This window comes from Phaseolus vulgaris, chromosome 9 (assembly GCF_051622355.1).
Source record: "Phaseolus vulgaris cultivar YP4 chromosome 9, ASM5162235v1, whole genome shotgun sequence".
Lineage (NCBI taxonomy): Eukaryota > Viridiplantae > Streptophyta > Magnoliopsida > Fabales > Fabaceae > Phaseolus > Phaseolus vulgaris.
The window spans coordinates 12,286,347-12,574,704 of NC_143506.1; the positions used below are offsets into that span (position 1 = coordinate 12,286,347).

The following is a 288,358-nucleotide window of genomic DNA, read 5'->3' on the forward strand; positions in this document are numbered from 1 at the left end:
CCGTACTCATGTCGATGAAAATTAATAATAGGATTTTTTATATTTGTTACCAAAAATTAAAATCAAATTTTTTTCTTATTTATTTCTAATACAAATATCTGCACATCTCTCTGAATATGGAGACAAAAATTAGAGTCAAAGAATTTTTCCACTTGAGTACAAAACGCATGGAGTCTGTTTCATTCATTTATTCCTTTATTTATTGGGCCCACAAACATCTTATTGTTGTAGATGAAAATGGAGGGTTCATGGGCCTCCTGGGCCCATAACCCAGCATGAATGTTTCCTTGTAGGATACTTCAAAAATCAATAATGAAAAAGGTCACTGTTGAGAAAAATGTGAGTAGAAGTAAAACCATAATACTCTCTGCATCATCATGATGGAGATACGTGCCACTATTCTGCCCCCACGTCCCTTTCCATATAAAGGTAGATGATAGCAAATGACACCTTCACTTCATTGTCGTGTCACACTGTAAAGCTCATTAACCTTGTTTGTGGTCTATATATCTTCTTACAGACACCTCACAATGCTTCAGAAAGTGATGTCCTTTCTGGAGTTTCTGATATATTCAATTTTCGACCAAGACACCCAAACCCTACTGACAATCAAAATTATGTTTAAGGAATTTTATTATCTTTTGTTTCGACTATGATACCAATCAAACTGCTTTGGCTCATGACCCCAACTACTTTAAATTCGTAAAATGTTAATTCAGTTTCCTATCTTTTTCCACTCTACCTCTTTCAGATTTCCTTTTTAGTTCTCTTCTTAGGAACTAATTTTAATTGGGTGAACAATTAATTATTTTCGTTATGGTATATTTTTAAATTGTTATTGTAAAGGAGACTGAGAGAGGAACTTAGATGAATGATCATTTGGTCGTATTTTCCTTCATTCTTTAAATTTCATTCTTAATATTCGAACTTCGATTGGTAAAAGGTTAATCACTTTTTAAACTGGACAAGCTTCTTACAAAGCATACGGCTTTCTAGATGTAGATGATGATATCTATACAGATAGATCTTCTATATATCGCACAATAAAGTACCGCACGAGTGGATATATAGGAATCCAAAACTGCTGTTCATGTTATGATCTTCTACATCCTAGATCTTCCCGTTTCTTCATTTGACTTATGTTCTTTATTATTCAACGTTTAAGTAAATATTTTGTATGTTAATGTAATAAAAACAATAATAATGACATATATTTGTTTTTTTATTGTGTCTCTTTATATAGTCTTGATGAATCATATTGGATAAAAAATTAACATATATTATGACAAAAAAATATTATCTAATTTTTCGTACGACTTACTTTAAATATTTATTTAATACATTTTCATATGATGCTTAATCAATATCAAAATATATTGGAATCGTTTAACTCTAATGATGCAACTTATTTGTCTAAAACTATGACCTAACTAAGTTTTTATTTAAAAAATAAATAAAAACACTTTAAATATTTCAACTCTTATAAAAAAAAATTACATAATCATCTATATTGAATAATGACCAGTAGCAGAAAAAATATAATAATATAAGATAAACAAAACTATAGATCTAATGTTTGTACCCTCTCAATATCTTTCTCATTCCTTTCTCTTTTCCTTTTCATGATTAAGGCAAAACTTCTTTCCTCAATGTATCATTCTCTGTTGAAAACCTCTCCTTACTTTCACTCCAATTGTTATACTCGTTCAACAAAACCAAAACCACCACATGTTTTACTGCATATGAAAATCTGCAAAATAAGAGTACACACCTTTCCAAATTTTTGCTAAAATAATAATAATAATAATAATAAAATAATATATATATATATATATATATATATATATATATATATATATTACAAGGATTATTCCAATGAATTAAATAACTCTACCACATTTCATATTTTTGCTTCTTATATTGTATGAAACCACCACTTACTCTAGATGATAGGAAACTTTAAACAGATTGGTTTCATAAAAAAACTACTTCCCTGACTATCAAGAAGATCCTTCATTAAGTCCTCAACATTACTGCCAAGTAACATCTTTATATACAATAACTTATCAGATCATAAGTTTCTTTTATTCAGCACCTGTTAACTTTTATTAGTTAGAGTTATTTTTTATAACAAAACTTTATTATGTAGTTTTGTTATATCATCGTTAAATAATGTTCTTACTTTACACTAAACAATGAAAATGACAGTAGAGATAGCGACGTGAAAAATTATCCGATCAAATTTTTATTGAGAACTAAAAACACAAATTAAAAAAGATTGGTAAAAAATAGTAAGTTTATATTAAATTAAGCCTCGTCCTCGCATCTATATTCAAATTCATTTTTGTTAACGTAATTTTTATTTATAAATAATTACTTATAAGTTTTCAAATCATACTAGGGAATAAAAGAAAATTGTAATATGACAAGTTCTTTAAATCTAGGGCATGCTCACAATTAGACTCGGACAAGGGAGTTAATAAATTTAAAATAACCCGAAAGTCTAAAAAATAAATTATGCGTCTAAATTAAATTTTTGAAGATTGTTTGTGTAGTTTATGAATTTAACAAACAATAAATTACTATTATATATTTAGAATTGTGGTATTTTCATTATAAAAATATATAATAACAAGGGTTCTAAGATCGGTTTCATCGTCATTAGAAAGTGACACGTGGTAGCAATTTGATCTAGATTGGATTGGAGTACAAAATTTATGGAAAAATAAAAAAAATAGAAAAGACACAGTAAATTAAAATGTTTTGTGAATTAAAAGTGTTTTGGTATTGTGAATATAGATAACTTTAGGAGACGATATAAAATTCAGTTTAAATATATTTTTCTTCTTTTAATATACTGAAGTATTTTCTAAACAAAATCATAATGGAACACTGATTTTCAAAGTGAACAATACCTTAAATGGAGTGATTGACCCTAGTAAGAAAATCATAAAACAGAAACCAATGTTTAGAGATAAAAAAATAATTAGTTGTTATAGTGACTAAATTAGAGATATTTTAGAGACTAAAAAAATTTTTGGTTTCAAAATTAGTTTATATTATTGTTAAATAGTTTCTAAATTAGTATATAATTAGCTACCAAGGTTTTAACTACCAATTATTTAGTTTATAAATTTGGTAACAAAAATCTTGGTTGGTAATTAAATACCAATTTAGAAACCATTTAACAATAATAGAAAATAATTTAGAAACCATTTTTTAAGTTTCTAAAATGTCTCTAATTTAGTTACTATACTAACTAATTGTTTTTTGTCTCTAAAATTAATTTTTATTTTATGTTTTTCTTGTAGTGAATACAATGAAATTGTTTTTTGTCTCTAAAATTAATTTTTATTTTATGTTTTTCTTGTAGTGAATACAATGAACTTGGGAGAATAAGTTTTTTCATTTGTTTTTGGAATAGGTTAAAGTGGATAAATTGATTTAAAATTGAAAAAGTAGTTTATTTTCATTTGTTTTTGTTTTATGAATGTTTGATAAGAACTTTGGTATATTTTGATATTGCATTGGTTGAGAAAGAATGATGTAGAAAAATTATGAGTGAAGTTGTTTTGAATTGAAAAGAAGGTCCAAAGAGGTATAATTAGACGGTGGAAAGTGTATAAATGTGAGGTGATATGTGTTTATGTGTCGCTACTACATTTTAGGATGCAAGCCAGAGAAAACAACTTCCCTTAATGGAGGATAAGAAAAAAACAACACAAACATGACTTAATAAAAAAGTATATATATGTAAAAAAATAATTATACAAAACTAATATTTTCATGAAATATAAATAATGATATTAAATAAAAAAATAATATATGAAAAGTATAGTAGGGATTTTACTTAAATACGATGGTGATATAAATTATTTTAGGTTATTATTAAATTATAAATTATCAGGTATTATATTAATGATGCAATAATGAGGGCAAATATGATGTGTACAGATTTTTGTATCTTCAATTAATTAATCTAATGGTAAATAAACAACATGAAACTCACGCATACATTACATGTGTTTTCTATACTTATAAGTATAGTTTTTAAGTATAATTAATTAGTATGTCATTCTGTAAAGTTTTACTAATTATTTTTATGGACATTTATTTGTGATATTTGTAATTGATAACATTTTTGTGTGTTCTTTTGATTGACATATTTCAAACAACTAGTAAACATTTGATTACATTAAAAATTTATCATTCTATATTACATAAATTTCTCCTTACAAGTTTTTTTATTAATTAACTCATACACTGCATATAACATATTAAGAGGTTGATCAAGTGTAAGGTTCCAAAATTATTAAGAGCAATTAATTATATTTAAATTATTGTTTATAATAATATGTGTACTTTCAACATTAGTTTTAACTTATTATGTGTTGCAATATTTTATGGATGTTCAACCATTAAATTCGGAATCAACGGAATATGTACATATTTTTAAATGATTTAAATAATATATATATATGTCTGAATATATATGAATTTGGTTGTCTAAAATATTTTGTATATTTGTTTGGGATATTAAAATAAACAAAATAATTAAGAGGATAAAACATAATAAATAAATTGAACTAAAAAAATCATCATAGACTATAATTATACTCTATGTGCCATCATAAGGTAGTTATAGAAAAAAATTGCTATTAAATATTTTTTTTATCGACAATAAAAAATAAATAAATGAGAATCTGGTTCAAACTTTATACATAAAGAGCAAAACATCTTACCATATTCCTACCACGAAACACGTATCTGATTATCTAAGGAACAACCAAACTAACCACAGGAAAACATTAAATTACCATCCTTATACAATACACTGGGCATAATAACAAAAAAAATTGTAGTTAACTTCAACTATAATAATTTATTAATTCATGTATAACAATGATAAAAAAATACGGCAAATAAACTTTATTAGTTGATATTTTTCATGTTAATGTGTTAAAATGTATGTTGAGCTTAACAATATCATTTGGATCATTAGGTAGTTGTTGGGAAGTAAAGTTCAATGAAAAAACTTTTTTAACAACACAAGTAGAAGAAACAAGTTATGTAAAGGTTTGCACAATCACATCCATCAGTTAGAGAAGACAAAATTACAAACTCTATTTTATGCAATCCAAGTTTTATTTTTAATCCTCGAATGCGATAAAAATAGTAAAAAAAGTTCAAGTACTATTGTATTCATAATGATACGAGTGAATCAATTTAAAATAAATAAAGAAATATTATTTTCATCAAAATAAATGTCATAATTAAATAAATTTATTCATAAAAAACATATTGTAATATTTATATTTCTCACTAATTTATTTATTTTAGTTGAGAAAAAAATTTATTTTCTCAATTTTTTCTGACTTTTCTAAAAAAAACATTAAATTTATTAAAAAATATAATTTACTAACAATTGTATTGAGTTAAAAAAATGAAATTAATCTTTAAATAAATAATACCATATTATTATTAATATATGAGTTTTGTTCTAATTCCCGTATTTTTATATTTTTTAATAATATATTTTTTATGTAATCACATATAATTGTTGTTACTTCCCATAAAAGTTTTTATAAAAAAAATATCCATACAAATATTTAAAAATTAATAACTTTATGTCCACAAAATTACTTTCAATTAATTTTATAAACACAAATGCATCAGTCAATACAAAATTCTCATTGCTTGTTAAAAAAATTAAAACAAATCGGATAAAATAAATAAATATTTAAAAGAAGTCATTCATGCAAACATAACTTCTATATTCATGAAATAAATTTAAACTGAAAAGATAGTAATAAAAAAATAAACTAAAGTCATGCAATAAATCACAATTTAAAAAAAAAAAACTGACAAAATAAAAGTCGCGCACAACTTTTTGTAATTCTAAAAATAAAATGACATAGTCATGCTACAAAACATGAATTTTACATAAAAATTTAAAAAATCAAAATCAAAGAACATATATTTTTTTGGATTTTGAAGTATGCTTGAATGAACGACTTATTTGTACGAATAATTTCAAAAAACTTATCTACTTATAAACACTAAAAAAAAACCATTAAACGAAAACTAATTTTAAAAAATAATAATTAATTAATATATTAATTAAATTAATATTATTTTAAAAACTAAAAAAGTTATTAATATTTAAAATAAATTTTATAATTATTAAATAGTTTCTAAATTAATAAATTAGTATTAAAATTGGATATTAATATAAAAATTATTTATTAATAACAAAAAAATTGTTTCTAAAATATTATTTAATTTAATTATAACTATTTATTTTTTATTTTAAAATTATTTTTATTTAATAATTTTTTGTTGTAACAAAATTTTATCGAAAATTACACAAAAAGATTAAAAAAAAAACTACCATGTGGCATATGTATATATCATCGTTCTCTCGAGAAATTATGATATATTCCACATGGATGAGATTCTCTTTTGGAATCCATTATGGGACACTTTTGTATAATTATTAGAAACACCTGCTTCGGATTGTGGTCTCATAGCATGGACAAACAAAACTCTTCCTCTTAAAGGACTCTATATTTCCTATCAATGCTCTTATTATATTATGTCGTGCACATAAAGACTATATACTTTTAGCAAATAAACTAAGAAGACTCTTCGGAAATAGCCTCATCATAAAAATAAAAAATCCATTGTAATAAAATGGTAACTTTACACTTCATAAATTCTTATATCCTTTTTCATATCGTTAATTATTGATTATATTTATAGTTCTAGGATAGTCAATATAGTCTCACAACTTAAAAATCAATGTCAAAGACAATTTATATTGTTCATGTTAAGGAGATTGAATCTAGAGAACTATTGAGAAACTTCGTTTTCTTCCTTTTTATCGGGCGGTTGATCTACACTTCAGCTTACTCTTTCAGTCTTCCTACTACTCATTTAGGTCTCGGTTACTTGATTACTCGATCTCCTGGGGAATGCCGAATGAAGATACTTGCAGAATACACTCTGACGCTCAAGTAAACAAAAGGTGTTACTCCGATGTTATAGTACAATAATTAATGATATACCTACTTTTTGAAATGTGCGTTATTTATATTATTTTAATGAGTTTACCTTGTTGTGCCGAAGAATTAGTGAGGTGGGTCATACTTAGATGTGTATTACCTAATTCTTAATGATGGTTTAACTTTACTGACCTTGATTGAGCGTTAATGGACCAAAAACATTGGTCGGCCTGCACGGACGTGTGTCATTCGGTCGGTTCGACTGTGGAAGCCGAGTTATGGTATTGACCGTTTGGTAGTACCAGTACATATATATTTCTTTCGTTTTCAATTCACTGAAGCGTTGTTTAAGATAAAATGTGATGAAACACCGACCTCCAAAACAGACAATACTTTTCGAAGTTGAGGTTAACAAACTATTTCTAGAATCGAATTTACTGTATCACTCAATAATATGAAATTTTTAGAAAACTTGGCAATGCATGTCCCTTTACATTGGGTTTCAATAATTTAATTTCACACATCTTCTTACACACGGATACAACGATGTGTCGTAATAAGGTTGCTGGCAGTTATGGAAAAGCAAAAACAAAAAGACCAGCAATGGACATTGAGTATGATGTGTAGCGTTTGTATTTCGACAAACAAAACAAATCGCATATTTGCACAATTATTTTACACACACAAACAAGCCATTCATTTGTTTCTTTCAGAAAAAAAGATAGCGAAACAATTACCTGGAACAACCATTTTGTGCACGTTTATCCATCTATAGATCTGTTGGTAGAAACTCTCATTCCAAATTCAGATTGCACGAACAATGTTTCTCTTTTGTAGAAGCTGAGCAGTGATTAAGATGAATTATCACATCAAATAATTGGGTTTTGGTAGTAAAATTGTCATAATATCGAAGGTGAGGAAAGTATGAGAAGAGGGACATAGTGAGGTAACGTGGCATGATGCTACTTGGCTGAAAATTTTGGCATCTTGGAAAGCAGAAAAGCCGAAATGGGTTATTTGTGGCATGTAGTATGTATGGTATTACCTTTCATGAATATGTCCATGTTGTGCCTCTCACGCTTCACAAATATTAACTTATGAACGCAGTACACACTCCAGTCATTTTCTTCTTCTCCTTGCCCTGCATCATTACAGCAAAGACCATTTTCCCTGTCTTCCATAATTATTTCACCCTAATTACTTAATCCTTATATACCGTCAACCTCATTTAACTTCTTAATCATCTATGTCATTCATCTATCACACTCCATTCTTCCACTCAAAATTTTAAGAAAAAATTTAAAATCTCCACTAATGAATAATTATTTATATGTTATAAAAAATCAAACATATTTATAGTATGAGCTACTCAGTAACAAACAATCTACCCACGACAAAACATTATTTTTTTATCGGTAAAAAAATAAAGGTTTAATTACCTTTTTCGTCCCTATATTTATAGCAAATAGTCAATTTGGTACCGTGATTTTTAAAAAATTCAATTTGGTCCCTAAGTTTTTTAAAATGTATTTAAAATGATCATTTATGTTAAATATCACCAAACGGCGTTAAGTGGTGCTTATGTGGCAGACACGTGTAAGTTACGTGGATGATGCTTACATTACTTTAGTGAATATTGAATTAGGGTTTAGGTTATTCAAATTGGGGATTTCGAATTTCTGATTTAGAACACCACGGTCTGGATCACAATCGTTGCCCCTTCACCACCTCTGGACCGCACCACATAATCGCTCCTCCAAATCGACCATGAGAATGCAGCTCACCATCGTAACTCACGATCGCACCACAAAATCGAATGAGGGGAGCACACCTCCGAATGGAATCAAAGCAGAGAAGCGCACCACAAAATCCAACCAGGGGAGCAATCCTCGTATCAGAAACCCTAATTCAGAAATTCGAAATCTCCAATTTGAATAACCTAAATCTTAATTCAGTATTCACCAAAGTAATGTAAGCACAATCCATGTAACTTACACGTGTCTGCCACATAAGCACCACTTAACGCCGTTTGGTGATATTTAACAGAAAAGACCATTTTGAATACATTTTAAAAAACTTAGGGATCAAATTGAATTTTTTTAAAAACCACTGTACCAAATTAACTATTGGCTATAAATATAGGGACAAAAAGGTAATTAAACCAAAAATAAAATAAATATGAACACTTTAAGAGTCATTCAATCCTTATACATGAAACACAACATTTAACCTCTCTCTTTTATCTAAATCCGAAAAACAAATCACCTAAAACTTTTACTCATACACCTAAAAAGTTACAACATAATATAAGAGCTATCCAGTAATAACAAGATTAGTTAATAACCGAAAATAAAATAAAAAACTAAAAATAACCTAAGTTAACTTGATTTTATTATATATCTTTTTCATAAAGAAATGGTGGTGTACCTGCATATACGTCAGTTTTTTTTTAATCCATTTCTGTTCTTTTATTTGTTACCTTCTTTTTCTCTCTTTTGTATATATTGAAAGGAAACAATTGGTAGAAGAAGTAGCAGAGTGAAATATTTTAAACGTAATTTTTATTATGATTCATCAATTGTAACAAAATTGATGTATTCTCTTCTTCTTGTATCACTCACTTAGTCTCACTCAAACCACCACTTGTTCTTGTCTAATGCAAGTTGTCTTTTGTCATTATACTTTAACTAACTTTTGGAGGAGTCAATTGTGAATTAGAGTTTTGTATGGTATAGAAATAAATAAATAAAATATTATAAAAAAAACCTGTAAATTTATTAATTTAAAATTTTATATTGAATATATCATATTAAACTGTAAATATGTTTTTTGTGAAATTAATTTTTATTCTCAATCCAAACTTTAAACTTCATGTGTACTTGTAGTAAAGAAAATTATCGAAATTGGTCATTGTCATTTTTTTACATTACAGACGAATTTTCAGTGTAGACTAGAATGTTAAAATAGTTTATATTAACTCATCGTTGAAGTGAATGTTATAATATTGTAATACAGTTCACACTGGAAATTGTAAATTCGTTTGTTACCTAAAAGAATACTTGTAAGAATTCATTTCAATAATTTCTTTACTACAAGTAGTCACGAACTCTAAAGTTTGGACAAATGACAAAAACCAATTTCGCGATATAGTACACGGATGAAAAACATATTTAACTCCAGGTAATAAATATATTTGTGTCTTCTATATTAGTCTTTCTTTCTTCTTTTTTAATATTTATCCATAATCTTTATATTGTGTTGGAGATCCCACAATTAGAAATAAAAACATTTTATAATATATAATTATGTGCAAATCTCACTTTATGAACCAGATTTATAAGATTGAGTTAGACTTAAATTTTATTTCTTAAGATGGCATGAGAGTCATTTAGACTCTATCATAGCGAGAATTTATTGGTATCATCCTATTAGTGCGGTGCAATCCTCTCAATTGATTTTACAAGATTTAATTAAGTTTAAAATTTTGTTAATAAAATATTAATATAAATAGAAACATAATAATATTTATAGAATTTTCCAAATAAAACTAACAAATTGAAACAGAGCAGTTAAGCTGGTTGAAAGTCATATTCCAATCAATACTACATTACTAAAAACCCTTTCACACTACTGTACAAGGTGAGAATAAATTTCCACCAATTATACTTTTATACGATTAATCATCACCTAAGTTCGAATTTTAGTTAATATAAAAGTTTATAATCTTAATTGAGGATTATGAAATATATTTTCTTAAATATTTACAAATAAGTATTATTTAAATTTTTAAATATTTTATAATTAATAACTTAAAACACATTAAGTTAGCCTTTACCATTCGCTACTTCTTACTTTGTTGTATATCTTTTAATTGATAATTCACTCAAATATGTCAAGTGTGAAAAACACAGACAAGAAAAAAAAATAGAAACTAGTCCTTTAATTCACCATATAATTATTTCTCCTCGTGTAGAATTGTTGCAGCTTACGTGGCGAAAGATTTAAATCTCCAAAATAATTATACTAGTTAAACGTGGTTGTATTTTTAACATTATGCATTTCCAAGTTAAAATAACTTATTTATTGTGTGTTCAAATTTTATACTGAAAGTTAGATGATTGCATATATGATAATGTTAAATGTGCTCTTTTAGAATGCATTAATTGTTGTGGATGTGTTCGGAGCTATAGATAAATGAAAGTGATGATATTTTAGTTGATATATATTTGGTGGTAAATTTATTACATAATTTGTAAATCGATTTATTTTAAAGGGATAAATTTTTTTTTTTAATATTCTATGATACAAATTTGGTTTTAAACTTTAGATAATATGAAAATGATTGAAATGAGTCATTCTGTATGTGAAATACTTTGAATAAGTTGATGAAGTAAATCCTCAAAATTTGAATTAATTTTCATACTAAATAAGTGGATGTTCTAAATTTTATATTAGGAACAAAAATGAATTTCATATATTAAGGTACTAGAATATAAAATATATTTAATCTCGTTATAAAATAAAACATCTTTTAATATATTTAACCTCGTTATAAAATAAAACATCTTTAATCATGAATTAAGTGTTACAAATGGACTTTAAGCCTAAGTCAATTCCAGAAAACCGTGGTCTGATAAACCCAACAAATACTCGTTAGGATAGACTCGAAAATGGCTCTGATACCATATTACAAAGTGGATTTTAAGCATAACTCATTACAAAGTGGATTTTAAATGGCTCTGATACCATATTACAAAGTGGATTTTAAGCATAACTCATTACAAAGTGGATTTTAAACATAACTCAACTTCATAAAACCTAACCTGCTCTGAAGTGAGGATTGCACACACTTATATGAAGATTGCACACACTTATATGAATTGTTCTAATTTATGTGGGATCTTATATGAATTGTTCTAATTTATGTGGGATCTCCAACATTAAGGAGTATTTGATCTAAGTATGTGTTAACAAGTTTGGTTAAGACATTGATAAATGTATGGAAGTTAAAAAATAGTAGGAATGAGGTTGAAACCTAAGAATTTAAATTAAGAGCTCTATGGCATACATAAGACCTTTCTATTCAACCATGTCATATCAATAGTCAGTTCCAAAGGAATCTAAAGAGTGACTTCTGGTTTGGGCCACTTGAGAAGGAGCCCATTTTCTAAAACAATTTGTCTCTCTACAAGCACAAACAATCATGTCCTCTCATATGGTCCCCTCCACCTCCTCTCTCTCTCTCTCTCTCTTATACATCTTGTCCTCTTTCTCTTTTCATGCTTCTTTTTAACTCCTTCCCCTCACCTCACAGGCCCTCTTTATGCCCCATCAACAAACTCAATTTCTACACTTCAATCAGTATGGGCCCTAGACAAGCCACTCCATTTTCATTTGTCAACCAAGGAAACAAAAACTTTCTAACCTTGGCAAGATAAAAAATGTTCAAAACTGAATGTGCATTGGAAGCAGAATTAGATGAGCTGAGAAGCAAAATTGGGTGGTTCAATCAATAGCTTCTGTACTTTTTTTATTGGGTAAAGGAATGGAATGATGAAATGGTGTAGAAGATGGTTAATTAGCATGTATAAATAAAGTAAAGATTGACCAAATTCATCTAATCTAAATCATGTTTTGGTTAGTGAAGTAGTTCCTATGGATTAATTTTGGTGTGAGCAGCAGTTGATAAACGATCCCTGCCTTGATTCTAATTACAGGAATAAAGGGTGAGAGATTCCAATTTCCACATCAGTGGGCAGAAGCAAAAAAGAACTAGGCACGCTTTCCACCTATGGTATACAGGTGGTGAGCACAAAGTGAAGCAATTTCCCCCAAAAGTATTTTTGCACTATGCAGAAGCAACAGAATTTTGGTGATTAGTTGTTTGTCCGAAGATGCTGAAGGACACATGACACTCCATGAACTTGCCAGCCCAAATGCCCTACGCGAAATGAAACCATCAGAACAAACAAAGTGTTTCTCCTGAAATGGACATCCAAGAGCCCTTTTTTGTTTTCTTCTAGACTGTGATGTTTCATACCAAGCTCACCCTTTTTTTTTCTTTCACATGCCTTCCTTTCCTTATATTTCCTATTTTCTAAAATTGTGGGACTTTAAGGTTCTCCCACCCTCCTATTTCCCCTCCTCTTTGCTAAAAAAAGAATGAAAAGTGGAGCATTTAGGAGTAACAACAGTAACAGTAATAGTAATGCACTTGTCTGAATTGATTCACTTTTAAAAGAGTGGCTCAAATTCCTACCACACTTTCTCCTCTGTTTTCACTTTACTTTACAGCTTCCTTTCATATTCCCCGCAGACATCAAAATGCTTTCATGGTTTAAGCCTATGTTCGTGAACCTCACTTTCACGCATACCACTCTCTCACGCTTCTCAAAATTCAACCCCTAATCAACTCTAATAATAAATCTGACTAAATATGAAAACTTTTAATAGTACAAAAATTTAGTCCTCTTCTAAAGTTATGTGGGTTGACATTCTTCTTCTCTTTTCACACCAGTTAGTGGGAAATTGTGTACTTAAAAAGCTTCAACTCATAATAAAATATGGAGTTTTACTTTCTCTTATTTTCACTTGCAGTTGCCGTAAGTGGGACTTTTACTTTATGCTTACAGTGTTTGAGAAATTCACAAAAATTAGGTTCACTTTCTAAACTATAATGTTTCTTAAACTCAATATATACGCAAATGTGGAGGAATATAACACGCCATACTGAAAGAGAATTTCAATAATCTCATCAAATTGCACCAGCAGAATCTTCCTTTTTTATTTCATCCTTTAGATAATACTATAAAAATATATATGACATTTTGTTTTTTCCTCTTAATTAATTGCTATATTCAGAACACAACTATTTTCTTTTTGTCAAGATAAAAAAAAGACAACTATTTGACCAGATAAATCTAGGTTACAGATTGGGTTATCCATGATTGCATGCTTAATTTATTGTTCTGGAGGCTACACGAAGTATTAAATTCATTACCCTTAAAAAGCATAAGAGTTATTACTAACAGAATCAATCAAGTCCAACGGAATTCAAATCACTACTGAAACTATTCTTATTTAATGTATTAGGGTATCTTAAACAGGTTTTTAAAATATCTTTAAAAAGATAAAAAAATGCAAAGTTGCAACACAAACGGCTCCTCTTGGAAAAAATGTAAAGTATATTATTATCTAATTTCAAGAATCATAAATTTTAATTTGTTATTTATTGCATTAATATATGAATTTTTATCTAAATTATTTCTTTAAAGACATATAGGCATGAATCTAATAGTTTTAATGTCGATAAAATAGATTTATCATATAAAACATTATATACATTATATCAATATTAAAGAGAAAAGTAATTAATAATTAAATCATACAACAATATTGTATGTTGTAATTATAACCATCAATCGCTAAGAACTTAAATAAGATATATTGACATATATAATGAATTGTAATTGTGTATAAATATAAGGTTTCTTTTCACTAATGAATATATGTTTGACATTTATTATATGTTTGACATTTATTTCTTGTACCTTGGTATGAATTGAGGTCTAAGAAAATCATACAAATTAACATTTCTCATTTGTACAATTAATTGATTAACATCTTACATCTTAACATGAATGAATATCATTTACATTTGCAACATACTCGTCCATCATAAATAAAAGCATGGATATAGAGATATAGAGTTATATTGTATTTACATCATCCATAATTGTATGACTGTAATGTTCAAGGGTCGATTATCTTGGATTATTTCAAAACATACTACTTGTTTATGTATAAATGTGCATTTTTTTTTGTCCATATATAAAAATTGTTGCATCACAATCTATGTGAAATTTTAATTTACTCCACCATTAGATTAGAGTATTGCTCCAAAGTAATATCATATGCAACTTTTTCCTTTCTTCACTAAAATTGTGGAATGATTGGATGATATCATAATACTTTCATATAAATACCCTTTGGTGTTATTTTTACCTTCATGATCATCCTTCACTTTGTATTGTGATACCATGTATCTTGCACGCTTATGAAATGCTTCAAACTCTTTTTCGTACAATATACAATCATTAGGACAAATATGTATTTTCTTGTACTTCATACTAATCAAACACAATATCTTTATCACCTCATAAAAATAAATCGGCAATGTATTATCTTCTTGATGCATTTCATTTAACAACTCTAGAATTTTTTGAAACTTTTATTGGTCCACCTATTTTTTTACCTTAATATTAACCAATTTTTATTTTATTGATAAACATGTGAACCTTTTACAATTCAAATACAAAGGTTTCTCTAAATTATCTTTTAAGATATTATACACACGTGTGCCTATTAGAAACATTTTTGTCCAACCTCATAAATCATGTTCTCCAAGTGATCAATGAATATCAGAGTGGTGTATTATAGTAGCAATTAAACTCGCAGTCATCCCTCATTTAAACAAATATAAAACATAGACAATTATAAACCCTTTAATGGTAATCACACATACCTCATTCATTAAAAAAAGATATTATTGTATCAATTTAATTTACAATCCTCATTTTAACACATGAATAATAATATATTTCATTCATATATTAATAAATAAACTATATATAATTGCATATAAAAATTAATTCATTTTTATTTGGTTTGTTTTAGAAATATAAAAAAAAAATCCATCTAATTCGATTAAAAATGGAGTGTCTTCACCTAATTTTTTAAATTTTATAATTTATACAAGGTCGGTTAGTTACATATTTAGCATTGTATTATAAATTAAAAGAAAAAAAAAATTTAGAAGTTAAAATCTCATTCTCTTAGTTATACATTCTAATATTTTCTCATTTTAATTTGGAAGTATATTTGAACACTATTTTTGCAAATGACTTAGAAAAATTATCTCATTCATCTCAAAACTGCATTTTTTTTTTCTGTTGTATATTTGCTCTTTTAACAATTCATTCCTTTCAACCTATTCTGTTTTATCTCTGTCTCTAAATTGAACTTCAACTGTTTCTTTAAAAAGTCTGTGAATGGGTAAAACTAATTTTATATTATAATTTTTAAAACTTAATATAACTGTATATTTAAATTACTTATTTATTATACACAAGTTTAATTATATAAAATAAATCTTAAATAAATTTGTATTGGGTAAAACTTTATTGCTTTACTAAATTTAAGATTATTTTTTATAATTCCTGTAATTTGAAAAAACTTGTTTTAGTCCCCTTCCTTAAAATATAATTAAATCACTTATCACCACTACAAGAAAATCATGAAATAGAAACCAATTTGTAGAAATCAAAATAATTAGTTACAATACTAACTAAATCATAGACCATTTTAGAAACTAAAAAGATTTTTGGTTTCTAAATTAGTTTATATTATTGTTAAATAGTTTCTAAATTGGTATCTAATTAGCAACAAGGTTTTTGCTACCAAATTTAGAAACTAAATAATTGGTAGTTAAAACCTTAGTTGCTAATTATATACCAATTTAGGAACTATTTAACAATAATAAAAAATAATATAAACTAATTTAGAAATCAATTTTTTTTTAGTTTCTAAAATGATCTCTATTTTAGTTCCTATTGTAACTAATTATTTTGGTTTCTAGAAATGAGTTTTTATTTCATGATTTTCTTGTAGTGTATATGTTATTCATTTGACAAGTTATATTGATTTACATTCTTATCATCACATACTTGTGTTCAGTTTTCTTTTAGAGTATTCATTGTGAAAACTAAATTATATCATTTTTTAGCCATGGGAGTAAAATTATTTTAATTTTAAATTAGAAAAACAAATCTATTCTAATTTTTTTTAGAATAAAATTCACTACAAAAAAATCATGAAATAGAAACCAATTTTTAGAGATCAAAATAATTAGTTATAATAGGTAACTAGATTAGAGAACTTTTAGAAACTAAAACAAAAATTTGTTTCTAAATTAGTTTGTATTATTGTTAAATAGTTTTTAAATTGATATTTCATTAGCAACCAAGATTTTAGAGACAAAATAATTTTGGTTGCTAATTAGATACCAATTTAAAAACTATTTAATAATAAATTTTTGTTTTTGTTTAAATCGCTTACATAAAGTACAATATTAGTTACAAAGCTCCCTAAAACATTGACTATTTGATATATGAACACTGTGTGTAAAATGAAATATTTAACTAAATTGTAGGAACATTTTTTGTGTGTGTATTTTGTCACTTACACCTCACATGAATAATAATTTGGATTGGGGAAGACACAGTTGAGTTTGGAATCCTGGCCAACCATCATCAAAAGTTTTTTTTTTAATTAAAGAATCTTATCCTAATCACAACATTTTTCCCATAATGTTGTTTATTGATGTGGATGGTTTCCCAGTGAAAGTAATAGTAATTAAAACATAAAAGGAAATTGGATACTGGGGTTTGGAGATAAGGAGATAATGATGAGATAAGGTCTGTCTGATATAATTTAGGCCTAATTTTTTTGAGAAAGAGAGAGAATAAAATGACATTTTATTCATTATTTTATATAAATTAACTTTTATCAATATAAATATCATAGTAATCTTTAGGCATGGAAGGTTACCGAGATCTTCGTGTTGCCAAACTAATTGTTTCAAAAGAACATTTTAAAGTTCATGGACCTTTCCATGTTCATGATGTATGTTTGTGACTTGCACTTTCTTAAATATTTCTTTTACTATCGAGTTTTCCGAATTTTTAGATGTAGATATTTTATTCAGTATTTTGACATTTTCACGGACATAATTTTATTCATATTTAACCACTTTAATTATAAATTATTAAACTATAATAATAAAAAAATTTATTGTTTTTTATTATTATTTTTGTATGTTTATAGTAAACTATTGGAAGGAAGTGTCTATCTTTGTGAATGGGTCAAATATGCAAAAAGAAAGTTTAAGTTGTTTATTTGAAAAAAACATAAACAAATATTTGAGAGAATTTTATGTAAAGTATGAGAGATTTTCTCCGCCAAAGTAGGAGGAATTTTCTCCACCTAAGTAAGAGTTAGATCTTTTCCACCAAAAGTGGTGTCTCCGCCATGGAATGTGAATATTGTTACTGGTTTGTGTCCTATTTAAGGAGAGTCCGGGAAACAAATAGAAAACATCAATCTCTCTTAGCATAGTCGCTTTCTCTATTTATTTTCCTGCATTTTTATCTTCTTTGTATTTTATCTTTGTATTCTTATTTTATTGAAGTCCAATATATGATTGTTATAAACGGGAGAACCCAAAAAAGCCTCTTGTCATTAACCTTCATTGACAACAACTTCAAAGCATCGACCCCAACCACGATGACCCCACTAAGGCCCAACTATTTAAATGTAACTAGGTCGATGTGACATTTAAAACACGCAACACTTCCATTGGGAACTCATCCATTGAGAATCGAACATGCACATTAATTATTAAGCAAGAATAAAAATTGAAAAAAAAATCCTCGAACTAACCTTTCCCTCCATAACAAACAGTATCAGGAGACTTACATTTGTGTAAGGATATGATATTGTCTAACACGTTATCCTTTAATATATTCATGTTAGCGACAAACAATTGGAGCAAGGATGACCATCAGTACTTCGAGAAGTACTCACAGACATGGTCAACCACCTATCTATAGCTAACACTGCGGGTGTGGCTCTCGCCTGACTCCACGACCTCGGTCACAAAGCGCACACACGGAAACTCAATTTCACCATTGACATTCGCCTAACACCTAACCCACAACTCACTCAAGAAGAATCATTGGTGTTCCCGAAGTCACTAAATAGTCTGAAACTTCCTTGTTGACACCCCCCAACTCACTTGAAAATGAACTATAATCAGAGGAGAAGGAAGACATGGTTACCTTTAAAAAGACTATTTGACTAGTACACTCTTGAACACTCTGACAAATGACAAGCAAATAGGGTGAGATTTTAAACCCACAACCCATGCTATTTATAGGTGTAAAAAATGGACAAAGATTAACCATCATAATCATCACCAACGGTCGAATCACTTTTTCATCAACGGTTAAGATCATGCGACCATTCACATCCTCTAACACATCTCACATATAATGGATTTGAGCCTTCGCAGGCTACACCTACTCGAGCCTGGGAGACCAATATACCTGATAGGGTCGAAAACATGTCGACATGACAATATATAGATGAATTTTTCTTCAGACTCTTCGCTTTTAGCTTGAGCTTGGGAGGTCAGTGCACTACTCGAGTTTTCGAGATGTCAAGATTTCACTCGACATCCCAACAGCTCGACCACATACATGACAAAGATCTCCTAGCCATGATCAACACCTTAACAACATAATTAACAAGATTCGCACGATAAAACTACTTGCAAATTATGATTAACAATACCTGGGTCAACCTAAGCCTAGTCTAATTATCCGTACAAGATAGGTGTTGGAGATCCCACATCGACTAGAGATTAGAGCCTTTCATTGTATATAAGTGGGTGCAAACCTCAACCCTATGAGCCGGTTTTATGGGGTTGAGTTAGGCTTAAAGTCCACTTCGTAATATGGTATCAGAGCCATTTCGAGCCTATCCTAGTGAGTATTTGTTGGGCCTATCGTGCCACTCGCTATCGGGCCGCTATCGGACCACCCATAATATATAGTCCCACACACGAGTTGGCAGTCTCAGCGTGAGGAGGGTGATAGGTGAACAACAAAGATGAAAGGTAATAATTTTTTTTTCAATATATATTCTTTACTCAGACTAAGACTAAGAACTAACTTGAACATTAAAGTATAATCACAAGTACTCCTACCAAAATCAAAAACCCAAAAATCGAAGACTCAAAGACCAATCAACGCAAACTGAAAACTAGAATGCCATGTGTAAGGAAACATCCAATTCTATGAGACATTTGACAAAATACATTGTTATGGATAAATACGCAAAACGTGTTCATTGAGACAAATACTAATACAAGTTATTTATTTATAATATTATTTTTGTATTCAGTATATACAATTTTTTTTTTCTAAAATTATCTTTAAATAGAACTATTGTTTATGTATCATGCATATAGTTATTAACTTTTTAACAATCGTCTCACTTAATTTTTTTCCAGTATTTCATTCATCATCAATTTATATTTTTCCAACAGTTTTTTTTTATAAATATCATGAAAGTTTTTATAAAATAAAAATTACATCAAAAATATAAATTAAAATATATTTACAAATATTATTTTTCATAAAATTTTAATTAATAATTCAAAATTATATCTAAAAATATCTAGAAATGCGACCAACATGCCTTTTTGTCGATACTAATAATGATAATTTTATTAATTATATTATGTTTGGTTATGTTAAAAATGTATGAGTCAGTATCTCGATCTCTTGGTCACTACGCGAACTTTGAACTAAATTAACCTACAAACAAGTGATCTCAGTCTCTCAATCTAAAAAGATAGTAAATTATAATCTTATATTTCACCTTAATAATCTAATTATCACTTTTAATTAAAACTTATATTCTTAAACAAGATAAAATCGCTAGTTAACAGGAGAATTGAACTTAAATAAAATCCACGTCAATTAGAATCCATAATAAATAAGTATAAATAAACATGCATGAAACAGGCAAAAGATTGATTTAACATCTTTAATAATTTATTTAAGATTTTTACTTATTTAAACATCATATTACCTTTGTTACGGTCACATTCTCCAAAATAAATAAAAAATCGACAAAAGAAAACAAATAAAAGATAAGAGAAACTGTAGAGTAGAAGATAAAAAGTAACTTCTTAGAGTTAACTCTTATTTATTCTTTGTAATAACAAAAGATATTGATAAAAAAATTCTAACATCATGCTTCGGTTAATATAATGAGTTGAAAAGCAATTTTACAATATACTATATTATTATTCTATCAGAATGAGCGAGGCCGAGACCTAGTCAACCTGACCGAGACTAAGAGAGCCGGCCGAAATCAAAGAGACTTGGCCGAACGACGAGGCCGACGACCCACCTGGCCGAGACCTTAGAAGGCTTGACCGAGACGACCGAGACCAGGGAAATCTGGCCGATGGCCGACTCATACCTGAGGATCTGGCCGACGACCAACCCTGATTACCGTTAACGCTCAAACCAAGGTCAACGAAATTAATCCATCATTAAGAATTAGGTAATGCAACCCTAAACGATATCCACCTCGATAAACGGGTCCAACAAGATAGGCCCATTAGAATAATATAAATAGCACGCATCCCAATGAATAAGGTATTTCATTTATTACTGTTCATCTACCTAAGAGCTGACCACCCGCTTTACTGACTTGAGCGTCGGAGTGCCTTCGCAGGTACCCCCACCACCCGGTGTTCACTCGAGACCGAGTGCCAAAGAAGAAGCAAGGGGACGAGAGGAACCACAGTTTATCACCCAGCAATCTGCCCGACCGAAGGAAAGAGGTGAATCCAATCTCCCTAGTAGGAACAATTATGTAGTGAAAAAAGTTGAATATATGGTTGTAGAAGAAAGTGTGAAGTTTGGTTGACATTGAGTTTGAAACAAACTAATATAGTAGTTTACGATCATAGTCAAAGAGTGGTATGTTTGACGCAAAATTAAGTGTATCATAAAATAACCAAGTTCATTGTAATGTCAACATTTTAACTAGAAGGGAGGTAGATAATTTATAAGAAAGTTGACTTTTTTATTTATTTTATATAATCTTACATATATGATGGAAAAGGCCAATTACAATTTTTTATAAGTTTAAACATCACTTTGTAACATTGAAAATATGAGGCGTAGATAATTTTTCTGATCAGTGTTAGTTTTATAGTACACTAACAAGAAAAGTTTTTCTTAAAAAAAAAACAGTACTATAAAAAAAGTACTCAAATTGGAATATACGCCTTAATACGGGTGGATGAGGAGTCCCATCACACTATTCCATTCAATAACTCTTAAATGATGCCAAAAAGAGTGTTTGATGACAGAAAAATTCTAGAAAACAAGTAATCTTTGTTACAAAATTTGCCTCTACAACAGTGGATGTGACATGAACGATGCACTTAATGGTTTTCCATTCTTCAGAGTTGTGATTAGCGAGTGACCCTTTAATTGTGAAAGTGTATACAGACCAATAATAACTCAGACTCAAACCATTTTCTTAGCATCTTAGTTTTGAGATAAAAAGTTTAATCATCTGTTAGAGAAAAACAAATCAAATGAAGTTTGGGATACTAAAAGATTTAAAGGTTACACAAACAAAGCAAATGAAAAGTGAGGAATGGGAAAGAAATTCTATTATTTAAAAGAAAATAAAATATACTTTTTGTATGTATATTGAAAGGTATATTAGAAAGTACATAAAAAAATTCTCATTATATATAGTTATAAGTGTATAAGAAGTGGAATTTTTTAATTTACAACCAAAAAATGAGTCACTTATTGATGTTATGTGTTGTCAAAAGTTTCATTTGCTTTTGAAGATAAAGATACTATTTTTTGTTATTTGTTCTAAGAGAGTTGTTGTATTATTTGTCTACTTTCTTTTCTTTGTTTTGTCTTTCACCAATAAATCTTTAACTTATATACTACTCACTTATTCTTTACTGTTTCATATGCTGAATATGGGTGGATTAGAAAAATATTAAATTTTTTGAAGCATATCAGAAATACTAAAATTGAATTATTTTGTTGATTATAGTATTTAAAAAGAATTGATGATTTATGTGAGTAAAATAGTTTTGTTTTGTGTCTCTGACATGGTGAAGATTATTTGACAGCATTATTAGGATATTGGGAAGTGTTACAGAGGGGGTGAAGTTGGTGCCCTCTTCTCCTCCACCATCACCATTATTATCTCCACACTCCACTGCCATTGGCTTGGTGCAATTCATCTGCCTCTGGGATTCGCAAATATGATGCCACACATTATTTAATATACTCATTAAAAACAATAACCTTTTTTCATTTTTTCGTTAAAAAGGGCATGACAAGAAACATGATTGGAGACACTGTAATATAAAATGGTTCTGTCCTTTTCTTACTTTGTCCTTATTTTAATACTTTCTTCTCACATCATATATTTCCAAAGTCCTGCAACTGTACTATCATTATTGCCCTATTTACTTCCCATTTTTTCTTCATATAAATACTCATTCTCTTTCCTTCTTTGTCCCAAATAAATAAATCTCAAAACCTCAACCCACTCTGTTTCAGTTTCTCTTCCTCTGCTTTTACCCTGTTTCCACTAGAACATATTTCTATCTACCTCTCATCTGAACTAGGTTCAGTTCTGGAAAAATGTATGCTGAAACCGGTCTTCTCTTCCCATATTTGCACAACCTCTCTCAAGAGCTTTACCAGCTTGAGGAGTACTGCAAAACCCAGAAGTACAATGCTCTAATGGTATCTTTTTATTCCCATCTTGGGCTCTGCTCATTCCCCTGTCTTTGCTCTGTTTGTCTGCATTTGTTCGATTTTTTTTCTTCTTTTTTCCACTTATGCAATAAATTTAAACTTTCTTTTCCCTGATACTTCTTCCTATTTGTTTCTTTGGAGTAAATGGGGTATCAGAAAATGGGCAACTTTTTATTAGAGAATTAAACTCAATTTATGTTAGTGTCTAAATTTTCACGTAAATGTTTAACATTTGAGATTTTTTGCGAAGCTTCTTCCTCTTTTAGTATATGATTTGCGGTTTCTTCCTTGATGGGTAATATCAAGCTGAAGAAGGAAAGCTGATAACCAAATATTTTTTAACTTAATATATGCTTATTCATTTGAGTTTTGCTCGTTCTCTTCTTTATGAACGTTTTCTCTTATTACTACCACAAGTGGAAACAACTGTAGTTGGATTCATACGCTGGATCTGAAAAAGCATGAGAAAAGGAGAGAGAAATATGGGTATAAAAGGGAAGTATTTTCTTTGTTATAGTTCCGTCTTGTATAATCTTTCTTCCTACTGTTACAAGTTTGTAGTGTTAACTCTCAGTGGAGTTTGTCCTTTTGCGCCGCACTGAGGAGGGAGATTAAAGAGAGAAAAAGGACTTTTATTCGCTTTACTTCTTTATAGTAAGGAAAAAGGGTAAAGGAACGGAGTTTGTTAATGCTCAACTTAATCATTTCCTCATGGTATTTGTCGAGCACTACATGTAGTTCTAGAAAGGTTATTTCTGTTTCTGCTCCTGTTACATTTAAATAAATGGTAAAATTAGGTTGTTTTCGTGTGGTGTGGTTTGCTGTTTTGGCACTAAAATTTCGAACAAAGTTCGGGTGATAGTGCCTTGTAATCAGGGAAGGTGCACCTTGACTAATCCACCTTCTGGTTTTGTCAAACGAAGGCCGTCCACTACGGTATAAGGATTTATAGTGATATTGCTTTCAGCATAACCTTAAGTAATTGACATAGATAGGATTGGAACCATTGCTGCTCTGGATTTTTTTATGTGTGAATTTTTATCTGTTCTTCAATTATTTGCTTTTAACTGGCTTCCTTTATATATACTGATTTCAATAATTCACGAGGATGAAAATAGTGATCCATCATAGTCTCTAGCTGAGTTATAATCAAGTGTATTCTGGACACTGGGTGGTTCTAGTTTCACTGTTTCAGCTGTTAAAACCTGGATTTTCTTTCAAAGCCAGGTTTTGTGTTGGTGCATGGCTTGGAATCCGAAACCATCCATTGAATTCCGATTTGATAACCTGATTCTAAGCAGCCATTCTTTGTTTGTGAAGGTTCGGCTGAATATGTATTGGCGGCTATTGTTTACAGCAAGGCTTCTGCTTTGCAGTAGGAATATGGTGTTTGCCACTGTGTGTGGAATTTGATTTGTGTTGAAATTAAAAGAAGAAGCCTAAGAAAATCCTTGTCTTTTTTATTCCTTCATCGTTTAACCTACAATATGTACTATTCTGATATAAGAAGTACTTGAATCAATTTCCTAAACTGGAGGATCTTACATATTTCTTAGACTGTGCTTGAAACTCTTTGAAACCCTTGCCCGACTCTCTTGCTGACATATAGCTTTTTCTGTCACCTCACTGTCTCAGATTGATTCTCTCTCTTTTTTACTGTTTCTCTCTTTCTAAAAAAGTTGAGGATAATCCCATCCATAAATCATGCTTTGGTTGGATGACCATGATATGCAATTGGAATCTTTTGCCATTCTAAGAAATTTATAATGTGGTCAGTTGCTTTAAGAATCACTTTACTTGATGGAATCATGCAAATATCATCATGAAACTTTTGGCATCATTGATAGGTCAGGAAATCATCTTTGGGCAACTTCTCGGCATTAGCAAGTTAAACATGATAACCAGTTGGAAAACAAGCATCACATGCTCACAACAATTGACTACTGGATATAGATTATGACTAAACATTGAATGTGTTGATGACACAACACATCTTTTTGAGGGTGCAGGGTATGGGAGAGGGAGGTGTGAATCGTTTAACCCATACCGTGTCTGGAATTGACATATTGTGATGTGTCCTTTCCTCTTTTTTTTGTTGCATTACAGTTATTGCTTTTGGTACAATACTTTCATATTTGTCTGTAATAGTTAAATAGTATGTGGTATGTTTTTTAGTTCTAAAGCTATATTCTCCATTCGCTTACTAGTTATTGCATTCTGGTTTGCACATTCTTTATTTTTATCTTTATTGATTTTTACAAGTAAAGTTAATTTCATTTCTATAGCTGTATTACGTCTGCTAATTACTTTTTAATTTACTTCCCCATGTCTTTGATGCAGGATGACCTTGTTCAATCTTCTGCCATGTCAGAGTATGATTTGGCAGCAGAGGGAGATCTGTTCAAAGCTCCTGAGCCTATTATTGAAGAGCCAATCATGGACCTGGATCCCATGACAGCTGCCATCTCAATGATATCTTGTGGGGAAGATGTCTCCTCTCAGGGACTAAAATCCACTGATATTGATATTCTTCAAAATGATCAATTTCTGAGTGAGGTATTCTATGAATGCAAGAAGGATCTCTTAGAAAAGGCAGCAATAGAGTCACCACTCTCTGAGATTCTGGAAATCAAGGTTCCTCTTCTGAACATTGATGAAAACTCAATTCAAGAAAACAAGCCACTTCCTGACATGCAGTCAGGAAAGAGTGTCAGCTCAGGAAGTTTAAGCTCAATGGACTGGATTCGTGGAGCTGCAATGAAGCCTTCTTTCATTGATATCCCTGCAATGGATTTCAATGCAGTTTATGGAATGCGGAGATCATTTAGTGAAGGAGATATACAGGTTTAACTTAACCTCTCTGTATATACATTCTGTCATTTTTTTTATAAATTTAATTAAATCACCATTAAATTTAGCAGTGCCTAAAGGTAGCAGCTTAAGGAGGTATGATTATGGCCATGCCTTCGTTTTTACTACACTCCAGCTGTGGGAGCAACTCTCTTCAATTAGAAGTGTTGATGTTTTCAGAATTCTGCATCTTTTCTTGACATGTTTAGAGTAATAGCTTAAAATTTGATAGCCATGATAACTATCTTATCAAGGAATGAAACTTACAATAATTCTTGGACTCCTGTCAGAATCTTGTCCAGCTCAATAGTGAGAGGCTTAAACTACCTTTTGAACTCAATCAAGAAGAAGAGTTCACCTCTACCAAGTATCAACTGATCCTCTGTTAAGTCTAAAGATTGTAGTATGGAAATAAAAAAAGAAGGGACTGATGATGACATGATCTCAATCTGATTGCTTTAATTAGAAATAAATTTGACAATATTTTCGTACATACCTAATATATTTTAAATATTGGTTTTGCTGGAATCTATCAGATGTCTAAAAAAAATTCATAATCTGCTTCTGTGATCAGAAATTAAAAATCTGTTACAAAAATACACCAAAGTTCTTGTGGTTCCTTTTGCCATGCATCATGTTATCCATATGATTAACTTACTTCTTGATATTCTGTAAGTGCTGCTCCCTTGATGAACCTGCAGTGTAATTAAATATCTGCACTTAATTTGTCCTTATCTAAACTCATGTCTTTCCAAACACCCAAAATGGGTTACTGTATCCAGCAAATTATGCTTCCTTGTGCTGAACCACAAACAATTTCTGTTTTAAATTTATTTATTCCTCTTGTTTGCGTGAATAAACTCACCAAAATCTAGTGATTTACTCAACTATTGTGACAGACTCTTGGTAGCGGAAGCATGAACATTGTCCAGTCACCCCTTGAGAAGCCCTTTCTCATCAGCAACTGCACCAGTGAGGAACGCTTCCAAAAGCTCTCCAGGTACAGGAATAAGAGGACAAAGAGGAACTTTGGGAGGAAAATCAAGGTAATTATAGGCTTACCATTCCTCTAGCATGTGATAGTTTCACATGAATAGTTCACCATTCTGTTATCAGGTTTTCTAGAATTTGTTTTATTCAATTCAATGTATATATATCTCATGGATGAGTGGTTTTTTTTATAAATGTTCATCATCATTAGTTCATTACCTCAACTGTTGAAGCTTTGAACCGTGTTATTGTTTTTTTGCAATCTTTGTACTTTATGTGTTTGGAAATCCTTGGTAGAAGCTATAACTAGCTGCTTCTCAATTAGCATGAAAAATCACATCTCAAACATGCTGATAATCCTTGGAATGCTATTAAGTTGTTAAGTATGACATCAACAGTGGTTTTCTTTGGCAACCAAGTTTCTTTGATGTTATTTTCAACGAAAACAGATTTTGAACTGAGCCCATGATATATTTGTTTTTCCAGTATGCATGCAGGAAGGCTCTTGCTGACAGTCAACCAAGAATCCGTGGAAGATTTGCAAGAACTGAAGAATGTGAGAGCAAGAGGGAATGAATGACTTAGTAACTGATATAGTAGGAAGAAGGTAGAATCAAGTAGCTATATCTGATCAAACTCAGCAGTAATTATGTGATTAGAACTTATGCGGAGTCTCTGTATGTTTGAGCAGATATTTGCTGAATAAACCAGACCCCAAACTTCTTAGGGTAGTTCATCTCTTATCTATTGTATCATCGTCTCTACAGACGCCAATAACCTTCCACATATGTAAATAGGTTTGTTGAATAATGGAAATAAAAAAAAATGTTGTACTATGTTCATATATATCATGAAATTACAAGGTAACATTAATAATTTCCTTCTCTAAAATTTTCATTTTTTGACGATTGTTCATCAATTAGTGGTGTCAACTGAACTCATGCATGATTTACAGCGTATAGGGAGAAATTATTTACAAACAATTCTATAAAAGAGAAATAAAAAATAATTATAACTAGACTAGAAGATGAGAATGTATGGTTAAAAAGAAGTTGGGGGATTGCAAGTTGCAGAACTTTTCATTTTGTTGTTGAGATGAAGTGCGCAGTGGTGGGAATCAGGCCATTTTTCTGCTCTGCTGGGAATAAATCCATTCTTTTTCATCCAATCCTTACATTCTCATCCTTGAAAGGGGAAACAAACAAGAATTTTCTATTACAGGAATAACCATTCAGTTGCTTGTTACCTTTTTAGATTGTTGAAATCATGTTTTTTTTTACCATCCACAAATATTATTCAAGTAAATATTTTTAAGTTAAAAAAACAAATTCATAATAAAGTGGGAAAACTATATAAGTCTAATTGGATAGTGAAATAGAATATAGCTTAATTATAAGATGATAAAAGTAAGAGAATGAAAAAAGAAAAATAAATTAGAGTGAAAATAAGATATTACCAAGAGTAAAAATAATAATAATCTTTTTAAAGTATGGGCAATCAACTTAAAATAATAGAAAAAAACATTGCAATTATTATGATTATTTATTTTGTTTGTTAGATTAATAAATAATATTGTGTTTGTTTTTAAAACTGATTCATATTCGATTATATTCTTTACTTTATTCATATACTACTAAACTTCATCACAGAAATCTTGGTTGAATTGAATGTCATTCAAATATTTGAACGATTTTCTTAAATCAAAATAGGCTAATATTGTATTATCTTGATAATTGTCGATTTTTAAGAATAACATCCTTTTCTCAGTGCCTTCAATTCATTATATACAACAATTTAGAACATTTATAGTTGTGCTCTAAATAAAGTGAAAAACTCCTTTGTGTGAATTAATTAAAATAAAATAGAGAGAAACTTGATATTTAACCCATCAAATATAATTGATTTCCTCCTCCAATTGAGGATATAAATAAGATTATTATTTAATTAATAAAAAGATATTTAAGTAATTTAACTTAAATCATATTTGTCACATCTTACTTTATTGTATTAATTATTAAATAGTAGTGACATATTAGAATGAAGGTGCTATGAACATGATCCTATCTACATTTCTTGTAGGTATGAAATTGCAAATTCATTTTTGAAATATGTGAGATGGCCAGTAGAGGAACAAAACTTGATTGCAGGAACATTGTAGGACAAAACAATGTTGTTTTTGAAAATTTAAAACATAAATGTAATAATTGTGTGACACGTGAAAAGTGAATCACCTTTGCATATTGTGGGCTAAAAGCAAGATAGAGTATGTTGATGTGGACAGGTGGATCATTGCATATACATGTTTATGCAATGTCACTGTACTTGTTTTTTTATTTCTTTTTATGAAAATAATACACTTCAATTCTATTACTCAGTACTAGGACAAGAATAGAGGCCATTCAAATCAACTTCCAAAATAGTCTATAGTTTCAGTACAAACACTGTCATAAAAACATCTGGTGCGAATGTGATGCCCATGCTGCTGCCTGGTTTTTAGAATAAGGTTTTCCTCTTACCAACTTTATAAAATTATCACTCATTTATATATTATATAATATTTTAATCATTAAGAATATTATTTCATGTTGAAGCTATAACTTATTAGTGAGATTATATAATGAGTGATTTGATACTGGTTCGATAGCAAAAATGTCTTTATTTTTAGTCGATGTGTGATTTTCAACACACCTTATTCACGTCAAGACTGTCAATTCGTGCATGAGACTATATAATCCAAGAACAGTCTGATAGTGGTGATTTGATAAACTCAACAAACTCTCGATAGGATAAACTCTAAATGAGTTTGATACCATATATAAAATTCAATCTTATAAAATCGACTTATAAGATGAGATTTGCCCTTATTTTAGTAAAAATTTGTTATTTTTTAGTTGTAATATGATACATAATTACGATTGTAAACATATAAAACTCTTTATTTATTTTTTATTTATTTGTAGTGTTGTTTTGTTGTTACAATTAGTAGACACGAAATTTCAGCCAAGAAAGAGTGTATGAGCCCTTCTATGGAGAATTGAAGCCAATTATTTGAGTAGAAAGTGAGTGTTTGTATTAAGAGAAAGAAAGTTATTTGGAAGTAAAGTTCTGTGATTTGAAGGTAAAGTTTGCCAAAGTGTTTGAAAAGTTTGGTGAACCCCACCAATTATGTATCACTTTCAATATAAAGAAGGAATGACTTGAAAAATCAAGATATAATATATTTTACACCCTTCCTAGATATGTAGATGGATCTATCTTATTTAAATTTGCATCCACAAAAATATAATGAGATTTATAAGATTTATACCATATATAAAAAAAATATTTAATGTCATCTTTTGATTAAATAATTTTACCATTTAATAAACCAAAAAATAAATTTATTTATTTAATAAAAAACAATTAAATAAATTTTCTTTATTTCAAAATAACTAAATAACTCTTTATTTAAAATAACGCTTATATAATTCTTTTAGTACTATTTTTACAATATATATATATATATATATTTAAATTATATTATTTTTAATTAATTATTCATTAAAATAATAAAATTATATATATTTTAATCTAATAAAATTATGAATACACGTATACGACAATATATTTGTTTTCACTAATTTATATAATAACAATTTATTCAGTCGTTTAAATAAGGTAAAAAAAATATTAAATTAAATTTGGGTTAAATTAGATTTGGTGAAACAAATTGCGAGTAGGTTGTGAAATTTATGAGTAAAACTTATTTAAGTCTCATATGGTATGTAGAATGAGCATGAAAAAACTGTATTAAAAATTTATAAAAACAAAATCAAATCTAAACCTATATGGATTGTCAGATACTCAAGTCATTTACAAACTTTTACCCCAAATATCCAACTATACCCATGAAGAACCCTACATTAAAGATTTATAAATTTCTTAATATTCTTAAAAAAATTAAAAATATACTAACTAAGGTTAAATATATGATTCAAACTTATGTTTTTCATTAATATAGTTACATACTTTTTGAATAAAAAATAAAATAATATATTTTCATTATAAATTAATTATATAAATAATATCAATTTTATTTAAAAAAAAAACTTATTCCTATTTGTAATTTTATTAAACAATTAGTTCGTATTAAAAATATCTCAATTTTAATTCATATAAAATCATATCTAAATTTAACTAAAAACATTTTAGTTATTTATCATATTACCCAAATTCCAAATCATCTTACTTCAAATTTTCTTTCGTTTCTCGTGTCCAGAAATCTATATTATCAAATTCAAACAAAATATAAATTTCACAAACACAACAAATTATTACATAAAATTAATTTTAAAGATAAAAAATAATTATTTCTTATATTAATTAAATTAAATAATATTTAAAATAATTTTTATTATTAATAAAATTTATAAATTAGTTTCTAGATTTATATTTAATAGCTATCAACTATTTTAAATTATAGAGTTGATAACTAAAGTATTAGTAGTTAGTTATATATTGATTTAAAAAGTAGTAAATTTTATTAATAATAAAAATTAATTTAGATATCAATAAATTTTTTAGTCTAAAAAATATTATCTAATTTAGTTAATATAGTAATTAATTATTTTTGTTTTTAAAATTATTTATATTTAATGATTTTTGTAATATATCTCATATAAAATTCAGTATATGAAGATATTTGTTGCACAGAAATATCAATTAATAATTATGATGTTATTTTTTATTTCAATATATAGTAGTTAAATATTCAACCATTATCTTTAATTAACTTGAAAATATTTGGATGGGATTTTAAGGTAAAATTGATCTATTAAGTAACTCATTAAGAGAGACTATTAAAAGATTAAATGTTTTATTGGAAATCTAGGTTAGAATTCATTTTTTTTATTATTCACGTGATTAAACATATTATACTACTTTTTTTTTCTTAATAGAGATTTTTCTAAATTCATTAATAGGATTAATCCGTACCCAAATAGATTTTTTTTATAAAAAAAATCCTTTATGAAAAGTAATATATTAAGTAAACTAATTTTTAATCCTTAGACCTAACTACCCTAATTACTTACAACAAACAAATTCAATCACTTTTAACCACTTAAGTTATTCTTATGACATAACTTTAATCTTAATCTGAAGGGTTCCAATATGTGATATTTTCATCATAAACTCAAGTCAAGCGTTGAAATCGTAAGCTTTGTTGGATATATAACAACAAACATATATGCCACAGATTAAACAATAAAAACATCACTATTTTTAACTTAATTAAATCGAATTATTCCATAACACAATCCCGTCAATAAATTAAAGCACTAATACAAAATTATATGCAATAAAGTTTTAAAACTAAACAAGACAAATACAACGAGATTATTAATTATTAAGAGTTTATATGGATTTTTCGTGTATTATTTTAGTTTTAAAATACTCCCATGTCTACTATTATAAAATATTATGTTTACATTTTCAACTTTAAGATTATATATTGTGATTAAAAATTCATCATTGAAATTCAATATTTACGTAATATTCTTTAACGTGATTATGAGATATCACGTACTCATTATGTGAGGCAAATACATGTACTATAGTTAAAAGAAGATAAAAATAGCATTACGCAATAAACAAAAGCACAATTAACACGTGGAAAATTGGAAGTAATAATCATATATGATTTCAAAACGCCAAAATTTTGAAAAAAAAATGGTTTTGGGTGACAAAAGCACATTAATTTCCGCTTATCGAAATTCGCAGTGCAAAGAATAAAATCAAAATTAAATTTAAATTACTTTGTACTATTAGTTAATTTAGTCTATAAGTATTCGTATTTTGCATTAAGAAGTTGAGAAGGTTTATTTTTTACATTTAATTTGTGTGTCAGAAAATAACGTTTTAGAAAAACATATTTTTCAGGAAGTTTCTAGTTACATTTATCATAAAATTGTTTTTATTGAACTATGATAATACAAGTTTCTTGATTTAAAAAATATTTTACTATGAATAAAATAAATTTGTTTCTTGAATTAAACAATATTTTACTATAAAAAAATCGTTAGAGCATGAGAATCCAAGTTTCTTGAATTAAAAACGAGATTTTAAATAAATTTTACCATATTACTCTCATTAAATCCTTTTATATGATAAATAATTATTCTTAACCTTTTTAAAAAGATATCGTATAACTCTTTCATTTTTAAGAAATATTTACGATAAAGCAAACATATTTGAGCCATTTTTATATATCATAATGATTTATATTCATGTGAAGTGAAATTTTAAATGTGAAAACCATTCCACTGAAAAAAATAATAATCTCAAAGAACAACATCACCATCCCTGTAATGTTTTTTTCTGAACAACGTGAAAGGCAAAGGAAAAGTGAATGGAAACATGAAACTAATGCTATGATAATAAAAAAAGTGTCCTATGTTTTATTAATGAAATAATGAGAGAAAAGTTTAAATGATTCTTCATTATTCATTTTTGGAATGATCCAAAGACAAGAAAAATCTGAAAGAGAGTCACCACCATGATACCCCTCTGGAAGTGGATAACAAGAAAAACATCTCTCAACACAGAAAACAGAGCAATGGAAAAGCTTTGGAAGTTAAGTTATGAATTTTAACTACTTTTCTTACCCAGTGTCTCACCAGAAAACTTTTGTTTCGGACATGCATGCTCCTCTGCAAAAACATGTCACATGTGATCTTGCTTCCTCAAAGAATAAAAAGTTGTCTCTATTTCTATTTTTTTTTTCATCTTTGTGTTCAAAGCAAAGCCAGCAGGGAGAAACATACGCAGGTCAACACCAACAAAGAGAAAAACCATGAATACAAAAATATTCACAAAACAATAACAACAGTGAAAAGAAAAGTTAACTTTCACTCACGTGCTCTACAGTTCATCATCTTCTTGCTCTTCCCTCGCACCCATTACTCTCTTCTCTCTCTCCTTTTTTTTCTTTAATTTAACTGCATAGATAAATAAAAAATAATATTAGTTCAGACTTTATATTTTGAGTTATAGAATTTTGCTGAACAGTGTTTTCCAAGGTATGTGTAACTACCAGCTTGGCCTTTAGTCTTTTTGGATAATAAATAAATCATGTTATCCATTATCCATAAATTAGATACTCCAAAAGGGGTTTGTATAATTAACATAACTTTTCTTCTATTGCTAGAGACCACAAACTAACTTCCATGGCTTCAGGCTGCAGGTTTCGTTTGCGAAGGAAAAGGTAATAAAAATATATAAAATCCATGTTTTTTTTTTAATAATGATGGATCATGAAATGAGGTCTCTCAATTCTCTAGAACCTTCTTCATCCGTATCCATGGATGATAGCCAATGATTCATCCACCATGAGTTGAAGACTGAGGAATAAAAAACTTTCTACTTTATAATATTTGTAGAGAATGAAAACAACCCATAAAATAGAGAAAGTGGATGCGTAGATCCAATCACCAGAACTTGGTTTCCTCATATACCCACCCACCAAACCAAACCAAACACAACCACTTAACGCTCTTAACCAAATAAAACCCAAAATCTTAAAATTAACATCAATAAATGTGTTCGACTCATTGAACGTTGTTGAGACTGGTGCCTATTTGCACTGTTGCACGTCGTCCTCTAACAACAGAAAAAAAAAAAAAAAAAAGTTATTCCACCCGATCTTCGGAACCAAACCCTAGTAACGAATGATTTTCAAAGGTGATGTTCTGCTCCAAGACCTATCGTCTACGAGCACAACAAAAATAAATTTGACGAAATGCAAATTGCACCCATCCAAAAAACATTGCGACCTCCCCACCGGAGAATACCACAAAACTTGCTATAAATAAGACGACCCATGAAACAATTTATTTAGCACTCTATTGTGGCAGTGCAATTGCGAAACCCCAAAGCCTTAGCCGAAAATGGACAACAACTAAAAAAGCCGTAGCAAATCATAAAAACAAAACCAACAACATAAAAAACGTGTTTCCATAGACATAGACATAGACATAGTGACATGTTGTGGCTCCAAAATTGTTGGAAGAAAGGATGGGAAATTTGGTGATCCAGTTCCCTCTGCTAACAAGAATGAGTGGTATTGACCAAAAATGGTACACATGAAAGGCAAGCAGAGTGTGATGACGAAGCTCATGGCTAGGAAGAAGAAATTAAGCGCTCCTAACACGCAAAGCGCAAGTTAGCATCTGGCCCATCAAGTAAACTACATAACAACATATGAACACACTCAAGATAACGCCGCGACTTCTCCTCTCTCTTCTCTCTAGTGCTACTCTGCCACCCCCTTCCTTGTTCCTCTCTCTAAAAATTTCCTAAATTAAACACAACACCGTCCTATGTAACAATTTTTATTTGTCCAGTCCCACATAATACAAATTACATTGCAAATTGTCTAACAAAAAAAGTGTTTGCCTTCCTCTTCTCTTCTGAACTTCTCTCTCTCTCTCTCCCCCACTCAGAGATCCCTCTTTTCTTCTTCTTTGCTCATTCGATCTTCTCGATCAGCTTCTCCGACATTCTCGCACTCAATTTTTTCACTTTCTATTACCCTCCTCGCGTCTCTATCCGCGGAATTCGGCTTTCCTTCGCGCTTCACTGGTTGCTCTGTTTCTTGGAATTCAATTCGGGATTAGGGTTTATGGGGTGCCTCTCGCGTTTGGCCTTGCCACTGAAATTTTCCTTTCTGAGGTTCTAGAAGTTGGGATTTTGACATCGTTCGTGGCTTCAATTTAATGCGGGCGTCGTGATTTCTTCCCGCAGCGAGAGCCATGATTATCAAGCGGAACTTGAAATCCCAAATGCCGAATCTGAAACGGGTCAAACTCGGTGACTCGGTGGGCGAGGACGACGATTGTTCCTACGCTCGAAAGAAGAGAAAGACCAACGGTTACTACCCTCTGAACCTTCTTGGCGACGTGATTCCGGTGAGTCTTCACGGACTGTTAGGCGCCAGCGTGTCGGAGAAGGGGTTCTCTGCGACGTGGTGCACGCAGGTTTCGTGCAACGGAGTGGAATCGAACGCGAAAAACAACGTCGTTGTGGAAGCGAAGAAGAAGAGCGAGGTTCAGCGGCCACCTCTGGTTAGGACTTCGAGGGGGCGAGTTCAGGTTCTGCCTTCGCGGTTCAACGACTCTGTTATTGATAATTGGAGGAAAGAGAGCAAGAGTAGTAGCGGCTTGCGTGATGGTGATTACGATGATGAGTTTGAATGCAAGAAGGACAAGCTTGGCTTCAGGGCACCCAAGGTTTGCAGTAATCAGAAGAAGGGGAAAAACGAGGAGAAAACGGGTTCCAAGACTCGTAAGTACTCCGCATTGTGCAAGAGTTATGAGAGGAGCAAGTGTTCGAGTTTGCCTGGTGGTGGGGCATTGGCCTTGGGGCATGGTGGGATGGTGGTTGAAGAAGACGAGAGGGGAAGGTTTTTGGAGGTGGAAGGAATTGGTTTGATGGGTTTGAAGGAGAATAATGGGGAGCGGAGAAATGGGTTGTTTGGGCCAGAAGATTTTTATGCAGGTGATATAGTGTGGGCCAAAGCTGGGAGAAAGGAACCTTTTTGGCCTGCCATTGTTATTGATCCTACGACTCAGGCACCTGAGTTGGTTCTTAGGTCTTGTATAGCTGATGCAGCTTGTGTCATGTTTCTTGGGTACGCGGGGAATGAGAATCAAAGGGTATGTATTATGCAATGTGTAACTGCGTATGAATAACTATTTCCTGTATGGAGAAACTTGTTGAGTATTTATTGTGTTTTTGGTGATTTGGGCAGGACTATGCATGGGTGAAGGATGGGATGATTTTTCCATTTGTGGATTATGTGGACAGGTGTGGAGTTACTGTTGGTTATTTTTGTTTGCTTGTTTAAGTTAGCCACTTTTCTTTGTGGAAGGGCTTTTGGTTACTAGGCGTGATGTTTCTTGGTTTAGGTTTCAGGGGCAGTCTGAGTTGAGTTTCTATAACCCTTCTGACTTCCAAATGGCAATAGAGGAGGCATTTTTGGCGGAGAGGGGTTTCACAGAGAAGTTGATAGCAGATATAAATACAGCAGCTACTACCAATGGTTATGATGATTCTATTCTGAAAGCCTTTCAGGAGGTCACTCGTTCAAACCATTATGCAGGATATCGTTTTTTGAACCAGGTAAGTCAACTACAGGGCTTCTTCTTCTTTTTCCACCAATTTAGGAACTGCATGGCTGATTGGCTGTTAAACACATGCTGCATTCTATTTAGGACACTTGAGGAAAGCTAATGCCATCTCCATCCCTATAAGAATTAAGAAAGTTGGTTAATGTAGTTAAAAGCTTTAAATTGCTTAACAATTTGTATTCTTTTTTCAAATTTTCACCAAGATTATTCGTCTTATCATTTCACCCTTTCTACTTAATTGTCTTGAACTTAATTAATTAATGCACACTAGTCATTTTGTCTATCTTCACAATAGAGAGGAAGAGTTTATTTTAATTATTACTTGCAACATCATCTCCCTCCACTTTTCTTATCTCTATTTTAAGGTTTTTATGTAGAAAGATTCATAATCTTAATAAAATAGTATGAAGTTTTTTATTTTACCCTTTTTTTTTCATTTTTACAACACATTAGGTGGATAAATCAAATTAATTAAAAAACATAAATGTTAAGTAAGGGCATAATTGACAATGAGTAATTAATATTATCTTAAATAAATTTTGAAAATAATAGAAAATAGAAACAAAAGTTTTTGTATAATCTGGTAGTTAGGTGAGAAGGAATATTGTTTACAGCTGAGTACAGACATTGTAAAGTAATTAGGGGTGTTTTGATGAATAAAAATATAATTAATGCATGAAACAATTTTAAGAAGAACGTAAAAATAAAGTACAAGAAAAATTTCAAGAGTCTGTATATACAGGAATAGAGGTAATAAATGATAATATATCTCCCCATGTCCCATAGTAAGTGTCTACTAAGAAGAAAAGATAAGTCTTAAACTAATTACATTATCATTTTGGTTTTGCAATGTAATACGGAGTATCAATTACAGTACTTTTTTCAATTATACCACTAATAATGTTTTTTAGAATATTGTTGTGCTGCCACATTGATTTCCGTAAAACGGATTAATAATGAGGTTAATTTTGTGAAATTTCTACACTCTTTCATCTACAGTAATATTTATTTGCAGTTTTGGTCTGTGTAAAAAAACTTAGGATGACTCATTTGCACTCATTATGGGGGATACCGAGTACTTAGTTTGGCTCTGGAAATTGACTCTGGCACTGTTAGTTTTTTGTCATTTGTACGCCCAAAACTGACTTGGCATGCTTTTTCTGTAAGCTTTGATTGTGTAATTAGTACTCTGTATAAGTGACGAATTCTGCCAAGTTCAATGGTACATTGATTTGAATTCCATTGCAGGATTTATTTGATAAGAAAGAGACACGGCCCTGTGAAGCCTGTGGGTTGAGCCTTCCTTACAAGATGTTAAAGAAAACAAGGGATTCAAGGCCCGGTGGCCAATTCCTATGTAGAACATGTGCTAGGGTTTGTATATTTTCTATTTTCTTCCAACAGATTGTATTTAGGTCTGGAACAAAAACATCATAATTGAAGTTCTGGACTTGTTTAGCATTTTTTTCAGTCTTTTTAATCACCTTCTTCTGCAGTTAACAAAATCAAAGCATTATTGTGGCATATGCAAGAAGGTCTGGAATCATTCAGATAGTGGAAGTTGGGTAAATAGCTAAATCCTGTTAACTAATTAAGGTTACTCTTTTCTGCTCAAAAGACTATATTGCTTAGTATTAACCTTGTCCTTTACCTTTGCGAATATCCCCTCCAAATTAGGTGCGCTGTGATGGATGCAAAGTGTGGGTGCATGCAGAATGTGACAAAATTTCTAGCAACCTTTTCAAGGTTTACCCATTACTTGATATCTTGATATTGCCACTTGTCAGCATTTGAAGCTCATAGAGACATTTTGGTTTTTGCTGATTGGTTTATTCTCTTTTTTTTTCCGTAGAATCTTGAAGGCACCGATTATTACTGCCCTACTTGCAAAGCCAAGTTTGATTTTGAGTTATCTGATTCAGAAAAACCACATCCAAAAGTCAAGTAAGACTATACTTGTCCTCTTATTTATGTCCTCCAACCCTGGCTTTGTGACATAATCTTAACTACTTCATTTAAAGCTCTCATGAAGCCTATCCGTTGTTATTCAAGTTCATATACCAATTTAGAATATTTGTATTTGGTAAGAGGAGTGACACTTTTTTCTATTGGGTAAAATTTATGTGAGGCCCATTAAATCATTGCCTATTTAGTGGGACTGGAATGAAATTTCCCTATAAGGAGTGTCTCCAGGAAATTGTTGTAGCACTTCAGAAAAAAATGTTTTAGATTATTTGTATTGTATCGTTTCTAACTGTAGTGGATGCTCTGATGCAGGTGGAACAAAAACAACGGGCAGCTAGTGCTTCCAAATAGGGTCACTGTTCTCTGCAATGGTGTGGAAGGTGTATATTTTCCAAGCCTTCATTCGTAAGCACGAAGTCCTTCAGAAGAATTTGGCATTTTTTTATCTGTCCTCTGTTGTGACAATCATAGTTTTACTAATTTATTGATTTTTAAAACTTCTTTAATCATTTTTCACTAGTAATTAGTTATAATTAAAGGATGTTGTAAGTAGTAATATATTATTGCCTCTTTCAAGCAATTAATACCTATCTGATATAAACTCATTTTGTGATTTTGCTTTAGAGGGAAAATGCAGCTTTAGTTTGCGAGTGAAATTGTTTTCTGCTAAAAAGGAATGACAGTGGTTGGAACTTATACGAATATTCTTGCTTATGTTCTTCTATTGTAGTTCTTTAAGAGTTGATACTCTTATAAAAAATTATGTCAAAGAATATTCTTATTTTCACTCATAACCCTTGGAAGAATTCCAACTTTTCATCCATTTGTACACTGATCAAATTTCCACCAACATTTGTGCTAGATAACAATACTAGATGTAGTTAGTTTTAGTCATGCTTAAGGCGCTAGCACAGCTTTTGTAAAATATAAAGTAGCTTTTCGTTCAAACATCTTATATTGACATTACAATGTTCCAAATTCACCACTGCCAATTTTGAATGTCTGTTGTTATTAATTCTAGATTGGAAAATGATTAATTTCTTCTCTTCATTTTTTTGGTTATGATGTGTGTTTGTCTCTTTCAGAGTTGTGTGCAAGTGTGGGTTTTGTGGGGCAGAAAAGCAAGCACTTAGTGAATGGGAACGACACACAGGTTCTAAATCAAGAAATTGGAGAACAAGCATTAGGGTAAAAGACTCCATGCTACCTCTGGAACAATGGGTTTGTATACGACTATTATTTAATTTTAATAATATTCCCTTGTCTCTTTGTGCTGAAAATATACTAATTAGTGGTCATTTTAGTCCATTAAGATTGTTCAAGTTTCAACCACCCTCTTTTATATATTTAATATACTTAGGGGCTTATTATATGTAAGTAGACCACGGTATTCTTGTTCCAATTATTACCAATGAAGTTTTTTCCATCTTATGAATTAGTTCTTATTTGATTTTGTATTCTTTAGTGTTAAAATGCTAATGAAGTAATAATGCTCTATAGAAATTGAGAATCTGAGAACACATAATATTGGTTTGTGTTTTTCTTGGGGAGGAGGGGAGGTGAAGGTCTTTGTTCTTAAAGACATAATGTGCGGAACTAATACAATGCTGTTTGACTTCTCAGATGCTGCAGTTGGCAGAATTTCATGCTATTGCTCAAGTTCCTGCCAAACCTAAGAAACCTTCTCTAAAAGAAAGAAAGCAGAAGTTGCTTACCTTCTTGCAAGGTGACCTTTTACTCATTCTGTTTGCATACAACTTTTCATTTTGATGAGTTTGCCATATGAAATTCTCATAGTGATAATTGTACTGCAAACTATTTCTTTAACAGAGAAGTATGAACCTGTTTATGCTAAGTGGACTACAGAACGCTGTGCTGTTTGTAGATGGGTTGAAGACTGGGACTATAACAAAATTATCATTTGCAACAGGTAATGTAACAGTTTCAGTTCTTCTTTTTTTCATTTGGTCAATATTCAACCCATGAAGTGATAGGGATTCAAGATGCTGCATCTATCTACAGATATTATAGCCAATAATGATTTAACTCAGATTTAATTTTCTCTGTATTATAAAATATCATAAAGCAAAAATATCAATATTCTCCTCACTTCATGATTTCAATTATATGTACAGCAGCTTAACATTCTGAGTAATCATTGTTACAGCCTTGTCATTGATGTATATAGGTCTGGCCTGCCAGTGAAACTATTTTTTCCATAAAACCAAACATCTTTTTCTTATGGTTGCTTAAATTGTGAAGCAAGAATTTTTCGTTACACTATGTCCACTATATGTATGCATGATGAATTCCATTGCGATTAAACACAAATAAATTATATATTTTGCAGATGTCAAATAGCTGTTCATCAAGAATGCTATGGAGCAAGAAATGTGCAAGATTTTACATCTTGGGTTTGTAAGGCTTGCGAAACGCCTCACATCAAGCGGGAGTGTTGTCTTTGTCCTGTAAAAGGTATGTCTTTGACAATGTTTCAAATGTCCTTCGTGATATTTGGCAGTGTCCTGCCTAATTTTTTTTAACCTCGTGTGTTCATATAAATCAACTTGGTCTTATCTAAGAATACCTTTTACCTTTTACCCTTTACCATGAGTTTACATTATCACCCATTGATGTAAGCTCTATTTTTGGAATTATGCAACTTGATTCTTTTAACCTATATACACCTGTCATCAATTTTACTTATCATGGCTGAGAATTGCCCCTCATTTGACTATTTAATTGTTTTGGCACAACATAAATATTTATGCAACCAGAAGCTCTGCCGATATGTTTTTATCTTTGTTTTGATGACAAGAATTTTATGCTCTTAAACTATTTTTGGACTTCCAGGTGGTGCTCTGAAGCCAACTGATGTTGATACATTATGGGTTCATGTAACTTGTGCTTGGTTTCGACCTGAAGTCTCTTTTGCTAGTGATGAGAAGATGGAGCCTGCTTTGGGTATTCTAAGTATTCCATCAAATTCTTTTGTGAAGGTGGGTATATGATAATATGATACAAAAACTTTCCCCTGATAATGTTAGTCATCAGTTGAAGTGGATTTATTCTTTTGCATATCCCACAAAGTGAAAATTTCTTCTCACCACTTTGAAAAACTGGAAGAGTGTCTATTTGATTTGACTATTTTATCATTGCGTGTGGTATAAAGAAAATGGTCTAGTCTTTGAGTTACTTTATATTTTATAATTTAGATATCTCTTGTTGAGAATGAACCTTGGCACAACTTTAAGGTTGCTTCAGTGTGACCTTGGAATCCTAGAAAGTCTATATTCGCTTGCAAAAGTAAGCCTATGTGTAACTAGCCTCCAAACTCCATTTGGTGGGAGCCTCTTGCATTGGGTTTCCTTTTGATGTCTCTTTGTCCTCTCTTACAAATGTACTCTAAAGTCTGCGTTACTTGCATTTTCAGATTTGTGTTATTTGCAAGCAAATTCATGGCTCGTGTACACAATGTTGCAAGTGTTCTACTTATTTCCATGCCATGTGTGCATCAAGGGCCGGTTATCGAATGGAGGTGAGAGTTCGCTCAATTGAATAGGCTTGCTTATCTTGTAATTTGAATCTTTCTTTTAATTTTAAGCAAGTTCAATACCAAATTTCAATTTACTTCCCTGTTTTAATTAAACCTATATGACTTAAGCTTTGAGCGTATGAGTTGATAACTCATTACCATTACTGACCAGTCTCCTTCTGAAAAAAAAACAGTCTCCTTCTTAGAACATGCATTTTCAGATTGGACTATACTAAGAATAAAAGACACCAATTTCATATTACAAGAAGAATTACAAGGATATATTATTGATTTGGTCCATTGGCATCAATTAATCCATGTAGCTGAACCATATCTAGTGAGATAAGACTTGATTGTTGTTATACTGTTAGACCTCAGAAGGAGGAGAGGACATGGAAAGTGTACATTAAGGATAAATGAAAACAGTTGGGGTTGTTACAACAGTTGCATGCTCAGTAATTGTGAAATAATTTTATCAGAGAACTCAGTTGGGAAGGGTCAATCCTTGTAAAGGAGAATTACCCTTGTTCATTTATTGTTCTGATAACAGAATCATTTACTATCTTCTCTTCTGTTTTTTTTTTTTTTAATTTTCTATTCTGCATTCTATTTAGATTGTTGGGTTATAGAGCCCTAACACATTCTGAGTGTTTAATCTGGGACACTTTTATTAAACTTCTCTCCATTAAATGCAGTTGCATTGTTTAGAGAAAAATGGCAGGCAGACAACAAAAATGGTCTCTTATTGTGCTTACCATAGGTATGTGATCCTCAATTATGACTAAGAAAGATTAATCATCCTCCTTTGCCCCTTGCCCCTTGCTACCATGTTCTTTGTAGGCTTTGCTATTCCACAACAATTGTCTTTTTTAATTACAAAGTATAGGGTTATCTGAAATCTTCTTATCTTAGTTTCAGCCTTTCATCTTAATCATGTCTATTTTTTTTGCAGGGCTCCCAATCCAGATACTGTTTTGATTATGCAAACCCCTCTCGGGGTCATTTCAACCAAAAGCCTTCTCCAAACTAAGAAAAAAACTGGTTCAAGGTTAATCTCGTCTAACAGAAGAAAGCAAGATGTCACTCCCATTGATAACGCCGAGCATGAGCCATTTTCTGCTGCTAGGTGCCGTATCTTTCAAAGAACAAACCATACAAAAAAGGTAGATTGGAGAAAATTGTAGTTCATGTTGTTGAATGTTTGTAAGATAGTACTTAAACATCAAACAGGGTCTCTAATATTTATTATATGTTAATTGTCATGTTTCTGTTTCTAGTGAAGGTGTTTTTGTGTTTAAACATTAAAGATATGTTTGCTTTTAATATACCAATATCGAATGTATTTTTCTGACAATTAATACTGCTTCACCAAAATGTACGGGGAGCTGGTGCTAGCATGGATGCAAAGTTGTATGTGGAGTGGAGCGTATTATGAAATATCATGGCTACTGCTTTTCTTGCGTTGATTTCATTCTTTCCATGTTCATCTTTTGGACTCAGTTATCTGCTGTTGCCTCTAAAATTTTCTTTGCAACTTTATAAAATAAAATACTCCGCTTCTAATTTTTATTTCTTCTTGTTATTAGAGAGCTGCGGATGAGGCTGTTTCTCATCAAGTGAGGGGTCACTATCACCATCCTTTAGATGCAATACAGAGTTTAAATACACCCAGAGTAATCCTTTTTACCTTTTGAAATTATATTGGAATTCTTTATGATAAGAGACTTTCTAACTCGTTCTTTTAACTCTAATTTAAGATTTGAACTGTCTCTCCCTCCTTTGTTTCCCTCACGTATTTTTCCTCACCTCTTCCATCAAACAGGTGGTGCTTGAACCCCAGGCATTTTCTTCATTCAGAGAACGCCTTTACTACTTGCAGGTTTTTCTCTTTCTAAGGTGGATTATTTGCTTCAGTAGTCAATTTTCTGACTGTTTTATGGGTACTCTTGTATGATTGCAGAGAACCGAAAATGAACGGGTTTGCTTTGGTAGATCGGGTATACATGGATGGGGCCTCTTTGCACGTAGAAATATTCAAGAAGGAGAAATGGTATGAATGTCATGCTCGAGTATGATAACATTACATAGAACCATAACCTGTTTGCTTGTGTTTATCAATCAACAATTATATTTTTTTTTTTAGTATTATGAAGAAGATCCATAAGGTCTTGGACTACTTTAGCACTTGGAAGTAGCAGAAGTGATATATTCTATTCTATTTTTTGCATGAAACTTTGAAGCACATAAACGGGTACCCTTTCGAAAACCATCATTACTACCTAATAGAGTTATAGAATTAAACCTCTGATTGTGGGACTAAACTCAACAATATGTAACAGAATTAGCCACTTTGTTAATGTGGCAAATGTCACTCAGTTTTACCAAAACTGAGGTTTTACTCTATTGCAACCAAGTCCTGTCCTGCAAAGAATACCCATTTCCAAAGCCGCTTTCTTTGGATTTGTCAACCAGTATTGACATGTAGTGAAGAATATAGTATCTTAGGCGCCTGTTTGATTGTAGGAAACATTCTATTTCATAAGTAAATAGAAAAGTTCCCCTTTGTTTTTTCTATTTTCATAAATTTGTACAAAATATGGTGGTAATGCTGACATTTTCGCAATTATTTTTAAAAAACGAGAAATGCAAACAGAAAGTGTTGGCTAATACTAACGAACCCTTTACAAGCTTTGGTTTTCTTGAGTATTTAAAAAGCATTTAATTACCATCTCTTTTGCCTTTTTTTTCCCCTTGTGGTTTTGGTTCTGAGATTCTTCTGAGCTGGTTCCTGCTTCAGATGTTTGCAAAATATATCATTCATTGCTTTCATTATGATTCTAACATTAGCAGATACATAAAATGATTCCCCTTGGATCCTTTATGTTTTCTGAGCTTTCCATGTGCAACCTTTATCTCTTGCAATAGTGAGCATGATTTTAATCTTAAGCAGGTTCTTGAATATCGTGGTGAACAAGTAAGACGTAGCATTGCAGATTTGAGGGAGGCACGCTATAGATTAGAAGGCAAAGATTGTTATGTGAGTTAATTCTCCTATGTCCTCCTATTAATACAATCACATTGATCATCATATTATTTGTATGTTGTGTTATTAAACTAAAATGCCCTACTCTTGTATTGGCAGCTGTTTAAGATAAGTGAAGAAGTGGTAGTAGATGCCACTGATAAAGGGAATATAGCACGGCTGATTAATCATTCTGTGAGTCAACTTATCTTGAATTGACATTTTATGTACATCATTTTTCTCTGATTCTCAATACTGGATAGTCATCTGATCTGTTCTCTTGTTCATGTTCTTACAGTGCATGCCAAATTGCTATGCAAGAATCATGAGTGTCGGTGATGATGAGAGCCGGATTGTTCTCATTGCTAAGACTATAGTGTCTTCCGGCGACGAGTTAACGTATGTCTCGTCCCCTTTATGCGTGTGTGCATGTGTGTATGCGTGAATGTTATAGGGTGCATGTGCATGTTCTTTATAGTTGATGCTGATTGTTTTGGTTTGAACAGGTATGACTACTTGTTTGATCCCGATGAGCCAGATGAATTCAAAGTCCCCTGCCTTTGTAAAGCTCCAAACTGCCGGAAATTCATGAATTAGGAAGGATTATACATATGAAATGAACATCAGATGACAAGTATTGTTTCTTCTCCGCAAGGAGCACTAACCACATCCCCTATTGTGCAGGGAATCTCACAGTTACACCAAAGCTGTAATTTTTATCAAACCAAAAAGAGAAAAAAAAACACAGGGAGAAAAAAAGGCATAGTTCAGTGTTTTCCTTTTACTCTTTTGCTTTTCTTTGGACATTCATGGAATTCTAATAAAAGCTAGATTTAATAGCTTTTGGCTCTTGGTATCTCTGTAAATGTATAACCCTTTATTACTCTTATTTTTTTTCTCAATTCAATGTTAACCATTTTTTTTTCCTTCATGTACATTTTTTTTTATGTTTTACCAATATAATTGTATCGAAAAATGCTAATAAAAACGTGGGGTGCCTCAAGATGATGTACAATTGATTTAAAAGAAAAATGTGTTTTCCTTCTATGATGTTCTCCTTATAAAAATTAGTATTTTATATGAAATAAAGTGTATAATTTAAATGTATAAAATGTATCTCATACTCTTTATTTAGTAATTTAGAAATGTAAGTAAAGGACTTAAATTCAATTTAAAAACTTTAAATTCTTGGATAGGTTAGTGCAAATCTTTGAATAAATTTTGTCCATGCCTTTGAAAGCCTTTTTCCTAAGTGATTTCTGAACTAAAAAAATTGAAATTAAAATAAGTTTATTAATTGTAATAAATCGTAATATTCATTAAGGAGTTATTTATATAAATTTATTAATTTAAGCATTATTTAAGAGAGAAGAGAATAGTTAAGAGGGTGAAATTAACAGTTTATTCTAAACATTTTTTCCATTTTTACTTATATTGATTTTTATTTAAATGGCTCCTCTAAACATTACTTTCGGATAAAATAACTTATAGAAAAAGTTGTCCGATGTAAGTGCTCACGATAATATACCATTTTCATTAACGTAATAATACTCTCTTTATACATACCTAAAAACAACAATAAATATACTATACTATTTTAGTAAAATATGTAATATTTTAATGAATACATTGTTTTTATTGAAGCAATGAGTAATATGTGAAAACTGAGAACACGATTAAATTGAAATTTTAAACAAAAAATTGCAATCATTTAGGATAAAGCAAATAATTATCTATTCAGATTAAAGTGAATAAATACATAAAAGATAGGATGATTACAAATTATAATCTAACTTTAAGGAGTTTTTGTTTTTCATTATTATTATGGTCTTGTAGAACCCTAGATATTGTAAAGGCCGTGAATGAGCATCAATTAACAAGTTTGTTTGGTAAGGCTTATTCGACACGATCATGAGGTAAAGCCTTGTAGCAATCAATTGTTAAAGATAGGAACTTGTTAATTCAAAAGAAACAAAGAACAACATGAACATAGATTTGGTCAGTTCGAAGAAACTACCTGGTTAATAATGTTTCTGCACTGATAGATCTGTCTTAGGAGGACCACACTGATAGATCTGTCTCATTCAACTACCACAATTCACTTTACTGTGCTCTGTGTCCCATGTTTACTTCCTAACCAATTTTTCTACTTTGTTTTCTTCTGACTTTTCTATTACTTATCATAGATGATTCATACTTTTTGTTTTATACATCTTTGTACAAGGCATCTTATACATCTTTCCCTTATCTCTTTTATGACAGGTATTTAATTCATGTGATAGGAAAGAAACACTAATCAAAATCTGAAAAACTAGCATTTATGTATTGGTTATCATACCCATACATTGATCTTGAACCTTTGCAAATATCTCCTCCTCGTTTACCTTATCATTATTAAAGATTTGCAAATATCTCCTCCTCGTTTACCTTATCATTATTAAAGATGATGTGATGCTGATCAAAAAAAAAATTAAAGATGATGTGATTACTATGCTCCCAAATATGTCAAATTATTGGAATTCACATTGTTTTCCATATCTGATTGTCCTTTTTATTTAAACAGAGGCCAGAAACTGTTGAAGATGGTGTCAAGAATAAATGGGAGACAGTTTATTCTACTTCATTGCAAATGACACACCTGGAATCAACTACATTAATTCCTATGTGTATTAAATTATCCATAGTTTTCATACTGTTATGAAAGGCTCTCCACTTTACTGATACAACAGATGACTTGGCTTTAATTTTTCATAGCTCTTCAAAAGATTGAGAGATGACCATTTCCTTTAGGCTGCTTCTTCATGCACCTCCATACCTTCTTCTCTCACCTCCATATATTTTCGTAATTCCAAAAATGCCCCTCTGTAATATTCCGGATTACATAATCCGGAAGTCATTTTTTAAATTTGTAATTAGCTTCCGGATTATATAATCCGGAAGTCTTTTTTCATATGCATGATTACTTTCCGGATTACATAATCTGGAAGTCTTTTTTAACTTCCGGATTATGTAATTCGGAAGTCTTTTTTCAAATGCGTTTCCGGATTACATAATCCGGAAGCTATTCTATGGGGGTGGCACAAGAAGGATAAAATTGTATTTTCATGTTGGGTATGGAGGTGCCAGAAGAAGATATGGAGGTACAGGAAGAAACAGTCTTTCCTTTAATGCACCGTCAGTTGCTTGGCCTACAGGCCAAGCCCAAGTCAACCTACTAAAGGACTTCTGAAAGGGGGAAAAGGTACGTTTTGTTAGATATCAGGGATTTTTCACTAAGCACCAGGGCTGACTTGAGCGTCGGAGTGTAATTGCAGGTACCCGCCGACCAAAACACGCAAAGAGAAAGAGAGACGTGAAGAGCATAATAACCAAGTGTGAAGAAGGATCGTATATCGAAGTGGATTAACATTATTTGGTCCTTCAATATCCATTCAGGTACAGTAACCCTATTTGACCCTGTAATCATGTTCTACCTCTTGTCCGAATTCATGTATCCTCCTCCCTATTCCTGTTGAGATTAACATCTGTTAAGCTTTCCAGTAATTTTGGTACTTGGTTTTCTTCCTATGCAAACCACCTCCTTCTCCATTCAAGTTTCCATTCCAACCTATTTTCATTCCAGCTTCCAGAGACTTTAATGTTTGCCTCCTTTAGAATGGAATTATTATAAAGTCTATATACATTAGAGTTTCCTCACCTATCCACTTATCTTCCTAAAACTTAGTCATTTATCTATTGCCAATTTTATATGAAATATTCTTGTAGAACCAGGTTCCCCTTTCTCCTTCCCCATTAATCATTCTTAGGTTTCTCACTACCATGATTTGTGTTTTATCACTAGTATGGTGTTTAAACTTCTCCACGAACCATAATATAATTTTAAAATATTACTACTGGTTTCACTCTCTTTAATGGTGTGATTGAATTGGGAAGTGGATTTATAGTGATTCAAGAGGAAAGTGTGAAGAAAGTGAGGTTGTTTGGATTAAGATAGGTTAAAGTGGATTTGTGAAGAAAGTTTATAGAAGTTTGTGAGTGATGTGATGGTTGTAAGAAATTTTTTAATTTTTTAAAATGTATAAAAGGTAAATTTACAAATTTATTCTGATTTTTAAAAACAATTGAATAATAAATAATAAAACAAAATTAATTTATTTTTATATTTTTTTATAATAATATTATTATTATTACTATTATAAGTTTAATTTTTATGTAAATAATTATTCTTATTTTTATTATTATTCATTATATTATTAAATATTTGATTCAAATAAAATTATTATTATAATTTTTTAATTTATATTTATTATCATTATTTTAATTAATAATATTATTAATAATTTTATAATATATAACATTTTATTTTTATTATAAATATTTAATATTTGTATTTTATAATATAATATAATTATTTTTTTTAACAGAGTAATTATGTAATTTAGCTATATAAAATTGGGTCTTCGTTGAATTTTTCTGCAATTCGATGTTTATGGAGTGAAGAAAGTTTTTTTTTTAGTTTCTTCACCTTTACACGTTTCCATTTCATCACAAATCATTAGATCCAAACAAGAATGGTTATTCTAAATTCATCCGCGTGAATAGTAAGCACCCTTAAACAAACAGAGTAAATGTAATTCTTATCCTCAATTATCACTATTATTTATCAGGTTGAAAAGGATCATAAAAATGTTCTAGTCTGGTATATTCCAAAGCATTAATTTACCATCTTAAATGCTTTAAATTCTCCTCCCACCCTCCAAGGTGCTTTTAACTAACAGTATTTACACAAGAACACTGCAACTTTAAAAAATACAATTTTTACATTTAACGATCAAACACAAGGAGGGATGACTACTTCTTGGGGTGGGAGGAAAATGTTCATTTGAGATCATAATGGACCAAACTATACAATCGACAAGGAAAAATATACAGTCAAACAATAGCAACAACTAACTAGAACTTTGTCTGTCCACAAAAGACCTTGTAAATAGGAGCGCGGATCCATTAACCCCTCGTAGGACAAGCAGCCTTGAATCCACATAAGTTCCACACACAAACTTAGACAAATCAAACACTTCTGGCGGAATTTGTGATCTTAGTTCTTGAAGAACACTTTTAGCAGTATCAATGTTTTGATTTAATGGATCGTCAAGATTCATTGTCACATCAATATCATCTGATGCAAGCTTGGCTGCCGGAAGACTTGATGGAAACTCCTTGAAAGGGATGACTTTTCTCCATTTTTTGCCCTTAAATTTCTGGGCTAAAGCATCCACATTGCTGGAAGGGCCAAAGAAGAACTTCTCAGTGGTCTTGTCTTGATTCAGATATAAGCGTCTCCCTGCTCTTAGTGTAAACGAAGAATTCACCTGCAACCTTCCACTCTTACCAGCTTTGTCAAGAGGCCAGTCTTGACCAATCATCACAGAGAATCCAATGTCAGAGTCAAATGAAAGATTAGCTTTCAATTTTGATTCTCTTGTCACTGTTAAATGCACATCGCGGACAAGTACTCGGAGAGGTGGTTGGCGAAGGGTCAGGCCTACATGCTTCCCTGTGCAGTATAATAGACGCCATTTGCCTGGAAGCATGTCCAGCCAGTTCTGCATACATCAATAGTGACACAAGTTAGCATAAGCAAAATCTTTCTTTTTTGGAAAATAAATCACACCCAGTTTTAAGATCATGTTTACATGAGTACTTCCCACTTATATGTTTCTTAACTTCCATTCCTATCCAAGGTGAGATTTCCTAGTAGCTTCAATAAATGGTATGCAAAAGTGCAGGCGAAATGGCTAAGATTTTTGGACACTAATTATTTCACTATTAGTGACAAAAGAAATGGAACTACTTTAAAGCAAAATATGGTAGAAACAACAATATCAGGAAAATATACAAACTTAAATCACTAATTACCTTTGGTTTTGGATGGGGATTCAACATCTCCATTAAGTCAATGAAATGCGCAAGCTTGCTGCGCTAAAACATAGAAAACGCCCCCATCAGTCAAACTTAGTAGTACTGGTACATATCTTACTCATATAAGTAATGTAATTTGCTTTATGTTAAGTTTTACCATCAAGACATAAAGTACAGTATATAAATGCTGAAAAGAAACATTAGTAAGAAAAAACTTGAGGACATCAGACACCAACAAATAAAAAAACCCATGTACAAGTATCAAGAAACTCAAAAGGCAACAAAGGGATATATTGCATATAAGGGCCATCGTTAGATGAATACCTGAGGCTTGCGATAAATGTACTCCTCAGTAATACGCATTGCAGTAGAACCTAGACCCCATCTGATAATATCCATTGATGAGACTACTCGCCATCTTGGCCCACATAGAAATGGGTGTCTAAGAGCATCTAAACAACTGCATAAATGTTTACATGGTTAACACTAATATAACTTCTAACTCGGGTAAATCAAACAGGTATCTGAAATCAAATGTTATTATATTTAAGTTTGCACAGTAGTCTAGCTACTTGTTGCCAAAATATTAAGCCTCCTAGCATACTAATGAAACTTGAAACTTTTCTCTGCGACTATTTTTATTTCTGAAAGTCCTTCATGGCACTACAGTTTTTTCTTTCTAAAAAATTGAGATATGTGCAAGAAATAATATCAGCCCAATATAGGAGCACTAGTGAAGAAATTATAGTCAACTACCGTTTTGCTTCATAGCATACCTTATCCTTTGAGAAGGTTTAGTTGCAAGCAATAAAGATAAAAGGTGCCAGCCAGCTCCCCAGTTCCTATCAAGTATCTGCAAGGAAATCGAAAGGTGTGTCAAAAGATTTGAAAAGAAGAATGTAACACAAAATATCAAGAAACTTTTAATAAGAATAAACTTACTTGTAATCCAGCATTTCCATATGGGGAACCTCTGCCAAGGATTTCCAACATAAGCTCTCGTAGACATGAAGGATCATACCCCTGAAGGTGGGACATGAATTATCATTTGAAAGTTTCACATCATTGGATGACCCTTTTAACCAGATAAGAATAAGCAAAAAAAAAAAAAACATTTGATGAATCAATCAGGTATCATAAACAAAGTGACAAAAAGATGAACAGAAATGAAATATTGGCTAAAAGGAACTAAGAATCTGGTAAAATATTTCTATATTAATTTAGAGTAAACAGATGACAGTAAGTCCAACAATACTTATATAACACACTGCTTAATTGAAGACGAGTATCCCCCTATAATAGTCCTATAACTAATCTTTCCAGAGTGATCCGCAAAGGATCATGGTAATTTAACCATTACTTTCTTTTATTAAAATGCCTACTAATTTCAGCAACTGCTCAATCTTCAAACTTTCATGATAATGGTATATGTCCTGTCCTGCTGTCAATAAATGTGTGTAAAAAACTTCCAGAAAAGGGGAAAAGAGAACAAAATATTTAGGTCTTAGTTCACAAGAGGGCGACATATTACAGACATGAAGCATTGTTGGCACTTGCATAGCAGTTTAAATCATTTAGATCAACTAGTTTTTTTCCCCTTCAAAAAAAAGATCAAGTTATTTTTAAACACTCAAGAGACCAAAATTGAATAAAAAAATAGCTTATCATACCTTTGTGAGGAACGATTTGAACTTTGCAAAAACCAAAGGATCCATAAGTTCCCGCATTACCATTTTAGCCATTATGAAACCCACACATCTTTACAACAGAGATAACCAGGTATCAATATTATATAGTTCCAAAACATACTTTAGTGAAAAATCAAAGGGCAAACCTCATGTCAAATGCAATCATCATCTGTCGCCTGTCCAAGTTATCCAAAGAGCTATCTTTCGAACCATCCTTGTAAAAGTCAGCAGCATTACCCAATATGCCTACCTGTTAAGTAAAAACACAAGGTTAAGCCAACCATGAGGAAAGATTGAATAGATTCTACATCAAGAAACACAATTATCAATTTGCAGTAATTTGGATTGCATGCATAAGAACTATTAGCCCTCTGGAAATCACTAGTAAGTCCATTTTGTACACATTTTTTTTTTACAGTTACCAAAATAAAAATAATAGTTGATTCAGCAGTTTTTATAAAAAAAACACAGACACCAAAATGTTGTGAGTAAGGGTAAAGTTGTACAAAAAAATGTGTACACCAAAACCAGTTAAGAAAAATTTTATTTCCTTTATATATCAGTATAGCTTTATATCTTAGTATAGATATACCATTTTCTACAGTGCATAATCACAATAATTTTCAAACCAGGAACAAAATAAAAATTATAGGTTTGTCTTTGTCACATTCTGTGAGTTTACAGCAAAATAAATGCATAAAACCACCTCTAGGATCAGTCAAACAGCAAATATAATCCACAGCTAAGACAAAAAATGAATGAAGAAAGAATGTCATAGTTCTAATTTTATAATAGAATGACAATGCTCACTTTGATATGTCTGTCCACTGGACTTATATGAACATTTTCCACTCTCAGCTCTGTATGCGCAAGACCATGGCTGTGCAGGTAATTTACCTAATTTAAAAAAAATAATAGAAGAGAATATCATTTCTCCTATTTCTATGCAGAATATATCAAGACCTTAAAAGTAAAATTTTCAATCAAACAAAATTTTAAAGGAACTTTTTAAAAAAAGGGGGTAGGGGGAAAATACCCCAATAAGAAGATCCCTCATCAATATTCGAATAAGTCGCAACTGCCTAGAAACCGCAGGACCTCCAGTTGTATCTTCTCCGACCTTTCTAACAGACTCTTCATCCAGTGCAAGAGTGGCCTCTAAAGTTGGAAGCCAATCCGACCGTTCAAGCCAGTGTCTCAAAGAAAAACTGCCATGATACTGCAAGGAAAAATTATTAAAAGGAAATTCAGCTTTATTTTTTTACACCGCGGAAGAAAGACAAATTGAGAAAACATTCACAATAAGAAAGAATCGTCCATATTAAAGAATCAAAAAAATAAATCTTACAAAGATTAATACTTACCCCATGTACCAGGATAAATGAATCACTATCATCACTTGCAGGCAAAGAGATATAACCATGAACTTGCATTGAGTAAGAATGATACAGAAGTTTACGCCGAACCAGCTTCTTCAAAACCTAAAAGGCAATAGCAAAAAAATTGCGATGGGATATAATTACAAACAGTTTAATTTGTAATACTAAAAGATTAACATACATACCTCTATTGCTCGTTTCCCCCGACGCTGAGCTTGGGCACTAGAAAGCTGTCGAAGTACAACTTTTGTGTCATACAAAGAACTGCGGAGGGAAATGAATACATACAGATGTTATGATTGAAACAAACCACACAACCTGAAGCAAACAAAGAATTAACTTACCTACAACTATCCTTCACCATGCCTTCAAAAACTATCTCATCCGACTACAGGAAAACTTAATTCAATCAGACCAGCATTAAAAATTCAATCCAGTCATGACAATCATAAACTTATTTGAAATTTCATACCCGCCCACCAAGACCAATGCTAACTGAATCTAAAATCCTAAAGTCTGACATTTTGAACCGTATAACATGATCTAGTTCCTCCTCCAAGCAAACTGAAAATGTACTTGGAGCATCTTCCTGTGACTCCATAGAAGATGCAGATGCAGCACTCCTTAATGAAGAGCAGCATACTCCCTTGCGCTTTTTCCTGACTAAATTAGAGAACTGTCCAGTAAAACGCAGGGGAACTGGTAAAATAAGTTTTGTAGACAAATTTTGAGGTGAATACGCTAAGCTGTTACTCCCAGGAACTGGGTTTGGTGCAGTTCCACAAAGCGCCATTGATCATACCTCTGACTGCCAAAAATAAAAGCATTACATAATGTATCAGAAAACCTTCAGAGGGTCCATCAATGGTGCAACAAAACATAACACACATAAACAAACTCATTACACATCCAATTTAACAGATAAACATACGAAAAAAGTTAACATTATTTGGCTCAATGGTAGTAGATACAGAAAATAACAAAATATGTGATTGTCTTTTAACCATCCACCCTTAGTGTCCCTTACCTGCCTAAATTGACAAAACAATGCTCCATTTTGCAACAACAAACTCAAGTCCCAACTTTGACTAACGTGCGAAGCTTCTATTTATCATTTCCCACATTTCTGAAGCAAATTAGTAATCTTAGTTTTTTTTTTTTTTTCTAGTTCTCCCCTAAAAGAATAAAAGAAATCGCAAAACATTTTACTGTGCTAGCTGAACCATAACAAACAGGGTGAGAAATCAACGCATACAGATGGTGAAAGTAAAATATTATAATCCAACTTGCACAACTTGAGGAATTCAAAGCATTTAGCAAATAAGATAAAAGAAAGCAATTTGAGGAGGTGGAAAGAGGGAGAAAAAGGAATCGGAGAAATTGAAAGTTAATTACCAGAAGGGGAAAGGGAAAAGAAGAGCGCAGAGATGCAGAAGAAGTGCAGAGGGTCACATTCGTACTCCTACATATACATATAGAAAAGAAGCGTGTGAGAGTTGCGTGCGAGGGAATGCTCGAAACGTTTTCCCACGTGCTTCTCGCACGTCAACCTCTGCCAAACCAAATATCTGCTTTTATTTTTATCCATCAACCTCCACGTCTTGCACTACTTTTCATGATATGAGATTGTGTTTGAATTAAGGAGTAGAAATTAAAAAATTTGAGAGACTCAATCTATTATGATTTGAAAAAAAAAGTGTGAAAAAAAAAATAGGATGTGTTTGGATGGAAGAAAAACTTTAATAGAGTGAATTTAATAGATGTGATCGAATTTTTATTTTTTTAAAAAAATTTAAAATATAAGTTTACAAATTAACTTTTATTTTTAAAAATATTTGAATAATGAAATATGAGTTTTTTTTTAGATTTGAATTAATTAAAATTTTGTAATTTTTTTTTAATATTGAATAATTTTTTTTACAAGAAATGGAGTTACTTATTATTATAAAAAATCATAAAAATAATTTTTTATTTAATTGTAATATTAAAGTTGTAAAAAGAATTGGAAAAATAATTTAAAATTAAGTAAAATATCTATTAAAAATATTTATTTTTAAAAAATATAAATTACTAATATTATTATTATATAAAAATTATAATATTTAAATATTCATTATTACAAAAATTTAATTAAAATTAATTTTTATTTCAAATTTAAATAATAATAATATTTTATATTTTTATTTTTATAATCAACATAAATTTACATTTTTATTATAAATATTATGTATTCATTATTATTAATTGTTAATATTTATTTTTATTAATAACCTTATTAAATATTGTTATTATTTAATATTACTTTATTATATTATATTACATAATCAATTATATATAATCAATTATAATATTTATATATATATAATAATGAATTAATATATTTTAAAATAATTTTAAATTTAAATTATAAATTGATCTTTTTGTAAAGATATTTAAATACATAAAATAACAAAAATAAAATACATTTACTATTAAAATGAAAAAATGGCATTGATATATCACTATGCTTTATTTGGAAAGTAAAAGTGAGAAATGTCAGTGACGACGTGATTTTTCTCTTAAATCTTAGCATATATGGGAAGAACACTTTTGAAGACATCTACTCTTTTCTGGACTTTTATTTCCTCACAATTTGATTGATACACGCATTTTTTCTTCCAAAATCAATGTCTTTCTACCTGAGTGAATAGTATTTATTCGGATCCAAACTGAGCATTAGCGATGTGTTTAGATGTTTGGAAGCGTTGAAAGAGTGAATTTTGAACAATTTGAAAGAAAAGTGTGTGAAAAAAATGAGATTATTTGAATTATGATATATTAGAGTGAAATTTCGAGGAGATTTTATTGAAGTTTGTGAGTTATGTGATGGTTGTGATAAAATAATTAGCATTTCTTGGCATATATGGGAGGAACACTTTTGAAGACATCTACTTTTTTCTGAGATTTTATTTCCTCACAATTTGATTGATACACACATTTCTTTTTCCAAAATCAATGTATTTCTACCTCAGTGAATAGTATTCCAAATTGAGCATTAAGGATGTGTTTAGATGTTTGGAAGCATTCAAAGAGTGAATTTTGAACAATTTGAAAGAAAAGAAAGTGTGTGAAGAAAATGAGATTATTTGAATTAGGATATATTAAAATAAATTTTTGAAGAGATTTTCTTGAAGTTTGTGAGTGATGTGATGGTTGTGAGAAAATAATAATTATTTATATTAATGAATTATGTTTATTTTATTATAATATAAAAATATAATATTTATTTTATATAATAATTATAAAATATATATTTAATATTTTTATAACCGTTTGTTATATATATATATATATATATATATATATTTAACCATTTATATATACATATTTATTTTGAACAGTAATTCTTAATAAATATTCGCATGGTTTTTTATTTTTTAAAAATTAAAAATTTTATATTTTTCTCTGCCTCATGTGAATCAGTCACTGAAAACAAAGATGACATTAATAACTATCTTAATAAAATCATAATTTGAATATTTATGAATAAATAAAAATAATAAGAACACGTTAATTCTTGACATTTTGTTCCAGTGATATAGTTTTTCTAACTTGTTGGAAAAGCTAACCTGAGTCTACAAGCAAAATTGATAGAGATTTATGAAGTGATACAAGCTTTGTTTGTTTTGTTGCAAGGAACTCCCAAATTCTAATGTTACCTAATGAGAAAATATTTCCCCCACTTCACCTCTGCATTTTATTTTCAAGAAAATAACCATTTATTGTAGGAATCCCAATTTCTAACTGCAATTTGCAATAAGATGAAAACCTATATGCAATGAGACCATTTTTATTTTTATTTTCTGTGGTGGAAAAGAGTGGAAAAATTGGAGCTGTCAGAATTTGTTTTCTAGAAGCCAAATATATGTTTTCACTGTATGACTGTGACAGTTTCTGTTTTTGAATATTGATGTCCATAATTTTACTAATGATTATGTTGATCATTATTGGATTGTTAAAATTCATAAAAAGTTATTGGTAGTTTGTCATGGAGTTTGTCTTATAATTTGAATTGAAGTATTATATGTTTATACTTTTGCATATTCACTGGAAAGAGAAACTGCAACATATTTTTGTACATGTATATATTCATGTTTATATGGATTTATATAATCTCGAATTTCAAAAACCCGTTTATGTTGTGGGGTCTAATATCTTTAGAGATTCCAATTAAATATATATACATAAAAAGGTATTTTTATTTTTTATTTTTTTCATTAATATATGTAGATTTATATTTATCAAAATAAATTATAAATTTTATAATTTACATATATTATCTTTAATATTTAAAACTGAATGAATATATCATTATTTGTAAAAAGAATTGTGGATATGTTTCCGCTAGCTAGTAAATTATAATGTAATATTCTAAAAAATTATAATAAATTTAAATTGGAAAAATAAAATTATAAAATAAATTTGGTTTTGTACTTTTGTAATAAATTTGAATTGAGGAGAATAAATTATATAAAACTAAATTTTGTATTTTTTGTTTGTTAAAAAGTATCAAAGTAAATAATAGAAAATTTAAATAAAAATATTGGTGTAGAATAAATATTAATTCATTGATTTGAAAATTTTGAAAAAATAAGTTAATTATTCGTTGTTGATATGTATGTAATGATAAAGGGAAGAAACAACGATTAAAAATGTTCAGTAATTGAGATTAATAAAAATAAGTGTATAAATTATAATTTTAAAATGTGAAATTCATGAATAATTGATAATTAAAAGATGTTGTGAATACAAAAAATAGTTTTATATATTTAGTAAACTATAATAAGAAATACTATGTAATAATAATTGTTTAAAAATTTATATAAAAAAAAATTAAAATGCAATATGGGATGACTAATTGAAATGTAATTTATATATTAGGTAAAGGTGGATGAAATCCACTCTGTGAAATTTATATAAGATAATTATGATTCTAATAAAATTACTAAAAAAAATTTAAAAACGTGAATCTTGTTTTGTCCAGATGATGTAAGTATTATACTTTAAGTCTTGAACTAGTTCTTTAGGTGTTTTACTGCATAAATTATTTAGGTGTTTTACTGCATAAATTATTTGTTTAGACAAAAGTTTAATGTTAGTTCTTGAATCTTCATAGTGCACATTTGGGTTAAGAAGTTGAGTATTTTTTCAACTTTAATTATTCGTTTGACAATATCATATTTTTTATTTGTATTGTGTACAAGTTTTCATTTGAAAATTCTAAATTAGACGTCCTTAGTTTATTTTTTAACTTGTTTTTAGTATTTATATTATAATATTTCTGATATGTTGAAATATACGTGGAATTGACATTTTGACAGCACGTGACCTCATATGATCACATCATTCTTTAATCTAAATTATTGGTGTTAAGATTAAATAAATAAAGTTTAATATATATTAAAATTGTATGTTTCTGTTTAGTCTACTCATGACATAACAAAATTAATGAATAAACAAAGTTTAATGTATATTAAAATTATAAATTGTTATCTCTCTAATCGGTTATAATACTAATTAATATATTAAACAATATTTTTATATTATAACTGAACTACATAATATATAAAAAAAAAAAAAAAAATCTTGATAAAAATCGAATATATTAATTATTGTCAACAGAGTTAATATATCACATTTATCATATTCTTAATATGTTTTTATCATTTTTATTAGAATATATTTTTTAAAATATCAATAAGTATTTATTTGAAAACAAAATGTATTACTTTGAAGAACAAGTGTTACTCCTTCTAAGTGGAAAAATAAATATTTTACCAACTCTTTTTAAACTTTTAAAATAGACAAACATGTCTCATAAATGTATATTTTAATTTTTTTTATAGTTAGTATGATTTTGATAAAACGTATATTTTAAAATTTAAATATTTTTTTATTTTTTATTTTCAAAGTATGCGTTAGAAAAATAAAACAGCAATTTAACAAATAATTATCTATTACAATTTTAAAGTTGGCATATCTGATTTACTGTATTGTTAATATTATTCCTATCTTAAAAAGAAAATATTTGTCAAAAAATTATTAGTTATTTATATAAAAATGTATTAGTTAGGGTCACACGAATCAACAACACTTAGTATTTGAGGTCGTCTGACCAGCCAGAGTAAATACATTAAGGTAAAATAAAAAGACACGCGATAAATTAGGTAATTCCATTTAAATTATGTTATACATTAAATAGGTTTCATCAATGATAGAAACTATTACAAACTTTATAAATAAGCATGTTATGCAATAATAAGGTACGACCAAGGGAGAAAATTCAATTGTCAAGTTGTTAGCATATATTGTCTAGGCCATGTACAAGTATGTTCATAGAGGCAGGCAGGTACAAAGTACAATTGGCGTCCACCACAAGACCGAGAGAGTACTAGAAATGAGAGGATGACGAAGGAGATGGTCATGTTCCAAACCCTACAATGGGAGATGCCATAGATATACCAAAAGAATGAGGAGGAAATACGAATCCTCCGATAGCAAAATGAAGAGATAAGATGTCAACTAGCTGCCGTACCCGAACCCAAAACCCCATACTCGAGGGGAATTCTTTTAGAATAGTTTAGATGTGACCATTTGGTGTTTGGATAGAGCAATGTTAGCATTTATAGTTGTTTCCAAAGTCTGGTCAGAATCCGCTAGTTCTTTCTTTAGACGTTCAACTTCAGCAGGAGGCACACCTTTAGTAGCATCATCACCAAGCCTCTTACATACCAGTAAAATCCTAGCGCCAAGCTCAACAACAATATTGTAAAGATCTTTCGTGGAGGAGTTACAAAAAAACTCTTTCTCAAAGTTACTCAAGCTATGAGATAAAGATTATGAGATCCTTAGTGAAGACCCAAAAAGACAATTAGGCAAAGGCGTGGAAGGACCACTATGACAATTTCTTCTAGGTGATTTATTAGAAGAATGAGACTAACGGTTTGAACAACCTCGTTTCTTATGCTTCCGAGAAGTGATAGTTTCAACTATAAGTTTCGACAGGACTTGGTTAAGAGTAGTCACTGCAGCAACAATTGTAGGTTCTTCTCGGGCTCGAACATCATGAGAACTGCTAGAGGGATCATTTCTTAGAGCAATATCGTGAAAGTAATTTTTGCTTTTCTTACTAACAACAACCATAATACCTAACAAATATGAAAAAATTCAGCAAAGTTAAAGAACGCATCAATAAAAAAATGTATAACCAAAAAGAAAACATACCGAAGAAGTCCTCTTCAATCTGAGGAGACAAATAGACACGGAAAAGGCTTTGAGTAGGAAGCTTTCAGGGTAAATCATTAAAAAACGATAACGTTTCCAAGTCATCGACAGTCATTGAGTAAGGAGACAAAGAGTTGTACTTCAAAGGAGTGTTGATAAAATAAAAGGGAAACTTAGGTTTATCTCCATCATAAAAATACTTACGGTTATCCTTTTCAACTAATACTTTGAAAAATCCACATTTGAAGTTCTTGTACGAAGATGCGAAAGGAGCCAAGAGAGTACTTCGTGCTCGGCTTATTAAAGACAACCAAGTTGCTCTCTTATCAGGCTGATTACTATAAAAATGAAGAAACACTTGAGGACTCACTTTTAGATGTAGAAATTTACATATCGGCTGAAAGACTTGAATAACAGCCCAACTATTTGGATGAAGTTGAGTAGGGACGACATTTAAAATACGAAGTACTCCTATTTGGAAATCATCTAATGGAAATCATATGTGCATATTTGTAATTAAACATGAATAGAGATAGAAAAATCTTCAGCCGAATCTTCTCGTCCATGGCAGACATTAACAATAGCCCGACATCTCCGAAAGGCAATGATATCTGTTAGAATATATGGCCTTAAACGAGAGGGAGGGTGAATTGTTTACGAAAGGTTTTTTAAAACTTTTTCAGGTTTAACAAAATTCTTTGTGTAAAGCCAGAATAGGAATCCAGTTAGCCAATAATTTAAGCAGTTATACAACAAAGCAACAAAAAAAAATTGGTTGTTTATATCAGCAAAGCTTAAAACATAATTTAAATGAGTTCAGGGTAAGAGAGAATCACACAAACAACTTATACTGGTTCACTCTTAAACCAAGAGCTACATCCAGTCCCCATAATACCACTGGCTAATCCACTAAGCAATCAAACCAAATTACAAAACACAAACCACCAAAGTAGTGACCTTGAACCCTTCAAGAAACACACAACCTTTGGCAAACCACACCAAGAGTATTGATCTTGAACACCTCAAGAACACACAATACTCCTTAGCAACACAACACCAGAAATGCAATAGGTTTAGAGAGGATTACACCTTATCACAGCACAATCTGAATTGAATACAATTGCAATCCTATTCCACTTTCTCTTGAAAATCCAAAGCTTGATGTGAATCTTGACATCTTAGAATCAAATGTGTCAAACTGAATTTCTCAAAACTATTTCTTACTTATTTGAAAACATAAACAAACCATTTATATTTTCCAAAGATTGGTCAAAGCAATTAATGAAGGAGCGTATTCAGTTAGAAAACGTTTAAAGCAGATTCACCATTCAAAACTGAAATTTGCTAGGATTTTCAAAGAAATAATCGGTTGAAACCATGAAATAACCGATTGTTTGGTTTGACAGTTAAGTCAACCAAACCAAAACAATTTTCAACCTTTTTCAAAACTCTTAAGAGCAAAACAACCGGTTGATTCGACAAAACAACATGTTGTTTTTCACTTAGTTGGAAAAACACTTAATTTCAAAAAGGTTTTAAATCACACCAGTTTTAGATTCATCAAAGGAGTGGATCACACTTTATTCTACCAGATCCCACCCAAACACAACAGCAACACCAACCTTTCATCAAACACCTTGGATTTGGATTCTTCAAAGGACATGATCACACATGATCAACAATATCTTCGTTAAGGTCAGTATAAAACAAATATGCTTTTGATAAAAAATACCGAAGCGAAGTCGACCACTGGTATTGAGAAAAATATTCACGCACATGAAAATCAACCCATTTATATCCCCGCCTTAAGCTCCAATTCTCTTTCACCCTATCGGCTCTTTCTTCGACAGACAAACCTTCAGAGTTACCTTTATTACCAACACTCTCTCGACTTGAAGGGGATGAGTTATTTGTTTCCAGTTGAGAAGAACTGGCAGGAACCGTTATCGATTCTTTATTGACCTCTCGGTCGCTACCACTCGACAACCCTTCCGATGACGAAACAGAACTAAGGGAAGACATATCTAATAACCCAAGTCAAAACTGAAGTCAAAACTCGAAAGCTCTCAAAGCAGAGAATAATATATGTGGACCACATTGGAAAATGAAGTCTGTTTATAAAAGTTTTCAAACCTTTTGGAAGGTCAAACGACATCAACATCTGACTGTTAAATTTCATATTCATCCAACGATTTAGATGAAAAATCCCTTTAAATCAGTTTGAAAAGCATATTTAATGTGCGCGAGCTTCAAGAATGAAAGTACAACAATATTGCCAAAATCAATAAAGGCGTATTTGTAACAACTATCTATTACTACAAGATCTTCGTCAATTCAGTTTTCCTTGATCTTGGGGGGCAAGTGATCTAGTTAGTAGGTCGAAAGGAACCAAGAGAGTACTTCGTGCTCGACTTATTAAAGACAACCAACCTGCTCTCTTATCAGGCTGATTACTATAAAAATGAAGAAACACTTGAGGGCTCGCTTTTAGATGTAGAAATTTGCATATCAGCTGAAAGACCTGAATAACAGCCAAACTATTTCGATGAAGTTGAGTAAAGGCGACATTTAAAATATGAAGTACTCTTATTTGGAAATAATCTAATGAAAATCATATGTGCATATATGTAATTAAACATGAATAGAAATAGAAAAAATCTTCAGCCGAATTTTCTCGACCATGGCAAACATTATCAATAGCCCGACATCTCCGAAAGGCGATGATATCTTCGTTAAGGTTAACATAAAACAAATATGCTTTTGATAAAAAATACCAAAGTGAAGTCGACCACTGGTATTGAGAAAAATATTCACGCACATGAAAATCAACCCATTCATATCCCCGCCTTAAGCTCCAATTCTCTTATGCCCTCTCGGATCTTTCGTCAGCGGACAAACCTTCAGAGTTATCTTTATTACCAACACTCTTTCGGTTTGAAGGGGATGAATTATTTGATTCCAGTTGAGAAGATCTATCAGGAACAGTTATCGGTTCTTTATTGACTTGTTGGCCGCTACCACTCGACAACCCTTTTGACGACAAAACAAAACTAAGGGAAGACGTACCTAATAACACAAGTCAAAGCTCGAAAGCTCTCAAAGCAGAGAAGAATATATGTGGACCACATTGGAAAATGAAGCCTGTTTATAAAAGTTTTCAAACCCTTTGGAAGGTCAAACGACATCAACATCTGATTGTTAAAATTCTTATTCATCCAACGATTTAAATAAAAAAAACCCTTCAAATTAGTCTGAAAAAGCGTATTTAATGTGCACGAGCTTCAAGAATGAAAGTACAACAATATTGCCAAAATCAATAAAGACGTCTTTGTAACAACTATCTATTACTACAGGATCTTCGTCAATTCAGCTTTCCTTGATTCCGGGGAGCAAGTGAACTGGTGAGTAGGTCGAAAGAAATTGAGAACAAGTGAAATGTTAGTGGAAATATGACGTGGTAAGGAGCATAAGTGTCAAGGTTAAATGGAGACACACAAAAATTGTGAATAAAATTAAGTCTAAAAATTAATTAGTGTGAGATATACATAAAGATTAAAGTGACGTGAGAGGCCCAGGCCCATGAGCAAATAGTATAAATAGATAAGATGTTTAGTTTAGTATTTTAGAGTTTGAATAAATTAAGAGAAACAAAACAATAACTTAATCTTCAGAGTGTTCATGCAGGTACCACTTAACTTGCTGAGAGAACGAGAAGAATCTAACAAACACGAAACACGAGAGACCGAGAGAAAAGACTAATTTGGAGGAGCAAAAGAAAGGTGAAGGCGAATTCAAAAGACACTTTATCTCATTTCCACTTAGTGCGAATACAATTCTATATAATTATAGTTCATACTATTTTTTTAAAAAGTACATCGTTACTAAATGTTTAATTAGTAAATATTTTTAAATAGACAAACTATATATATTTATGATAAGTATAAAGTTGTGATATTTTCTTAAAAGTATAAAACAGATACATGATTAAAATATTGTATATACTACAATTATTTTCTCAAAATTTAATAGTTGAATATATATTATTTGCGCATATATTAATTTGTCTTGGTTTCGTTTAATTAATTTGGGAATAGATGAGAATAATAATGGAAAGTCCACAACTACAATCTTCTTCGTTATTGAGCACCAAATGAAAAAAAAAATACACTCACATATAAGTGATTTGTATAAAATATTTATTATTTTTTTCTTTCAAATTTATGTCCACATGATTTCTATTTGATTTTCAAATATTCTTATAAATAGTTGGAAGTATATGAAATTTTATCGTGAATTAATTATATAAGAGAATATCACACTATTTTTAATTTAAAATCCTAATAAATTTATAATTTTTATTTGTTTATATATTAGAAACAAATTAATTCATTTATACAAAATATCTTAATACTTATTAAAAAAATGTACTTTTAAGTTTAATTCTTATACCATCGACTTATAAAATAATATTTATACAATTTATTTATCATGAAATATTATAATTTTAAAGATCTTCAACAACACCTACAATAAAGTATATTTTATAATGAATTAACCATAATATATTTAAAAACAAATTATTCATGTTGTCTAGATCAAATATATTCACATGTCATTAAGAAAAAACTTATCATCACACTAGTTTGTTGTGCACGACTAGTAAATAAGTATACAAAAAATAAAATAACTATTTAGAGAAACAAAACACATAAAGACAAAAACACAAACTCAACATTAAGCTAAAAAATAATATACATAAAAGATTACAATTGTCAAGATAGGTCCCCTTGGACATAAACACCTTATCCTTATAAAGCGGAAAAGATAATATATAAAAAGTTACAAAATCTGTTAGAAAAAATAAATAAATTGAACTAACTAATAAACAAATGATGTTGCAAGCACCAAACATGACTAATTACAATTAATTATACATCTATTTTAGAGACAAACTAACTAAGGTATGATCCAAAATATTTTAGTTTGCATGTTTAAATTAATAACATATCCCATAACATATTTAGTTAAGTTTTAAATCTCTTCTAAATTTAGTATTTTTAATTAAAATTTTCTGAAAAAATTAGTTATATTGAATATTCAATTTTTTTGTTTATATTTTTTAATTAAGTTTTTGTGATTTATTTTTACTATCAACTAATATGACATATATGGTACCTTGTTTGGTGACATCTTAAAAACTACATGATTAAATTTTAAGTCTTTCATAAATTTTGTTATTTTAATTTATTTTTTTATTAAAAAAGTATTTTATTGAGTATTAAAAGTCTTGATATTTTTTTCATGTAAATATTAAAATTTTAAACACTCAATTAACATAAATGATTTAACATGAACTCAATTAAAAATATTTAAATTTATATGAAAAAAAAATTAAAATTTAATTATGTAATTTTTTAATTTTTATATAAAGACACATAAACAATAACAATGTAGGCTAACATCAATCCAATTGATAACAAAATCAAACAAAGATTCAGAAACTTAATACAAAATGGACAAATTTATATTAAAATTAAAACTTAATTAAACCGAAATAATATAATGTTTATTCCAAACCAATTATATGCACTTACAATTTTTGTAGTTATTTATTTTATTTATTTTTACTTTGTTTTTGCTTAATTTAAACCACTTCGTTTTTTTTCCTACAGTGTGCATTATCTTGTTTTTCAACACCCAATCCAGTGTTGTACATTAAAAAACTCCCTCACTAAATACGTATAAAATCTAATCTCAAAATAAAATATCTTTAATTTCCTATTTAACATCTTTAAAAAAAATTACACACACACAAATAAAAATACACAGTGCCGTGCCCAAGCATCTAAAATTTTCTTTAGGTGATCTTTAAATTCGAACAGGTTTGTGTTTATTTATCGTTTAGAAACCCAAATTTGTTTTCATATTTTAAAATTATTTTTTCCTTTAACTAGCATTGTTATACTTTAATTGCACATAAAAAATGTCTGACTAAATACATGCAAAATGTAAGCTTAGCATAATTATATCTCTAATTTCCTATTTAACATTTTAAAAAAAGATTACTGAGGAGAAGATGTAGTGGGTATCTAAAATTTTGTTTTAGGATAAATCATAAAATCTGAAGATTTTTGAGTGTATCTTTCTGTTTTTAATAACCAATATAGGAAGGAGATTTTTTTAATTTTTTTTTTATCTAGACCCCACGCGAGGAGACAGGGTGAGGAGGCACCACCACGAAACGCCGTGTCCATTTCCTATTGGAGAGCGCAGACAGAGCGTAACCTAATTTACAGCACTGTGAACCAAACACGAAACCCGCGCCGCACAGGGATAGCACCGACATAATTATAAATAAGTAAGGGTAATTCCGTCAACGCATATTATTTGCCATTATCCCCAGTTCTCCCTCTCCTCCAATTCTCATAATTCATCAACGCCGATAAAGCAAAAACCAAAAATACAGCCCTACACACACACATAGATTAAACATACCCCTGAGAGAAAGAGAAAGAAAGAGAGAGAGTCCTTCGATCTGGTTGTGATTTTCTTCTACTGCTCAACTCAACATTTACGCGCTCTTCCGCATTTAACCCTAACCGACCTATTGGACCTTCCCCTAAATTTTTCTCACATTCGATCTCCGCGATCCGGTGCGAGGACTCTCTCTATTAGGGTTCAACCGCTTCATTCTCTCTCTCACTCAATTCCTTCTAAGTAGGGTTTCTGTTCGCGACGCGCTCCACTTCTCCCGATTCAACTCCACGGTTAGGGTTTTGTTGTTTCGTGGTTCGCCTCCGCGATGCCGCGTAGTTCGAAGCACAAATCGAGCAAGCACAGTTCTCGGGACGCGAGGGAACACTCCGACTCCGAGCGAGATTCCGGCGCCAAGGATCGGAGGAGCAAGGAGGAGACCGGTAACGCGAAGGCGTCGAAGGATTCGGGTTCCGGGGAGAAGCGGAGGCTGGATTCGAAGGAGGCGCACGGGAACGGGGAGTACTCTGACGAGTACGCGTCGTCGTCGAAGCGGCGCAAGGAAGGCGGCGGGGGAGACAGGTGGAATGGTGGCGAGGAGGGAACGAAGAAGTCGAAGACAACGGGGGATTCGAAGAGCAGGAGGCGGGACGGAAGCGTGGGAGTCTACGGTGAGGGCGAGGAGGTGAAGAGGAGTAGCGGTAAAGGGGATGGGAAGCATAGGGATTCGGCTTCTGGGCGAAGCAGAGAGGGTGCGACGGAGAAGGAGAGGAAATTTAAAGAAGGTGGTAGGAGTGAGGAATCGGTTGATGAGCAAGAACAGCGCGTTTCCAAGCAGGTCTTTGAAATTAATGGTAAGGTAACTTGACTTGATTGTTTGGCGTTGTTGCATTTGTAGTGCCGTGACATTTAAACTGAAGCAGTTTTTGCGCATGTATGCGCGTCTTAAGAAAGATTAGCATGGTAATGGGATTGATATTTGACTTTCGGCTGTGTGTGTTTTGTTTGGAGGAGAGCAGCAGGGGTAAGGCTTTTTAAATAATAGCTTAGTTTTGAGTATAAGCGACCTCCGATTGCTCTTAGTTTAGGAACAATGGGGACAATACTTTGATTTGACTGGTTGTGTCTGCTGCCTCTCTATAATTTGTGAGCAGTTTTGGAATTCTTTGTGACCGATTTGACTTGTAGCTGATGACTGTAAATTTGAATGTCAATTACAATTTCAACTCATTTGAATGTCAAATTCTCAATTTATCTGCTCTCGTTTGTTTGAACAGACGTACTCTTTAACAGTTGTAATCTCTCCTTGTTCCACACATTCTGTCTGTTGTAACTGTTTATTCAATGTCGGTACTCATGAACAAGTCATTCCAACAATTTCTTGTCCCGTGACATTCTTTTTGAAATGTAGGTCTAATGTTATCAGACTTGTTTTTCTGTCATTGCTTTTCTTCCCTTTCTAATGAGTTAAACTTCTCTTCCTTTGATCGTGAGGTTGTTGGATGATGAACAGATGGGTAAAGAAAATTGATGGATTGATTTAGGTTAGAGTATTTTAGTTGAGTTTCTCTGATTAGTGCATGTATATATTGTTTGTTGGTGTTAAGCGCTACCTTATGTGTTGGCCCAAACTGATTCAAATGCGTGTTACATATGTGTGATTAAAAGTAATTCACATAGTTGACATTTTCAAATCTTTACATGAAGAAAAGTTTCATTCTAGGTTGGTCATATTATAAAAGCTGTTAGATTTTTCCTTTTCTCTGTCGAATAATATAGGCTGACAGTTGAATCCTGTTGGCAGATTTCTGCATTATATATCTAAAATGAAATGATAAGTCATTAATGTTAAGTTTCTAGTCATTGGTTGGACGTAGAAGCAATGGTTGCTGTCTGCCTTTTCTGTAAGCAATTATAATTAGATTAGAAACGTCAGTGTAATCTAAGTTACACTATTAAGTTTGACCTCATCCTGGAATCTGAATGTGAAGTTCATATTATCTAAAACAATGTATGTTGCATACAGGGATTTATTGAGTTTGAATTCTCTCTCTTTTTATTTTTATCAATAATGGTGGAGTCTGTTTATGAAAGAGAGACAATTTTACTGTAGGGACCTACTCTTATATGTGTTGTTCTCCACATTATTTACATTTATAAATGCTCTATGTGCTTATTTCTCTCATAATACGCCTTATGTTAGTGATATAAGGAAATAATATTTATCTTTTACCATATTCATGGTCAATTTTTTTCTTGGAGTCCACATTCATTTATGCAAAGCTTGCTTTAAGTTCATGGATTATTTTCTGCTTTATATGGTAATGGACTGATAAATTGAAGCTGTTTAGAATGATTGAATGCAAAATTTAAGGGTGGTGTCCTTCAATGGGGGATAGACTCGTTGGTTTTGGGGAAATTTTAAGGTAATTGAAATGAATATTTTTACAGGTAAAATGCTATCTCCAAAATATCAATATTTCATTGCTTAGGTTTACGTGGCTTGGACCTGAAAACTGGTCATAAAATACATCAATATGATTTCATTTAAAACTTGTAATGAAATTATTTTATGAGTATTAGTGGCAGCAATGATGAAGAGTATGCTACACAACACCAGGTTCTTTAACCTTCATTTCTTGTGAGAACTCAAATTTTCTTATAACTATCCATTGCTAGAGTGATCCCCCTGTTCTGCATTATTCTGTTTCAGATTTGGTTTTATGTCATAATTTGTTGAATTTAAATCTCTGTTGTGTTGAGTGGATTTTTTAGTATATTACAGAAGATAATTTTGCCTGACAACCTTGCAAATGAGAGGCTGTTTTTTACTATATGATGAAAATTTAGTGAATTTGATTGAATATAATTACTTTGTGTGTTTTAATATGCATTGTTCATGTGCATGCTTGAATCTCTCTCTCTCTCTATATATATATATATATATATACACACACACATACATCCTCTTGCTAACTTACTCTAGTATAAAGGATTTTGTACGAGTAAATCATGCCTGCTTATCTTGTACTTGGGTGGGGTACACTTTTTTGCTCTGGTCATTTATGTGATTTTTTATTGTGTACATATGTTCAAGTTTTCAATTTCGTTTGATCCTTTTAGAATGAAACATATAATGCATCATATCATGTAATTTTAATTGGGATTCAACTGGTTCATCCTACCAGTGGTTATGATTAAAGGTGTAATTGAACATTTTAGGATTGTTTATGTTTCACTGCCCGATGTTAAAGTAATGCTAAACAAGTTTCTACCTATGTCTCTAGGGTAGTGGTTGTGGATTATTTGAAAAGTTAAATATTTGTTTGTGTATTTGGTCTATAACATAACTCGAAATGTCCTAAGTTCAACTTTTTTCATATTCTTTCTTGTAACTCTTCCCTTTGGAGCACACCATTCCTTCTGAACTTTTGTTGTATTCTTTCATACGATCTACTCGGATTTGTTCAGAAGACAATTATTGATTTTGATCTGTGGTTATGCAGATTCAAAGAAAATGGAGGAGTTAAGAAGCCCTGAACCTGATAACCAGCTTGAGAGGCGAATGAGGAAGAAGAGGGATGACTACAGTGATGGTGATAAGCATCAAGATAATGTTGGGGATGGTTATGATAGACATTTATCTTCTAGGGATGAGGCCAAGGATGTTAAAAAGAAGGATGATAGGCGAAAGGAAGAGAAATATAGGGACAAATATAAGGAAGAAATAGACAGGGAGAACAAACATCGACATGACAAGCAACGTGATGAACGCCCTGCTAAAGATCATACTACCATTAGGTCTGATGATAAACACTCTAGGGAAGAAAAGAATAGTATAGAATCAAGGCAAAAGAGAAACAAGCTTCCAGAGAGTGACAGGGACCGTGATCGTGATGGAGATCGTGATTTGGATTCTGTCCGTGATCCTGAACACCATAGTGAACGAGAACGTGATCGGGATTATGATATTGACAGGGATCATGATTATGATAGGGATCGAGATTGGGACTGGGATCGTGAACGAGATCATGAACGTGAACGAGACAGAGATCGTGACCGTCGCCGTGACCGTGACGGATCAAACTTGGATGACAGAAGTACTAGAGGAAAAGACAGTGGAACAAAGAAAAGAGCTTTGGATGACCGTGAAGATTATACTGACTCTAAATCTAGAGCAGTTAAGAGTTACTATCCTGATGCAGAGAAAAGGAGTTTAAGCACCAGCAGAGCTGATTCTGATGTTGACAGAGGAAGATCTCAACATCGACAAGCTCATGCAGATTCAACTGGGACTAGCAATAAGCACAGATCTTCTCCAGCCTCAAATACACATAGTGGCAAGGATGACTATAGGTACTATTTAATTTTTATTTGAAATTTGGTTGAATTATTGAGTTTATTTTGTAATTTTCAGGTGGAGATTCAGGAAGTAGTTTTTTGCACTTTTGGTCTGTAGTTTTTCAGGGCTTTGGTACTTTGATGTAGTAGCGCTATAGTATGATTTCTGATCAAACAATTCATGTGTTATTTTCTCTGAGGAAGTCTAATAATTAGCGTAAGCTTCTCATTTATGATGGCTCAGCTGAGTGTAAAGATTAACCTTCTAGGCAACTCATGGCATTAATAACTTGGTTTTACACTTTGGTATAAATATGGGGGGCATTTTTAAACTCAATGAAGAAACTTCCCCTTTATCATCAGCAGAAGTAATTAAAATTAGTTTGATTGGAATTAAAAGTTTAGCTTGCACTCATTAAATTTTATGGTTAGCTGTAACTATTACCTTTGCATGGGAATTATAGCATACGATCTATAGTAACTGGTTTCTATTACCCCCATGTTTCAGAAGTGCAAAAGGTGAAGATTCAAAGTACAGAGACCCAACAGTAGAGCAGAGAACCAAAGGCTCGAGAGAGGGTTACTCCGGGACATCAGATAGAGGTCCTAAATACAAATTAATGGAAAAACCAATTAAAATAGATGAAAGTCATGCAGGAGATTTGTCAACTGAAAGGTCATCCAGTACCAAGGCTTCACCTGGGGGTCTGATGGATAGATCTCCTTCATCAACAAGCATTGATCGCAGGTATGTGAACAGGAGCAGTGTTAGGCGGAATCTTGAAATTGATGAAAGTGGAAGGAGGAACAGTACTGATGGAAGAGATTTCCCTACTTCTGATGATAGACTTGGCAGGGAGTTGGCTCTAGATAAACCACTATTGGATGAACCCTCTCAGGCAGATTCATCTTTATATGGTAGGACTAGTCAGAGCAATGCACCATTGATTCCTCCTCCACCTGGTTTCAGAGCTACCTTAGATAGGCCTTATATGGGTTCTTTAGAGGATGATGTGAGAGATAACTCTAATTCACGATTCAGAAGAAGTAGTGAACCTGGCTTTGTTAGAGGGCATGGTGGCAATTCGTGGAGGGCAGTTCCAAACTGGAATTCACCAGTACCAAATGGATTTGTCCCCTTCCCACCTGGGCCTGCGCATGGAGGTTTTCAAACAATGGTGCCACAGTTTGCATCTCAGCCTATTTTTGGTGTTAGGCCTCCAATGGAAGTTAACCATGCTGGCATTCCTTACCATATTGCCGATGCTGACAGATTTCCAGGTCACTTGCGCCCACTTGGGTGGCCAAATTTGATGGATGGTACAGGAACGGCTCATTTGCATGGATGGGATAGTAGTAATGGTGTCTTCAGAGATGATCCTCACATGTATGGTAATTCTGATTGGGATAGGAATAGGCATTCAGCAAATAGTCATGGATGGGAATCTGGTCCAGAGACTTGGAAAGAGCAGAATTGTGATTCAAAGAAGGAATTGCCTTCCCCGGTCTGCAAAGATGAATCAGTTCCTGTCGTGGTTGATAATGGTTTAACTGATCTGACAAGTCAGATGTCTCAGGATGAACATAACCGACATGAAGATGTTGAGAAATCTCCTGAAAGGAAGTTGTCCAGTCTCAGTTCTCCAACTGAAGTACAACTGCACTCTTTGTCCTCAACCCTTCTTGAAAAGGCGCCTGATACATTGACACCAAGTGATGATACTTCCCTTTTCAGCCGTTTCTACCTTTCCAAACTTGACATTTCGGTGGACTTAGTATCACCAGAGTTATATGAGCAGTGTATGTGTGTTCTGAATGTTGACAAAAGTGCTTCAGTTGATGCAATTGCCAGTACAGAATTATTATTGAAGGTATCTTAGAAAACATTTTTGCTTCTCATTTTTTTCCCAAAAATTTAGAACTTCCATTCTAACTGAATTTTTTCTAGGTTTTTTTTTTTATGCCTACTATATAGCTTAAAGTGATTTAGAACAACTTGTTATTATCCTTTTAGTGAAGTGATTTTATTTTAAGTGAAGTGGTTTATTTTGTTAAATTTAAACTGTATTTATTACACTATTAATAATGCAACAAAATGGTTCCTGACTCAGTTTTTTCTGTCCTGTGAATTGACAGAATTGTTCGAGAACACGCCAGAAATATGCTGCCACCTTATCAAGGCGTCCACCTTTTCCAGAAATTGATAATTCTATCTTCCAGGTAAAGCTACTCTGTCAGTTGCATTAATGGTTACAGAAATGATCTTTAGTGAATAATGCTGATATTTGTAATTTTATTGATATTCTTTAACCCTTAATTGTTGTAAAAATTTATTGGTAATGATAATGAACATTTGCGTTTATAATTTTATCTTCCCAAACTCTCCATTTGTTATGTTCTATGAATGCTTAAATACTGAATTCAGTATTCTTAATGAGTGGATATTTTCTCCAATTTTCAGATAGCCATGAACCTCTACAAGAAGCACATGGTGAAGCTGCCTAACAAGGGGGAGGTAGACAATATTGTGGTATCCAACATAATGCAAGTGGATGATGAGTCGATTCCTATTCCTAGTTTGGAGAATGGGCATGCTTCTGTCTCAGCTACCAATGGGATAAAAGATGTGCCAATGCCGACATTAGAATCAGGCAAAGTGGAAACTGTATCTCCTGCAAAAGAGCAATTGGAAGAGATCAATCAATCCTACAGCCAAATGGAGCTAGATCATGATGATAATAAGTCTGGCATGTCCAGTCCATCTTCTGGTCGTGTGGACCAAGCAGCAGCTGTAGCAGGTTTGCAAGAGAAAGAGCCCGAAATCACTGCTGATATGGTGGATTCAGGGGATGCAGAGGAGGATTATTCCTTGGCCGCTAAAAATGAAGCTCAGTTGGCCTCCACTTTGCTCGGAGAGGGTGATAACATAGATTGCAAAGCTAAAACTACTGGTTTTGCCCGTTGTGCAGATGAAAAGCTTGGTTTTGGTGACACAAAGGTTAATCCTAATCCCTTAATTGTTGAGGATGGGTCTCCCAAAGCTTGTGATGCTTTGATGCCTGGTTCAAATGAGTCTGAGTCACTAATTTTAAGCCGGATACATCATTCTCCTGAAAGTACACATTGAGACAATTTCTATATCTTTCATTGCTTTTTATCCATCAGGTTTAATTTCCTTCCTCTTTTTGTTGCTTTCATTTTGAGCGAGAATAAAAGAAATGGCATTCATATTCCCTAGAATTGAGCCTTTCAAATCCCCATGCATGAGTTTTCTCGCAGTTCGTTACTCTTTAGCATTTCTTCTTCTCCATGCCGTTGCAGTAATCTGTCCTCTTGAGTTGCGTGCTCTTCTACACGAAGACTGCAATGCAGCTCTAAATTTCACTTCATTTTTATGAAGTTTTTTCCAAAAAGAATTTGAAGTGGTACTACAGTTCCTTCCATGATTTCCTTGGTTGTTTCATGTTTTTGCCTTTTCAACCCGTTTTCTTTCTCTCAACATCGACTTATATCATCAAACCTCGCTTTCTTCGATGTCTTTTTCACTAATTGTTTTAGAAATGCTAGTAATATATTTTTTGAAACTTTTTCCCATGCATATTTGTAATTTCTGTAGTCTTGGTTTATACTAAATAATATGCTTTTTAATCTCATTTCGTTGCGTTCCGTTTCATTCTTTAATTATGGAGGGTCCACATGAATTTTTCCCCAATCACAAATTATGTTGAGAAGAATGTGTTGCTTGCATTCTCTAAAATCATATCGAAACAGGTTTTGAACACTTTTAGACATTATAGGTTTAAACTTATTGAAAACTGCCAACTTTGGTAGGTCTTAATTTTTATTTAATGACTTGCACATCTTTTTGTAGGTTTTAATAATTTTCAACTTCGAATAAAGTGTTCAGAAAAGTGTACCCTATTAACACCCCTCGTTTATTTGGTATAGTTGTTTGGTATTTTTTTTAAGTTTAATTTATTAAGTTGAAAGTGAAAATGGTATTACAGTAGGTTCAATAAGAGTTTAAATACGATGTTAATAGAAAAGGGATTTATATTGTCAGATATTTTAAGATTGTTATATATTTTAAATTAGTTGATTTTGTAATAATGTTAAAGTCATACTTAAGAAACCTAATAATGAATTTTAATAAAAAATGGATGCAAAATTCAAGGAGATTGAAGAAATGATAAATGTTATTATTGTCTAATTCTTTGACCTAACTTATTTTTTGGATGTTGGATCTTAATTTGCGTGCAATTTAATAAAAGTAAAATTATGTATTTTTTTAAAATATGACAAATATTAGATTTAGATTTTACCCAAAAAATTATATGATTAAGTACTCTTCATATGGTGTTATAATTTGAGTTCGTTCTATCATCACTGTCATATTTAACTAGGGATTATTATTACTGTTATTGTTGCTTATACTACACAGGTAGGCAGGTGTTTACATGCACACGTTGAAGAATGAAATTTTGATGCATCTTATTTTCGTTTACAGTTTTATCACCTTCCTTATTTTGCTGTGATATTTGTTGATGTTTAAATATAGTATTATCATAAGTATTAATTAACTCGAATGTTAATTTTAGCAACTCAAAAAGTAAATTTATTGTTATTTATTAAAAAATATTTCTTTAATATTACAAAGTTAATAAACAAACAATAGTTAATAAAGCTTTTTATCGTTTCAATGGTATTGTTCAAATGTTAACTACATGATACTAATAGAAAATAAAATAAAAAATTACACGTACATTATGAGTTGAAATACTCGATAAATGTTAAACTATGTACTTATTTATAGGCTTTTAAGTCTTTCGACCCCATATTTTCAAATGATGTTATTCTCCTTAAACTAGAAACTAGTTTTATTAGCCTGAGTTAGGTGGTTATTGAGTAACCATTTTGGAGAAAAATTAAGCTGATAAAATTGTAACATATAATAATTAAGAAACTAATTAAAATTATGTTTTATTGAATAAGAATAGGACAAGAAAAGAAGTGCAAACTGATTGAAAGAATAGAAATGTAAGAAAATATTTGGTATAATTATTTTTTTTCCTACGTTAATGGTTAATTTACTATAGTTTCAAAAAAACAATTTGGTTTTAATATTTATTTAAAAATATAAAATTTGGTTTTTTCGTTAAATTGGTATGAATGTCATTAATTTGAGATTATGTGGCAAATTACGTGTCGCACCGTGACAGTTTTATTTTCATCAAATTAAACAAAATAAAATAATTAAATATTTTATTTATTTATTTAATTATGTAAGTTTCAATTGACGAGTTTGGTGTTTATTGAATACTCCATGATATTAGGAGTATATTAGGAGTAGTCAACAACACACTTCTGTTGACAGCATAATGAATGTTGAACTTTCTTGGAAGACACTACGTATTGATTGAAATAAGGGGACAATCTTAGACAACGTGGTGCTATGTTGTGTTTTTTTTTTTTATATTTATAAAAAAGAATAGTGTTACACTCTTCTTTATTTACAATTTTGAGATTTTGGTGACAAAATTTGGAACATAATTTATATCAAGCCACCCTCTTTAATAATGGTCAAGAGAAGGATGAGTCCTCGAGACTATTTATGGAGAGATTTTGAAAAGTAACTAAATATCTAAAATCTCAATCCCAAAGTCAATTGTGAATTTGTATGAGCTGAGAAGGATAGCAACAAATTTCATGGAAGTTGAAGAGTTCTATGAATTTTAGAATGAGGTCCAGGCCGTGAACATACCTAAGAAGGACAAGGAGAAAAAGAGTTCAGGCCAACCTTACTCATTAAATAAATCCAAGAAGAATAAAAAACTTTAATTTAAAAAAAAAATTTAAATATCGACTAATTTTGACTTCTCAAAAGATGTTTACAACTCAAAATGTCTGAAACAATGTCAATATTATTAAATATTGGATCACTTAATTGAAGAATACGAAGAATATTTGTTATTCAAAGATAAGACAATTTTTAGATGTTTGAAAAAAAATATTAATATTAGTTTATTTTTGCTGATAAAAAAAATAGTTTATTTTCTCCACAATGGTTTTAGCTTGCATTTTTAATTCTTTTTTATATTTTAATTTTCTATATCTCAGCGATCGATGATGATGAGAAAGAGAGTTGTCATTTATGTATTTTTTCGATTGTCTTAAATAATCTATAAAAGTGACAATTTTCATTTTACTCTTTTGATTTAATTATTTTATATTTTTATAATTTAAAAGCTTTTTAAATGGTAAAATCTGAAAACTAAAAGTGTGTTTTAAATTACATTATTTTAAAGTTATTTTTAATTAAAAAGTGTTTATAAATTTTAGAATTCGAAAGCTAAAAATAACTTTATAGGTAAATCTGGAACGCATGTCTCCCTTCTTTCCATCTCTCAGCAGCATGAAGGAGACAAGAGGGTCGCTTTCTTATTTCTCTAAAGAACTTCTTCTTTAGCACTGTGTAATTCGAAAGTTTTTAATTGTGTAATCTAAAAAATACTTTAACTTAAATCAGAAAAACACTTTAACTTCAAATAAGAAAGCAAAGTAGAAGTTTTCATATTTAGAAAATAGTAAGAAATACCTTCTTACTAACAAAGATGCACAAATATCATATAGTCGAGGTTTTTGACTAAACCTTTTCTCAATAAATATTTTTCCTTTCCATTTTAAGTGTCCAAATTTAAAAAACACTTTATTACTATTTCAATTTTTAAAATTCAAAGTAATATTAATTACTTTAATGATTTATACTTTAAATATTGTTTAATTCCTAATTAATTTATGCACATATATATGTGTAAAAATAAAAAGTAATATATTTCATTAAAGTAAAAAGGCTACTTTTTCCTAAATCTGCCATTTAAAAAATATAAAATGTAGTTTATAGTTTTAGTTATATAATTCGAAAGTCTTTTAAAAATTAGAAATTAGTATTTAAAAAAAATAAAATGTAGTTTATAGTTTGAATTATATAATTCAAATGTCTTTTATAAATTAGAAATTAGTTTTTGAGTTATGTAACTTGATTATATAATTTTTGGATATGTAATTAGCTTCCGAATTATTAATTTAAAATATATTTAAATTACATAATTTATAAGTTTATCTCAAATAAAAAAATAATTATATAATCTGAAATACTATTTTTAAAAAAAATATTTTAAATTACATATTTCCAGAACTTATATTAATTTTAGAATTATGTAATCTGGAGATGTGTGCAGGCTAGTAAATGGAGTCCTGAATTAGCTGCTGCTTGCTAAGTATGGAAGGAGATCAAATTTGAATGGAAGGAGATCAAATTTGAATTCCAAGCAATGGATATTTTGGATTAATTGCAATTAAACTCGGCACAATCTTTTCCTAACACTTTCAGATTCAAAAATCTAGCTTATCTTCAACCAAAGTTCCAATTGATGTCAGTTTCTAGCCTTCCTGTAATTCAAAAACTTACAAACAGTTCCAACACCCCAGGTACTGTTATCATCGATGTCCTGGAAGTGATGATAATTTTTTTCCTTATACATACGCCTTTTCAGAATACAAATAAACACGTTTGAAAAATTGTGAAACGACGTGAGTAAGCCATTATATAAAATTTTAACAGATACATGCCACGATATTACACACTCTACCAATGTACGGACACTGTTCATGAAATGTAGATTCCAAACATTCCAGCTATTAATAACCAAAATCTTGAAACACTATCAGTGGCTCCTGTCTTGGTTAGAGTAATGGTCATAAATTCACAATAAAGTACAATAAAAGCTACAAAATATGGCTCATTGTCCTACTATCCCCACTCATCTTCCTAGTAGTGCACAATATTGTGCAACTATTTCCCCCATCAACTCTGGAAAGCAAATTGCTTCCATTTCACACGCATACCAAGTGAGAAACTACTAGAAAAACAGTAATCTTCAAAATTGTTTTCTCAGATCAGTCCCTGGCGCTGTAAGTCAGTGTATGTCTTTTTATTATAGATGTTGCCTTCTTTGTCTTCATACTCTTCCTCTAGATCTGGGCGCCACTTGTTTACTCCTTGTCTTTGCTGTATCTTCTTCCAAAGGTCCTTTGCTTCCTGCAACAGAGTAGGATAAGATACTATAAATCCTCACTTTTTAATTTTCCATCCTTGCAATCCAACATGGAGCTGAAGATACGAAATACAATAAGCATAAAAGGAGTACAAACTGCACAAGTCCCTGAAAATAAGATTTTGCCAATTATGTCTGCTGCTGGACAAAGTTCTAAAAAGCAAATTCCTTTTTGAAATTGCAATGAGCATTCCACACAAGCGGAATCTTATTGAAATGTTCAGGTGTTATGAGAGATTAAATGTCCTAAACTAATTAATAATCAAATCATGCACTCATATAATATTGGACACAATTTTTTTAAAAGTTATACATTTCAAACTTATTAATAAATGGGTTCTACTAACTAGTACCCAAAAGGAATTCGTTAAGGAATAAATAAGAAGTTCATTGGAAATCACAGCAGGAGTGCATTAGCAACATTGGATATTCCACTTTCTCATAAAAGAAACTTTTGATTTATTGACTTACAAAACAGTAACATCGAAGAAAATTTTAACACTGGATAATGAAGTTATTTTTCAATTAGTTATAGACCATGGGAAAAATATATAATGTTGACGTGGACTATTTCCATTTGAAATCATGAAGGACTCAGACTCAAACAAAAATAAAATAATGGTGTCGTATACACAAAAGATGAAAGTAATTTATATTTTGCTTAAGAAATGACACAGACTGACTGCCTGCAAGGGAATGAAATGAAACAAATAAATATATGCGTACCTCAATTGATGTGATTTCATTGAAATTCTTGGTATTCGGAATACCAAGACACCGCATCCCATGTTGATGGCGCCATTCTTTAAAATGTCGTTCAAAAGCCCGACGGCCCCAATAACTATAGTTCCCACATATCTCACACTTAAATTCCTGAAATACATATTTCCCTTCATTTAATAATCAAAATACTGAGCTAATGAAATGTATAAAAAAATACTGTGAGACACAAAAGAAGTACTATAACAAGTCCCTACCCTTTCAATCAGTAAACAGATTTATCTAATGTGACATGATTCTACCAACTAGTAGCAGATGTAACAATAATTTCTTTCAAAATATTGATTTAAGTTTCCAAAATTCTAATGCTAAATAAATAATACCTGACCCAGACCATGTAGCTTATATAGCCAATAAGGTATAGGTTTTCCATCCCACCCCATTGGTAATTTTAGGGGATTATATATCTGCTGCTCGTCATCTTCGCTTTCAGTGTCCTCTTGTGTCTCTTCCTGTCAAGATAATATAACAAACAATTAAATGAGCTCACTTTTAGAACATAGACGGAAGTAAACGGCCAACATCTAACTGAGGTATGGAAAAAGTCTGAAACTTCTTTCTCTAGTAAATAGGGGCTGTGAAACTTAATAAACAAAAGTTTTTATTTGTCCAGGATTTTCAATGACCCAAAAAGAGACAAAGCATGTTGTGTGCACCTAACAGTCAATTCTTTTGATATTTCTCATCTCAATCCCAGTAAATATTTTTTTCAAGTTAATTTTTGCTAGGTCATTCTTTTTCTCTTCAACCCTTTCATAAAAAATGCCTGTAGATGATGCAATCTAACAGCATACTCCATTCTAAAACAGATAAGTACAAGATTTAAAGTTATACTGGAGCCGGTACTGCACACAAGTTTACACACAGTTTCTTAATGGTGGGATACAAATCAAATTATATTTTGGGATGAATAATTCAAAAAGTACTATTATTGATGAGTAGAATGGAGAAAAGCCATCTTGGGGACCATGTTGAACCCAGCTATTACTTGAATGACTGTCAATTTACTCAATCTTTGCCTCTTTAGATTTTAGTTTCTCAAATAAATAAATAAAACACCACCAGATGCTTATAAGGCAAACAAGAAATGCATGTGGTATATTTATGGCATCCAAGATACAAAAAGATATCATCTAAAAAACAGATGTTTTAAAATAGGTCCTAAATTAATCCTACAAAACTGGATTAGGTGAGAATTGACCAGGCTTTATAAGTTCGATTTATGTCATCCCTAGTTCATGTGGGACTAAATACAACCCTCAAGGCTGCAATTAAGGTGCCTTCCCAACAATTAGGTTATTGCAATGGTGAATCAATAAAACTAATTTGAGAAATTATTTTCAAAATTAATGTAGCATGAATCACTATGTTTTTGAGGATCATTACATTGCTTTGACTAAATGACTAACCTCCTCACGTTCTGCTTCCATTTCTTCATATGTTAGGGCCTGTTTCTTTACAACATTGTCTTTTGTTCGAGCAATTGTCTGTGGAAGGGTCAGACAAATTATCCAGATAGAAACTTTGATAAATGCAATCATTATACATATCCAAAATGCTGAAAAGAAGACTTCAATGAAAGTAAACCAAAGGAAAATAACCAAAATGAGCTAACCTCCTCTAACAAATCACACAGTTTTTCCATTTTAGCTTCCATCAATGCAATTTCTTTAGAATTTCCATCTTCTTGTGGAACTGCAGCAACCCTGTTCTTTTCTACACCACGTGTCCCCTTAGCAAAATGCTTTCTCTCCAACTTTTCAAGAGGTGTGTGCTGCATGAAAAAAAATTTGTCAAATACCCAGATTTACTATACAGATCAAGGTTGTCAAACTCGAGAGTCTACGTAGACTCGTGGGAGTTCCGTAGGCTCGACTCATAAACTCGTAAGAGTTTACTTCACATGATTTTTTTTTAATAATAAATAACTACATTTAGTCATGAATGAGAATTATATAACTTCAAAGTACCTCAAATAAAGAAGTTCATACAAATACTACAGAAGTTAAATTGTTGAAGTCATAGAAATTAAATAATTAGAAATGGACAAATGTCAAGTTTCTATGTCCAATCCTGTAATGATATCCTCTCCTCCATCATCTTCATCTTCATCACAATCCACATTGGCATCAAAAGTTATATTTTCAAGATCAAATGCATCTAGAGTTGGAACTCTTATTGCTATAGTGAACATTTTGACCAGCACAAGGTTCAAAGTCCTCCCTAGTTCCAGCAAGATGATGCTTGAATCTAAATATTCCTCCACTCACACTCTTTGGACAATAATTACATTTCACCTTATTACCATTTCCACTAATATCTATCCCATACTTCCATCCAATATCCGATCTATTTCCTGAAGCATTTTTACTTCTACTAAAAATAGAAGATGCACTTGGATTGACCCCACTTTAATTTGATCCACTCCCAGAGATTAGCTCCAAATTCAATTTCTGCCAAAATAAAATAAAATTTGCAGCAAGTTTTCTCAATTAAAAAAAACAAAGAGCATTCCAAACAAAAAAAAATAAAATCTGCACCTCAATTAAATAAAAAAAATCCAATTTGGAGTCCATCTTGTATTCTACAGCCCAATAAAAAAAACAGAATCCTAATTCCCTAAATCACACCACGTAACAATGGAACCCTGATTCCACACACCACATCCCTAACCTTATATGATGAACGGCACCTCCGACACCACGGTCAACCTACGACCACCACAATCGCTGCACGAACCCCCACCACCCCGCAACCTAACCGCCACCACCGCACAACTGCTCCGCTCGATCGCCACCATCAATGCAGTTGTTCAGAGAAGACAGACCACCTCCGCGCACTCCACAAAAGACGCAAAGTGAAACCAAAACGAAAACGAAACGCGAAACCCTAAAGGTCAGTTTATTTCATTTAAATTTCGCAAAACCCTAAACGCGACACCGTTTTGGGTTAAAACGAAAACCCAGTTGAACTCGCCAACTCGGAGCAGACTCGTGAGTTTGAAAGAGTTCACTCTGATTCTGCCGAGTTTAGTCAAAAACCGAGTTTACTACCAAGTTAACTCGGTAAGGGTAAGTGGAAACGTGAACTCGGACAAGGCAATGAGTTGACTCGCGAGTTTGACAACCATGATACAGATATATTGCTTATGGGCAGGGCTTCAAATCTACTTTAAACAAAATTCAATCAATCAAGGTCTCCTAGAACAAATAGAATTTCGTAGGTCAAAGAATTTTAATTTAATTTTGATCTACCATGGACAATAGAAATGCCACTTATGATATAGATAATGAATTCACACTTCCACGGTATTATTCAAATGTATTTGACAATGGACAAGCTGAACAAATAATGAATTTCCAGTACTTAAATAAAATAGAATCAAGCAGGGATGATGTTATATATCATGCCAAGAGCCAATTATATACACATTAGCTAGTGCTCCAATAACTGTAATCGCTGATAAGGGTAAGAGACCAGAATGATGGGTCCAAGTAAGTTAAAACATAAGGAACGGTAGCCAATAGAATTTTGACTATGATAGAAAAGTCACTAAACATCCCTTATGACACTAATTTAGACATTTAGAGATATCATCCCAAAGATAATTCCTACTTTCCTACTTCCTTCCACGAAAATAACAAAATATATAAAATATTGGGAGGAGTGCAGGAGTGAATTATACCATGTAGGGTTAGAAATTACCTTTGTGAGGAAGAGCCTCTCAGCCCGTTGCTGGATAGTACCACCAGTCTTAAGCCCCAATGCAGCCAGAGCCTATCACATCAAAATGAGAAGAAAAAGATGTAATCAATTCTTCAATTTTATCATAATTGATGGTGAATTTTCCCATTGACAAGCTACATTGTTAATGGAATGCATGCCCACACACAATTATACAGAGTCTTCAATTTTACCTCCTTTAACCTTTCAGGACCCACTTCCATCAGCTCTTCAACAGTACTGTAATAATCAAGATCAATGGTAGAATGCTCAGCAGGTACATGTCCATTCTCCTGATTGTCATTTTCCCATCCCCGTACCTTTCCAGCAGCCCAATTTTCTTCAAATTCAGTTGTTACCTGCAACAATTGTGTTAGATTCACCCTCCCATATAAAGAGAAGATGAAAATAATGCACAGGGAATCCCCATTTCAATAAGAGGAACATTATGGGCAAGTTTGCTTTAAATTCTCTTCATAAAAATTACTTCGAAAAATTGTTTGTTTGAAGCTTTAGAAAAAAAAATAGAATCAGAGAAAAATAAACAGATTTGTGATTATTTACAGAAGACCTTTTGAGTACTTCTGGGGGAAAATGATAACAAACTTTTAAAATAAAAAGTACTTCAATAACAGTAACCACACAAAAAAAAAAAGCTTTTTCTTTTTATAAATTCCTTAACACACTAAGATTAACTTCCAAAAATTACATGCACACCTTTCCATTGTGCAATATGTCATTCAATATTACTCTATCCAAGAAATAAAGGAACAGATTTGAAACATGAAGCAGGAATTGCTGAAGATGACTTTTGAGACTTAAAATTCCATACTTAGCCAATAGTCATGCATTTGTATATAGAAACTATATAATATTGAAATCATAAAAGCCTTTCAAAAGTTAACTTGCTTTAGTTCAAAAATATATAACATAAGTGAAAAAGGCATTGAAAATGGGACCACATGAAAGAAAACGTAAATTACTTAACAAATACAACAACCAAACTTTTCTTCACTTGATAAAGGCAAAAAGACACCACGATGTTTTGATGTAAATCATGTCTATAGACAAATTACTGACCTCTATCTATATCCTTCTTAGAAGTTTTCCCTATAGTTTTTAATGACTTCATCTATCTCTTGAGATCACATTACCCTGCATCTAATCTACTAATATCCTAAAACGGGTTTCTACATGTCTTGTCCACACATGCCCTAACCACCTAAAGCAAGTTTTCACCATTTACAACAAGTGCCACAACAACTTAGTCCTTATAATAAAAACACCCCAACTAAGCAAATAATTACTACTTTTTCATAGAGGAAAAGATATTGTAATAGAAGGACGGAGAACTTGGAAGAATTGACACAAAACATATTACAGGACACGGTGATAGACCAACAATATCACTGGATTGAACTGAAACAAAATTTTCAGATATTAAATCGAATGCAAATCATTCACAACTAAGACTTCTGAAGTTTCTATTCCCACATTTTGATAATAATGTGATGAAAAAACTTACAAAGAAAAAACATGTACATATAGTGATGCTCAATATTGACATGAAAATACTTCAAGTTTAAAACAGAGGTCATAGAAAATTAATAACCTTTGAGAAAATTCGATCAAGATCTTGCAGGGGCTCGGTACGCTGGAAAAAGTATATCAGATACTCCAAAAGATTCACCATATATTCTCGGTACTGTCTGGAGATATTAAACAGCAAAAAATTAGAAGCCTGTACAAATGCAAATTTCATACAAAACTAGGATCCACATAAATGCCAAATAATTGTCAAAATTAACTCAATAGAGTATACATTCACCTGGTCATTTTCATTTTGCGGGGAATCTTATTTGTGTCTGAGAAAACATCAACATATGCAGAATACTCAAGTGGCTCTCCAAACTTAGAATTGACATACTGATAATATAATTCATGCAGGTCTAAGTATCGACCAAGAGCTTCCTGAAAGAAAATTTTTACAGGATCATTGGCCAGAAAAAGCTATAGGAGAAGAATTATCAGTACATGAAAGTGACATGCCTCTCCTCTCGGTAGAATATGTTAAACTTCATCTTGCTTATTCAATGTCTCAAAATAAAAAAACTTAATCTCAGACAGTACATCTTCACAGTTTTCCTAATTTATCGACAAACTATTTAAAGGATCAATCCTACACAATAGATTACATAAACCAGAGTATCCACATCAGTTGACAGATCTATTCTTTAAATTATCAAGAATCCCCAAGCTTGTTTGTCCCACATGCTAAGCCAGGTTAAATTTCACTAAATGGATCCAGCATTCTTTATTTATTATTTTCAGATTAAACACAAAGGAGGAGGGAGGGGGCGAGAGAGAGACCTCTCCACTAAACTCAATTTGAGGTTCTTCTTTGAGAACCGTTTCATAATCATCATTGGCGTCAACAACACGTGCAACCGGGTGCTTCCTATGATACTCTCGTATCTGCAACACCACAGAACAACAAATCCGTTATTCATAAAGTGATAAACCAGTAACAGAAGTAAAATAATTGTGAGAACCTAGCTCACCATATCCAGTTAATTATTTTTCAACAAAATCTAACTAGATTAAATCCCCAATTCTCCCTTCAGTTCCACATAAAATTACAATAATAAACCTGCACAGATACAAATTTAAACACTAAACAATTTCGATGCTTCACCACTTAAATTTCTTTGATGAAAAGATAACTCCATTTCATCTAAAAATTGATAAATACGAAACAAATTTAAACAAAAAAGGAAAAGAAATAAACGACCTCCTTTAGTCTATCATAAAAGGCACTGAAAACGTTAATTCCAGAGGCAGTTTGGCCTCCGAGTGCAGCAATCTCGTCCTTCCTCGCATTGTCGTTATCCTCATATATTCCAGTCTGAAACGTAGAAAAGCAAGCTAGGTCACGATGTGAAAATGGAAAAAATAAGGGAAAACCTAATAATAAGCAAACGTACAAGCTTTTCAGTGGTGGAGGTAATGGTATCGATCATGTTTCGCACACGGTGACTCTGATACAAACGCTCCTTGTTGGTGCCAGGCTCATTCTGGAGCTCCTTCACTATCAGCCGCTCCAACCGCTCAACCTCCTCGTGTGCCGCCCGCGTCACTTCCAGCACGGTCGACGACATTCTCTTTCTCTCTCTACACTTCTCACTCCTCACAAAAATTGCTGCAAATAATTAACCCAATCACTCTTGGGCTAATGTTGGCCCTATCATTTCCGACCCGATAGTCTCAACGGGCCAACTAAATGAACTTTCGGATCTACATTTTTCTTCCTGCACCCCCATAATATTATGAAAAGACAAAAATAACCCTATTATTTTTTAAAAATCCCAAAATGCACATAAGACCCATACTACTATTTCTTCTTCCTTTGCCCACATACTATACCTACGAATTCCATTTCTCTCTAAATAGTGATAGCGTTGCTCCATCTCTTAGCACAAGAAGGTATTTCTTTTGGTAGTAGTCGATAGTGTTTTGGATTATCGTTTCCGCAGTTTATATCAAGTATTTCAGACAATGTTTTTGTAATTTTATGGAATTAGAAATCCGTATTGGTTTTTTCACATTCCAAAATTGGAAATCTATAATCTTCTGGATTGGGAAATCCGTAAATCTTCTAGATCCATCAATCCATAACATAAATTAAACTTCCAAATTCAGCAATCCAAAAATTAACAATTTATTAACAAATTGTTTTTGGAACACCTACTCATCTGGAAAACAACATAATTCACTTTCGAATTGATGAATCTGTAACACACCCACCCTAAACCCTAAACACGATCTCTTTTTCCAAATAAAATATCAAGGTCACTTTCAGAATTTTTGAAATTGTAGGTGCAGGAAGAAGAATTTGTAAGCCTTTGGATTACACTTCTCGTGTAGATACCTAGGACCTGTCAAAATAGGTAAAATGAACAAATGCTTTATCTAACTCGTTTTAATTTTGGAATGTTCTTCGTATTCTAGAAAAAGTTATTCTGGAAAATACATTTCAAAATTTTATTGTGAGAATTCTATTTTTAAAAAACTTCTAAAAAGGATAATTCAGAAGTCATTAAAAAGTAGAGGATAAAATATCTTTTTTAAATTAATGGAGTGCAAGAAGAATTTTGATAGGATGCAGGAAGAAAAGTTTTTTCTATACCCAACATTTTTTAACCTGCACCTTACACATTTTTAAATTTCTAAAAATACCTTCAATTCCGAAAATGAAAATTTAAAATTAAATATAATACATTTTAAAAAAATAAATTCATAAAAAATTCTTGTGTTTCAAAAATAAAAAATTCAAAATATAATTTAAAAGCAAAATAATATTCTAGATAAACAATTTCGCAATAAAAAAAATATTAAAAAAAGATCAGAATATATTTTTATCGATTGCCAAAAAGAAACACCCTTAAGTTTTTTAAAAATTTTAAAGGTAAGTACTTAAAAAGAAGTCCCTTTTTATCTATTTTATTAATGCACGACACACCATGAATTAAGTAATTAGGAAATGAATAAGCATCACTCAGTAAACAAATTTCATTCCTTTAACGAAAAAATAAATTATGATTTTTGCACAATCATAACGGATAATATAATTTTCGCGTTTTCTCACCCAACAAACCAATTTTTATTGTTAAAAAAAATAAATGTGTAGTCTCTTTTTTTTAAGTTTCTCTTAGTAATTGTTTGTTGGCCTTATCAGGTCACCCGCTATCGGATTGTTATTAGATCACCCATAATATATAGTCTCACACACGAGTTGGTAGTCTTGACATAAAGGGGTGTGTTGTTTCTTTAGGTATGTGTAAATCTCACAAGAGAATAATGTATTATTCAATGCAGAGAATGACTTATATAAGCCTTACAGACTCTGAAAAAAACAAACTAACTGCAACTGCACACCAAGTGGCACTAAACTAGGAGTAAATAATGCAACAAATAAAGACTCGTTCAGCCCTATATTTCAGGGGCCTTATTGACACGTAAATAATTAACATACCCTCCCTTAAGCTTTAGCTTATTTCAGTAACTTCAACTACACTAAGCATGTGTCTGAACTTCTCAAACTGATCAAGCTTCACAACCTTAGTCATCACGTCAGCCACTTGTTCATTTGTATTGCAGTATTTCAGTTGAATTACTTGTTCATTCACCAAATCTCGCAGAAAGTGAAATCTTACTGCAATGTGTTTACTTCTTCCATGGAGAATAGGATTTTTGGATAATTGAATTGTAGAATTGTTGTCACATAGAATTTTAGTGGCTTCTTTTTCTCCTAACCCAAGGTGCTTGAGAATTCTTCTAAGCCAAATGCATTGACATGCACAAGATGCTGCAGCAATGTATTCAGCTTCTGTAGTAGATAAGTTAACTACAGGCTGTTTTTTTGAAGCCCATGATACAGCTGTAGTTCCCATCATAAATACTGATCCGGAAGTGCTTCTTCTATCATCTAAGTCTTCTGCATAATTGTTATCACTGTAGGCTGTGAAACCTATTTTTTTTTCCTTTTTGATAGAAAAGACCGTGGTCTATGGTGCCTTTTAAGTACCTAAAAATCCGTTTTGCTGCAGCCCAATGTGACTCCTTTGGATTGGCCATGTACCTGCTGATTAGACTTACTCCATACATCAAATCTGGTCGTGTGGCTGTCAAATACATGAGACTACCAACAACTTGTTTAAAATTTGTGACATCTACTGGTGCTCCTACATCATCCTTAGACAATATAGTTCCAGGTACCATAGGATTGCAAACAGAATTACTTTCTAGCATGTTAAACCGAAGTAATATCTCACGTGCATACTGTCTTTGACAGATAAAAATTCCTACCTCATTTTGTATAACTTCTATTCCCAAAAAATGTCTCATTTTACCCAAATCGGTCATGTTAAATTCTAACTGCATAGAGCTTTTGAACTCTTCACATATATCCTTGCAATTTCCAGCAAAAATTAGATCATCAACATAGAGACTAACAATTAAGAACTTGCCATGGACCCTTTTTGTAAACAAGGTGTGTTCACTAGAGCAACGTACAAATTTTTCTCTGGTAAAATAGGCTTCTATCTTACTGTACCAGGTTTGTGGAGCCTGTCTAAGTCCATAGAGAGCTTTCCTGAGTTTGTATACGTGATTTTCTTTGCCCTTTGTGATAAATCCAGTAGGTTGTTGAATGTATACCTCTTCTTGAAGTTCACCATGTAGGAACGCGCTTTTGACATCGAGTTGGAATACTTCCCATGAGTATTGAGCTGCCACGGCTAATAGAACCCGTACTGTGTCAAGTCTAGCTACAGGAGCAAATACTTCTGTGTAATTGATTCCATACTGTTGGGCATAGCCTTTGGCCACTAACATGGCCTTATATTTCTCTATCTGGCCATATTCATTGAATTTGGTTTTGAAGACCCATTTCACGCCAATGGGTTTAACACCATCTGGAAGTTCTACAAGCTCTCACGTGTTGTTCTTTTCAATTGCTTTCATTTCAGTGTCCATTGCTTCCCTCCAGTTTTGACTCTTGTAAGCTTCTTCAAAGGATTGAGGATCTACATAATCGGTTATCATCATCGCCAGTAAGCTCTCCTCTTCTACAGATAGGTTGGTCTCATAGTCAATCATCCATGATGGTTGTCTCCGGGTCTTGATTGCCCTCCCTTCAACTGCAGGATTAGTGAATGCTGAATCTGAAGTTAGCTCGAGTGTTTCTGGTTGATCATGGCTGACTGTTATTTGTTGAGATGCAGATTCTGCAGTTTCAATTTCTTCTTTGTCTCCCAAATCAAGAGCAAGAGGTGTGCCTCCATCTACCTGTGCATTCCAATTCCAACTCTTATTTTCTTCAAACACCACGTCTCTGCTTACAATAACATTCTTTGTAATAGGGTCATAGAGTTTGTAAGCTTTTGACTCATCACTTACACCCAAGAGAATACATTGTTGGCTCTTTGCGTCTAGTTTGCTTCGCTTTTGATCTGGAATGTGAACATGTGCAACACATCCAAATGTGCGGAAATAATCAACACATGGCTTCACTCCACTCCACACTTCTTCCGAAGTCCCTTGATCTACCGCAGAGGTTGGACTTCGGTTTTGGACATGAACACACCAGCGTACTGCCTCAGGCCAGAAGGATTTTGGAACTTGCTTGTCATGAAGTATTGTTCTGACTGCATTCATGATGGTACGATTCTTACGCTCTGCAACTCCATTTTGTTGAGGAGTGTAGACCGCTGTCAATTGTCTAGAGATACCATGGTGATTACAAAAGGTTGAAAATTCCTTGGAATTGAATTCACCACCTCGATCAGTTCTTAAACACACAATGTGAGTGCCAACTTCTTTTTCAACATATGCTTTGAAGTTTTTGAATGTATTGAACGTTTCGGATTTTGCATGCAAGAAATAAATCCAAGTCTTACGAGAATAATCATCAACAAAGCTTAAAATGTACCTCTTATTGTTGTGTGAAGCTGGCGAAATGGGACCACATACATCAACATGGATTAATTGGAGTTTCATTGCTGCTCTCCATGAACTTTGCTTTGGTATGACATCTCTATGTTGTTTTCCCATGAGACAGGTAGTGCATATATCCTTGGGAGTTTTCAGAAAAGGTAGACCAATTACCATTTGCTTATTTGCAAGTGTGTTGAGTCCTTTAAAGTTGAGATGTCCAAATCGTTTATGCCACAACAAAGCTGCCTTATCAGAATCATCTTCAACTTGGAGGCACTGAGAATGCTGGGAGGTCACTGAGACTGTCACATAAAACATCCTATTTCCTCTCATGTTTGTATGAATAATCAATCCTCTATCTGGATGGAATATCTTGCATGTATCATTTTGGATTAAGATAGCCAGGCCTTTCTCTTGAAGTTGTCCCAAACTTAAGAGGTTGGTTTTAAGTTCTGGAACGTAGTAAACATTGGATATAACATGTGTAACACCATTGATTTGAACCCGAATATTTCCTCTGGCAATAACATTCAGTGGTGTGTCATTTCCAAGTTTCACATTTTTATTGAGCCCTTCTTCATGAATTTTTGTGAACCACTGCTTATTACCAGTCATATGATTACTACATCCAGAATCTAGAAACCAATCTTCTCTCTGAACAGATTGTGTCATCTCTTCATATGCCACCAATAGAATCTCATCTTCTGCCTTTGTTGCACCCTCACATGCTGCATAATGAGCCTGCTTCTCTACTCCAGGGCATTCGTACTGAAAATGTCCTAGTTTGTGACATTGGAAGCATTCAACAAGCGCCTTGTTGAAGGGTTGTCTCCCATGTCCTCTTCCCCGTCCACGATTTCCTCTACCGCGACCGCGACTTGCTCCTGAACGATCATCATGAATGACTTTCAGCAGTTGTTCGTCAGGTTGAAAACTCTCCATTCTTTGCTCATGAACAAGCAAACTCCCATGAAGTTCATCAAGACTTAGGGTGCTCAAGTCGTTGGCCTCCTAAATGGAGCACACCACGTAGTTAAAATTTGGGGTTAAGGATCGAAGTTTTTGCTGACCACTGTGCTCGGGTCCAATGTTTCACCATTTACCTTCATTTTATTGACTACGGTGAGAGTACGTCCCAGGTAGCTATCAATTTTCTCACCGTCTTTCATGTTCAGCAATTCGAAATCCCGTCGTAGTGCTTGAAGTTGACCCGTTTAACTCGTTTTGATCCTTTGTATTTCTGCTGCATGGACCTCCATATCGCTTGTGACGTGCTTTTGTCTAGTATTGTTTCAAGGACTTCTCTATCAATAACTTGAAACAAGTAGTTATTTACTTTCATATCCTTCAGATTCGCCTCAGTAGCATTCCTCCGCTGTGCCTCAGTGGGCGTGGCTCCAATTTTCGGTATGCCTTCTTCTACTAATTGTCACAGTTCCTTACTGCGCAGAAAGTTTTCCATGGTCATGGACCAGAAATCATAGTGGCCATCGAACTTTGGAATGGCCGGTTGAACAAACTTCTCTGGTGTAGACATTCTTACTCTCACACTTCTCACTGATATTGCCCACACTCTGTACCAAATTGCTCTTCACACAAGATCTAGATAATTTCTCTCTGCACACGTAACTCACTTTCTAGATCAGGCCCCTTACGGAGCTCTGATACCAATTGTTGTTTCTTTAGGTATGTGTAAATCTCACAAAAGAATAATGTATTATTCAATGCAAAGAATGACTTATATAAGCCTTACAGACTTTGAAAAATACAAATTAACTGCAACTGCATACTAAGTTGCACTAAACTAGGAGTAAATAATGCAACAAATAAAGACCCGTTCAGCCCTATATTTCAGGGGCCTTATTGACACGTAAATAACTAACAGGTGTTGGAGAATCTCACATCGACTAAAGATTATGACACTTCATAGTATATAAGTGGGTGCAAACCTCACCTTATAAGTCGATTTTATAAGGTTGAGTTAGACTTAAAGTCCAATTTTTTATAATTATTTAATTTTATATTAATTTTAGTGTCCTCCAAACATACGTTATAGTTAAATAATATATTTTTCTTTATATAGGCTTAGCCTACACTATCTTGTAAATTTGTATCTCATTAGAGGTCGTCTTTAATGCATAGTCACCAAAAAATTAACTTTCATTTCTATTGGGATGTTAAGCCCACACTAGCCTCATGTAGTGTCTCTCTTATGCTTTTTGTGTCGCTCTCTTTGAAACTCTACCATCGTTATTTATTGTAGTGTGTGTTCAACATTGTGAGTTGTGTGTTGAGTTCTAATTTAAGAGGTATCTTCACACATTGATTATACATCATCAGTAGCATGTAATCGTCATTTTTCTTCTACAACTCTTATATGTGAGCTTTGAGACTATTAGAAATCAACGATCCATCCATCTTGTTGGTTAATAAAGTTGATAAGGTTTAGCTTTTTATCAAAAACATTAAAATTTTTTTACCATAACATTATGTTGGTATTAAATATTCTTACCAAAATTGACCATCTCGATCAAGTTGGTGATAAGGTGAAACCTATAAAATTTATATATGAACAAGTCACAAGATGTTTATTTCTAAATGACAATATAATGTTGAAGTCTAGAAAAAAATAATTAAAAATGTAAAAATATAGTATCAATTGAAATGCTACTATATGTGATGATGAATATGTGATGATGAATGCATTGTTACTTATACAATTTAGATTATGTTGAAATAGTTTTTGCATAACACTTTAGATTTGTTATAATTTTATCTCATAGCTGAATTATAAAAATTATACCTTTTTATTATTTAAGTTATATTTTAAAGTCAGAGTAACTACAATATATAATTGTTTTATCTATTTTTTTTATTAATTGTATAAAATTTGTGACAATAATTTTTTACTCGCATTCAATTAAATTTGATAGTTTTAAATAATTATAAAAATTTATGAGAAACTCTAAAATTTACTTTATGATATGAGTTTATGAATGTACACTATTACAAAAAAGACTTTTATGACGGTTCTACAAGACTTTTTATGACGGTTCTGGTGGTGATATAATACCAGGAGTTATAAAAACTCTGCAGTTTCTATGTTGGTTGAAAAACTAACATTGTAAGTTAACTTACTATGATTGTTGTTTAAAAATTGTCATAAAATGTACAAAAAATTTGTCATAATTTGTTTAGACAAAACTTTCTATGACTAATAGTTCTACAACCGTCATAAAAATATACGACTGACTATGATAGTTCTCATCAAAATCATCATAATAAGTGATTTTATATGACAAATTTACACCTGTCATAGTAAATAAGATTTTTTATGTCACTTATTGCAATAATCATCATAATAATTTTTTTTTTTTTTTAAATTATTTGTTTTATCAATTTTTCAACATTCATTAATAACAATCATCTACATATAAAATTCAAACAAACTAGTTTCATTCCTCCGACTAAAAGAACAAGGTCATGTCTCATTAGTTATATATATATATATATATATATATATATATATATATATAATATAATATAATATAATACAATAATAATAAGAAGAAGAATAATAATAGTAGTAATAATATAATCTAGTTTTACTGGGGTTAGTAAAAAATCAAATTCAATTGATATCCTATTATGTCTTCTAATATCTTTTGTGGTGTCCGATTATCTTAAATTTTTTATAACATATTATATGACAAACAATGTAATTGATTATGTTTTAAGTTTATAATTAATTATTTTATTTTTATTTATAATATAAATATATATAATATATTTCTATTATAATATATAAAGTGTAATTTTATATGTGTATAAAAAAATTAAGGATAATTTTAACTTTTTTTTCTCTCCCACAAGTAATTGCTTTAGTATCTTTCTAATTGAATGGATATAAATATAAAAAATTACGTTTTTCTAAATTCTCTTCACAACAACTCCTAGTCTCATTTGTAACTATTAAGTAAAATTGTTTTACAATATATTATTTTAAAAAATATTTATATTGGAAATCCCACATTAAATATAAAAACATCTTATATAATATATATAAGTGAATATAAAATTTATTTTATAAGATTATTTAGATTTAAGGTTCATTTATAATATGCTAGGGAGACGTATAAATCTATCCTAACAAAAATTGTTGAATGGAACTATCATGCACAGTTTTACGCACATATATTTTGAAGGGGTGTTATGAAAATCCATTATCCTTAATGCTCCGTTTGGATCCGAGTGAACACTGTTCACTCGGATGGAAAGGCAATCAAATTTTGGGTTTGTTTTCAGTGATTTAAGAGGATGAAAAAACGTTGATTTGGGGAAAGGGATAAAATGAATCATCTGTGCCATGCAAAGATTAGGAACGAAAGTTTACAAAAATTCACATAGTAACTGTACAAAGTCAAAACTACCCTTACTTATTTTTTTATCTACATATAATATAAAATAACTATATATATATTATTATTATATTATAATAAAAAATACTATATATTTATAACATAAATAAAAATAAAATAATTAATTATAATAATATAATATAATAGTAATAAAATAAATATATTCATATAACAATAATATAAACGTATTTATATAGTAATAATAAAAGAAAATAAATTAGTAATATAAATGTAAAAACTATAAAATAATAGTAATATATTTAAAATTTAAAATAGGAATAATATATAAAAAGTAATAAAATTATAAATAATACTAGTAACTAAAATAAATTTTTAAAATAATAATAATAATAATAAAAATTAAAAAAAATACATATTTAATAATAATTAAAATAAATTTATTAAATAATAATATTAACAATAATTAAAGATAATTTTAATTTTGATTTAATTTTATGAAAATATTTTTTATATGTATTTATAAAATTTTAATTAACTAAAATTTTCACAAAAATATCTCATACTTTGTTATTTAAATATTTTTTAAGAAAAGGGTAAATTTATAAATTTACATTTTATATATTTAAAAAAAAATCTCTTACAACCATCATATCACTTACAAACTTCAATAAACTTTCCTCACAAATTCATTATAACATACCTTAATCCAAACAACCTCACTTTCTTTACACTTTCCTCTCAAATCACTACAAATCAATTCCCTCAAATCCTCTCCTCAATCCAAACACAACCTAAAGGTCACTTCTAATAATTTACTAATAAATTATTTTTTAAACATATTAATATGTTGTATAAACTAATATGATATAATTTTGTGAGCTAAAATGTTTTATTTTTGAATGAGTAGGAGTGAGAAGCAGATGCAGAATTTGAAAAAAATAAAAAGAAGAAGTTTGAACTGACAAGTCCTTTTGTGACTACGTACCAACCTCACTTTTTGTGAGCAGTTGCGATCATTCACCACACTCTGCACAACCACACAAATATCGCAATCGTGCTTTTCCTTTTTCTGAATCTTAATTATCGTATCCACCATCTTCTTCCTATCACTTATACCAAACAAACCTTCACTGCTTATCATCCCATCTTCCAACCCTAACCTTTGCCTTTCCCAAATGCTTCTCAATCTTCTACCAAACAATCAAACTCAACTTTTTCTTTCCCCTTTCTATTTTCCTTTTTCAGTCAACCAAAACTATAAAACTGTTTTTTTGCTTCTAATGTGCTTTTAAAGATTCTCTGCCACATCCTATCTCTCCAACCACTTCTCAACTAGATTCAAATTACTACTTATACTCCTTTATTAACAAAATCAAAATTCAATTCAATGCTTTCAACTTCTTCATAATTTAACCTTATATTTTATTAATTTCAATTTTTCTATGCTTTTTCTCCGATTAAATCTGTTTTAGCGTGAAACACACACATTGACGTTAGTTGGAATATTCAAAGGTGTACGACAAGTTGGTTAGTTATTTTAACTTTTATATGTATTGTTGGTGACTTATAGGCATTTGGGTTGGTGAAATAGTTACTCTTCAATTATTATCAAATTGTACCTTTGTTGTCATAAACTTTTTACGTTTATAAATATCATATGTACAAATTTATATATATTAATTGAATTTAAGGGGGGGTTTTGGTACGTTCTTTTCAATTAATTTTTATGATCCCGACCAGAGTATATTCTGTTTTTTTTTTAATTGTTGTCTTTTTCTTATTAATTAAAATAGTTAAAAAAAAAGATGCATGGTAAATATAGAATTGAGTGGTGATAAAAAATGGCACACCATTATGATACAATGTCTACTCTGCTTTTGTCGATTTGTTAAATATTTTAATGTATTAAAGTTTGGTGTTACATTCCCACATAGGTAATCAATGTCAGCATTTTCATTAAGTTACGAAATATTAGTACAGTGCCGTCTGAATCTGATTATCTTCTTGCAAATCAATGTTTTCCGCATATTGAAAATATGTGTGCAGTGTCATCTCCTTTTGTTTGTCATGCTACATAGTAATAATATATTTCATCTCTAACCATTTTATGCTGTTGCTTTTCTTTAAAGAGGAAGGATAAAATAATATCAAACTTAAAAGAATCTCCTTCATAAGACTAAGATAAATACCTAATTTTATATATGCACCATTCCAAATCCACCCAAAATTATGATAACTTATAGTATATATAAAATTGAAACAAATATTCATTTCACCAATTTAACTACGTGTAAACTCATGTACTAAAGGATAAAATAATTTAGTGAATTGTCGTATTATTCAAAATACAATTTAATAAATAAACAAATAAATAATTAATTATCTTGGATTGTTATGCTTTTAAATAAAAATAAATACTCCTTAATTAGCCTTAGTTATGAAACATATATTTATCCAATAATAAATTTTAGTTCAATATCTCAAATTATAATTCACTCAAATTTAAACTAAATTTAGAATTATTTTATGAACAGTAATTCAAAACAGGCATGTCACCAATTTTTAAGTCTCCACCTCTTGTATAATTATAAGTGTATCGATGAGGATCGCACGACCGATATAATGTATTGGATCTCATTGTTTGGTCGGCTGAATGTAGTCAAGTCACATGTCTGTCCAATCGACCGTTAGCCCAAATCCAATTACGCTCAATTAAGGTTAGTAAAGTTAATCCGTAATTAAGAGCTAGGTAATTCAGTTTAAACACGATCCAACCCCTTAACCTGACCTAATAAGGAAAACCTATAGGTAATATAAATAGCACACATTCCAAGAAACAAGTACGTCATTATTTACAGTACTCTAACAATTGAGTGCTTAACCCTTTTGCTGACTTGAGCGTTCGAGTGCCTTCTGCAGGTACCCTCATCCGGTGCTTACGAGAAGACCGAGGTTACGAAAGGAAGATGAGTAACGAGTAGATGAGGTTGGAGAGCAACACAACCAACCAACAAAAAAGAAAAAGACGATTTTTCTCAATAGTTCTGTATGTCCCGACCCTTACCCAAAAACAACAAGAGTTAAAATAAAGATATACTAAAAGATAATAAGTATACATACAAACACTAAAACAAACAAATCATACTTATAGAAATAAGTAATGAATTAGCAGCTATGTGGTACAATAATATATTATTAATCAACTATTTTTATTAATGAAATATTTAGTTAATTAATTAAATATTATTTAATATGATACTTTTGAATTATTTAAACACAAGTATACATTTTTTATTTATTTTTAATATCAGAAACACCATTTTAGTTATTTTTCTGAAAATATCTTTATCTATTATCTCTTGGTTTTTAAATGAAAAATTCTTATTTTTTTTAATAAGTATAGACTTAATTTTAGATGTATCAAATATTTTTTTCTTGATTCCATTAATAAGACATTAGTTGTTTTTAATAAAAAACAAAAAAAATAACATAAAAATTAACCAAAACTTAAAGACATATTTTAAGTGCTTCTTCTTAAGTTACAGTTATAATTTGCATAATAAACTAATGGCCGAACGTTAAAACAAAACTTTTTTTTAAATTTTAAATTCAATTACAAAAGTTCTAATTAACTTGTCCACTAAACATTTATGTTCCAAGTCAATGTCTTCTTCTCGCACCGATATCTGTTTTCTCTGTACAAAATATTTAAATAGATTATTCTTATCTTTCAATAAAGTATTGAATTTTTTTTATCCTGTCCACAAATAAAAAGCTTGTTATATTATTTTAAAATGTGGCATGTTTATTATTAAAAATAAAAAAATATCATAATAAAAAAAATATTCTGCATGGAGCTAAAATTATAATTATAATTGTTCTCGTTAGGTATTGGGACCATAGAACGATTGTTTAATACACCTGTGAGTCGGTCACTCTAATCTTAAATTTTTTTTTTCTCAAATTTCTTGTTTTCTTCTCAGTCGTTTGAAAATACATATTTAGATGATACTTGTAAAAGTCACTATAACGATCAAATCACCACTTGGTTCTCGATTGTCAAAACAGACATAACTCATTATTAGAATCTGTACTATTTATATTATCTTAATGAACCTAATTAAAAGATTTGATCGCGTTAAATAATCTTTAATTATGAATTAAATTCGTTGACTTTTTCAACGACGAGTCAACTCATAATTCGTCGTGATTAAATGATTATACTTTTAGAGGAATCGATATCACCCTAATTATATTAGAGGAAGAAATTGAAATAATTGGTGAGATGAAAAAAGAAATATGTGGAGAGAACCTTGAATGAAGTGAATAAAACATTGGAGAAAGTAATTTGAAGTGAAAGCTTTTGAAAAAGACATAAAAAAATGATACAGTATATCCTCGGGAGAATAAATGCTACAAACGGTTGAAAGATACTAGTGTGTTGGTGTGACGAGAATGTGGGGTTGGGTTTGGCACGCGTCTTTTGGAATGAATGAAAGAGCGTGATTCTGTGTGTATAAGCGAACAGTTCAACTTAGCCACTTAGCCTCTCAACTTATCAAACGGTCACACACACCACCCCATGGAGCCCAAACCCCACCAAAATAGTTGAAACAAAGTACTGAAATATTATTTATTCATGATTTTTAATAGTTAAAACAAAGTACTGAAATATTAAGGTATGAACCAATTAAAATTACGGTCACGGGTCATGTTGAGATTTACAAGGCATCGTGGTGTAACTGAATTGGTAACTTTTTGGGTTACATAAAATTGGTTTTGGCCTATAGACGGTGTTGACTGCATGTGGAGATGCATTGCCACCCTCCACAGCCACACAAATTAAAAATCTGGATTACTGCAACTTGTGTACGCATGGATCTCCGAGTCATCAAAAACAAATTGGATACTCGCAATGGAAAGGGAACACACGCAATAACCTCGATTTGCCGCATATATCGCCTCGTCTACTGTTTTTCTCTTTCTCTTGCTATCAAAATCTACTAATAAATTAATGAATGACGTCAACAGCAGGTGTTTTAAATTGTATACTTTCTCATTTTCTTTTCCTTTTTCGCTTTGACCAAACCACATGCAAAACCAAACCGGGTGCAGTTCAATGTTTCCTCTGTGTACAGTTGCGTCAGTCATTAACAAAACTGTGGGACCTCCAATAATTGCACCCAGTCTTCCAACTGAACCAGACCAAGCCACAATAATTATTACTTTATCCTCACATCTTTTAACTTTTATTAACAATTTTTTTCATTTTACTAATTATCATTTTTATTATAAATAAATTAACCACGCATAGCTCATGTTTCCAATAGTGTTTATAAAATATTAAATATATAAATTATGTATATACTAATTTAATAAAATTATTTTTTGTATAGCAACATTTCTGTAAATTATAATTACAATAAATACAAAATCTCTCTATACGTCTGTCTGTGTTCAATCTTTTACCATAACAATACTCGTTTTTTTTATTATTATTAATGGATATCAATTTTTATGTTGTTTCTACATAATAAACACCATTTCTCACTTTTCTATAATAAAACAAGAGGTCAAAATAGAATGCTCTAAAAATACTTTTCAAAATAAAAAGTACTAAAATGTATAATCTTTATTAGCTGTTATTTTATGGATGATAGATAACTATAAAAAAAAAGCCTTAGAATTTTTATCTCTCCCCGGATGTATTTAATTAAATTTTAAAAAAATATTAATTACATGTATATCCTCTCAAACTTTAAATACATTATATGCATAAACGACTCTTATATTAGACACTTCCTTAAGAAAAGTTATTACAATGATGGAAAAAAAAAACTAGAGTATGTGGTCAATATAGTTTACCCCACCTAATTAATATTATTTTTAATTAAAAATAGACTTTTATATCAATGATGTGAATAAGAAGTTTAAAGTAAAGGAGTGTGTAAATTGAAATTAATTTTGTAGAGATGAGATAAATGTTTTGTATAAAAATTAATTTCATTATATGTACCATGTATTATTAAAATTAAACTTTAAATATAATTAAAAATGATGTGAACAACATTTTTACAAGTAAAATTTTGAGTGTGCAGGTTTACCTTTCTCTATTTCATTAATATTTGTTCTCTTCTTTTGGAAAAGATTGACTTTGTTTCCTTCTAAGTGCTGATAAAGATTATTTTAGATATATACAAACAACAAATTCTTGTATCTTGAAAAAATATTTATAAGTTTTCCATATTGTCTTTATTTATTTCTTACATTGTAATAAATATACATACATAATTATATTCAATTTTATCTTATAATAAATAAATATAAATAATTAAAATTAAATAATAATATAAATATTTAGAATTTAACATTTAATACAGAGAAAGAGGAGATATTTTCTTTATAATATAATATAAGTATAGAGGATTTTGTTATATATATATTTTATTAAATTATAGATAGATGAGGATAAGAAGTATTAATATTTAGGAAGTAAAAGAATATAGTTGAAAAAAAGTGAAAATAGAAATTATGGAAGGAGAGAGTAATAAATAAATATCTGTGTTCGCAGTGAGTCAGTTCCTTGAATTTTTTTAGATAAAGAATGAAAAAAAACAATCACCTCACTCACTCCTTCAAACACGGACTCTCTATAAATTCAACACTTTACATCTCTGCCATTCACTGATCTCACACCAACAGTTTAGCTTGCGGCGGCGCACTCCTCTCGCTTCTCTCATTTCCATCTCAAAGCAACATCCTTCTCTCAACTCAGATCTGTTACATTTCACACTAAAAAAAATAATATAACAATCAAACAGCCACGCCTTTTCAACATCTCTTTTTTTGCATATTGACAATTTCTTGAAGATATGTCTTCATCAATCTCGTTTCCCACGGTTAGGACTCCTTCGCCACGAACTCTTCCGTGCAAAACCGAGAAATCACTCTTTAACTCTCGATGTCCGGTCAGAGTGACAAAGTTTTTGGGAACACGGTTGCGTTCGAGCGGAAAATGGCTCGGTTCCGAGCGGCTTCACGTTTGGAAATCGGAGGGGCCACTTCGTAGGCCGAAGCTCAGGGTCGTGGTTCGGTCCGGGATGTCCACCGTTCCCAAGAAACCGCTCGGACTGTACGATCCGGCCATGGACAAGGACTCCTGCGGAGTAGGATTCGTGGCCGAACTGTCCGGTGAAGGTAACAGAAACACGGTGAGTTTGACTTTGCCTTTGGCATGTGAATTTAGATATGGCCTGCTGCTGCGTTTTTGTTGTGATTAAGCGTGGGTTTTTTAGGTGACGGATGCTTTGGAGATGCTGGTGCGCATGACGCACAGAGGTGCTTGCGGTTGCGAACCCAACACTGGAGATGGAGCAGGGATCATGGTTGGTTTACCTCACCAATTTTACAAAGAGGTATTTTCTTTCATTCTATTTTTTATGGATTTTCTTACTGGTTTAAACCTATTCTATTTATTATGTTTATAAAATTTTATTATTATGAAAACGAATTTGAGTTTTCGTTGTCCAATGTTAATATATTATATTTTGGTCAGTAACAATTTTTTAAAATAATAATAATTTAGAAAAGTCTTTCCGTTTTTTAAAATAATAAAAAATATTGAAATTATAAGTTAATTTGAATATTTTTCACAAAGTTCGTATTTTAGAATTAATTTACATTGCAATTATTATTTTTAGTTTTTAACTGCCTTTTGTTTTGGAATGTAACCAACTATTTTTTATTGCTTTTTATTCGGGGAAAGTGTTTTCGGTCATGCGTTTGAAAGATTCGCCGTCGCTTTTCATCTTTTTTTTTTTAAACTTTTTTTATAGGTTAAAGTATGCTTTTCGTTTGGGGCGATTGGATTTTATTATTATTCTGCGATTATGTTAATATTTCTTTCATAAGGAGGACTGAATACACTAAATCGAATAAATATTGTTGGATTCAATGTTATCATGAGATAAAGTCCATAGAATTTCGTAGACTTTTAAAATTTGAAAATACTAAATTCAACATCATTTTGGGGTGGATTGCAGTGGAAAGAAGAGAGAAATAAAAATAACAAATAAAGAGAAAGTCAAAGATACGATTTAAAAGGACTAGAAAAAATGGTGGAATTCAGATAAGAAATTTTCTATCTGAAAGTCAATTACACCGGATTATATTTTAGCTGCAGATGAAAAAACTACTTCTGCTACATATATTTTCAAAATAGCTATCTCATATTTCTTATTTAACTTCTTTCGTAAACAAAACTGCATATAAAGAAGCACCTTCTGTCCCTTTTCTCCCAGTATTTATAATAACCTTTTAAAATTATTAATATTTTACGTAATACTATTTTCAAAATATGGGTGAATCTAAATATTAAATTATATTAACATACATGTGAATAATCTTTTTGTCTTGATTTTGGTAGGTATACGATTTTCCGATAGTATAACATTGTTACTGTCTAAATTCATATTAGTCAAATATAGTCTAGTACAAATCTTACACACGAAATAAGTGAATTAAATACCATAAGATTTTTTTGTTTTGTTTTAACTTCTGAAATCATGGAAACAAGTTCCTTCATCTTCTATTAGATCTTCATCGTGCTTTTCTAGGGCCTTTTTACTTGAGGATCAGATTAATCACTACAAGATGTTACGGGTTAAGGATAACTAAGCAGAAGTTAGATCTTAAATACATCCATAGAGGTTTTTAACTGGTTCCTCAGTCTGTAACTTCTTCAAGGAGCATGATGATGAATGGAAATATGCATAATTTTTCATTACTAAAATTTGATGGAGTGTTTTTTAACTTGTTGTCTCTTTAGGCTGAACATTCTAAGAGGTTTACTGTTTTGCAGGTTGTGGATTTTGAGCTTCCACCACCAGGAAAATATGCAATTGGCATGTTTTTCTTGCCTACATCCAACAGTCTCAGAGAGGAGAGCAAAAGTGTATTTCAAAAGGTAACTTAATTTTGGAATTTCCTTCTTTATTAACAATTTCATGCATTCTTGTTTGAGAAAAACTGTATTTAAAAAGGTATCTCCATGGCTTTTGGTATGTTATCACGCTGAAGTTGTAATTGATATAGACATGTAGTCTGCTTCACTAGTGTTTATTATTTGTGTTCTGGTATTAAAATTATTGTGATAACTGGTATATTTATTTAATATTCGTGGCATTTATTTTTAAATGTTCTGTGCCTTTGTTATCAGGTTGCCGAATCTCTGGGGCATTCTGTTCTTGGTTGGCGTTCTGTTCCCACTAATAACTCCGAATTGGGCAAATCGGCCCTGCTAACTGAACCTGTGATTGAACAAGTGTTCCTTACGCCAAGTACTCTGTCAAAAGTTGATTTAGAAAGACAGGTATTTCTTGATATGACTTCTACTTTAAAATTTAATATTTAACTGAACCTGAGTACCTTTGGAATAACATGCTAGCAAAATTCTTGGGTTAAGAGGGAAAAGTGAGAATCTTATTTTTTTGTTCTACCATGGTTAATGGATAATTCGTTTCTTTCACGCAGATGTATATATTAAGGAAGTTGTGCATGGTTGCTATAACATCTACATTGAACCTCCATAATGATGGCACTACAGATTTCTACATCTGTTCTCTCTCATCAAGGTAGTTTGTTAAGAGGGGAAACTTTTTCTTTTTGAGAACTAAATTATGGTTACCCTCAACGTCTAATCATTTTGCATTGTCCAATTTGTACAGGACTGTTGTTTACAAAGGTCAGCTAACACCAGCTCAGTTGAAGGATTACTATTTTGCAGACCTTGGCAATGAAAGGTTTACGAGCTACATGGCCCTGGTAAATCTATTATCCATTAACTTCTCTTCTTTCTCCACTAACTTTATATACTCCAACAAACAGCATGGGGAACAACCAGTAACTGAAGAGATGCAAGGTTGGGGAATGACTTCTGAGGCATTGAGGTTTGAATGATCTCTTAAGTTCTTCCGCTTCCTTGATTAAAGTTTGAATTTGGATGCAATGGGTGAGTTGGTATAAGACAGTTCATTATGAGGATAATCATGTTTACAGAAATTTCTGCTGATGTTCTCTGTTTACTTGGCCTGGAAGACAATTTCGTCATATCGGTGGAGGGAAAAAATCATTTTGGTGAAAATGGAATAGGATTTCTGGAATTTCTACTGGAAATTCAGTATATTTTTATTCATGTAATAAGAAATAGCCATAAATACTGACAACTTGGCATACATGATGTGCAGGTGCATTCTCGATTTTCAACGAATACTTTTCCTAGTTGGGATCGTGCTCAACCTATGCGTGTATTGGGGCACAACGGAGAAATCAACACACTTAGAGGAAATGTAAACTGGTAGGTCTGGTATAGGTATTGTTATACTGTAGGTTAAGAACTAGAAGAATGAATATAATACTGTACTGCAAATTTAAGTTGTTGTATAATTAATATCCCGGTGCAGTTGGCATGGATGAATTGGAGAGTTAATTCATTATTATTTTTCTTTATTTGTTAAGTAATGGTTACCATGTTCCCGTAAATTTTTCAAGTTTGATGTTAGTTGATTTTGAACTACGTGTAACAAGTTTGTGTTGGATACCACTCGTTGCATTTAAAGTGAAGGAATATATATGACCTAATAACTTATATTTTATAGGATGAAGGCACGTGAAGGCCTGCTTAAGTGCAAGGAGCTTGGTCTATCGGAGAATGAGTTAAAGAAGCTTTTGCCTATTGTGGATGCAAATTCATCTGATTCAGGTTATCTGAATTTATTTTTGTTTGCCACAGGTATGTTCATCATAACTTTATATACTAATATTGTTTTTCTTCCGCAGGAGCTTTTGATGGTGTCCTTGAGTTTTTGATTCAGTCTGGAAAAAGTCTTCCCGAAGCTGTAATGATGATGATTCCTGAAGCATGGCAGAATGACAAGAACATGGATCCTCAGCGTAAAGCATTTTATGAATACTTCTCGGCTCTAATGGAGCCATGGGATGGGCCAGCTCTTATAGCATGTGAAGTTCCTGGACTGATTATTACTTACTTCTTCTGTAACACGCCCTTTTCTTCTGGATTCTTAATTTGGTATTGACTCAATATTATTGCAGTTACTGATGGTCACTATCTTGGAGCAACCTTGGACAGGAATGGGCTGCGACCAGGCCGCTTTTATGTAACCCACAGCGGACGAGTTGTAATGGCTAGTGAAGTTGGGGTTGTAGACATTCCTCTTGAAGACGTGAGTAGAAAAGGAAGACTAAATCCGGGCATGATGCTTTTGGTGGATTTTGAGAAGCATATTGTTGTAAATGATGATGCCTTGAAAGAACAGTATTCATTAGCAAGGCCGTATGCGGAATGGCTCAAGGAGCAGAAGTTAGAACTCAAAGACATAGTTGATTCTGTTCAGCAATCTGAAAGAATGCCACCAACCATAGCAGGAGTAGTGCCAGTAAGTATAAAATAAAAATCCGTGTGAACTTTGCATGAATTTGTAGTTGGCAAATCTCACTGTTACATTTTCCACGAGTTACAGGCATATGGTGATGATGTGGATATGGAAAATATGGGAATTCATGGTTTATTGGCTCCACTAAAAGCTTTTGGGTATGTAATATCCAACATGAATATTTTCTTTACTTTATCTGTTGTATTTTCAAAAGGATATGTTTATATAGTCTGCTTTATTCAAACAGATATACTGTTGAATCCTTGGAAATGTTATTACTTCCCATGGCAAAAGATGCTACAGAAGCCCTTGGGTCAATGGGAAATGACACTCCGTTAGCAGTCATGTCTAATCGAGAAAAACTCACTTTTGAATATTTCAAGCAAATGTTTGCTCAAGTGACAAATCCACCTATTGATCCTATTCGGGAGAAAATAGTCACTTCCATGGAATGTATGGTTGGTCCAGAAGGTGACTTGACAGAAATCACCGAGGCACAATGCCACCGTCTTTCCCTAAAAGGCCCCCTTTTATCCATTGAAGAAATGGAAGCCATAAAAAAAATGAATCATAGGGGATGGCAGAGCAAAGTTATAGATATAACATACTCAAAGGGTCGTGGTAAGAAAGGGTTGGAGGAAGCCTTGGACAGGATATGTGCAGAAGCACATGATGCAATTGGTGATGGCTACACTACCCTTGTGCTGTCTGATAGAGGTATTATATTATCCTTGAATTGTGTATATACTGTATGCACTGCGCTTCCATCTGATCGATTTGTATCTCATATTGCCTCTTGTAGCCTTCTCAAGGAAACGTGTTGCGGTGAGCTCCTTACTTGCTGTCGGTGCTGTTCATCAACATCTAGTGAAAACACTTGAGCGTACTAGAGTTGCATTAGTAATAGAATCTGCCGAGCCACGAGAAGTACACCATTTCTCCACACTTGTTGGCTTCGGTGCTGATGCTGTATGTCCATATTTGGCTGTAGAGGCAATTTGGCGATTACAGGTTGATGGAAAGATCCCACCAAAAGCAAGTGGGGAATTCTACTCAAAAGATGAGCTGATTAAGAAGTACTTCAAAGCAAGCAACTATGGAATGATGAAAGTGCTTGCGAAGATGGGAATATCTACTTTGGCTTCTTACAAAGGTGCTCAGATTTTTGAAGCTCTTGGTCTTTCATCAGAAGTGATTGAAAGGTGCTTTGCTGGAACCCCAAGTCGAGTCGAGGGCGCAACATTTGAGATGCTTGCTCGTGATGCTCTTCAATTGCACGAGTTAGCCTTTCCTTCTCGGGTTTTCTCTCCGGGAAGTGCTGAAGCAATTGCATTGCCAAACCCTGGGGATTATCATTGGAGAAAAGGTGGTGAAATTCACCTGAATGATCCACTTGCCATTTCAAAGCTTCAAGAAGCTGCGAGAACTAACAGCGTAGATGCCTATAAACAGTACTCTAAGCTCATTCACGAGTTAAACAAAGCTTGCAACTTGCGGGGACTTCTGAAATTTAAAGAAGCAGCAGTGAAAGTTCCCCTAGACGAAGTAGAACCTGCCAGTGAGATAGTTAAGCGGTTTTGCACCGGGGCTATGAGTTATGGATCAATATCATTGGAGGCACACACAGCATTGGCAACTGCTATGAATAAGATGGGAGGGAAATCCAACACAGGTTTGCTTTTAAAGAAAATATAGCTTTATGTTACAGGAAAAACTGTCAAGTTTCTTTTCGGGTGGGTGTGTTGTGTATGGAAATGCTTTTTGGGACGATTTGTACTTGAAAAAATCTCTTTTTCTCGTAGTTTAATTTTTCTACATCAGTCTCCTAATTTTTCTTCTTATTCTTATGACTTTTGTTAACTTTTTTTCAAAGGTGAGGGAGGTGAGCAGCCATCTCGTATGGAGCCTCTTTCTGATGGCTCAATGAACCCTAAAAGGAGTGCTATCAAGCAGGTTGCAAGTGGGAGATTTGGAGTTACAAGTTACTATCTTACAAATGCCGATGAATTGCAGATAAAGATGGCCCAGGTAAATTTCAAAAATACCACATTTGGATTTGATGTTCTCTTTAATTTCCTGATACAGTAAACAAAATCATCAGACGGTCTCTTACGTCTGAGTGGTCCTTTACGTATATTTGATTTATTCACTTGACCCTCGGGAAGGTTGAATTTTGTCATTGAACGTAGAATACTAGAATTGTACTAGTTTAACCTATGTTTTCCACAGGGAGCAAAACCTGGTGAAGGTGGTGAACTTCCTGGCCACAAGGTTGTAGGAGACATTGCTGTCACAAGGAATTCAACTCCTGGTGTTGGACTTATCAGCCCACCTCCTCACCATGATATTTACTCCATTGAAGATCTTGCCCAATTAATTCATGATCTAAAGGTTCATATCTGGCTTCAATCCTTTTTACTACATTGGATGCTTTTGGTTGGATTTCGTTGTCTTGGGTGTTCATCCTCCTTAATCCCTTTTCTGTTACATGTAGAATGCGAACCCTGCTGCTCGAATTAGTGTGAAGTTGGTATCTGAAGCTGGAGTTGGTGTAGTTGCCAGTGGAGTTGTTAAAGGCCATGCTGATCATATCTTGATCTCTGGCCATGATGGAGGTACAGGAGCATCCAGATGGACTGGCATAAAGAATGCTGGTCTCCCTTGGGAACTTGGCTTGGCTGAGACCCATCAAACTTTGGTGGCTAATGACCTTCGGGGTCGCACAGTTCTCCAAACTGACGGGCAACTTAAAACAGGAAGAGATGTGGCCATAGCCACACTTCTTGGTGCAGAAGAATTTGGTTTCAGCACAGCTCCACTCATTACTCTTGGCTGCATAATGATGCGCAAGTGTCACAAGAATACCTGCCCTGTTGGCATTGCTACGCAAGATCCAGTACTGAGAGAGAAGTTTGCTGGAGAACCTGAACACGTCATTAACTTTTTTTTCATGATAGCGGAAGAAATGAGAGAAATTATGTCCCAGATTGGGTTTCGTACTGTCAAAGAGATGGTTGGTCGTTCAGACATGCTCGAAGTTGATAAAGAAGTCATTAAAAGCAATGAGAAACTTGAGAACATTGACCTCTCTTTATTGCTTAGACCTGCAGCTGAACTGCGACCAGAAGCTGCTCAATACTGTGTTGAAAAACAAGATCATGGTTTGGACATGGCCTTGGATAATAAACTTATAGCTCTGTCCAAAGCTGCTTTGGAAAAGGGTCTACAAGTATACATTGAAAGTCCAATCCTCAATGTAAACCGTGCGGTGGGGACTATGCTAAGCCATGAGGTTACTAAAAGGTACCACTTAAATGGTCTTCCAACTGATACTATTCACATCAGATTTAAGGGCAGTGCAGGCCAAAGCTTTGGTGCATTCCTCTGTCATGGCATCACTTTGGAACTTGAAGGTGATGGCAATGACTATGTTGGTAAAGGATTGTCTGGTGGCAAGATTGTAGTTTATCCTTCAAAGGTGAGTACCTTTGACCCTAAGCAGAATATTGTAATTGGTAACGTGGCTCTGTATGGGGCCACATCTGGTGAGGCATATTTCAATGGTATGGCAGCTGAAAGATTCTGTGTGCGTAATTCTGGGGTTAAGGCAGTAGTGGAAGGTGTTGGTGATCATGGATGTGAGTACATGACTGGTGGGATAGTTGTTGTGCTTGGAAACACAGGCAGAAATTTTGCTGCAGGTATGAGCGGTGGGATTGCTTATGTTCTTGATATAGATGGAGGGTTCCCATCTCGGTGCAACCGTGAGCTTGTAGATCTGGATAAGATTGAGGAGGAAGATGATATTGCTACTCTAAAAATGTTGATCCAACAGCATCAGCGCCACACAAATAGTGTGCTTGCCAGTGAAGTGCTTGCTGACTTTGATAGTATTCTTCCAAAATTTATCAAGGTTTTCCCCAGGGAGTATAAACGAGTTTTGGCAAGTATGAAATTGAAGGAAGCCTCCAAAGATGCCGCAGAGTCTGCTTCTAAACATGGAGAGGAGCAAGTTGAAATGGAATTGGTGGAGAAAGACGCTTTTAAAGAACTCAAGGAACTGGCTACTGCATCACCGAATGGGAAGCCTAATGAGGTAATGGTAACTTTTTTCTAAGATGGGATCCACTTACACCAGATGTAACTCTTGGCATACTTACATCTTGAACTAAATTAAATCTTCTATAATAACTTATATGATTGTTAAATTTTATTAGTCCAACTTGCGAAGTAAAACTTATCATATGAAATAAATCATTTCTACAAAATTTCGTATAATTTAAAACTGGTTGATACTGGATTACTCATATTTTTAGTTAGCTGATGTCTTTTGATATGTCCCGACGATTGAACAGGCTGAATCTTCCAAGAGGCCTAGCCAAGTAATTGATCCTGTTAAACATAGAGGTTTTGTTGCTTATGAGAGGGAAGGTGTTCAGTACAGGGATCCCAATGTTCGATTGAATGATTGGAAGGAAGTGATGAAGGAAACACAACCTGGTCCACTTTTGAAAACCCAATCAGCCCGTTGCATGGACTGTGGTACTCCTTTCTGTCATCAGGTGTGGATTGCCACTTCCATGAAATTCTTTCTTTTGTGACTTCCAATTTTCACGTTCATCATTTAGACTAAAGATACTTAAACTTGCAGGAAAACTCTGGTTGTCCTCTTGGAAATAAAATACCAGAATTTAATGAGTTAGTATACCAAAATAGGTGGCGTGAAGCACTGGAGAGGCTTCTTGAGACAAATAACTTTCCAGAGTTTACTGGTAGGGTATGCCCAGCTCCTTGTGAAGGTTCTTGTGTCCTTGGTATTATTGAGAATCCAGTATCCATTAAAAGCATAGAATCTGCCATCATAGACAAAGCTTTTGAGGAGGGTTGGATGGTGCCACGACCTCCAGTGAATAGAACTGGGTACGCACTTTTTTCCTTCTAATTGACATCTCTTGAGTTTTATTTCCGTTATTTCTGATGTTGTTTTTCAATTAAATAGGTGTAAATGTACAATCCACAACATGGTGTCTTGTAACTTTCAGTTATTATACTGTTTGGCTTTGTTGTAGTTATTGTTATTAAACTGGTCAGTTAGGGTTTATTGCAATTATCAAGGTAATAGTTCCATTAGTTAATATCTTAATTAATACAGGAAAAGAGTGGCCATTGTTGGAAGTGGACCATCTGGCCTGGCAGCTGCTGATCAACTGAATAAAATGGGCCATACAGTAACAGTGTATGAAAGAGCTGATAGGGTTGGAGGGCTTATGATGTACGGGGTTCCCAACATGAAAGCAGACAAAGAGAATATAGTTCAACGGCGGGTTAACCTTATGGCAGAGGAGGGGATTAACTTTGTCGTGAATGCTAGTGTCGGGCATGATCCTTTATACTCTCTTGATAGGCTTCGAGAGGAAAATGATGCTGTTGTCTTAGCTGTAGGAGCCACAAAACCAAGGTGAGATATAATGCAGGAGTCCTATATATTATATTTGTCTGTAGTTTGAGTTCAATTTTGGTTGGAATGAATGTATATTAGAAAAAAATTGTTGTCTGTTAAGAGATCCTTCAAAGGAAGTTTTAATTTCAATGCAGGGATCTTCCAGCCCCTGGACGGGAGCTGTCTGGAATTCATTTTGCCATGGAGTTTCTGCATGCAAACACGAAAAGCTTGCTTGATAGCAATCTCCATGATGGTAACTTTATTTCTGCCAAGGGAAAGAAAGTCGTGGTCATTGGTGGGGGTGACACGGGCACAGATTGCATAGGGACATCAATTCGGCATGGGTGTAGTAGCATTGTAAATCTGGAACTTCTCCCTGAGCCACCACAAACTAGGGCCCCAGGCAACCCTTGGCCACAGGTTAGATCAATGTGAAATTGAAGTTCTGTTTATTTTTTCAGCCCATTTGTCAATACTGAAATTGGACATATCGCTTGACATTACTAGGACCATTCACTAAAATGAGCCTTTAAAAGTTAAAGGACTCGTTTAAATGTGCACATGACTTTTTTTTAACGAAGTGTTTCTGGAATACAGTGGCCTCGTATATACCGAGTAGACTATGGGCACCAAGAAAGTGCAGCAAAATTTGGGAAAGATCCAAGATCTTATGAGGTATTGACTAAGCGGTTTGTGGGAGATGAAAATGGAGTAGTGAAGGGACTTGAAATTGTACGTGTTCGCTGGGAGAAGGATGCAACTGGGAGGTTTCAATTTAAGGAAATTGAGGGCAGTGAGGAGATTATTGAGGCTGACCTAATTTTGCTGGCTATGGGATTCCTTGGCCCTGAACCTGTGAGTATTCATAATAGCTTCATCTGGTCATGATAGTTCCCGGAAAGTTGTCTCATACATGTTAGACACTTCTTATTAGGTTTCAAATAAAAAATTACTTTATGTTGCCTTGGACACTTCGAACCAACACTTTCATAGACACATTATTAAAAACAAATATTTATCTTTTAACTTTGAAAAAAATCAGTTCAAACTATATATTTTTTTTAATTATTCCTAACCTTTTTTTTCTATACTTGATATCATAAAAAGACAGAAAAAAAAGGTTTTAAAAGGTGAATATATCATTAATTTTAATAATCGTTATTTAACTCATTTCATTTTATTAGAGTTTTTATACATATTTCATAGATTGTTAGAGGCCATATTTCATTGATTGTGATTTTAACTTGGAAAGTTACATGCCTTCTTACACGTTATGTGCATTATAAAGTTGCTAATCACTGATTTTTGTGGTCTGGGTATGGCAGACAATTGCAGAGAAGTTGGGTATGGAGAGAGACAATAGGTCAAACTTCAAGGCCGAGTACGGTCGCTTCTCAACGAGTGTGAGTGGGGTGTTTGCAGCAGGAGATTGTCGACGTGGTCAGTCCCTTGTGGTATGGGCAATTTCAGAGGGGCGACAAGCTGCGGCACAAGTTGACAATTACCTATCAAATGAAGATATAGAGCACATTGCTGGGAATCCAGACGAACTTATCAAGCACCAGCAGGACCTAACTAAGAGGGGCACCGTTGCAGTGGCAAATACACAGTGATAACTTAGGAGACTTCTGTCATTTTTCGTTTCTTACTGTTTTAATTGAATAATAGAAGATGGCTCCAAGGTTCTGCCCCAAATTTTCATTTTGTTGTTGTCCCATATAAAATAGAAGGGGACACAATAAAGAAGCGATTTAAATTAGTACCTAGAAAATTAGAAATGTCTTTTTTAATTCATAGCAGAGGCTACGTGCTGGAAAGGTTGGTTCTTTCTTAGTTAACTGTTGCATTATGTGGAATGAAATGTACAGTTTGGTAATTAGTGATTTACATTATTGTTTCCAATTTAAATTACTTTGAATGAGTAGAGTTCTTGAATATGCGAGCGTCTGCTTCTCATCTCATCTCACTGATTTTTCCATAGCCAAATGCTGATTGCAATGTTATTCGCTGCTGAAAATTCTCAAACAGATAACAAGAGAATTGTCAAATTGTTAAAACCCTGAAAGTAGAATAAACTGAAAAATATAACCAAAATTAAAATGAGTTGTTTAAATTATGAAAATTGATGCCTACAGGGAAATCTCAAAAGATTTATAAATGAATTACTAAATGGAGAGACAACCTCAAGGAATTGATTAATGATAAACACACCATTAATACCTTGTTTGCCTTTGGAAGAGTTTTTGTTTGGATCGGTGGTGCAGTTATGTATGAAAGAGTTTTCTTTTCTTTTTTACAATGCTAGCTGCAGAAGAATCTTGCTGTGAAGTTTGCTCTTGTGCCCTGAACGAAATGAACGGAGAGAAGTGGTGCATGGTGTAGAATTGATTTTACAGGAAAGGTTGATTTAAAATAATCAATTTTGGGACTTTTAAAAGTAGGACGAGAATCAATTCTATGGGTTTTAAAGTTACGACGAGAATTGATTTTGTTGCTTTCAGAGATGGGACGAAAATCGATTCTCCTTTATATGGAAAAAGTACTGGAAATGATTTAGGGTTTAGGGTTTATTATGTTTTTTTTTTCAAATTGAATCTTGGCTCATCTTTAATCTGGTTGGTTCAGTTCATCACACAATTTCTTCTTCTTCCTATTCTCACGTGCCTTCACCCGTAAGTTTTTAATATTTTTTTTCTATTTAGAGTTTTTTTTATTAAATGTGGTTACTATTTTTTTTATGTTTACTATTTTTATTTTTAATAAATATATTTATATTCTTTCATATGTAATTATTGTTTATGTGATTATTGTTTAGTTTATACAGTTTTTTATTTTTTTAAAATGTATTTACTTTTCTTTATATTATTATTATTATGTATTTATTGGTTTTACCGTTTTTTTATATAAAAAGCTTTCATCTTAGGCATCACTATGCTATTTGACATCTCAGTTAGACAGATACCTCAAGTGACAACAATCATTTACCATCACATGAAAATAATATTATTAAAAAAAAAAAGAGAGAAAATACAAAAATATGGGGACTATACCAAAACTTATATGTTAACAAAAACGATACATATGTAGACTATACCTATTAATAAAGAATTTTAATAACATACTAGATGGAAGTCTATTATACCAATGAAATAATTATCTATGAATAAATCCTAAATTATCCAACTTATCGGTACACACATTCCCTTCACGAAAAATATAAGTAACCCTAAACTTGATTTTTCCATAGTAATTAAGACAGCTATTTCATGGATTACGAAGCATTCAAGGAACATTTGTCCTAGCAGTAAACACAGCACAAACCAAGGTAGAGTCACATTCCAATCAGACATTAGTAAGACTCAACTTTTGAGTTTCCTCCAAAGCATATACAACTTCATAAAATTTAACAACCAAAGCAGTCTGAACATCAAGAAACGCAGAGAAAGCTCAAATAAACTTCCTCATACTCCAACGGAAAATACTTCCACAAGCGACAAGACCTGGATAACATCTAGCAGCCCCATCATTGTTAATTTTAACCCAACCTGATGAAAGAAACTCCATCTAACAGAAAGAGGACAGAACTTTACTAGTACGAGTGTTAATACAAAAAAAACTTGAGCACATTGAAATCAAACATATCATTCTTCATTGAAGCTTTAGACGAATTATCCACTGGACAAGTTAAATTTTTAATAACCAAAATAGTCCTAAAAATCTCAATTTTATCCTAAAAACAAGCATAATTTCTCATTCGTCCTATCATCCAAATAGGAAAAATTGGTTTTTGGAGCTTTTATTATGTTTACTTTTTGGGTGTTTTCAATTGCTTCTTCAAGCAAATAATAATTTAATTGAGCAATGATATGACGTACAATAAAAGCTATCCCCAATACCAATACGTTATCTATACTAATTGTTAGGGTAACCAATGGAAGCAAAGTAATTGAAGTTTTATTGGCATATATAATATATATAAATATGATTATGTGAATATTTAACCGTGGAACACCACACAGAACATTTCATCCAAACCTCAAGTCAACATGAAAATCCCCAATCCTATACTCACTTTCTTCATCCTCTTCAACCCTCTCGTAGTTGTGGCAATCATAGAAACATGTTCAGACAGCATCTGTGAAGGTGGTGAACCACTAATCCGATTCCCCTTCCTCATAAAAGGAAAACACGCAGAACCATGCGGATATCCAGGCTTCATAGTCTCCTGCACCCAGAACCAGAACGCCCAAACACTCCTCAACCTACCAAATTGGGGCCCACTCAAAATCCAAACTATAAACTACGCCGCGCAGCAACTCTGGGTCAACGATCCCAACAACTGCCTCCCCAAACACCTCCTCTCTCTCAATCTCTCCACCTCTCCCTTCCGCGCCGTTTACCACCAGCAGTTCACCTTCTTCAACTGCTCCGCCAATTTGGACAACCTCGTTCATCGATACCGTCCCATAGGTTGTCTCAGCGATTCTCCCAACTACGTCGTTTTCGCAACACCTTCTACTACTGTGGTTCGCCACTTATCTTCTCTGTGTCATCTAGTGGCGAGGGTGAACGTGCCTGTGCAGTCACCGTTTTACGATCAAGTCAAGTCCTCGGAACTCGGCGAGGATCTGCGCTTGTCGTGGGACTCGCCGGCGTGCGGGAGGTGCGAGTCCCGCGGTGGCCGGTGCGGCTTCAAGAGTGACGACACTTTTGAGCTTGACTGCTCTGGTATCCCTTCGAAAGGTAGCTCCCACACCAATGCATAGCCCAAAAGTTTTTGCAAATTTATTCCGAGTAAAATAAAAAAATATGTATTTTATGCACGTGTAAATTTTAAATATATATTAAATACTTGTTTATAATTTTTTATATTATTTAGATTTTGTCAGTAGTAATGAGAAATGAAAAAGTTTTCAGAAGACAACAATTCTAATACCGAAATTTATAATTAAAATATTTTGAATTAATTGTATAATTGATATTGTATTAAGAACGTCGTTTATGTAAGTCTGTTATATCTGGTATTATTACTAATGAATACTTAAAAATTATATTTAACACTGCAGGGATTTCCCGTGGTGGCCGTTACGCCATAGCCATATGCATAGGGGTACCAGCTATGTTATGCTCCTTTGGAGTATTGAGTTGCATCTGCAGGTGGCTGAAAGTGGGGAACCACGATGGACCTTGGGCTCACGAAAGTGTGGCAGATTTTGAGGCTCTTGTGGGCTCACGGCCCACAACAGTGTTGGGCCTGGACAGACCAACAATCGAATCGTACCCAAAAATAGTTATAGGTGAGAACAGACGGTTACCTAAGAAGGGTGAGAAAAGATGCTCAATATGTCTCTCAGAGTACATGCCAAAGGAGACAGTGAAAAGCATACCTGAATGTGGACACTGCTTTCATGCACAATGCATCGATGAATGGCTTCCACTGAACGCCTCCTGCCCAATTTGCAGAACTTCTCCCCAAAAGTTTCCACAACCGCGTGCTCGATCATCACCATAGTACACTAATACTTCCACCTTTTACATATCTCCATATCTATCTACCAATCATCATGTTTCCATCAAATATAATTCATCTTTCTTTTATTCATAGTGTGAATTTTTTTTTTTTTTCAAATATAGCCGCTGTATTTCGCTAGCCTAAAGATGTTCAGAATCAATCAAATGTTAATTTTTTTTTTCTTAAAATATGGCATTGCTTCTTTTTTCTTTTAATGCACAACTTTGGAGAATCCTTTTTGGCATGGAATGGAATTAGTGTTTGACACAAGTTATAGGATAGGATAACATACCGGAACTAATTTTTCTTTTCCTCTTTTTCTTTCAAAGAAGAGCATAAATAACTACTTTTTTTGTCTCCCTTTCTTTTGAATGAAGGTTATGAATCAAAGTCATTAATAAGTAAGTAGTAAATGGGACATAAATAATTATACAATTTGCTATCTTCATTTATACAATAATTTACAATTTGCATAACTCACGGGCAAAGAAGAAACTGCCTAATCAATCAAAAGCTTTCTTGCAACTTTACAGAGAGAAAGTGATGGATTCTTCTCCTTCACAGGGCATATGTATTCCAGAGCAATGGTCAGAGGCTGCAGATTCCAATTGCTTACAGTTCAACACCTCTTATTGTTTTTATATGTGGTGCCAAAAATTGTGGGAAGACAACTTTTTTCCCGCTATCTTTTAAATATCCTCTTGCACAAATACGCCGAAGTAGCTTATTTTGATACTGATGTTGGCCAACCAGAGTTTACTCCTCCTGCTTTTTTGTCACTAACTGTTGTTCATAAAGTAACTCCAGGTTGGTTTGTGAATCCCTGTCTTAATTTTTGCAAAAAAGTATTTTATAATTTATTTCAAAATTATTCATTTTTTTAAAATTATTTTAGATTTGACAGTTCCATGCCTGAAAACACCAGAGAGGTACGGTGCTATCTCATCTCTATAATTTGGGAGCTGAAACTGTGTTTGTTTAATTTTTCTTATCTTGCTTTGAATCTTTTGTAACATTTGACAAGGCTGCTGATTTGTGACAGCATTAACATCTGTTCATTAGTCATGTGAATTTTTGGCATGTTGTATTCTCCAATTGTCAGTTAGGTCAAGATGATTGCTACCTATGTGTATTTCATGCTTCTGGATTAAGTAGAAACCATCTTGACATCAGATCACTGTTATACAAAAATAGAAATAATACTATACATTGACATTTTTCATATGATTTTGTTCTGTACATGGTTGTTCCTTTTTCTTAAGATGCATGCTGTAGAAGTTATTGTTCTGTGCCTCTCTTTTTGGGGAATGTAGTGGTTGGGATATGGGTCTCTTTTCTGATTGCTATGAAATTTTTTGTATAACATTTTGTGCCTTGAATCTTTGTATTCCAATCTGTATCTGTTAGCCCATTCGTGTATTACATGATTAAACATGTGATGGACTTCCTTCGTTATCTGTCATTTTTTTTGTAACAGGTGTCTTTTCTTTGGTGACGTTTCTTCTAAAAGAGATCCATCAACATACTTAAGTTATGTATTTGCCATTTCTGATTATTACCAAAAGGAGTATTGCATCTCTGAGAAAGGAGAAATCCTTGTAATGTCAAGTTGCCTCTTATTGTGAATACTTCTGGCTGGGTGAAAGGTAAGCTCACTTTTTTCAGCTGCAATTCTGATTCTTTTTTATCCTGCATCTGTATTTGAAACTATTTCTTTCATAGGATTGTAGCGATATATCATCTGTTCTTGTTCCATGGTTTCTTTTTTCTGACATTTCAGGTGTTGGTTATGATGTATTAGTGGACATGTTGAAATATATTTCTCCAACACATGTAGTTAAGATAAACATATCCAGTGAAAATAAGAATCTGCCTGCTGGAGAATTCTGGTTAGATGAAGAATGTGATGGAACAATTAACCTAATTGAGATAAATTCAGCTCGTCAGGATTCATCAAATAGATAGTAAGTTCAAATTTGATAAAATTTGTTATCAATTGCAGCTGCTTGTTTGGCCCTTTTATTACCATCTTTATGTTTCAGGTAACATATAATATCCTTGTTTGTTTTCCCAGGGTACTTTTTCAGAAGGATGCACGTCCCCTACGTGATTTACGAATAATGGCTTATTTCAGACAGTGCTTTTCTAGTGATTCAAATCTTTCAACGATTAAGGAACTTGCACATGCCTTGACCTCTCACTGTCCTTATGAAGTTCCCATTGCAAGTGTAAAGATTCGGCTTCTTCATTGTGAGGTTGGCTTAAATTTTGCTTGCTACTTGTTCTCTGAATGAGTCACTCCACACCTCAGTATCCTCAGTATGGTTGCTACCTTGTTACTGGTGATTTAGAAGTTAATGTTGCTTGCATCTAACTCTTCACCGACACCACAACAGTGGAGTCTTGTGACTGAGTTGCCCTTCATGAGTTTGGTTTTGATGCATTTGGTCCATTTTTTTTATTTCTTATCCAACTTGATTTTCAAATCTTATTGTTGTTTTCTTGTTAGGAATTTCAATAATATTTCATTTCATCTATCTATTTATTTATATAAAGGTAAGTATAACATTTTTGTAATGATCTCCCGGTATCTTTGTAGGTCCCAAGCTCTGAAATGTTCTTCAGTTTGAATGCTACTATCGTTGGCTTAGCTGTTGATTCTGAAGAACCAGAAAATTTACCTTGGTGTTTTGGTCTTGGTAGGTCATTTGACTAACTTCTGAATTTGAAATGTTTCATCATGTTCTGTTCTGAAACCGAGAATCATTTTTACTGAAAACTTCTGCAAAATTGAAATTTTAGATTAAAAAGCTATTACGGTTGCAATAGTATTGCAAACTACCTGAAAATACCCATTCTATGTTTTCAAGTCTTGAAAACATCTAATGCCTTGTAAACAAAATGGAAGCTATAATGCTTTTTAAAAGAAATTATATTATTGAACTTATCTAGTTTCAAATTTTGCACGACAAAAATACTGTGAGCTAATGTGCATTTGTGAGTTAGCTTATCTTGTACGTCTGTCTATTAGTTGTAAGAAGTTTACCAGTGTCTCTTAGCTTTGCATTGACATCTCAAATGTAGTATATCTTAAGAGATCTCTACCTATTTAGGCTATCATGCTTCCACAGATGTTGAAGAGAAAGAATAAAACAAGAGTATGATGGTAACAAATTAAAAAGCTATTGTTCTAATCGAGTAGTTGTTATGCATTTTGATAATTCTAAGCATATTCATATTTTAACACATCTTGATTTCTTATGTTTCAGGGATTGTGAGGGGCATTGACACAGTAAAAGGTGTGCTCTATGTCATTACTCCGGTGCCACATAGTTCCTTGGAAAAAGTCAACCTCTTGCTACAGGGTTATATCCAAATTCCCTCTTGTTTGTTACAGGCAAGATGTTGTTTTACATTTTTTTGCTTTCTCATAATCTTATAGAAATGAAAGATAATATGTTGAAGTTTAGTCAGTCTGCTTCCTTTTTGTTGTATAAGCCTTTTTTACTAGTTGCTAGAATGTGTTTAGTTAAACATTCCTAGGATGAATGCAACAAGGTGGAGCCATTTTATATTAGTGTTTTTAGTATCAACCAATAAGGTTGTTGCTATGAGTGTCCTAAAAGATGACCATGTTTCTTGTGGTTTGGGCCGACCAAAAGGAATATTGCAGGTTTGGGAGCAGGAGTAGTATTAAACATTTATTTATGAAATATTTAGATTATTTTTAAAACATATTTCTTCATTTATTTATTTATTTTAGTAGGTTTATTCTTTATTGTTAATGATAACTAATAGACGAGATATTAGATATTTAACATAATGTATTACATTGAGAACCGACATATTTTATACAATCATGTTACAACTCCCAATACTATTATTTTAATATCTTTTTATATTATCTATCACATTTTCCTTAACATTATGATTATTATTATTATGATACTATGTAAAAAATGACTTCTTTTCAGGTTCAGGGATATATCTCACCATACATGTCAGCAAATACTTTGGCTATAACTAGTTATTGATCTGTTGGCAAAGAGAACCATTACAGTAGAGAGCATATTAGTAGGGTAATAGTCATTATATTTACTAAAATCCAATTTTGTTTTCAGTTATTTATATTTATATTCAGTAGATGTACATTTATGGATATTTTAGCATGGAAATTATACTCATGATTGTTTGCAGTATGATCATTTCCTTTCGAGTTTGGGATTTTAGTATCTTTTTCATGGTCTATTAATCCCTAAAAATGTTCTTGGAAGATTTGATACATCTTACTATTTGTGATTTTGTAAAATAATTTAATGTCAAAAAATTATTTTTAGAAATATAAATTAAAATTAAAATAAGTTTTAAATTAAAATAAATAAAAATTATTATAAATCTTAATAACAAAATGTATACTTTACAAGAAATTAAATGTGTTTCAAAAATATTAAAATATTTTTATTTATTTATCATTTTAATAATAAAAATAAAAGACTTTAATTAAAAATTATATATAAGAATTAAATAAATATAAATTACTAATATTTATATCAAAATTATAAAAAAAATATTTTTAAAATTATAAAAATAAATACTTGTATTAAATATTATAATGTTATAACTACATAGCATTTCTTACAATAATTAAAATGAATAAAATAAAATAAATTATATTTAGAGATAAAATCATTAATAAAATGTGTACACTAAAAATGGTTTAAAACAATCATCCTTGTGAAAACTTGGATGTGGTCCATATAATTTTTTATACAAATAATTTTTTTTTTTAATTAAATCAAACAATTTTTCACCACTAGTATAATGTTAGAACTTAAAGTAATAATATACTCACAATAACAATAATTAAAAAATGATAGCGATTGTTAAATTTTAAATATAATATAATTTATATTTAAAGACAATAACATACTTGTTTCTATAAAAGTTAAATTTTAAAAAATTATAAAATGTAAAAGAAAACATTGACATTTGAATTTAGTATTGAGACCTTTTCCATGAATCTATGTTTGCTTTCTTTTAAGTTGTTTGAAACCTAATTTCACAAAGGCAAAAAACGTGTTTTCTTTTGAATTGAACTTTCTTTTGAATTGAAATTTGTTTTTGATAGAAAGTGCCTATGAAGAGTTTGGTCCAAAACAAAATCAAATATTCCATGTTCGAATCGCTCATAATTTCCTTATAAAAAGTGTTCATAGACTAAAAGATAAAAAAAATACCATTCTCCAAAAATACATTCAAAATACATTCAGTACTCGTAAAAATAATGTTTTTTTATAAAAATTATTTTGGTGAAATTAAAAAAAAAAAATTTGCAATTTTATAATCATCAACTTTGATTTGATTTTACAATATAGTTTGAATTTTCATTTTACCAAAATCAAGTAATTTTAACATTTCAATTTACAGAAAAAAATTTCACTAGTATTTTACATATTTGATATAACACAAAGTACAATCATTAGTTTAACAATGTATGATTTGTTAATATAATAATTAATTTTTTTATCTCTAAAATTAATTTTTATTCATTGATTTTTTTTAGGATATATTTTCTCAACTTACATTCATACTCTATTTTTTCAAAAATTACATTATCATTTATTTTACATGTTATATATATAAATATGATTGGAAAAAACATAATTTATTCTTACTAGTCAGGTTGTGTTTGATATACGATTTTAGTCTTGAGTAGCTTGCACGTTGTAACATATTATTGAGTGAGTTCATGCAAAATTTTACCTAAAATATTAAATGATAAGAGATAAGATGTTAAAATTTATTACAAACATTATTTCTCCAGAATATGTGTATTTATTTATATGGTTAAAATGACCCAATGGTGGGTACCAATGACACTTATTGCGAAGTGAACTTTAAGCCTAAGTCAACCCCATAAAACTGGCTCATAGGGTTGAGGTTTGCACCCACTTATATACAAAGACTTTAATCTCTAGTTGTGGGATCTCCAACAACACTGTCTTATTGGTCTCGGGTTGTGTTTGTTCAGCAACTCTGCAATTGCTTTTCGCTAGATTTGTTAGTTTTTTTTTTATTCCATTTTATTTTTACAGCTTCGGTGTTTTTACTTTTAGGATTTGTTTTGCTTTGTGGTGAGAATTATTAGCTATACATGATATTCGGTGTAGCCTAGGGTTTGTTAACTTGTGTTAAACATTCGAGATTCGCCGGGATTACGAGATTTAGGTTTTCGGATAACTGTTTTATTTGGTTGATAAATAAAATGTGGTAGATGATAAATTTATTTAAAATGTTTTATATTTTGGACTTTTAAATTATATTAGGTTTATGTTGTTTTAATTGTAGTAAGAGGAACTTTAAGTTACATATTTTGCAGTGTTCGTGAATATGAGGCAACTTTCTCTCCGCATAAAGAAAAAATAAATTTTTCCAACATCTTAAATCTTAAACTTCAAATTATAAATCTTAAATCCTAATGACTAAACTCTAAATATTAAATCATAAACTCTAAGGTTAGAGGTTGTGTACCTTCACAAATCAATTGATCAATGTCAAGAGAAGTGTGTCTAGTCTTTAATGATTTAGTCCCATTTCAACAAAGGTTTGTAGTGAAGAAAATTCACCTTTTAGTAAAATGAGCTAAGCATTTGAAAGATATAAGTATAGGCATTAGAGAGGTATAAGTCATCATTTAGGTGATGCAATTGTTGGACTTAGAACGACATCTTCAATAGATTTAACAAGATTACTGGGAAGGACATTTTGTTATTGAGATTTTAGGAACTTGTGAAACAAAACCAAATCCCTTGATGATGGAAATCGTTTTTCTAGTATCCTAAATTCTTTGCTTCTTAAATTTATTTTTCAACACTTAAAACTGCCTAGTAGGACTCTAAAGAGAATTTCCCTATAAAAATTAGACACCTTATGTTGGAAAGGACACTTGAACTTCCTAGATTATAGATAATTTTTACTTTAAACCATAACACGTTCTTTTAAGTAAAATTATTGAGACTTATTAGAATAATTAATAAACTCATTTTAGTGGGTGTTATCCGAACACATCCTGAATTTTCATGAGAATTTATGTATTAACTCTAACGCGGGTATTATAAGTAATATTCAATTTAAAATTGGTATGAGGAGATGAGTATGATAATATATTTCATTTTCTATTTTAAATTATTGGGCTTTGTTTGTTTGACCCAACTTTCATTTTCTGTTTCAGCTAGGTTTTAATCTTTTTCTTGTATATACCCCATGTATTTTACTCTCTAATATACAAGTGAATAAAAGTTTCTTTTATGTTTATTTTTCTCTACAATTAGGGTTCATCAAAACCTCTATTTCTTCATTACGATTACGTGCGATTATGTACGCTACATTAAAGCATCACATCAAACAAGGAATATTCATCTTCATTTACTGTAATATGGTATCAGAGCCATTTCGAGCCTATCCTAGCAAGTATTTGTTGGGCTTATCAAGCCACCCGCTATCGGACCACCCATAATATATAGTCCCACGCACGAGTTGGTAGTCTCGGCACGAGGGGTGTATTGGAGATCCCATATCAACTAGAGATTAGAGCCTTTCATTATATAAAAGTGGGTGCAAACCTCAACCCTATGAACTGGTTTTATGGGGTTGAGTTATTCATTTTGCATCTCCATACTAAATCCCGTTTTATCTTTCTCATTATTTGATTTATTTAATATCAATTAAGTTTTTTTTTTTGTAATTACACATTTTTTTTACAATTTTTTTCAACGATCTGTTGTATTGTAGAAAACACAAACATCAACTTATCAAATTAAATCATTTTAAGACACGCATTTTATCATTTCTTCTATTTTTAATATGTTTACTTAATTATTTGAAATTTTTTGTTATGTGAAAATGTTTATGTATTATTTTCGTGTGTTAAATTATGTAACTCTTAGTTTATTTAACTAAAAAACTTATCTTATTTTCTTCGTGGTTCTTACTTTCGTTAGATTTGATATTTTTTATTACATATTTTTTTATATATCTTCTTTCAATAATAGCAAGTTCACTGGTGGAGATACTTTTCGTTTTTTAATATTTAAAAAAATCACAAGAATTGTGGGTATTGTGAAATTTCAACTACAATGCAATTATTTATTTATTTATAATTATTTTGTATTTATATTATTATTTAACATTTTATTCTAAACTTGACGTAGTTATATTTAATGTTTGAATTTTAAGGTTGAAGAAAAAAATTAATATTAAACCATTGATAATATTATATTAAAAAATCATTTAATTAATAAATAATGCAAACAAGTGTGAATCCGGTACAGAAATTGTTACTTTACAAAGATAAAGATAAGAGACACATTTTATATTTAGAAAAACAAAAATAAAACAAAGATACGGATAAACATAATTTCACTTCAAAATAAAAGTACTTGAACTCACAAGTTGCCATCCCAAAAAATTATTATTTCTTCTTTATAATTCTTTTTGAAAACTTCATGTATATAGAAAAAAAATATTATAATATATTAAATTTCATTTAATATTTTACCAACTTCAATATAAAACAATTTACCTAATAAAAATTAATGTTTTATATGACTAATTTGACTTGTGGTCATATATTTTCCAATAGTTATTGTACAACTTACATTTTAAGAGTATTTTTTACTAAAAGTATTTTTGTTACTAAAAGTTTGTCTTTTTTATTTTCTAGTGCATATCCCAATGAGTTTTTTTTATTTTATTTTAAAGAATAGCACACTAATAAAAATAACATATTTGTGCTTCAATTTTTTTCATCTCATAAAGTTATATGTGATAACAGAAATCGTTTGTGAATATCTTTGTATCAATTTTTTATATATGAATCTATGTTATACATGCAACATTGTATGTACTGATAAAATGTTTATGTATTAAAACATTTGAAATAAAATAAAATAAATAAAAGGTTTATGACCATTTTAGTCTAGTGTACAGCAAAAACATTTAAGAAAAAAAAATATTATTTTGTGATTATATTGAATCGTCAATATGTTTAAATTACTAATAAGATTAATTTTAATAAACCAAAGAACTATTTGTTTGTTTTAAATATAAGAGATTGAATTAAATTTTTAAGATACAAAGATTAAATATTCAATCTATAAAATAAACTGATAGTTTAATTCAAAAAACAAATTGATGTTAAGTTTGATTTGATAATTTTTTTATTTATTGAGATGATATGACATATGATGAATTATGCTCGTTTTTAAGGATAAGATTGAAGTTTTTAGGACTATTTCAGTTATTAAAGATTTAACTTGTCTAGTAGGTATTTCGTCTAAAGTTTCAATGAATAATGATATGTTGGATTTCAACGTGATCAATTTTTTTGGTATTAATACTCGTAATGGTAAAATTCTTTGTCCTCTTACGGTTAGATGTGAGTTTCCTTCACTAGGTTGAGTTAAAATAACACTAATGGGCTGCTAGGGAATATCCTGATCTTGCTACTTTTGGAGGTATTTTTCGTCGGAGTATGGAGAATTTTATTGAATTGCTATGGTTATTGAGTTTTATGGGGTTATATATGCTATGGAGAAAGCTCAACAAATGAGACTTACTAATGTCTGGTTGGAATGTGATTATGCTTTGGTTTGTGTTGTTATGACCAATGTTCCTTGAATGTTTTGTAATCGATGAAATACTTGTCTTAACTACAGTGGAAAAAACCAGGTTTAGATACTCATATTTTTTCATGAAGGGAATGCGATGACAAATAATTGTTGTTACTTGGAATGTCATTATAAAGTTACACAGTGATACTTAACATAAAAACATTGATTCAAAAGAAAAAAACAAATTGATGGTAGTTTAAAACTTAAATCACACGTCATTCTAATGGTTTGCCAAATATACAATTTTAATCCATATAAAATATATTTTTTTATCGGGCACTTGAAATTTTTAAAAATGAAATAACTGTTATTTATTATGATTATATATAATAAGCATAAAATATATTGATGTGTTTCTGAGTAATAATTAGTATTAAACCTAGATGTTATTTATTCTACTATTGAATAATTTTTAAAAGCTAAAAGATTAAATATGTAGTTATTCTTTTATAAAAAAAAATGAAATTACAAAACAGGTACATATACCAAAAGTGAATTTAAGATTTTTGTAACAAAAATCTTATCTCATTTATATAAATATAAAATATATGGTTACGGTTCAGCGTTAAAGGCCTTGTTTTTGCCCGTGGTGCCAGAAAGAATAGTTGATAACGGAGAAATTCCTTCTTTACCTTTACCCTAAGTTGGAGAACCCTAATCCCGTCAACTTGTAGAAACCAGAGCTTTTCTCCTTCTCTCAATTCTCTCAGGTAATATTGCTTTGCTTCGATGTAACTTTTTCTATGCCTTTTTCTGCTTTATCGCTGTGGATCCCGATAACTAACATCTCGCCGTTTCCGTATAACAGCCAACACCAAAATTGGGCGTAATAGATTAAATCCGTTAGCTATCGATTTCTTTCAATTGGGATTTGTCAATTTCTGAATGTCTTGAATTGCAAATTCGTATGCACTTTGCTGTTACCCCCAAAACTTTGTTATACATTATTGGTTTCCTACCCACCAAATTTTAATTGCATAATGGTATCTAGAAATTTATTAAGTTGAGTTGCATTGAGCCAATTTTACGTCCATAGTTGTTGGATCTTTAGGAAGCATGGCTAAAGTATCAGTCAATGGATGTCCTCTATTGGAAGTTAGTTTGGGAAACGTAGTTATGTAGTATGCTTGTGGATTTATAATGGTATAACTAATTGTAAAATGTATTTTGTAGTCGTAGTGGCTGCGGATTTTCTGGTTCTTTCGACAGATTTAGGGTTATTGTCTGAAATGGCATCCGTATCTAGTCAGCCACAGTTCCGTTACACTCAGCCACCGTCAAAGGTGCTTCATTTGAGAAACTTGCCATGGGAGTGCACAGAGGAGGAACTGATTGAACTTGGGAAGCCGTTTGGAAAAGTTGTGAACACAAAATGCAATGTTGGGGCAAATAGAAATCAAGCTTTTATTGAATTTGTGGGTGTATTTTGTTGTCATTTCCCCCCCTCTCTATCTTGTTTTATCTTCATATAAAGTTACTGATTGCTGGTTAAAAATCATATTTTGCAACCGCAACCTGCAGGCTGATTTAAATCAGGCCATTGCAATGATATCATACTATGCCTCATCATCAGAGCCTGCTCAAGTACGAGGAAAAACTGTATACCTACAATATTCTAACAGGCAAGAAATAGTGAATAACAAAACTGCTGCAGATGTTCCTGGGAATGTATTGTTGGTAACGATTGAGGGTGCAGATGCACGTCTTGTCAGCATTGATGTCTTGCATTTGGTAAGCGATTGCTTGTGTGTATTAGTTATATGCTAACACTGTAATCAAGAGGATGCTGGTCATTTAGTTTTATGATTAGGTTTTTCTTTGTCAGGCTATGGAAAAATTGTTGACATGTATGTGAATGAATCAGCAGGCCCATGACAAGGCAATATCTTCAATGGCAGCTTAGTGCTTTGGGAGAAATAGCGCTTGTGTGTTTGTCTCCTTTCTCCTTTCCTTAACACTACCTCTTCTTCCTTACTCCCCCTCAACTCCTGCCATTCTTGTAGTTTAGGGCATTTCCATTTTTTTTCTACTGTGCATCTGTGCTTTATTGACTCGTCATCTGCATAGCCATTTAGATTTAGCCACCGGATTCTGTGCTGTTCAGTTATTTTCTGTGTTCCAACTATTGTTTGGTTGTGCTTTTGAAGTCATATCTGAAAGTACACCAAAATTTTCCTTCTAAACTTGGCAACTGAATGCTGAGTTTTCAGTAATTTATAGTTGAGGAGGCAAGTTACTTCTTAAATCCTTTATTTTTGAGTCATTTATTCTAGTGTGAAAGTGAATGATACCGTTAACTTCAAGTTCTTGTAAGTATTATTGTAGTTATATATTCTAGGTGATGATTCATATAAGAAAACTCTTTCCCTAATTTTTTACGATAAATACCAGATCTTTAATGAGAAATGTCTGGCAGTTGTTTTGATAGTTTCTTAATGTTTCATTTGTGTTGCTTTTCACTCACAATGTTTTAGCTCATCTGGCACCAGCATATGCAGCAAAAGCATTGTTCTTTTGTAGCCTTTCAAGAGATATATTGATTTGCTTAGAGCTTTTAATTTGCTTGTTGTTATTTAAGTCCTGTAATGGTATTATTTGTTAATCTTGCTAGTATTTTTAGTTGAGTGACACAGTTAATCGCCTAGATGCTGAACTTCTAGTTTGTCTTCTATTAAGATTTACTTTAGCAATATAATCCTGAAAGTTTATTATTCATTTGTGCAGGTTTTTTCAGCCTTTGGATTTGTGCATAAGATTACTACCTTTGAGAAGACAGCAGGATTTCAGGTATGGTGATAGACCACTCGCATCTATTGTTACTTTTTTTTTTATATTCTATGAGCACAAGATAATTCGTTTGTACACCTGTCACTGTTCAGGCACTGGTTCAATTCTCAGATGCCGAGACTGCCACCTCTGCGAAAGATGCTTTGGATGGAAGAAGCATACCTAGGTATAACTGTATTATTTGTTTGAGTGGCTATTTAGTTTAACTGTTGGCAGTGGATGGTGCATTTGTTCTCTCAGATTGCTCAGCAATCAACTGTTGGATTATTTTATATATTTAAACTTTGGCAATTCTTTGTGTATTTAACTTGTTTTGGAGTTTTAAGACTCTGTTTTTGCATTTTTTTTGTAATTTTATGAATCATTGGATTGGTTGACAACGTGGCTACATAAACCACTGTCCAACTGAATTGATCCTGAAAAAAAGTGCCAAGTTTGGGTTTTGCAAATTATTAGTTGTTAGAACAGTAGGTAATTCTTAGTATTTTCCCAACTTTATTTCTGTTTATTGATCTTTAACTGTGGCTTGATATCAGGTATCTGCTTCCTGAGCATATGGGACCATGTACCCTTAGGATCACATATTCTGGACATTCAGATTTAAGTGTGAAGTTTCAAAGTCACAGGAGCAGGTATTGCTGGCTTACAGGACCCCAAGTTTTGCAGCCTCTTTTTCTTTTATTTATCAATATTATTTCCTGTTGTTTTTTTAGCTTAGTTTCCTTATTTTTTTTCTTTGTAATAATAAATTTTCAATTTGTAATTGATTAATTTTCTTTATCCAGAGACTATACTAATCCTTACCTTCCTGTTGCTCCATCAGCTGTGGAGGGAAGTGGACAGGTATTGTTTTTGTCAGTCAACATTTCCACGTTTTACAGGAGTAAAAATATGTTATCTCTTATCTTATCTTGCGACCAGTTTTTATATTCAATAAAAGATTTACACGTTGCTTGTTTTAAATTGAGTGTTTATGTTTTGTGCATTAGTTAGGTATCTGCACCTTCTGCCAAAGGGACCATGCATGCTGACTTGCTTAAGGATTTTTTTCTCTATTCTAAATATTCATATATAATTTGCACAGGCTATGGTTGGTTTGGATGGGAAAAGACTAGAGACTGAGAGTAATGTTCTTCTTGCATCTATTGAGAACATGCAATATGCTGTAACATTGGATGTCTTACACATGGTACCTCAAATCATGACCAGCCATATTTTTTTTAATTATTAATAGACAATACAGTTTACTTGATAATATCATACCATTTATATACTTTTTAACTTTTCTTACAGGTTTTCTCTGCTTTTGGACCTGTCCAAAAAATTGCAATGTTCGATAAGAATGGTGGTTTGCAGGCTCTGATTCAATATCCAGGTTAATTCTTTGAAATTTTTTACCGTGTTATAGGCTGCAAAAAATGTTATTAAAGATTGTAGAATCACACGATCTTGTTCATTTTTGAGTGGGATCGGAGTGAAATCACCACTCATTTTACAGTCACCACCCATATTACAGGATCGTGGAATATGTGATTGGGTCACTTGTTGAGTTATGTGACCTGAGGGCCAAAAGTTTCATTTTTCTTTGCCCCTGGATCCCTGTTCTCTGCCAGCCTTCAAAGCCCACTCTTACATGATACCAATACCATTCAAAATCAATTATTCAAACTTTGCAACCTTGTTCAAATTCAGCACTCTCAGTTGCTCTTGGTTCTCATATTGAATTCACTTTTCTCCTATCTATGTCACTTTGGGGCGTCTCTGTTCTTTGGTCTATGATGGTTTTCTGGAGTGCCTTTCCTCTTTCTGGTCTATTAAAGTTCTACTAAGGCTGGCTAAGGAACTGCTGAAGAAGCTTTTTTATTTGTTTGTTACTGCAACACATGATTTTGTCTTTTTTGGGTCTTTATTTGAAATACTAGATATCTGTACTGATTTTTATGGTTACCTCGCCGCGGCCCCCCTCCCACCATAATAAATACTGATAAAAATATTATCTAAATTCTTATTTGAATTTTAGTGATATTATTATGTTAGTTAATTATATTATCATATTTTTTATATGAAAATATATCCTTTTCTTTTCCAAAAATCTTATGATGTGTTACAATCACAATTTATGATGTCATCATCCCTCTCCTGATCTAAATGTAATATATTGATTTTGACAACCTTGATTTATTTTGATATTGTTTGTACTGTTGATTATTAATGGTTGTGCATTTCAATTGTTTGTCTTTATGTTATGTTTTGAATCTTTAAATTTGGTTGTAGTTTTCAAGTGTCTGTGCAAGTTGTTGCCTGCTTCTACGAAAAACAACTACTTATGGTCTGAATTTGGTTAGGGGAGGGGCAAGTGTTAACTTTTGCCCTCTTATATACACTGGGCAGCATATTTTCTTCTCTGAAACTAGAATTTCTCCATTTAGTTTATGTTGAGGCTCCTTTTATTTTTGGTATTTTCTTCTTTTAAAGACTTTTTTGTCGAGATCTTCAAAATTTTGTGTTTGAGCCAACTTTTCCTTTTAAGGAGAGGTAAAGCCTCCAAAAACTTGTTTGCGTTATCTTGCATCCCATCCCATTATTGACATTGATTCATTTTGGATAGATATATTGAATACTTCTAGCTGCACTTTCTTGTTCTCCCAATGTTATGGGTGTTGCTTGGTTGGTGGAAATGTTCTTAGAGGGCACTCATACTTATCTTTGACAGTTTTAATAATGATAATTGAAATGTGCTATATATGCAATTAGTGTCATCGTGGATAACTTTAACTTTTATTGATGGTTTACCTTGTTTAATTTTATGCTGGCAATATAAGCTTGGGAGACTGACATGCTATGATTTACAGATACCCAGACCGCTGTTGTGGCCAAGGAAGCCTTGGAAGGACATTGCATTTATGATGGAGGTTTTTGCAAGCTTCACATTTCATATTCACGACATACTGATCTTAGTATAAAGGTAAACAGCCAACACTATCTGTTGACTGAGCATTGATTGCTGTTCATTTGAATAAATGATTGAAAACTGTGAGTTGAAGATGCCTCGTATCAGTATGATACGGCACTGTTTAGTTGTTATACAAGCCAGCAAAAGCTTATTCTCATTCATGGATATAATACAGGCTGACTGTACAAAACTTGAGAATCTTGTGTTGACCGACCTTAGTTTTTTTTTTTTGAGAATGGATGATGTTGGTTTTTTTTATCATGCACTGAAAATTCTTCTGTTGAAGCTTGACAAATTTTACTTGGATATCATTTTTTTTCATTACCCCTTTCTCTTGTAACCTTTGGACTTGCCTTAATTACAAAAATGTTATACAAGAATCCAATATCGTAATTTTAGATTGTTTTGCTGTGCAGCGTTGGTTTTTTCATTTCGTTAATTTGATGGGTGGTACTTTAGTGCTACTGAAATCCAAGCTTACATTTCTGTTTTTAATTTCATATATTATTTGTGTTTACAGGTTAATAATGATAGGAGCAGAGACTATACCATTCCTAATGCGCCTAACGCTCAACCTTCAATTTTAGGGCAACAATCTGTTCCTATGGTGGGCCCGCCTGGCCAACCGTACAATGGGTCTCAGACTGGATGGGGGACAGGTCCCCCCGCAGTGGTTCAATCTATGCCAATGCAGATGCACAATAATGTTTATATGTCACCTGGTAGCATGCCACAACAAATGGCCCCTGGAATGCAATTTCCAAGTCACAACTCATCACAATCTACAACAACATTGCCCGCATATGGATCTGATCGCTGTCAATAGCATGCATCTCTTGCATCTAAAATAGATCTACATTCGTTAACAAAGTCAGCTGGCTTCTGCAAGAATACGAGGACCGTCTTATTAGGGTTCCCATCTGGTGACATTGGTTCCCAAGTTATTCTGAACCTCAAATGGGCCACTTCCCCCTTCCCCCTTCTTTCCCTTTTATTGTTTTCCAGATGTTGAATATTGAGTATGGAAAGTCTGTAAGCAATTGGTCAACAACTTTTGAATGTCTTAGTTTGAAACAATATTCTGTTTTAATTGATCTTGTGTTTGAGAATGATTTTAGGAAAAGTAATCCAGCATAATCGATTTTGTATGGATTATATCCCGTATGTTTTACCAGCATCTTAGCTTTCGGTTATATCCGAACTAAAACTACTTCGAGTGGCTTTTATTTTGGCAATAACTTCCTGCACCTCAATAGAAAATGTGAAATGACATCTTTACCCTTTTTTTTTTATTTTTTGTATTGACACCCATCTTCTTTTGCATTTTAAAATTCTGAACTTTAGAATTTGGAATATAATTTTATATTCTGAATTCTAGAGTTAGAGAATTCTAGAATTTTTGAATACAAGAAAATACATTTTGAATTTTAGAATTTGAAATGAAACTTTGTATTCTAAATTTTAGAACCTGGAATGTCCAGAAAATATCCTTCCGAGAATTTTAGGAAAATAAAATTATATTTTAAATTTTAGAGTTTGAAATGTATAATATTTTTTAATTCTAGAATTTAAAATACAAAATATTTTGATAAAAGTACCTTTTTAAAGTTTTATGGATTATAAAAATGATTTTTTTTGCATCTTTTGTCAAAACGGTAATTTTGGAATAAAAATAATTTACAGAGATGCAGGGAGAAGTGGAGGAAGAAATTGACTTTTATTTTTTGCATGAGTTGTGAATCCGAGATCCCAAGTCCAACACGCACTTCGACCGTTGGAGTGTTTGATGGTTGAGTGGAAAATTTGTTAGCCTAGTTCGACTTGAATTCTAATTGAGTTATATATATTGGACTATTTTTGAGTTTCACTAAATAGATTGAACTAAAATGAACTTGTTTCAGGTCATTATTTTACAATTTACCTTAGTCTATCTAATAATCTATTCTATAGACTATTTTGATCGATCCATGTGGATATGCAGTCTGGCATCTGTTGGTTTTGAGGAACATGATACACTGCTTTTGACGCTGTCGGAGCCATTTCAATGTCGTACTTATTTTTAAGTTGCGAGCAGGGATAAGTTGAAAATGGCGTAAGGAGATGCTAAGAAGCTGAAGATCATAAAAGATGAGTTATTTGCATCTATGTGGTTCTCATTAATAGAAATTAAATTATTTTTATTAGTATATTTACTTTTACGCATTTATCCTTATATATATTTTTCTCTTTCGCTGAGATCTGTCTAGTCAAGAATTTCTTTATCTACAGTTCATACAATTCGTGAGTGATAGAAGAATAAAAAATTATTACTACTAGTAAAAATAATATTAAATATGATTTTTTAAGTAGTCAATATAAAATGAATTACATTTAAACTGAATTTTACATCATTTCTTTGAATAGTTTAAAAACTTAAATATAGGTTCTGAAATATTATTTTTATTATTGTTAGTGAATGCAAATGGAAGAGAAAAACCGAAACACCGTAGAAAGTATAGTAAGAGGCGATGATTGGGCATTATCCGAAGATAAAAGGTTGATAAGGTTTAAAATCGGAAGTCGTTGTCGGATGGCGGCACCAATTCCAATCAGCAACAGATAAGGTACTCACTTCACACAATCCATTCCTCTCCTCTCTCACATTTGCAGGAGGAGGAAGAAGAAGAAGAAGAAGAAGAAGAAATAATTTATTCTTATTATGGCCACACTTCAAGCGTCACTTCTCATTCTCTGCAGAACTTCCCTCCCATTCGCCTCAAACACTCAACACCACCATCCTCTTCTCTGCAAGTTCCCTCACTCTCTCACCTCCCTCTCTCCATGCAAACTCTCTCCGCCACAATTTCTCCCGCGCCTTCCCTTTTCCCGCTCTCGCAAAGTCGCTTCCCAACCCAATCCCTCCGCCGCCGATTCTAATTTTCTTTCAAATCAAACCACTCAGAATTCGACCAGTGTCATCGACGCCGAGGGATTCGATCCTTCAATCGGACCGGAAAAGAGCGCGATTGCGAAAGAGGATCAGAGGTCGTCGATTGCGGCGCTCTTCGAGGGAGCCAGAGAGAGCTCCAAAAAGGCTTTCGCCGACTTCATGAACTGGTTGCCGCTTTGGCAACAGGAACGGCGTCTGGCTAGGTTAATTATTGACGCGGAGGCGAATCCCAATGATGTCGCCAAACAAACCGCACTACTTGTTGAACTTAATAAGCACAGGTTTGGATTGAATCGCATTGCACAGTGATGAAGTTGAGATGCTGTTCTGATCAAAATTTGTGTTTCAGTTTGCGTAACATAAATTGGCACTAGAAGTTATAATAAATTATATAAAATTCTGACAGTGAATAAATCTCAATTCATCTAAGCAACTGGATAAGTTTTGTCGTTTCAGAAAATACAGAAGAAAAAAACTGAAAATATGGCTATGATAGCATGGCTGAATCAAGAGGATGAAGAATGTAGTTAGCAAGTGGAATATTTTTGTTTTCAGTTTTGTATGGATGGATGATTTCAGTTTGCGTCAAAGTTTCTCTGTTATTTATGTTTTTTACCAGTCCCGAGTCTGTCATCAAGCACTTTGAAGGAAGGGAGGGTGCTGTAGACAGTAGAGGAGTTGTGGAGTATCTCCGAGCTTTAGTGGCCACTAATGCTATTGCTGAATATCTTCCAAATGAGGAATATGCGAAACCGTCCAGACTTCCTACCCTGGTAGTCACTTTGTGTAATTCATTTTCTTAATGCTATTTGGTCTGTGTTGATCAGGTTTTCATTTGCAGAAGGTTATACTAGGCGTTCTGTGCCATTGATGTGCTAGAAATTTTTGTTGTCGATTAATTATTTGTTCTTGTCCTCTGACTATTACGGTCGTAGAGTCCCGTGATCTGAAACTGACACCAGTGGTTTGAGGGATACTTTTAATTTTTACCTATATGCGAGCATTTTAAAGCTATGTTTCTCCCTTATGTATTTCTGGCTAAATTATTTTATTTGCATTTTCTCTTCAAATATATGATATGTAGAATTAATGAGCCTGAAAGCATGTTCTTCTCCTCTATCTTTTTATACTCATTTATTTTGATTTTCTGCATACCCTTGTTTTTTTATCACAAGTTCCATGTTTTGCGTCTATTCCTTTTGTAATAAACTGCGTTTTCATCTTAATACAGTTTCTTTTGACATCTTTTATTTCATATTTTCCATGTGTTGGATGTATCAACTGATACGAAATATTTTTTCTTTCAGTTGCAAGAGTTGAAACAGCGAGCATCTGGTAAATCAGACGAGCCTATTCTTAGCCCTGGAACATCCGAGAGGCAGCCATTACATGTTCTTGTGGTAACAATTATTGCAAAAAAAAAGTTCTTTTTTTATGGTTTTTAGTGATTAGCATTTGAACTCCAAATTCTTTTTTTTGTTTGTTTGTTTTGGGAATCTTACGAATCTGTTTCCTTCTTTAGGTTGATCCCAAAGTATCACAAAAGTCACGCTTTGTACAAGATGTTTTATCAACTATTTTGTTTATTGTTGTTATGGGTCTGATCTGGTATGAACGTTTAGTTCTCACTCTCACTCTCTTCTCTATGTCATACCTGATAGTTTCATTTATCGTCATATAAAATGTGTCTTTCAGGGTTATGGGTATGGTTGCACTTCAAAAATTCATAGTAAGCTTGGGTGGGATTGGAACTTCAAGTGTTGGCTCAAGTACTACATATGCCCCAAAGGAACTAAATAAGGAAGTGATGCCAGAAAAGGTTAACATTTTAGGACGCATTATAAATGACACATGACCTTAATCATATAATATGCCAATGTAGTTACTTTTGTATTTCTTGAAAATTTGATGAATGGGCTATCATAGCTGAATTTTGGATGAGAAGAATATTAATGAAATTGGTTAATTCATTAAGAATAATAAAATTTATGCACAGTCTTTTGTCAATCCAAATAAAATAATCCTGGTCTATGGATTATTCAGAAAATGATATTTTATTGTTCTGAAGTACATCTGATCTGATTCTATGAATCAGGCAATTGTCATCGAGTTTGTTCCCTGCAAACTACAGGAGTCACCCCCTACTGATCTTGGCACTTTAATGTTGGTGAACTTCATGTTATTAGCTTCTTGAGGAGTCAGTCTGGCATTCCTCTTACTTCTTTAGTTTATGCTCCCGCTCACTGGTTTTTCTTTTATTTTTGTTATAATTGTGGCTTATAAAGGAGAACATCTCAATTTAATATTAGCATTTTCCTTACTCCCCAAAGCCATTGTGACTCCTGAGAGCTATTTTTCTTTTTAAGGATGTTATCATTAATAATTCAGTTACTCTCCATATCTGTATGTGTCTTTTTCTCAGTTGATGAATTAGCTATCGGGAATAGGGGTAACAGTTTCTCATGCAGATTATATATATATATATATATATATATATATATATATATATATATATATATATATATATATATATATACACAGCAAACCAGAAATTGTGTCAAACAACAACTTATATAAACTCTCTTTCCTCATGCAGAATTTCAAAACATTTAAAGATGTGAAAGGTTGTGATGATGCTAAACAAGAACTTGAGGAAGTTGTGGAGTACCTGAAAAATCCGGCTAAATTTACTCGCCTTGGAGGAAAATTGCCTAAGGTCTGAAGAAGTAATTGTATATTTGTTGAATTTGTTTTGCTTGACTGCACTTGGTTATATATAATTGGCTTTTCATTTCATGTAGGACCAGGTTTCCTTCCCAATTTATGCATGATAACATGTTTATACTATTTCCAAATGCAATATTTTTTGTTTACACTTTACAATGATAAACATGCTAGCTTTTGGTAATCACAATGTTATTTATTTATTTATTTTGTTTTCATTGCATGATATGCAGATGAAGCTATTTGTCCAACAATATGATGCTGTGTTTTTACTTTTTTAGTATGCATTGGAAATTATTTGTTTCTTTTTCATCAAGTATGCCTAAAACACTTCTTTTCCCAGGGGATTCTCTTAACAGGACCACCAGGAACTGGAAAAACACTTCTAGCCAAGGTCAGCTTGTTTATCATCTGCATACCTTAAGACACTTTTTTTTTTCAAATTTTATGAAGTTCTTGCTTTAGAACTTGAGCCTATTGGCCTCCTGCATGCTTTATGAATTCCCACTTTTATATAATTGCATGAAGCTTCTGGAAGTACATATCTACTATCTAGGCTTTGGTTCTCGTCTTTCAATTTGATAGCATTGACATTGTTGCTCCATTATCTCTTTGCATAATTTGTTCTTCCAAGCTGTAACTGTAGAAAAGGTTGTTTCTATGCCCATGTGGATTGTTTGGGAATGCAATCATTATTAATAACTGTTTTTGTCTTGTTTCCTTGTTTGCCCATGTAGCTGTTGTGTCTACCTGATTCGTTTTTTATTTAATTTGCCAACACTAGTATATCATCTAATTTTTTATTTTTCCTAAAGCAGCTTTTGCTCCCATTTTCCTTCTCATAACTGTATTGCACCAAATTTATTGGAAAATCTTGACATTCAAAGTTTCCATGCTCATTGTCTTTTTCTTACATGATGGTATGTGTATGCCCATTAATATATGCGTTTCACTTCCATAATTTGACACTCAGTTTTTCTTTTTGAGGATAAAGAACATGGCCTTTTTGTTTCTGGTAAAGAACCCAGACACTTGACAACTTCATTTTCTCTTTCATTCTTCAGAGTTCGTAAATATAATTGAAAAAGCAATACTACTTTGTTATCATTTACCTCTTGAATTAATCTATTGATATTGATAATGTATTGTGATCTGATAGTGTTTGCTTTATATGGGACCTTGAAGGCTATTGCTGGAGAAGCTGGTGTTCCGTTTTTCTATCGTGCAGGATCAGAATTTGAAGAGATGTAAGTCTTCTTTTTCAATAGCTTAAATTTCTGTCTTTGGAATGCATTATATGTTGTCTTAATTTTTTGAAACATGATATTGTGATCCATTTTCCTTGAATTTAACAGGGATACTTCATAAATTTTCTAAGAAAGTTTGTTAACAAGGATGCATCATTAGTGTCCTCCGTAATACATGTGTTATGTTTCTTTATCTTTTCTAATATTGATTCCTGCTAGTTCTTCTTTATCGTAAAAAGAGAGAGTAAATATATATATATATATATGTGTGTGTGTGTGTGATTGAGAACATCTATTTGGTTTACAGCTGTATCATGGTAAATTAAACTTTACAACTTTTCCTTTGCAAAAAACAAAATTTAGTTTCGTCCTAGAAGTTGTAAGTTGTGCAGTTGATAGATTTTCTTTGGTCAAGAAGCCTCACATTGGCAACAAATGTGGACAAAATACTCCTTAAATGACTTGGAAAATTCCCCCTCCCTCCCATCCCCCAAGTCTTGAGCTAGCTTTTGTGATTAGGTTAAGCCCAATTCATTTTTAATATGAAACCAAAATCCATCTAGTTTGCCTTTTGGCTGGGGTACATTAGTTTTTATCAAAACTTATTTAGTCTTGATATTGAACCACTTGCGGATGTCTTATATTGGGCATGATGGAATGCACCTAATGAGGTTTTGAGCTAGCTTTTGAAGTTGAATTTGGCCCAACCGATTCCTAATAGTTGCATTAAGGTAAGTTATGTTGTGGTAGTTGTTAGGGATGCTCAAATTTGGTATCACTTTTCCACTTCAGGTATGTTGGAGTTGGTGCTCGACGTGTAAGATCCTTATTTCAAGCAGCAAAAAAGAAGGTTTGTTGCCTTTGGTTAATGGACTCTTAGCTGTCTGTTATGGTTTGCTAAATTACTTTACAAGATTTCCTTATTTGTTTCTAATTTGGAACATTCTTTACGCTCCATCCTTAATGTAGGCTCCTTGTATCATTTTCATTGATGAAATAGATGCTGTTGGTTCAACTAGGAAACAATGGGAGGGTCATACAAAGAAGACATTGCATCAGCTACTTGTTGAAATGGATGGCTTTGAGCAGAATGAAGTATATTTAGTCATTTTTTATTGTTTAATCAGTTTCTCTCAGTTTTTCCCTAATTTATTTAACATCTTGATGATCTTGTAGGGAATAATAGTAATTGCTGCAACAAACCTGCCTGATATTCTTGATCCCGCTTTAACAAGACCTGGTAGATTTGATCGACATGTAAGTCCTATTAATTTTGTCCTTGATAAAAGAATTTATAAAGAGAAACTGGAGGATAAGAAATCCTTCTAGAACAATAGAATAAAATAAGCGAGACAGAAAGGAAAACAACAAGCTCTCCAGTCCCTTTGTTAACCCATTGAAGAAAACCCTCAGAAAAACTATGGTGGAAATGCATAAGGTAGCCAGAAAAACACGGAAAAGAATAATTACCTGTTGAAAACTTTGGCATTTGGCTCACATAACAAACTTGCAAAACAAGAACACTTCCAAAGGTTCATACACTTCTTTCTTTAACAAAAGATTGCTAATCTTCTGTATAGGTGTCGCATGAACCTAATTTTCTTTGGTGATACAGTATGTTTACTATTTGTTTGGTTCTATAATTCTGAAGGATAATAATGTGTTGTTGTCTCTGTTTTGGATTTAGTGATCTTTGTTTTTTGTTGTATAAAAATTAAATTATTTAATTATTGGATAAATCGTGTTTTTGGTCGATAAAATTGGTCTTGCTCCTTATTTTTAAAGTCAATAGTTTGAGTTCTCCAATTTCTAAAATACAATGAAAGTAATCCCTATTACTAACTCTGTTAGGATGTTTCTCTAATGACACATGACGATGTCATGACATGGGGATATGTGGCAGTCACATGGCCTACTCAACAAATGAGTGAACCCAATTCAAATGTTGACACTTAACGCATGCTCCTTGACACCCTTTAGTAACCAATGGAGATGAAATATTTGGACCTCTAACTAAACAAACTCATGAAACTTCACTAATATCAAGAATTCTCGGGCAATGCTCACTATTGCACATTGTTAATTACAACAAGGTAAATCTAGGTGGAGTTTTCCTATTAGGTCACAGTTTTGGGGTAAAGTATCTCAAAGGTTTAAAAGGTGTTATCCTTCAACATCGTGAAATAGTGAAGAATCTTAAGCTTGACTTGGATACAGGTTGTCTTCTCAAGATATCTTTGAGGTGTTTTGAAGGTTCAATGCAAAAAGGTCTAACTAGGAAATATGTTAATGCCAAAGAAATGAGGCCTTATCCCTAATATTAGCAAGTTTTATTGAGGTTTAGTTGGAGTTCTAAGTAGTGGAACTTAATTAGTTATTGAAATGTATCAAGAAGCAAGAAGCATGCATCAGAGGTTTTGACACTTCCGTTTGTATTTGGGATCACTTGTCTATCCTTAGAGCATGAAATGTGTCATTGGAACGACCATCCCAATGCAGTTACCAATGGGACTGTTTACACTGTATTTCAGAAATTGGATGACTCAAACCGCCGGTGTTAAAATATAGGGACCAAGACCAATTTTACAAGGACTCAAGAATATTCTTAAAATAACACATGCAACACTTGCTACACGGCATCCATGAGGTACAAATTTCCTTGTGGTCATCGATTAGATGCTTCAGCATGTAGAGTGACTGCTTTCATTGTATTTCAGAAACTGGAGAAGTCAAATTACTAGTTTTAAAATATAGGGACCAAAAACATCATTTATCCTTAATTTTCCAAAATTATTACAGTGATCTCTCTACTTGAACCTAACTTAAAAATTGTATCTAACTAATGTTCTAAATAATGCTATGTAATTTTGCTATAGAATATAAGAAAACTAACCAACCCAATTCCAGATTATTGTACCAAATCCAGATTTACGTGGTCGACAAGAAATATTGGAGCTTTACCTTCAAGATAAACCATTGGCTGACGATGTAGATACTAAATCAATTGCTCGTGGAACCCCGGGATTCAATGGGGCAGGTGAATAATTTTTAAACATACGTGAAATGCACATCGTTCTGTTCTGCTTTAAATTTCATTTACATGATGTGATCTGTAACTATTCTTTCAAACTAGATCTTGCAAACCTGGTAAACATTGCTGCCATTAAAGCTGCTGTTGAAGGTGCAGAGAAATTAGCAGCTTCACAGTTGGAGTTTGCCAAAGATAGAATAATTATGGGCACAGAACGGAAAACAATGTCCATATCCGAAGAGTCCAAAAAGGTAAGTGTACAGTACTGTTAGCACTTGAAATTCTCGATTCTTGCCTATGTGATTAATGTATGGTTGTAAGTCACTACATTTGTTTTAACCTTGCTGTCTTCTAAACAATGTCTGGTTTAGCACTGTGTTGCATTATTTGAAAATTCATAGCTGTCCCTGTATAGTCAATTATGTTGTAATATTGTTTGCAAAAATCTAATCATCAGCCTGAAAATCTCTTAATTGAAAAATTCCAAGAAATCATCTTTCAGCACTCCATTTGTCGTATAGTGAGTTGGATGTATTGGTAACTTTTTTTTTTCTAAAATTGTCACTATATCTTGAATCTTATTTTGTAGCATATTGATGACTCAAAACCTATTCTTATAGCATAGGTTATGAGCATCTTTCAGTCCATTGTCTACTGTTTATTCAGAAATATTAAAATCACCTTGTGCTTGTTTTATGCAATACCTGTAGGTATACGAATATGGCATGATGGAAATACAAGACTGTATTTTATCGTCAGATTTGTCATTGTCTTGATTTGAACCTGATATTTTTAATGCCCAAACTCCAAAATCAGTTTATGAAGTAATGATCTGTAAATTTTATAATCTCTTGTGTAAAATTAATTAAATTAACCATTTGTAGATGTACAGTTATCTATGTTAATATCGCTTGTGAAACTTTCAGCTTACTGCTTATCATGAGAGTGGCCATGCAATTGTTGCCATTAACACTGAGGGTGCTCAACCAATTCACAAGGCAACAATCATGCCTCGTGGATCTGCTTTAGGAATGGTTACTCAGCTTCCCTCTGGTGATGAGACATCAATCAGCAAGAAGCAGTTACTTGCTCGCCTTGATGTGTGTATGGGAGGAAGAGTTGCAGAAGAAATTATCTTTGGTCAGGATCAAATCACAACAGGGGCAAGTAGTGATCTTCACACAGCTACTGAGCTTGCCCAATATATGGTAAGTTTTTGCTTCGTGATTAATGGTCAAGTGCAGTTTCTTCATCTATGGAAATACGGTTTATTTTCTGCCACAGAAGCGATAAAAATTTCTGCGCTACAATATTTCTTTTACTGTAATTACTTGGAACGTTCACAGTAGTAGGACTCAGAACTTTCCTCTGACTGAAATTGTCAAGTAGAACCTATCTTTTGATTTTAAAATGAAGGATTATTTCTGTTGTCATTTTTGTTTCTGCACAAGGTATCAAGTTGTGGGATGAGTGATGCAATAGGGCCAATTCATATAAAGGAGAGACCAAGTTCCGAAATGCAGTCACGTATTGATGCAGAGGCGAGTGGATTGAACCTATATCCTTTGTCATTTTAAATCTTTTGATAGTGGATAGATTGTCATATTTGGGTTATTTTACTTTTTCTGTAAGGAATTATTATTTTATAAAAAAATAAAATCTGGTTTATGATTTGAATTTCTTGTGCTGCAGGTTGTGAAGCTTCTCAGGGAAGCATATGATCGAGTGAAAGCCCTTCTAAGGAAGGTTTGTCAACCCGTTTGGTTTGTGTGTTTAATCTGTCATTTCTACCACTTTCAAGACAATCTATTTCGCTGGTTAAAAGTATTCATTTTCTTTATATCAAGATTTAATATAAATTTACAGGTCCTAATACTCGGATATTGTTATTTAATAAAATAAATGACATGTTACTTAGTGTCCAAACTAAGTTTTCAATCAATGACAGTGTTCTTTTGGAAGCTTAATAATTCTGAAGTCTGAACCAAAATCTACTTTCGTTGGGTTTAAATTAAAGTATGTGGCAGTGGTAAAAACCATTTTATGCATTTGAAGCACTATATATATACGGATGAAGATTTAGGAAGTAGGAAATTTTTCTTTTGTATGTATGTAACTTTTTCTACGGTGTTGATTAATCAAAGTAAGCAGCCAAAATTATGCCATGCATGAAATTTATTATGGTATACCTAGCATCTGAATAAGTTCTGAACCCTGTAACTTCCGACGTACGTTCCTGCAGCACGAGAAGGCATTGCATGCTCTGGCAAATGCATTATTAGAGTATGAGACACTTAGTGCAGAAGAAATCAGGCGGGTACTGCGACCATATCAGGACGGAAAAGTGGCAAAGAAACAGGAACAAGAGGCAGCAGAGGAGGAACTCGTGTTGGTCTAAACACTGTTTCCGTTTGCTGTCTGTTAACTAAACTAACTAAGGGGACGCTCTGTACAGAATACCTAGTCACCCAATACTCCAACAAACAGCTATATATCTTGGTCCATATGTTGCAGATCCACTCCTTTGTGCATGCATGGATAGGAAGTGATACTCCTTTGAGTATGTCTGAACTGAACCAACCACTCCTGCTCACAGTGACGCTCATGCTGGAGTGCCAGCAACATTTTTTTGGAGAACTATTTATAATTTGTAGAAAGACATTATGAGAATTGTGCCTACACATTATTTGTTGCTTTCAAATTTTATTATTTATGTAGATCCAACTATCTGTTCACGTGGTTAATACTGTAAATTTGGCAATTCTGCATAAGCATCAGTGTTCCTAAAGCATATGGTAGATCTTTGACCTCGACTTTTTTTTTTTCAGTTTCAGTTCCGTTCGGGAATGTTAAACATTAGTATTTTTTTAATTGATATTATTGAAATTATTTATTCACCAATCTAAGTAAGGATTATGGATTATTGATTTTTTTTTTGTGTCGACCAAGTTTTATTTAGTTGAAATCTATAATAATTTAATATTTTGTTTTTAGTAGTAATTGAAATAATTTATCAATAAAATAAAATTCAATAAATTAAAGTTGTTTTATCGAAATGAAAAATTCAAATTCAGGAAAATGGTAAAATTTTCAATGGTTATATTTGATATGCAATAAGGAAGAATGAGTGATTTAATGTGGCATTTAAAATTAACTAGTAATTGAACTACTGATTTGGACATACGCATTATTTTACTCTTTGGATAATCGTTCATACGATAACGAATTCCTTAACTTCTATTAAAAAGGTAAAGCATAAACCTTATCTGTTACGTATTTTTCTAATAAGTTTCTTTAAAAACCTACTCTATCGTTAAACCTATAATAAAAGACTAATAATATTGGCTTAAGTAGATTTATGGACCTAAAACGACTTATTTAATTTTTTTTATTGTATTTTTATATATAATATATGTATTATACATAAGATACGTATTATAGATAAAATATAAGATATTTTACAATAAAAAATATAACATGATAAACTATAATAATATTTTCTATAAAAATTAAATGTAATCTTTTTATTAAATCAGACAGGTCACTTTAATTATTATTTATTAAGCTACTTATCTCTAAAAAATTATAAAGAATTTTATTTACATTAATTAAGCAAACAATTGTTTAATAAGAGCTATTTTTTACAGAAGGAAATTTCTTACTTAACAATAATTATATAATAACTATTTTTAAAATTTCATTTATAGATATTAGAAGCTGGAAAAGAATGTGTAAAATTATAAGGAATAACACGAGCACTAGAAAACCAAATAACTTATAAATGTTTTGTTTTTCTGGTTTAAAAAATAGTATTTGAAAAAAATCTTAATTCAACAAGTTTTTTCGTTTTTTAAAACAGAAAAAATAGTTTTAAAAAATAGAAATAGACAGATCTAAATAAGAAAAATAAATAAATAATATAAACAACTTAAAAGGGAATGTGGAAAAGTTTATGGAGAAAATTAGAGAACTAATTAAGAAACTATATTTATACTGTAAAAACCTATAAATGAATAAACTAAATTTAATATAAAATAAAAATATTCCATGTTAATGTAATTAAACATAAAATAACCAATATGGAACTTGAAGAAATGGTGAGAGACTAAAATAGGAAAAAAAAAATCCTTTGCCACAAAAATAAATGAATAACTTCAAAAAAATTGAGGAAAAAACAGGCTAAAGTAAACAAAACTCCCTTTCATAATTTTGATATATAAATAATAATTTTTTAATATATTGTTGGTATGCGAGTTACACTAAATTGAAATGTTTCAAATAAGATTTTATATTTCAACATTATAAATAAAATAAACATAGATAAAAAAAACTCTTACTAAAGATGGCGAATTAAATACGAAAAGTAGTAAATATATCATACGGAAAAATTATTATATGAAAAAGATGCCGTATATATTTAATTTTTAAGCGTCACCGAACACGGTCAACCAAAAGTATAAGGAAGAAAAAATCAATTCACCTAATATTTCTTTTCTCTCTTATTGGGATTATTGGGATAGTAATAATTTCCAATTTTTTTCTTAAACTAATTTTAAAGATTTTGTTGATTTACATGAAATATAAGTGTTATAAACTACTTATTATTAATATATAGAAAAGTTGGTTATCACTTAAAGAAAAATTAATAATGTAGTTATTTTTTATTATATTTCTAATAATATAATTTTACAATAAAGTTTAATATGATTTTTTTTTATCAGCAACGTTTAATATGATTGTATCATTAATTAAAGATATAAGGTTACCAAATTTCATATAATAACACTTTGATTTACGCTTCAACTTATACTTTATACTTTTTATTTTATATTTTATTATCATTTATTCCTCTACAAATTTTGGTTGGTGTTTTTTTTTTAAATAAAAAATTATTCAAATTTTGTTAATACTTTATTGATGTTGATTTTTTTTTCTTTATTATTATTATTATTATTATTATTATTATTATTTATAACGGTTCAATTTTTTTAATCAACAATAAAAATTTAATAAATAAGAGTACTCTTGGTACTCCAACCCATGTACATGTAAACAAATCTCCTATGCTAGAGAAATGAGGTTTCGAGGTAAAAATGATCAAAACATAGACATATTGATAAGCTTAAATCTCTTTATAAAACATGAGAATATTAATACGTAAATCAAATTATTTATCAAAAAATTCAGCAACTTAGTCCAATTCCAAAATATAAGCATGTCAGCTCAAAAGAAAGATTTTGTCTCCTTGCTATCTATTGTAGTTTCCCAAGCATCCATTGTGACTATAGTTGTACCTCCAAGAAAATTCTTCTCATACAAACCGAGAATCCAACCAAAAGCAGAAAAAGGGTGTTAATCATCAATGTAGTGATTTTAAACATTCATATACATTTCAAATGCGGTTCAAATTTTTGTATCTAATTAACAAAGCATTCAAATATGTTCGGTCTCTATTCGGTGTTCATTATGGAGAATATTTGTAAAAGATTTTTCAAGCTATACAACTTTCTATTTTAATGAGAAATCAAAATCTTTAAATTCATTCATCAATCAACCTGAATCACTTATCATCAATTAAAAACCGTCTCAAAGCTCACAATAAAAGGATGCAAAAGAAACAAGATAAATATATGCACAAATTACAACTCCAATGTTTAGTTACATTGTAAAGTCAAACTATTATATATATATATATATATATATATATATTATGCTACACATCTTGCTATAACATCATGTTGTATTAAAAAAAATATTTGAAGATAAAAGTATCTCAAAAATTAGTTTGGTTGATGACTCAAACTATTTATAGTAAAAACAAATACATCTAAACTTAATTTCTCAACCATTACTTTTTTTTTTATTTTTGTTTTTCAACAAATTCTCCTGCACATTGACAAACTTCGTTATAAAGATTTTTTATTACTTTGTCAATTGAAAGATTCTTAGGTTCTATTTATCTAAGAAATTCGAATCAAAATTATGTTTAGATTCATCCAAATTAGACACAAAAACAAAAGCATATTTGTAAAACTTAAAATTTATCATTCTATAAAAAGAAATAGTCACAAAAGGCCTACATTATTTAATCATTCACAAGTTGTCTAAATACTATATCTTTTTCAAGGTCAAAATCTTTTATATTAATTCTTTCAAACTCTCTTCATAATTTAACTAATGGATATTCCATTTAAATTGTTATGTAGCTTAATAACATGTTTCTTAGTGTTTTGATTTTTTTTTTCTTCATTAGACATTTATGGTTTCAAGTAACCACTTCATCTTGAGCCTCCATAAATCTTCCTAAAAGTAACTCATTTTTTTTGCCTTTACAAAATGACTTGCTCATGGATGCTTTGAGAGGTTAGTGAACTTATTTGTTTTCTAGTTTCACTTTGAGCCAATTCAAGCATTAAGAACTTATTAGTGAACTTAAGTGCTGAAAAAACTTAAGTTTGGACATGATGTATCGTTTGTAAGATGATTATTTAAATTAAATCATGTACGACTACATGTTTCCTCTAATAGATGACACAACATTAAAATACTATGCAATATTCTCTTACGTATGATAGGGCACATATAAGAAGATATGCAACACATAAAACATTTGACTGATAAGCATATAAAATACTATGCAATATTCTCTTGTGTCTAATATGACACATATAAGGTCAAATGAAGCGTGCATAAAACATAAGATGATACACATATACCAAGGTAACCATGTACTTAAATAAATATCTATATTCTTATTATGTGTTGTAGAGAATATCCAATATCTTTTATCTGACCAAAGAGATTCGTTTAAGAATAAGACTAATTAGATGATCTCTAGGAGTTTGAGCTAAAGTTGTTTTCTTCGTCAACTTTCTAACACAAGCTATGTTCAATTTGGCCCAGCTATTTGTCCTATATTGTGTGCTTTTTTATCATGAATTAATATAAAATATTATGTTACTTTAGGGAGATGAACACTGTCAGTGATCAAGAATATTGAGTACAAAAGAAGAGTATTCAAAGTAGCATGAAGTGCTATTAATGCAATATCTAAGTCTCTCAATAATTATCTTCTTCCAGCGCCTATGTAAAGCCTTCTACAAAAAGAAGGAAGACATAATTGAAGATACATTATGCCAAATTTCTACTCAAGAAATGCTCAAAGTTGTCATGAGAGCAGAGGTTGTACCGTGCTAAAATGATGTTTAGAGTAAACCTCAAAGCTTCAAAAGAGGATCCCTAAGATTAGAGCAAAGACTATGCCAAATTTATGGGTTTGTAAAAGCTTCAAGGATAACATTAAGAGACTATGCTTGTGAAAAGATTTTAGAAATTAATCAAATCACAATTCAAGTCCCCCCTCTTATGATTTCCTTGTTTTTTCACATAAGTTTCCACTACAAGAAAATCATTAAATAGAAACTAATTTTAGAGACCAAAAATTAATTACACTACAAGAAAATCATTAAATAAAAACAAATTTTAGAGACTAAAATAATTAGTTACTATTTAACTAAATTAGAGACCATTTTATAAACTAAAAACATCATTGGTATATAAAGGAGTTTTTATCATTAATAAAAATTTATAAAATAGTTTTTAAATTGATGTCTAACCATTAGCTACTTACTACTTTATATTCTAAATTAGTTTGTATTAGCTTTGTAGAGACTAATTTAGAATCTAAAATATTAGTAGCTAAAACATTGATAGTTAATTTAGATACTATTTTAGAAATCATTTTATACATTTTTATTAATAATAAAAAGCATTTTATATATTAATAATTTTTTAGTCTCTAAAATAATATATAATTTAGTGAATATAGTGACTAATTATTTTTTTTTCTAAATTTAGTTACTATTTAATTATTTTCTTGTAGTGTTAGTTATTATATTAACTGAATTAAATACTGGTTCATAAACTAAAAAAAACTGTTGGTATCTAAAGTAGTTTCTATTATTATTATTATTATTATTATTATTATTATTATTATTATTATTATTATTATTATTATTATTATTAAACAACATCTAAATTGATATCTATAAAACTTTGATAGCTAATTAGATATTAATGTAGAAAGTATTTAATAATAATAATATAAATTACTTTATATACCAATATTTTTTTAATCTCTAAAACCACATCTAATTTAGTTAATATAGTAAATAATTATTTTTTATCTTTAAAATTAATTTTTACTTAATAATTTTCTGAATGATTTTATTATAGTGTTCTTATTTCTTCCAATGTCTTTCTTAACAAGAAAAAACATAATTTTATTAGATGTAATTTTCTCTCTTCTGTTGTGAAGTTATTGGACAATGATAATCCTATAATTCAATGATATCCTTGAAGTAGTAGAAGAAGAATGAGTTATTATAATGATTTTTATTTGTATATAAAGTTACCATATATCACAATTTTGGATCTGAATCTATTCTATTTTCTTAATTATGAATGAATATAATTTATTTTTATCTTCTATTTTGATAAAGATAATTCAATTTATTTTCAATGTTTATATTTATTTGTTGAATATTTAATTTGTGACCTGAAATTCTAAAGAGAAACGTGAAAAATGATATTCAGAATTCCTTTTAATTAAAATAATTTCAATATATTAAATTCTTGGGAATATATTTTAATATAAGAATTGTTCTATTCTTAATACTCAAATTATGAGAGGATTTCATAATTTATAATTTCAAATCCTAAGAAGATATGAAAAGTGGTTCCTATCATTAAATCTAATTAAATTTGGTTAATATAGCAAGATTCTAGGACTAAGTTGATGTATTAATTGTTTATTATATGTTGTTAATGTTGGAATATGTATCAAATATATGAGGAAATATATTTTATAAGTATTCTTAGATTTTATAGAAAAAAAAATTGTTATAAAGAAATATTAATCATATATTGCAAAAATATACGTAAGAGGAAACTTTAATGAACTCATAAAATAGCTAAGATTTTGGGTTATCTTCAATCTGACTTAGATGTTCTCTATGAATATGGAAAAACATACAAAAACTATTAAATATGAAGTTTACTTACTTTTTTGAAAACTATAAACCTTGGTATATTTGCTAGATAAAAAGATTTTTTTTATACCAAAGCCTTTGTCACATTCGTATGTGAACATTTATTCAATTCTTATTCTTAACTCATTAATTTTAAAACTATTTTCTCATTACTATCCATAATTGACTTATAAAATTTAGAGATTTCACTTTATCAAAAACTCATACATATATATTCAATTTCCAATCAAAACATCAATTGTTTTAATAAGAATATTGAATACAAATTATTTGATCTATAACTATAAGAGAGTCATAAATAAAGAAAATAACAATGTTAAAAATATGATTATTGTAACAAAAAATAAAAAATGAAAATATTATAAATTAAGTTAATAACATAATTTTTTAAATGTTAGAAATATATGTTTAATATATCTTTACCGACTCTTTATTAGAGGTGTTGAAATGAGTTTAAACTTGTGAATTAACTTGATTCAATACTAGTTCGAGTCTAATTAGGTTGGAAAAGTATAATTTTTTTGAAAATATGAATCAAATTGAACTCAACCTATTTCATTTGTAGTTTAAACTAGTTTGAGCTAGGTTGGAAGTGAATTGACCCGTAACACTCAATAGTATTTGAATTATTCAGTACTTAATTTATTTATTTGTTTAATTATATATATTGACACTCTAATTTTCACATATTTTTTTGGTTAATACTTGATGAAACAGGTGAATTCCGTTTAGTTAATTTAATTTGATTATAATATAATAAATATATAAAAAAATTAAGAAATAAAATATGTTTAAGTGGGAGAACTTATCTGATCCACCAACTTTGTGATAGTGGAACTGAATTACAATTAATTCCTTTAAATAATCATAATTTCTATTATTAATTAACATGTATTAGAAACCACAATTTGTTTAAATATCCCTCACTTGTAATTAATAATTCTTATTTTTAAATATATATATTAAATATATATTAGGAATACTTGTAAAATTTTGAAAATATTTTGGCGACATTTTTGATACTTCATTTTTTTTAATCTTTACTGTTAGTTAAGTTTATTAAAAACAAAATTCTTCATTGGTTTTACTTTTTACGATTTTTTAAAATTTAAAATTTAAAATTAAGATCCAGTTGTGATTTTTTTTTTGGAATAAATTGAAGTGATTATAGAAAGAGTATGCGAAACAGTTTAAACAATATAAATTTGTGTAGATTCATAAAATACCTAATGAAGAAGCCTCTAAGTTTTAGTGATAACATAAAAAATCATATCTACAATCATTTTGCAACGGCCTAATGTGAACATGAGCAACAAAAGTCAACTGGTAACCGAGTACATAATTAAATTCATTACATAAAAAATAAATGAAAACGTAAAAGTATTTCCTTTTATAAAATATTACTTTAAAAAAAACACACATTTGTTTTAATTGTTCTTTGTCTGTGACCCAGCTTCACTCCTTTCTACCTGTTAATAATATGTGTTAAGGTGCTAAGCACATTTGTCACCCTTTTTCTCTTTCTTATATACTCTCACACTCACACTCACACCTTCATCTCTTTTCATTTCCTTCCTCCTTCTCAACAACACTCCATTCCTCTCTGTAACGTTTTCTTTTTCTTTCTCACTGTTAATTTTCTTTTTTAATTTTTAATTCCACTTTTTGTTCCTGACGAGGTTTGTTTTCTGACCGTGTTCATTTGTGACACAGGAATTGAAAACGTTGAGCATGTGTCTGCTTCAATTCAAAATGTTAGCGTCCTTTTAGCATTATAAGATTTTGTGATAACAACCTGCAGACGTGAAACCTCATTTCTCAGGTGGGCTCCACTGGATCATGTTACTGTGCTCTTTTTAAAAAATTAGTACTTAGATAGTTTGTGTTATTCTAAAGTGGGGGTTTGTCTCAATATATGTTTTCTTCACGTTTTGTTATTCTTTTCTGTGACAAGAACAAGTAAGAATGTCTTAAGAGTAATTTTGTGCAATACTTTCATCCTGTTATTTGTTTGTTTTTTAAATATTTTATTGTCTTTGTAATTTGGACTATGTAGTGATGTAACCCAACTCCATATACCTCATATTTGTTAACTTGTTTTACTCTTTTACTTTTGTTTGGCTGAGATACATACTTTTATAGAATAGAAAAAAATCTGTGGTCTCATAAATTAACCAAACAATCCTGCTTAATTCTTTATCAATTAGCTTTTGCATGACAAAGCATTATTATAATCATACTTAGATTATAATTGTTTTTTTTTTTTACCTTTTGTTGAAATGTGGACTACACAATTTTAAAAGAAAAAAAAATGTATTTCGACAACTCCACAGTTAAAGGCACCACTTCACAAACTTTTTAATTTTTTTACATCTTTTCATATCCACATTCCATTCTAAGATTATTTCTCAATCTACTTTTAAAAATTGTAATACAGCACAATTCACAGTTCAATTTTGAAACTTATGATGCCGATTGTTTTTTACTTTCTTTGTCCAGAAGCAGAGTCATCATGAACAGTGGGAGTAACATTATTCCAAATGGTCTCGTGTCTAGTGAGGTACCATTTGTTGCAAAAGTGCTTAACCAGAAAAGATGGTCACAAGTTGAAGGTAGAACTATAGAGCTGCTTACACATATTCAGCCCAATCTCATATCAGAAGCACATCGAAATGCTGTCGTATCTTACCTTCGATCCCTCATCATGAACACTGTCCCTTGTCAGGTACTTTCCTTGTTAATTCTTTCACTTTCAGTGTCACATTTTTTCGTTTCATAGTTATAGTAAGAATTCTGAAAACCTCTGCTTATAATTGATATCAAATAATTAATGATCCTTTAACTTTTTCACGTTGGTGTAATATTGGGCCTTTCCAACTATGTTTTCGTATTCAGCTTATAGATTCTTATGTTAAATATAAATTGCTGATTGAAATATCGATTTTGTCATAATAACATGATCTAATATAGTGCTATCATTCTAGCAATTTAGAAAATATTTTTGTACTCTGCTCCTTAATGTAGCTTGTTTAGAAACAGAAAGTAATTTATTGAAATACTTTACTAAGCTTTAAATGAATAAGAAAATATCCTAGTATTTCACAAAATTTGATGGATGATGATGTTCTTAACACCAAGAAAATGATCTATTAAGCATTTAATACTGTTCGAACATTTTTTTTTCAAGTTATTGTTATCTACTATTCTACAAGGTTGCATTATATGAATCTCAATTATTTTCTTGAGTTTCAATTATTGATTCCATACTTCGTTTACCTAATGCCCTTTTCAAGACGTAAATTGTAGATTTTGTGTCTCAGTCTATATAACCTTCACTCTGTGTGTTGTATTAAAGATGGTATAATGAAGATTCTATGCATCTCTCCTCACTTTCCCACATAAATTCACGTTTCTTATGATTAATATCGTGAATAATATGACTTTCTCGTTAAATATTTTTAAACAACATGTGCCAAATTACAACATGAACCTCTAATGTGTTATACAAGAAAACTCACTATAGAAAAAAAGAAGTTGAAAGTATGTTTTGAAAAATAATCTAGAAAATAATTTTTAAACTTTACTATTTAGAAAGACAATATTTTTACTCTAAATTGTATAACCTAAAATATAAAAGATTGTATTTTAGATTGTAAAATTCAACCTGTAAAATTTGTATTCGTGATTGTAATATTTGAAATAGTCAATTTCAATATTTTAAAAAACTATGGAGATACATGTAGGGAGGGTGTGATGCTCTTGGCGAAGTTGGATAAGATTTTTTTTATTCTTGTTTTATTTGTGTGAAGTGTTGAATCTCTAGGTCAAGAAGTTGGATAAGATTTTTTTTATTCTTGTTTTGTTTGTGTGAAGTGTTGAATCTCTAGGTTAGTGTCAGTTGATTTAGTGTTTTGATTTTTTTTAGTGCTTTGATTTTTTTTGTTAAGTGTTGGATTTTCTTTCTTTGGTGGTGTAGAATGATAGAGAAGATGAGCTTTAATTTCATGATTTTGTATAAGGTTGTACTATCTGAAGTTGTTTTATTTATTAATTATTTGTAGGTGATAAAAAAAATGGAGATGCATGTAGGAAGAATTCGTAGTTATAGATAACCCATATGTGATCCACTGCATCTCTACTTAAATGAATACAAAAGTGAAGTTACATAAAAATAGGAATTAGCGTTCATATACCCCACAATTGTTATATGCATGCAAGATCAGCACACTAAGAAACACGTATTCCAAAAAATTAGAAATCAAGATAGTCCAAAAACCATACAGCAAAAAAGAGATAAAACATATAAAAACAAAAATTAAATCAAGCTTACGATAAAAAGGTGGTGAAACACCTTTATTGCATGCCCATAAAAGAAATCAGCATGATTTTAAGTTGAAAAAGGTTTAAAAAGCCCAAATGAAGTTAAATTCCATGCCTTATATAGTGCAATCTTGAGTGGAGATAAACCCACCACAATCATGTAATATAAAAGAAAACTTGAAGAACTTGATTGTCTTTAAACCATCTTTATATCCTTTTAAGGTTGTCTATGTCTCTCCTCTCTGAACACATATAGAAGGAAAGAGAAGAATATTGAGTGTAAAATTATATGCTTCCTTTGTTACCACTGCCACAGGTATTTCCATTTGGTTCCGTACCTTCGAAGACGTATTTACCTGATGGAGACATTGATCTAACTGCGTTCTCTGATGATCAACATTCAGAAGACAGCCTCATCCAAGATATACAGCGTATTTTAGAGAGAGAAGAGAAGAATGAGGACGCGCAATTTCAAGTGAAAGAGGTTAAGTATATCCGGGCAAATGTACGTGCTTCTTCATTTTTATGTACAATAATGTCTCCATGCTAAATTCATTCACATCAATGCAATACTACAAGAGAAAAGATAGTGTCTAATAACTCTTTTGTCACCATTCTTACCTTGTGTTTTTTCTTATCGTTGTTTAATGGCAGGTGAATATTATAAAGTGTTTAGTGGAAAACTTTGTAGTTGACATATCTTTCAACCAGATCGGTGGTTTGGGAACACTTTGTTTTATTGAAGAGGTGATTTCATTCTGAAGGAAGTTATTTTGATCATTGTTCTCTTATTTTTAAAACTTTGCAGAGATCTCTGACGAGTAATTTTGTGTTCCAGGTAGACAATTTGATAGATCAGAATCACTTACTGAAGCGAAGTATTATATTGATAAAAGCATGGTGTTTCTATGAGAGCCGCATCCTGGGATCTCACCATGGACTCATTTCAACCTATGCATTGGAAACTTTAGTCATATATTTATTTCATGTTTACAATAATACATTTGCTGGACCACTTGAGGTGACAAACTTGTTCGCTTTGGTGCAATTTCTATTTTGGCTTATGATAAAAAGATAAGAGAAAACTTATGTTATGGTAACCCTATCATCGTAGGTGCTCTTTCGATTTCTGGATTTCTTCAGCAAATTTGACTGGAGCAAGTATTGCATTAGCTTGCGAGGTCCTGTGCCTATAAGGTCACTTCCCAATATGAAAGGTAAGTGAAAAAAAAAAATCTTCTGTCTATCATATTCGAGTTAATGTTCTATGCATTGTGGCTGATTACACAACATGTTCTATTTTAAAATTATGATAGCTGAACCTCCACGCAAGGATTGCCGAAAGTTGTTGCTGACCCAACAATTTCTTAATGCTTGTGAATCCAACTATGGCGTTCTGTGTAGCAGCAAAGAATTAAAGGAGAAGCCGTTTGTTTCTAAATACATTAGTATTATAGATCCTTTGCTTGCTAACAACAACATAGGAGGAAGCATTAGAAAAGGTAATGCAACTTCTTAACCCTGGCTGAATTCTTTTTTATATGTTTCTAGTGCAGTTAAAAATATATAAGGGGTATCATACAACTTACAATTTTTTATACAACTTGCAATTTTTAATACTATTATTTTAATACCTTTTCATATAATTTAATTTCAAATTTATCATTTATTATATATATTTATTTATAAACCAATCACATCTTGTTTATCATTTTCCTATCTAGAAAGGATAAAAAAAATTGCATGTTTATGTTCGTGTTCCTTAAATATAGAATGTGAATGATTTCTTTGTCTACATTAAAATCATCTTTTCTTTTTAAATGTGGTATTTTGGCTGATATATATTGTTTCTCATAATTTACACATAATTTTAGATTATGATGCACAAAGTTTCATGTATCTAAGTTATGCAAAATTTCAGATCCTTTTAATGTTATAAGTAGGAGCATTTTGAATGAATTATCCACAAGTATTAAAAAAAACTCATATTAATTAATTTTATAAATGAGTTAATTATTAAATATAAGTTAGTTTTAACATGTGAACAAAATTATTATTATTTATTTATTTTATAGCTTTATTAGATTGATGAGGCTTATTTTCCCTTTCATTTGAATATCTTGTATTTAAAATAAGTCTGTTATATGATTTGTTTGGCTATGTATAATATACTTTGCAGGAAACTTCAGTAGGATAAAAAGTGCAATTACTTTAGGTGCAAAGCGAATAGAGAGGTTACTGAGTTGCCCAGAAGATAATATAATAGCTGAATTTGATTTATTTTTTAAGAATACATGGGAGAGAAACGGTAATGGTTACTGGATCGATGCAGTCACTTATAAACTTTACCGAAGGAACAAAAATGTTACATCTAGTCGGGAACATTATGGGTCTCATGGTATTTACCAAAATCCTTCTAACCATTCACAAGAATCAAAGCAAATGTTAGGAACCTCTGATGATGAATTTGCTGCTTCTCAAACATGGAGATCAAAGAATGGCAGCATTTTCACTGGTACAATGGCCTTTGATATACAGCATAACAATGCACTTGCTAATACAGGCCAAAGTCCTATATGTTCATCATATGAAGTTCATGACACGCCTTATTCTAGTTCAGAATTTGGTCGTTTGTATAGTGAAGCTTCAATTCATCATTACTACAAGACCAGAATTTCATCTGAAAAATATCAACCTTTTGGGCAGATTTCGTATGAATATGAAGATGGCCCACAAAATACTTCAAGCGATTATTATTGTGAATATGGCTTAGGATTCAATGATGATTATTTCTGTCCTGTTGATGAATCAATGCTGATGCAACAGGAGAACTTTGGTTTTCCTTATTTCAATGAAGATCTGCCACCCCATGTTTTAGCTTCTGGATACATGCATGAAAACTCATCATTTGGGCTGTTTCGAGAAGATGCCCCTTCTTCTGAGTACTTTCCAGGATACAACATGTCTCATTATCACAACACAGCTCCATTTCCATCAGAATGGTTTCCCGCGAGACCATTCTATGAGGGGGAATTTGCTGAACCATTTGATTATAGCGTGTCAGTACCTCATTCAGACCATCAAAGAGAAATGGCTATTAACAATGGTTCCTGCTCTGGTAATTCATCTTGGCAGACATGTGCTTCAAGTTACACACAAAAAGATGATTTGGTAACCACTGAGCAAAAATGGTTGGCCAGAGAAAGAAACAGTGAAAATCCACTTGATAGTAGAATCATAAATAAGGATGTGACTTCTCGAGTCGGTGGTGTGAATGAAAACCGGGTTGGTGAATCAACAATAGGCACTGACTTGCGTGAGAACACGACTACTGAAGCTATCAATTCGGATTTTCAAGCTCTCCAATTAGGCAAAAAACTGTCAATGACTGTGCCTAACTCATCAAGTCCTTATTACGCTCCTGCTCTTGTTGGTCCTTCTAGTTCGAGACAGGGAACCGTTGATGACCAACGTTTTCGACCAGCTGCAGATGGTTCCTCTAGACCATCATTTCAAGTTCCTACCATGTTTCCATTCTACAATCTTCCTACTCAGACTGAAACTACTTTTGCAGCTACCAATGATGTGGATTTAGGGTACTTTGTTAATGAAGGTTATGATGTACTGGATAGTGATTTTTTAAGCTATTGGTTGAATCTGCAATATGGAAGGTTTTGCAAGAATCAAATATCAAAGGATGTTTTTCCTCTCTCTTCTACACTGCCAATGCATTTAAGGGCACAATTTGCGGGGCACAGGAAACCTCAGCATGTTCCTGTGATACCATATGGAGATGCTCCTCCCTTGCATGGGGATACTAATGAACGTGTTGGTTTTTGGCTTCCAAGAACTAGTGATGGGACTGGGACTTACTTTCCAAAGCCAAATCCTTCAAGTTATTACCAGGTTAATATACTAACCACCCTTTCAGTTGTGAATGTGCTATTATTTATTGTTGCTTGTGAGTTTTCTCTTAAAATAATTTATGGACCATAATATGCTTTTGATGTTTGAAGTTTCAGCCAAGGTTTTGCAAGAAAAAGCGTCTTCCCCTAAGTCGATACATCGTAAATCCCAAATATAGAAAGAAGGATAACCATAGTGAAAGGGACGAGAATTTGCATTTGAATTCAAGGCAAAGGTTTCCCAGACATGGCCAGTTGTGCGGAAAATTTGAGAAGCCAGGTAAGTGGTTCTTTCATCCACCACCGATGCCTGGTACATTTGTTGTTACCACCTTTTCCTCATCAACTTTTACCATGTATCGACACGATAAGAAAATATAGGTGATGATTAATAGGTAGCTTGTTTTTGTTCTCTTGGACCATTTCCCAGGTTCAAGTGAATCATCCCATCGAGGTGAAAGCTCACCAAGTGTTACTAGTGAGGTGGCAAAATCCGGAAGAGATTCTAAAAGCACTTTTGCACAAGAGCCCTCATCACCAAAATACGTTTGGTAATGCTTTTATTGTTTTACTTCACTTTATGAGCATATATGTTTAAGACCCCCCTTCGCTAAATGGCAAACAAAATGAAAATAATTTTAGTCTTGAGTGGCAATAGAAAATATACTTTCTGGATTTCATTGATGTCATTTTGTTTCCTTTCATAGGCATTACTATATAGAAAACGGTTGTATACTAAATCCAAACATGTATAACTAACTGATCCTCAGTAACTCAGTTTGATATGTGCTTGATCAGCTCAATCAAATAAATAATTTCCCTAGTTTTTAGGCAGTGATCTTCAGTTTATTTTTCTTAAAACTATTCTTAATCTCATTGATGTGGTGATATGTTAGTTGCTGATAAGATTTAACATATTCCAGCAGTAATGTCTAGCAAGCTTTTGTGATAATTTACATAATAGATACATATAAGGGAGGATAGAACAAAATAATATACCATGTGAGTATAGGTTATGGCCAGAAAATGTTGGTTTGGATCACGAGAATGTGGAATCTGATTGATTAATCAATTATAGATGTAGATGTCTTGTCTTACCATCTTATCAGAATTTTGTGTGATCATTTGTGGTATTCAACAGGGTTCGACAAGAAGAAAACCCGATAACTAAACGGGGATGATGATTTCATGCTTAGCCAGAAATGTTTTCCATGTGTTCTTCCTACATGTGAGGTGTGAGGAGGGATTCAAGTTGCTGCGAAGAAAGTGATTTATCATCAATTTACCATCTTCATTGTCTGGGGAGACTTTTTGAGTATGAAAATGACTAAATAGACATTTTATTCCTTGTCAGATGTTATGAAAATTACTAAATAGACAATTTATTCCTGCCTTTAAAATGTTATCTTGAATGAGTTGTTGTCAAAAGACTAGAAGTTATTATTTATTGAAACTTTTTTACAAGCTAGTAATATACATAGTGGTTATTTTACAAACCAACTACTTGAAAAGAAATTAAACATCATCGCACTTCTCCAAATCCATCGTGGGAAGTGCACATAAACTATGTGCACGGCAAAATTACCCCTCTTGATGATCATCTATGCCTTAACCAAAATTTAAAGGCCTGATTTAGTAAGCGGTTTTCCTCCACTTTGCCAAACGTGACAGAAAGATTAGTACTTCCGATGGGTCACGCAAAGAGTACAAAGCTTTAGTTTCTCTTGGAATTGAAGACACTATAATTGGATAACCTTGCTCTCTACTCTGTATGACCTGCATAAATTTCACAGGGACTGCATAACTATCAACTCTGCATATTTGCATTAAAAATATTCTGCAGAATTTTCCTTTACATGGAACATATAAATTTCTCTTATCTGTTAAGTGTAATGCATCTAATTATACCAAGTAAAGGTCTAGAGTGTTGCAGAAGAAAAAGAGAGGTATAGTTAGCCATACCTTAAAAGCATCTTCATCAGTTCTATCATCTCCAATATACACAGGAAGGATATCATTGCAACTGCTTAATCCTAATGTGTCAAGAAAATATTCTACAGCATTTCCTTTGTTCCACTTTATAGAAGGCCTTATTTCCATAACCTACAAATAAACAGTATTCAGTGCTTTTGTTCAGTGCGGAAGAGAAAACCAATAGAATTGAATCTGTCTTAAAGAGGTAGAGTTAAAAATGCATGTATAATCTGAATACCTTTTTACCCTCTGTCAAGCAAAATTGTGGATGATTTTCAAGCACAGACTTCACTTTCATTTCCAAAAGATCATAATCCTGGATTTAAACATATTTTGAAAAAAAAAATATTGCTTACTGAATACTGTTAATCATTGAGGAAAAGAGAAATGTAAAGAAATAATGATAAGAAAAAATTATTAGAAATTAAAGGTTACCTCGTCTTGGACCTGCCGGAAGTGTACAGAGATGCAGAATCCGTTGTCCTCAATCATTGCTCCTTTGATTTCCTTTACTTCAATCTTTAGTATTCTTAATATCTGTTAGCACAAACAGTCATAGTCAAACATTCAGTTCTGTACATATAAAGGTTAGATTTTGATTCTCTAACTTGCATAACATTTTCCAGTAGCTGGCCATAGTTTTGACTCTACTTCACCCCTCATCTGGGTTATCTTCTTTCAGAGAATAGTTTCTACAGTAGATTGTTTTCTTATTTTTTCATTGAATACAAAAAAATAAAATATACTGCATACAAAAACCAATTACTGCATGAAATGAGAAACATGGAATACGCAAATATATAATTTTGTAATTTTACTGACCTCTCGAATTGCTGGCAAATACTTCTTGGCAGGTTGAAAGGGAACTTCTGTGCCCTAAAAATTGAGAATACTTACATTAACTAACTATTTACGAGAGACATTTAATTTAAGAAAATGCAGAGTAGTGACACTAACATATTTTTTACCTTTTTTGTTAACACAAAATGACATAACATTCATGTTTAACTTACAAATATTTCATTCTTAAAGGATTCAAAACAATAACTGTGAGGACAGAGTAACTCACACTTTTGTTAATGGCAATATCAATATGCTCGCCTGCAGAGGATGTAACTGGCATTGATGGTGCCATTATGTCCATGCCATGGCTTCCAGCATAATATAAATTATTTAACTTCACGAAATCTTTTACCTAAATCATAAAATAAGGAGAGGAATTAAAAAAAAAAGAGTAACTACTTATAATTAGAAATCAACTCAGACACTGGCATCAACATCAAATTGAAGAACTGATCAACTAACCTTATCTCTGCTTCTTCCACTGATTATTGCTGTTGGAAAATACGTAGCAACTTCACATACAGCTGCACGCATCTGCCATTTACATTGTACAACTCATTCAGTGAATTAGAAACTCTAGAATTGGGTTTAATATATGAAATGGTTATATAATGTGGTTAATTACCTCATCAGACATGAAAGCACGTTCAGGATCATTTACAATCGGGGATAAGGTACCATCGTAATCCAAAAAAATGATGATCCTCTTCCCTATGGCTGCTTTCATCAACCTTTCAAATGATTTCAATGCCGAAGGGTGTCTTGTCTAATCACACAAACAAATAACTCATCAAATAACATAAACAGTGCATTACTACTCACAAACATCTCCCATCAACTTTCTTACTCTAGTATATATGTATATGTTTTTTGGTTCTGTTTGTCACACTCAAAAGATTTACATACTTGAGAATTTGTTATTTCTATTTCTTGTATCATGTTTCTGTCTTAATAGTTTATTTCTTGTTGAGAAAATTTGAACCCAAGTGCCTCCATGAAAATAAGTTCTTCAAAAAATGAATTCCACTTTTTTAATTACAAAAATGTTACTTTTTTTTTCTAGTCTTTTTAAAATTAAGGTGGATTGGGTGTGTGCAATGACTTATTGAATCTTGTATCATTTGAGAATAGTTTAATCCAAAAATCTGAAATACTTGCTTTTGAAGTTAAAAAATAAATAAATAAGTAATTTTATGTTTTACTAGGTTGGTACTTACCACCCATGAATCATAGCCAGACAAAATGTAATTGGTATTGGTTTCTGAATGATCAATCAAATTCAGTGCTGTTCTTTGGATTAATGAGTTTTCATGAACATCAATGGGGTCTTCCTTTGCTTTGAAAATTGGTTGTGACATCCATTTAGTGGTATGTGATGTTTGAAATCCCATAATCTCTTGTAACTGTGTCAACTTCCTCTTGAAAATCTAATATATACCACAAAATAAAGTAAGAAATAACTTATTAGATTGCTTCCAAACCATGGTTAGTGTCAACAGGAGAAAATATATAAGAGCATGTCTTGATTTACCTTCAATGTGACAAGGAGAAGAAATATATAGTTCATATTTAGTTGGAATTTACTGCACTAATTCCTTTCAACTCTCACAGAATCTAATATCCTGAAAACAAAAAATAGTAAAGATATATAAATTCACATTATTACATGAATTTTATCAATCATTAAACAAACAGGATAAATAAATAACCGAAATGCTTCAATGTAACCTATCAATAATTAAGCATTAACAAATAGTTCTAGCTTAATTTTTTATCCACTTCTGATTCTTTATCAATCATAAAAAAAACAGAACAAAAAAATTTGAATAGGGTCTATATTTGCTTATGGGCTCGAACCCAACTAATAATTCAAGAGACAAGGACAAACTCGGTAAAGATAAATTATCCACAACGAAGTGTGACTAGAAATTGCATGGTCTATCTGTGGGTCCCCACTGTGAACATGAAATGATGATTGTGATTCTAGAAAGGTTTTTTCTTCCTACACCTCTATGGAAATTACCTTGTACCCATAGATAAGTGAAAAGATAATTTTGTCTTTAAACAATATATTTCAAGTTCTACAGTTTGAAGGTGTATTTTTTCTGTTTACATCTTCCAGAGTGTTTTCAAAACTAGAAATACCTTCTCATTCTACAATCTAAACTATTTTTTTTATAAAAAAAAATATTTAATATTATAAAATCTAGAAAGTATTTCAAAAATACTATAATCCAAAAATACTTTCTAAATTCTATAATTAATAATATATTTTTTAAAGAAATTCATTATGAATTATTCAGAAAATATTTCTAATTCGAAAATACTTTATGAATTTTATAAATTGGAATTTTTTTATCGCCCATTTCGAAATAAAAACAATCAAATAGAATAAAGAGTATTTTTATTTTTATATTTTAAGAAATATGAGATGACAAACTGCACAAAGGAATAATCTTCTAAAAATAATGTCAAACAAAACAACAAATCATAACTATTATTCTATTTCTTTCAATTTCTAAATTTTATCCTACATTTCAAATAACTATTAAAATAATAAAAAAACAATTTTGTTTTCATATTAAAAAAAGTTATCTTAACTGATATCCTTTTCTAAGAACATTATAGAAGCAGAATTTTTTTTTTCTACTTTTTGAAAGTTGATTTGTATTTATTGTTACATTTACTCTTTGAATTATAAATATTTTTATTTCATTATAAAAGGAGTTTTAAACATTATAAACAATATAAATGTTTAGCCTCAAACAGTATTCAAAATTACCTTAAATTTTAATTAACTGTAATTTAGGTGCATTTATTTGAGTACATTAAACGTTTTATGACCTTTTTTTTTCCTTTTCAAAATTCAAATTTAATATTTTATATCTTATTTATGAAAAAATCAAACATCAGTCAATAAAAATAAATAAGTTAGAACAGTTTTTGCAATGTTGTAGGAAAAAAGAAAAAAAATGTTTCAATTTCTAAATTTTTGACCAAAATTAAATAATAACTTTTAAAAACACAAAAAATGCGCAAGCTTGTGATGAACAAGTTTTTAATCTCAACACATAAGTTCATTTTTGTGCTTTTTTTTTAAGTAATCAAATATATATAAAAAAAAAGACTGTTTTTCAATGAAAGATGAAAATATTTTGAATTATAAAAAAAATAGATACTAAATACATTTAAGTATATTTAATTTTGACCAAAAAATCAAAAATCATATAGTATATCTTACAGAAAGAAAAAACATAACAAAGGTAATAGTTATGCTCTAGTCAAATTGTTCACCATTATTGATGGGATGAACTGATGTAATCGTCCAATAAAATCATGACATATACAGTCCTAATAGACAAGATTAGTTATTCTATTTCTATCCTATCGAAAAAGCTTAAACTCAAACATAGATATTAATAGAGAAGACTGCATTTGAAGTGCTTCAAATAGTTTTTATCTAGGAAGTCATTTTCACCCATCAAGTTCAATGAACAATTTTCATAAGCAAAATAGTGTTGTGGTCATTTTCAATCATTCTAGAAAAACCATCAGCTAACAAATGGTTCCAGTGGGCCAAGTAACTAAGGAATAAAGTAGCTACACAGCATGGAGGTCATTTTCCATAGATAATTTTTCATCTGTGGTTTAGACAGAAATGCATGAAAAACAATACAAAAACAAAAAACAAAAGGGCAATACATTATTGAAGTACAAGATTTGACAACTTGTCTGCATACAAAGACAAAGTTTGAAAGACCTTTGTGAGTAGGGTAGGATATTAGTCTATTCTGACTCAGATGACAGTGACACAAGCTAAAAAAAGTTGAGAATTTAGGCCTACATCAACGGAGTAACTGCTCTCTGATGTCTGTGTTATTTAGTCTTTTGGTTTCACTCAACCACCCCTATCCCCTTCTAACTGAAATCAGTTTCGTTACTCCTAGCTTGACTAATCCAATCAAGGTCTAATATAACTACACTATCACACACATACAACTTTATCCACTAACAATCTTTCAGACAGTCTAACATGACAAATCACTACCTAGACACATGCTACTGATTTTCATGATGTGATTAACAGTAACAACAATAATCATATTTCTTCTGACTCAGATCAACTCCATGAGAAGGAGCAGATCGTATAGGAGTGTAAAATGGTTTCCATTGAAAGAATATATAAGTTTTACCTGCCATTCAATGAACAAATCTTTAGCTTTACTGGGAATTAACAAATAGATTAGACAAAAATTGGAAATGACTTTTACTTCCCATAAAGTTAATTAAAACAATAAATTTTATCTACCCTGTCAGTCCTATGTTAAATATAATTTAAAACCAGACAGACATGTAATATAACTACAGAGACATAGACTAAGTAAAATTAGATGTCCATTCATAAAGTCTCTTTTGATAACATTTCGTACTCACACATACATTATTTTTATCTATGATATATATCAGACATGACATGACTTGTATCTCCAAATCAGAATGAACAAAAACATATTGGGTCATCAAAACAGTTTCAACTCTGTTATGCAAAGTGACAAATCAAGGTTGGTGAATCTGTTATCAGATGAAATTAACCACATGTTTCTGAACAGTCTTTTCTACAAATGAAAAAGAAATATCACTAACCAATGTAACATTTACACAAGAAAGAATAGACAAGTGGGATATGCATCAACAGTACACGTGTAAGAACAATCAACACGTGTAAGAACAAGAAACTAGACAGAAACACCTTTTATCAATTAAAAAAAGGTAAAAGGATACGCTAAGATAAAAATGACTCTTGACTTTTGAGACCGAAAGTGTGAATTCAAATAAGAACTAGCAAGAACTTAATTTAATCATATAAGGACAAAGATTTCACGTGTCGAATAACAAAACGGTTGATACCATAAGGTTCAGAAACCAGAAAGTGGAAAGTGTACCGGACATCCAAGTACGACAAACTGGTCAAGTCTATAGAAAACTATTGGTACCTAATGCTAATATAATAATTCTTCTCTGATAATTATAATTACTTTAACAAATATAGTACACAAAAAAATGGGTAAAATTGTAAACAGTTGGGTCAAACATATCAATTATGATAATTCTACACTTGTAATAGGTGTATTAGTTAATTATAGGTAAAGGATGTAGAGGTTTATAGTAAAAATCAAGAAGAATGAACTTACCATTGACCTAGTAGCTAAGCAATCAGTAAATACCTTCATGCAGTATAAGAAAGGACCCAGTGAAGAAACCATTAACAGTGAGTAACATAATGAAAATTCCATCAAACACTCATATGTGTTGTATGGATAGCTTACAAATATTTGTTGTCTGTAGCACTAGAAATGATTTTATTCCAATAAGTACTGCAAAACATTGATATTATTCAATTGGTTTCAGCAAAAGCTTCCAATTTATGTGTTTAAAGAAACATAAAAATAACTCAAGCAAAAACTAACTACTATTAATTCAAAGAGAATATTTGAATCTTTTGTACTAGAAAAATAGCATATTCTTTTGTCACACATCTAACTGTAATAAGGTTCCTTGATATATAAAGAATATGAAAGAAAATTACTGTACACAGTCTTGTATCTTTGTGATTACATACACAAAATACCATATTCAGTAAAACACTACACAACTGTTATCCTTAAATTAAAAGGCAAAATACAACTCAAGCATCCAAGATCTAGAGACTATTTAGTATACTCAATCCACTTCTCATGTCCTGTAGACAACAAAATCTAACTCTTAAATATTTGGAGAGTTTGTAAAGAAATCTTGTGTTCTGCTAACATGTTAATTCAAGAAACCAACAGCTGCAACAGTGCAGCAGCACACAGAAAGACTAACACATATGTTATATATTATTTATTTATAAAATAGACAAGGTTTTCTCTTTCCTGAAATAAAAGAGTTGTCCGGAACTAGTTGAGTTCTGATTCTAGTTGCAGCAGCTACATGCAATCCTCAATTCTACTTGTTTCTCATTTCACAGTGGAAAATGCTAGAAAAAACTAAAATTATATATAACAAATTTAGAAAAGAAAAATAATTTCTATCAGGATAACATAACATATATAATCGGTGTTTATATCTTTAAGGAGGCGAAAAATATTTTTAAAAAAAATAAAGAAAGTGAAAAGCAGAGGAAACCATGATAAGTTGACACGACAAATAAAAGTGCATGAAGGAAGGGTTGTTTGTGAGCAAATTAAAGAAGTGTCCAAAACCAGACACAGAAACAGAACATTTTCTATTGACTACAGACTTTAACCGTTATCTAGGCACATGTCCTTTCATCCAATGTCTAGCTTACTACTCAGCCGGATACTTTCTACTACAAATCTGAATTGAGTCAGATCATGGGTCCAACTCAGTGCCACATGTACGGTACACATATTGAGCCGAAGTAGTGCGTGGCACCAACCTTCATGGACCCCCCTAAATGGTTGTTTGGGAAAATAGGAAAAAAGATCAAGAAAAAATTAAAAAAAACTGAATTCCAACCGCTTTTCTCGGTTCTCGTGTATAATCTCTTCTTTTTCTCTTCTACTTTTCTCATGAAAAAAAAAACATGATTATTATTAAATGTAAGTGAAAATTTCTACTTTCCTCATGAAAAAAAAAAACATGATTATTATTAAATGTAAGTGAAAAAAAAAGAAAAAACAAAATAATAATAATAACACCGGAGCCGTAGTGGAAAGGGAATCAAAATCAACCAAAAAAAACCACCGATGATATGAAAAAAAAACGTGAAGGATATAATCTCACCGACAATTATTATTATTATTTAAAAAAAAACGACAGAAAATAGAATAGAATCGAAACTGTTAAGGATATCACATAGGAAAGACATGCAATGAAGCAAAACGAAAATATTAGATGAATAACTACATTATATTTTGTAATCCAACCGAAAGGAATGGTTAAGCAATAAATATGGGTATTGGGGAACAAAATGAAGATTTGCAGAGAAAATACATGACTTAGTCAGAAGATAAGGTCTTACCAAGATTATACAGTGATGCTGGTTGCTGCGATGCAACTACTTGTGTGGTGTTGTGATTTCTGAGAAGATAGAAAGAGAGAAGAGCTTGAATGAAGGGGTGTGTGAGAGAGAGAGAAAGGGGAGAAGGTAGAGAAGAAGAAGAGAGGTATTTATAGAAGGGAGGTTGAGGAGTATGGGGTTTGGTGAATGCCAAGTGCCAAGGGTGGGCCATGTAGAGGGAGAGATTCCATTAACTGCTATTTTGAAGTTGCATGATTTGGGGCTTCAAACTTTAAATCATCTGCAATTACTAATATAGGTCTAAATTGTCTCTTTTTGCAAATTTAGTATTTTCTAAACACAGTCCTCTCTCTCAATACTTTTTTGTTATAATCATGTTCTCAATTTCTACTTTCTTCTAATGTACAAAAAAAAAAAACTATTTTTGTACTTTTTCCTTTATTACTATGTTTTTTTTTTTTACCTTGTTTGACTTGAAAGCATGAAATTTAAGGTAAAAGTCTATTTATAAAGATAATTTAGGATTTGATTTCCCATTTGGATATACATATGACTAAAGATACTATTTTACTTCAAAATAGATCTATTTGGTTGGAGTGAGATTAGTTATGTGCTAAATAAAAACTGCAAACACCTTATTACTCTTCAAATAGATCTATTTGGTTTATCCTTACCTATCTATATTTATTAGGAATGTTGAATTTAGACTTTTAAAGAAGAAAAACCACTCCACAATTAGATCCAATGAAGCCAACTTTTATTTATATATATATGTAATAATTTGCAGACTAATCTAATACAGGACAAATATATTATTGAAGTATCATAAGCAACAAAACAGAAAAAAAAGATGAAGTTAAAAATCTTAAACACTGTCAAGTACTTTCTCATAGACCACACTAGTTATTGATGTGTGAGATCTTCTTCTCTTAATCCGAAATAAAAAAAATCTTTAAATTCCTAAAGTGATTTTAGATATTGCAGCATATGCCTAACTCAATCCTATAAAATCAGCTTATAGGGTTAAGGTTTGCACCTACTTATATACATTGAAAGACTCTAATCTCTAGTCGATGTGAGATCTCCAACAAATATAATAAACTTGTATCATAAGTTTAATATATTTATACTTACTAAAATCTAATAATAGATTTATTATATAATTTTTAATTATAAAATTATGTAATTTATTTATAATAAGAAAGTAAGTTAGAATTATGAATATAATAATAGTAGAAAAAATCCATAACATATTTTTATTCATTTTTCAAATATATCATATTAGTTTCTAATTTAAAATTGTTAAAATTAATTACTTTCCAAGTAAAACCAGACAATATTGAAATGAAAAAATATTTATAATGTATTGAAATAATTATGTATGATATATTTATTGTAAGAGTCATACTTATATATATATATATATAGAATTAAAAAAATTCTATAATATAAAATTTTAAGATTTTAAGTTTTAAGTAAAACTCTATATCTTATAAAAAAAAACATACTTTTGTGTCACATGAGTCTTATTATTTCTATTGGAGTATAAAAGTTGGAAACTTATTTTTAAAAATGATATACAATGCATTGAATTTTTTTTATAACCATTCATTTTCTAATAAATTGTATTATATTAATATTCTTTGCATTAATTATAACTATTTTTAAAAGCATACACAACCTATGCTTAGAAAATTCCACAAAATCTATAAATGAGTATTGTCTAGTCTAAATAAACTATATGTTATGGCAATGAAAAAACCAGGAAATTTTTTTTGAAAAAACAAAACTTAACCTACGTTAATGACAAATGTTTAGTATAACATTATTTTAACTTTTAAATAAGTCAACCTAATTAATATATATAGATAATTATTTTAATTGTAGAAGTGAACTTGCTTTTATTAATGAATATATATAGTTATATACTTTTGAAATTTATATCAAAGTATTATAGTATATTTAATTTAAACTTTTTATAAATATTTTAAAAGTTAAGAAACCAATAATTTATTTTATTTTTAATGTTTTAAATTTATTCTATTATATCTTTAATATTATTTTATTCTGTTTATTATTTCATTTCTATTACTGTTTTATAATTAAATTATTAAATTTTAAACCAATATATTAATATTCAATGACTAATTTAAACTTAAATGAAAATGTGTTAATATTAAACTAAAAAATAAATATACTTCCCCTATTTTTTCCTTCATTATAATTAAGAATAACAGGTTTTAAAAATTATGAATATTAGATGATATTTACTAAAATAATCATTAAATAACAATTAAATTTAGAAAAAAAAAATAATTATTCATTATATTAACTAAACTAGATAATAACAAATTATTGGTATCTAAAAATATTCATATTATTAATAAAAATTTATAAAATGATTTTTAATTTGGTATCTAAATTAGTTATCAAGGATTTAGTTACTAATATTTTATAATCTAAATTAGTTTCTAAAAGAATAATAAAAACTAATTTAAAATATAAAGTAGTTAGTAGTTAAAATCTTGGTATTTAATGGTAAGATATCAATTTAAATATTACTTTATAATTTTTTATTAATGATAGAAACTACTTTATATACCAATAATTCTTTTAATATATAAATTGGTCTCTAATTTAGTCAATATACTAATTAACTATTTTGATATCTAAAATTATTTTTATTTAATGATTTTTCTAGAGTGATTATTATATAGTGTGGATGATATTTTTTGTTATCAATTACCTTCAATTTTTAAATTAAGATTAAAAAATTAATGAGCTAGTTTTGTAATATTTAGGAATAGACATTTTTTTAAGGATATCTTCTGAATTTTCACATACACATAATGTTTATATACATAGTATATCACACAAAAAAGACAACAAATAACAAGTAATCTATTTGAAAGATGTTATCTAATAAAAACAACTTTAATTCATCACAACAACAAATTAAAAAATAACTCCATTTCATTAATACATTATATACATATTGTAGATCACATGAATAAATATAACAAAATAATATTTCCAAAGAAATATCTATTTTTATGTCTTTCAAAATACTTGTATTAAGTATATTCAATTATATACTAACATTTTATTCATCTAAGATTTAGATCAACAACAAACCTAAAAGTCAAGGATCAAGATGAGTTCATTGCAATCCAAGTCACACATCTATAAATGTCATAGTGCGCAATAACTCTCAATCAGCTCCTCACTAATTGATATCTTTAGTATATGTGACTTGAACTAAAGAAATCATTCTTGTTATGTTATATATTCATTTACTTAATACGCAAATTCAATCATGGTTCACAAATCATCCCAAACAATCATGGTTCACAAATCATTCCAGACTTGTGACCACTCATCTTTATACATGTATATCATTCGTAGACATTATCTTTAAATCACTACAATATATTAAAATAAACTAAATCCGTGAATATATATATCACTACAAGAAAATCATGAAATAGAAACCAATTTTAGAGACAAAAAATAATTAGTTTTTATATTGACTAAATTAGAGACCATTTTAGAAACTAAAAAAACTTTTGGTTTTTAAATTAGTTTTTATTATTGTTAAATAGTTTCTAAATTGGTATTTAATTAGTTTCTAAATTGCTATCAAACAAGAACAAATTCAATAACTCATTCACTTCAAGATTAACTTACACTATATCAACTATACCAATCAACCAATTTTTCATATTCAAACAAAATATATTCACCAACTACCATAAAACATTCATATTAAAATCAACATATTCACATTTGATTTCAAACAATATCTACATTACTCGGAAACAATCAATCCTGCAAATAAAATTTGGAACTACTGACGATGTCACCCCCACATCCAGATCTTCTATCCTAGGGTTCTATTTGAAATTAAAACTAGCTTTCCTTGCATGAGTTTGAGCAAGTGCTCACTAAGAGTTTCAAACCTACCAAAAGCTCAAGGGTAGCTTAACCTGTACCACAAAGTCCTGATAAAAAATCTAACTACATCACTAAAACCCTGAGCTAACAGGAACTAATCTCAAAGCTAAAAACTCACATGCAACAACATTCACCAAGACAAACTTAACATTTCAAAAATTGACTCAAAGGAAAAAAGAGCAAAAATGAACTTATTAGGTCTAAAACTATGATCAGATAGTCTTGTAGTATTCGCTATTAAGAATCAAATGATTGACTCTGATCGTCATTCTGATGACAAAGATGTTCAGAAAGTTAAAGAGAAGATAGAGGAAGGAAATAAAAAAAAAAGTTAGAGAGAGAATGTTCTTTTAAAATAAAACTTCAATAACTGATTTTTCTATTTATATATTTTTTTTCACTTTAATAATAAAATATTCAAGTGTTATTTAAAATAATATCACTTATACTCTAAAGCTATTTTCTAGTTTGTTACAAAATTATTTAAGAAGATAGTAATTTTTATAAATTAGATTTTCAATTGTAAAAATTTTAACTTTATATATTATTATGTATTTTTTTTTATGATGCCTTGTTATTATTTTCATGATATAATTTTAAATTTTAGTTTTTAAAAATTTGATATTTTTAGCTTGTCGGAAAGGAATCAATATTTTTAGCTTTTCTATAACTTTTGAAATGTGTAACTTGATTTCCCAACTGAACACATTTATTCCCATTATTAAAAAACTACAATCCTTACTTTATGGGTTTCTCAAGAATTATTTACACATAACAAACCGCTATTAATTTTATAATATGTGTGACCTTAGTCTTATTAATATACTTAACACTTGCTTTATTTTTAAATATTTCTAATACCTAAGTATGAAAAAAATTGCATGTATTAAAAACAAAATGTACATGGAATGTCATAAATTTTTGTCTTACTTTTTTAACTAAATTTAAAGTTTCAATTTAATAATATGTGTAAATAATTTCATTAAATATATCTCATATTATTAAGATAAAGTTCTAAATCTAATTGATAATTCAATTATATATATATATATATATATATATATATATATTTTGAAATAATGCTTTAAAAGAGGGTTTAAATAGAACTTTGTACTCTTCTCAAAGAAAACTAAGCTAGACCATCTAATGAACAAGAATAACAAACAACACAATAAATTTCATATAAATTTTATGTTGGTTCACCCAAACTCACGAGGTACATCTAGTTCTCCCTCAAGTAGATAACTAAAAAGGTTTTATTAAAAAAATCAATTGATTACACATACCATTATTACTCTTGGTTACAAACGAGTAAGCAAATCATTCATAGTTCTCACAAGTACACAAATCACTCTTTGTTATACCGTCTTAACCTCTCTTTCATATTAAGACCTCTTAAAAAGAAAAGAATAGTTTCAAATAAATGACAAATTAAGCTCACTAGAAAGACTTCACAAAGTGAAGAATCACAAAGGCTATCATTCACCTACAAAGATATGATCACTTATGTTATCGTGTGAACTTCATCTTCAACCTGAATCCTTTATATAATCTTGGAAGATGACCTTTGTGGTTCTTGTTTGGTTGAGACTTGATCTTTAATGAGAATTTTCATCTACACGTGGCATAGAAGCTCGATATAAATCTTTAAAGTATGTTTGCCTTTGTTATGTTTATAGAAACAATTCAAACCAAATTTATATGTATGATAGTTAATCACAATTCAACACAAACGCATAGATTCGTTTATTTCCCCTTAGGTAGATAATTATGAGATCGTTTGTAATAAGACGTTTTTAATCATAGGTAATATAGACATTGAAAATAAAATTTTAAGCACTTGCTTTTTTATCTTGAAAACATGTAACCATTACGACTTGATTATTGTTTAAGTATGTTAATAACACATGATTTATAAGATTATCTATCACAAGACTTAAGCACTAGATGATCTTATGAATATTATGAAACATATATTAATAAGTTTAGATACTATATTTACATTTAAACATATAGAATGTTTGATAAATTTATGCATAATCTACTAAGGTTAGATCTTCTAGTGGAACTTATATAGTGTTTGATAAAACTTATCATGATCTACTAATGTTAGATCTGGTAGAGCTTATTTATTAACTTGAGTGCATTATGAATTTTTTAATGTAAAAGTGTAAAATAATTTGTTTTGGGTTGAATCAATGATTAATAGTCATTCAAATTCATGTTTATGAGTTTGATATGATAAATGACTAATGTAGTTTAAATATAGTCAGGACTTTATCTATTAAATAATAAATTGTAAAGCATGAAAATTTTTATAAAAAAATAATATTTATAATTTTTAAAGCTATATGTGTCACACCAAATCCATAAACTTGTATGAAATAAAAGTAATTTGGATGTATCTTTATACAGTCTATAAGAAAAAAAATTGTTTATTTTGATATTTTATTAACAATCATTTTTAATATAAATTATGTTCATTGAACTCTCCATTCATTATTTTTTAAATTTTTTAAAATAAAAATAAAAATTTATGAATTTACATGTAAAAAATTAAATTTATAAAAAAAAAATCATATTATTTTATTATGATCCACAAAATGCCATAACCGATATCAGATAAAATATAAACTTTAATTGATGAACAAAAGAGTTTTTTCTTTAATTCGTTGGTGGAACTAAAATATCATATTTCAGGTTAATCTTACTAATTTGTGTTTAAGGTTTAAGTAAAAATTAATAATAGAAAGAAATACAAAGCACATACATTTTATTATAGTATGCTCTTTAGGAGAAGTTTATTGAAAATATTATGGATATGACTTTTTTATGTGATGATTTTATAGTTTTAAATGGGAGTAATTGAGAAGAGTAGATGGTTAAAATATTTTAATTAGAAACCGACAGCTTTTTAAATTTATTTTGGGAATGATACATGGAATATAGATTCAGATTGAAATATGTGCCGTGCAAGTTATATACTTTATAAGCACCAACAATCTACACGAAACTCTCCCTATCAATTATCACTCACTCTTACTATAAACAAAGCTAATTCGTATATAATTTTTCTTATTAGTACCAATAACACATTATAAAATAATAATTAATTATTATATTAATTAAATTAAATATATTTTAAAAACTAAAAATTATTAGTATAAATTATTTTTTATTTTAATAAATTATTTTTAATTTAATACTTAATTAATTAATTACTAAAATTTAAATTTAAATTTAAATTTAAATAACTGATAGGTAAAATATTTAAACTAACTAAATACAATTCTAAAAAATTATTTATCAATAATATAAATTAATTTAAATATTATCAATTTTTAATTTTTAAAATAGTATTTAATTTAGTTGATATAATAATTAATTATTTTTATCTTTAAAATTAATTCCTATTTATTAATTTTTTAATTACATAGGAAAGTATGATATATTATAATGGAATCACCAATTTAACCAAAAAGAATATTACATAAGAAAGTAATGGAAACACTAAAGGGTTTATGTTGTTCCTATGTGAAATTGTACCAACCTCTGGAACATAAAGGGAAAGGTAAGAAGAGATAAGAGAATGAAACTGAATATCATACTAAAAGTATGCATTTGGTTTAAGTTTGGGTGGAAATTTTGGGTGATTCTGACATTGCGTAAAACATGGTACACTATAAGAACAAATTGTTAGAAATCTAAAGTCAAAGAGGAAAAACATAATGTTCTAAGAACAATGCAGAGTTGGTGAATATAATCAATACATATACTTTGACAACACATTATAATAATATAATAATACTTTTAACTAAAAATAAATTAAATATATTAATTTATTAACTTATTAGAGTGTGAAATGTATGTTTTTTTTTATTGTTTGTGATGTTAAGATATTATCATTTTTATTCAAAATATTTGCAAAAATTATTTAGATGACATAGATTAGATGAAGTTTTTTTTATAAATTTTAATATAATATTATTGAAATCTATATATCTTATAGTATTTTTAAGTCCTTAGCTCTAAACACTAGTTTATTTCATACAAATTACATTTACGTTTATTAGAACAACACACTGTTTTGAGAAGATGTTTATAATATATTAGGGGGAAATTGTAAACATCAAATATAACTATTGAAACTATAATAATTAAAACAATTTTTTAATACTTTTTTCTTTTAATATATTTTTTCTTAAAAAAGTTATTGGGTTTCTTAAAATTATTTTTAAATTAAAGTAACTAAATATTTCTCAAATATTTGCTCTTTTGCGCATAATTTATTTTCAAAGCCTATGGTGCACATATTTTCGAAATCGATATGTATATTTTTTTTAAAATAAAGATAGATGTAAAATATTATAAACAAAAAGTCAAATATATAAGAAAAGAGTTATGTATTATTATACATTTAAAATATCCAATAATCCACAAGATGAATGCAAAAACTATATGAACTTAATTCTGTGGTTGAAGTTTTTAAGAAGTGAATTTTAAGTTGAACTCAACCTTATAAAATTGGTTTATAATGTGAGATTTGCACCCACTTATGAAATGTCTTTATTTATAGTCGATGTGGGATCTCCAACACATCATCGCCGATAAGTCCAACAAAGTCTCCTTAGAATAGACTCTAATATCATATTAAAAAGTTGACTTTAAATCTAACTCAATCCTATAAAACTGACTAATAATGTGAGTTTTGCATCCACCTATATAATATGAAATGTCATTATCTCTAGTTGACGTGAAATCTCCAATAGAAGTATTCAATACTCCATAAGATGAATGCAAAAAAAACACATGAACTTAATTCTTTGTGGTTGAAGTTGTGTTTATTTTAAGGCAATTGATATTTATTTTCAAATCACATCTTGGGTTTGTTGTCGTAATATTTGTTTCTCTTAAATGGCAAAATAATATTAATTTTTTTATGATATAATATCTTTATTTTTTTTTTATCAATATTTTTATTTATGTAAAAGTTATAGGAAGTTCACTCAATAATACATGTAATCTTCATATGGAAAATGAATAAAAGTTGGGAAAGGATGTTACCACTCAAACAACGAAAAAAAGGAAAAAAATAAAAATAATATATATATATATATATATATATAAAGAATGAAAAAAAATGCATACTTAAAAGTACTTTTAGATACTCAAGGCATGAAATAAGATCAAACAATTATACACCATTATATGATGTCACATGTCACCTTCTTAATTAAGGAAATCAATACAATAGTCATTTCAATTAATCTTATACTCACTCAAACAACTACAATTTTCTATCAAGAACAAAATGAATCAATTTAATGAAAAAAAAAGGTATATGATGATCGAGAACAAATTCTTCACCTACAATGTCAAGTTTCATAAATAAATAAATAAATAATTCAATTTTACCTTTGTCATGTCATGCTATAGTTGCCATATATGCAAGATACAATCATACAAAACAAGATTTGAAGTGAAAAACAACCAATCAACAATGGAAATGATTCAAAGTTATTAAAATTCCAGACAAAATTGATATTTTTTGTTTGTTACGTAAAAAAACACTGGTAAGGGTCCATTCCAATAGTTTTCTTATTACAAGTATTCAAAAGGTCTAAAGTTTGAACTAGGGACAAAAATCAATTTCACGTTATAGTATAAAAACAAAAAACATATTTAACCTTTATTAATATCAATTTAGATTCACCAAATAGTGTGGAACCAAGTACAACAAATAAAACTTTATTTCATTATAATAGTTTTAAACCATATTATTTGTGGATTACTTATTTATTGTTATTTAATAACTATACAACATATATGGATATCAAGGACCCAATTATACAATGTCAACATTGTCAAGCATATATATGGTATCATTAGAGGATGCATAAGCATAGACATAATACAACTCCTAAGTTTCATTTTTATTGTGATGATAGAAAATTCAAATACCCTTATTGAAAAAACCACCAAATTTCCTTGAACATCTTTTATTTTATACCAATTCTATTGATAGCAAGAATTGTGAGTGAAATACTCTACTATATGGCATGATGTATACATTCACATCACCTAGAGCTAAAGTCGACAACTTAATCCATAATGGTAGAGGATCTCCTAGGCCAATCACGCCAAAAAATTAGAAGCCTATTTTTTATGTTAGGTCAAGCTCCAAAGTTTGCTCAACTTTACATTTACGACATTGACAATGAAATGCAAAATAGAATTCATTTTTGCAGGTAAATGCATAATTTTTTTTAAAAAGACGACATTTATAAATATCAACTTTTGTAAATCTTTGATTTGATTTATAATTAATTATTTATAGTTGTTCGTTCTACATTCATTGTTTGTAAGAACCAAGGAAAAGTAAATTCAAATATTATCTACAATTGTCATCCATGCTTGATGAATATTGTTGAACATAATTTTATTCACACTTAATAACTTTAATCATATATTATTAGACTGTAATAATAAATAAATCCATTATTTTAATTAAGATTCATATAATTGAGTTTATTTGGACCTTAACTATTATTTTTGTTAGTTTTGTGTTTTTAAAGTAAACGATATGAAGGAAATCTCTACCTTTGTGAATGGACCAAATATGCAAAAGTTCAAGTTGCTTCTTTGAATCAAAACAGAAGCAAATATTTGAGAGGATTTTATGCAAAGTAGGAGATATTTTCTCCACCTAAGTAGGATTTGGATCTTTACTATCTTCTCCACGATCTTCCCCGCCAAAAGTGGTGCCTCCACAATGGAATGTGGATATGGTTGTTGATTTGTGTATTTAAGGAGAGTTAGGGAAACACACAGAAGACACCAATATCTTTGAGTGTAAAGCTACTTCCTTTGTTTATTTTTATGCATTTTTATCTTTGTATTTTTTCCTCTGCATGGAAGGCTAAACCTTTTTGGTTAATTCCTTTGTAATTTCCCATTGAGTTCTAAGGTTTTGATCAATAAAAGTTTTGTTTTTCAATTTTCTATAGTAGTTGTTTTAATCTTCTAATCTCCTGGAAAAAAAATTGTGAGAGGTATCAAGAGAGAGGAGATAAGCATTCTCATGGAGTATACGCATGGAACAAAGTGAGTACTAATTAAATCAGTAGACACATGCTTTACTGGTGAGATTCATTGAATTAAATTGATGCATGTTCTATCTGGTCTATCTCTGTGTAAGAATTGAATGATGATAATCTTTAGAAAACTTGTAAGAAATTCATTGGTGGAGGAACTTAGGAGTCAACCTACATTTTCTTTCCTATTTTTAATCTCTTTTATATTCTCCTGCTAAACAAACATACCACCCCCCCCCCCTCTTTACTTTTACTGTTATTACTAATCCAATTGTGTTGCAGACATGTCTTTCACATCTCTACAAACACTCCTCTAAGTAGCAAAAGAAACAACTTCACTATTCGAGAATGACTTTGTTATAGGCTTCAAAATATACCAAATGAGGCTCAAACTTTACTGCGATCAAGAAGACTATTCCATCAATTCATGGTGGTGTTAGCACGATTTGTTTAATGGGAAGTGTATCAGTCGCACAATAACAAGTGATAAGTAATATTCATTCTTCCAAAGGACTTGTTCAATACACAACAATAATTACAATTGATAATTAATTTAGACAAAAGAATATTTCCATAAATTATGTGTATGTTTAAAGGAATTAAAATTATGCAAATACAATTAAAACTATTTTTGGAATTTTATTGAACACTTAGAAAGTTGTAAAGATAAGAATTTATATGGTGAATTGTTATTAGGATTAGACTTTACCAAACCTCACTCTCATGCATATATATTTATGGCAATGAATCAACAATTTAAAATGTTTTTCTTGCATATTCTTGATAAACCAATGTTTATATATAGATGTAGGAAGATCTGTTTGGGAAGTAAGAAATTCCATTGACATCTCTTTCATTTGCAAAGAATTGTCGATGTGAAAACACAGAGACAAAAGGTTGATCTTTGAATAGGAAAAAAAGTGGATCCGCGGGGTCCCAAATGAATTGCTTATTCGAAAAAAGTCTTGTTCTTTGGAAGATTTATCTCATGTATGGTACTGCATGGTTCCACCCTACAAGAACTTTAAATCATTCTCTTGAAGCTCATTATCTTTATCATAAATGATTTGTTTGTCCCGAAACCCATAAGTTTACTCAAACTCTAATTACTTAGTACAGTGAGCCTAAGTTTTCTTATTAAAAGTCAGTTCCTTAAGCACTTAATAAGCAAGCTTACTTTCACAAAAAAAGGTTTAAGATAACTAATAAGTCAAGTTTCATTCCTAGATATAAACTTCATTTGTATTTTGCTTCGGTTCTTAATTACAACATATTTTTCAATACCAAATGAACCAAATATCAAGTCGTGCATGATCAAACTACAAAAAACATTAAGTATAGGGAAACAAATAATATTCTTTCATGAAAAATATGATAAAACTAAAAATATTTATGTGATTTAATTGTCTTTAAAAAAACCTAATTATTTATTTAATTTGATTCTTATGGGAATAATAAAAGATATAATCTTTTTATACTATATTATTATAAAAAATGTGAAAAAAATATATCGTTATTTTTATACTTAATATATTATTGTTAATTTATAATTTATGTTATACAAATAAAATAAATTATATCAGATATTGATTATATATAGGTAAATATGATAAAAGTAATTATTATTTAACATGCTCGAAATAAATTATAACATGAGTTAGACCATCACAATAAAATGAGGATTAAAGTATGTAATACTTAGACAATGTAATTGTTCTTGCCAAACGGGAGGTAGGAAGCTTGGAGGTGGTCTCTGAGATGATTCCCTTACGGAAATTACAATGTGATGAGGGAAGCTCCACCTGTTGACAATACTCCAACGATCAAGTTAGTGACAACATAAAATATCAAGGTGTAGTATGTATTGCATAAAATAATATTTGCCTTTGCTTTTTGGGGTCATCCTCTATTTATAGAGTTTTTCATCAGAATAATATCACCAATAGATCTAAATAATAACAATCATATATTTTATCTTCATGCATCAATTTATGAGTTTATAAGGAATAAAAAATTATCTGAATAAAATATCTTTATCAATCTATACTTCATTAGTTTTTCCCTATCTCCATGTAACTAAAAGATAAAGAATCTCTGATATCCGCTAAAATGTAACAACCATTTTCTCGTTACCTCACATCGGGTATATCTGATTAAGATCATATCGGTCATTTTACTGATATAACCCGGGCAATACATTAATTATCTATAGATTGTCTAACATGAGTTTTTCATTCATAAGTGAACAAGGATTAAACATCTATATAAAGAGAATTCCCCTCTTACTCTTTTGGTGTACACATTTACTTCTTAGTTTTACCCTTATATTAATATTTATTTTATTATTTTATCTGGACATTCTAATCATTTTGTTAATTTCTTGAACCGTTACTAAATAACCAACCATTTTTATGAGATTTGGTTTTGAAAGCTGTTTTTTTTTTAAACTTAATATTCTTGTTTGTTTTTAAAACTAATATATGTTGTATGTTTTGTTTTACACATCATGTTCTTGATTTTTTGGTGTTGGACCTTTTTCTCTTTTAATCATTTTGGGTCTTCTTTTGTTTTAGTCATTTTTCACATTGCTTCCAATTTGATATTCATTTGTAAGACTTGCATTAATATGTAATAATATTTTCTTTAATAATTAATTTAAATATTATAGTGTTTTAACTATCATTGTAATATTTTTAATTTATAAAAAACAAACTAATTAAAACTCTTCTCTAAATCCCTTTCTAAATTAAATGAGTTCAAGATTCAATAATGAACACAAAAATAGGATATCGAGTATATAATAAAGATTGGTTCCTCCTTTGCTCCTCCGAGTCGAGATGTCATCTCTGGTGATTCGAATAAGATATTGGACAGAGGACAACTTCATTCATTTATTTCTCATGAACGAAATTTTCGCTTATGTTGCGTTTGTATCTGTATTTTTTTATTTTTTATTTTATCAGCGTGTTTGTATTTATGGATATACGGTTCTTGAAGACAAATTTGTAAGATATTATGTGTTTGGACTGAGAGGTTGACACAAATATAAAAGAAAGATAAGCGAGAAGAAATATAAAATGAACCTCTCACATATGTAAAGAAGTATGATGAAAGTCACATAAATTTAGTTATTTTCCAATTTTATCCCAAAATAAATTGTACATGTCTTCAAAAGTATTAATTATATTTATAATAAAAATAAAAATATTATATACATTAATAAAAATAATTAATTATATATACATAATCAATTTTGTTATTAGTTTAGTATTTTAAAATATATAAATAATTATTTTATTTAAATAATATGATTGATGCATTTATTAAACATAATGTAATAGCTAAATTTAATAATTAAAATATAAATTTATTAAATGTCTAATTTTTCAAACCTTAATCATAAACGTTACAAGTAAATATGAATTTTAAAGTTTAATATATATAATATTTACGTTTTTAAATTTATATATTTCTCATAAACATTAATTATTATTTATAAAAAAATAAATATTTATAAAATTCAACATACTTGATATTTTTTTAAAATAAATATTATTTAATTAAAATATAATTAACCATTTTAACAACTTCCCACTTTCATCTTTATAAAAAAAATAATTCACTTTCCCCTCTATAAAAAAACTTCCACTCCTCTCTCTTAATTGCCGTGATGAATTACAATATTAATCTCTCACATCCTTTTCTACATCCTCACCTATTTTCTTTTTTCTCTTCTCTTCTATGTGGATAAATACGTATTTCATCCTCATTTTGTTTTCTATTTTTTTTGGTTTTAGTTCAATTGTTTCATCTTCTTTACATGCATTGTGTTTTTGTATATAATTTTTGTATTGGTTTACAATTGTCGTTATCAAATACATGAAGTTTGATCTTTTGATTGAATTAAGACGAGTGACTCTTCGTCCAGCACGCTCTCTTCTCCAACTCCAATCACTCACTCTACTCTCTTCGTCCACCCATGTTTTTACTCTTTAGAACATTACATTTGTATTTATCAAACAGAACAAGATACTTGAAATGTTTGAACGAATATATGTGTAGTCAAATATTTACAATACATACCAACAACACCATCTAATAAAATAAACATTTCATAAACATAATCAATGTAATGTTGAAAAGGATATATAACTTTTCATTTATCCAATCACTATTTTATCATATCACAATATATACTCAAAATTTTTGTGATGTGTAGCGTTATCACACGAACGATGCTACTACCTCCTACAACATCTAATATTTAAAAATTTGAACCAATATTATGTATTCAAATTTCGTTGTCTTCTTCATGAAATTCAACTTTTAAGGCATTACATAATTGATAAAATATTCATCAAGCTCGATGTTAGAAAAATATCCCAATAAATAATAAAAAATTATATAATATTTATATTTATATGTTTATTATATAATTTTTAAAATATTTATTCCACCCAACTCATCTTACGTAAATGCAAGCGTTTCTTCCTAGTTAGTTTAGGACAGCAAAGAAAATTCAAACACTCAAGTGATTTTGTTGTTATTCCTAAGTCAATTTGAGGACTAAATAAAAGGGAAAAGTAAAATGAGGAAAAGAGAACGAAACTCAATAACATACTAAAAATGCATTTGCTTTAAGTTTCGATGGAAATTTTGGCTTATTGTGCGTTGCGTAAACCGTGGTACACAGAGGAAAACCAGAATGGTCTAAGAATCATGCAGAACAATGCAGAGTCGGTGAATATAATTAAGAATATGAAAACAAAATTCTCCCATTTTTAATATATAAAAAAGTGCTGAGAAAGGTGAAATATTTAACTAAAAAACACATTTATATTTAATTTGAAATGAAATAAGTCAAACCAGAATAATGATCACGTTCAAGTAAAAACTACTTTTGTATTTCTTCACATTTAAAATATATGAAAAAAGAAGCATTCTAATATTTAGCCAAACATTTTATTGAGAAAAGAAAAAACATGTGTTTAAAATTGGAGATTTACCCAAACACCCCTATGAGACTAGGTCTCTGATAAGGAAACCGAAAGTTTATAAAATATGGTAGTGAAATAAAGAGCAATCTTTTGTTATTATGAGCAATCTTTGGCTTTGTCATAAAAATGAAACGAACCTTTCTTCAAATTCCTTGAATTTGAACCATCAAGAATTTTCCATGAACCTTCCTCCAACATTTTGTTACTTGCATAGTCAACGAGTTCATACCCTTTTGAATAAAATAAGATCAGCATTGAAACTTCCCGTGGGATTCTGTCTGGTGCAGATGACATTTGCAAAAATGTCTTGGAAGAAGAGACAGCATTAACTCCATTTAAAGGAACACTTATCTTCGCAAAATGTACCAAGGTAACCGGTTGTTTCCTAGGATTAAATTAGAACAAAACACCATAGTTTTTTTATCAGATTAAAAACTCAAATATTAGGAACTATATTCCGAAAGATGACGTAGGATTTGTAGAAGAAAAACACCATAGTTCTTTAATTTGGTAATTTATCTCACTTTTTCGTAATAGTTCATGCACCTGAGTGGATATTTGGAGGTCAAGTAATGTTAATCCACGTCAAGACACGATCTTTCTCGTCTTTGACTGCTCTGTTCTTCAGATCTCTATTCTTCCTCGCGTGCTCCGGCCGGTCAGCGGGGTACCTGCGATTGTACTCCGACGCTCAAGTCAGCGATGGTGTTTAACGATAATTCCCTTTCTGAAGTCTCTTTAGTAGGTTGACTTGGGCCTTGGCCATCTGGACCAAGCAACTGATGGCTAAAAACATGCTTAATTATCTCTGGGCCGTACTTGGTGGCTTCCTGAAATCTAGGGAATGTTCCAGAGAACGTGTTTGACTTATTCTGCGGAAATTATAACTGCTCGTTCCATGTATAACCATGTTCTTTATTTAATTAAGTCATTTAACGCAAACATTTTGGTCGTTCGGCACCGACCGGTACAGTTGAAATCTAATATCAGTTATGGAAATATTTTGTATGATAAAAGTATAGAAATAGTAAAATTTGTATAAAAGATAGAGAGGTCAAAAATGAAAAAATATTTAAATTAATAAATTGAAATGTCTATATATGTATAACGCTACCACTAACTTAAAATCCTAAAATATCTAACATGGATTTTCTTGAAATTTAATGTAACTAACCGAAACAAGAGTTAAAAATAAAGATAAAATCTTCAACCATAACAAAATTACTATATAAAATATTTAATGTTTGAAATTCAAGTAACGCAAAATATCATAGTTCTAACCACTGTGTAGAAGTCAAGATCTAATAAGGCTTAAGTTGTATCTCGTAACTTGTGCTTGAATTTTTATAAACTTGTTTGAGGATAAATGAATTCTTACGGTGGAGTTGTTTGATGCATAGTGTTGTATTATATTTTTTATTATTATTATATAAATCTGCGTTTTACCTTTAAAAAGTTGAATAATAAATAAAAGAATTATAAATTTATTGTTTTAAGGTTTTAGATTGAAGTTGAAATCAATATGTCATCTGAATTTGACATTGTGAGTGAAACGCTCTCGAAAAACCTATCAATTCTCAGTTTAAAAATGTACGGTTCTCCTTTGTTTATTGGTTAGTTTGATATTTTTGCATCCATTTTTGTTTTGTAAAAGTTAGGCTTGGTTGGAAGATATTTAGGGTGCAAGGCTTTGGATGTGTACTAGAAAACATTTTGAAGACCGTTGGAAGCACGATCCATCCAATAGTAATGCATCACAACATTGTGATCAGACACTTCACCTCGTCACCAATTCCTCAACTAACCTCTTGCAACACACTGGAGTAACCACTTTTTGTCACTGTGCTATTTGCTCAAAATCCCGTTATGAACTTTTCTTAATTATTTTTAGACAGACCAAAATCACTTCAATGGCATCATCAAATTGGAAGTTATAGCCTGAACAAAGAAGAAAATATCAAAATGCACTAAATCTAAAAATTAAGTTCAACAAAATTCTTGAATACAAAACTCAGCTAAAATATTAATGTCAAATATCATAAAAAATCAAATCAAGTACAAACTTATAACAAGTCTCAAAATTCATTGGTCAAATGACTTGAACATCTTAATATGCGATGTTGACGGAAAACAAAGATGATAGTTGTAAACGAAAGAGCAATATCAATTGTTTATGATGAGAACAAAGCCCATGGATTTGAACAAACCCGATGTTGAAGAATTTCCTTTCACGATTGAATTCTAATACTTCAGACAAAAAATATACTAATAATGCGATGAAAAAAAAATTACAAAATACTTCATAATTTGGCTCAATTCCCTATCTAGAACCATTTACATTTTTATTTCTCTATCTAGTACCCTTTTGTTTTTATTTCCCTATCTAGCACCCTTTTGTTTTTATTTCCCTATCTAGCACCCTTTTATTTTTTATTTCCCTATCTAGCACCATTTCAAAAATAAATAAATAATAAATTAAATATTTTTTGATAATTTTAATTTTGAATACATTAAAAAATAAGTATTTTTAATGTTTAAAATAGTTAGAAATATAATTAATGAATAAAGAAATGAGTTTTTACAAAATAAAAATAAAAAAGTAATAAATTAAAAATATTTAGTTAATTTTTTTTTAAGAATTAAGAAAATAAAAAATTAAACTCTACAACAACATAAAAGTTGAATCTATAAACATAGATTAATATTTGTTTTTATTATTATTAATTATGTAATCATGTTAATTTCAAGTAAACAATACAGGACATAATTATAAAAAAAATTAAAGTCAATTAGTATTAATTAATATTGAACGCACAAATAATATTGAAGTGTCTATCTACCTTAAATGCAAAATCCTAAAAAAGAAACTAATGCAATTACTACACTTAATGCTTAAAAATGAGAAAAAAAATGTAAAAATAAATAAATATAGAAAATAAAAATAACAACATTGCAACAGATTTTTCATGTTATGGAAGACTATTTGATGGAACTCATAAATGAAGAGTATTGGCCTGGGGTCAAATACTATGCCCAAGTTCCAACATGAAAATAACATAAGTCAAGTCAAATAAGAATTGATATGGACATAAGAGAACAACACGATCGAACAAAAAAATGTTCATATTGTCAAACACAAAAAGAACATGTCCCAACATTATTGAATTGTGCACTTCTCGTCATTAATTATGTTTCATTTCGCACAAACTATTTAATGTACCATTGAAGAAAATATTAAATGAATGATCATCTTTCATTTATTTTTCTTTTTATGATCAACATCTACTTATTTAGTATCGCCTTATATCTCTTATCTTTATTTTGTTTGGATTTTTATATTTTTTTATATCTTGTATATTTATCTTATTTTGTTTTGCTTTTATTTTATATCTTATATGTTTTTAGTTATTATTTTTTTCTGCCATTGTTTATTTATTTTTGTTTTTTGTTTTATTTTCTATACTTATTTATTTTTGCATTTTTTTCTTCTCATTTTTAAGCATTAAGTGTAGCATTTGCATTAGTTTTTTTTTTAGAATTTTGCATTTAGGGTAGACACTTTAATATTATTTATATGTCCACTGGATTAATTAATACTAATTGACTTTGATTTTTTTATAATTATGTCTGCATTTTTTACTTGAAATTAACATGATTACATCATCAATAATAATAAAAATAAATATTAATTTATGTTTATAGATTCAACTTTTATGTTGTTATAGGGTTTAATTTCTTATTTTCTTCATTCTTAAAAAAATAATTTAAACTAAACATTTTTAATTTATTATTTTTTTATTTTTATTTTGTAAAAATTCATTTCTTTATTCATTAATTATATTTCTAACTATTTTAAACATTAAAAATACTTATTTTTTAATGCATTCAAAATTAAAATTATAAAAAAATAATAATTTATTATTTAATTATTTATTTTTTAAATGGTGCTAGATAGGAAAATAAAAAATAAAAGGGTGCTAGATAGGGAAATTAAAAACAAAAGGGTGCTAGATAGGAAAATAAAAACAAAAAGGTGCTAGTTAGGGAAATAAAAGTGTAAATGGTGCTAGATAGGGAATTTACCCTCATAATGTGACTGCATAACTTGAAAATATTGACATTTTAGAAAAGAAATGAGTCGTGAGTAAAAAATATGATTTAGAAACAATATTTTAAAATAAGTAAATAAATATCTTCTTTGTACTAAAACTTTAAATTTTCGTTACCGAATTGAATTAGATTTTCATAGAAGCCCAGAAATAAAATTAAAGCGCAAAATAGCCCTACCCATTAAAAATAAAACAGTTCCCCGGATATGATCATCATGTAAGATCAAGGGTATATGGTTATAATTTGAATGAGTAAGCTACAATTAGAAAATAATAATAGTTAAAGCACTCTTGTATTGGATATGACACTACAATTAGGAAATGAATCAGATGTAATTAAAACTCATGAGTTTATAACACAAGACAGAATATGCACGTCCATAAACTGGAAGAGTAAAGCACCAGCCATAGGACGACATGAAATGCCAGAACTATAGTCTATTCACTTTGCTTGCGGAATGATGAATGATAACTGCCATGAGACTCTACGAATATAACATGTCTGGAAATTATACAGCAAAAAACGAAAAGCTGTGGATCCCTTCGATCCATATATAACACCAAAAGGGTACTATAGAATACCTTTGTCAGGCTTACAAAATGAAAGAGCCATGAAACACTGTATTTTCATAAATCTTCATTTTGATTTCTCAAGCCTATTGCATCATCAGTCACACAAACATTTTTATCCTTTGCCCTGTATCATTCTTTTTTTCTGTTTACTACCCTCGTTTAACATTTCTGCTCTACAAGGTTTTATGCATTCTCTCTCCCATTTCACAGAAGGTGAACCGGGCCTCATTTCTTCCACAGACATCCTAAGCATTATTTGATGTCTCATTAGCTTCTGTCGTTATCTGAAGGAGGTCTAAAGGAGTAGCGGCTGGATCCAACTCTCGACAACCCTTTGGAGCATTCTGAGCTTCTTGGCCTGTTAACAGGTAATTAGGAACCTGATGAGAGAATCGAAACATTTCTTCTTTAAGAATCCTCCTCTCCTGAACACGATCCGCATGCCTTTGAAACACAGTCCTAAAACCAGCAACCTTAACAAGAGGGGTAACCATGATGCCCTGTTCTTCATTGAAATCTTCGAGAACCTCCACCATATCATACTTGTGTATCACTTCATCTGGGGTATGTTCATTCCAATCAGGAGACCAGTCCCTGTAAAGAGCCCACACTTCCCCCTTTCCAGGAAAGATGCGAACAACACCTCTCGTGCCTTTTGTCCACCTAACCTTGTGAGAGAAAGAATTTAATGATTCAGATATTTCATGCTTGCCAGTTCTGAAATCCCCACAAGTCTTATAAAAACCAGAGCCCACCCAATCTATTGGGCCCAATTCGCTGTTGCTTCGAGAATTAAGCCAACTGATCCGCATTTTAAATGGCTTTATAGAGATCACCTTGTGAATTCTAGCATAATATCGAGGCATTCCATCATCATCATCATACGCAGCCCACACCTGGTCTTCCACAAAGGAACTTTCATCTCTGTCCAAATCAAAGTTATGAAAATCAGGGTCTGGAACATTGATGGTAACATAAGCTTGGTTCTTCTGAAGTGTATCATCACTTCTGACAGGGAAAGAATCAATGTTTGGATGCCTGTTACCATTGACAGAAGGCCCTCTCAGCTTTTCTGAACCAGTTGTTTTGCCATTAAATGCGCTTTTCTGTCTCTTATTCTCCTTATCCATGTTAATCTTAGCTTCAGCCATTGATTTCCATTCTTGAAGTTTCTTAATAATTTCATTGCGTGACTTGTCCATCAACATGTTTCGCATTTCAAACATCGACAATTCCCTTGTGCTGTAATGCTTTCCAGGCAGACCTGAAAAACCATGATTCCTTTCTGCTTCCACGTTAGCCTTTCCTGATTCAGAAAAGCTGCCCAAACCAGCTGCTCCGTGTCCCCCAGTCATATGATTAGCCATGTATCCTTGATAGCCATTAATGCGAATATCATCTGTCCTTCTTTTTTTCATAGGTTTTTCAGCTTTGTGAAAAGAACCCTCTCTCCTTACTTTCTCACTTGCCTGCTGCACAACACTTGCAGCTTGAGCTGCAACAGATGTTGATCCGTCTGTGCTACCAAAACTAGCCATTCTATTGTGAGAACCCCACTGAAAGTTTGTATTATTACTTCCAGTAGAGTGTTGAGAATTTTGATGCCGTTGTTGATGAGAAGACCAATTTGGTGGCTTAAAAACGTTTGGTGGTGGACCCCTCTCGACAGCAACAAAAGCTTCATTACAGTTTGGACATAAAAGGGTGTGATTCAAATAAATCCTGAGATATTCATAATGTGTCCTGCACCGATTGCAGATAGTCCAAAAGGTATCAGCCTTTTTATGTGAAGGAGGAACTGCAGTTGAAGGGGCCCGACCATTATTATTTCCAGTCCTGACATTTGAAGTTACATTCTTCTTTAAATTATAAAAACCATTTGCATTGGGTGCATCTGATTTAGATCCAACATGGTTGGAAGTGTTATGCTGGAATCCTTTCAAACTCCTCTTCTGGTTATATTCGAGTCTCTTGGTCTTATCTGATAACAAACTCCATGCCTCTGAAACCAGCTTAAATGCACCCTCTGCACCCAAAGACTTGTTTTTGTCAGGGTGGAGGGTGAGAGCCAGCTTCCTGTATTGCTTCCTGACAGTATCTTCATCAGCAAAGGGGCTCACTCCAAGTATACCATACCAATCCATTTCTCCGCTTACTTTATTCTCAGCAGATATATAGATATCAATTGTTGTCAAAAGCTGGGTAATATCCTCCAAATCAGGATACAGATTTTGAGCCTTGAGAGCAAATTTCTTTGCACCAACATATTCCCTTTCTGAAAATTTCCTCTCAGCTATTTCTTTGGCCCTAACTGCTTCATCTTTGTTGCATTCCATCATTATCCAGTAATCTTAATTATTGGTAAGTTACTTCCTCAGCCAATTAAGAGGCAGATAAATTGACCACGACTACTGGATTTTATATCAGGCCTCCTTTGCTTAAGGAAGCCCCTCAGACATGTACCTGAACCAATGAAGAGAAAAGTTGAAACACGATCACTAAGTTTCTTAATATTTTGGCGTGTGTGGGCAACAATTAAAAGTAAACCAACTCTTCAAAAACTATTAATTACAAAAGTTGAAGTTTATGACAGTGTGAACATTTTATAAAGAGTCTTCATTTTAAATAATTAGATGTGGGATCAGTTACATTGCACTACATAGGAAACCTCTATCATCACCTGTATGGAACAACATAAGTGTCATTAATGTCTATGGAAAATTATAATATTATTCAGTAAGTCAACAGAAATTCAAAATGAAGAAGAATGATAAGACACATCTCTTTCACGTAACCTTAAATCCTAATATTCACAGGTATGGGCATCTTCACTGATCAGACCTAGTGACTATACACGTCAATATTACAGTGTGATTTGATGGATGGAAACAAATTATGCGATAGTAACATTTGCCAATGTCAACATTTGTTTACTATCGGGCAGTCCTGGGTAATATTGGGTGGAACTTGGGTATAAAGAGACTGGATAATTGCCTTTTCCTCACTTGCAACATTAAGCGGGGATATCATAAAACTTACACGGAAGTGACTGATACAGTTACAAGGCCAGATTAAATCATGAAGTAGCCTTTATTGAAGAGCAGAAAAGGTAATGTGTTACACATATTGGTGCGGCAACAACAGAGGAAAATATGATAGGAGGTTGGTTACGGTAGTTTGGCCACAAGCAGAGATCACTAAAGATGAGAAGTGTAAAATGCAGGATTTATAATCGCATGAAAACGGGAAGAGGGAGACGACAAAGAACATCGGAGGAAGTTTTTAAAAGGAATCTCATGGTGAAAACATATCAGAGGATCGGGTCTTGAATTGGAGCCCAATGGTGTCATTCGACTCATGTAGCTGACTGCAGCTACTTAGAGAAGGCATTTTCTATTTTATTTTATATAGCAATATGACAACCCACATAGACAAAAAAAATCCAACCCAAACACTTAAACAGAATCCGTCCATGTATAATCAGAATAAATTTCCGAAACTTGGTTCTCCTACATCCTAAGTTATTCACTGACAGTGGAAGTTAGACCGAGTTCAACACACTCCAAAGCAGGTCTTAGTTTATAATATTCTAAATAGTTTTTCCAGTTACAAAACGGAAGGTGAGGACAGATCTACACGAAAGCGAACTACAGACGGCCACAAATCATGTAAAATATTATTTGCTAACCCAACCAAAAGCGAAACCAGCAGCTGCCGCTCCAGTTCCAGTCCCATCACACCTACAAGAGGAAGGTCAATCCCTTCCACTAAGCAGCCAGTCACTTATAAACTCAACACAACGCAACGAATAACTGATAATTACCTTGCATGATTTCCCCCTTTGAATAAAGACAGGGCACAACCAATACCGCGATTCATAACTTGCGAGCCCAGCATGAATGAATCGCAATTAAAAATTATAACTCCCAGTGAAAAATTGGAAGCATCAAGTCCATCCCAAAGCCCCCCGAGAAATGGAATTAAAAAGCGAAAGCGACGGAAGTCGAGAAAATAGGGAAAACTCAGAAGCGAAGCTTACGCAAAGACGTGTGAAGTGGAACAAGTGAAGGGAGGAGATAACAGAAGAGAGGGGGAAATGTTGGGACACGAACCTGTGTTTATTTGTTGGGAGAAGGAAATTCAAAGTGCGGCGAATCCCGCCACGGATCTACAGGAGCGGCGCATTTGAATAGAGGAGGCAACGGTCGAAATTGACGGAGGTGAAAATCTGCAATTGGAGGCGGAAACCCTAGGTGGAAGGTCGGGCGTGGCGAATCTAGGGAATTGAAAAGCGGAGAAAAAAGCGGTGAGGTGTTGGCGCAGTGAGGAAGATGAGGAGTGAGTGTGAGTGAAATTACCTGATTGGCGATGTGAGGAGAGAGAGGAGAGGGGAGTGACGTTTCAGGAATTTGAATCTGAGAAGACCGTCACCATGTACAATGACCCATCTGTCAAAGCCCTCAACAACTGTGAAGAATCTAATTTCCCCCAATTTACTACTCAGAAAATGGAACCCCCCTCTTTAGCTCCTTATTTTTCTTTTTTTTTTCTCCTTTTATTCTTCATCCATATACACTTTTTTATAATACACTGGGACCCACATAACTTAACCATGGTTACCTTTTAACTCTCACTCCAGTTGGATTTGCAACTTACGCCAAGAGGATTATCATTACATTATTCTTTTTCTCAATATTTGGTGTTTTTTTAGGTATGTGATTCCTATGAAAGCATAAAATGTTACAAATGTAATTAAATATATTGATATATTATTATCTAATTATAAATTAAATATACTTTAAAGTTATTGAGTTCTATAACAATTAACTATAAAATAGTGAAAATTTATTATAAAGTGGTGTTAAATATATGGAAATCTTATAAGTTTGTATTAGTTGGACTATTTTAAATAGACTACAATTTATATTATGTGCATCTAAATTGAATAATCATTTCTATAAGTTTTGCATTTCATTGCTAATTTGATTTTTTAAGTCAGGCCTTTATAGTTTACACACTAAACTTTTAATGGAAGTTGAAGATTATGAGAGATTGCATATATGTCTCCTCATGACATGGAGAGAAGGAGTATTCACGTATAATTGGAAATAAATATTAATTTTATGATATTACGAGGATAAAAAATAATTGCAATTACAACATTGAATGTTTCAAGGTAATCAAAGTTTACACTTGTTATTCAACACTTAGCAACCATTTGATAAACTTATTTGTATCTTATATTCATTTGATAAATGGAAGAGGTTAAGTCTTCACAAGAGTATTTTGATAAATCATGCACAATAGTGTGTCTTCTTAAAGTAATTTAATGAGAGATGAAATATGAGATGGAAAGTGATTATGTTTTAAAATCAAGTATAAAAATTAGTTTTAAAGAGATGATACCTACTACCTTAAGATGATGATGTAATTTAGTTATGAAGAAAGGGAAAACAATGAAAATCTTGCAAGTATTTGAGTGATCGGGTAATCATTGACATTGTGTTTGAATCAGGGGTGCACTATTGATGTAGATGGAAGTGAGGTGTACTCCCTCTTTGTTTTTGTGAATGTGAAGAGATGTGAAGGCGTCAAAGTGGATGGATGAGGGGAAAATGATTATTTACACATTTGCATATATTTATGAAGGAATGAAGAAAAAGTCACATGGACATGTTTACATTACATTTGTGTCCTTCAATTTATCGATTCATTTTCTAATTTTTAAAACATAACCAAATTTAAAAAATAAAAAGATAAAAAATTTACATAATTTTCAATTCTAAAAAAGTAAATTTTTGAATATAAAAATATAAATATTTCATTGTTACATATTTGATTAACAATCATATATGATAAAAATAATAATTACATTATTTAAAAAAGGATTTTTCAAAATATATTAATCATATTACAAAAATAAAAATATAAAATATATTTAAGATACAAATAAAATTATAAAATATATTTATAATAAAATAAAACTATTATATATTAATAAAAAATATTATAGAATTCAAACATTTTAAAAAAAAAAATTATGAATAATCGAATATATAATATTTTACAAATGAAGCATAATCAATTATCCACTAGTTTTAAAAGCATATCTATTGTTTTTGAAAACATAATCAATTATGCAATATGTTATAAATGAGACATAATTGATTATCTTCATTATATATGTTATGTTATATGTTGTTGGATTTATGTTTTTGTTTTTTTAATGAAAATGGTTAATTTTTTTTTAGTAATATGTATAAATATTGAATTCATTACTATTATAAAAAATTATTATACAATTAATAATATTATTTAAATTCAATACAAAATTCTTTTCTAACTGTATTTTATAAAATTATGAATATTTTGATTATTTATTTTTATCTAACAATTTTAAATCTCTAGTCAAATTTTAAATACTCATTTACATTTAAAATATATTAAATTTTTCATAATAATAATGAAAATCATCATTAACTATATTCTTATATAAATAGAATATATATACTTAATATATATATATAACATAATATAATACAAATAAAATAATCATAAATAATATTAAAATGATATAAATACATAGATTTAACTAATAAAAATATTTAATTATATTATTAATAAAAATAAATAATATTAATTAATAATAAAGAAAAATTTCAATATAACACAAAAATATTTAACATAATTTATTTTATTTATTTACTTTCATTTTATATTTTACATTTTTTTATTTATAATTTTAATTTTATATTATTTTAATTAACTAAAATCTACACAAAAATAACTCATTTCATTTTTCAATTTTTTTATACACTATATTTGTAATCTTACATTTTGTATCATTAAAAATAATTCAAAATACTCTCTCAAGCATCACATCATCAAAATACTTCAATAAAATTTTCTCACGCATTCCCTCTAACATATCACAATCTAAACACATACACTATCTTCTCAAATTCTTCCACTTACACTCCCTTAAACCCTAAACATTTTCACTCATTAATCAAAACACAAGATAAAGTGTCTCAGCTCACTAAAGATGAAGTTGCATAGATGGTTTACAAAAATTATATTTTACATTATTTTCTTTGTAAACGCGATGTAATGTTATTTGTTTTTTTTTTTTCATTAAAGGAGACATGAGAACTATCCAGGATATTCTCATAAAATAAATTTCTAATATGGTTAAATATGTTCTGAGACAACTTAAGCTAAATTTTTTTGTAAATTTTCATAATAAAATGGGAAGATAAGTTCAAAAAATACAACATCTCTTTGACATAAACATTTATATTAAAACTTAAACTCCAAAAGATACATGATTACAAAATTTTGAAGAATATGTGTGAAATGACACAATGAAGGAAAGGTCGGTTGAATGTGAATTATTGAACCATCGAGTCGTAAACATGGTACTTTTATAAAATATAATTTTTCTTTTCATTTTTATGGTGTAGCATTGGATACATTTTAAAAACTATTAAAAGATAATATACTTGTTTTGTAAGAGAGTAATATTAATTAAATATTTTTTTTTCATTTTTAACCTTCTCTTCTCACATCTACGTTTGTATCCTTCATGAATCATGAGTCTAATTAAAATTATTTCTTAAGAAATTACAAAATGGAATAAATAAATGTATGATTATTTTTCGATGAAATTAAATTAATTAATCTTTTTTTATCATAATAAATTAAACTCAACATTAAATTGTGTTAAACAAAATAATAATAATAAATTCATAAAAGTTTAAATGGATATCAAACAAACACTAATTATGGAATATTGATAAATAAAAATAATTCATCAGTAAATTGTGTTAAACGATATAAAACAACTAATTTCATAAAATTTTAAATGGATATCAAACATCTTTCCCTTATTAATTTTTTTTTGTTATAATACAATAACATGATTTTTTTTATGAGAGATAAGTCATACATATTTATACTTTATTAACTATCTAGAGATGGGAATAAAGAAATACCATTATAAGAAGAAGAATCTATGCACCATACGCATGATTAATAATATGTATGATGATGTTGGTACTTCATCCAAACAACATTTTAAAGTTATATTGAGAGAATATAATTTATTTGAAGAATATTTCGAAATTCACTTAGTTAAACATGGGAAGAGAAAAAAACTTGTACTTTTGAAATATCCAAATTGTTGGTCCAAACAACAATTGTGGTGAAATTATTAAAATGTGCTTTTAAACTATCAAAATTGTTTGTTCAAACAATAACTGTGGTGTAATTATTCAGGGATTATGTGATTCAAGTCTTATAATTCGAGAGTCAAATGAAAACAAAAGATTAAAAATAAATAAAATAATATAAAATTAGAATTAATATTTTTTTAGTTATAAGTTACTCTCTTATATAATAAATATAAAAAATTGAAAATAAAACTTCCTCTTGCACACACTAAAAAGACTTATTTTCTTTACATTTTTCATTTTTTTCTCATCATAAGACTGAGAAGTATGTGAGAGACTTAGTAGAAATGACATTTTTTCTTTGACACTTTTCTTATTAACAAATAAATGTTTTTATTTTTACTTTTTATCACAAATTACTATATACTTACTGATAGACTATATTTATTTATTTATAGGTGAAGCAAAAATAAAAATCAATACTCAGTTATTCACTAATAAGTTGTTGATATAGGGGTAATTTTGTAAAATATAATTTTTCTTTTCCTTTTTCTATGGTGTGACATTGGATACATTTTAAAAATTATTAGTTTTGATGTTATAATATAATATATGATTTTTTTTGGCGAAAAATAACTGATGTGTTTATACTTTATTAGCTAACTGGAAACGAGAATAAAGAAATATCAGTGCAAGAAAAATAATACCATCTATTTTGCACCACAAGGATGATTAACAACATATAGATGTTGGTGCTTCATCCAAACAACATTTTAAAAGGTATATTGAGAGAATAAAATCCATTTGAAGAATAAAAATTAGTCTTATATAATTATAGAGTCAAATAAAAATATAAAAATTAGAGTTAATGTTTTTTAGTTATAAACTCTCCTATGTAATAAATATATAAAAATTAAAGTTGAAAAACAACTTTTTAATAATTGTTAAAATGTGTTGTTTAGCCACACTAGAAAAAGTGATTTTCTTTTCACTTCTCATTTGAGAAATGTTTTTTTACTCTTTTTCACAAATTGATCTATACTATAGGCTTTCCCTGCATACCTTTAACATGTATTATACAGTATTTGAAAAGATGATGTAGAGAGATAAATGTTCTTAGTGAATTATTTAGCAGTTATTATCGTTTCTTTCAGCATATTCTTTTGCATTTGAAAGACCCATTATTTTGCCAAAAACAAATGTTATCCCCAGATCCAACATGTCACCAGCCCATTATGGCTAAACTGCTTTCATTTCACGCCAAATCATAAGAATACTTTACCCACAACTTCATACTTTTCCAATACCGAATGTGTCACCGAACATGGTTAGATAATTTGGCTGTTATATTAAAGTATAAATAAAAAGATAATAATATAGTTATTTGCTTTTAAATGGTCGATATTAAAATTATTCATGTGTGTGGAGGTGAGACAATAATATGTTAGAATAATTGAATCTTTTTCTTCGATTGTTTTCGATTCTCAGTTGAAAAGACATCTGCATAAGATTCTCAACGTTCAAGAAATATCTTTGTGTACCGGTATGGGTAAGACTGACCCCTGGTCTTCCTGCCTGAGACTGGGTCAACCTGATCGAGACCTTCCCAAGATCTAAGAGACTTGGCCGACGACCCTCCTGGCCGAGACCTTGAGAGACCTGGCCGAGACCTTGGAAGACCTGGTCGAGACGCCTGAGACCACGGGAATTTGGCCGATGGCCGACCCATACCATTGGAACTTGGCCGACGGCCGACCCCTATCACAGTCAACGCTCAAACCAAGATCAGTAAAGTTAACCCATCATTAGGAATTAGGTAATACAACCCTAAACGGTATCCACCTCGATAAACGGGCCAACAAGGTAAGCCCATTAGAATAATATAAATAGCACGCATCCCAATGAGTAAGGTATGTCATTTATTACTGTTCACCTACCTGAGAGCTAACCACCCGCTTTACTGACTTGAGCGTTGGAGTGTCTTCGCAGGTACCTCCACCATCCGGTGTTCACCCAAGTCCGAGTGTCGGAGGAAAAGAAGGAGGACGAGAGGAACCCCAGTCCATCACCCATCCATCTGCTCGACCGAAGGAAGGAGGAGAAGACTTCAATAGTTCTCTAGGTCCCATCTCCCTAGCATGAACACTTTGTTTTAGTTGTTGTGCTTAATTATAGGATCCGATAGATCATTTCACTGTTGGACATGGATTAAAACGTGACTTCAATATTAACATTCGCATTACCTAATTATTACCTAATTTTTATACAGTTTAATTAACATCGATACACAAAATCAAAGATAGTGAGACACTCTGAACCGTACAAGAATAATTTAAGTAAAGGTCATCTAAAATATAACACTTTATAGCTTAAGGGTATTGTTGCCTAAAAAAAAACTTTACGACCCAAAGATTGAACTAATATGAATAATCAATCTGTTTTGAATGCTGTAGGAATAGCTTTATTTCATCGAATAATTACCATTTATTTGGGAGCCGAAACTTTTATTAGTTAGATTAATATCACCAAATCAAATGAAAGGCTGACAAAAAAAGGAAACATTACCAAATGAAAGTGAAACTATCCGAATCGTTCATTTGTTTGAAACAGGAATCCAAAAGTCTGTAGTTGAACAGGTAATTTCCTATTCTATTCAAATTTCTTTTTTTCTTGCTCCACTAATTTTAGCACTTAGTATAAACAGTAATTTAACATTCTCTACTCAAAATATAAAGAGATCATAAACCCACAACCATAGTTCCAAATTGCAACGAAACATTTTCAAACCCTAAAACGTTATATAGCATACTTCTCGGACCTAGCAACAGATAAAATAACCCGAAAAATCTTCTACAACAAGTGAATCAACAACTGCATTGAAGCTACTTTCACTAATATATGCGTCATTCTTAGATATTTGACGAGAAAGCTGCAGAATCCATGCATTCCCCAAAACACATTAACTCCCTTATGCATCATTCATGTGGCCACTCTTTTGAATACACCAAAGAGAGATACCGCATTGTAAATAACCCATAACCATAAATTATCCAATATCTTCTTTTAGGTAAATTCTTCAGAGCAAGGTCATTCAGTCTTAACGTTAGCATAACCATAGTGACTTAGCAGATGAATTAAGTACAATACCAGAAAATCAAATATGAACAACGGTACAAGCCGACATGTGCATGGTTGCAGCTACTAGGTGAAGGTGCATGAATGGTTTGGTTATATTGTACTTGTTTTAAAACTTCTCTTACATTATAAACCTCAGAACTTTGTATGAAGAATGGGTTGTCATTTGTCAATCTACATGGGCAATTGTCACCTATTCACTTTGTTCTACGACATGACATACGAACCAATGCTACCAGCTGATTCCATCAGCACCAAAAGGGGTCACAGACAGCAGCTTACTTGTACTTTCCCAAAGCTGACGTGCTAATTTGGCGTTATGTGAAAGTTCTGAAGGGTTGATAGTCCTACCTTTTCCCCCAAAGTAATAAGCCCCTGATGTTCCCTGAAAATGTAAGTCATTTAACATCATCAAGTCAATTGCTATTATAACTGAAAACTAGAGCAGGCATAAGGTACTGGTGGATTATGTGATCAATGGGGAGTTGAAGATGCCTTTGCATCACAGAAAGGATAAAATAAAAGCATGACATAAAGCAATTGAGAATGCATTGCGTGGTGATGGAACAGTAAGTAAGTGAATAGGTGAAATGGTTTACAAATGGCTTGTTGTAAAAAAAAGTTATCAACAGTAAGTAGCACTGAAGTTCTTACCGGTGGAGCTAAGGCTGCATCAATAATCGAGTCAACCCCAGACTTGGGGAATTCCAACAGCCGCAGAAATTTCAACACACGCAATGCCAAGCAAGATAAGATGGTTGGAACTTCTCGCATGAGGTTTGTCTGCACGACTCCAGGATCCGCAACACTATGTTCAACAATACAAAAAATGAAAGTTAAAGGTCAAGTAGAATCCCTGTTAAACGAGATTGTCTGCAGAACTCCAGGATCCGCAACACTAATCAACAGGTTTGTTAAACATACATGATGAATTTCATCCAAGGCACGTGATTGGCAAATAGGTCAGAGTCCATATGCTTTGGCCAAAAAGAAGAACGGATGAGCTGTGCAGAAAATATTCATAGCAAACCAAGGCCACATTTGGATAAACAGCTTAACCAAACTTGGTATTTTTTTATCAAATGATACCTTATTCATAAACTTCATTTAAAACTTATTTCAGAAATAAAAGAACATATGTAGATAAATTTCACAATGCAGCTTATTGCCTTACTAAAGTTGGCAAAAGAGAGCTTATAGAAAAATCATAAATTATTTCCATAAGCTCAAGTTAGTTTTTTCAAATGTCTCCCTGAAGCTTATAATTTATTTCACGTAGACTGGGCAAGAAATAGAAGTGTCGCATGAACACATTTAACAACAAAGTTGACAGTTATGCATTGATTAGTAAACTGACAACATTAAAAGAAATCAATACTATAAAAGTACACAGCACTTGGAAACAAGACAGAAAAGGAAATAAAAGTTAGGTTAGTAATTACATACTTGACAAATATCTGGTGAGATTTTCCCATTAGGCAAAGCTGTCGGTGGAGTTCCCTCGTGAAGAGAATTAGGCATACTTCACCAAAATTAAATGCTTGTTAGGAATAAAGACACAAAGTAATCTATATAACTTAATCCAAAGCTTGCAGTATACATTTAGAATACTCATATATGTGAGCATATGGATATTGTATAGATCTCAAAAATCTCTTCCCGGATACAGTTCCCTCATCAACCTGCACATCAGTAACTGGATAAAAGATCTTGATCAGTTTCTATATGAGAAGTGCTGATGTAGAGACATTAATTGGAATAAAATCAAACTGAAAGTGTTGGATTACCAAACAAACAATATAGACCAACAACTAATGATATTATGATGATTATCCCTACCAGCTCGATGTGTAAAGGATGTCACGTTCACAATTTTAGAAGATACAGGGCTGCTTTCAAGAAGTGGTAATAGAAGCTTTGTTAAAGCAAATGCACCAATATAATTTGTACCAATCATCCTGGGAGTAAAAAGGTAAAACATAAATATATTTTAAATGTTAATACTGATTATAAAACTAAGGTACCAAACGGAGCTAAGAAAGAAGTATAAAAGAAATGTGGTAGCACCACCATCTAGTATAGTATTGGAAGGGTAAATATATGCAGTGTTACCCCTACAAGCAGAGAGGCGGTTTCCAATAATTAAAACCATGAGGAAACAACCTTATCGTTGCACCAAGGTTCATCTTCATGGAGCAAACAGGTATAAAAAAATATTTACATACAACTACAAACATTTCTTTCTTTTGTTTTTTGTGTTCCATAAAAATCATGTTGATCATGCTAATCAACATTTTCTAAAAAATGTAACAAACACTTATAAACCATTTACCTTAGCTTAAACAGATTATCAACAGTCTGAAAGTAATAATAAAATTTGAAAACATGTGGCCTATGCAATGATTTTTGTGTTCCAAAGCACATGAGTTATTCAATGATAGAGTGAAACTTCTTCAATACAATCAAAGGAGTTAGATAAAAAGTTGTATAACTGATCATAGCCCTCAGCTGTGACTCTATGTGATGTTGCAAGTATTCCAGCATTGTTTATCAGTAGTTGTAGTGAGCAGTGCAAATCAGAATCCAAAAGCCACTGTCGCAAGGAAATTTTGAACTTTATGATTGATTCAATCGATGACAGGTCCACCTGAAAAGCTTTGAGGTGGGCATCTTCATTCGAATCTTGAATTTTTTTTATGGTCTATCACACAGAGGGAATCAGGGAGCACCGATAAGAGATTTATGAAGTGTGGAGTCATCATCACCATTATTTTTAAAAAGTGTTGAAGGAAAATACCTCTGACAATAGCTGTTGTGAACGTCCAACTGCATTCATAACTGGAATCTTAAGTATACATTGCAGAGACCAGAAGAAGAATGCAAAACAACATCCACAGGGAGTGTGATACAAACATTACAATTTCACAGATAATAAAGAAAAATTTGAAAAGAGTGTCTTACAAGTCCTTCTTCTTCAGACCAGATATGTGAACTATCTAGGATGATTAGCAAAGCAATTAAAAAAACTAGAATCTGAGAGTGAAATAAGAATAAGAATAAACACTTACCAATGACAACACAATATCCTTCCTTCGAAAGTTCATAAGCAGCAGCTAATCCCAGGCCAGACGTTGCCTACACCAACACAAAAAACCAAAACCCCAGAATCAATTGAAAAATTCCCATAATCAAACAGTTTCCTACTAACTAAAACAGAGAAAAAACGGAAGGAATATATAAATGAACGACTTACACCAGTGACAACGCAAACAGGCCTAAAATTACTTGTGAAAGGGGAGCACCTGGGATAGGACACGAGTTTCTGAGAGAAGAAAGGACATTTGTCGAGAATTACTTGTTTGACCAGTTGGCACTGTGATAGGGAAGCCTTGAACAATTGGTAATAAGAAAAAAGAATAGAGAAAGACCACAACAACGCCATTCTCCAAAATTGTACTGAACAAAGGAAAAAGAAAGCCATCCACAATTCTTTCACCAACGTAATCAATCCCATTTTTTGCAATTCGAAGCGGAGAAAAAAAAGGATCAAGATACAAGTTTGCTTTTTGAAAGAGTGTAAGGAGGAGATTAAGGAAGTGATGAAGTGGGGCTTGGTTTTGACATCTTAGGCTTCGAGTTACTAGGTTGGTGTTGTGCCCTGCTTTTCCGTTCGCCTATGTCGTTCCCTCACTGATGAAAATGTCAACCTCCCATCACGCAAACTTGGATTTACAATTTTCTTTTACTTTATCAAATTTCAGTACAATAAATAAAAACCAAAAAAGTTACTGTTTTTACCAAATTAATTTTGTGAGTTCTCTTGATTTGTACCCTAACAAAACATTATAGTTAGTAGTTTGTAACTGTGTCAAACTTATTCACTGTTTTGTGTGTGTTATTGTGGTTGTTTTGAAGTATTAATAACAATAAATATATTATATTTTCTCACTTCAAATTAAGGACTTTATTCTTATTCACTTAACCATATTGGTATGGTATTACATTTGTCTTTTTTTAAAATTAAAGCACGAGTTTAGTTATTTATACTATATTAATTTATTTTATATTCATTCAAATAAGAAAAATTAACCAATGTTTATTTTCATTAGAAAATAATTAACATCGCTCAAGTGTATTGATAATATTAAGAATAATTTTATTTTTTTTCTTAAAGTGTTTTTCTTTGAAACTTATATTAAGAATAAAAAATAGTGAATAAACGTATAACTTAAAGGGATATGCTTATTGCATTCATAATTGAAGAAAGGTTGTATTACAAGTTGCGAGAATAACAGAGATGACGGAGAACTTGAAAGTGAAAGGATTAGATAAAGAAAAAAAATATTTTCACACCAAAAAATAAACTACATGTAATTGACAACCTATTATAATATTATAATAATATTTTAAATTAAAAAAATATCTTAATGGTGTAGTTGGTTAAAAAATCAAGTGTGAGAGAAATACATTCATTATTCAATCATGGACTTGGAATTGAGTAAAATAGTTTTTGGATAAAATTTAGAGATAATTACAATAGTTACCGAGTTGATCCAATAATATTAAATTTCATTGATTATACGTATTAAACATTGGGAAAAATTTCAAATTATATAAAAGGAATAATTTTGTTGAAATAATCATGACAAACTTATGATTATGATAGTGATTGAAATTATAATTATAATAATTATAGAACTAAACTCTAATACAATTATAACCAAATATGATATCCTATAATTATAATTAACTATAATGATAAATTAATTAATTTTAAATTATTAAATTTTATATTAATTATCCACTATTATATATATTATTTCCTTATTTATTTTTCATTCAAAATCAAAAGGCCAAAATTATCACATAATATATGTTGTTAATAGTTCAAATACCTTTATTTCCATGAGGAGGGAGTGAATGCTTCATAACAAATTAATGTTATTCCAAATTTTCAATTAATACATTTGAAAGTGATTATATATCTTTTACATTTAGGACAAAAATATCTCTATATGTTTCTTATATGTAGGGCAGGAGATGATATATTTTGAATTTTTTTTTTTTTTTGTTTTCCAAAATAAATTTTATAATTATTTTAAAAAATCAAAATAGATTTAAAAAAATTATTTATTTTTTGAAGTTTAAAAAAGAAGGAAGATTTAATATGAAATGGTTGGATTAATTAATTTTATTAAGTGGCGATGAAAACATTATTGGATTTAAAAAAAATAGAAGATGAATGATTAAACTTCCATAAAATTAAATAGACAGAGTTGATTGATTTCGTATTTTTATTATAAATTAATTAGGCAAATTACTTCAAGATGCACTAAATAAAAAATTTGTTTTATTACTTGTGACTCAGCTGCTATTCCAATTTTGTATCAAAGTTTTTTCATGTAGCAGAGATATGGTTTGTCTGGGAAAATCATAGACATTATAATAACATGAAGGGAAAAATTAAATTTATTTAAATCTTAATAAAAATATTTTCAAATGTTAATAAAAATTGTTTCAACTTCAAATCATAAATTTGTCATAAAAAAGAGGTCTTAGAAGGTTAAATAAAAAATGTGTTTTAAACTATGCTTAATATCATTTTTTAAGTAATAAAAGGCTTATAGGTTTACCAAGAAAAACACAATAATATTTTTGAAAAGTATTTTTATGAAATTGAAAAAAAAAATACACTTTCCTTATGTGAACTGCTTCAAATTGACTTATTTTCTTCGTAATATGAATTGAATATAGGTTGCCCATAAAATCCAGGTCAAACTATTTTTCTTGTATGATCAAATTGAATATTCAGGTCTAATGAAACAACAATAAAAAACAATTTTAATTTCTTTAATAGAAAAATGAGAGAAAGGAAAGAAAATAGATTAAATAAAAAAGATAAATACACAATAGAGTTTATATTATATTATATTATATTATTTATATAAGATTTTTTTTTTATAAAAGGTATTTAACTATTTACGATAACAAAAGTAAAAGGAAATGAGAGAAAGGAGGGGCGTACTTAAAAAATAAGAGAGTATAAATAGAAAAAGCAAGGGACTGTAAATAGCAAAATCTCTTACGTAAGATTTTATTTATAATTAAGGTCAAATAGTTACCTTATCATGCAAGAAACGGAAATATATTATTTGATCATGCGTATGCGTTTATATGAAAACTATTTATTTTTTATAAACTTGAAATAATCAACGTAATGATTAATCGAAAATCCAAATCTATAAGCCTATAAATTTATTATTAGTTAAAAGTGAGTGTACTGGATGGAAATAATTACCCAACCACAATAATGGTTTTAATATAAATGTATTAAATAAAAATGAAAAATAGATTTAGTTATAATTATTTTATGTACTTTGTAGAATTAACCTCAAACCAGTTGCCATATATTAGGAGAATCTCTTTGTTATTTAATGTAGCTATCTGTTGACTTTATATATATTGAGTAAATATTCAACTCTTATGCTATCTACTTCCACTCTTTTGTCATTTTACTTATTTTAAAGTAGTGTGAATTAATATAAGAAAAAAAGGGTGGTCTATTTTTTTTGAGGTTGAGTACAAAACTATAATCATATGACTTCATCTAAAACCCTCATATGCCAAAACTGAAGTCAACATAATATAAAAATGTGCAAACAATATTTCATTCCAGCAATTTTTTTTACAGATTTCTGCTACTGTCATCAAAGAATAGTATGCATGTGAACAATGTAAAGAACATTTCATCACAAAATTAAACTAAAAATCACTTATAGTATAATTATTAATATGAATTATTCAAAATCACTTACTGTCATGTGTAAAAAAATGTGAATTATTAACATTTTGCTTTTTGTGTATTACCTGAATAAATTAATTTTTTTTGGAAGATAATAGTGTTTTACAAGGTTACCAACCATAACTACCAATGACCATGGTCGAGAATTAATAATAATTAAGGTTAAAAAAAAGAAACATGAGAGAGTGAGTGGGTCCCGCGACAGACAAGACTCTCTTCCTTCCATCCTCAACACCAACTGTCTCTCTTTATCCATCGGTGTCTACAACACCATCACTCCTTTCCCGCTTTCCACGAACCTTCTTCTTCTTCTTCTTCTTCTTCCTTTCTCTCTCTCACAGTTACAATCTCTTCTTTCCATTCATCACAATCAATCTCATGTTCACTGCGACTACTTCTAACGCTCTTCACTTCGTTACTCTCCTTTCGGTACTCTTCTTCACCATCTTCTCTCTCTTAACCACTATCTATGCGTTTTTTCAATCCTCTCTGACTTTCTTCTTGCTCACCAACGACTCCGTTCTCTCTCTCTCTCTAATAATTCTCCTTCTTCTGTTTCAACTTCGCTGCCAATTTCACAATTCACTTAATTAGGTTATTTAATTTGTACAAGGATAGGGGGATGCGGATTTGTTTTGCTCTTGTGAAATTATTATTATTAATTGAGTGCTTGGAACTTTGTCCTGATTTAATGTAAGCATCTATTTGATGATGTGTACTGGTGTGTGTGTGTGTGTGCTGCTAAATTTGAGGGAAACTATATTTCTGGCTGTCATGCTGTTTTATTAGTGTGTGTGTGTTTGTTGTCTCCCTAAAGACATGGGTTTATTACATGGCTAGGTGCTTGGGCGGCTATTTTACCCTGTTGATGTTGCTATGGATGGTTTGATTTTTGTTTTGGTTGACAATTGGAGTATCTATTTAGGATGTCTCTCTTGTTTTTATTATGTCAGGAGTAGGCTGTGAGATTGAGGTGTATGAAGAAGCTATTCACTGTGCGGTGACACTTGCGCGACACTTATTTGTCGGATTCTACCTTGTTTTTGAACTAGGCTACAGTCATGAATTTTCAGCAAGACAAATTTGTTAGGTTAGTTTAATGGTGCATACCGTTATTTATTCTGTGGTGCTGTTTGTGGTATTTCAGAAGCATTGTAGTTGTCATTGGATTCAGTGCAGGTGTTTCATGCTTGGTTGGGAGTAAGGCTTCTCTGTGGTTGTTCTCAACTTTTGCAAACACTTTTTCAGTCACCAAACTTCAGCATCTATATGCTTTAAAAACTTCAAACTTCAGAACCTTTATTCCTAATAATCATTTTTGTGCCTGTGTTCATTTCGTGGTTATTGCCACTGCTTTGGACATCTTGTTTATCGGATGGTTAATCATGAACTGAGATTTATTGTTTCCATGATGTTCAGATTTCGTGATTGGAATTCAGACAAGGGTTCTGAGAGCAGCTCTCCTGCAATTCATGTAGAACGCCAGGGGGGGATCAAGAATAAACTAAATTCAGTTTCTGAGAAGTTTCAAAGGGGTGTGGAATCTAGTTCAGAGGGGATGAAGAGATTTAGAAAATCATTCAAATCTCTTCCCTATAACAGAGTTCTCTCTAGAAGTTTTAGTTCTAGAAAGAAAATTCTTGATCCCCAGGGTCCTTTCCTTCAAAAGTGGAATAAGATATTTGTATTATCATGTCTTATTGCTGTGTCGCTTGATCCCTTGTTCTTCTATGTTCCTGTGATTGATGATGACAATAAATGTCTTTCTCTGGACAGAAAAATGGAAATTACAGCAACTGTTTTAAGATCTTTCTCTGATATTTTTTATATAATCCATATAATTTTCCAATTTCGTACTGGATTCATTGCTCCCTCTTCTCGAGTATTTGGGAGAGGTGTTTTGGTTGAAGATGCTTGGGTAATAGCAATGCGGTATCTTTCATCATACTTCTTAATTGACATTCTTGCCGTTCTTCCCCTCCCACAGGTAGGAAACTCTTTCCGCTGTTGGACTTTTTGACTTTCATCTTTTTTACATCCACATCCAGTAACTATTGAAGAACTATGGGTTGCTAAGTTTGTTTATGAACATAATGCAACTTTTAATTTCACCTGCTCTCTCTCTCTATGAAGTTGAATTGATTTGCAGACATAATTAATGTACCAAATGATTACACTTATAAAGTAGAACGCAAAACATGTGGACTCACTCAGAAGATATATTGTAATTAGTGATTAAGTCAATCCCTCCAAGATTAAAATATCTTCGTAGTTTTTTGTGAGTTTAAATTAGAAAAAAACATATTTCATTGAGTTAATTCAATATTTTTTTGACTCAAAACTTGCTCCTATATTGCTAGGTGGCAATTCTAATTATCATTCCAAAGTTGAGGGGCTCTGAATCACTGAATACAAAGACCTTGCTGAAATTTATTGTCTTCTTCCAATATATACCACGATTTTTGCGATTAATTCCATTATATAAAGAAGTTACTAGGACCTCTGGCATCCTCACTGAAACAGCTTGGGCTGGAGCTGCATTCAATCTCTTTCTTTACATGCTAGCAAGTCATGTACGTCTATGCTCAGTTTTTTTTTTTTTTTGCTTTTTCTTGTATTTACTGAGAATATTTTTTTTTATATTGCTTTGTACTAAATTTATTATTTATTTTATTTTATGTATTTTGTTTCTGAGATCATTGGTGTTTTTTCTAAAGCCCGAATCTGTTTTAAGTGTTTCTGTTTGAATGTATAGTAGATTAATTTTCCCAATCACTAGATTAAACAAGTAAAGTTTGATTAGCACAAATACTTGCCCTTGTGTTGAAGATCAACACCATTATGATCCCCGTGTGTGTATATATTATTCTAGTTACATAGATGTAGGTTGGCCAGGGGCGGTATGATTCTGTATTTTAGTGGGAAAACTTGATCTGCGTTTTAGTTGTGTGCAGCTTTGATACTTAAGCTTTTTTCTCGACCTTAAACAAAGCATGAGTTTGTACATGAATTAGAATATAACACATTTAGATATGCAGATCTGCTAAGTGCCTTGTTACTGTGGTTCAAGTTTATGTTCTGTAATCATTTTTTTCCATATTTTGTAAGGATCATAGTCTAATATCTAGTTAAGTATGGGTTAGTGCTTTATGTTTTGTAACAAAGTTAGCATATCATGTTATGGCTAAAATCTACGGCTTCACTTCATTTCCATGGATAAATTTTTATTTTCCTACTTAATTGCTTCCCTTGTTGTGTTTCATTACCGGTTTGTTAACCCGTTGTGATTTCGTGCTTCTTCCATCTCATTCAGTGGTTTCTGCCATCTGCAAAGGTGGTGCTTCATAGTGTCCATGGTTTTTAGGTCTATATGTTGTTTCAAACTCACATGTCCGCACCGTTTTTTTTGGTTCCCAATGTGGCATATTTAGATTTGTTATCATTGTTGCACTATTTTTGTGGAAATGATCTCACTAATGAAAACTAATGATATCATCTGCCTCTCTGTCATTGCTGATTTACTTGTTGCTCTTAGGTTATTGGTGCCTTTTGGTACTTGTTTTCTATAGAAAGAGAAACCACATGCTGGCAAGATGCGTGTCGAAGAAATAGCACATGTAACACAGAAGCTATGTATTGTGATAATCATAAAGTTTTGGGCACAATTTCAGTATTCCTGAATGCTTCTTGCCCAATACAGGATCAAAATACAACACTCTTTAATTTTGGAATATTTCTTGATGCCCTTCAATCTGGAGTTGTGGAATCAAGAGATTTCCCACAGAAGTTCTTTTATTGTTTTTGGTGGGGCCTACGAAATTTGAGGTATGCTTTATTGATTATCTTTTATTTGGTGCTATTAATTTTAAGATTATGCAGTAGTCATAATCTTAGTGTGATGTCAGCTATTAGTGTGATTATAGGAACCTGTAGCTGTGTTTGCACTCCATATGTCTGCATGCACTTAGTGTAGAATTGTTTCTTGTAGTTCTGTTTGCTGCCATCCCTTGGATCAAAGTATTCTACCTTTCAGTGTGTGTATGTATACTCAATAAATGCATCTTTTCCCAGGGATTTTGTGTGTGTAAAATATGTGTTTTTGAGGGTTTGTGTTGGGGTACGAAATGTTTGTGGATAAAATATAAGTATTGATGTTATCTGATTCAGCTTCTATTGTTCTGGTTATTAAAATGCCATTAGTTTTCAATGAAAAATTGTAAAATCTTAATCACGCAGATGTTGGATGACTTCTGATTTGATGCTTAGAAGTGGAAAATGGTTTTATCTTCAGTTTTAAATTTGTTTGATGATAGGATTGCAAGATGAGGGATTGTTAGAGTTGTTAGTCAATTATCAATTTCGAAGTTACATGTTAATATGCTTTGAATTTTGATTTTGTTATTGAGCATATTTTTACCAAGTTATATGACATTCTGCTTATATTCCTCCGTTTATTGCAGTTCTCTTGGTCAGAACCTTGCAACAAGTACTTATGTTTGGGAAATCTGCTTTGCAATTTTCATTTCAATTGCTGGTTTGGTATTATTTGCATTCCTCATTGGAAATATGCAGGTTGGTGTCAAATATCCTTTTTAATCAAGCGATACTGGCTAGCAGCTCTATTTGTTGATTTTGGATCAAAATGGTTAGCTTAGCAGTACCATATTTTACTCCTGTGATCTGTCTCCCTCCACTTTTTTTACCATAGCAGTTTTTTGGTGCTTTAAATTCTTTTGTTGTTAGTTAATTAAGATTTTCTCCTTGGTACACTTCTTCATGGAACAGGACATCATATATCAATTTTTGCTATTATAAATTAGAGCACTTCTAGTAATGTGCAGTATTAACTTCTGATGTATCTTTTGGGGAACATCAGCTCTTGTGGAATTCTAATTTGTGGTTTGTCCTGGTGAAGTAGAGGTTGTTATCTGTTCCATAACCTATGGTTGTGAAAAATTATTCTTCCCAAAGGAACATAGTCTTAATCTTATTTTTCGGTGGCTTTTGAGGAAACACATCGCATTTATAATTTCCAGTTTCTCAAGTGTTTCCCGAGAGAGGGTGAAGATTGAGTTATTATAGTATTCAGAATATCTGTTTGTATGCTCTCCCTCTTCCAGAATTATCTAACTATGTTTTCTTATCTTATTTTAGATGTATCCTAAAATTCTGCTCCTCGTTCCTAATCGTTCCTAAACTTGTTTCACACCTGGGCCAAATTTTCTTCTACATTAGACTTAATTATATATTTTTTGGAACAGACATATTTGCAGTCAACGACTACCAGATTGGAGGAAATGAGGGTGAAAAGGAGAGATGCTGAGCAGTGGATGTCTCATCGATTACTCCCTGACAGCCTGAGAGAAAGAATCAGACGACATGAGCAGTACAAATGGCAAGAAACCAGAGGTGTTGATGAAGACAATTTGATCCGAGATCTTCCAAAGGATTTGAGAAGGGATATTAAGCGGCATCTTTGCTTAGCTTTGCTGATGAGGGTAAGTCTCACCATATCTTCGTTTTCTTTTAATATCATGTTACTGTTGGTCTTTTACAGTGACTGATTTTTTTTTCTATTCAGAATGAAAATTTACTTGTTCTATTTTAGTGCATCTATTGTTGCTTTTGGTTAGTGAGTACGTAATAGAATATCCACAGTAGGAAGATATAGTATTCTTACAAATAAATATAACAGAAATACTGGTTTAGTACAGAAGTTTCTGAACTTTGCTTCTAGGTAGATTAAGTGAATAACATCCAGGTGCTTTATCATATATCTATATGCAAATTGTTCCTCTGTTCCTGGTATTTTGTTTGAATATGTGTTGTATGTACGTCTAAACTCTCTAAAGGAGTGTTGTGCGTGTTTTCATTTGTAATTTTGAAGCTCTGCAGTTTTCTATGGTTAATAAATGCCACTGAAAAAGCGTGAACGTAGAGTTGTGGTAAAACTATTTAGGTGTACTGGAGAAGGATCCATAATCCATTGGTAATTCAAAATATTAGGTATATCAAGATGGGCGATCGGATGGATTTTAAGGCAATCCTTGAAAAGTAAACCAATATCATTTGTTATTGACAGCTTTGAAGGTCTAGTTGATTTTCCATGTAATATTTTAGCAATAACTAAATCCTTCTCTTGCATGAACTTAAGGTGCCAATGTTTGAGAAAATGGATGAGCAACTTCTGGATGCAATGTGTGACAGACTGAAGCCAGTGCTGTACACAGAAGAAAGCTGCATCGTCCGGGAAGGAGATCCTGTTGATGAGATTCTCTTCATAATGCGGGGCAAGCTATTGACTGTGACCACTAATGGTGGAAGAACTGGCTTCTTTAACTCTGAATACCTCAAGGCTGGCGACTTTTGTGGAGAGGAACTTCTCACGTGGGCATTAGATCCTCACTCCTCATCCAACCTTCCCATATCAACTAGGACTGTCCAAACTCTTTCAGAAGTGGAAGCATTTGCTCTGAAAGCCGATGACTTGAAGTTTGTTGCATCACAGTTCCGGCGCCTTCATAGCAAGCAGCTTCGTCACACTTTCAGGTTTTATTCACAACAATGGCGTTCATGGGCTGCATGTTTCATACAAGCAGCGTGGAGGCGTTACAGTAAAAAGAAGCTGGAAGAGTCTCTGAGGGAAGAAGAGAATAGGTTGCAAGATGCATTGGCCAAAGCAGGTGGTAGCTCGCCTAGTCTAGGTGCCACAATATATGCTTCAAGGTTTGCAGCTAATGCACTCAGACTTTTACGTAGAAATAGCACAAGAAAGGCCAGAGTGCCAGAAAGAATATCACCCATGCTGCTGCAGAAGCCTGCTGAGCCTGATTTTACTTCTGAAGAACAATAATTGTGGACTGGATGCCTGGTTCTGTAAGATAAAAAAACGAAGAAAGTGAAGGAAAAATTCACATGAACATGACCTTTTTGATAGAGGGCCAAAATGGCATTTCGTTTATTTGTTTATTTTGTAAGTTAGTGTAACATATAATGTCTATAAAATATAAACTATGAAGTTGTATGTATGTGTATATATATATATATATACAAATATACGATTGTTGCAGAAGTCATTTCATTCGTGAATGAAACACAAAATGAACCATTTTTTCACATCCTGATTTCTTCTTTATTTCTGCTTGCTGGGTGATGGTAGGTGCCCGATATTTAAAACATGAAACGGGAAAATCTTCCATAAAAATTATTTTAAAGTTGTCTCCCCTGTATTGTTTCATTTGGAGAAGTTACTATTTTTGTTTTAAAATTGTTGGTGGTGAATATTTCACTACATGTTCTACTATTTTTTTAAGAAAAGTAAATAAAGGACAAATGCAAGACTATTATCTAAGAAGAAGAGCCTCTCTAATTTTATCTAAGAGAATAGTAAATGTCTATCACTACTGGTATTTCTAGATGTTAGGCCTACTAGACTATAAACAACTTTTACTATACCTGTAAATAAATAAGTTTGATTAGACCTTGAATTCAATACATTAACAACTACTCAACTGCTTTGTTATATTTGACCTTGTCACATGTATGGGTATGATGACTTATTTTAATAAAAAACAATTTTACATTTGCACAAATTAAAATTTTACCCTTAATTACATGACATTTTTAAAAGTATCCAAATATAACATTAAAAACATCCAAATATAAACTTGAATCACTTAAACATAAAGTAACATTGTAAACATGATCATTTTTAAAATTAATTATATAATTTTATTATTTACATAAGATATTTTAATTAAATTACTATATATATTTCTATATTTTAAAATTATGATTTTTTTTCATTTTAGTTTACATATACATTATTTAAAAGTTATACAATTTAAAATTTGAAAAATATTTTTCATAAATTAGTATTTCATTCTTGAATTTCAATTTATTTATGTTAAAAAATTTAATTTTAGATGACCTTTTATAAAGACAATTTCGTTATAATATATATATATATATATATATATATATATATATATATATATATATATATATATATACCCAATATTTCACTCTTAGAAGAAAACTTCTACTATTTTTTTTCTTTTCTTTTACCACTCAGGTATTACGCACTCCATTAGAAAGAAAAAACATTTCTTACGTTCAAAACCCAATGAGACATGTTTGTGGAAATAACTATATAAAAATCAACTATTTATAAAAAAATATAAAAATTAGACAAGTTACATAAAAAAAAACTAAAAGCTCACGAAAAAGTATAAAGAAACTTTGACTACATAAAAAAAATTACAAGAGTTAAGGAGCAAATTGTAATTATGATATTTTGTAATTTAATATTGATTCAGTGAAACAAATTTAAATTTTATTATATAATCCTTCAAACATAACATAAAAAATATCAAACATAATATAAAAAATACTTAAAAAAATATATAATTTTAAATTGTTTAAATATAAGTTATAATTAAATAATATTAGAATTATATTGTATAACATTAATCTTAAATTTGAGTTATAAAAGATAATGGTTTACACAAGTAATAAGGAATAAGAAATGTATTTATTAAGAGATCATATCCTCAAATTTGGTGAGTGAAAAGAGCATTGGTTAACATACATATGTTATTCAAGATGACACAAGTGTTTTTCAAGCATAAAGTGAAACAAAATATCAGTTATATGGAACACGTGTTAAAAGGCTGATCGCTAACTAATCAAAATAAGGAAGTTGAACGTGATATACTGAGGAAACTTAGATTTATTAAGTTTTAAGACCCAAAATAAAGGGTTGAGTTTAGACAACTAAATTTATTCTGCTATCATTTTGAATTATTTCCATATATTTATCTAATAATTGGTAATTAACGTCTTACAAGCATGTGCAGGAAAAAGCCTAACTAGAGAATAATAAACTAGATAAGAGGCAGCCGTCCGAGAGGACAAAGCTATTCAACCTAAACATAAATAATCACAACACCACATTCCTAATTTTCTCCCACACTTGTCACAGTCACACCTTGCTACTCAACTCAGGGATCTCGGAGCAGACTCACTTCTCTCTTCACAAAACCCGGCAACGCAAAAGCAGCTGAGTGCATCTGCAAAAACCATAGTTCAACAGTCACCAATCACCATTTCATTCAAGACTTCTCAACTAAGCAACTTACATAATAAAATATTTCGATCATCACATTATTTGGGATAAGCTAAAAAAAAAGGTATTTTACCATAAGGGTTGGAAAAAAAATTTATAATTATTCAAATTCATATTAGTTTTAACCCATTTAAAATAGATTTATCTCAAATTCAAATCCATATTTATTGAATATGGATTAAATACATTTTTGGATTATCCAAATTGCATTTTGACTTGGCCCGATCCACAGGTTGAGGCCAAGACAATCCAGGTCCAAGTTGAGCAAAGTCAACCCAGACCAAGTCGAGCTGAGTGGCCGATATTGAGTCGAGTTGGCCCAGGCCAATTTCTAGTCAAGCCGAGCGGGCCCAGGTCAATGTTGTTCGAGCCGATGATGAGCAGTCTCAGGCTGATGTCGAACGGGCCTAAGCTGATGTTGAGTCATCCATGCCAGCGATGTCAAGTGTTCCGGATCTAGGTCAATGTCAAGTCGTCCGGACCCAGACCGCTATCGAGCCAAGCGAACCCGAGTCGATGTCGAACCGAGTTGGTCTGTGTCCAGGTTGAGTCAGCATAGGCCCAGTTCGAGCCAAATTTGTTTGTGTCCTTATCAAAATAGATTTAATGTAATTGACAAAGTGAATTCACTTTAAACGGATTTAAAAAAAATCTAAATAAATTTTATCTAGTTAAAATTGATATAGATTTTAAATTCAATCCATTTATTTAATGGATTTGGATTGAATTCCAATCCATGACCACCCTTACATCTACCCCTCCATCACATGTAGGTGTGGTGTTCATGAAAATCTAATCTAAATCCAAATCTAAATAAATGAATTGGATTTAAAATTCATATCCATTTTAACTAGATCAATTTTTTTTGGATTTTTTTTAAATCCAATTAAAGTTGATGATTTTAATCCACTATATTAATTAGATTAAATCCACTTTGACAATTACATTAAATCCATTTTGATATAAACGCAAACTAACTTGGCTCGGCTCGGCATCGGCCCACACGACTCAACATCAACCTGAGCCTGCTCGGTTCAACATCAGCCTGAGCCCACTCAACTTAGCATCAACCCGTACTTGAACGACTCTACATCGACCCGGGCCTGGGCGACTCGACATTAGCCCGGGCTCAAATAACTTGACATCAACTCGAGCTCACTCGATTCAAAAACGGTCAAGCCAATTTATTAAATCCATTTTGATATGGACACAAACTAACTTGGCTCGAATAAGGCTTAGGACCAATCAACCTGGACGCGAACCAACTCGACTCGACATTGATCCTGGTTTGCTTGGCTCGACATCAACCTGGGCCCGAACAACTTGACATCGACCCGGATCCGAACGACTCAAAATCAACTCAGGCCCAGACAACTTGATATCGGCCAGACACACTTGGCTTGATATCGACGAGCTCGCTCGACTTGACATCAGTCCGATCCCGCTTAACTTGACATCAGCTCGGGCCTGGACGACTCGACATCAACCCAGTAGCACTCAGCTCTACATCAACCCGAACTTGGATGACTCAACATCGGCTCGGGCTTGCACGATTTGACATAAGCCCAAGCCTGCTTGGCTTGACAGCGACCTGGGCCCGCTCGACATCAGCTTGATATCAGCCCAGACACGGACGACTCAACATCAACAGAGCCCCCTCAACTCAACATAGGCCCAGGCCGACAAGGGTCGATATCAGCCCAAACCCGCTCAACTTGACATCAACTCAAGCCTGGGCGACTCGACATTAGCCCGGGCCCAAACGACTCTATATCAGCTCGGGCATGCACGACTCGACATCGACCCAATCCTGCTTAGCTCGACATCGACCTGATCCTGCTTGGCTCAACATCGACCAAAGATTGCTCGACTCGAATTCGACCTGAGTCCACTCGACATTGACCCAGACGACTCAACATCAACTAGAGCCCACTCAACTCAACATCGGCACCAGCTCGCAAGGGTCGACATCAGCCCGAGCCCGCTCAACTTGATATTGACCCAGGCGTGAACGACTCTAAATTGATCCGGGCCTGAGCTACTCAACATTAGCCCGAGCCCGAACAACTCTATATCAGCCTGGGCCCAAACGACTTGACATCGACTCGGGCTCACTCGATTCAACAACGGCCCGAGTCTTCTCGACTCGACATCAACCCTGGTCTGATCGTTTGTATAACGACCCGGGCCTGCTTGACTCAATATCGAAACCGAAAGACTCAGCTCAGCATGGGGCTAGACCGGCTCGACTAGACATTGGCCTTGGCCCACACAGCTTGATATCAGCCCCAGTTGATTCGAGTCAACTTAATATCGACCACTCAGCTCGACTTGGCCCAGGGTTGACTCAGTTCGATTTTGCCCCGAAACGACTTGGCTCGACTTTGGCACATACCGACTCGACTCAACTTGGCCCCGAACAACTCGACTCGACGTGGACTTGAGCCTACTTTGCTCAACCTGGGCCTCAATGAAATTTAGATAATCTAAAAATGTATCCAATCTATATCTAATCCATATCCAATTAAATGGATTGGATTTAAAATCCAAAAATATGGATTTGGATCTGAGATAAATCCATTTAAATGGATTAATACTAATACGGATTTGGATAATCGTGAATTGGATTTGTAATTTGAATTTTTTTCCCACCCACTACATGTACCATATATTTTACCTCTGAATTGTAGAATCGAAGTTCTCTTTTGTGCTCATTAGCACCTTCCAACTTTTCAATGGGATTGATAGGGTTTACAAAATCAACCGGTGGTCCTTTTGTTGCACAGAGAAGAAAGCCTATCACACCACTGCATGCCAAGGAAGAGGTCACATAAGATACAATCACCAAGTTTAGATAAACCAAAATGTATATTGAATTTCTCAAAAATAATTTATCTGAACTAAGCTGGAGAGTTCACTCTCACAAAAAGGTGCAAGCAAAAAAAATATATTAACTTAACAGCACATGTTAAAGTGGCTACCTTGGATATGTCGGAACACTCGCCCATGCGTAATGTACAGAACCTTTGAATGTTTCTCGACAAATAGAGATCATATCTTGAATAAGGTGTGTATGAAGCCACATACTCTCTGCCATGTTACAAAGGACTCCGCCAGGCCTTAATGCCTTTGCTATTGTATCAAAAAAAGGCTTCTCAACAAGTTCCTGGGCAGGACCTAAATTGCAGAAGTGATTCAGTAAATTCTTAATAATAAACCAAAAAACTGAGGAAACTATATTCTTAATTCTTTTTTATTTGATTAGTGTCTGGCGGATGGGATGATGGATAATTCAAGATAAATAATATGGCGAGAAAATTTCTGATAAAACTACTAAGAAGCTAACATTTAAAAAAATAATTTTAACAGTTGAACGCAAGGTAGATGCAGATAATTGATCAATATTTTATTATACCAGCTAACAAAACAACCTAAGAACTAGTTGATAAAAAATCCTCGTAAAAGAAAGCCGTACAGAATAGACTTAGTATGTAATCACCTAAATCAGTATCAAATGGAAATAAGAGTTCAGGTGACCTCATCCAGTTAAGCAAACTACATGGCTCTAAGGAAATATGGTAGATGAATCATTTTAAATTAAAATGACATACCCACTGGATCGGAGGAATCAACAATTATTGCATCATACCTCCCTTCAGGAGCACATTTAAGAAATTCAATAGCTGACAAAAATTGGATAAAAGAAATTCAGTGAATAACCCAACAAAATATAATCAGTAAATATAAAGCCACGGAAAAGACAACGAACACATTTAAAACAAGACCAGCAGACAAGTATATATATACCATCACCAACGTGTAGATGTACTCGAGAATCTTCAAACCCAACAGCTAAATCCGGAAAAAACTTCCTGGAAACCTGCATAATAGCCATAATATTTTCATCTCAATATGGAAGTAGCTATATATTAATGATCAAAATATGGCTTTACTTACGTCAATGACCATCTGATCTATCTCACAGATATCAATATGTTCTACAGAACTGTGGCGGGATACTTCCCTAAGTACTCCACCATCTCCACCACCAACAACTAAAACCTGAATGAACATAAAAGTCATTACATAGATTATGAAAACGGAGAGAAAGAAAAGGAAAAGCATGAAAAAGTAGAGTAAATTGAATCAAACATAACTTTTTTAATATATATCAACACTTTCTTCAGACAAATGAGAGCATAAAAAAGGAACCAAAAACACAGCAAGGCCATCAAGATTATAATGTTAATGTTACAAAGTCATGATATGCACGGAACCAAAATCATCAGATCAAACGACTTTACCGTTTTGGGGGACTGAATTGAACAGAGGGGAAGATGAACAATCATCTCCTGATAAGCACATTCATCCTTCTCAGTCAATTGAACAATTCCATCAAGTACTAGTACTTTCCCGTAAGTTGATGACTGCAAAAACAAATGGATTAGTGGTGATCCCTTCAAGGTAAAATTTGGAGTACATAGATGAAGATGCCAAACCTCAAAAACCAAGACCTCTTGGTAATCTGACTTTTCCCTGTACAATATCTCTTCAACTTTAATTGAATGGGCTTCTCCTGATTATACACACTAAAGCCATCAGCAACAATAATTTCATACGCAATAGACAAATAATACTAAACAATCAAAGTGAAGGATTTTATTTATAACTGTAAAATATGGACATTCGTTATCAGGATTTGTAGTGCGAAAAAACGAGGATAACAGTGGCAAATGTTCAATGCAATACCATCAAACATTTAGGTCAGTCCCTTTAGTTACAAGTAACTTTCAATGTCAGACAAGATTATCTTTTCAATTCAGTTTTTCCTACGAAGATTCAATGGTATCTAACGTCTACAATAACTGTGGAAGCTATCAAAAATAAGAATGCGGTTGATTTTCAAAAGCAAGGTTTGAAATTAAGGCTATCAAACATCATAAAAGAGGAAAAACTCTCGCTGCAATAATGCAAATGTTCACCAACTGTGCAGAATTGCAGGTTAGTAACACCCACCTGGCCACATCGGGTTGTTGAAATAATCTGGTTTTACAGATTTTCCTGTAAAAAAAAAAAGATAAAGTAGAAGAACCTCAGGTCTTATTCAGAAATCAGGCCTTATTCTTATAAATGGAACCGTAGCAGATAATAACCTGAGCAAGTTTGAGAAGCTGAAAACCACCCAGAAACAACAGTGGAATGACACTTTGCCTCTGACTCAGGGGATGAAGCTTTAGCCTTCAAACAACAAGAGGGAATTTCCTTCTCTATTCCATTCCCCTCACTCGCCTTCCCATCCATAGTCTTCGGGCATTCCAAACCTTTTCCTGCGCCGGCCTCCATATATTATTCTTTTCTTCTCTGGCTCCAGTCTCTGTACAATTAGCACACAAGTTGTCCAAAAGATTATAATTCCATTATATATAAACAGAATCCACAGCACTTACAAAACGAGGCTACAGGTAACACAATGCCAAAAGAACCTCACTTTATAAGAATGACCACCAACACAAATAATGGAAAGAATTTGCTTTCCTGTTTTGTTTAGTTATACAAATTAAGCTTGAACTTTTGATCACCAAAAAATAAAGGGAAAGATTGGCCAAGAAATAAGCCACCAGAAAAAAGAGATATCCAAATTACAATTAAAATTCTACTTTGATCATAATTTACATAACAGGTATAGATATAGAAAATAAGCTAATTAAGCATAAGCAGAAAGAAAACAAAAAACTTGATATACTTTTCATAAAAACAGCAATATAATATAGTATTTAAAAAAATCAAAAGTACTCATTCATGCTACAAAATAGACGAGACAATCAAATCTATCTGACAAAATAACGTGCCTAAATAATTTATTTAATTAATTCCATATTTAAGCCCGGCAGCCTCTGATTATACGCCCTGAAACAGGAAACAAATCATGTCTCGAAAATCTTTCTCCTCCCATTTCCAGGTTTACTTTTCAACAATTCCAAATCAAATGATAAAAAAAATCAAACAATCAAATAAAATAAATAAACACGCAAACATAGAAAAGCCAATCCCGCAAGAAAGCTTCCAACGCGTGCATAGCTTCAGAGCAGCAAATAAAAAAGAAAATGCAGCGCGGAACATGACATAACAGAACGGGAAGGAGGAACGTGTTATTGCTATGGTGCACCGTAGAAAAGAACAGAAGAACGTGAAACGCTAGGGTTTAGAATTGGAAAAATAGGAAAGAAAAAGAAAGAAGATAAAGTGGAATGAAAGAAAAGGGAAAGAGGTTAGGGTAAAAAAGGTGATGATGAGAGTGAAATGAGGGTGTTGCCTGATGAGTGATGCGAATTGCAGAGAGTGAAGCGGAACCTAAGCGACGAAGGAAGATGGATAGCAACTAACACTGTAACACCCTATCCACCTTCTCTCTCTCTTAATCTCTTCTTTTCAGAGCTTGTTTTGGAAGAAAATGGAGGTTCTGGTGCCTTTATTTATAGGACATTTTTAGAGGTGCACGCTTTCGATTCTGGCTTCCACGTTTGCCTTTCTTTTTCTTCTTTTTCTTTTTCTTTTTCTTTTTCTTTCTCTTTCTCAGAAAAGCTGTTTTCGCCTTTTTCTGCTTAACGCTCAGTCACAAATATTATTTCTGGATATTTAAATTAAATGGGTTGCACCATGTGACTCAAAACATTATTTTTCTTTTCCGTAATAGGTGTCAGATGATTTCATGTTTCTCACATTAAACTCATTTTCACCATTAGATTTTTACTTTTTAAACCAATGCTTTTTTTTTCTTCACCTTTCTCTTTCTCTTTCTTTTTGCACTCTCTTTTATTACTATGTAAATCCAACCATTTTCATTGTCCAAATCACATTCGGTCTATTAGAACAATCGACCCACCTCAAATTAAACTCATCCGAAAATCAATGAAATAGTAAGAAAACATTCACAAATTGGTTAAGAATATTTTCAAAGCGGGTTAACTCTTTTTTTTTTAAATATTTATAAAAAATATTTTTGATTTTTTTCTTTAAAATGAAAATGTAATTTTTTCTAAGAAACTTGCTTCTTTTTAAAAAATATTATTATGAATTGTTGGAGCTTAAATATAAATATTATGATGTATTTTATTTTTATGTATATTTGAATGTTAAAAAATTATAAATTATGTTATTTTTAGTTTTTGATATTATTAAATTTTGGTATTATATTTCTTTAGCCTTATTTTATATATTATTTATTAGTACTGATTCAATCGCAATGCAATTACCGGTTCAGTTAGTGAGTCTTCAATCGTTATCTTTGTCGATTAAATAATTAGTTAAATTTACAAAACATATCTATAAACCATATTCTTATCAAGTTAATTAATATATTAATTAAAAAAGTCTTCAAATATAATATAATAAATAATGTAATTAATGGATATAATATATATATATATATATATAAATATTTAATTCCACAATTGTAATAAATATTTCTAAATAATTTTTTTTGCAATTCTTAAAGTTATTCTCATTTACTTATTAACTATTCAAATAAATTCCATGAATATTCTTAATAAAAATAATCAAAGTAGTTTATGTTATTTTTTAAATAATATTTTTTTCTACCAGTTACATGAATTATATTTATGGAAAACTTTTATTACAGTTTTCACTCAAATTTATTCACTTTCTTTCATTCAAACAAACCCTTAAGTTATGTGAGTTATCACTCAAGTGATATACAACAACTCAATTGGCATTCTCATATTTGTTTTGTAAGTGAGTATTTGAAACTAATTTTGTGTTATTTGATTATTTAAGTGGAGTATTTATTGTTCAATTACTTGTGTTTGCAATGTAAAGTGAATTGTAGTTATTGAGGTGTAATCACTAGTTGTGATTAAGAATAATATATGAAGTTTATGATGTAAGGATATATTATGTAGTAATAACCAAAATGATATTATTATGATAAATATATGTGTGTAGATAATAGTCACACAAGTACTATTGAGTTGTTGATGTGTTAAGTGAATATTGAATTAGGAGATGAAGTGATATTCAAGGTTCTTCTAATATATTGAGTTAAATATATGAGAGTATTAATTGGTGAAAGCCAATAAAGATTGTTTACATCAAGTTGATACTTGATGAAATGCTTAAGGAGTTACTTTATCATGAAAGATTGTTAGATCTAATTTATACAAGAGATTGTAGAATGTTAAGCTAATCAAGTATTATTGTCAATGAGATAAATGACCTTTTATAGGCTCAATGTGCAATTATACATGATATGTATAATTAAATAGTTAAGTTATCCTTTTATATTGTATGTGTTTTGTGATTAAGCTATGGTCTAACCACTCGAGCAAATAATTTTACACACAAATATTGAAAGAAGAATGTAGAGTTGTACTTATACATTTTTTTTTTATATTTCTTTATCTTAGTTGTATATATTTAGGTTATACAATATATTCATTATATAGTAAAATAATATGTAATTATTATATTTTAATAAACTTATAACTACATGTGTTGAAGTGTTACCTACCTAACTCACTAATCACATTTGAAAGAAAATAAAAAAAGAAAATTTAACTAAAAAAATAGGAAACTCAAAATTATATCTAGTCCATTTAATTTTATTCGTAGTCATCTTTCACTATACAAGTATTATTAGTCAAGTTGAAGAAGCTAAAGAAAATATGAAGTGATTTAAAATTAGAGAAATTAAATTATTTGGTAAATAAAAATAAAAATATTTTAAAACTATTTATATTTATAAAAAGTATTTTTGCGTTTCATTTAATTTATCTTATTTCTCCTGAATTTAATAAATTATTCTTACATGGCCAAAGATGCAAATGATGAAATCCAAAATTATTTATTGTAACAAATAATAAAAATAAAAACGGAATCTGATGCCATTTTGTGGATAACCATATCAAAGTCGAAGATGCTTACTTTCCTAATACATAATTAATCATCAATGACAGAAAAAAAAAAAAGAGGAGGAAGGAGAATCTCATGCTTTCATTCAATAATAATACATGCCTCATTTTTTTATTTAATTATCATTAAGAAAATAAATGCATGATTCTTGTGCTGCTTGCAGCTATTTTTTAATAACACTTCGAATAAACGTTTTTCTATTAATTCTATAACCACGTGATTCCATCCGAAATCAAAGAGATAAATTTTACTTTTTATTCCTATATTTAAAATTATTAATTTCATTGCAAGGTACCAATCCAGAAGAAATAACAAAGAAAAATGTTTTTGGTAGATGTTTAAAGTGTTTATATTGTTTAATTTTTTGGCATGACTTAGATAATTGTGATATAAATGATCCTGCATTTTTACAAAATAGATATCATAAAAGAAAGTGGGATGAATTTACTAAAAAACACATGCTAAATTTATATGCTTTTTAACCCAAAAATTTAAAAAGTATTATGAAATATGCCTGCTTAGTTTGAATGAGTTTAATATTATTTTAACCTGACATGAAACTTCATTAATATTTGAAAGATATGTGACAAAAATAAATTATTTTCAATTTGTTTTAGTAATGTATCAATTTTGATATTATATACTATTAAATCATAAAATTAAGTAAATATAAAACTGTAATCATTATGTTTTATAATATTTTTGATACAAAATTATCTAACATATATATTCTTTTTGAAAGAATAACAATTTGAACGGAAATGTGATGACTCTCAAAGTTTTGGAGCTAGAGAGATTAAAGCAGTGTCAATGAGCACAGGGCAGAGGAACTTTAGGCTACATTGCCCACCAAACTTTGGAAGATATGTTTATAGTTATGGCATGGTGCTACTAGAAAACACTAACCTTGTTTACTGTCCATAATGCATTTATAATATTTAAGAAGAAAGTGAGGAAATGAGTTTTCAAATTGATGATGAAGGAATATTGCAAGGAAACTAGCAATTGTAGGACTTTGGTCCGTCCAATGGCATGCTGTGGACAAAAATATACCTTAAGAAGCCAAGACAGTTGATACTCCAATGTTAGATAGAATCTTTAATTTTCGAAGCTCAACTTCTCCATAACAATCAAACCAACACAGAACAAGAAAATTATTAATTATTCAGCTGCTGTAACACTAAGAACATGCTACTAATAACTGATTCTTTATAATATCAAATGTTCAAAACTATACAAAAGTAGGTAAATAAACTACCTAAAAGATATATGTTGAATTTCATATATGATCACCAACTTCTATACCAAAGGATCATTTTGATAATCCCACAACATTATTTATGAAGAAATAGTGATATATGTTGAATTTCATATATGATCACCAACTTCTATACCAAAGCATCATTTTGATAATCCCATAAACTTAATGATAATTTATGCATTAATCAACACACATAAAATAAACACCTTTAATTAGGCATGGAAGCCAATACAGATAGTATTGACTTCACAACATCTTGACATGTAGCTTAGACAAAATTGAACATCACAATTAATAGTAACGTTCCATCCAGATTATATCAGTAAGGTATAAACTCATCGCTCCACAACAAGGCTACACATATCACGTTAGCAATGCAGTAAATTCACCATAAGGTTAAGCTAAAACTCGAGTGAAAGGATACAAATTGCGATAATTGTCACGGTATAACATCATGATGAAATAATCATAAAACAAAACATAATAATGCATTAGTAGTTTCATCATTCTGTGTATTACTTTTTCATGTCACATAGGGAATGGAAGAAGGGACTCGGTATACACAGCCACCTGGGATCCATAAGAACCATTACAATAGGATCGATGCTCTTGCAGCTCTCCATTGTCATTATATTTTGCCAATCCAGTACTACCATCTGTCCCAAAAATATCATCACCTTTTGTATAGCATATTGGGAAGAAGTACATACCAGAAGGAATGTTTTCAGCAGACACAACAATAGTCTTAGTCCAAGATGACTGCACTCTGTACTCTTTCATCACCCATATTTCCACTGAATGATTCCACTCCACAAAACTTATACTAAGCGAATCTCCAAGCACCCCCAAATCACAAAAATCAAAGTCACAGTCTAAAATTTCAACGGAGAAAAATATCTCTGAGAAACTCCTTTCAGTTAAATCAAAGACAACAACAACATTCATTGATACATCACAGGAAAAAGCCAACCAATGAATAGCACCATTCAACAGCGACCCTTCTTTGATACTTTCAGAGGAGTTCATATAAGACAAATGGGTGGCCTCAATATCTCTCCACACATTAGTTCTGAGCGAGAAAAACTCCACTCGGGTGGTTGCATTATGGCGCGGGATTGGATTGTATGACACTTTAACCACCAAGTAGTCATCGGTTGATGGGTCGTACCCGAAACCATAGAGAAATGTAAAAAACATGGCTTGCATCAAATTGGAGTCAATAGGAGTGGAAGATAATTTTCTGTGGACACCAGTTGATGGATTCCACACCCAGAGACTTTGGCAACAGTTAAGAAGTATAAACCCTCTACAGGAACCCATTATCTGAACATTATGATAAGTAGTGAGAGGTAGAAAGTTGGGGCTTAATGAAGAAGATGCAGAATCATCGTGAAGGGATGCGTTGAAGTCAATGGATCGGATTTTAGGAGCAGGAGGCGCTATGAACAAAAGTCTGTTGGTGCTTGCGGTGAGTCGTTGAAAATGTGAGATTGCAAATTGTGGATCAGACAGAAAACAAAGCCATGACTTACAGACACATTTGAAACGAACGAGGGATTTGACCGGCAACATCAACAGGATTTCGATTATGAGTTCCCATGGCAGAATCGCGGTCTTCTTCGTTTCCCTTACTCCTCTCCTACTATTGTCTCCCTTCATTTTTCGGTAGTTGACTTCGTAAACCAAAAAATTTAAATACCCAGTGCTTTTAGAATCACCGAATTGCTAATTCATAAAAATCAAATATGGCTTCACTTTTATAATTTTATGTTTTAGTATGTTAAGTTTTAAATTTTCAGTCCACTACTTTTGTTTTTAAAATATTATTTTGATATTTAAAAAAGCGCTAAATAAATTAATGTATGTGTTTATAATTTATTTAATACTTTAGCTAATTATTCTTTTTAAAAACATAAAGTATTAAATTAATTGTAGAAGTAAAATGTTGTATAAACAAATATATGAATAAACTTCATAAAGAATGAATTCTATTTTTCAATTACGTTTTAGTTAAAAATAATCAAAATTAACATTTTAAAATTAACTTTGTTTATCTATTTTACATTTTTGTTAAAAATAATTAAAGCAAACTTTTTAAAATATATAAAATACTATATTAAAACTTTTAAAATTACTAACATGCAAACATACAAAAACGTAAAAGGTTAAAAGTTAGAGTAGAGACTATTCAAAATCTATGAGATTTGGACACCGTGTCTCTGTCAGATACATATATTGGACATTGACACTTGTACGACATTCGTATTAGATTTCCAACAATTCTAGCATGATTATAATATAATTTTTAAAAAAAATTAATTTTCTAAAACTCAAATTTATTATACAAAACTAGCGGGACACACAGGCACGTCAGTGCCTGTATATCCGCTTTTTTATTTTTATTATTTATATATATTTATGTTTAATATTAAAATTTATAAACAATATCAATATTAATAATATAAATTCATAGTAATTAAAATAAATATTAAATTATATGAGAAATAAATTATCTAAGTGCACAACTGATAATATTTTTATTAACATTTTACATTAATTTTTTTTATATTTATATTTTATTATTTTTAATATTAAATTTTGATTTGACTTAAAGTGTAATGCTAAACTTTTTAAGATTATCAAAATTAAGATTAAGGCTTAAAATAACGCAGATGGTAATGTTCCTCAAGATCTTCTCATTTAAAGTTTAGAGTAACTTTCATGTTCATCAAACGCCTTATGCAACTTTTGTATATGGGAAGTTGTAAAATCTATGACCATAGATATTGAATCCGCATCTTCCATGGCAAAAAAGTTGAAAATATAATCCAAGATCCAAAAATTTCATATAAAAGAAACAAAAAAAACTCAAAAAAATTTCATTGCTTTGTTAGGTGTGTACTTTAGGAGTGCAATATCAAGGAAATTACTTGAATTAAACTAGAATTGAGAGATAATTGAATGTAAGTAAAAACTAAAATTTGCCTTAAATAAATATTTTCATACAAAAATATAAAAAAAAGAAAGCAATAGAAATAAAAATGTTCAAATCCTATAACAGTGAATGAAATGAAACTTTGGAACTTTTATAAAACTCTAAATCTGTACTAATTATCCCATTCATTTACATCTCAAACCCCAAGAGTCATTGAAACATTTCACCAATTTTATTCCCACACAGTTGACTTCCGCATCGTAATTTCCACCTAAGTGACGTGACTTCAATGACTACTTATAGTGAAGAACCTTCCAAAATTTCAAAACAACACCAAAAATCATTGAAACATTTCACCGATAAAATTGGGTTCCACATTGTAATCTCCACCTATTTTGACGACTATTACCACTGAAAAACCTTTTAGAACTTCAAAACCACATAGTATTTGAAAGACGTAATTCTTTAACCAGTCACCACTATCCGTACTTCCTCCACCCCACCTCAGCAGCCAAATTTGGCAGAGAATCGCAACCTCCACCGTAACATCGTCATGTTTCTTGCCAAAAACGCTTCTCCGGATAGCCTAAACGAAATTGGATTCTGATTTTTCGGTATGATTTTGAATAACTATGACTGATGCAATGATATACACTGATAATGGAAGCGGTTATTATTTTTTAACTTAGCAACCGCTCCACAGGTTCAAACCCTTTCAACTTCTAGTAACCATTTATTTGAATTTGGCAACGCTCAATGACATTCAGTTTCAAAACCGTTCAACTTCTAATAACCATTTCGTGTGAAATAATAATAATAAAATCAACAATCATTAAATGAGAGAATAAAATAGAAATATTTTATTAATATATAGATAAAATAAGAAAAAAATATATACCAAAAACAATTACAAAAAGAGAAATCTCCTTTATAGATATAGAAGATATAGAATAAATATAGATATAAATTTTATTAAAAATAAAAAATAAATTATTTTGAACTAACATAAGAAACATTTTCTACTAAAAAAACTGAAATATTTTTATATATAAATTTTTATTGTCAATTTATATAATTTATAATATATATATCCGTATTCCTATTAATAATATTTTTATATATAAATTTTTATTGTCAATTTATATAATTTATAATATATATATCCGTATTTCTATTAATAATATATATATATCCGTATTCCTATTAATAATATATATATATCCGTATTCCTATTAATGTATGTGTTACATAGTTTAAAATACTATAATGCAAATATCACGATCTGTACATGAAAGAACCAATATGCTGTTAAAGCTTGTATATTTAGATGATAAAAAAAAATAAGAAAAAAAAGCTCATACTTTATAATTCATTTTTTGGCTCAAATCTTTACTGATAAACGTGCCGTTTAAATTAATACAATTTGTTTTATGCTTTCAATCTGGACCTCAATTTTATGCTTTCGACCAGCAACATGGGTCTTCTGGAAAAGAAATGGAAAATATTTAAAAAATGAAACAAAAAAGACCCAAAACTGCTGTTGTGTGTATTACATTTGCCAAGTAAGGAGCTAGGATACTGCTAGTTAAACAAAAGACATTAGTTATTGGCTATTGGTTTGTATCAACCTCTTTAACAGCAAGAGGTTCATACCACTGGGGACCAAATCCAGCTGCTTTTCTCGCAGCCTCATTAAATGGTGGCTTCAAGGGTCCTCTAAAATATGCTCTCACTATTGAATGAAACTTTGCTGTCACTTCATGTTCTTCATGTTTACTTTCACTTTCCTCTTCTTGCTCTGAGGCTGGATTCATAGACCTCTGGCATAGATACTTGAACCACTTCACTCCAGCAGCACAATGTGTAATCTCTTCTGGATAAACTACACTTTCTAGTAAATCTGCCGTAGTGTTATCACCGCTATTGCGAAATCGTGAGATTGTTGTAGGCAGCACATCAAGTCCTCTGGCCTGTTTCATACTCAATCAGGGGTACCTTTAGATCGATACAAGCAATAGCACAATTTTTATGAAATGTAGAATACTCGCGTCGTGCGAGTGACAATGCATCAAAATAACACAAACATTCTGTCATGTTTTGGGATGTATAATAGTTGAGGGAGGGAGCTTGCCTCACTCTGAGGTCAAGATATGCCCCAAGCCATAGTGGCACTAATATATGATCTACTATTAGAAGTTCACATCTAAGACCTTTTTAACAGGATTGTTGGATCCCCATTAGTTGACCCACAAACAATAACTTGTGATGATCACAACATGAACAGAGTTCATTGCAAGAGTTTTTATTACAGTAGCAATTTAACTTCTTACAGTTTTATTCTGAAATTGTAGTATTTTTCGCTCATCCAATGATAAGGCTGGAAAACCTCCAAGAAATAAGTTACTTCAGAAATGAGAACAGATGGAAACTCTTATATACAGCAATTAGTATAATGTAATGTTTTGAATGTAAGCAAGTGATTCCATTCAGGTCATCAAAACTGAAAACTAAACTCTGGCAAATTCCAATGCTAATAAAGTCGATTATCATATTGAATAATTGCAAGATTTTCCAACTATAATAACTGTAAACAACTTTTTAAAGAAACAATACAATAATTTACATTCAACTTTGTCTTTCTGAGTTAGCACCACAACAATGTAAGAAAAATGGTTTTCCCAAAGTTAACATATAAAGTCAATTTCATAAAGAAACAGTAACTCTTTATCTTCAAGAAGGAGAATAATGAAGAAAACGTGAATGACCCGATTAAATTAAGAAAGCCAAAAACAAAACAAAAAATTGTTAAAGATTTCCAGTGTTTTTCCCCTGCTACATGGACACTTTAAAATCAGAAAATACACCATGTGTGCAGTTAAAGCTTATGTAATTAACAAATTGCTCCAGGTCCCTGGGGACAAGAGACATCCCACCACAAAATAGTACTAAAATAACCTACTAGTTGCCAAAATGAGCGTGAATAAAACATGTTTGTAGCTTCAACTTTCCAAGCTTAAACAACAGAGATAAAAACCTTCCTAAAAATTGCCTTTGCACTTTTCCTATGAAAATCTAATTGCCACTTCGATCAGAAAACTTGTTCTTCTGTTCTCCACTAGGGAACCATTTCAGCAATACTAGTTAGTAGTAACTACAGTCAGCAGGATGGGAGAAACTGACCTCTTGCTTCAAGTATTAGGAAAATTATTTGCAAAATTACATGTGTTCAATTGCAGTTTTGCCTTTTAAGAACTATTTTGTAGTGCAATTTTCAAAAACTTAATTTTTGAGAGGGGGTGAAAGAGATAAAGTGGGGGAAAAGGACAAGGAAAAATTAGTAGCAGAAAACTGAAATTAAAAAGTCAAAATAACTTATAAATAATTGGTTTTTATTTTAAAAATTGAAAAAAGAAATATTATTTTTTGAGACATATTTCAAAAACTACTCTTATCAAACATATGTTTTTGTTTTCCAAAACAGAAAATGGTCATAAAAAAAAGCACTCCACATGTTCAGTTTTTTTTTTGTAAAAAATCAAAGCTTGTGACAGGCATAAAAATTGCAAGGATTGCTAAAGCACCCCGCAACCCCACCCCACAAAAAATCACAATCCACAAGTCCTGCATTAGTAAGCAACCCTCTCGATTTCCACAAGTGATACAAGGTTAATAACCTCAATTCGTCATGAATATAAAGCAAAACCATAAATAACAAAAGATGAGAATGGCAAAATAACTCAAAGACACACCTCATGGACACAATGTTCAATGGCTAATCGTGCTAACAAATCCTTGGAAGTAGCAGTGGCAGAATCCCAAAGGCCATCATGAGCCGGTAATGCTCCATAATAAGAACCAAGCTCCTCAAGTCGTGCAGCAAGAAGAGTGAAGTGCCGCCCTTCGTCCTGTGCTACCTTCACAAAATCTGTAAAGAACTCTCTAGGCATTGATTCTTGCTTGCCAAACCGGGCTATTATATCCTGCATGAATGTATCATAAGTAAAAATATTTGCCAATAAATGTTGGGGTGGCATATGAGAAAACTAAACTTCTTCCAAACAAACAATTAAAACACACTTAAGTTTAGTTCAGACCCTAAGAGTGATGAGTGTGATTATAATATTGAAATCAAGAAATAACTATTTTATCTTTATTAACTTTTCCTTAAATATAGATAAATCTCTTCTCCAATTCTCTTATCCACTAACACTACCATCATTCCATTTCCAGCCACCATTAAAATCCCAAACAATTTCACAAAATCCAGCACTTTAATCAGAAAATTTCCACCTTTACCTTGACAATCTTTGTCACTGTAAGGCAAGTTTAAAAAGGAGAGAAAATTGAACTGACCTACCTTGAGGTCTTATTAAATGACATTCACATCTACTCTACTTTGTAAAAGAACGCTCACCTACCCTAACATAGAATTAAAGAAGATCCCTCTAAAATTCGTGTATTCTTCATCTATATAGCCCAAATACCAATCTCTTCTCCAAAAATAACAAAAAACACTTGATGAAAAGAAAATTGGGAGAAACATAAAGAAAGAACGAGCACTTTGCTAAAAATACAAAGAACTTTGAGAGTCAAAGAATGCACAGTTGTAAAAGAAGTATTGTGGTGTCTATCATTAACAAGGTCAAGTCTGTTATTTTTACATGGTGTGGTGTGTCACTAGATAAACAAATGGGGGAGAGGTAAATGTTTGTTTAAAAACTAAAGGCGCTATAAGCAACATTTGAGAAGACTTTGGGAGAGGTAAGTGTAATTTTCTCTAAAAAATACTCCATTCAAATGAAACATTTCCTCTTCTTCTCTTCACAAACAAGTAATCTAGTATTTCTGTGGGTTTTTTTTTTCATTATCATTATCTTCTTTATTTATTTTTTCTCTCTGCATGAACAACTTCTTTTAGATGACTAAACAAGTAATCTCAATAGTTAATGAGAAAATATATGCAGTGTTAAAATATTGATTCTCTCATCAATGATGGGATAATTAGTTTACCCTCCTTTACTTTAGAAGAGCCAAATATGTACCATTAGAATTAAAGAGTTACAAGTATAACTCATTCTGTTCTATCATTTTTCAAAAACATGGAATGGAATCTTTGCTTGATTCCATTTTAGAAAATATAAACAATGGAATAGCATTTCTATTCCAATTTATCCCTCCTCATTATAGTCCCATCCATGGGCTTCCACTATCAGCAACCGATTCAAATATACCCAAAAATAAAGTGTTCCATGCAAGCAAAGCATTTAAGCGCAAGTGAAGTTAAAGGATACAATTAACAATCCACAAATACCCAAGACAAGTCAATGGCCCAACTTTCAGTGTGAGTGAGGCTATGAACGATGGCTATTCTGCTCTGCAAGCTTCCCGCTTTGCCCAGCTTCGGCATCAGACCCGGCGCCACCAACTTCACCTGCCAACACAATATTCTATGCACGTAAGTGAAAGTGAGGCATTTCGTCGAACAGTAGAGAATGGAAGAAGCAGAATGGTGCAGACAGAGGATAGCCTTGCGGGGCGATCAGGGAGCGTAAGGTGGTCGCCGGCAGAAGGGTCGTAGGGTTCCGCCATGGCTCCATTGAGCCACCGAGTAGCCACCGAGTCGCCGAGTCGCGCCTTCTCGAAGGGGTCGGCGGTGTTGAGAACTCGGAGCGCCGCTTCCACTAAGGTTTCTTCTTGGTTGGGAACCATATCTTCTCTCCTTCTCGATTTGTTACGGTGCTCAAATTCTAAGCATTTCTTTGTTTCTTTAACAAAGTAAAAATAGGGAGAGCAAAAATTCTGAATGTCACTGCAGATTTGTTTATGAACCACAACACCAACTTACACAAACAATAAAACCAACTCACAACAACAAAACAAAAAATCAAAACATAATTAAGGATTTAGAGTTTCAATCTTTTTTATTATCTAAATTCACGATGACGGGTTTGAAATACAATTTTTTTACACACTTTAACGAGAACTTGAAACTACCCAAATTGATTAATTATATTGTTTTTTATGTGAAAACATGTAAACAGTGAAAGTAATAATAAAACCAAAATTAAATTAAAAAATATATAAATTTTGAAGATTGATAAAACAAATTTTTTTCAATAAAAATAATCAATTTTATTAAAGATTTAAAAAATCCTATCATGTGTTAGACAATTATAATCAAGAAGTTACTTGGATCAGTGAAATTAAACTAAAACAAGCAAAAACACAACATAAGAATAAATTTTATTATAATTATTATTGTTACATATTCAAGATATGATTTTTTTTTTAGGCATGTAGCGAGAAGTTTGATCATTTAAATTTGTGTGTAAGAAAAATAAAACATTTCACAGGAGAGGTTTGTCTTTTGAATTTGTTGTCTTTCACATTCCTTCTATTTGTTAATTATTGTTTAGGGTTAATTATCAAGACTTTTTTTATAACTAAGTTAATAAGTATTATAAAAACAAAAACAATATTTTTTACTATTAATTGTACTATTTTTTGTTAAGTTTTAAATTTATATACTGCAAAATTCATTGTTAGTGTAAAAGTTTTAATTTTTACACCAACAGTGCATAAAAATGAGGGTTGATGAACTTCTGAAACAGCACCCAGAGGAAGAGGAAGAGGGTTATTGAGGAATGAGTCAGTCAACACACCAACGGCTCTATGATTTTGCAAAAATGGCTCTCATAAACATATTTGCTCACCCTTATGCCACGGTTCGTCAAGCTCTTTCATTCCATCCAATTAATTCTTCACTTCCTTCCCCATTCTTATTTTCACTCTCATTCATTTAAGGTGTGCGATTTGTATTGTGCTGATTCCGACGCTGATAAATGGGTCGACGCGCAAATTGGCCACTACATTGGAATTGGTAATCCTTCCCTTTCTTCCCTCCATGTCTCCTTGGAATTCGAATTCATTTTTCTTTTTGTTCTGTTGCTGCAGACGCGTCTTCGTCTGGGATAGAGCAAATGCGAGAAGCTTGGGAGAGTCACAGGAAATCTTACACTGCCCAGTTCTTCCAGGTTGACCCTTCCATGGTAGCCTTTCTTCTTCTCTGCGTTCAATTGTCTCTTCTGCCTTTAACTCTCACCACAGTGTGCGAGTAAATTTTCATAGGTTTTTTTTAGGAGGACTCCGCAGCTGCCTTTAATTCCTTGTTATTAACTCTCTGATATAAATCCTAAAAGGACATACAATAGTCAGAATGTGATTATAAGATCAGTTTATGAGACTCTTGGCAATAAGCATCTTAGGTTTTTTAAACTGCACATCTTGATTTTTGCTGTGGATGGTATGCTTGCGTGGTGAATATATGTGATAAAGTTAAGGTGTATGATTCAAATATTTTAATTCCTTATCTGTCACTTTTGGCCAGTGAGGCTCACACTCTGTGGTAAGTTGTTGAAACTTGAAACCCCTAGTGCCTTAGACTACCTTGAATTGAAGTAAAAGGAATTGTATTATATATTATTAGCATTGGTTTTATGTTTTCTTGTTTTTTGACAGGAAAACATAGAAACACATTTGGAGGAGAAAATCAATGTGGCTGATGTTGTCTGCTGTTTGCAGCATTTGCAGGTCCGACTTTAATTTTGTAAAGATGTTTTGAGTCATTGTATTTGCATGTCTGGGTATAGTTGCTGTTCAGCTTGTTTCGAGGGTGTCTTACTTTCTAACGCATTGTTTTTTATTTTGTATGATAAAATCCTATTAAAGAATAGGATAAGTAACCCAGTTAGAGTCTCAAGTCCTTTTGAAATATAATGTAGTCCTTTTAACATTTGTAATGATTATCTAATATCTCTTTAAATTTTGGGTTTTAGTTAATCTTTTGAGATTTTCCTGCTAGTCCTCTTCTGATAAACATCTCTAATGCAGTTGTGTTTTGAGACTGAAGAGAAAGCACGGAAACTACTGCATAATGTGTCATCTCTGCTGAAACCCGGGGGTTATTTTCTTGGTATTACTCCTGACTCATCTACCATATGGTATGGGAGTTATCAGAGACCTATGGTTTAGTTGCATTGTCTCTTATTTTTCCTTTTTCCTTTTCTTGGTTATTCTTTTTATTTGGTTTATTGGTGATGAAACTTCATTTGATTTATGAGATTTCTGAATTATGTCTTTTAGCTATGTTTTTTATTTCTTACAACCAAGTCCTTTGTTCTCCATCTTCTTCCACTCATTTATTTATTAATGTTTAGGTTCAGTTTCAAGCCAAATGCATTTATATTTATAATGGGATCCCTTTCTGTCCAGCAGAGAGAGGAAAAGGTAGAAGAATAGTCTAGTGGTTTCAGATGAAATGTAAAAAAAGTCTATAATCACAAATGATCTTATTTTGGTTAGACAATTTTGTTCATCCTCCTACATGCATTTGGTTTATCTATTTTCTATTTATGAATTGCACTTTCCTCCATTTTATACTTTTGAGCTTGGATTCTATTGGTTTTTGTCTTCATTGTTTTTCTGTTAATTCATATTATCCGCATGAGATCTTTATGCAGTAATAGACTAGATAAAATAACATTGTAGTTGTGTAGGGCTAAGTACCAGAGGAATGTTGAAGCCTATCACAACAAAAGCAGCAGCATGAAGCCAAACATCGTTCCCAACTGCATCCGGACTGAGAATTACATGATTACTTTTGAAGTTGAAGAAGAAAAGTACATATCTCAATCAATGAACTGCATATTGCTTATTCTTTTCTTTGGTTATCTTAGTTAAAATCATGTTGTTATTCATTCGAACCTATTCAACATTTTCAGGTTTCCGTTATTTGGAAAGAAGTACCAGCTAAAATTTGCAAATGACGTCTCTGCAGAAACCAATTGCTTGGTTCATTTTCCAAGTTTCATCAGGTTTTCATCTTCTATCTCATAAATCAAGATGGATGACTCGTGACTGTGAATTGTTGTGTTGTTTGGTGCCAATGTGAGCCGATGATGCTCTATGATTACCTAGCAAAATTGATTTTAAAAGGAAAAAGTTGATTGCCAATTTTTAAATGGATTTCTGTTTAAACTTCAAGTTTCAATCGTAAAGAAATTCCAAACACGCCAAAATTGACTCTATTCCCCGTGGAATGTAAAAATAAATCCATGAAAGGATGAAAGTATTTATAACTTTCTGTGCTTGTTTGGTTCATACGTCATATCTACAATTATGTTTTTTTAAATAAATCTGACGTTTTGCTTCATAAAACCTTAGGTTGGCCAGGGAAGCTGGTCTTGAGTATGTGGAGATTCAAAACTTGACAGAATTTTATGACGACAACAGGTTAGTTTCACATTCTCTGGTGGGGACTGATGAAACATCCTCCCAAATCCTTCAAATATGTTATTAGCATTTTTTGGAGTTTTTAAGAATATTTATTGAATATACGTTTTGTGATTGTTGCTTAAGAGCACAATTAGCTGGTCTGTTAACACACTATGTACCAAATCTCTTGGATTCGAGGGGAAGACTTGTTCCACGTTCATACGATGCGCTAGGTGATGCATTAATAATATGTTTTAATTATTTTTATTGCTTATTACTTTCTTGGTGTCACTTTCACCTATTATTTATGCAGATACTCAGATACTGTATTTTCCATCCCAATGTAGGTCTCTATACCACTTTTATATTTCAAAAGCCTGACCCAGAAATTGCACCTCCAGTTGCAACTCCATTAGTGCAAGATGCGATTTATAATCACGATGAGGTAACTCATATTTATAACTACTTTACCTTGATTTATCACTTTTACTTCGATCAATTTTGATTTTATGTCCAAGAATGTGCCCGGTGCCCTTTTCTTCTTCTTTTAATTCTATCACGGCAGTACCATATAATTTTCCCTTTTAACAATCTCTTAATTCTATCACGCAGCATAGAGGTTTTTTTTATAAAATTTATTTTTAGGAAGATGGCCTCTGCAAATTATGCATTGGCTCATTACGGACATTGTGAAAGCTAACATGCTCTACAAATATCATTTTCATATATTAAACCATGCTTACCTTTAACTATACTTGCAGGAAACATCAGTTTAAAATAAATGAAAAATAATAAGATTTTAATTAGTTTAATTGACATGTACTATGTATGTCTATATTGCCAACTAACTCAAAATCACCACTTATATAATTTTTAAAATACCTTCTATTATAAAGGTTAATAAACTCATTCTACGTATTAGTGATAGTATAATTTTGTCTACACCGTGAATGCATATTATTACTAGAAAATTGTTAAATAGAAACCAATTTTAGAGACTAAGTAACTAAATTAGATACTATTTTAGAGACTAAAAAAATTATTAGTTTCTAAATTAGTTTTTATTATTGATAAATAATTTCTAAATTAGTATCTAATTAGTTACCATACCAAGTTTAATTACCAATTATTTAGATTCTAAATTTGGTAGCAAATTTATTAATAATAGAGTTTAGTCTCTAAAATAGTATCTAATTTAGTCAATATAGCAACTAATTATTTTTTGTATCTAAAATTGGTTTCTATTTAATTATTTTCTTGTAGTGTATACTATTTAATTTTCATGATTAAAATGTTTAGTTACATATTTGGTCTTTTCTGTTGTGATCATTGTGTGATTTTACTTTTTTTGATCATTTTTGTTTGAATTTAATCTCCCAATTTTTTCAATTGGTATAATCAAATTTCTGTTAGTTTTTCTGTTCTTAAAGCCCTCAAACCTTTATTTTTCTACTAAAACATCTTAGGATTTATAACAGATTGGCCATAAATGATGCCTCGAAAGGTTGTTCAAAATTTTGAAATGCATATAATTTTGTTGAATGCGCAGAGTTTGAAGAGGATAAATTTTGAGATTTTCTGAATTTGAATGAAAGATGATGTTTTGATTAAAATGGTTCATAGTTTATGCAATTTATGTAGATTTGAGAAAAAAAAATGAAAATTTGAGATTTTTAAGAAAAAGAAAAGTAACAAAATGATCATGGCAATCAAGAAATTAGAAAACTGAATTTGAGAAATAAACTAATGAGAGACTAAAAGTGTACGTTAGTCATAGAAGTTACAATAGAAATGATCTATAATAAAGTGGTGGATGATGCTTTTTTTTTTTTATATTTCGAATACCAAACCAAAAAGTATAAATCTTTTAAAAACAAAATCAAAATGTGATTATGTTAGGAAAGTTGTTTTGAAAGTGGTACATTTGAGACTTGAAAATAAAAAGGTCATTATTGGTATTGATGAAAGAGGTGGTCTTATGCTACCTAACTTTCTCATGTACACTCAGAACTGACTTTCCTCAAGCCAAGCATACAAATCCTAAAGTGCTTCTCATTTCCATGGTCCACCTTTGTATATTATGCACCACTAATGACGTGCAAAAACTTCTTACTCTTGGATTTTGCTTTTCCCAATCCAAGTATTCTATTCTAAGGTTTTGTTTTGCTTTACCAAAAATACAACATTATTTTGCATCCATGTTGTTGTTACTTTTGTTTTTTGTATTCCTTAATTATGTATTAAGTTTTGATGTTATTCTTGAAGCAGGGAACCAGTTGTCGAGATGATGAAATAATAAATGGTCATGCAGAACCTGCTATTGGTCTGGGCAAGATAAGCGAACAGAAAGGGATATTAGGCCCAGGTCCAGCTGATTTACGTTTTCCAGAAGCACTTTGAATCTTCTCTTCTCCCCAAAGCTATATATAGCTTTAGGTAATTTTGTTGTATCTGATGCAACCAATATTTTATTGCCAAAGAAAAACGCAGTTAAGTTAGGTGTTTTCTTCCCTTTTAAAATTGTAAAGCTTAGGGTTCTACTTACAACTTAAGATTGTGTTAGGAGTAATGTACAAGTGTTTCTTCTGCTTTAATAATGAAAATAATTATCCTTAATAGTTCTACAAAATTTATATAAAATGTGCTAAATCAACTAATCCAAACATAAATCCTTACAGATTTAAATTAGTTTGGTACTCAATGATGAAGAAAAGGAAATTATGGCCTTATTATAATCGTAGTAATGTAATTTATTGGAAAGGAAGTTACTATTTTTATATTTTATTACGATAAGATAATATACCGAGCTAAAAGATTTAGTTAATTTGTTCTATTTTTTTCAACCACACATGCATAACTTTCATTCATACATGGGAATGCCTCAATATTATTTCATTTTTACTACAATAATGTTTTTTTTATATATATTTCATTTAATATAATTTTAATGTCGTCCTTGTATGTGTTTTCTTATTAACTGAATACAGATATAATTTTTTTAAAATAGCTCAATGTTTAACAAATTAAACTAAATTCCTTTGATTGATAATTTGTATTCAAAGTCTTGTCAAGTGAATACTCAAGTAATATTAAGTTTTGACAAATTTATTTGCCATGTGCTTACATAAAAAAATATTTAGATATTATACCGAGTTAAAAGATTTAGTTAATTTGTTCTATTTTTTTCAGCCACACATGCATAACTTTCATTCATACATGGGAATGCCTCAATATTATTTCATTTTTACTACAATAATGTTTTTTTTATATATTTTATTTAATATAATTTTCATGTTGTCCTTGTATGTGTTTTCTTATTAACTGAATACAGATATAATTTTTTTTTTTAAAATAGCTCAATGTTTAACAAATTAAACTAAATTCCTTTGATTGATAATTTGTATTCAAAGTCTTGTCAAGTGAATACTCAAGTAATATTAAGTTTTGACAAATTTATTTGCCATGTGCTTACATAAAAAAATATTTAGATATTTTTTTATTTATATAAATGTAAAAATCAAATGCCATTAATATATTATCTGTAAAAAAACTCGTTATTGCATAATTCTAAATTTTAATTTTAACGTTTATCAACTTTTTTATGAGGATATTAATTAATGTCTTATAATTACAGAATTAAATTATGCAGAGTTTTATTTTATTCTTTTTCTATAACTTCATAAATTTACATGGTTGCTAGGCTAATATTAAAATAAAGGACAATTCCAAGAAAAAGCGTGTTAAAGAGTGACCTAGTTAGTCAAATCTAATCAAACATTGTCATCATGGAGCTGTAGGATAATCATTACAAACACTCATTAAAAATTAAAGCTAAAATGTATAATATTGTCTTATTCCGTAAGCAATTAATGAGTGAAACAACCTTAAGTTCCTTACATATATAATTTTGACTTCGCCTTGTGTACCTCAAAAATTACCAACTGTTTTTTTAGGACGATCAATATGAAATTTAAGGCAATAAACTTATACAAATTATCCAAATTATTTACCATTAATTTTAATACTATTTGAATAGCATGATTTAGTGTATGGAAGAAAGAGTTTGTTTTGTAATAATAAGAATAATTTACTTATTTTATAAATATTATATTAATTAAAGCTCTCACAAACTTTTTTTTTCACTTTTTACTTTTTTGATTTAATTCAAAAAAATTACTTTTCTTTTTCTCTCTTCCTTTCTTTAAGTTCTTTAAAACTATTGAAAAAAAATATTACCTTCAAATAAAAAAAATAAGGATTGTCTCAATTTTCAATGGTCTAAAAATAAGGCATTTTTTTACCGCTCACTTTATAACATGATAAAAATTATCATTTAAAAAAGAAACACCAATTAAAAAGTTATAAATATTATTAATTTCACTTCATCTTGCATTTTATCTTCTTCAATAAGTTAATTTTTCAGTATTTAGATATTAATTAGCTAGTTATTATTATTTTTTATAACTTTTCACTAATAATATATCATAATCTCTTATAAAGTGATAAAAATCTATTAATCGTTTATCTTGTTTGATCTCTAACTTAATTAGCAAATGTCCAAAAATCACATGTTGTACAAGAAATACATACTCATTATTCAATACTCCAATATATATATATTTTTCTCTGATATAAAACTTTTAATAACTTGACTGTTGATTTTTTTTATAAGTAAATCTCTATTTGGTTTCCAATAAATAATTTGACTTTCAAATTTTGGAAGACTCAATTCAGGTATCACTCTTTTTCACCTAAGATAAACAATATTTTTTTTTTCCGACAAGAACATTCATGGGTTCTCGGGTAAAGTAAAACTTTGATTTTAATATATTATCAATTTTGAATCTTATTGAGCTTTACCTTTCATCCATCAAATTAAAATAAAAATTCACATCATCATGAATGAAAAGTTTTACATTAAATGGGTTACAAATATGCAAATTGATTTTGAATGATGTGTTGTGAATTATTTTTCATTATTTTATTTTCTTTGGTATTTTTTTGTTTTATGAAAGACCTGAACAAACTTTTAGAGGACAAAAAGTTGTCCGTTGATAAGTCAAAGACTGAAAAAGAAAAAAAGATGTAAAGATGATCACTACCACGTACCAAACATTCTTTTTCATTCTTAACCAAAAAAAACGCGTCGTAGCAATTCGGGTCGGGCAAGAACTTCCGGATTCTAAACGCAGTCGTTTTACTCTGCTTTATAACATCGGATCCGGTCTGTAATTTGGGGGGTACTTTCGTAAAAGGATAGATTGCGCGTAGTTTCCATTAATGATTGTGACGGGACTCTCTCCTCTTAGTTAGTTGCAAACACAAATTCATTTTTTTTTTCATTTTTTTTGTCATATGCTTTGTAACATTCTCTTTAATGTGACATTAAATTGAAAATAAAAAACATATAAATAGCTTTTTAGTTATATTAAAAATAGAAAAAAGTAGCATCTTTTAGGGAATAAGGAAAAGCAGGTGAAGAAAAATGGTAGCAGTAACTAGTCAGAACCAATCCTCCAACTTCGTTATGACTTTGTACTTCTGAAAGCTAAAATTGCTACCAAATATGGTAGATATGTGATAAATGATTTGTTCTTAGTTCTTTGAAAAGTGTGTACAAAGCAAGAAATGCAAATGGACTCAGCAAATGATTTGTTTGTTGCTGTAACAAAGAAAATTTTCCGGCGAACTCTTGGATTTGTCTTTCAGAATTTGTTGAAACATCAATTCGTTTTTTAAGGGATTAATTATTATTCTGTTTGTTTTGTCAAAGCAATACCATATTTTATTGCGACTCATGCATTGATTATTTCAATAAAAAATAGAAACTACTCAATTACCTGCATAATTTCAATATTTATACAGAGCAAAAATTTTCAATCATACATACAAAATTTAATCAAACATATTAATACTTTTTTTTCCTATATATATTTCTTAAGAGAAACATAAAAATGCACAAAGTTGAGTTTGAAGAGAAAAAAAGATGTTAATTGATGGTGGATTTTGAATGAGTTGTGAAATATGATTTCATTGAATATTTAAATTCGAAATAAAATATTTATTTTGGGGGGTCATTGGTTTCACTCGCTTTCTCTCTGTATCTCAGTTTCTGCTTTGTTTCCATTCCATGTGCACCTTATTTCCTAACACCTCTCTCTCTCTCTCTCTCTCTCTCTCTCTCTCTCTCTCTCTCTCAGTTCCTCAAAGATTCACGGGTTGCTCCTTTTTTGTGATCGGTGAGTTTCTGGCTCTCTCTGTCTTCTTTACTGTACTTCATCATGCTCATTCTCCAAGTGATTCTACACCATTTTTCTTCACTTTTGCTGCAATCACTTGGTGGTGTTAAGATTTGAGTTCTGACTGCAATAGCTTTTATCCAAATAAGCACACAAGATGGTGAAGTGATGTAAAGTTGATAAAAAGTATGCAAATTTGAGTGTTTTTTTTTTTTTTATCATGGAGAGTAAAAAAATAAAGTTTTGGAATCTGGGTTTGCTGGTAGGATTTGGATTTAATTATGGGTTTTGGATTTGTGTGATTATAACTGCAGTGTAACTTGGTATGAAACCATTTGCACAGAAAAATGCAGTCCCTTTCAGCTTTGAATGTCAGTTAATTCTTGATTTAATGAATGAGTAGACAGGGAATAAGATCCATATTTTGGTTTATGTCATGTATTTTTTCAGTATATATTCTTCAGCTGTATTTACCTGAAATAATCGAGAAGTCATATTCCATAGTTGCTTCTTAATGAAGCATTTCCACCCATCAGAAACCAGAAGGGCAGGGGCAAACACCAACGAGAGCAACAAAAGGGAATATAAACATTATTTTTGCTTTTACTGGAATATATGTTAATTTTTTAAGATGTGAGAGAGCCACTTCATACCAGTCTACTGTTGATGATTTGATGCAGGGAATTAGTACATCTGTTAGAATTGTATACCTTGACAAAACATGAAAAACATAAAGAATATTTACTTGAGCCCTATCTATCCATTCTTTTAAAATGCTGATGTGGAATAAATTTGAACCATATGTAGTGAAGGGGGACAAAGATAGAGTGGGTAGAAAAAAAAGGAGAGAAATGCTTTTAATTTCTAACTGGTACAATTTTGTGCCTGAATCATCTGAAGCAAAAGAAGATAGATAATATAATGTAGTTTTAAGGCTAAATCACTTAAAATATCTTGGCATGACTGTAAGTGTTTGATGCTATGTAGCAGGGAGAAATAAGAGTACCAAATAAGCTTGCTCGAGACCATAGTGAATTACTTCGAGCTCAATCTCACTATTCTCCTTCTTCTGGTGTGGGGACAGAATAATAAAACAAAGCAGGTAAGAAAAAGAGATTATGCAATTTGGTTCTTTTTTTTATCGTCGTGGCAACGCAATAGACATTATTTTGTTTCCTTTCATACATGTAGTGTTAATAGCTTCTTTGGTATTATTATTTTGAGAGTTATCTGAGCTTTGAAATTTTTTTATACTGGCTGAAATTTCTCTAAAATGCGTAAGAGATTATCAATGCCTGTTTTAACAATCTCATTTTGTATTTTTTTTGCCGAGCATTGCAGAGTTATGGTGCTGGATTTATCTTAAAGAGTACAGTTTTATCTTCCTATACAAGCAATGGTTGCAGAATCATGGTTTCGTAGTCTGTGGAAAGCTCCTCGGAAGCATGATGCTAATTCCGAGAAGGTGGTCATTGAGGTATTAGCATTTGAAATAGCAAGTTTGATGTCTAAGCTAGTTAATTTATGGCAGTCTCTGAGTGATAAACAGATTGTTAAATTGAGGGAGGAAATCACAAATTCGGTGGGCATAAGAAAGCTTGTCTCAGATGATGATCATTTCATTGAACGTTTAATTTGTTTGGAGACACTTGAGAATTTGGCACATGTGGCGGAGTTTGTGGCTAGGCTTGCTAAGAAATGCAGCGAACCAATTTTGAAAGGTTTTGGAAATGCCTTTTACGACTTCATCACTGCAGGCATTGATCCATACGGGTGGGAATTTAGTGGCAAGAAGATGGAAAAAAAGATTAAAAGGATGGAAAAGTTTATATCAACTAATGCAAGTTTGTATCAAGAGATGGAAGTGCTTGCGGATCTTGAGCAAACTTTTACAAGAGTGAAGGCTAACGGTGAATCAGATGGTGTAACTTTAATGGAGTACCAGAAGAAGGTTGCATTGAAGAGGCAGGAGGTAAAGCACTTACGGGATATTTCTTTGTGGAACAGGACGTATGATTACACAATACTTCTTTTAGCAAGGTCCTTATTCACAATATTCTGTAAGATCAATTATGTATTTGGAATTCAAGAGATGGTGGGTGTTGGTGGAACCAATAATTCTAGTGTCCTGAACACAGATTTCATTTATAGAAGTCAATCTGTTTCCACATTATTGCAATCTTCTTTCAACCCATCACAGAATAGTAGTGTTGCCAGATTTTCTTCAGGACCCCTTAATGCTATTACTGCCAGATCAGGTCCAATTGGTAGAACATCAAATAAAACAAGCATTTCTAAGTTGGGTCCTTTTGGTGATTCGTCCACAAAGTCAGGCCCGATTTCAGGAAAGTATACAAGTGTCAATTTTTACTCAGGTCCTCTTGGAAGGAAATTGAATCAATCAATACCTGTTGCTGGAAGAAATAAAAAGAGCAAGATTTGGAGGTTTTATGGACACTCTACTGCTATAAGTGGGAAGGAAGCTCCCACAAGATCCAGTCGACTGACTCAAGTAGGACCTTTCAAAGGATGTATCGCTTGGGACAATTCCTTATTCACTGACTGCCAGTCAAGTACAAATGGTGTTCATCATGGAATTCAGAATTCCAAAGATGTTAATTCAAATCCTCTTGGGCCTGCAAAAGTAATTCATCATACTCAATCAGTCTTCAAACCTCTACGCAAGCTATTGAATCCTCCACCTGAAACCCTGGGTGCTGCTGCTCTGGCACTGCACTATGCAAATGTTATCATTGTGATTGAGAAGCTAGCAGCTTCTTCACACTTGATTGGTCTCGATGCAAGAGATGACCTGTACAACATGTTACCGAGACGTGTCAGAGCTGCCCTTAAGACCAAATTAAAGCCATTTACCAAGACCATGGCTTCATCATCATCATCATCACCATCATCAATCTATGATCCAGTTCTAGCAGAAGAGTGGAATGATGCAATGTCAAGCATACTGGAATGGCTGGCACCACTTGCTCATAACATGATAAGATGGCAGTCTGAGAGAAGTTATGAGCAGCAGAGCTTTGTTTCCCGGACAAATGTGATGCTGGTACAGACCCTTTACTTTGCAAATCAAGATAAGACAGAAGAAGTAATCACTGAGCTTCTTGTTGGTCTGAATTATGTCTGGAAATATGGTAGGGAGCTTAATGCAAAAGCTTTGGCAGAGTGTGGCAGTTTTAGGGTAGACAGTGAATATCCTAATCTGAATGGATAAATAATGTGTATCAAGGTTGTGGCCATTTCCTACAGGAATCCAGTTCCTTGCCAGGGACGAGGACTAGCAGAAACATCAACCATCATTCTCGTTAAATCAACAAATGAGAATCTAATGCTAGCTGAAGTTTGAGAGAAGTACCTATGTATTCATTATTGTGGAAATTTAGTATCAAAATGCGTACCTGGTGAGGAATTTTTTCTATCATTCATCGATAATTTTATTGGATGAGTTACTAGCTGCTAGAACTTGGTTGGCTTGTCTCATCTTTGCAATGTTGGCCTTCTTCCTTGATGAGTTCCTACTTCTTACATGATGTTTAGGGTGTGCATAATTATCAACATTATTACATATTAAATTGTATAGTGAATGAATGGTTATTCTGCAATATCTTCTGAATTTATACTATTCATAGCAAGTACCATAATCTATTTTTATTGTATGCTAAAATTGCTTAAAGGTCGTTGTGTCTCTCTCTCTATATATATATCTCATAGTTCCACGATATAAGTATTACAAACCCATCTGCGGAGTAATTTGTATATCTCAAATCCATACTACCCACCTGTTTACGGTAGATTTACTTTTAGTCAGCGTTTGAATGAAAGTTTATAAGAGAATAATTATTTTTTAAGAGAGTTTAAAATACATTTGATGAAATATGATATGATTGGATAAAAAAAACTGAGTTTTACTTTAAAATTGTAAAAATTCAAATAAAAAATAAAAAATTGAATTGTTTTACACCTCTTTCTTCTCTTGTGTAGTCTCTTATTTTTCTCTTCCATCACGCTTTCTTCTCTCCTCTCTATTTGTTCTTTATTGTCTCTCACACTACCCTCCTCGGTGAGTTGTAGTTTAGTGTTTTTTATTTCATCTGCAAATATTACCTGTTGTAATTAGTAGGCGGCTGTAGCGATACGTTGACACTGTCACGTACAACAACCGCTGAGGTGACATGACGTGGCAAAATTTAAATTATTTTAATGAATTGTGGGTCCACAATTAATTTCAAATTTTGGAGTTTCATTTTGAATTTTCTTTTTCGTCCACTCGTGGTTTTCATTGTTCTCGACATTTTTGGTCCTGCTCTCGTGGTTTTCATTGCTGTCGTCGATCGTCTTGCTCTTGTTGGTGGCGTCGCCGTTTTTGCTTTGGTGGTGGAGGTTTTTTTGCTTGTATTTTGTGGTTTCTCCGGCATTCTTGAGGCGCTGTGATCAGTGGGTGTGTTGTTGGCGGTTGCTGCGGTGCGGGGCGTGGTGGTGACATTGAGTAATGAGTGTATCTTCGAAGAAAGGTAGGATTTTTGTGGGTTTAGGGTAACCATTTCTTTTTTTCTTTCTTGCATTATGTGTTATTTCAGTTGCCATACATGGATTTGTTGTGGTTAGAAGATGATTTTTTGTGGTCAAATTGGTGGGAATTTGATTTTGTTTTGGTAGTTTGTGTTTGGGTTTTATGAATGATACGTATCTCTCTTGTATTTAGGGTGTGAGGCTTGTGCAATTCTGGGTCTGCAATTGGAGAAGCTTTGTGAGATGGGGGAGATTGTGCGCATTTTTGGTTGGAGGTATGTGCTGAAGGTTGAGGATGAAGTGAAGGAACAATGTGAGGATATTGAGAACGGAAAGAGGGGCAAACGGAAAAGTAATAAACGTGCGAGGCAGAAAGTACTGAAGAAGAATGTAAAAAGGGACAGGTTCTAGTTCTTGGAAAACAGAGTCAATAAACCCCAAGAACACCAAGAAGTAGAACCGCAAAGGGGTTTAATAGAGTCACAAAATCAGGTGATGCAATATTTGGTAGAATCTTTATTTTGATGTGGTTGGTTGTTTTTTTCTTGGCAGGGTTTAGTGTTTGGACCCACTATATGTGTTTACAGCATGGATTATAAACTCTCTTTCAAATGGTCATTTTGAGAATTCAGACTGTGATCAAATTGTTGTACCTGATGTCAGTTGCAATGGCCCTCCTAATCAAATTGTGTTGAACATGACCGAATATGGCTTTATATTTTAGATTAACATTGTTATTTTAGAGTGTATGCTTATCTGGTAATGCCAAAGTGTATCTTAACTTTTTTTAGTCGTATTGATTTGCATGTGCATATACAGACAAGGGTGCTGGGAATATGACGTTAAAAATGGAATGACATAAAGGGACGAACTAGGTTTTGATTTGACTTGGTATATGAGAGGAACCCGAGTTTGTTTAAGATTCAACAAGGTGAATAGGTTTGTTTATTATTTTTTTCTTTTTTTCCTCAAAATAATTGTAGAAAATGTTCATTTTTTCCAAAATAAAAACACTAATCCTCTATTGTATTGTTGGGTGGTGTAGGATCGATATGAGATTTGGACGCCACGCAGCCGTCAACGCGAAGCAGCGACTCATTCGCACTGGTACTCGCATCGTTTCATTTGACGTGGAGCTCTTGAAGTTCCCGGTGCTCACAGAAGTGACTATGAGGTCTGTTTCCTTTCTCTGCTTTTTATTATTATCTTAAAATAATTCAAAGGAATTGCAGATTCTAACTTCTAAGTATAGGGTTCTGTTGCTTGAAGTGACCATGCCAGGTTATTTCTTAATTGTGTAGTTTAAGATCTTTTTTTGTCTATAGGTTGAAATTTGTAAAGCAAATATATTTAAATTGACCTCAGTTTATAAATTGACCTCAGTTTATGGATTCTGTGAATTTTGGTCTTAAGTTTTGGTGTTTCCTTTTGTTTAGTTTCTGGATTCTCGGGATTGTAGTCTGTGATTGACTGATGTATTCTACTTGTACATGGGCATGTGGTTCTATCCCTTAAAATGTCTTACTATTCATAGTGAGATTATATATATTAATAATTTTTGCTTGTTGTCTTCATTATATTTCACTGCAGGACATCAGTTTGGGTATTTGTCTTTGGTGATGTTGGGACAAGTCCCTTATACTTTGAGTGTTATGTTTAAAAAGGCCCCCATTATTGGAAATGAAGACATTCTTGGAGCTTTATCACTTGTCTTGTCACCTTAATCCTGATTCCATTGTTGAAGTATGTCTTGGTGGTTCTGTTGGCCAATGATGATGGTGAATATATATTAAAAGTAAATGTTCTAAAATAAAGCATAGGTACTTACATCCTCAAAATCATACTTGTTCTGAAACCTTTGGAGGTGGTACTTTTGCCTTGTATTCCTTGATCTGTCGTCATGCTAAGGTTAGTCTTCTTGTCAATCAGTCACTAAGGGTTCTCGTCAACAGTCACTAAAGGTGGACAAAAAATTCAAATTACAAAATCCAATCCATAATTATCAAAATCTATATTAGTTTTAATTCATTTAAATGAATTTATCTCAAATCCATAATTATCCAAATTCATATTAGTTTTAATTCATTTAAATGGATTTATCTCAAATCCAAATCCATATTTTTGGATTTTAAATCCAATTCATTTAATTGGATATGGATTAGATATAGACTGGATACATTTTTCGATTATCCAAATTACATTTTGGGTTGGATTTTGACTTGGCCCGATCTAGGTTGAGCCAAGACAATTTGGGTCAAGGTTGAGCAAAGTTGGCTCAAATCCACGTCGAGTTGAGTCGTCTGGCCTCAAGTCGAATCGAGTCGGAATGGGCCAAAGTCGACCCAAGTCATTCCAGGCCAAAGTTGAGCTGAGGGGTCGATAGTGAGTTGACCCGAGTTGGTCGGGGTCGATATCGAGCCGAGTTGGCCCAGACAAATGTCTAGTCGAGCCGGTCCAACCCCATGTTGAGTTGAGTCATTCATGTCCAATATCGAGTCGAGCAGGCTCGTGCTGATATCCAGACGACCAGGCTAGGGTTGATGTAGAGCTGAGCAGGTCCAGGTCGATGTTGAGTCGAGCAGGTCCGAGCCGATGACGAGCCAAGCGGGCCCATGTCGATGTCGAGTTGAGCAGGCCATGACTGATGTCGAGTTGAGAGGGCTTGAGCCCAATGTTGATCCGAGCAAGCCCGGGTCAATGTCGAGTCGTCCGGATTTGGGTCGATGTCGATTCGTTCGGGCCCAAGCCTATGTAGAGTTGAGTGGGCCCGACCCGGGCTGATGTCGAGTCGAGCGAGCCCAGGCCAATGTCGAGTTGAGCGTGCCGGGTCGATGACGAGCAGGCTCGAGTTGATGTCGAGTCGTTCGGGCAAGGGACGATGTCGAACCTAGAGAGCCCGACCCATTGTCATGCTGAATGGGCCTCAGCCGATTTCTAGTTGTCTAGGCCCGGGCTGATGTCGAGACGTCTGGGCTCAAACCGATGTCGAGCGTCCAGGGAGGACTGATGATGAGTCAAGCACTCCCAGGCCCATGTATAAACGAGCAGTCCCAGGTCGATGTCCAGTTGAGCGGGCCGGGCTGATGTCGAGCCGAGCATGAACGGACTGATGTCGAGCGGGCAGGACCGTGCCAATGTCGAGACGTCCGGGAAGGGTTGGTGTTGAGCCAAGCAGTCTCGGGCCCAGGTTGATGTTGATTCAACCGTGACCAGGTTGATGTCGAGTTGTTCGAGCCCGGACCGTTGTCGAGTGGAGTAGGCTGCGACTGATGTTGAGTTGAGCGGGCCTGGGTTAATGTTGAGCCAAGCGGGCCAAGGCCGATGTTGAGCCAAATGGGCCGATGTCGAGACGTTCAGGGCAGGCTGATGTCGAGCGAAGCAGTCCCAAGCCCATATCGAGACGAGCAATCCAAGATTGATGTCGAGTCGAGCGTTCCCGGGTCGATGTCTAGTTGAGCGAGCCCATGCTAATGTCGAGCCGAGCGGGCCCGGGCTAATGTCGTGTTAAGCGTGCCCGGGTCGAGGTCGAGTCGAGCTTGCTTGGGTCGATGTCGAGTTGTCCGGGGTGGGGCTGATGTCGAGCCAAGCAGTCCTAAGACGATGTCGAGTCGAGAAATACTTGGCCGATGTCAAGCCGAGCAGGCCCGGGTTGATGTCGAGTCGTCCGGGTCTGGGCTAATGTTTAGTTGCTTAGGCTCGGGTCGATGTTAGAGTTGTCTGGGCCTGGGTTGATGTCGAGTTGAGCAAGCTCGGTCTGATGTCGAGCCGAGCGAGCCTGGGCCGATGTCGAGATAAGCGGGTCCGGTTCAATGTCAATTCGTCTGGGCCTGGGCTGATGTCGAGTCGTCCAGGTCTTGGCCAATGTCTAGTCGTCCGAGCAAGGGACGATGTCGAGCTGAGCAATCCTGGGTCGATGTCGATTCGAGCGAGCTCGGGCCGTTGTCGTGCTGAATGGCCCTGGCCGATGTTGAGTTGTTCGGGCCTAGGCCGATTTCTAGTTGTCCAGGCCCAGGCCGATGTCGAGTGTTCAGGGCGGGCTGATGTTGAGCCTTGCAATCCCATACCGATGTCTAGACGAGCGAGCCTCAGCCGATGTCGTGTTGAGTGGGCCCATGCTGATTTCGAGCCGCGCAGGACTGGGTCAATGCCGAGACGAGTAGTCCCAGGTCGATGTCGAGTCGAGCGGGCCTGAGTCGATGTCGAGTTGAGTGGGCCCAGGCTGATTTCGAACCAAGCAGTCTCTGGCCCATGTTGAGGAGTCGAGCGGGCCCAAGCCGATGTCGAGCCGAGCGTTCCCAGTTCAATGTCTAGTCGAGCAGGCCCGGGCCCATGTTGATGTCGAGTCGCCTAGGCCTAGGCTAATGTCGAGTCGTCCAGGCCTGAACCATTGTCGAGTTGAGCAAGCATGGGGCAATGTTGAGCCAAGTGGGCCAAGGTCGATGTTGAGCCATATGGGCTCGTGCTCAATGTCGAGTTGAGCGGGCTCGGGTTGATTTTGAGTTGAGCAGACCTGGGCCGATGTTGAGTCAAGCTAGCCGGGATTGATGTCAAGTCATCTGGGCCCAGGCTGTTGTTGACTTGTTCGGGTTTGTGCCGATGTCGAGTCGTCTGGGCCCTGGTCAATGTCGATTCGAGCAGGCACGAGTTGATGTCGACACGTCCAGGGTGGGCTAATGTCGAGTCGAGCGGACTCGGATCGTTGTCGAGCCGAGTTGGTCCGCATCCAGGTTGAGTCGGTTTAGGCCCAGTTCGAGCCAAGTTAGTCTGTGTCCATATTAAAATATGTAATTGACAAAGTGAATTTAATTCAAATTTAATCCACTTTAAATGAATTTAAAAAAAAATATTCAAATAAATTTGATATAATTAAAATGGATATAGATTTAAATCTCAATCCATTTATTTGGATTTGGATTTAGCTTTGTCTATTAGTAAAAAAAATGACCCATGTTGCGAAAGAAAACATTTTTAGATAAATAAAGCAATAGATACAAATAATAGTGCTAATATTTCTTTCAGTTTAATTACTAATTGCAGTACAAAATGCAAAACCACCAAAATAAACGTAGTTTCATAAATTGATATTATAAGGTACAAACAGGGAAGACGGGTCAATTCAACCTTATAATTTGATTAACTGGACATGGAAGTGGAAAGCTTACAGATTTAGTTAGGAAGAAGAAAAATAAGAGAATATAAATAAATAATATCCCTTGTGTATTACAATTAACAATGTGATACAGGATTCAGAGCTCTAACCCTATTTATGTCACTAGGGAATAATCTTTATCAAAATCAAATAAGGAAAAAATTTAACAAAATATGAAAGATAGTTATAAGAGATCATCTAAGATATGATATAATGAAATAGTAAATATTAATTAATGTTGGAGATTCCACATCGACTTAGATATTAGAATATTTATTAGTATATAAATGAGTGTAAATCTCATTTTATTAATCGATTTTATGATATTGAGTTAGGTTTAAAGTTTACTTCTTAATATGATATTATAGTCATCTTAAAACATTTCTTAGTATATAAGTGAGTGTAAACTTCATTTTATAAATAATTTTATGAAATTGAATTAGGTTTCAAGTTCACTTTTTAATAAGAATTAGAAACGACAAATTTTTTTTTTTATTAATTCCATCATTCATAAAACTTCAAAATGAACACAAATGAAAATTATATAAGTCTAAGAAAAAAAATCATCCAAACAATAACAAGTATTGTTCATTAGGCATTCAGGAAAACAAAAACAACAAAAGTCTTATTCCTAGAGAAAATTTAAGTGTGATCAAATAGGGGGTGTCATTACCTATAGGATAATTCTGATTTCCAACACTAGCATATCCAGAAGTGAGCCATGATTTCAAAGTATATTTTGTTGTACCTTCATGAAATAAATAAATAACATTATACAATTGTAGAGAAATTACATAAAATAAGAAAAGAAAAGCTCAAAACTAAGAAAAAGCAGTAAAAATATTCTACAACACTAAATAGAAGAATGGAAATATGAAAAACAAGGTAGCATATCTCAGCAATAGGCATTACGGATAAATATGATTATATGCACAACCAAATAATGTTATTCCAGCACAACTCGTTAAGATTCACTTTGAATAATGCAGATACCTTGTTTAGAAGCTTCTGCACTTTCAAGTTAGGAAACTTGCAAACCAATACCTCGAATCTCCTTGACATCTACATGAAATAAAAAAAAAGACAAACATGAACATATATGGATTCCTTTTAGAAGTTGAGGCTGAAACATAAAATAACACGAACACGAAGAAAATACCATAAAATTAAAATATGAAGTCCAAAAGAATGGCTTTACATCTCTACCACAACCCTCTTGGAAAACTAGCACTTTGAACTTGAATCATGGGTGATGCACTAGCCAACTATACCTTCAAATGAACTTTTAATTTAATTAAGAATGTAAGTGGAAAGTATTGAATCCTAACCACTCGATAATATAAGCTCTAATACAATGACAGGATCAACAACCCTCCTAAAAGCTTAAATTAAGAGAAGGATGTTCATTATATCATGATTCCCTTGTCAATACACAGTTTTTTATATTAGGATTCAAGTCATAAATGAGGTGATGAGTGTAATTGAGAAAAATGGAACTTGTGAGATTGCTGAGAAGCCAAAGGACAATCTCTATATATCTGTTGTACCTACTACTATAAATTAACAAAAAAATAGAAATATTGATAAGCACCCAAACACTTAGAAACCCACCCTCGAAAGCTAGCTATTAAAGGGGGAGAATGAAGCCCTTATACTTCACTAGCATCTCATACTAGACTCTTTCTTCCTACACCTTCATACCTTCTTGTGCCACCCCATACTAAATATGAAAATACCATTTTTTTTTCACCCCCTTTAATTTGAAATAATAAGTCTATGGATTATGTAATCCTGATAAATTCCGGATTACATAATCCGGAAGTCAATTTCATATTTAGAAAAGACTTCCGGATTATGTAATCCGGAAGCTAATAACACCTCTGAAAAAAAGGCTTCCGGATTACATAATCCGGAAGCTAATCTTATGTATAGCAAAGACTTCCGGATTATGTAATCCAGAAACTAATCACAAAAGACTTCCGGATTACATAATCCGGAAGCTAATTCTGAATCTAGAAAAAGACTTCCGGATTATGTAATCCGGAATATTGAAAAGGGTATTTTTGGAATAAGAAAAATTTATGGGGGTGGCACAAGAAGGCATGGAGGTGCAGGAAGAAGCAGCCCTCATACTACTTGATAGGGACCTAGATACCCATAATACCTAAATTTCTACCATAGCACCACCCTTGTCAACCAACATCTTAGCAAATTTCACTCTAACACTTTCTTTATTCAGTGACACTTCACTCAACTTCCTTGTTGTTAGAACCCTCCACCAATTACAACCACATGTAGTAGCCCTTTGCGATACGCCAACACAACTAGTTCAAATACCAATTGATAAGCACTCAAATACTAGAGGAACTCACCCTCAAAAGTTAGCTATTAAGGAGGAAAAATCAAATACTTAAATAATCCACTGAATATCTCATACTACTACTCAATGTGAGACTTAAGCATCTCGTAATATAAGTCCCTATCAAATATATGCTTCGTGTCTACACTTTATATATGTTGTACTTACTGCTATATAAGTGATCAGAATTGTAGAATATATTTGTAGCTTTCTTTTCAAGTATAACCTTTTAACTCCATATCTATGGTATAATATCTCATATTCTATATTTTATTAACATAGTATTGTGTTTTCTTTAACTCTCTACTAGAAACCAGTAGTAGAAGAACAAAAGAAGAATATTTCACGGGAGAGCATTTGACAAAAAGGAGATGGGCTGACGGGATGAATTGATCCATATAACTAATCTCATTCTATCACCTAATGAAGATTTTGTTTCGTCAATGACTAGTTTGGTTCAATTTCAAAGAGACCTAATGAAGATGTTGTTTCTTCAATAACTAGTTTGGTTCAATGATTTCAAAGAGGGAAGGGAATCAAATCCCCCATTCTCCTATCTGACTATCAATGATTTTAAGGAAAGTACTTATTTTTTTTAAAAAAATGTCCTGACTAAAGTAATCTTGAATTGAATACTTATTATAAAGGTTTTATTTGTCTTTTGTAAGAATATACAGCAAATAATTTATTTTCCCTCGTCTCCCCCATTCATTAAAATGGCAGAAAACATGCATGTTAGTATCAGCTAATAGAAAAAACAATACTTAAATTTTTGGATGTTTCTTGATAGAACTTTGAAAAGAAAAAAAAAATATAGAGCCAGAAATATGCTTTGCCAAACATGGCATACATTAAAAGAATAAGCAGGTATACCCATGTAAAAACATCCAAAAAAAAAACTGTTGGAGTATTTCCACATTATCAGAAGCAAGAGGAACCTATATGATGAGAATATCAAACACAAAATCTGACCTTAAAACAATTAATAAAACACTTGTTGAAAGAAAATGACAGTATAATATACACATTAAAACTTACGATTTTTCAATATCTTAGCCATGTCAGCCTCACTTGCCAAGTCGGCAGTGTCAAGTGGGAGTTTTTTAAAACTGGTGTCAAACAAGCGTTTTCCTTTAAGACAACATATTCCTTGGACCAGTTGTAGAAAAGTAGGTACATCTGAGTAAGAACGTAAGGGGTTTCACTTTAAAAAATAACTATAACACTTTATAAGCTTATTTCAATCTACTCTTTTCCCCCGAAATCTAAAACAAGCAAACTAATACCTAGTGAAGCCACACTCCACGGAACTATTTTGTGGTGATTAGCACACTTTAATTGATGGAAATTAACTTATTCGATATTAATTAAAGATACAGCTGATGTAATTTCATTGGTTCGGGGGTCCGCACTTTCTAAACAAGCGCCACAAGGATCTTCTTTAACCAACAAGGCAAGAACATTATGTGAACTCCATATTTTTGTCACATTGCTGCTTGAATTTCCCAAAGAAACAGCAAAGACTGCATCAAATCCTCCTGCCCCTGGCACTCCAGCCAACAGTACTCCTTCCAAGTTCAATGTACCATCTAGAAGTTGCGTTTGTGATTCTGGTTCAATCTGTACACATTGGAATTAACTTAAAGTCTTCTTTAGTCATAAATTGTCAACAACAAAAAAATTAAATAATGAACCCAACAGAAAAATGATTTTATAACACCAAATCTCTGACTACAATTGAATGAGTTGAATAGGGAAATATAGCAATTATGCCGAGTAAACATCAATTTTCTGATTGATTCAAGGGGTTCATAATTGACAAGTTGAAACATAATAACTCTGTTTTATGTTTTAACTGAACCCGAGTTGTGATACTCCTGAATACTAAAAGAAGATACACCCCCCAGAAGGTTCAAGTATTAAATTATCGTCATGAATCAACTATACCAAAATCTGAAGATGTTAAATGATCCATTGTTTTTTGTTGATTTGGAACGGGGTGAGCAGTGGTTTGAGGGCTACTTAACAAGAACAGGCTAATAAAAATGATCTTATTTTGTGTACTATCTGTTACAAAAATGATCTTATTTTAATATGTCTAACGTGCCCCTTCAAGCAAGAGATCTTTAGGTTTGAAGCGTGGACAGTGCACAACCCACCAAGCTTGTGTTGCAATTCAATTTTTTTTTAAACGGATGAAGGTGCTAAGGATTGAACTCTAGACCACTTGGTCATATAGGCTCTAGAACCATGCTATGAACGGATCTCAAAAGCCTAAGTTGTTAGCTGAAAATGTATGAATGGTTTATTTACATATTTAACTCCCTGAAACAAGTTTATGATATAGGTACTAAATTATACTTTCTAAGGCAACACACTAACAAAGTAATCACTTGGTAGTGCAAGAAATTTTGATATGGGATTTTTTCAGTTCTTGAGCCACAGTGTATTATAGCAATGCATGCTATGGAATGCACAGATAGCAAGTAGATTGACCATAATGTGAATCCAACCTTAATACTTCCGTATGAATCACTGGGATGGCCTATATTATTTGCAAGTAAATAGTGAAACTTAGATGTATGATCATTCTTATTCACAAGATAAGAAATGTAGTACCTAAAGAGGTATGGATAAATTAAAGTCACTAATTTTCAATCGAAAAATGTACAAGGGTATGCGTTTCACCAAGACATATTTTGTATGACATAAATCAACATCATATGAACAGAGAACAGTAAAAACAAGTGCTCAATAGTTAAATGAACTCACCGGAACACCTGCGGCCTCGCCCATCAGGCGCATATGGTATCTAATCCTCAGCATGGCATCTTTTGCACTAAGCAGCGCTTTAATAACTGTTTCTTGGTTAGGTTCAGAAGGTAGTTCTATCCACTGATAACGCAATTTGAATTTCAAAGTTAAAAAATCCACATGAAAGAAGAAATGTTACTATATATATGAAAAATTGTAGAACTTATGTTGATTGCTCCTCCGTCTCTTGATGCAAAAGAAACTTTTCAATTTTGCCCTCTGGCCCCCTCCCTCCCAAAGGGTCAGCTCCCCTTCAAACTGGGGGTGAAAAACTAATAGATGTATAATGTATTTCCAAAATATAATTTTTAAATCAATCTCATTTACAAACACTCCATTGTTCATGGCTAAATGTTACAAAACTGACCATTAGAGTTGGGGGTGAAAAAGTTTTCAATTTTGACACAAAAGAAACATTTCAATTTTTCCCTCTGCCCCCCTCCCTCCCAAAGGGTCAGCTCCCCTTCAAACTGGGGGTGAAAAACTAATAGATGTATAATGTATTTCCAAAATATAATTTTTAAATCAATCTCATTTACGAACACTCCATTGTTCATGGCTAAATGTTACAAAACTGACCATTAGAGTTGGGCCACAATTTTTCACATCATTCCATAATTATAAGATTTGAGTTTACTGTGAACTATGAAGTTCATAATTCTCAGGCAACAAGGTCATATCAAGCATGAAGGGTGTCAAGAGGTGCAATAAAGATGCCAAAATTTCAGTTAAGTTCCAACTATACATCCAGCCACAATCAGATTATGGTCTGGAAAATATAATGAGAATGTTTTTTTCCTGCAAATAAGCTTCTTCTAATCTATACTCCTCTCCAGTCCAGAGTAGCTCTAGATAAACCATCAAAGCAATAAGAGAAGTGTACATAATCAGTAAAGATGTACCATCAAAAACTGTCAAAAAGAAGTGTAAAAGGCTAATCCAGAGCAAGAATATCATAGGGACACACAACGTTTAAGTTATCTGATTCTGACAGGAAGAATTGTCCAGCAATTTACTTTAGTTAAATGAGTATACAAATTCTGATTTAAAATCAGTTCCATTAAATTGGTCAAAACTAATTTCCAAGAAATACCTTGTCTGATCTGAGCATGCTGCAGCTTTCAATCACAGATTTATATGCATTCCATTGTTCCTTTGCTAATTTGCTTAACAAGTTTAATTGCATTTCCAAAGCTGAATTTGCCTCTGACAATCTTCTCCATGTGTCCAGGGCTTTCTGAGGGTCAGACTTTTGCCATTTTTTGACAGCACCAACCATTGATGGCGTGGATGATCCACCACTTCCAGGTTCTCCTAGTAACTAGAAAGGAAAAAAATATTAATCAGCCTTAGAACCAAGAGAATTCGTATGTAGAATCTGACTGAATCACAATTGGAAACCCTCAGTATTATTCATCTGCGAATATTGATATCACTGCGCCACCACTACCATGGCTGGATTTACAATGAAAGGTAATAGTAAATACTGAAACAGAAACAAATAACACGGTTTCCAATAGACCCTATAATCTTCCTAACTGGTCTCAATATTCAGGTGAGGACAGAAAACAATCCAATCATCTTATATATCTTTCAGCTTCTTTTACATATAAAGTTTGAAACCACCTAACTGATTTTTAAGCAATATTCATTCAGAAAATATTGAAAAAAAATTGAAGCACCAAGCTTTCTGTTTGTTAAACTGGCATCTGGTGCTTTTCAAAACTAAGCTAGTAAACTAAAATTTAACTGTATTATTGCAGAAAATAATTAAAATTCTGTCTCTCATGTCATCTTAAGCAAATGCATTTCAAGGTTTACAAAGGCTGCACGTAGAAAAGCACAACAATAAAAAACAACATAAAAAGATGTTAAAAATGAACAAGCTGTTAATGGATCTTAGCTTCCAAATATCGGATTCTTGTTAACCAAAACATCTGACATAAGTTTTCACATGATTGTCATAAGCAACTGTACTCTAGACAATTCTTAATAAATATCACACATGCTTAAGTAAATGACAGCATCGAATTTCCACATATAGAAAGAACCCAAGTACTCACATTAAAAGTCAACACCTAATCAAACAAAAGGTCAGAATTTTAGTCATTGGAAGACGCATTTAGTAATCATGAGTCCAAAACGTGGATTGCAGAAATGAAAAGCAATTCATGGATTTCCTAAAAGGAGAAGACTCTATCTAACAAACAACACAACATTATTTCTTTATTGTTTTTCTATTAAAAGAAGGTTGTGAATAGAACGAAATGTATATAAATAGAGTCAGGACTTGGGTGCATCCCACCATAACCACCCTTTCAACCAGAAGTGTCCATAGCCATCTTTAGGACATAAATGTAAAATAAGCAAGATTTAAGTTGTTTACAAGAGTCATCAAAGGTGGTAAAGAGAACTCAGTCGTGTCGTGGTCCCATTTTCCTCTTATAATTTCAGTGAGAACATCTGGTAAAGGCACTTCTTTATCTGCAATCTACGATGTCAATAAAATAGAAGACAATGAAGTTATTGATGTTCGTGGAACATTGCTACTAATTCCAAAACAAAAATTTTCTCAGAGTAAGACAAAACCAACAGAAGAGTCCTACCATGCTTGTATTAACAAATGGAAAAAACACAGATTGCAATGAATGGTGGTATATCATGAAAATATTTTTCATGAGAATTTCAAGAACTCAAAGATAATAGTTGTCAATGATCTCTAGATGGAACCCATACCCAAACATGGTTAAACAAACCAGGGAGGGTGCATTGTGCCAGTTTCATAACATATACATTGTTAGCTAAATGCACATCTTTATATACAGAATGAGATCTACTTACTCCATGTAATGTCTGTTCAAATTGTCAAATTGAAAGCATTCATTACAATAATTAAATCAACAAAAAATTATAAAATTTTAAAACTAGTTGATACTTCATCAAATAATTTCAACTTAACACATCATTATTTTTTTAAAATATAAGTCAATGTCATTCATAAGATTACAAACCAACAAATGTCTAATTTATCTAAAATTTAATGTTTAGGGATGTTAATGAGCATTGTAATAATATGACAAGATTCTATGTAAAGAAATTACAAGATTAAATGGTTTGATTGGTGAAATTAAATGTCTACGAAAAGAAATTGAACAGGATATGAGAGGGGAGGGGAGACCTGGGTGGAAGAAATCACTTCTGGTGAGAACCGCACATAGCGCTGACTGCCATACACAGCTGAACTGACATCAAACCCACTGCCTACTTTCCCCTGTGCAATACAGTGTGCAGTTTGAGCAATTTTATGCACCATATCAAGATCAGCAACATCCTTCCTTTCCCGGTGATCTTTCGAAGAGGAAAGCTTCACCACATCCAGGTAATGAAGTAAGGCAGCAACTACAGCCGTAGTCATCGCTGCAGATGAGCCCAAACCAGTTTTAGCCACTTCAGGCTTGCAATTGCCCCCATCAGCACCATCAGCATTGAAGGTGATGGAGGAAAAAGGTGGAAGGGAGGCCAACGATTCTGGCGTCAAAGGGAGTCCACGTCTCTCAATCTGAGAAGCGTTTATTCACAAATAAATATTTTGGTCAAAACTTTTAAATGCTCAAATCATGAAAACAAAGGGTAAATTACCTCATTCCTGTATGAATAAAAATCATTGGAGCCCAAAATTGTAATGTCAAGACCTACAGATCAATCCAGTCACAAAATCGGACGTTTAAACCTGTTTATTCATTTTTCAAAAGGGCAGAGAAGCGTGATACCACCTTGTAAAAGCAGTTTGTGCAACTCCTCCTTTTTACTCTGGTCAAACGACGCACAAGCAGCAGCCACGGAATACTGCACCGCGTATTCCACAAAAGGATTTCTCGTATCACTGAGATAATTAACCAATCACAGAAATTACATCAAACATTGACAAACCACAAAAAGCACAGTAATAAAGCGACCAAACATACAATTTCTACATTGCTTGCTAACAGTGAAACAATTAATCTGAAACGGAAAACGTGCCTTGAGGAAACAGTTTGGATGGCAAGATTTTTGAGCGCGAGTTTGTAAAGAGCTTCTCTGGAAAGCTGAGGAGAGGTTAACCTGATATCTGTCCATGCCTGGATGAAAATAAAAAAAAGAGAAGTAAGTAAAAGATAAAAGCAATAATGCGAAGAGAGAAGAAGAAGTATATCAGACCCATGCCCAGGAATCGGATTTGATTTGGTGGTGAAGAGGTTTGATGATGGCGTAAAAGCGAGCGTTTGTACTGAGGACAAGTCCTGAGTTGGGTCGCTCCAAAATGAGATAACCACCGGTCATTAACACTTTTCCAGGAGCTGAAGTGACAACTCCTAAGAATGCGGTTGATTTTCAAAAGCAAGGTTTGAAATTAAGGCTATCAAACATCATAAAAGAGGAAAAACTCTCGCTGCAATAATGCAAATGTTCACCAACTGTGCAGAATTGCAGGTTAGTAACACCCACCTGGCCACATCGGGTTGTTGAAATAATCTGGTTTTACAGATTTCCCTGTAAAAACAAAAGATAAAGTAGAAGAACCTCAGGTCTTATTCAGAAATCAGGCCTTATTCTTATAAATGGAACCGTAGCAGATAATAACCTGAGCAAGTTTGAGAAGCTGAAAACCACCCAGAAACAACAGTGGAATGACACTTTGCCTCTGACTCAGGGGATGAAGCTTTAGCCTTCAAACAACAAGAGGGAATTTCCTTCTCTATTCCATTCCCCTCACTCGCCTTCCCATCCATAGTCTTCGGGCATTCCAAACCTTTTCCTGCGCCGGCCTCCATATATTATTCTTTTCTTCTCTGGCTCCAGTCTCTGTACAATTAGCACACAAGTTGTCCAAAAGATTATAATTCCATTATATATAAACAGAATCCACAGCACTTACAAAACGAGGCTACAGGTAACACAATGCCAAAAGAACCTCACTTTATAAGAATGACCACCAACACAAATAATGGAAAGAATTTGCTTTCCTGTTTTGTTTAGTTATACAAATTAAGCTTGAACTTTTGATCACCAAAAAATAAAGGGAAAGATTGGCCAAGAAATAAGCCACCAGAAAAAAGAGATATCCAAATTACAATTAAAATTCTACTTTGATCATAATTTACATAACAGGTATAGACATAGAAAATAAGCTAATTAAGCATAAGCAGAAAGAAAACAAAAAACTTGATATACTTTTCATAAAAACAGCAATATAATATAGTATTTTAAAAAATCAAACAAGTACTCATTCATGCTACAAAATAGACGAGACAATCAAATCTATCTGACAAAATAACGTGCCTAAATAATTTATTTAATTAATTCCATATTTAAGCCCGGCAGCCTCTGATTATACGCCCTGAAACAGGAAACAAATCATGTCTCGAAAATCTTTCTCCTCCCATTTCCAGGTTTACTTTTCAACAATTCCAAATCAAATGATAAAAAAAATCAAACAATCAAATAAAATAAATAAACACGCAAACATAGAAAAGCCAATCCCGCAAGAAAGCTTCCAACGCGTGCATAGTTTCAGAGCGGCAAATAAAAAAGAAAATGCAGCGCGGAACATGACATGACAGAACGGGAAGGAGGAACGTGTTATTGCTATGGTGCACCGTAGAAAAGAACAGAAGAACGTGAAACGCTAGGGTTTAGAATTGGAAAAATAGGAAAAAAAAAGAAAGAAGATAAAGTGGAATGAAAGAAAAGGGAAAGAGGTTAGGGTAAAAAAGGTGATGATGAGAGTGAAATGAGGGTGTTGCCTGATGAGTGATGAGGAGTGAAATGAGGGCGCTGTAGATGCGATGCGATCTCCACTGTTGTTTCTCTTTCAGTGGTGTGTTTTGGTTTCACAGTGAAGAAGAAGCAGAACAAATAATGAATGGCCTCGCGTTGCACGTGGCGGGTGCACGTGTACCTTAATTTAAGAATGTGCAGTTTCCACAGTAGTTGTGGTTCTATTTTCAACTCTTCCACATTCCAATAATTCCTTCCCATACTTCCTCATGTAAATAGATAATTTTGTCATTAAAAACAGTACATTACGAATTTTACAATTAGGTAAAAATCTTGTTTAACACATTCTATTTTAGAATTTGAAAAATATTTTGGAAATGTTTTCTGAATTTTATAATCCAAAATTTTATTTTATTTTTAAATATTTTCCATATTCTACCATATGAAATATATATTTTTTAAGAAAATACATTTTTGATTAAAAAAAATAGAAGGTATTGTCAGATTTAAAAATACCTTCGAGATTCTGCATAATATTTTGGTATTTTAAAAAGTAACATCAATAAAATAATAGTATTTTTGATATTTTAAGAAGTTTATGAAGGTGTAGAAAGATACAACCATTTATTTAGATATGTTGGGCCAGCCTGACTGGGCCATATATTTGTTTACATATTTGTAGGCTTTTGCGGCCTGCACCCCCCATTTGTACCTACATCCCCACAATGATCAAAATCAAAATTTTACTTTACTTTAAAGTCATTTCCGGATTACGACAATATAATAATTTTAGGAAAAAAAAAATCTGAAATGAAATTTCTGGAATGCCATGAAATGTATAATATATTATGAAATAATATTTTCATAATAAACTCTTCAAAAACATATATAATATCTTCTAAAATGCGTTTTTAGAACAAACTTTTTGAAGATAGTTTTTTTTGTGGCCTCGTACTTTGGCCAGGAAATATATTCCCCACTTCTGTTAGCCTTTGCTGGAAAGGTAAAATTCAATAGTGGAAACAAAGAAGTAGTTATTGGAAATATATCTACTTCTTATTTGATAAATTTTGAATATTTATAATTATATCATGTATCAGGTACTAAAGGTCTATTTCATTGTGCATGATGAGAAAGATGATTGGATGAATTCCCATGTATTAACATTTTCAGGAATAGATTCTTCTTACGCATTACCTGATAATATCGCTATTATAACTCTGCAGGTATATATGTCTTCAACTTAAAGGGATTCCTTATCCCAAATAGTATTAGTTCAGTAACAAGTGAATTTACAGGGCCAATACAATGATGGTATCAAAACTTTGTTTTATTTGTATTATGTATGAGAAAGTGCACATATGTTAGGCCATCAAGATCAGAAGAAGGGTTGAAAGAGAGAGAAAGAGATATAGAGAAAAAAAATCAAAGAACATTCAAATCACCAAAAAAAATACACATGCCTTTCACCTTCTTGTAATAGTTAGTCGAATACACATTACAACCAATAGCTACTAATTGTTATTAATATTCTAAGCAGTACTGTAGAACACATAACACCTCCCTACAAAAAAATTATAATTTTAGTAGAGGTTTATTAGTGGATGTTATTATAACCTCTGATAAAACACAAATGTTGCAGATGTTTGCAGACTCATAGTAAGACACATATTTATTAGAGGTTTAAAATCTCTTGATAAAATAAAATAAAAAATATATTTAATTTTTTTTTGTATGTACTTTGTTTCTTCTCTCCAAAAAAAATCATTTTTCACACTTTCTAAAGTTTCAATTTTTCAAAAGTTCTATTCTCATTCTCATTCCGTAATTCTCCTAAATTCCTTTGACACTCTGTTTCCTAAAATATTTTTTTTCTTCTTTGTCATTCCAAATCTCCAAATTTCTTTCTCCGTTTAACTAAGCCCTTACCCGCACCTTCATCGCAACCCATTTTTTGTCAACCTCATCCAACCAAGATTCTCTTGGCGATGGGGTGGCTCACGTTGCAAGGTTGGCCGCTTCTTTGATGTATGGATTCGTACAAATGTGAGTATAAATATTTTCATTATTGTATTGGAATGAAGATGAGACACGAATATACACAAGTGTATGAAGACTTTTTCTCTCCAAATTACAAGTTAACTAGGTAGAGATCCACTAATCATAGGAGTCCATCATTATTAAATTAATTGCATATAATTGCGTACCATATCCTACAATAATTGGATATAATTTGATAATTACTATTCCCTTAATACGACACTTTTGATTTATTTGTTATGTTGTTTCCAAATTTATGCAATTATAATTTATTTATATACTTATTATTGAATATAATAAAAAAGTATTATTTTAACATCAAATTATTGATAAAATCATTTTTTTTTAAGTTTTATCTTTGTAAAAAAATATTGAATAAATATTTGGAAGCGTATTAATGTGAGTATGAATATTTTTATTACAAATGTGAGAATGAATATTTTTATTCTGGGGCCTGCAGTGTCGCTCCCACCCGGAATAGAAATCTCTTCCTGACGAGCAAATGAAGTATAACTTTTCTCCAATGTCATTGCTGTCGAAATACCTCCTTGAACTCTTATCTCATATATGAAGTATATTACTTTAGAATCGCCTTTTCTAAAAAGTTTTGGGGAAATTTTTTACTATCATGGCTGACTCTCAGTTGTGCTAACATAGTAGTGATTTTTCCTCCTTTTTTAACTAAGAGGAAAACTTCCTTCATAAATAAAATCATATATGTTATAATAAATAGAATCTGGAGTTTCACCCTGTGGATGTGGGTGAAACCTGTGTACAAAGATATCACTATAGTGCCTGTTGTCCCACCCATATAATATATTATCAGTATTCTTGTAGCCTCTGGCTTTTTTTCATCAATTTTGCTACTGTTTTCTGTGCTTTCCTGAGGACTTTACACAGTTGTAAGGAGCTAAGCTAAGCTTCTATCTTATCTAATATGTGTACTCATCCAAAGCAATCTTACCTAAGCTATAGAATGTTTATACTCTAATTGATAGGTATCTTATTTAAAAGAATTCTAAAGTCACTTAGTTATTGCCTTAGCCATAGTGTTTGAGCACAACAACTTCCAGCTGCTATATATTCTGCCTCTGTTGTAGAAAGAGCAACATAGGCTTGTTTCTTGCAATGCCCAAGAGATTAGACTTGACCCAAGCATGTGACAAGTTCCACTTGTGCTTTTCCTATCAACCTTGCAACCTGCAAAGTCAGAATCTGAAAAACCATTTAAGTTCAAGGAAACATTGTTTGGATACCATGGTCCAACATCTTTAGTCCCTTGCAAGTATTTCAGAATTCTCTTAACTGCATTGTAGTGTGATTCTCTTAGCTTCTGACCCCGACGGCCCCTTTTGCTTTATCTATTCCATCATCTTTCGAAGACTAGGGATTCATTTACCCCTTACTCCCTTCGAACGCACACTTCTGACCGAGGTGAACGTAGCCCCTGTCCAACTACATCCCAACAGTTGGGCATTCGTAAGGGCTTTCGCCATCCTCTGCTACAGCCTCGGCCTTACGTCGGTAGACGCCTTTCTTTTCTTCTTCGAAGTTAAGGACCCTAGGAAGAAATTGTGGGTTAGCTTCAATGGGGTGGCGGGGAGGGTGCTCTTAATGCTCTTCCAACAATCATATAAGGGGTTCAAGAAGAACTTCTTCAAAATTAAGAGCAATCGGAGGGACCCCGCTCTCCTCGATGGGTTTCCCTTGTATTGGACGGAGAAACCCAACCTTCAGAGACCCCGAAGTCTTGAGGACCTAGCCCCTCAAGAGCGGGGGGTGTGCAAGTTCCTCTCTAGACTCCCTGCTCCCTTCAACACTTTGGAGTTGCTCAAACATGAGTTTAGCCCAAAAAGTCTTAAGACGTATATTGGTATTCCCTGGTTCCTATATTCCCTCTTACATCTCACTTTCGCTTGCAATCTCTCTTCGTCGTTTATTCCCTGTGTTAAGTTGTTGTCTATGTGCAGATATGGGCTTTAGTAACGACAAGAAAAAGAAATTGATCGATCTGCTAGCCAAGCGAAAGGCGACCGCTATCGGGAAGGACACATCAATGCCCATTGCACCCTCAACCTCAGTTGTTCCTACCCCTCACCCAACCGAACCAGCCTCCGTTGTTGACAAGCTAGAAGGGGTTGTAGCCGTCGATACTGATGACGAAGAGACATGCATCGGGCTTGTCTTCAAAAGGTCAAAAGTTGGTGAGGTCGTGGCACCCTCGACTTTTGCCTCGGGTGGGACCCCGGCCTTTATGGATCATCCTCCCAGCGCCTCCTCTCCACTCCCCCTTGTCGTACACGAGGGTGGAGGAGAGAGTGCCCCCGAGGGCCAAGAGATGCCTTCCAGCTCACCATTTCCCTTGCTGCTCCAACGAATACTCAGTCGCTTTCAAGACCAAGTGGTGGTGGAGGAATTGAGCGACAATCTCCTTCAGGACCGCGTGGTCAATGTCCTTGGGGACCTCTTGATTGCCTCCAATCTTGCGCTCAACAGGACTCAAGAGGCCGACGACCTCAAGGTTAGGGTGGCAAAGCTCGAGGAGGAATTGACCAAGACCTTCACCAATCGCGAGACCGCCATGTACTTGGAGATGGCAAGCCTTCGCCAATCTGAGAAGGATGCCAAGAAGGCCCTTCATGACAAGGACCAAAAGGCGGTTGAACTAGAAACGAAAATCTTCCCTCTCCGTACCCGTGCGGTCGAGCTTGAAGATCTGGTGGCGGAGCTGAAGGACAAAGTCGCCAAACTGAAGGAGAGGGCCACGCAGCGCGAGATCCTTCTGGGGTAGGTTGAGGGCGAATTGGCTGTGAAAACTGAGTCCTTGGCTGAGACGATTAAGTCCTTTAAAAAGACAGAGGAGGAGCTCACAAACGATGTCGTTGACGCTTATGGTGAGGGGTTTCAAGATGTCATTGCTTAGTTTGCCTGTGTGAATCCTGAGGTGGATCTTACCCCCTTTGGTGAGTCCAAGTGCGTTGTTGACGGGCAAATCCTGCCATGAGAATGACTTCATAACTCTGTTTTTGTTGACAAACAAACTCTCTTGCATGTATACACTTATAAGTATTTATCTTCTCTTTAATTGTTGCCTTTACTCGCTTCGCTCGACATACGGCGCCTCTGACTTAGGTTTGCCCTTTAGGTAGCACGTTTGTCTCGTATGTTGTTCGACCCCGGAGTTAATACGCAAGAGGGAACGTATGTCTTCCCCCCTTGGTGTTTCTAACCCGAGTGAACGACTCTTTCGCGATTTCATCCTTATTGTATAAAGTCAAGGGATAGTTGATCTCGACATTGCTACAAAAGTCAAGGAACGAGTCTTTGGCGTTTGAACCATACTTCTCTTTGCCTTGGTGAACTTACATGAGAGAGGCTTATTGGGAAGGCCAAACTACCTTTGCTCTCCGTGTATCACTTCAAGGTAAGAGGTTCATTTAATTAGCGAACCATACTATTCTTTGTCTTTGTGATCTTGCACGAGAGGGGCTTATTGGGAACACCAAGCTACCTTTGCTCTCTGTGCATCACTTCAAGGAAAAAGGTTCATTTACTTTGGCGAACCATACTATTCTCGGGCTTGCTGAACTTACGCAAGAGGGAAGGTCCCCTTGGGGGACCATACTACTTCTGCTCTTGGCTTATCACTACAAGAGAGAGGTTTGTTTACATTGGGGAACCATACTATTCTTCGCCTTGGTGAACTTGCACGAGAGGGGCTTATTGGGAAGACCAAGCTACCTCTGCTCTCTGTGCATCACTTCAAGGAAAGAGGTTCATTTACTTTGGCGAACCATACTATTCTCGGGCTTTGTGAACTTACGCAAGAGGGAGGTCTGTTGAATCAAGTGTGTTCAAGCTTTGAAGAATCCAAACCCTTTGAAGGATGATGAAAGACTAGTTGTGCTTGTTTTTGCTGAGTTGTCTTTTAGTTAGGATCTGGGGTAGATTTTATGTATAATCCACTCTTGATTAAATCCAAAGCATAAACATTCTCAATCCTTTTAAAAGGAAATTATTTTTCAAACTAAGTGAAAAACAACTTGTTGTTTTGTCGAAACAACCGATTGTTTTATACTTAGGAGTTTTTAGAAAGGTTGAAAACTGTTTTCAATGGTTGACTTGCTGTCAAAACCGAAACAACCGATTGATTCGTGGAAACAGCCGATTGTTTGTTTTGGTACCATAACAGAAAACTGTTTTGTGCTTTGATTGAACATTAAATGATTTTCTAACTGTTTAAGTTCCAGTTTTTTTAATGCTTTGACCAAACTTTAAATGAATAGTTTGCTAAGATTTGATAACAAACAACAACTTTGAATATATACAGAAAACAGATTTGAGTTTTTCAAGAGATTGAGATTTTGAAAAGTTGAGAATTGCTTAGAGATTGAGTTTGATCAAAGAGTGAGATAGGATTTTTCATCTTGTATTGATTTCATATTTGTTCTGTAACAAGTGTAATCCTTTGTATCTTTTGAAAGAACCTTGTGTGTTTGCTGAGAAGTGTTGTGTGTTCTTGAGGGGATCAAGATCAGCATTCTTAGTGTGGTTGAGCTGGACCAAAGGAAGTGTGTGTCTTGAGGGGATCAAGGTCACTTCTTTGGTTGTGTTGTAAGTGATCTAGGGTTGATTGCTTAGTGGATTCCCCAGTGGTTTCTGGGAAGACTGGATGTAGCTCTGGGTTTAGAGTGAACCAGTATAAACCTCTGTGTGCATTCTCTCTATCCTTAATCTCTATAAATTCAGTTTTGATATTTGTGAACTAGTATAAACAACCGATTGTTTCTGCGAAACAACCGATTGTTTTTCTGGTGCTGTGTTTTTTTTCTTTGTGTTTTGGCAAACTGATTTCCTTATCAACTGTTTCTCGAAGTAATTTCATTCTTGACTTAAAAGTTTGCGAAAACCCTCTTTAAACCATTCACCCCCCTCTAATTTAAAGCCATACATTCTTACAATTAGCATCAAGAGCTTGGTTCTTGAAATTTATTCAAGTGTGATCCTAAAACTGTTTTTTAATGGCTGATAGACTACCTTTTGGGAAAGGTGCTTCAATCAACAGACCACCTCTGTTTTGTGGTTTGAACTACCAATTTTGGAAAGTCAAAATGAAAATCTTTGTAGATTCACTTGACAAAGGTATTTGGGATGCAATTGAAAATGGCCCCTTTGTTCCAAAACTTGAAAAAGATGGATCTTTCATTGAAAAACCTTGGTCTCAATGGACTGATTCTGAAAGCAAGAAGACCAAATTTGATTGCATTGCTAAAAACATAGTAACCTCTGCCTTGAATTCAGATGAGTTTTTCAGGGTCTCTCCATGCAAAACCTCAAAGGAAATGTGGGACACCTTGGAGGTAACTCATGAAGGTACCAATGAAGTGAAGAGAGCTAGAAAGCATACTCTAATCCAAGAGTATGAGATGTTCAGAATGCTCAAGGGTGAAACAATTGCTGAAGTGCAGAAAAGATTCACGCACATCATCAATCATCTCATGAGCCTTGACAAGACCTTTGAAAAAGAAGAGTTAAACATCAAGATTTTGAAATGTCTTGATAGAGCATGGCAACCTAAGGTAATTGCAATATCCGAATCTAAAGATCTAACATCTTTGAGTATGGCTTCTTTATTTGGCAAGCTTAGGGAACATGAGTTAGAGATGAATCGACTCAATGTTCAAGAAAGCAAAGACAAACACGTAAGGAATATTGCCTTAAAAGCTGTCAAGAACAAAGGCAAACAAGAATCCAACGATGATAGTGATGAAGAGAACATTAGCTTGCTATCCAAAAAGTTTAGCAAATTCTTGAAGAGGAACCGCAACAAGCACAACAACAAAGATAAGTATGGAAACAAGAAATCTAATGATTTTAATTCCAATAACTATACTTGTTTTGGTTGTGGTGAGCAAGGGCACATAAAAGTAGATTGCCCAAACAAAAGCAAGGAGAAAAAGCCTAGCCACAAGGAAAAGAAGGGCAAGACAAAAAGAGCCTACATAGCTTGGGATGAAAATGAGGTATCCTCATCAAGTGAAGATGAAAGAGCAAACATCTGCTTTATTGCTGAAGGAGATGATGAATCTTGCAGCTCAAGTGAAGTAAGTTCTTGTGCTTCTTTAAATGAACAAAATTATAGTGAATTGCTTGAAACTTTTCAAGAAACTCACAATGAAGTTAATCGATTGGTTCTTTCAAACAACCGATTGAAAGAACTTAACAGCTGGCTGGAAAAGAGACTGAAGGCACTTGAAGAAGAGCTAGAAAAATCTAAAAAGGATTTTAAAAATCTTGAAACACATTTCAAAAACTCTTCTTGCAAGTGTGACACTCTCATTTGCGAAAATTGTGAAAACCTTGAGAAGAAAGTGCATTATCTTGTTAACACTGTGGATAAGCTTTCAAAAGGAAAATCTAACTTTGAGAATGTCTTGGCATCTCAAAACTGTGTTTTTGGAAGGGCTGGTTTAGGCTTTAATCCACAAAACAAACAAGATAAGTTTTCAAAAAGTTTTTCAAGAAAGCCAGAAAAACAACCGATTGTTAAGTTGAAACAACCAATTGTTACATGCTTTTACTGCATGAAAAATGGCCATTTGGTTAGATTATGCAAAATAAGAAAGTTTTCTGTTCCAAGAGGCTTCATGAAATGGATACCTAAAGAATGTGTGGTTTCAAATGAGAAAAAGAAATCAATTGGATCCACATTTGTGAAGGGGCCAAATCTTGTTGCTTGAACTCATGTTTGTGTAGGAAATCTAGAGAAATGTGAGAGACTGAGTCATTTGATCAAGTTCTTGGAAGAAAAAGGTTAACATTGAAGCTGAATCAATGTTCTGTATCTGTCCAGAGGCTCTCAATGGTCAAAAGGAGGCTTCTTGATCAAAAGCATATGGCTCAATGAAGGAACATCACAAAGGATAAGACCTTCCTTATCTCTAACCTTTATTCTTGTTCAAGTCTATATTCATGCCTAAATATCTCTTTTAAAATGTTCAAATTCATCTGCTTTGAACTCTTTCTGCTTAAAATTAAAAATTCAAAATCAAGTTTACTGCTGCAGAAAAACAATTGATTGTTTTGTGCCTGACAGCACTGTGAAGAAATCAATTTAATTTTTTTTAATTTCTATCTGTTGCAGATCAAATTAAAGAAAGAATCCTTGGTCAATGAACCTGTGTTGAAAGCTGATCACGCTCAGAAAGAAGTTACAACAGTCATAAAAGAATATATTCCACAATCTTGAAAATTTAAGAGCTTTTATGACTAGTCAAAGATCACATGTGATGACCATGTGATTTTCTGCTTTTTCTGACGTTTTCTGTGCAGGGCTTGGTCAAGTCTTTTCTCTCTGAAAATCTGGTACCCACTCACGTCATTGAATGCAATATGATTTTGTTTTTGCTTTAAAATCTGTTGCAGCTGATCTCTTTCACAAGAACAACCAATTGGGCCATCTCTTGCAACATCTCTTGCAATTCTTGTCTGAGTTTTTCTCTGCTCCTTCTCTACCTTCATGGAATCAACTCCTCCCACCTCAAAGAGAGTTAAAACCAGAGCAGTAAGGTTTGGAGAAAGGTTAGAAGGATGGTTTTCTGGTGATAATGATCTAATTGAAAGATATAGGTTTGAGACTAGCACAAAGGTGATAAACAACCCCAAAGTTGTGTGCTTTGATTGGCTGAAAAGCCAAAAGCTGGATAATGCAAGGAGGCTACTCAAAGATCAATCTCTCAGAAAGTTCTTGGAGATTAAGGGGAACATCTACCCAGATTTGATTAGAGTGTTCTACACAAATCTCAAATTTGAGGGAAACAGCCTTGTCTCTCATGTGAAGGGTGTAGATATGGAGATCACCTATGATGTGTGGCTTACTAATCTTAGACTTTTTTTTCCAATGTTAATCTCGAACAATAATTGCGTCTAATTTGATAATTATTATTTCTTAATAACACACTTTTGATTTACTTTCTATGTTGTTTCAAAATTTATGCAATTATAATTTATTTATATATTTATTATTGAATAAAATAAAAAGTATTATTTTAACATCAAATTATTGATAAAAATCATGTTTTTTTTTAAGTTTTATCTTTGTAAAAAATATATTTAATAAATATTTGGATGCGTACTAATGTGAGTATGAATATTTTTATTATTGTATTGGAAAGAAGATGAGACACAAATATATACAAGTTCTAAGTTAACCATATTTCTTTTTACTCTTTATATGCATTACCATATTTTGTAAAAAAAAATATTTAATAAATATTTGGATGCTTACAAATGTCAGTATAAATATTTTCATTATTGTATTGGAATGAAGATGAGAGACAAATATATACAAGTGTATAGAGGCTTTCTCTCTCAAAATTAGAAGCTAATTTGGAACATATCCACTAATCATAGGAGTCTATCATTATTAAATTAATTGCATATAATTGCGTATCTTACAATAATTGCGTATAATTTGATAATTATTATTCCCTTAATATTACACTTTTTGATTTATTTGCTATGTTGTTTCCAAATTTATGCAATTATAATTCATTTATATACTTATTATGGCATATAATAAAAAGTGTTAGTTTAACATCAAATTATAGATAAAATAATGTTTTTTTTTATGTTTTATCCTTGAAAATCGATACTAATGTAAATATGAATATTTTTATTATTGTATTGGAATGAAGATGAGAGACAAATATACCCAAATTATAAGGAAACCATATTTCTTGTAACCCTTTATATGCATTACCATATTTTGTAAAAAAAATATTTAATAAATATTTCGATGCTTACAAATGTGAGTATAAATATTTTCATTATTCTATTGGAATGAAGACGAGACACAGATATATATACAAGTTTATGGAGAATTTCTCTCTCCAAATTAGAAGCTAATTAGGTAGGGATCCAGTAATCATAGGAGTCTATCATTATTTAATTAATTGCATATAATTACGTATAATATCTTAAAATAATTATGTATAATATCTTAAAATAATTGCGTATAATTTGATAATTATTATTCCCTTAATATGACACTTTGATTTATTTCTTTGATATGTTGTTTCAAAATTTATGCAATTATATTTTATTTATACATTTATTATTGAATATAATAAAAAGTATTATTTTAACATCAAATTACCCATAAAATCATGTTTTTTTAACTTTTTATTTGTTAAAAAAAATATTTAATGAATATTTGGATGCGTACTAATCTGAGTATGAATATATTTACTATTGTATTGGAACGAATATGAGACACAAATATATAATAAAGAGAGGCGCGTTCAATCCCCACAAGCTATCGATCTATAGAGAGGCGCGTTCAATAGCCCAGAAGAAGCGTAAGCTTGGCGAGGAGAAGAGATTGGCAGCGAAGGAAGAGGTCGATAAGCTTTTATCGGTCGGGTTCATACGCGAAGCCCGATACACTAATTGGTTGGCTAACTTAGTCATGGTCACCAAGGCTAATGGCAAATGAAGCATGTGTGTTGATTACACGAATCTCAACAAGGCATCCCAAAAGATTTGTACCCCCTTCCTAACATTGATCGGTTGGTAGATGGCATGGTGCTCACAAAATTTTGAGTTTCTTGGACGCATATGTTGGTTATAACAATATAAGCATGTATTTGAGGGACAAGGAGAAGACTGCCTTCATGACGAACGGTGCAAACTATTAGTACGAGTTAATGTCGTTCGACTTGTAGAATGCTGGAGCGACCTATCAAAGACTCATTGATAAAGTCTTCAAGGGAATTATCGGTCGGATCGTGGAGGTCTATGTGGACGACATAGTCCTAAAATCGGACTCATGTGACCAACACATCAAGAACTTGGAGGAAGTCTTTAAGGCTCTGAGGAAGACGAACATGCGCCTCAATCCCGAGAAGTGCGTGTTCGGCGTCGAGGGAGGTAAGTTCTTGGGTTTCATGTTGACCCACCAAAGAATCGAGGAAAACACAGATAAATGTCGGACGATAACCGAGATTATAAGCCCTCAAAACGTGAAGGAGGTGCAACAACCCATTGGGCGTCTTACCACCCTCTCTCGTTTCGTCCCTCGCCTGGCCGATCGTACAAGGTTGATGGTGCAACTGCTTCGAAAAGCAACAAAGTTTAGTTGAGACGAGAAATGTGAAGAAATTTTTCAGCAGCTGAAGGAGTTCTTATCCTAACTGGCGGTGATTTAGAAGCCGAGACTCGACTAGTAGATAATTGTCTACCTGTCAGTCTTGAAGGAAGCGGTAAGTGCAGTGCTCGTACAAGAGGTAGGAGAAGGAAGAGCGCCCCCATGCACTTTGTTAGTCGGACGCTCCACGCGGTCGAGACAAGGTACCAGATGAGAGAAGGTCGCGTTCGCTGTTGTGCTAACGACAGACGAATGAGACCATACTTCCAAAACCATACTATCATGGTAAGAACCGACTGTCCAATATTTAAAATTTAATCTAAGTTAGACCTTGCAGGACGCATGATAGGGTGGTCAGTGGATCTCTCGGAGTTCGATATCCACTATAAGTCAAGGGGCACAATCAAATCCCAATGTTTAGCTGACTTCTTGACCGAACTAAATCCCCAGCAAGACCTCTCGACTGGATGGATAGTGTATGTTGATTGGTCACCCAATTAGGCAACATGTGGAGTTGGGGTCGTCCTCGAAGTACCAGGTGACCTCCTCTTAGAGTAGGCACTCAAATTTGGGTTGAAGACCACCAACAACCAAGCCGAGTACGAGGTTGTCCTAGTCGGTCTAAACTTGGCATACGACATGGGAGCTCGGGAAGTAACATGTAAAAGCGACTCCCAATTAGTGGTCAGGCAGATAAAAGGGGAGTTCGAGGTGAAGGAACCTTTTTTGCAAAGCTACTACCATACGGTCTCCAACCTCATCACCCTGTTCAATAGGGTAACGATGGATCAAATCTGCTGAGAGGACAACACGAGGGTTGACGCGCAATCTCGGCTTGTTACAACCAAGAAGAAGAGCCACCACAAATTTGTGGTGCAAATCCACCTAAAAAATCCCAATGTAGGAGAGGCCAGATGTTTAGCCGTATCTGAGACCGACACCTGGATGACTCCAATTATTCAATACTTAGAGCTTAGCATATGCAAGCTGGAGGAGGAGAAAGCAATGAGACAACAATGTGCAAGGTACATGATCGAGCAAGACCTCTACTGAAGAGGATACTCCAGTTCGTCCAAAATTTCGTGCATAAAAGCATTGTGTGTCGGTTCGGAGTCCCCCACACCATCATAACCGATAATAGACTACAGTTCATTGACCGAGGACTTCAATCCTTTTACAAGAACCTCGACATAAAATCCGTAACAAGCTCGATCGAGCATCTCCAAACCAACGAGCAGGTCGAGGCAGTGAACAAGGTTATCCTTAACGAGTTAAAGAAGGGGCTCGAAACAGAGAAGGGGCGGTGGACCAAAGAGGTTTTAGAGGTATTATGGTGACTATAAATATTATAAGATTGAAAATATCAAGGAGTTATGGTGACTATATACATTTTTTGATCAAGTATTTGTTGTCAAAATAATAACTATGAATAAAACAACTTATTTAATGAACCTTAACTGATGACCGGTTATTTATGAAGTAATAAATGATAATCATACTACCAATTCCATGATTGTCATCTAAGAGATATATAAATCTTTACTCTTTAGGGAGTACCATCCATCTTGTCTCATACTTTTAACTCTCACACTGTTAAGAAACTTATCATTTTTTTGCTCCTAGTGACTTAAGCATTGGAGAGTTTTTTCAAGGTGGACCTCCCCCTCACAACGGAGACCAACTGAAAGCCTGTTCGTTTCCTGAGGTACACCTTGTCCTCATCGAATTACACTTCCCAGGTACATTTCCAATAGGAACATTTGGCGCTCACTGTGGGACTTGGGTAAAACTTTTCTAGACCAAAAGATTTAAGGTTTTGATGAGAAGTCAATCCATTGCATCATCCTCATCCGCAGACCATTGAACAACTTGTATGTTTTATTCATAATCGGTCATGTGCCATTACTTCTCTCTCTCTCTCAATATCTATCTATATATCTATCTTTCATTTGTCCATTTTTTTTATGTTTTGTTTGTAGTTGGTGCATGTTGGATGTGTAAGACCTATTTTCCTGGTGTTATTGACTGAACAACTCTAAAGTCTGAAGCACCTATTGATGTTTTTTTTTTTCTACAAAGTGTTTTTAGGCACCTTTGATTGTGATTTCGAGTAATGTCTTCATTGGGATATTTTGCTACCTCAGACCAAACAGTCAGATAGCTCACCAAGATCAAGCAGTCATTAGATCAACAATACTTATCCGAGTTCAAACACGAACATTAGCAAAACCTTTATAAATCTTAAACCAATTAACAAATATTACTCAAAATCGAAATCAATGGTCGACCTACACTAAACTCAAACGGGTCCAAACTGAACTCGTTCACTCTTTGGTTGCTCATCACCAGATTATCACCTCGGCTTCTGAATTGGGGGCTTGTGTACCTACCCGTCATAAGATCGGGAATGTCAAGAGTTTGGGTGACTGTATATATCCCTTAACCGAGCCTTCATTGCCACCAATGACAATTATGAATAAAACGGCCTACTAAGTGAGAATTTACTAATAAGCGGCTATTTATGAAGCAATAAATGACCAATTCAAGGGTCATCACCTAAGAAATCTATAAATACCTAAGTACAATCTATTTATCTTATCGCATACTTTTACCTCTTATATTCTTAAGAATCATCTTTCTCTTCCTACTTAAGGATCTTGGATAATCTTGAATTATGTTACGTATTTTTTTATGAAAATAATTATTTAGTAGTATTAAAAACAATTTAATTAACTCAAATTAAAAATATATATATTTCATTATTTAAATATTTATCAAAAACAAAAGTAATTTTATAACTTATATTTTTGTTATAAATTTTCTTTCAACTATCACATAACTCATAAACTTCAATAAATTCACCTTTCCGAAATCATTTAAACTTCTTATCCTCTCTCTCAGATTAAAAAAAAAATGAAAGGTAGCAACAAAAGTAAATCTCAAGTAAATTAATTGTGTTAATGAATCATAAATGTTAAATGTATTTTTCAATGCACCACACTTGTTTCATAAAACGATTCTACAAATTCCACCGAAAAACACCAAAATTGAATCACCGACTACCATATCAGCTTCCATCGGATGCGCCAACTGCTTGCTACTTATATTCAATCAACAGTTGCACCAAAGAATCAAATCACAGAATGAAATGGCGGTGCTACAGTTCATTGCACCGATTTCACTGTACCTTATTAAGAAAATTCTCTTCCACCGAGTGGTTCAATTTACTGCACCGATCCTCATCGAATTAAATTGCAGAAACTTACACCGTTTGGAATATCAAGTCACCTATTGAAATGAAAACCACTGTTCCGATCAGAATGTTCCACTGGACAACACCAACTGCCCGCCACGCTTGATCAAGCAGCTCGAGTAGGATTCCGCTGATTATACGCTTCAGAGTCAAATCACGAACTCGCACTGCCGCGGACTTCTCTCGTTGATGAATCTGCTTCAGATTACGTTCACGCCAAAAATTTCCAGAATCGCCGAAAATTGAAAATTCGACAACAAACTCAACGGCGAAAAATACAGTATCACTGATTGCATATCGAATTCTCCAAATCAATTCACCGCATTGCCTCTGCTGATTATCGTTTCGGATCCATGCAAACGGAACACGACTTAACAAGCTAACACTCTCGTGTAGTCACCAATTCCGATTCACAGAAATATCCGTAGCTCACCGAATCAAACGTTCCCAGAAAGCGCCGAACAAAATCATCATTCCAGTAGTAGAAAACAGAAAAACACAAATTGCTAATTACACCGGTGGAAAAACATTCCGTGCGGAATTTTCCTTTTTTCTAAAATGTTACGGAAATTCCAAACTAATATGAAAAATGAATGATTTTTTTTTTTAACTCTAGTCCCTTGAATCATTATATTAATTACACTGGTGAAAAAACATTCCGTGCGGAATTTTCCTTTTTTCTAAAATGTTACGGAAATTCCAAACTAATATAAAAAAGAATTATTTAAATCATTATATTTAAAATATTCTTCATTTTAAAGTTCAAAAAGTTTTGTTTTTGATAAACATGATGATTTAATAAATAAAGATAGGTATAAGTTGTCATCTCGACTCTTAAAAATATAAAATTATTGAACATATCAAAACAACTTAATATCAAAACAAATATAAATATAAATAGCATATGTCCCGTGCTTAATTTATCTTTATATCTCAACCTATCTTGATTTTTCAGTCAATATTATTGATGCCATAATTAAAAGAATTTTAAATATATTTTTCATTTTTTTACTATAATATAAACATAATTTTTTTTTCTAATATAAACTTCAGATTATCTAGGTGTTTATGGAAATTATTGAAATAAATACGTTTGTACGTTAAAATTAATTTAATTTGAAATTTTACTTTATTGTCACATTCAATCTCCCATCAAACAATAATAAGTTCTTCGAATAAAAAAAACTAACAACTTTTAAAAATAACTAATAATTATTTTAAATGTGAAGGAATCAAATTTCAATCATTTTCATATTATGAATATTTAATAGTCTAAAGCTTGAACCAATGACGAAAATCAATATTGTGTACTACACAACAAACATATTTAACATTTACAAAATTTAATAAATAGAGAAAAATATTAATTTAAATTAAAAATAAAAAAATAAGAATTAAAATATCTAATAAATAACTAAGAGAAAAAATTCAAATAGGAAAATATTCAGATTTCGAAATGATTAATTTTGAGTAAAATATACTTCAAAAAAAAAGTTTCAATAATATCAACTTGGAAAACACTAATAAGATTTTATTCAACAAACTCTTCAAATTTAAGTTAGAAAGTCTCTAATTACAAATATTATTAAAAAAATACAATGTACAATACAAATAATTTAAAAAAATATATAAAGCTTAATAAAAGTTCAAAATAATTTCTTTTAAAATACAAAAATTATATCCTAACTTTAAGTCTTGGTTTTTCCATGAAACTATGCTATTTTTTAAAAATTATTTACTATAAATGATAGATTTTTAAAAAGTTCATAAGGTAAATCGTGCTTGAGAAATATTATTTTAAAATAAGAAATCGTGTTTTTAAAATACAATTTCTATTTAAAATATAAGTTGTGTGTTATTATAAAATTTTAGTTTTTATTTTTAATAAAATCATATGTTTAATACAAGACTTTGATTTTAATTTTTTTAGGAATGCACAACTTTTTTTTTAATGTTTTTTCATCATTTTTCCTCGTGCTTTGATTACATGGGCTGATAACATTATTATGGGCCCAAAACTTTTTCTTTTTGGCACTGAAAGTTTGTTGCATGGGCCCACTGTTTTTGGTCCAATACTTTTTATTTTTATACTTATGTAAAAACAGTTTTAACTTTTTAATTGAAAATACATCATCAGTTTCTTTACTATTTTCCCTTTCATATTTTCTCCATCTTTTTCGTTTCTCACCACAAAGTTGTTCTTGAGGGTTCCATTTTATTTTGTTCTTGCTATACGGTTTCTTCTCACGCACACTCTTGCTTGTTTTTCTCTTCATTGCAATTATTGTGTAATTTTGTGCAATCTTAAGGATTGCGGTTTATTGTGTTATGGTATCAGAGCTCTTCTTTTGAAGAGCTCTGTTGCGCGCTCTGGTTCTTGATTTCTTTCTTCTGTTAAATTCACTTGTTTTGACTCTTCTATTCTTGTTTTTCTTTAGGGTTATGGCGGAAAAAGAAGTGGCGCAACCAACTCCTTCGGATTCTTTAAGAGAAGAAGCGGGAAGAGATTCATTAATGAATAGTTATCTCTACCTTCATCCCAACGAAAATCCAGCGGCTTCGCTCGTCTCACTAGTATTAGACTCAACAAACTATCATTCCTGGAGTAGGTCCGTCATCACTGCCTTAATCGCGAAAAACAAAGTGGAGTTCGTCATGGGTACACATCCTTGCCCACCGAAGGACGATTGTACTTTCTCAGCTTGGATAAGGGGGAACAACATGGTAGCGTCATGGTTAGTCCATTTTGTTTCCCTTCCTATTAGACAAAGTATAATTTGGATGGATAAGGCTGTGGATGTTTGGAATGATTTGAAAACGAGATTTTCCCAAGGGGACCTTTCTAGAATATCTCATTTACAAATGGAAGTTTTTCTTTAAATCAGGGTGAATTGTCTGTCACAGATTATTTTACAAAACTTAGGATTATCTGGGATGAGTTAGATAATTTTAGACCAAATACCATCTGTGATTGTTCTTGCTCTGCATCTTTGACCATTAGTAAAAGAAGAACTGAGGATCAAGCTATGCAGTTTTTGCGTGGGTTAAATGACCATTTTCATAATATTCGTTCACATGTTCTCCTTATGGAACCTATACCACCTATATCCAAGATTTTCTCTCTTGTTGTTCAACAAGAACGCCAAATGGCTAATAATGTTTTGGTTACCAATATTAACAATGCCAGCACTAATCGTAATATCTCTACAAGTTGTTCTTTTTGTGGATAAATTGGTCACACAGAGAATGTATGTTTCAAGAAAGTTGGTTTTCCTAATCAAGACAACAAGAATTTCAGAACCAACAGTCACATAAAAGTG

At 31.9% G+C, this 288,358-nt stretch overlaps 20 protein-coding genes, 1 long non-coding RNA gene and 1 pseudogene across 56 annotated transcripts; 13 read left to right on the forward strand and 9 right to left on the reverse strand.

The window, feature by feature from the left end:
* Window positions 1-23,134: 23,134 nt before the first annotated feature.
* LOC137821591 (CCT motif family protein) lies at window positions 23,135-28,149 on the forward strand. Of its 4 annotated transcripts, none has more exons than XM_068626251.2 (4): window positions 23,135-23,434; window positions 25,787-26,290; window positions 27,196-27,342; window positions 27,773-28,149. In XM_068626251.2, the coding sequence occupies exons 1-4, from the start codon at window positions 23,330-23,332 to the stop codon at window positions 27,860-27,862; spliced, it is 846 nt and encodes a 281-aa protein (XP_068482352.1). In that variant the 5' UTR covers window positions 23,135-23,329; the 3' UTR covers window positions 27,863-28,149. The 4 variants fall into 4 exon arrangements, with proteins under 4 accessions (XP_068482352.1, XP_068482353.1, XP_068482354.1 ...); XM_068626252.2 differs by having other exon boundaries at window positions 23,208-24,194; XM_068626253.2 differs by lacking the exon at window positions 23,135-23,434 and adding an exon at window positions 24,251-24,382.
* Window positions 28,150-35,191: 7,042 nt separating this feature from the next.
* Window positions 35,192-46,905, forward strand: SDG29 (SET domain group 29). 3 transcript variants are annotated; one of them, XM_068624853.2, is made up of 23 exons: window positions 35,192-36,978; window positions 37,074-37,129; window positions 37,231-37,444; window positions 38,701-38,826; window positions 38,949-39,017; window positions 39,130-39,198; window positions 39,305-39,396; window positions 39,730-39,822; window positions 40,503-40,638; window positions 41,041-41,143; window positions 41,248-41,347; window positions 41,768-41,892; window positions 42,271-42,416; window positions 42,851-42,955; window positions 43,648-43,712; window positions 43,905-44,115; window positions 44,539-44,625; window positions 44,775-44,831; window positions 44,913-45,002; window positions 45,903-45,989; window positions 46,095-46,169; window positions 46,273-46,373; window positions 46,481-46,905. In XM_068624853.2, exons 1-23 carry the CDS (start codon window positions 36,076-36,078, stop codon window positions 46,569-46,571), a joined length of 3,201 nt encoding a protein of 1,066 aa, XP_068480954.1. In that variant the 5' UTR covers window positions 35,192-36,075; the 3' UTR covers window positions 46,572-46,905. The 3 variants fall into 3 exon arrangements, with proteins under 3 accessions (XP_068480954.1, XP_090151433.1, XP_090151432.1); XM_090295307.1 differs by having other exon boundaries at window positions 46,273-46,399; window positions 46,481-46,709; XM_090295306.1 differs by having other exon boundaries at window positions 35,639-36,978; window positions 37,238-37,444.
* A 3,745-nt stretch (window positions 46,906-50,650) lies between these two features.
* Window positions 50,651-56,549, reverse strand: ORG1 (OBP3-responsive protein 1). 3 transcript variants are annotated; one of them, XR_016515275.1, is made up of 14 exons: window positions 56,356-56,549; window positions 55,433-55,768; window positions 55,305-55,348; window positions 55,146-55,224; window positions 54,946-55,062; window positions 54,618-54,800; window positions 54,392-54,478; window positions 53,728-53,831; window positions 53,564-53,651; window positions 52,836-52,968; window positions 52,670-52,746; window positions 52,218-52,353; window positions 51,891-51,953; window positions 50,651-51,577 (listed from the first exon to the last, which is right to left on the reverse strand). XR_016515275.1 is itself a non-coding variant. In XM_068624662.2 (14 exons), exons 2-14 carry the CDS (start codon window positions 55,751-55,753, stop codon window positions 50,924-50,926), a joined length of 2,034 nt encoding a protein of 677 aa, XP_068480763.1. In that variant the 5' UTR covers window positions 55,754-55,768; window positions 56,356-56,549; the 3' UTR covers window positions 50,651-50,923. The 3 variants fall into 3 exon arrangements, 2 of the variants coding, with proteins under 2 accessions (XP_068480763.1, XP_068480766.1); XM_068624662.2 differs by having other exon boundaries at window positions 52,836-52,916; XM_068624665.2 differs by lacking the exon at window positions 56,356-56,549 and adding an exon at window positions 55,988-56,104 and having other exon boundaries at window positions 52,836-52,916.
* Window positions 56,550-68,456: 11,907 nt separating this feature from the next.
* LOC137820074 (LOW protein: zinc finger CCCH domain protein) lies at window positions 68,457-76,278 on the forward strand. Its single transcript, XM_068623858.2, has 5 exons — window positions 68,457-69,551; window positions 72,204-73,053; window positions 73,547-74,909; window positions 75,175-75,258; window positions 75,500-76,278. Exons 1-5 carry the CDS (start codon window positions 69,026-69,028, stop codon window positions 76,163-76,165), a joined length of 3,489 nt encoding a protein of 1,162 aa, XP_068479959.1. The 5' UTR covers window positions 68,457-69,025; the 3' UTR covers window positions 76,166-76,278.
* Window positions 76,279-80,703: 4,425 nt separating this feature from the next.
* Window positions 80,704-89,069, reverse strand: ATO (splicing factor-like protein). The gene is made up of 12 exons (XM_068624861.2): window positions 88,640-89,069; window positions 88,447-88,560; window positions 88,026-88,130; window positions 87,484-87,626; window positions 87,268-87,364; window positions 85,850-86,014; window positions 85,638-85,709; window positions 83,548-83,706; window positions 83,342-83,419; window positions 82,256-82,384; window positions 81,879-82,025; window positions 80,704-81,136 (listed from the first exon to the last, which is right to left on the reverse strand). The coding sequence occupies exons 1-12, from the start codon at window positions 88,811-88,813 to the stop codon at window positions 80,990-80,992; spliced, it is 1,530 nt and encodes a 509-aa protein (XP_068480962.1). The 5' UTR covers window positions 88,814-89,069; the 3' UTR covers window positions 80,704-80,989.
* Window positions 89,070-104,105: 15,036 nt separating this feature from the next.
* On the forward strand, window positions 104,106-116,356 carry GLT1 (NADH-dependent glutamate synthase 1). 3 transcript variants are annotated; one of them, XM_068627592.2, is made up of 22 exons: window positions 104,106-104,739; window positions 104,824-104,943; window positions 106,389-106,493; window positions 106,746-106,898; window positions 107,060-107,160; window positions 107,254-107,350; window positions 107,773-107,882; window positions 108,184-108,287; window positions 108,365-108,544; window positions 108,638-108,981; window positions 109,066-109,136; window positions 109,226-109,695; window positions 109,781-110,650; window positions 110,852-111,006; window positions 111,208-111,369; window positions 111,473-113,074; window positions 113,334-113,540; window positions 113,630-113,898; window positions 114,131-114,436; window positions 114,574-114,841; window positions 115,019-115,276; window positions 115,747-116,356. In XM_068627592.2, exons 1-22 carry the CDS (start codon window positions 104,401-104,403, stop codon window positions 116,032-116,034), a joined length of 6,579 nt encoding a protein of 2,192 aa, XP_068483693.2. In that variant the 5' UTR covers window positions 104,106-104,400; the 3' UTR covers window positions 116,035-116,356. The 3 variants fall into 3 exon arrangements, with proteins under 3 accessions (XP_068483693.2, XP_068483695.2, XP_068483694.2); XM_068627594.2 differs by lacking the exons at window positions 104,106-104,739; window positions 104,824-104,943; window positions 106,389-106,493; window positions 106,746-106,898; window positions 107,060-107,160 and adding an exon at window positions 107,414-107,475 and having other exon boundaries at window positions 107,257-107,328; XM_068627593.2 differs by lacking the exons at window positions 104,106-104,739; window positions 104,824-104,943; window positions 106,389-106,493; ... (1 more) ...; window positions 107,060-107,160; window positions 107,254-107,350 and adding an exon at window positions 107,395-107,537.
* Window positions 116,357-118,360: 2,004 nt separating this feature from the next.
* LOC137820827 (RING/U-box superfamily protein) lies at window positions 118,361-120,590 on the forward strand. 2 transcript variants are annotated; one of them, XM_090295332.1, is made up of 3 exons: window positions 118,361-119,164; window positions 119,488-119,932; window positions 120,498-120,590. In XM_090295332.1, coding segments are annotated over exons 1-3 (1,143 nt in total). In that variant the 5' UTR covers window positions 118,361-118,467; the 3' UTR covers window positions 120,499-120,590. The 2 variants fall into 2 exon arrangements, with proteins under 2 accessions (XP_090151458.1, XP_068481194.1); XM_068625093.2 differs by lacking the exon at window positions 120,498-120,590 and having other exon boundaries at window positions 119,488-120,113.
* LOC137820828 (polynucleotide 5'-hydroxyl-kinase NOL9-like) lies at window positions 120,340-123,406 on the forward strand (annotated as a pseudogene). Its single transcript, XR_016515583.1, has 7 exons — window positions 120,340-120,740; window positions 120,829-120,862; window positions 121,411-121,579; window positions 121,714-121,897; window positions 122,008-122,188; window positions 122,533-122,632; window positions 123,203-123,406. The product of XR_016515583.1 is annotated as a polynucleotide 5'-hydroxyl-kinase NOL9-like (transcript).
* A 6,706-nt stretch (window positions 123,407-130,112) lies between these two features.
* On the forward strand, window positions 130,113-136,434 carry PTB2 (polypyrimidine tract-binding protein 2). 5 transcript variants are annotated; one of them, XM_068625095.1, is made up of 12 exons: window positions 130,132-130,314; window positions 130,778-131,019; window positions 131,126-131,335; window positions 131,469-131,529; window positions 132,329-132,391; window positions 132,484-132,557; window positions 132,928-133,023; window positions 133,177-133,234; window positions 133,476-133,580; window positions 133,685-133,766; window positions 135,244-135,356; window positions 135,865-136,434. In XM_068625095.1, the coding sequence occupies exons 3-12, from the start codon at window positions 131,301-131,303 to the stop codon at window positions 136,168-136,170; spliced, it is 993 nt and encodes a 330-aa protein (XP_068481196.1). In that variant the 5' UTR covers window positions 130,132-130,314; window positions 130,778-131,019; window positions 131,126-131,300; the 3' UTR covers window positions 136,171-136,434. The 5 variants fall into 5 exon arrangements, with proteins under 5 accessions (XP_068481195.1, XP_068481196.1, XP_090151459.1 ...); XM_068625094.1 differs by lacking the exon at window positions 131,469-131,529 and having other exon boundaries at window positions 130,113-130,314; XM_090295333.1 differs by lacking the exons at window positions 130,778-131,019; window positions 131,469-131,529 and having other exon boundaries at window positions 130,172-130,314.
* A 1,351-nt stretch (window positions 136,435-137,785) lies between these two features.
* Window positions 137,786-148,063, forward strand: LOC137820830 (ATP-dependent zinc metalloprotease FTSH 11, chloroplastic/mitochondrial). Of its 2 annotated transcripts, XR_016515584.1 has the most exons (18): window positions 137,792-138,554; window positions 138,893-139,046; window positions 139,581-139,673; window positions 139,796-139,881; window positions 139,969-140,092; window positions 140,870-140,989; window positions 141,341-141,391; window positions 142,183-142,244; window positions 143,037-143,094; window positions 143,214-143,339; window positions 143,421-143,501; window positions 145,152-145,281; window positions 145,378-145,526; window positions 145,986-146,099; window positions 146,202-146,483; window positions 146,727-146,816; window positions 146,968-147,021; window positions 147,518-148,063. XR_016515584.1 is itself a non-coding variant. In XM_068625099.2 (17 exons), the coding sequence occupies exons 1-17, from the start codon at window positions 138,043-138,045 to the stop codon at window positions 147,671-147,673; spliced, it is 2,328 nt and encodes a 775-aa protein (XP_068481200.2). In that variant the 5' UTR covers window positions 137,786-138,042; the 3' UTR covers window positions 147,674-148,063. The 2 variants fall into 2 exon arrangements, 1 of the variants encoding a protein (XP_068481200.2); XM_068625099.2 differs by lacking the exon at window positions 145,986-146,099 and having other exon boundaries at window positions 137,786-138,554.
* An 8,773-nt stretch (window positions 148,064-156,836) lies between these two features.
* Window positions 156,837-163,902, forward strand: LOC137822206 (uncharacterized). The gene is made up of 11 exons (XM_090295334.1): window positions 156,837-157,050; window positions 158,962-159,150; window positions 159,300-159,392; window positions 159,484-159,666; window positions 159,760-159,862; window positions 159,962-160,147; window positions 160,825-161,816; window positions 161,967-162,551; window positions 162,668-162,830; window positions 162,981-163,101; window positions 163,692-163,902. The coding sequence occupies exons 1-11, from the start codon at window positions 156,838-156,840 to the stop codon at window positions 163,729-163,731; spliced, it is 2,868 nt and encodes a 955-aa protein (XP_090151460.1). The 5' UTR covers window position 156,837; the 3' UTR covers window positions 163,732-163,902.
* A 64-nt stretch (window positions 163,903-163,966) lies between these two features.
* Window positions 163,967-172,660, reverse strand: LOC137820831 (putative trehalose-phosphate phosphatase C). Its single transcript, XM_068625100.1, has 11 exons — window positions 172,395-172,660; window positions 166,899-166,989; window positions 166,585-166,794; window positions 165,993-166,133; window positions 165,830-165,901; window positions 165,594-165,719; window positions 165,347-165,400; window positions 164,960-165,061; window positions 164,763-164,840; window positions 164,513-164,653; window positions 163,967-164,326 (listed from the first exon to the last, which is right to left on the reverse strand). The coding sequence occupies exons 2-11, from the start codon at window positions 166,932-166,934 to the stop codon at window positions 164,183-164,185; spliced, it is 1,104 nt and encodes a 367-aa protein (XP_068481201.1). The 5' UTR covers window positions 166,935-166,989; window positions 172,395-172,660; the 3' UTR covers window positions 163,967-164,182.
* A 20,202-nt stretch (window positions 172,661-192,862) lies between these two features.
* LOC137820181 (DnaJ heat shock amino-terminal domain protein) lies at window positions 192,863-197,678 on the reverse strand. Of its 3 annotated transcripts, none has more exons than XM_068624094.2 (3): window positions 197,480-197,678; window positions 197,234-197,397; window positions 192,863-195,584 (listed from the first exon to the last, which is right to left on the reverse strand). In XM_068624094.2, exon 3 carries the CDS (start codon window positions 195,458-195,460, stop codon window positions 193,367-193,369), a length of 2,094 nt encoding a protein of 697 aa, XP_068480195.2. In that variant the 5' UTR covers window positions 195,461-195,584; window positions 197,234-197,397; window positions 197,480-197,678; the 3' UTR covers window positions 192,863-193,366. The 3 variants fall into 3 exon arrangements, 2 of the variants coding, with proteins under 2 accessions (XP_068480195.2, XP_068480196.2); XR_016515500.1 differs by lacking the exon at window positions 192,863-195,584 and adding an exon at window positions 196,736-196,861 and having other exon boundaries at window positions 196,945-197,397; window positions 197,480-197,651; XM_068624095.2 differs by lacking the exon at window positions 197,234-197,397 and having other exon boundaries at window positions 197,480-197,674.
* Window positions 197,679-204,314: 6,636 nt separating this feature from the next.
* Window positions 204,315-208,191, reverse strand: LOC137821379 (uncharacterized). 4 transcript variants are annotated; one of them, XR_016515501.1, is made up of 10 exons: window positions 207,681-208,171; window positions 207,496-207,562; window positions 207,225-207,253; window positions 206,920-207,128; window positions 206,267-206,385; window positions 206,028-206,123; window positions 205,874-205,949; window positions 205,352-205,404; window positions 205,082-205,235; window positions 204,315-204,812 (listed from the first exon to the last, which is right to left on the reverse strand). XR_016515501.1 is itself a non-coding variant. In XM_068625939.2 (9 exons), exons 1-9 carry the CDS (start codon window positions 207,939-207,941, stop codon window positions 204,660-204,662), a joined length of 1,164 nt encoding a protein of 387 aa, XP_068482040.2. In that variant the 5' UTR covers window positions 207,942-208,191; the 3' UTR covers window positions 204,315-204,659. The 4 variants fall into 4 exon arrangements, 3 of the variants coding, with proteins under 3 accessions (XP_068482040.2, XP_090151271.1, XP_090151270.1); XM_068625939.2 differs by lacking the exon at window positions 205,352-205,404 and having other exon boundaries at window positions 207,681-208,191; XM_090295144.1 differs by lacking the exons at window positions 204,315-204,812; window positions 205,082-205,235; window positions 205,352-205,404 and adding an exon at window positions 205,244-205,325.
* Window positions 208,192-211,419: 3,228 nt separating this feature from the next.
* LOC137820427 (cyclic nucleotide-gated ion channel 1) lies at window positions 211,420-218,345 on the forward strand. 3 transcript variants are annotated; one of them, XM_068624514.2, is made up of 8 exons: window positions 211,420-211,658; window positions 212,183-212,319; window positions 212,649-213,216; window positions 213,590-213,802; window positions 214,765-215,054; window positions 215,690-215,801; window positions 216,491-216,727; window positions 217,384-218,345. In XM_068624514.2, the coding sequence occupies exons 2-8, from the start codon at window positions 212,291-212,293 to the stop codon at window positions 218,080-218,082; spliced, it is 2,148 nt and encodes a 715-aa protein (XP_068480615.1). In that variant the 5' UTR covers window positions 211,420-211,658; window positions 212,183-212,290; the 3' UTR covers window positions 218,083-218,345. The 3 variants fall into 3 exon arrangements, with proteins under 3 accessions (XP_068480615.1, XP_068480616.1, XP_068480617.1); XM_068624515.2 differs by having other exon boundaries at window positions 211,470-211,658; window positions 212,189-212,319; XM_068624516.2 differs by lacking the exon at window positions 212,183-212,319 and having other exon boundaries at window positions 211,486-211,658.
* Window positions 218,346-220,009: 1,664 nt separating this feature from the next.
* Window positions 220,010-226,967, reverse strand: SPDS3 (spermidine synthase 3). 2 transcript variants are annotated; one of them, XM_068624526.2, is made up of 11 exons: window positions 226,670-226,967; window positions 225,510-225,730; window positions 225,373-225,417; window positions 224,856-224,932; window positions 224,661-224,783; window positions 224,314-224,418; window positions 224,164-224,236; window positions 223,968-224,039; window positions 223,338-223,533; window positions 223,034-223,163; window positions 220,010-220,300 (listed from the first exon to the last, which is right to left on the reverse strand). In XM_068624526.2, exons 2-11 carry the CDS (start codon window positions 225,697-225,699, stop codon window positions 220,232-220,234), a joined length of 1,080 nt encoding a protein of 359 aa, XP_068480627.1. In that variant the 5' UTR covers window positions 225,700-225,730; window positions 226,670-226,967; the 3' UTR covers window positions 220,010-220,231. The 2 variants fall into 2 exon arrangements, with proteins under 2 accessions (XP_068480627.1, XP_068480628.1); XM_068624527.2 differs by lacking the exon at window positions 226,670-226,967 and adding an exon at window positions 226,206-226,525.
* A 3,974-nt stretch (window positions 226,968-230,941) lies between these two features.
* Window positions 230,942-232,256, reverse strand: LOC137822511 (F-box/kelch-repeat protein At3g23880). Its single transcript, XM_068627408.2, has one exon. It carries the CDS (start codon window positions 232,202-232,204, stop codon window positions 231,074-231,076), a length of 1,131 nt encoding a protein of 376 aa, XP_068483509.1. The 5' UTR covers window positions 232,205-232,256; the 3' UTR covers window positions 230,942-231,073.
* A 2,567-nt stretch (window positions 232,257-234,823) lies between these two features.
* Window positions 234,824-239,377, reverse strand: LOC137821612 (3-oxoacyl-acyl-carrier synthase-like protein (Protein of unknown function DUF455)). 2 transcript variants are annotated; one of them, XM_068626293.2, is made up of 4 exons: window positions 238,998-239,377; window positions 238,792-238,911; window positions 237,230-237,460; window positions 234,824-235,450 (listed from the first exon to the last, which is right to left on the reverse strand). In XM_068626293.2, exons 1-4 carry the CDS (start codon window positions 239,187-239,189, stop codon window positions 235,091-235,093), a joined length of 903 nt encoding a protein of 300 aa, XP_068482394.1. In that variant the 5' UTR covers window positions 239,190-239,377; the 3' UTR covers window positions 234,824-235,090. The 2 variants fall into 2 exon arrangements, with proteins under 2 accessions (XP_068482394.1, XP_090151892.1); XM_090295766.1 differs by having other exon boundaries at window positions 234,824-235,475; window positions 238,998-239,373.
* A 465-nt stretch (window positions 239,378-239,842) lies between these two features.
* LOC137821950 (S-adenosyl-L-methionine-dependent methyltransferases superfamily protein) lies at window positions 239,843-245,369 on the forward strand. Of its 7 annotated transcripts, none has more exons than XM_068626771.1 (11): window positions 239,843-240,205; window positions 240,285-240,360; window positions 240,435-240,529; window positions 240,999-241,070; window positions 241,371-241,480; window positions 242,036-242,158; window positions 242,261-242,353; window positions 242,703-242,771; window positions 242,898-242,986; window positions 243,101-243,198; window positions 245,019-245,369. In XM_068626771.1, exons 1-11 carry the CDS (start codon window positions 240,125-240,127, stop codon window positions 245,151-245,153), a joined length of 1,041 nt encoding a protein of 346 aa, XP_068482872.1. In that variant the 5' UTR covers window positions 239,843-240,124; the 3' UTR covers window positions 245,154-245,369. The 7 variants fall into 7 exon arrangements, with proteins under 7 accessions (XP_068482872.1, XP_068482873.1, XP_090151746.1 ...); XM_068626772.1 differs by having other exon boundaries at window positions 245,022-245,369; XM_090295620.1 differs by having other exon boundaries at window positions 240,057-240,205; window positions 241,371-241,452; window positions 245,022-245,369.
* A 3,020-nt stretch (window positions 245,370-248,389) lies between these two features.
* On the forward strand, window positions 248,390-252,612 carry LOC137820429 (type-1 restriction enzyme mjaxp r protein (DUF668)). Of its 3 annotated transcripts, none has more exons than XM_068624518.2 (3): window positions 248,390-248,992; window positions 249,983-250,094; window positions 250,334-252,612. In XM_068624518.2, the coding sequence occupies exon 3, from the start codon at window positions 250,389-250,391 to the stop codon at window positions 252,222-252,224; it is 1,836 nt and encodes a 611-aa protein (XP_068480619.1). In that variant the 5' UTR covers window positions 248,390-248,992; window positions 249,983-250,094; window positions 250,334-250,388; the 3' UTR covers window positions 252,225-252,612. The 3 variants fall into 3 exon arrangements, with proteins under 3 accessions (XP_068480619.1, XP_068480618.1, XP_068480622.1); XM_068624517.2 differs by having other exon boundaries at window positions 248,710-248,992; window positions 249,980-250,094; XM_068624521.1 differs by having other exon boundaries at window positions 248,988-249,178; window positions 249,980-250,094.
* A 462-nt stretch (window positions 252,613-253,074) lies between these two features.
* On the forward strand, window positions 253,075-255,447 carry LOC137820432 (uncharacterized). Its single transcript, XR_011082625.1, has 5 exons — window positions 253,075-253,521; window positions 253,713-254,011; window positions 254,339-254,450; window positions 254,565-254,693; window positions 255,110-255,447. It is a non-coding gene; the product is annotated as an uncharacterized LOC137820432 (long non-coding RNA).
* Window positions 255,448-262,153: 6,706 nt separating this feature from the next.
* Window positions 262,154-269,797, reverse strand: LOC137820430 (GHMP kinase family protein). Of its 3 annotated transcripts, none has more exons than XM_068624522.2 (12): window positions 269,625-269,797; window positions 268,463-268,683; window positions 268,327-268,371; window positions 268,039-268,193; window positions 267,862-267,959; window positions 267,615-267,724; window positions 267,481-267,533; window positions 267,020-267,400; window positions 266,228-266,332; window positions 264,935-265,162; window positions 263,800-263,922; window positions 262,154-262,647 (listed from the first exon to the last, which is right to left on the reverse strand). In XM_068624522.2, exons 2-12 carry the CDS (start codon window positions 268,650-268,652, stop codon window positions 262,381-262,383), a joined length of 1,755 nt encoding a protein of 584 aa, XP_068480623.1. In that variant the 5' UTR covers window positions 268,653-268,683; window positions 269,625-269,797; the 3' UTR covers window positions 262,154-262,380. The 3 variants fall into 3 exon arrangements, with proteins under 3 accessions (XP_068480623.1, XP_068480624.1, XP_090151273.1); XM_068624523.2 differs by having other exon boundaries at window positions 269,161-269,663; XM_090295147.1 differs by lacking the exon at window positions 266,228-266,332 and having other exon boundaries at window positions 269,625-269,765.
* Window positions 269,798-288,358: the final 18,561 nt, after the last annotated feature.

Bases quoted from the DNA above. Each gene is read 5' to 3' on its own strand.
- LOC137821379 (XM_068625939.2), bottom strand. From the start codon at position 207,941: ATGGGATTGATTACGTTGGTGAAAGAATTGTGGATGGCTTTCTTTTTC. The intron at 207,254-207,495 runs GTAAGTGTTTAT...TTATGAATGCAG, and splicing joins AGGATATTGTGTTGTCATTG to TTGGACGTTCACAACAGCTA. The intron at 205,950-206,027 runs GTATACTGCAAG...ATTTTGGTGAAG, and splicing joins CATATATGAGTATTCTAAAT to TATGCCTAATTCTCTTCACG.
- LOC137821591 (XM_068626251.2), top strand. From the start codon at position 23,330: ATGTATGCTGAAACCGGTCTTCTCTTCCCATATTTGCACAACCTCTCT. The intron at 26,291-27,195 runs GTTTAACTTAAC...CTATTGTGACAG, and splicing joins TTAGTGAAGGAGATATACAG to ACTCTTGGTAGCGGAAGCAT. The intron at 27,343-27,772 runs GTAATTATAGGC...TTGTTTTTCCAG, and splicing joins ACTTTGGGAGGAAAATCAAG to TATGCATGCAGGAAGGCTCT.
- LOC137820830 (XM_068625099.2), top strand. From the start codon at position 138,043: ATGGCCACACTTCAAGCGTCACTTCTCATTCTCTGCAGAACTTCCCTC. The intron at 139,674-139,795 runs GTAACAATTATT...TTCCTTCTTTAG, and splicing joins AGCCATTACATGTTCTTGTG to GTTGATCCCAAAGTATCACA. The intron at 142,245-143,036 runs GTAAGTCTTCTT...TTTCCACTTCAG, and splicing joins GGATCAGAATTTGAAGAGAT to GTATGTTGGAGTTGGTGCTC.
- LOC137822511 (XM_068627408.2), bottom strand. From the start codon at position 232,204: ATGAAGGGAGACAATAGTAGGAGAGGAGTAAGGGAAACGAAGAAGACC.
- LOC137820074 (XM_068623858.2), top strand. From the start codon at position 69,026: ATGCCGCGTAGTTCGAAGCACAAATCGAGCAAGCACAGTTCTCGGGAC. The intron at 69,552-72,203 runs GTAAGGTAACTT...GTGGTTATGCAG, and splicing joins GCAGGTCTTTGAAATTAATG to ATTCAAAGAAAATGGAGGAG. The intron at 73,054-73,546 runs GTACTATTTAAT...CCCATGTTTCAG, and splicing joins AGTGGCAAGGATGACTATAG to AAGTGCAAAAGGTGAAGATT.
- LOC137820831 (XM_068625100.1), bottom strand. From the start codon at position 166,934: ATGAACTATATATTTCTTCTCCTTGTCACATTGAAG. The intron at 164,841-164,959 runs GTAACCTTTAAT...GTTTAAATCCAG, and splicing joins TCCGGCAGGTCCAAGACGAG to GATTATGATCTTTTGGAAAT. The intron at 164,327-164,512 runs GTATGGCTAACT...AAATTTATGCAG, and splicing joins CTGATGAAGATGCTTTTAAG to GTCATACAGAGTAGAGAGCA.
- GLT1 (XM_068627592.2), top strand. From the start codon at position 104,401: ATGTCTTCATCAATCTCGTTTCCCACGGTTAGGACTCCTTCGCCACGA. The intron at 109,696-109,780 runs GTATTATATTAT...TGCCTCTTGTAG, and splicing joins CCTTGTGCTGTCTGATAGAG to CCTTCTCAAGGAAACGTGTT. The intron at 114,842-115,018 runs GTTAGATCAATG...TCTGGAATACAG, and splicing joins CAGGCAACCCTTGGCCACAG to TGGCCTCGTATATACCGAGT.
- PTB2 (XM_068625094.1), top strand. From the start codon at position 130,834: ATGGCATCCGTATCTAGTCAGCCACAGTTCCGTTACACTCAGCCACCG. The intron at 131,020-131,125 runs GTGGGTGTATTT...CGCAACCTGCAG, and splicing joins ATCAAGCTTTTATTGAATTT to GCTGATTTAAATCAGGCCAT. The intron at 132,392-132,483 runs GTATGGTGATAG...GTCACTGTTCAG, and splicing joins AGAAGACAGCAGGATTTCAG to GCACTGGTTCAATTCTCAGA.
- LOC137821612 (XM_068626293.2), bottom strand. From the start codon at position 239,189: ATGGTTCCCAACCAAGAAGAAACCTTAGTGGAAGCGGCGCTCCGAGTT. The intron at 237,461-238,791 runs GTATTTGTGGAT...ACATTCATGCAG, and splicing joins GGGCCATTGACTTGTCTTGG to GATATAATAGCCCGGTTTGG. The intron at 235,451-237,229 runs GTGTGTCTTTGA...AGTATGAAACAG, and splicing joins TTGAACATTGTGTCCATGAG to GCCAGAGGACTTGATGTGCT.
- LOC137820430 (XM_068624522.2), bottom strand. From the start codon at position 268,652: ATGGAGGCCGGCGCAGGAAAAGGTTTGGAATGCCCGAAGACTATGGAT. The intron at 267,960-268,038 runs GTCTGATATACT...ATTTTCATCCAG, and splicing joins AATCCGATTCCTGGGCATGG to GCATGGACAGATATCAGGTT. The intron at 263,923-264,934 runs GTATTTCTTGGA...TTGCGTTATCAG, and splicing joins GCATGCTCAGATCAGACAAG to TGGATAGAACTACCTTCTGA.
- SDG29 (XM_090295307.1), top strand. From the start codon at position 36,076: ATGATTATCAAGCGGAACTTGAAATCCCAAATGCCGAATCTGAAACGG. The intron at 44,116-44,538 runs GTAGATTGGAGA...TCTTGTTATTAG, and splicing joins GAACAAACCATACAAAAAAG to AGAGCTGCGGATGAGGCTGT. The intron at 44,626-44,774 runs GTAATCCTTTTT...TCCATCAAACAG, and splicing joins AGAGTTTAAATACACCCAGA to GTGGTGCTTGAACCCCAGGC.
- ORG1 (XM_068624662.2), bottom strand. From the start codon at position 55,753: ATGGCGCTTTGTGGAACTGCACCAAACCCAGTTCCTGGGAGTAACAGC. The intron at 52,917-53,563 runs GTATGATAAGCT...TCCCACCTTCAG, and splicing joins TCAAATCGTTCCTCACAAAG to GGGTATGATCCTTCATGTCT. The intron at 51,578-51,890 runs GTAATTAGTGAT...TGATGTATGCAG, and splicing joins ATCCCCATCCAAAACCAAAG to AACTGGCTGGACATGCTTCC.
- ATO (XM_068624861.2), bottom strand. From the start codon at position 88,813: ATGTCGTCGACCGTGCTGGAAGTGACGCGGGCGGCACACGAGGAGGTT. The intron at 86,015-87,267 runs GTTATTAATTTT...CAATTGTTGCAG, and splicing joins TTGATCGAATTTTCTCAAAG to GTAACAACTGAATTTGAAGA. The intron at 81,137-81,878 runs GTACGCATATAT...ACTCTGTTGCAG, and splicing joins ATGAAATCACATCAATTGAG to GAAGCAAAGGACCTTTGGAA.
- LOC137822206 (XM_090295334.1), top strand. From the start codon at position 156,838: ATGAACAGTGGGAGTAACATTATTCCAAATGGTCTCGTGTCTAGTGAG. The intron at 157,051-158,961 runs GTACTTTCCTTG...CCACTGCCACAG, and splicing joins TGAACACTGTCCCTTGTCAG to GTATTTCCATTTGGTTCCGT. The intron at 162,831-162,980 runs GTAAGTGGTTCT...ACCATTTCCCAG, and splicing joins CGGAAAATTTGAGAAGCCAG to GTTCAAGTGAATCATCCCAT.
- SPDS3 (XM_068624526.2), bottom strand. From the start codon at position 225,699: ATGGAGGCCGGCGCAGGAAAAGGTTTGGAATGCCCGAAGACTATGGAT. The intron at 224,784-224,855 runs GTTTGGCATCTT...TTGTTTTTGCAG, and splicing joins AAGAGGTCTTGGTTTTTGAG to TCATCAACTTACGGGAAAGT. The intron at 223,534-223,967 runs GTATGTCATTTT...TCTGCAATTTAG, and splicing joins TGATTCCTCCGATCCAGTGG to GTCCTGCCCAGGAACTTGTT.
- LOC137820429 (XM_068624518.2), top strand. From the start codon at position 250,389: ATGGTTGCAGAATCATGGTTTCGTAGTCTGTGGAAAGCTCCTCGGAAG.
- LOC137820181 (XM_068624094.2), bottom strand. From the start codon at position 195,460: ATGATGGAATGCAACAAAGATGAAGCAGTTAGGGCCAAAGAAATAGCT.
- LOC137821950 (XM_068626771.1), top strand. From the start codon at position 240,125: ATGAGTCAGTCAACACACCAACGGCTCTATGATTTTGCAAAAATGGCT. The intron at 242,354-242,702 runs GTTTTCATCTTC...ATAAAACCTTAG, and splicing joins CATTTTCCAAGTTTCATCAG to GTTGGCCAGGGAAGCTGGTC. The intron at 243,199-245,018 runs GTAACTCATATT...TTATTCTTGAAG, and splicing joins CGATTTATAATCACGATGAG to CAGGGAACCAGTTGTCGAGA.
- LOC137820427 (XM_068624514.2), top strand. From the start codon at position 212,291: ATGAATTTTCAGCAAGACAAATTTGTTAG. The intron at 213,217-213,589 runs GTAGGAAACTCT...CTATATTGCTAG, and splicing joins CCGTTCTTCCCCTCCCACAG to GTGGCAATTCTAATTATCAT. The intron at 215,055-215,689 runs GTATGCTTTATT...CGTTTATTGCAG, and splicing joins TGGGGCCTACGAAATTTGAG to TTCTCTTGGTCAGAACCTTG.
- LOC137820827 (XM_090295332.1), top strand. From the start codon at position 118,468: ATGAAAATCCCCAATCCTATACTCACTTTCTTCATCCTCTTCAACCCT. The intron at 119,165-119,487 runs GTAGCTCCCACA...TTAACACTGCAG, and splicing joins CTCTGGTATCCCTTCGAAAG to GGATTTCCCGTGGTGGCCGT.